Source organism: Anser cygnoides, chromosome 15 (assembly GCF_040182565.1).
Source record: "Anser cygnoides isolate HZ-2024a breed goose chromosome 15, Taihu_goose_T2T_genome, whole genome shotgun sequence".
Taxonomy (NCBI): Eukaryota; Metazoa; Chordata; class Aves; order Anseriformes; family Anatidae; genus Anser; species Anser cygnoides.
In genome coordinates, this window is record NC_089887.1 from 12,840,016 (window position 1) to 13,121,749 (window position 281,734).

The 281,734-nt window shown below is 56.0% G+C and overlaps 3 protein-coding genes across 36 annotated transcripts in view; 2 read left to right on the top strand and 1 right to left on the bottom strand.

The window, feature by feature from the left end:
* Window positions 1-416: 416 nt before the first annotated feature.
* On the bottom strand, window positions 417-213,653 carry LOC106033340 (ankyrin repeat and fibronectin type-III domain-containing protein 1-like). 27 transcript variants are annotated; one of them, XM_048061865.2, is made up of 24 exons: window positions 211,989-213,653; window positions 195,022-195,175; window positions 141,522-141,709; window positions 136,371-136,600; window positions 59,389-59,429; window positions 33,338-33,466; window positions 12,866-13,067; window positions 12,409-12,616; window positions 11,735-11,929; window positions 11,393-11,506; window positions 10,902-10,999; window positions 10,268-10,358; window positions 8,244-8,351; window positions 7,925-8,024; window positions 7,503-7,635; window positions 6,848-6,967; window positions 6,323-6,538; window positions 5,774-5,940; window positions 5,314-5,464; window positions 5,060-5,228; window positions 4,638-4,804; window positions 4,118-4,328; window positions 3,408-4,039; window positions 417-1,644 (listed from the first exon to the last, which is right to left on the bottom strand). In XM_048061865.2, exons 1-24 carry the CDS (start codon window positions 212,026-212,028, stop codon window positions 1,357-1,359), a joined length of 4,152 nt encoding a protein of 1,383 aa, XP_047917822.2. In that variant the 5' UTR covers window positions 212,029-213,653; the 3' UTR covers window positions 417-1,356. The 27 variants fall into 27 exon arrangements, with proteins under 27 accessions (XP_047917822.2, XP_047917861.2, XP_066833803.1 ...); XM_048061904.2 differs by having other exon boundaries at window positions 195,033-195,175; window positions 213,276-213,652; XM_066977702.1 differs by lacking the exon at window positions 211,989-213,653 and adding an exon at window positions 199,712-199,851 and having other exon boundaries at window positions 195,033-195,175.
* An 80-nt stretch (window positions 213,654-213,733) lies between these two features.
* On the top strand, window positions 213,734-230,963 carry TEDC2 (tubulin epsilon and delta complex 2). Of its 8 annotated transcripts, XM_066977710.1 has the most exons (13): window positions 213,734-213,868; window positions 213,956-214,051; window positions 214,174-214,265; window positions 214,690-215,371; window positions 217,255-217,308; window positions 219,204-219,288; window positions 219,657-219,771; window positions 220,008-220,109; window positions 220,541-220,752; window positions 223,003-223,153; window positions 229,088-229,283; window positions 229,505-229,720; window positions 229,819-230,963. In XM_066977710.1, exons 1-10 carry the CDS (start codon window positions 213,843-213,845, stop codon window positions 223,147-223,149), a joined length of 1,611 nt encoding a protein of 536 aa, XP_066833811.1. In that variant the 5' UTR covers window positions 213,734-213,842; the 3' UTR covers window positions 223,150-223,153; window positions 229,088-229,283; window positions 229,505-229,720; window positions 229,819-230,963. The 8 variants fall into 8 exon arrangements, with proteins under 8 accessions (XP_066833811.1, XP_066833813.1, XP_066833810.1 ...); XM_066977712.1 differs by having other exon boundaries at window positions 229,499-230,963; XM_066977709.1 differs by having other exon boundaries at window positions 229,505-230,963.
* A 40,383-nt stretch (window positions 230,964-271,346) lies between these two features.
* The window catches only part of CCNF (cyclin F), a 13,625-nt gene continuing 3,237 nt past the window's right edge, over window positions 271,347-281,734 (top strand). The window contains exons 1-15 of the mRNA XM_066977708.1: window positions 271,347-271,470; window positions 273,274-273,428; window positions 273,847-273,953; window positions 274,862-274,929; window positions 275,710-275,900; window positions 276,268-276,321; window positions 276,853-276,957; window positions 277,536-277,613; window positions 278,035-278,186; window positions 278,721-278,885; window positions 279,555-279,678; window positions 280,027-280,207; window positions 280,657-280,744; window positions 281,306-281,405; window positions 281,708-281,734. The exon at window positions 281,708-281,734 is cut by the window's right edge and continues 104 nt beyond it. Of these exons, the coding sequence (XP_066833809.1) occupies window positions 271,458-271,470; window positions 273,274-273,428; window positions 273,847-273,953; window positions 274,862-274,929; window positions 275,710-275,900; window positions 276,268-276,321; window positions 276,853-276,957; window positions 277,536-277,613; window positions 278,035-278,186; window positions 278,721-278,885; window positions 279,555-279,678; window positions 280,027-280,207; window positions 280,657-280,744; window positions 281,306-281,405; window positions 281,708-281,734 (1,608 nt within the window). The 5' untranslated portion in view covers window positions 271,347-271,457. The remainder of the gene's footprint in view (window positions 271,471-273,273; window positions 273,429-273,846; window positions 273,954-274,861; window positions 274,930-275,709; window positions 275,901-276,267; window positions 276,322-276,852; window positions 276,958-277,535; window positions 277,614-278,034; window positions 278,187-278,720; window positions 278,886-279,554; window positions 279,679-280,026; window positions 280,208-280,656; window positions 280,745-281,305; window positions 281,406-281,707) is intronic.

The window sequence follows — 281,734 nt, forward strand, 5'->3', positions numbered from 1 at the left end:
GGAACCTCACCTGCGAGGGGTGCTGGCCCCGGTCCTTGTTTGCTGCCTCTCCTCTGGAAGCGCTTGTGGCAGCTGCAAGGCATGTCCAGCCGCCTTCCATGCTCTTCTCCACGTGCTTGTCTCTTGGAGGAGGCTGCAGGACAGGAGCAGTGTGTGTAACTGCACATCTGCGGGTGCTCGGGCCCTGCAGCCGTCAGGTTTCCAACACCTGAAGGTGACAGATCACTGCCTTTAACTTGCCTGTTCCTCCTGCACACATGTGCGTGTGCCAACACAAACCTCTGCTGGGTCGAGAGCATCCCATTAACCGCTCCTGGGAAAGGCAGGCCCAGCCACTGAAGCTAGGGATAATTTGGGGGACGTGGGTTAAGGAGAGAGGCCCTGCTCATCAGGCCGCGAGAAGGAAGAGAGCAATACACAGTCAGCAGCAGTCATCTTTACTATGGACCACAGGAGATCAGAAAAATAACCTTGTGAACAAGAGACCTAGTTGCTAACAAAGTGTCATGCTGTAGGACATACAAGAGAGGCCACTCACAATCACCAGAACAAAACAGCAACCGAGGAGGAAAGGGAATCCCAAGGTGGTGCTGGGTGTGCTGCAGCAGATGCCCTATAGCAAACCTCTAGTGGTGGTGTCAGCACAGCTGCGTACACGTGCATGTGAGTGGGGGGCTGGTGGCGTTGCTTCCTTTTGCCTCTAAAACAAATAAAAGGGTCTTCACCTCCTATACAACTCCAGTGTCTCTAGCACATTTTTTTTTTTCAGAAAACAAAACAAAACAAAAACAAAACACGTTCTGTTCTGAGAACTATGTGCAAGAACTGTTTCTCCAGGTACAGTGAAACGAGGATGGATAGGGAACACCCTACTCAGTGCTGTCCTTGTGCATCATGCCCTCTCCTCATTCACACCGCGACTCTAGCCAGCAATCCTCTGTGGCTCTTCCTTCACTAAATCCCAGACAAGGATTTTCAGAAAAAGAAAGAAAAAAAAAAAGAGTATTGCTGCTCCTTCGTGTAATATTTTTCCTCTCTCTCCCCCCCCCCTTTCCCCTTAAAAATGTTTGCTTTCAAAAATTCCATTCCTGCAAGGATTCCTCCCAAGCTCTGAGGTCTCCGCGCTCCACCCTCATCTTCTACAGTCAGAAAAACCGAGTCTCGACGTCTCTTTGGTTAAAAAAAAAAAAAAACAACAAAAAAACAAAAATCCCCAACACAAACAAGTAACACACAGCCCGGTATGATCCCATTCCACCCCGCGGACGCCTGATGAGAGGGTGTCTGTGGAAGAAGGAAGCATCAGAGACGCGCTGTCTGCTGCAGGGCCGAGGCCCCGCGCCGCCGCCGCTCCTCTCATACGGTGGTGGCGGGCCCGAACTGCAGCACCAGGGGGGACGTCTCCTTGATGCGGACGTAGAAGCGCCCCTCGGGCCGGGCGGCGTGCAGGGACAGGGGCAGGAAGTCATCGGGCAGCCACCGCTCGCTCTCCTCGGAGGCGAACACCAGTCCGAAGTGCTCCAGCTGCTCCTCGCCGTAGCAGAAGGCGGCCGAGCCGCCCAGCACGCCGCGGGAGACGTCGTTCATCTCCAGCACCACCAGCTTCACCACCTCCCCGGCCGACGTCTGGCTGGTGATGTGCAGCTGCGGAGAGACAAAGGTGGGAGAGACGGACGGTGAGGGGGGGACGAGGAGGACGGGGCGGCACGAGGTGGCGGCAGCGGCCGCCCTCCGCAAGCTGTTCGGGGGCAGGAACGGCCCCGCCGAGGTGCCTGGGGACACGCGGCACGGCGGGGCCCTGCTCCCGCACCTCTCTCCCCCCGGCTGCACCCTCCGTCCTCGTCCTCACAGCTGAGCGTGGCTGTCCTGCCTGCCACCTACAGCTCACCCACACTGCACCGTGCTTGCAGCTTGCGAGGGCTGCACGGTCTCGGCCCTGCTCCTGCCAGCACAGAGGCGTCAAAGCCCCTCTTGCAAGAAGCACCCAGACCCCCAGCACCACAGCCGCCCTGGTGCTGAGCTCCTTGGGAAGCGGCGCTCAAGTTAATCCCCTCTGAGAGCACCTGGGGGTCTCTGCCCACCAGCTCTCCTTGTTCTCCCTCACCGCTTCGCTGGGGACTGCCCTCTGAATCCCGAGCCAGGACGAGAGCACGAGCACCGCCGGGCTCTGGCTGCTAGCGGCCGTCAGGAGCCCGATCCTTCACTTCAAAGGCCCTCGGCCGGGCCATCCGTCCTCGGCCGGGCAAGGCGACGGTTTCCTTTGGCACATCCGTGAGGGCCTGCGGAGCGCCGCGGGCAGTGCCCCGGCAGGGTGGTCCAAGCCCTCGGCCCACGTGAATCCTGCCAGCTCCGAACAATCATCATGGGGCTCAGCTGATTTACGCCAGCCGAGGAGCCTTTCCTTTGAACTTGGTTCTTCGAGGAGAACATCGTAAAACGCTTTCAAGCAGGCATGTCCCGAGCTTTGCAACTTCAAAAGCCACGTGGGCAGCCCGCCAGGAACCCAGGGCTGCACTTCAGTTGCATAGAAATCTATGGTAATTTCTCAAATGGAAAATAAATACTGCGAGTCAGATTTCCCTCTGCTTCTAACATCCCTGCTGGGTGAAGAGAAACTGGCTATCAAAACTGCCTGGCAATAAACCTCCAGCCCTACAGCCGGCTTCTTCCTGCACCCTTTTGCAGACCAGTCGCACCCAGGCTGCTCTGCGAGCCGCACTCGGCATGGTGGCACTGGGAATTTCACCAGGGAAGCTTCAAGAGGGGAAGGACTTTGTGGCTGGAAGTAAGGGAGGTGGCACAGCACAGAGGGGACCTGCCTGGGCTGCGTGCCCGTGGGCTCCAATGAGTGGAGGCAGCCCGGCGCTTCAGGAGCCAGCTCAGCTGCAAAGCCCTGCCACAGCCAGGGAGGAAACAGAGAGGACCCACAGGGCGACGCCGGGCTCTTCCTACCCCTTCCAAGGGCTGAGGCAAGCTGCCCTCTGCTCCCTTTCCCATGTGCATGTGGCTGGAGGGAGCGGCGCAGAGACCACGGAGCCGAGGCTGCTTGCCCTGGGTGGCACTAACACGCTGCCAGTAGGGCCGAGTGCCGAACCCCGGCTGCCCTGCCTTCTTTCCTCAAAATACCCTGCTGGCTAAGCCGGTGGCCCTGGCCCGGCCCCCTCAGCAGCAGAGGCGGGCATGTGGGCTGAGCTGCAGGGGACATGGGGTCCCCCGCAGTGTGGTGAGGGCAGAGGAACCCGGGGCAGCAGCGCCGGGGGTCTTCTGGGGACCTCACCCTCAGCATGGCAGAGGATGGAGACGGCAGAGCCAGGAGAGGGCCACGCAAGCCTGCAGTGCCTGCCTCCCCCATCCTGCTGGCCCGGGCACGGCAGAGCCGCACCGCTGCCTTTAGTAGGCTCCGGTACCTTGACACTGGTCTCTTTGGAGAGTCCGGTTTCGTACTGAGGGCAGACCCGCAAGGTGACAGAGCCCGGCTTCTTCCCACGGTCGGCCAAGCACCCGGGCTGCTCCAGTGGCTCCTGGAAGCTCGGAGTCCACTCGGCCGAGCGCGTCCGGCCGCGCTCGGGGCTGGGTGCAGAGCCAGTCCCCAGCCTGAGCTGGCTGCCGTGGCCCCCGGGGGTCCTGCTCTCCGTCGGGGAGCTGTCGACGGAGCCGGGGCAGGACTTCCTGGCCACCGGGCAGAGCGGCTTGGGGAAGTCCAGGCTGCTGGTTCGGACGCAGTACGCCTGCCTCTTCTCCGTGATGCGCAGCAGCTCGATCTGCCGGCTGGGCAGGACAAAGTCGCTGTCGTAGAGCTCGGGGGGCGGCCGGGGCTCCGGCGGGGGCAGCGGCACCGGCTGGAGCTCGTGGCTCTGCAGGACGTCCGGGGCGCTGTCCCGCAGGCTGCGGGTCGCCCTCCTGCCGCAGCACTCGGGCCCCGAGGAGGAGGACACCAGGTCGAGCTCCTTTGGGCTCTGCGCCCTGCTGGAGTCGTAGTCACTGTCGGTGGCCAGGAACACCTCAGAGGAGCCCTCCTCGTCCGACAGCCCGTGCAGGTCTGGAAGGGAAGCAAAGAGGGGATGTTCGTCGGCTTTGCATGAGCGGGAGCAGGACCTGTGCAAAGCCGGGCCCTTACCGGAGTTGAGCTTACGGCTGGTCTCTGGTGAGGGTGCTGGGGAGGGAAGGAAGTCGAGGTGGGACGAGGAGGATTGGGTCTTCTCCTTCATGGCACTACTTGAGGTGCTGAGGAACCCGCTGAGGGACACCCCACAGGAAGGCTGCTTGTACCGGGCGTGCTGCAGGGCATCCATAATCCAGCGCATCTCACGCCATATCTCCTCCATTTGCTGCCAAAAGAGGAAATAGAGGATCCCTTTCAGAAAGTAAACAACCACCACAAAAATATCCCACAGTGAAACCCGGCCTCTCCCCACACACCTTTCCCAAGAGGCAAAAGGACCCCCCCCCGCAGTGCTTTACAAACTTTTAACAGTGATTGCAGCGAGATGTTGCCAGACAAAGCCCTGACACTGCGGGGTCACAGTGGGGAGGCCCAGAGGACAGCCCCGCTGGGGACGCTCGCACAGCCCTGCCGGGGCGTTTCGGTCCCAGCCGCGTCCCGTGGGCACACCGCAGCCAGCGCCTGCGCTGCGCACCTGGATGTAGTCCTGCACCTGCTGGTGCCTCTGCTTCGCCGTGGAGAGCTCGGCGTCAGAGAAGGCCTCCCTGAGGCTCTGCTGCGAGAGGAGCGACTCCAGCTCCAGGAGGGCAGACACCTGGCAGTACTGCATGATGAACTCCCGGTCGTATGTGAAGAAGTGCACTGAGGGACGAAAGGGAGGCGGAGAATGAAAAATATCAGGTCCCTAGGGGTTCCTCCGTGCCCACCCAACCCGGGGTGGAGGCGATGCTCTCCTCTAGCCCACCTGGAGCACTAGGGAGCCCTTAGCACTCCCTCTCCCCCCTCTCCTAGAGGAGGCGACAGCACAGCCACCCCCGCAGCTCCCTCCAGCCCTTCTCAGGCGCAAGGAGACCAGCACGAGGAGGCTCTGGCAGGGCAGGTCACCCCTTTTCTCACCCAGCTCGAAGATCTGCAGCGGCAGCGTGAGGAAGCCAGACTGAGGGGTGTAGGGGTTGTTCTGGCCTGGTGCCGTGCAGACATCATCTGAGGGAGGCAGCAGCAGCAGGAAGGAGACCTGGCCCCCAAAGTCCAGCACCTCTTGGCTGTATAGACGGAAATCTTTGGCCTGCAAGAGTCCGTCCAAAAGACATGACAGGTAACAGCTGCAAATGTCATCTCCCTCGTCCCTGGACCTTGGCTCCCACCCACACCTCTTGCAATGGGATGTTGACCAGGGTCATCAGCTCCTTGATGGCCGCCTGGAGCTCCTGGAACAAGTGGTTTTGGGATGTCTCAGCCTGTGGCTCCGCAGAAACGGGCTCCTCCATGCTGGCCATCTTCTGCAGCCATTCCCACTCCTCCCTGGAGAACAGCAGACAGACACGTGCTGGGGGGAGCAGCTCGGGGCTGACCTAAACACGCAGTCCCGACGAGAGCTGTGTTTGCTTAGCTGTTCCACCCCATGTGGTGCAGCCACCACAGCGGATGTGGGAGCTGTGGTGGCAGCAGGGGGACCTCGGCTTTCTCCAGCCCTAGGCAGGGCTTGGCAGGGACAGGGCTGAGTGGCGGTGCTGCACCACTTCCTCGAGTCCACACGCAGGAGGCAGTGGCCACGAGTGCTCTTGGGCTGGACGAGGCAGAGAAAAAGACCAGATGTCCCCCGAGCCCCACCTGGAGATGTTGGGGTTGGAGCGGATCTTCACGTGGCACAAGATGTTGGGGAGCTGCTCCGGCACCAGCACCCGGATCTGGTCCACGGCGCTGCAGAGCTTCAGGTAGCCCAGGTAGAGGCCCGGGGAAAGGGCATGGCTGCTCCGCTGGTGGTAAGCCAGCTTGTCCTGAGGAGATACGCACCGCTGGAGTGAGCCAGCCCTCGCAGCGGGGTGCTCTGCGGCCCTTGTGCCGGGTGCTGGAGGCAGCAGCGTTCCTGCAGGCTGGGCTCTGCTGCTCCTGCCAGCTGCTGCCCGCAGCCAGGACCAGACCTTTGGCCGCTGCAGCTCTGCCTTGGCCCTCCCAGCCCGACGGGAGTGCTGGCAGTGCCGCCGAGCACCCGCTGCCAGGCGTCCAGCCCCGTGTGGCACCCCCCGCCACTGCACAGCCCCGGGCAGAGACGGACAGAGAGAGGAAAAACAGCAGTGGAAGAGCCGGACGGGCATGAGGGACAGCCCCAGTGTGCCGGCTGGAACCAGCCCCCGTGTCCCCAGCCCTCTCGCTCAGCACCTGCACGGAGATGAGCAGCGTGTCCAGGGCAGTGGGCTCCTCCGGGGAAGACACGGACTTGCGGCTTGTCTGCAGCTTGCAGATGGGAACCCAGCGGACACTCTCGAAGGTCTGGTTGGTCTTCACCTCCTTCAGGGTGACGATGAGGATGTTGCCCTGCTTGTCTTTGATGGGCTCAAAGAAGACCTGCCCCAGGTCCTGGATGCCCAGCAGCCCCTGCACACCGGGATGGGGGACAGGAGAAAGGTCAGGGGACACCACGCTGCCTGCTGGAAACTGGCCCTCCCGGCAGAGCACCCACTGACAGTCCCCAGACGCTCCCCGTGCTGCAGAACCTGGCAGCTGGGGACCCACCGGTGATGGCAAGGCGGGGGCTGCGGCTGGCCCAGCTGCAGCCTGGTGGCACAGAGCGGGCAGAGCTGGGGGTTTTCCCAGCTCCAGCGCATCTGTGTGCTGCCCCCAGAGGAGCACCCCCAAAAGTCACTCTGCGAGGCAGCGGGGGGACAGGGACCCCCCCCCCCTCACCTGCATTTGCGAGATGGCCAGCAGCATCTTGAAGCGCGTCTGCAGGATGCAGGAGCAGGACGACTGGGAGACGGTGACACACTGCCGCAGCCACAGGATCTCGTCCCACATGCACGACACCTGCAGCACAGCCAGGGGCTGTCACCGCCGGCCGAGCTCCCCCAGCTGCCTGCTCACACAGGGGGGCTCTGGGGACAGCCGGTCCCTTTCTGTCCGAGCTGGGTGAGGAAGGTGCACGTGCACACATCGCTTCCAGCAGCAGGGGGGCCGTTTCGTACATGCTCCCCTGCCCGAGATGTCTTCCTTTCTACTGAGAGGGACACTTTCCTGAGTTGGAGCAGAGAAGGTTTCAGCCAAGAGATGGCTTCTCCCTTAGTAAACCAGGACCATCCAGCAAGAGGGCTGGGGCCTGAGCTGCCTGCCTGCCCTTCCAGCAAGTCAGCTGAGACCCAGGCGGCAGTGCCCTGCATGTCCTGCTCCGCGGGCAGAGGCAGCACCCCCCACACGTAAGGGTTGCAGTGGAGGTACCCCACACACCGTGACACCCCTGGAGGACACAGCACTCACGGCGGTGGCTGCACCCCTCTAAGCAGTGTCAGGACACAGGCTGCGAGCATGGCTGCAGCGCTCAGCACAGGGCCCGGGGGGTGCCTACCTTGGTGAACCAAAGGAAATCCTGCATGAGCAGGCACGAGTAGGTGTCATCGATCTCCACCACTGGGATCTGGTCTTCGTGGGTCACCAGGATGTTGTCGTCCTTGTAGAAGATGGCTGTCAGGTAGAGGCCCCTGCGTGGAAGGGAAGACAGGCCGTGGGGTCACCCCTGGCCACCAGCTTCATTTCCCAAAGGGTCTGTCTCCGGAAGGCAGAGGAGATGCCCCATAGGGGTACGGGTACACAGCTTGGCCGGTCCAAACGGAAATGTTTGCTTTCTGAGCGATGGGACTGATCCCCACTGACAGCATGGGCTCATCCCAAGGAGGGACCCACCCTCAGCACCTGCAGCCCTGGCGGGGCAGCCCTACATCCCTGTGGGGCGGAAGGCTCTGCAACACCACCCCCCCACGAGGCTCTCACCGCTTCAGTGTCTTGAGGAACTTGCTGCCAGCGTGGAAGAGGTGCTTGAGGCTCTTGGAGACCGAGTGCTTCCTGCTCTGGGGCTGGTTCTTGCAGGGCTCTGGGAAGTGGAGAGCACAGGGTGCTGTGGCGTGACCCCAAGAGCAGAGCCAGCAGCCTGGGGGGAGGCGCTGTGGGCTCCTCTGGGGTCTCTGCATGAGCTGCCGCCCTGCTCATCCCATTCCTCCGTGCCACCCCAGCTCCTTGTGCCTCAGCAGGTGACCCCCCGAGCCCTGGGGACCAGCAGAGCCCCCGGGACCACAACGTGCTGCAGACTCACCGTGGCACACGCAGTGCTGGTGGACGGTCTTCACCTGGCCCAGCAGGTGGTCCAGAGCTTCAGCCTGGCCCCTGCGCCGCGGGGCCCGGCCGTCGTACTCCCTCCAGTCTGCAGGGACAGAGCCGGTGTCACCCCCCGACACCCCTCTCCGTGGGGCTGGCTGCTCCCCACCCCGCGGCACGGCACCTCCCGGCACCCACGGCGGAAGGTCCCAGGGCCTTTGGCACCTATGGGCCTTTGGAAGATGCTCTGTTTTGTGCCCTTCTTCCCAGCCCGCGGAGGATCCCTACAAGCCCCTGACACAGCAGCTCCCTGTCCCCACCACCATCGCCACGTGCTGGGACCAGCTCCAGAGCCACCAAGTTATTCCAGTCCTAGAAAGTGCAGCAGATCGGGGAAGCTACAACACGGCCCCGCCACCCTCCGGTAACCAGCAGGGCCGGGGTGCGTGGGGCACTTTTGGGGCCGCGTCCAGGAGCTGCCCCGGGAGCAGCGGTGCCCCAGCATGGGGCAGGGAGAACGGGGCCAGGAGCTCCCCGCGGCCACCGGCCACCCTGCAGTGGGGGTACGACGGAGGTCACGAACAAGGTCCCGCCTGCTGCTGCCGCTCTTCACCGGGCTGAAAAAATAAAATTCTTTCCAGCGTCTTCCCTGGAGCTGCAGCCTTGTCCAGGTGAATGCAAGAGCGGAGCTTACCCAGGCAAACATGCAGCCAGTTTCTCCTGCCAGCCTCACCCCCTACACGGCGGCGGCAGGAGCGGCACGGGGCCGCCAGTGCTTTTACATTAGCTTTACGTTAATTGCTTTGAACACCCCCTGTCCCGCCTGCTGCTCTTTTCCATGGAAAGTTCAGCTCTGTTAACTTTGGCTGGGGCTTGCCACTATTTTTAGGAGCTTTAAAAACACCCAGGGAGGTGCCTGGCTGTTCTGCTGGGCCAGGAAGGGATCTCTACCGAAGGGAGAAATATTAACGGAGACAGAAATAAGAAAAATTGGTCCTGTCTGATCCCCGTGAGCTGCACTTGGTATCCGCGCTGCACGGATCTCGTGCACACAGAACGGGACCTGTGTGGGACAGCAGAGGGGCTTTAAGGGTGCAAACGTGAACAAACACCCGCTGCCAGGGCAGAGCAAAGCCAGCCTTACGCAATGCACGGGTGGGCTCACTTGTGCACCAACATGCGTGCAAATGTGATTCGGTGTCTTTCCGTGCAGGTGCTATGGTGCCCGAGTACCGGCACCTAGAGCTGCACCCAGTGTGTATGCACCCGGCCCTGGTCGCGTCTCTTTTCTCCTGCTTTCAGCCACACAGCACCTCGGTGGGCTCAGCACCCCTGGGTGCACGCAGGGCCGCTCACGAGGTGCAGGATGGTGCCCGCCCCGCAGGACCCCTGCCCCAGCCACCGCCACTGCTCTGCCCTGCAGCCCCGACCTGGTTCGGGTCGGGTTTGAGCCCTGAGGGGTCAAGCTAGGGCATTCCCCCACACTGCTCCTCAGCACATGCAAACACAGATTTTGCATGAACTCCGTTGTTCTGGGGCAGGTTTCATTACCTGGTAAGGACAGGCCCCTCCAAAAAGCTGCCCCACGCTAAATTACAAACCTCTGCTAAAAAACACAGGGATGGTTTTCCTTCCTACAGATGGCTTCTTAGCTCAGAAAGCAAAACATCCTCTGTCCGAGCTACCTTAGGATCAGCTGGTCCAGGTGGCCTAAAACCTCTCCAGCCTTTACCAGGCAGCCAGACTAATCTCAGGCTGAAAGATAAACATCTGGCAGAGCTCCCAGTGGCCAGAGACAGCATCCCCCAAAGGGCAGTGCGGATGGCTCTGTCTACGAGCCCTGCACCTCTGCCACCGGGCACAGCCACCCCGTGGGGCCCGAGACCCATCTGCAAACTCTAAATACCGCATCCAGCTCTGAATCTGCCCCTGCCCCAGGGGCCATAATGCCCCATCCCAAAAGCCCCCAAGCCCACCCCACCCCAATCCCACAGCTGGGTGCCATCTCTCAGCTGTACTTACTGGAAGGGATGGCGAAGGGGGGCACTGAGGCCTGGGGGGGACCCCAGCCTTTCATGTTGTAGGCAGACACCTGGACGTAGTAAGCTGTGCCCTGCGAAGGGGGGAAGGCACACTCAGGATGCAGGTCCCTCTCCCGGCTCAGCGTGCAGGGCAAGGAGGTGGGGAGGAATCCCAGCACGCCACGAGGAGCACAAAATGGGACCCCATGGCCCGGGCTACGGGCTCTGACCCCCCCCTTACACCCCCTCCAGCAGCAGTGCATGGGTGATGGATGGGCTGGGGTGGTCTCCCTGCCCAGGGCTGCGCACTGCCATGCGTCTGGGCAGTGCCTCCTGGGCTGCAGCCCTGCTGCCTTGCCCAATTCCCCCACACCACACAGAAGGGTCCTCCCTGCTCCTCAGGCCTGCAAGTCCCTCCCTCCCTGCCCGAAAGTGGGCGCAGCACCCCCTTGCCTACACCCCCACCCATCCCAGCCCCTCCCGGTCCCCCCACCCAAGCCCCCTTCCTGCCGCTGTCCCCTTGCCCACCGCACTGCCATCCCACCCATCTGCCCCATGTGCAGGCTCTGGAGCGCAGCCTTGCCCTGGGAGCTTTCCCTGCTCCTCTGCCCCCGCAGCCCGGACCCCCAGCTCACCGACGCCAGCCCCCGGATGGTGAAGTGCAGGCTCTTCAGCTTGTCCACCACGGCCTCCCCCAGCAGCGGTGAGAAGGTGGGGGAGCAGCTCCACTCCACTGGAAGGAGAGAGGCCCCAATGTGCCACATCCCCGGGGTCGGACCGAGCCATGAGGCAAGAAGGGACAGGGAGAAGGAGCAGACCAAGCCGGGGGACCCAGCCAGGCTAAGCAAGCAATGGGCCAGGACTTAGTGGTGCCTGATGAGGGAAATTCTCCCAGAAGCATAAATATCTGGTTTAAGTGGGTGAAGGCACCCTCTGGCTGGTGGCCCTGCCATGCTGTAGTGTGACAGCACCGTGCCACAGCTCAACAAGGGCTTGGCACGCTTGCAGCCCCCAGCGTGCTGGCACGGTGTGCACAGGGGAAGCACCCCATTGCATCCTGCTTGCACACCCTGGGTGCTGGCCGTCACTGTGTGCTCAGCGACGGCACAGGGACCCCAGTCCTTACCCTTGTATTTGGTGACAACAGCCGAGTTGACACTCAGGGGCTCCCAGAAGGTCACCTGCACCGAGGAGCTGCTGGCCACGGAGAGGTGCACGTTGCTGGGGGGGTCCGGCACTCCTACGGACAGAGAGCACAGGGCACCGCTACAGCAAGGACGGTCACTACAAACCTTGCAGCATCTCTCCCGTGCCTCCCCTGCACCCAGGAACACGTCCCCAGGGCGCTTGCCCCCTCACCCGCCCATATCGCAGGCTGCAGGGTGCGGGGGCACCGGTGCAGCCCCGCGCTTCCTCCCCGGCCCACGCACAGCCCTGCTCCTGCCCCAGCCCTGCTTCGGGCACTCACGGGCGTGCTCAAAGCCTGCCTTCATGCGCTTGTACAGCCGGTATCGCCACTCCCAGGCCTTGAGCTGCTTCTCCTTCTCGGAGCAGTCGGCGTTGGGTGCCTCGTTCACCACCTGCGCCGTCAGCTCGTTGACGCGCTGCTCCGCTTCCCGCAGCAGCGTGGAGAGGTGCAGCGAGCGGCTCTCCAGGCTGACAACTGCTGGGCAGGCACAGCCAGGGGCAGGGGTGAGCAAGACGGAGGGATGAGAAGGTGATGAGGAGAAGGTGGTTAGAAGAAGGTGGTTAGGGGAACTGTCTTTGGAGCCAGGCTCTGCTGGCACCAAATCCCAGCCCTGAGTCCCCGCCCTTGCCGCAGTGCCTTGCTCGCAGGGACAGCGGAGCTCCCCAGTGTGTGGCCGGGCAAGCAGGGAGCAGGGTCCGAGCACCTCTTCCCACCCCAGCACCATAACTCCCCTAGTTTCCTGCTCTGAAATGTGGAGGCAGCACCATTCCCTGCTGCCCCATGGCACATGCAGTACACAACAGGGTCTGCTGCCCGAGCCGGAGATGTGGGTGCTGCACAGCCTGCTCCAGCCCACCACACATGTGGACTCCCAGGAGGCAGATGAAACCCCCAAGCTGACAAAAGCATCGCCACTGTCCTTGCTGTTTCTGCCTGCCCTCCAGCCAACTCACAGTGTGGGCTCTCCTTTGCTCCTGCCTGCAGCAGGGCCCTGGCGATGGGAGCGTTGTTGGTCATGATGGCGATGTCCAGGGGCAGCAGCCCCTCGCTGTTGGGGGTGTTGAGGTCCAGCTCCTCGGGGCTGTACTGCTTCAGCAGCTCCTGCACCCGGTCCAGGTCCTGCAGCTCCACGGCCTCGAAGAGCGCAGCATTGCTCTGGAACTGGACGGAGGGAGATGCGGCGGTGAGCTGGGCATGGAGTGCTTCTTCACCCCACCCAGCATCCCACCAACCCAAACTGGGCTCGTGGATGTCTCCAGAACCAGGGGCTCAGGAACATCAGCTCTTGCAGACACAGATGGATGACGTTGAGCAAACACCCTGACCCCAGGCGGCTTCACCTAACGCACACCCCTCCCGTCCCCCTCATCCCCGGCCTCGGCGTGGCTGAAGGGACCGGCGGGCACCGACCAGGTAAGACTTGCGGAGCTTCTCCTTCTCGCCCCGTCCCGCCAGGCTGCCCTCATCAAAGGACGTGTAGTTGACTCGGAACTTCCCCGAGAGGTTTCGGTAGAGCCTTTTGGCCGCGTTCGGTGAGGAAGGGCCCGGCGGCTTCCTGGCCTGCGCCAGCTGCAGGTCCCGCATCTGCTGCGTCATTTTGGGAGAGGACGACCTAGGGCAGGGGAGAGGAGGCAGTGAGTGACAGGCCGGACGGATGTGCCGGGAAGGCAGAGGCAGGCAGTCGGCAGCTTCGGGAAGAGGACATGAGCCAGGAGAGCCAGAGTCACCGACCCTGCAGTGCTGGGACGGCACCAATGCAGGGGGCTGCACGGTGGATGCTGATGCCAACAAGGAATCTGTTGTCATCAGCCAGGCCAGCACCTCCTGATCACAGTTGCTGGGCCTTGAGGGGTTCCAATGGGCTCCCCAAAACCCTGAGATTTTTTTCCCTCCAGACCCTTGAGCTGGGATGGCCACGGTTGGTGCCGCACTCCGATGCTCTGCATCTCCAGTGCTCATCAGCATCCCTCAGTGCTCGTCTGTACTCGATTTTCTCAGGGGCCTTTACTCCAGCAAAGGAAACCCTCTGAAAGCAAAGTGAGCATGGGGAATGGACAAAAGCCTGTTCCTAAAGGCACCAAGGAAAAAGCCAGGCCCCTACAGGAACCCTCGGCCATGCGAGTCCCAGCCTCCCATGCAACGGGGACCCAGGCTGTTGAGTCACTTCTCAGCCTCTGAACCTTGGCCTACACTAATAAAGCTAAATGACCTTTTCTCCACTGTCATTTTGACTTCCTTCTTTAAACAGACATGACAAACATGCACAAGTCCCCAGGAAACCTGGTGCCGTCTCCCTGCCTCGCCGTGGGGGAGCTGCCCCCCTCCCTGCAGCCAGGACCCCACATCCCCAGCAGCACTGGGCCCGGGTCCCTGACTCGGTGCGAGCACGGCGGTGTGGGGCTTTTGCCCATGAGCCATCGGTTGCAGGACCGAGGGTTTTCTCTGGCATCAGACATCTGATCCCCTTGTTGCTGTAGCCCATGGCACAGCTCCCCGTTAGGGGGCATCAGGTCTGAAGAACATTTAGAGCAACCATGCCTCACAGCATTTCTCGCAGTTCTGACCTCATAGCCCAGTGTATAAGGCCAGATATCCATGGGAAAAGTCTTCCCCAAGAAGATAAATAAGGAGGAATAAGTGAGGAATAAGCACGACAAAAGGCATGGCAGTTGTCTAGAAGGCAAGGCCAAAATGGTTCTGCGAAGTTGTGAGGGTGCTGATGATAGATATAAAGCCATCATCGGAAGGCAGGATATTGATAACAACTTCACTACGTGCTCTTCACCGCCCTGATTTCAAGCCAAGCACAGTGGGCTGCAGGAGTCCTGTAATGATTTTACCTTTCATTACCATGATGTTTAAAAGCAGTGATGGTGGGGAGGTTGGCTCCTGCCAAGGAGATGGGTTGGGTTGGCTCCCATCTCACCGGCTTCACCCCATGGATTTAGAAGCTCCGAGCATGGCCCAAGCTGCAGCGCCAGCCGCTGCCCTGGGTCTCTCCTGGCACAGGTGCTACCGGTGCTACATGGACCAGGCACAGACTGGGGACACCAACCACATGAGAGAGAGCAGCTGAGGGCTCCTCAAGCCCTGGGCTTGGCCACACACTGCGAACACGAGACCCCGCAGCTCTGCAGTCAGCGGTGGGTGGAAATGACGAGAGAAAAGCCACCCGTGTCTGTGCTGGCATGGTGCCCTGGCAGGAAGAGTCAAGCAGGTTTGGACCACGCCTGAAAAGCCAAGCGCAATCTGATGTTCTTAGGAAAGAGAAATAGCTGGCTCGAGAGGTTCTCGAGCAAACCCTTGTCTTTTCTCTGGTGTTTGAAAGCTTCCCACCGCACAAATCCCTCTCTGCACCGCCGGCTGCTCCTCCGAGGTGAGACAGCCCCGCTCGCAGGCTCGTCCCCTGGGTGCCCTGTCCTCCTGTTCCCTTCATCCAGGGAAGCAATGATGCTCTCCCATGCCAGGAAAGGAAGTCCCCAGAAGCACCTCTCCACATTAGCTGCATTAAACCCTTTTGTAACAGACCCCCGCTGCTGCAGCCATGTCTGCAGAACTAGATTTTAAAAAGAATGGCTCTTGGGAGCAAAAGCACCTTTTTCTGCCAATTAAACTACATGGCAAATGACCCAGCACAGGCAGGCTGCACAACTCGGAGGAAGTTATCACAGAGATGGTAGAAACAGAGGAGACACGGAGAAATTTCTCACTGTTTTCCCTCATCCGATTTGCTTCTAATGAGAAGTAAAGAGACGGAAATTATTCAGAGCTCCGGAGAGAACGTCCATCTATATTAAACCAGCTGCCCCAAAGATAAAAGGGTTCCCGGCCCTGTGGTCATGAGTCATCTGGGCTCAGCGAAATGGTCTTGATTTATCTAGAGCTAAACTTTGCGGTGGAGCAACTGATAGCTGAAAACAACACCCGCAGCCGCCGTGCCCTGAAGGTACGAGCAGCCAACACCAGCTCACCGGTCCTGGGGGCACACGCTGGGAGGAGGTCAAGGCCACGGCAATTAGCTCCTCTGCCTCTCTAGTGTCGGTGCAGCTTAGCTCAATTTCTCCCTGCCGCAATCAGTTCTTGTTGCTCATTACCGACCTACCCACTGCAGCACCGCAGCAGCGCCTCGCCGGCCCCAGCTTTTCAGCTTCCCGGCTGCAGGACGTGGTGTGGACAGCAGCCCTGCACTGCTCCAAATCCACGTGCAAACCCCACCGGCGCAGTGAGCCCAGAGCTGGTTCCCCAGCTCTCGCCTGTGTTATGCCTGGAGAAGGCTGGGGTGCTGCTACAAGATACCTCGGGGCTGCCCAGACCCCTCTCGTGGAGCTGTTGTGATGCTTTTTAAAGCGCGTGAGGATGGATGTGCACAAGACAACTTCATTTGATCCCTCTCTTCTTCTGTAATGAACACAGGCAAATTCACTGGGTGGTTTACAACGCTGTGGTTTCTGCATATTCTGGGGTTTTAATGTTTCCAGCGCTGCAGATCTTGGCCCAGTAAACAGTGTTAATAATTGTTGTAATTATATCATTTTAAGTGCATTTTGTTTAAGGGCGTAGGCTCCCCGAGGCTCCAGCAGAGAACCAGTCCATGTCGGACAGGGCTGCCCCGGCCCGCTGCAAGGAGCCCGCCCGCCCCGAGCCGGGGGGCACAGCCAGCGCCACGCACCCCGGGGGGCTGCGCCCGCCCCATCACCACGCTCCTGTCCGGGGGGGACAGGGTGCTGTCACCTCCGGGAGCTGCTCCCCAACACTGGCAGCTCGACACCGGCAGCTCAACACGGCAGAGAAGCTGCAGGGGCTTCGTGAACAAGACTTTTTTTTTTTTTTTTTTTTTTTCCCTTTTTGGAGCCCAAAAAACAGAGGCTGAGAGGTGTTAATTCTTCATAGGAATGAGCTGGCTTGGAGTGGGGAAGAGCTTAATGGCTTTGAGGTAAAAGAGGGTAGTTTTAGATTAGATATTAAGAACAAATTCTTTACAGTGAAGGTGGTGAGGCACTGGCCCAGGCTGCCCAGAGAAGCTGTGGGTGCCCCATCCCTGGAAGTGCCCAAGGCCAGGCTGGATGGGGCTTTGGGCAGCCTGGGCTGGTGGGAAGGGTCCCTGCCCATGGCAGGGGGTTGGAACCAGATGGGCTTTAAGGTCCCTTCCCACCCAAACCATTCTGTGATTCTATGAAGAGAGCAAGGACTGGGTCCTTGCCTGGCTTCTGGTGGCTTTGTGGCATGAACACCCTGGTGCGGAAGGCATCCTGGTGTCTCAGCACCAGCTGCCAGGGCTGCCTTCCTGACCCACAGCCCAGTTCAACTCGGGGTTATTCGCTGAAGGAACAGGCAAAGGCCAGGAGGAGCCTGGCATCCAGCTACCAGGGCAAGCCCAACTCAATCTGGGCAACCTCACAGGGCAAACCCAACCCAATCTGGGCAACCTCACCCCGAGCTGGGAGCTCGCATCAAGGGATCAGCCAGAAAGCTGCCCGTGGACACTGAAGCAGACTGCTTCGGAAGTCAGCACGGGGGAATTTTCTCTTTTGAGCACCCTTAGGCTGAGCACGCGACGAGCCCACGCTCAGCCTGGGGGCTTGGTGCATGCGCCCTGCGGGGGAGTGCACGACGTGGTCACTGCCACTCAGCCGCCCGGTGCTCGCCTGCAGAACCCGCTGCAGCCCGCAGCAAATGCACAAGTGCCTTTTGGCTCCTGTGGTCATGAAGCAGAAACGCAGCTTCCAGCACAGAGAGGAGCTGCCGATGCACTCGCATTTTCCACTCCGTTCGCCTGAGTATAAGCAATTTTTCAGGGCTGGGGAAATAGAGAATGGATCCAAAGCGGAGCACGAGTAGGGAAGCACTTCCAAATAGTGGGATTTCATAACCCACCAAAAGGCACGCTCAAACCTAGGACAAAATTCTGCGCTTGGCATCCTGGCACAGCAGCACAACTCATGGGAACAGCCTGCACATCAGCCACCCGCATGAGGAGGATTTCCCAAACAGGGACCAGAGAAACTCCTCTGAGCTCCAGCCTTAATGGCAAAGGTGCTCCCCTGGATGTGGCCAGGCAGTCTGCAAGCACTGCTGCTTATCCCGCTGCCCAAACATGTGGATGCACAGAAGGTGCTTGCTGTGCAGGACGCAGCCCAAAGGCATTTAAATATTGTGCAGACGGTGGGTGGTGACCAGGTCGTGCCAAGATGGAGCAAAACCACTGCACAGCGGAGCACCCACAGAGGCTGGGCAGGCTCTTGCAGCCTCTGCACCCCAGTACCTGTGGCTGGCCGCAGCCGTGCACCCGCTGGAGCTGGCACATGCCCCAGGCAGTGTTTCTGCACCACGGAAGCATCTGCGTGCCTGGAAAATGCACTTGCTTATTGAAACCTGGGTCCAAGGAAAGGCAACAAAACAGATCCAGGGCTTTGTTTGTTTCCTACAGATTTTCTCTTTTTTCCCACTTGGCAAACCCACTGGGTTTTGTTTTGAATGGAGCCGAAATGAGCATGCCTCTTTTGTTTAGCAATAACAACTAACTTATATAGATCCCACTCCTGCCAGTACATTTTTGTTTGAGCTCCGGAAGCCCAGTGCTATTAGCCCAGTGTCAGGAGAAGCAGTCGCTGCACCGCACGCAGGCTTGGGCACGGTGTCCCGAGCACCAGAGCCTTGCACCTCTGCAGAGGACTCACCGAGGGTGCAGGACAGCATCAGTCATGCCTCGCAGGGCAGACTATCCCCCAGACCAGCAGACTTTTGTGTCTCTTGGGGAACGCTTGCACAGGGAGCTGAGCAGCTGCAGCACCTGGTGAGGACACCCTCAGACTTCCTACAGCACACACACTGAGTTTGGGAGAGATGGAGGCTTTAAGAATCTGAGAAAGGTTTGGAGCCAACCAAGTAGATCACTTGCAGAGACCTCCCATAAAACACACCATTTCTGCCGTCCAAGCAGCACATTTGCAGGAGGAAGGGAGCAGAGACACTCAAGCAAATTCTGTTGCAACACAATAAAGCTGCTGCTTTTTTTTTTTTTTTAATTTATTTATTTTATTTAAACATTCAGATTGTTTTTTTTTTTTAATGAGCCCAGAAGGAGCGTGTGGCTCAACTCCCATTTAAGTAGGACGGAAATTAGCCTTTCAGTTCCCTGGTCATCCCCAAGAGCCTTCCATCACGGTCAGGACTGCTGCCACGTGAGCGCTGCAGGCTCCAGGTGCCATCGCTCTGGCTGTGCCCGTACCCACGTCGCCTCCTGCATTGCTCCTTCCCCACCTGCACACACACGGCACACGCAGCAGCCCCACCGCACTAGGACGCCCCTCGGTGCTCCGGGCTGTAGCTACACAGCCGGCGCCGCGCGCACAGCCCGCGAAGCATCAGCCCGGAGCTGCTGTACGGAGCACGGGTGGCACGGGATCCCCTCGCGCCCAGAAAAATCTGCGTTTCCGCTTCGGTGCAACTGCATTTCCATGGGGATTGAGCAATGTGGGTGCGTGCGCTGCGGACCAAGGGTGTTGCTGCCTGTAGGAGCTCAGGAGCTGCTGCCCGGGGCATGGTGTCCCCCCTGCCGCCCGCGCTGCCTGTCCCCCTGTGCAGACAGCCCCAGTCCTGTCCCCGCGGCGCAGCACGGGCAGGCAGGTCTGCCCGCCACGGTGCTCGGTCCCTCCTGCCTCCCAGCGAGCGCAAATACTCCTCACTGTGCTCCGGCAAAGCCGGCCTCTAATTGCTGCTTGACATTAAGCATCTGAGCAAGGAAGTCTTGGGTAAATGTTCTTGCTATGGGAACACGCAGTGCTGAGTCTCTTTAATTACATTGTTTTTGTTTGGCTTTTTTTATTAGTTGTGCTGTGGCTTCCCCTCCCTGACAGGCCGGAGGAGCGCACGCTAAATATGGCTGGGTTTAGAGTCCGCAGTGAAACCCGAAGCTCGGCACCAGCCTGGCTGGACGCAGGCAGGGTGACGGGGGGATGCATTCCAGCCGCCGCGCACGGCTCCGGCCCCGGCCAGCGCCGCGCTGCCCTCGGCGGGCTGGGGCAGCTCCGGGCTCCAATACTGCCCTGCAAAAACGTGTACCCCACCTCCCTGCTCTCCCTCGCCCGCTGGATCCTGCCGGGAACACATCGCAGCCACGGCCCGCAAGCCCCCGGCCGTTGCCAGCAGCCCCAGCCCCACTGTGCCCATCACGTCCCTGCAGCGGTGCGGAGCTGGTGCCGCACACCTGCTTGCCCCATGGGTTGCCCCAAGGGCAAGGGAGCCCTCTGCCCACCGGCCACGCTGCTTTTCATCTTCCTCTGCCCCCCTTGTTATTTTAAAGGCATTCCAGAGGATGCTGTCAGGCTTGGATGTGGTTTGGTTGGGTTGTTTGTTTTCGTACTGGAGGTTTTATGATCGCGTTGGGAACGAGCCCTAATTGAGCTGCAATTCGAATTGCAGTCCGTGGGTATTTGTTTCATTTTTGGAAGGGCTTAAACTGCAGCACAGCTTAGGCTGGAGAACGCATTTGGTTTTAACTGGAACCTGATGGGGACAGGGCTGAGCAGGATGGGCCTCCCCGAGCCATGACCGACGCACGCCGGGGAACCCCTGCGGCACCAACAGCCCCGCAGCCACCCGAAGCCCGGTCGGTGCCGGGCCAGGAGGCTCACAGCCGCCCTGCAAACCTCGGCGCCCTCGTGCCTGCCCAGCTCCCCTGGGCTCGGGGCACCTCGCTGGACCGGGAGCTGCCTCTAGACCTAAGCTGCTTGCAGAGACCGGGCAGCAGAAGCAGGCAGGACCTAAAGGTCAGCGCCCAAACTGCCCTTCATGGGATCTACGTCGGTGTCAACTTCTGCTGACCGTGCCCCACGCCGACTGCCAGAGCTAACGGCTCAGCCCCAGCACCCAAAATGTGCGTGACGCTGCTGGCACACACAAGAAACGGGACCTTTGCAGGTAGGGACAAGAGGACAGGCAGATCCCCAGAGCGCAGGGGGACCGGCCAAGCACCTGCCCTGCTCTGCAGCAGCACTTCCTCACCTCTCGCAGGGTGTCCAGATGCTGGAGCAGGACGGCAGCGCTCTGGAAGAAACCCCGACCCACTGGCACCATCCTGGCTAAATCCGACTTCCGCATGTCAGGAGCAGATGAAGAGTGGGGACTTACTGCCTGTTTCAGGAAGAAACCCTATCCCTGCACGGCCTGCCAGGAACAGGCACCGCTCTGTGCCACGGATGCATGTGTGCAAACTCTTCTCGGGGGTATCAAATGCAGAAGCTGAGTCATACGACGCCTGGTCTCAAAGAGCACTGAAGGCAAAAAGAGGGGGGAAAAAAAATCTCTCTGTGGTGTCACTGGGCCCCAGCTAAGCCCCAACGGGAGCAGCACAGGGGAAGTGCTGGGATGCTGAGATGGGGACGCTTGGCCACGCGGCCAGGACCCAGCCGCCCTGCTGGGAGGAACAAGAAGGGAGGTAAGGCCACGCTCAGCCTCGCCTGGTCCCATCCCCATGCTCAGGTCCCAGCACCAATTCTTGGATGGGAGCAGGGCTGGAGGAGCCGCTGGAGGAGCCCCAGCCCGCAGGGGGTCAGCACCTTCCCCTGGGCACCGTACCGGTGAGAGATGGGGCTGTGGGACTGGGGTGGTCCACTGTGGGTCACCAGCATGTCCCCGCGCCTCAGAGACACTCAGCAGCTGCTTTGTCCTCCTGCAGCGGCAGGCTGCGGTGTGCGCAGGAGGGATGCTCTGCCAGGGTGCCACCCGCACGCCTCCTCCTGGCCCCGCAGCTCCCCGCTCTGCTGGGAGCCTGCTCCCGGGCTGCCCGCTGCCCTGCCACGGGGCGCAGCCGCAGGGGCTGAGGCCGACGGACTCATTACAGCAGTGAGAGGGATCGATTTGAACCCAGACCTGTGGAGATGAAAAGCAAATCCTTTAACCTCCTGCGCCACCTTGTGCCACCAGGAAGAATACGCTGGTGAGGTCTGGCTCCCGTCGGAAACCACCTCTGCTCCCAGACCATGAAATTCTAGAAAATTGGCCTAAGGAGGACTTCTGGAGGTCATCTGAGCTCGCTGCCCCACACCTGTGGCTGCTCCCTGTTCCCAGCCGACACATCCACCCTTGAACCTCAAAGCCCCGAAGACGAGCGCCTGCCCCCCTGCAATCCCCCTGCTGGGATGTCCCTGCTGGTGGAAGCCCACCTCCAGCCCATCGTCCCACCCAAGCCATCCAGCTAGACGGGGACCAAGCTGCTTGAGCGCGCCAAAGCTGCACGATGAAAACCAGCACCACTGGCTGAAGACTTCCAGAGCTGCACCCAAAGGGGTTATAAAAGGCAGGCCACAGACATTGATCTCGGCGGGGAGGAGGAGACGACGGCCAAGACACAATGGAAGAACAGACAAACGCACACACCCGGCTCCAGAGCTGCTGCCCAGCTGGTAAATGTTACTGGAGTCAGAAAACCCCTTTCCCGCTGGAAGGCACCCAGCAGGACCCAGCCAGCAGCACTGGGCACGCTGGCCGCTGCCCACACCATGTCCCTGGCACCGTGACCGAGAGCGGCCACCCCCTTGGGGACGCCCCTGGCCTGCAGGCCAAGCGCTGCCGGTGGCGCACCCTCACGCACAGCTCCCTGCCCCTCACGCTCTGGGGTCTGCAACCCTTGCCAGAAATCACCCCGCGATGGCACGAGCGGTGCTCTCCGGGGCGGCCTCACCGCCGGGCAGGCGGCCTCCGTCGGAGCGGAGCTTCCCACCTCCTGCCCCACGCCGTCCTCCCTCCGGCTGCAGGGAGCTCCGAGATGCTTGAGCTGAGGACAGCAGTGCCTACGGGGGAAGTTTTGAAGCCCCCAGCATGGCAGGTAGCTCTGCTTTCCACCCCGACATAAAGGAACAAAGCCAAATGCCATAATAATTGCCAGGTCACACCTCGGGACACACTTATGTCCACGCGTTGCAGTGGATGTGACCAGGACTGCAAAGCGCACCCATGGGAGACACAAGGGTTACAAACACCCTTTCCCAAGGTCTTGCAGGGTGCAGGAACACACAGAGATGCTCTCCTTGCATCACGCATTGCCTCAGCTTCTCCTGGCTGCTGGAGTGTGGAGGAGGCTGTGCCGAGCAGCCCACGGGCCCAGCTCCCAGCACAGCACCCCGAGGTGCTCGGACGCCCTGCGCCATGCAGCTCCTCCTCCCGACGCTTAAACCCACAGGGGCCCTGCCAGCAGACTGGGCCTCAGCTTCCACCCGTGGAAACAGAGATAAAGACAAGGGCATCTTTTGTGGGATGCTTTGAGACTGTCTGACGAAGATCACCAACCCCTGCTGGGGTTCCTCACAGTCACCGCTCCTCGCCCAGACCCACAAGGGCAGGGGCTGCTGCTGGGGATGTGGGGATGCGAGCCCAGCCCCATGCCCACTGCCTGCGGGGTGCTCGATGCAGCTGGGGGCCTCAGTGGCTCGCCTCTTCCGAGCTCTTCCGAGCATGCACGGCCATGCTTTCCAGAGGCTAACAATTTGACCAAATCTGGGTTGATTTCCACCAGGAATGTACCAACCCTGCCAAATTTCAAGTCTCTTTTCCAAAGCATGGAGGCACCAGAAGTCCTTAAACAAAGAGACGGAAAAAAAAATAATATTGGCAAAGCTACCGTTTTTCCCCAACCTTCTGCTGAAACTTGAAAAAAAAAAAAAAAAAGAAAAAAAAGGAGAAAGTTCAGCCTGAGGCAGAGAGTGAGCATGGAAAAATTCAGCCCTAACAGTTAAGGTCTGGCAAAGGTATAAGCAAACAAACTTCCGCTGGAAAGTGTTGAACGGCCTCAACAACAAGCGTCTGCTGACTCTATCTACAGCAAACGTGTCGAGCAAGAGGTGCCCTCCTCGTCCCTTCCCCTGTGCAGCAGCGCACATGAGGATGTCTTGAGCACCACCGCCTGCCTGCCCAGCCTGGCCAACCCCCTGTGCTGGTGGTAACGTTACCGAGAACTGACAACACCGTCCTTCCCCTCCTGGGGATGTCACAAGGGGCCCGAATGGCTCCATGGGCTCCTGGATGGATGTGGCACACGAAAGCCACGGGGCAGGGATGGGAAGAAAGGGTTTTCCTTCCCTGCTCTGCTCTCGGGGCTGATCTCCGAGATCTCCCAAAGCACTCGGGAAATCCCTGCTTACAGTTACACCAAGTAGGAGTTTTGAGCCAGACCTGAATGACTCGGGCTCCTCCATCACCAGGAGGCTGCAAACATCTGGCGGAGTTGGTGGCCCCGTGCCCGGCAGGTGCCGCTGCCTCCGTTCTCCCTCTTGCCACCCCGCTCCAGGGACACTTTGCTCATCCCACCCTGCCTCTCCCAGCTGAGGGCTGCGGGATGTGCCCAGCACCCAACCTGAGGCCAGGAAGCAGCGTTTGCAGCGGCTCGGTCCCTGTGCAGCTCAGGGACAGCTCTGGCTGGCTGCTGGTGTTTCTCCTCCCGGTGAGGAGCAGCAACTCGGGCAGCAGACACCTCCTCCCTGGCACAGCAGGAGGACGAGGTGAGCACACCAGTGGAAGGCAGCCTTGGGTCCGGCATCCTGCTCCAGACCTGCATCGTCAGCGAGGAAATCAGCCAAAGACCAGCCCCAAAAGATGGGTTCACGTGAAGTTCACGAGGGGAGCTCTGCTCCGCAAACACGACTGCTTTTCTGCTTGCCGCGAGCCTTTCGGAGCGAGCAGGGCCAGGATGGGTGCCCTTGGCAGCACCAGCCTCCTCCCGCACAAAGAGGCGAGTGCTTCGCGGGGTCACCCACCTCCGTGCTCATGGAGCTCCAGGAAGACGCTCGCAGCCGAGGTTCCCTCGGACAGCCCCTTGGACAGCCAGCGAGACACTGGGCGCAGACAGGGAGAGCAGAAGCATTAGCTAAATGTCACGCCGGCTTATCTGCGGCCAGCAGCAGCCTCCTCACTGCCCGGGATTTGGCCGGCGGCTTCACGGGATTTCGCTGCACGGAGAAAGCCGATGCGTGCCCGAACCGCACGCAGCCGCCTGGCGCGGGCACGGGACGGGGACGGTGCTGGGTGCCCCTCAGACCCCTGGTGACCTGCTGTCCTACCACCGTGCCCCTGCCCAGGGCCACGCTGTGACACAGGCTGGAGGCAGAGCGGTCCCTCCAGCACCTCCCTGGGCTGTCGCTGCCCTCGAGGCTTTTCCCCTGCACCAGGTGGCACGGAGTGACACCCAGACGTGGCACTCCTCCATGGCTTGCGCCTTCTGACGCAGGCCAGGCCGGCAGAAAGGCTCGAGCCTCCACCATACCACAGTCCGGATAACTATACGGCAGGAGAGAGCAACCTCTGCCTCCAGAGCCTGATGCACAGCGGTATTTCAATCCAAAAGAGGCAACGTTTTAATATTATACCTGCCTGCATCTCCCCGACCCCAGGAGGAGTCACCTACCCTCCTCCGCTCCTGCCACTGCCTCTGACCAGAGTAACTGCCTCCTCCTCCCCAGGGGAGATGCTGATGGACAAGAACATCGCTCAGGGGAAAAAAACAGAAAGGAAAAAAAAAAAGACTTGCTTTTTTCAGCATCTGCTGCCCGGCCACAGCAGGTTTCTGCCATGCAAGACCCAGCACGGAAACCAAAGAGCGTCAATGCTCTTTGCAGAAGTGGTTACACAAGCTAAAGGCTCCGGGTTGTGATCCCAAACTTGTAAAGCCTCTGGGCAACCTCCATCTGGAGCTGCCAGCTCCGAGAGCTCCAGGCCAGCCCACAGCTTGTCCCTGGGCTGGGGGAATGGGATTGCCAGCAGAAGACCCCACGTACAGAGCACCCTGATACCACAGTCAGCTCCTTCATAGCAGATCTCCAGGTGCCTGAGAAAAGGGATCATTGGGACCATTGCCGCTCGGCTCCTTTTAAACAGCAAGAAGCCAAGGCACAAAGAGGGGCAGATCTCACTCTCCGTGGCTCAGCAGGCCAGGAGAATCCAGGTCTCCAAGCCCCAGGCCAGCAGTTCATCCCTGGCCCCCAGCCCAGGCCACTTAGCAAGTGCCAGCACATGATTTCACATTTGCGTTTCTCAGCGCTCAGAAGCAACGGACCGTAAATACAGAGCCCTCCCTGTGCGGAGGCAGCAGAGATTTCCCTCCCCGCTGCTAACTGGTGAGCCCTTACAGACCCTGCTGGGATTCTTCTTGGGTGGACACCAACCTCTGTCCAAGCATCTGGGGGGCACTCAGGTGAAGCCCTGTGCCGTGGGCAGAGCGAAGACCCCGTGCAGGTTCTCATGACCACAGCAGGAGACGCTGCCAAGTGCCCGTGTCCACTCTGGACAAAGCTAAGCATGAACCTTGCCTTCCCTAGCCCTGAAACTGGAAATTTTACCAGATCTGCACTATTTTGTGCTGCCCACATGGAAAAACCTCCTTCGCCTTGTCAAACAGCTCTTGGTGGCAGAAAACCTTCATCCCTGTCTGACCCTCCCCGTTGAAAGCATGAATAAAAGCAACAGAGGCAAAGTGGGATGGGGAGGGGAACGCCGCAGGGAGCAGCCGCGGGATGCCCTGGGGTAGGCGGAGGATATTTCTGCAGTAGGGAGAACGGAGATGCCGGCAGGGAAGAAAGGAAACTTGAACGCGAGGAGAGAAGGGGAATGTAACTGCTCCCCCCTGACCTCCAGCAGGCACGGGGCTCGGCAGCTGCGGAGGTCCCTTGGTCTCACAAAGCTCCTCGGAAAAGCAAGTCGGCAGAAGAAAGGTGGGTGAGAGGGATGGGTGTGAAGCAATGGGGACGAGGGAGCATGCAGACGGCAGAAAGACTCAAGCAGAGGCGGGGACAGAGCCCAGCGCACCAAAGGGCCTGGTCCTTGGTGTCCTGGTATTGCAGGCTGCCTCCTGCCTCCAGTTTGGCCTCCCCACTGAATGCTGCCCATCTCGCCGGCATCCTGGCCAGCAGGTCCGACACTGAGCTGGCACTGAGACAGGCTCTCCAGGAAGACAAACAAGAGGTTCCTGAAGCTCTGGCAGGCAGAAGGAAAATACCTAAGAGCAGAGAAAATCTGTGCAAACAGGGACTGCCACTGTTAAAAGGACAAGGGAGGGTTAGAAGTACTCAATCCCTTGAAACAGCTGGCAGAAAGGACTGGGGAAGCAAGGGCCTGCCTTGCAATGTGAGGATGCATGCGACTGGATGGTACAAATCCAGGCAACTGGCACCTGGGCATGGCTCCATCAGTGGAGACCCTGCAAGACGAAGAGCATCTTCCACACTCCTTGGCATCCATCCTGCTTTGCAGATCCAGGCCAGGGGAAATGGCAAATAAATGATGAGAATTAAACAAATCAGCTAGCCCAAGGCAAACGGGCTGTTTGACAGAAATCAAAATGCACTGAGGATAATGGATATGCCGCACTGAGAAATAATCTTATCACAGCTTGGAGGTGTCAGCTACCAGCAGAGGGAAGTGCCCAGAACAATGCAGAGGCACAATATTTCAAATTTGTCTTTCAAATAAATGACATTTCCTCCCTGTGCTCTCAGCGAGGCAGGGATCTGGCTGAGGGCTCTGGTCCCAGACAGGGAGAACCTGGACATCAGTCTTTGAAAATTTTTCTCTGTCACTTTCCCAGAGGGTTCAATTTTTCCCACTGAAGCCACGTGGGAGAAACAAATGCAAGCTCATTTCCCCTGACTGCAGACAACTGGGACAAGCTGCTTCCTTGGTGAGTCCTGGCATGAGCTGGGGCCTCGGCTAATGCCACCAGCACGGGGGGCAGCAGGGAAGGCAGCGGGTGACAACGCTGCTCGCAGGGAGGATCCAGCCCCTGCTCTTCTCCTGGTCTGGAGCTGCCCAGCCCCACTGCACCCGGCAGCCGAGCTCCTTTCCCTGCTGCCCCGGCTCCTCTGCCCCTGCCAACGCGCTGCGGGCTGGGGACCGGTGGCAGCAGGGGCACCGGTGCCACCGCAGGAGGCAGTGAGGCTCGAGCCTCTGTCTGTCTGTAGGTGACTCGCAGACAGCAAGGATAAAAAGGGATTTTATGTAAATACGTTATTCCTTTCAAATGTTTTCCTACAGGTAACCCCAGCGTTCAGGGAGCTATTCTGAAGGCTCGCTTGTCCCGTCAGCGAGTCCCTCAGACACCAGTGAGCCCCGGGAGGTGAACCCCTGCTCCCCCATGCCCAGAGGCACGCAGACCACAGCCATCCCCAGGGTGCCAGGACAAACCTGGGCTCTCAAACCACATCCCCCTGCGCCCCGCGCTCCCTGCCCAGCATCCCCCTCACCCACAGAGGTGTCCTGGGCACCGAGCGCAGCAGCTGAGCCCCTCCTGCCCCTCTGCCAGGAGTCCCCACAGACAGGGGACCTCGCTGGCCGGGTGCAGCTCCTCTCAACCACACTCAGCGCACATCTACTGGCGTCTCGGTGGCCTGACGCGGAGCTGCTGCAGCAGCAAGCGTGGTTGTGCACAGCCGAGGGGGACCGAAGCCCCCGGGCAGGGCCCTGCCATCCGCGGGCGGGCTGGCTGCGAGAGCTGCCGCGTGCTTGAGCAGACCACGAGCGTGGTGCCCGAGCCCGTTTCCACACGGCTAATTCAATAAGTCCCAGCTAGCATTACTTCATACGGCAGAGAGGCTCCACAGCTATTAGGGGAATTGGGAACGGGGGGGGGGGGCTGTGGGGTGTGAGGTGGGGGGGAGGAGCTGAAATGGAGAAGGGAGGGAGACAGGGAGGGTGGAGAGGGGGAAGCTAAGACAAGCAGCAGAACAAAACATCCCATAAATCATGAGGAGCTGCTGAAATACCAGAACAAATGACCCCATAGCTTGGCCATTGTTCCTGAGCGATGGCTTAAAGCGCTCCCAGTCAGACAAAGCGCCTCTCCTTTCATTTCAGCGCCGCGCCAGCCTGTCCGGGACCTGTGCTCAGCACAACCGAGCCGGGAGCCAGGACGGACAGACGGACAGGCCCAGTGGGATGGGGGGGTGAACCCCCTGGAGGGTTGCATGCCCGTGCCACCAGCGGGTTCCCACATCTCTCCGCTTGCCAAGAGCATCTCTTGGCTCCCAGGGCTCCCACGTGCCCACACACCGCCCAGGCTCCGAAGCGTTTTGCTGAACACATCAGGGGCTGCTGTTCTCTCTTGTTGCTCCTTGCTCAGGCTAGGACCCACTTGGTTGGGAAGAGAAGCGGATCCGCTTCTTCTCTCGGATGTGCAGTGTAAGTCAGGAGCAGGACCCCACGGGTCAGGCTGTGTTACCCAGAGCAGCATGGAGCCCTTCACGGTGCTGTTCCTCCCTGGTTCCCCAAAACTTGCTGACAATTCACTTGGTGCTTGGCAAAGAGACAACCAGCCGGCAAAGAGCTGCATCAGGAAAGTCCCGTGTGCCCACGGACTGTCAGGTTGGAAACAGCACGAGGCAGTCTCATCTCTCCAGTCCGCTGGCACGGGAGCAGCCAGACCCGCAGCAGCTCGGGGCTCTGCAGCCCGCGGGACGGTGGCACTGCGGTGTCAGGAGGTGAGCAGCCCGTGGGCACGGGGCACCCACGCTGCCTGCCCACGCCGGTGGGCAGCACCCACGGCAGGAGGCACCTCCGTGGCATGGCTGCGTTACAAAGGGGGCAATGCTGCAGTACGAAATTCCGAATAACTTCCATGAAAGCATTTCCATGAAACACCTTTTGCTTTAGAACGAAACCCGCAACGCGGAGCAGCGTAACAGCAGGACGAGACCAGCAGCGACATGCCAGGTCCCTGCTCAGACCCGCGCTGCCGCCAGGCTTCTGCGCCTCCCTCTCCTTGGCAGAGGGGAAGCGAGGGACTCGCTCAGCACCTTGCCAGGGGCTGAGCAGCAAAAACAAGGGGCTGGCTGCCTCCCGCACGTCTGACCACCAGACGACGGGCTCCTGCCAGCGCTGCTCCGGCAGCCTGCGGTGGGCAGCCAAGGAGCAGAACCGAGATAACGGACGGGGAAAGGAGGAATGCGCTGCATTTTTTCCTGAGCCGCCGGGGGAATAGCGTGCTCCGAGCACAGATCGCAGGGAGGCTGCCCAGCACGAAGCACATGGAACGGGGGGGCAGAGAGAAACAGCGAGGAGGAAACAGAGTGGGAAAAACAGGTGAGACAACAAGAGGCCAGTATGGGAAAATAAATAGGGCAGCAGGAAGGTAAGCAGAGGTGTGGATGGAAGAGGGAACACCAGAATGAGAGGTAGGAAAGGAAAAGAACACAAATGGACGCCAGGAGGACAAACTGCTGCTGAGTGCCAGAGCTGGAAGGGCACGGGGGGCCAGAGGATCCCAGGATCCACACGCACAGGAGTGGATGCGAACAGCTGGTTACAGCCTTCCTATGTGATCAAGGCTCACTTAATAGGAGAGAGAAACGTGGATCATTTCCTAGGTGGCACACACAGCAGAGGAGGCTCTCCCTTCACCTCCGTTTACCCTAAGGGGGAAAAACGGATTGCTCGCGTTTCTCAGAGGGCTCTGCAGAGACACTGAGAAGTCTCCGCAGGAGCTGCCAGGTTTCTGATTCTTAACTCCAACAGCAGAAGGTGTTGAGCTGCAAATAAAGAGTACTTTTGTCTCTCATGCCTTCGTGTTATTTAGGGTTTGGAGCTAGATCAGTATCACAGACAAACAGAGAGCAGAACAGCAACAAATCAGACCAAGAATCCTTCCCTTCCTCCATTGCCAGTTTTTGCCTCATTTGGAGCTCGCGCCGCTTCGGACATCCACGAGCCATGGTGTGTGCTGTCCAGCACAGGGGATGAGAAAGGAGTCAGCAAAAACCACGCCGATAAACACAGACACGAGCGGCCTCCAGGCCTGTCCCCTGAGTGCACAGGCTTCACGCCGCGCTGCTCCCGCTGATGCACCGGCGTGGGGCTGCTGCAGCGTGAGCGAGCAGCGCCCTGCAGGGCCACGGCACGCTCACCGGCCCTAACAGTGGGGACTTTGTGGCCCTGGCTTTAAAAAAAATACCCTAAAAAGTCTAATAATGAAGTATTTGCTTCAGTAAACAACATATGAATGAAATAAGTGTTTCCTCAATAAGTCTCTTTTTCCCTGCCTTCTCTCCCTCCCCCCCTAGCAATTTTTTTTAATAAGTGGAACTAACGAGACTGCTCTCGGTTGCTGCTGAGCTCAGGACAAGACTGTGCTCCTCTCGCCTGGTACAGCACTGGAACGTGTGCCGGGCTAATAAAGCGTGCGTTGTGCCTGGCGGAAACGTGACCCGTGAGCACGGCTCGCCTGGTGGACGGGGGAGATGCTCAGGTGGGTGCTGGGACCGTGAGACCTGCGCCTGGGAGCATCCACACACGTACGGGTGAGCAGAGTGGGCTGGCCAGCACATCAGCTACCGTGACAGCAAATAGCTGCACTTCCCAGCCCAGATTGCTGCCAGCACCCAGGGGCCCCGCCAGGCAGGGGCACGGAGGGACAGGGAGAAGGGAAAGGGGAGGCTCAGGGATCTGCCGTCCCCATCTCGACGGCGCTGCTCCAGGCAGGGGACACGGTGTCAGGCAGGCACGGTGACACTGCACAGCTCCTCCTCTTTGTCCTTGGCTTCATCCAGCCCACCTGAGCACCTACTGGGATTGCTGGAAAACTGACTCAGCTTGCCCTGCGTGGGGATGCCAGGTAAGGATGCTTTCTGCTGTGGCAGAGGAATGAGGAGTCGGACTGACAGTGTTTTGGCAGGAGTATCAGGTAGAAAACACTAATCCCTCCCCCAGACTGACAGCCAGCTTTTCAAAGCAATGGGTGCTGATGATTTAGTTCTTTTAAACTCTGTGTCTGCCTTGCAACGCAGTCAGAGTGGCAACAGGTGGTGGCAGGTCCGTGAGGCCTTCCTCGTCTTCAGGCCTTGGGCTTAGATGGGCATGATTCTCAAAAGCTGCTGATTTGGGAAATCATATTTCACTGCCTTTCCATCCCGCTCCTACCTGCATGGGGCGAGCAAGGTCTCCGTCACCCCCAGCACAGACATTCCCCCTCTGCACAGAGGCAGGTAAAATGGCACAGCCGGTAACCTTGGGTGAAGTTTAAATCCGTGTAGCTGTGATGCTTGCAGGTGTTTGCTCTGGAAGCCCAGTTAGGCACCAGCAGGTCTGCCATGGCACGGGCCACGCTCTCTGCTAACCGCAGGTGCCCCCTTTGCAGGACACGGCTGTGGAGGACGCTGACCCTGCATGGGAAAGCAAGTGTGCGTGTGGGACCGGGCACGCGCACCTCCTGCACGCGTGCCCCGTGCAAGCTCAGAGACCGGCAGCATGCCCGCCCTGCTGCTGGCTGCACTCTGCGTCCCGTGCAGGTGCCCCAGGCTGCTCCTTGGAAATTTGGCTATGTGAGTTTCAAAACAGAGTAAATTCCTGCACTGCTCCTGGGTCTCCTGCTTAGGCACGGCAACGGGGAAAGCCTTGGCAGCTGAGCCGAGCACACTGAGCTGGCCAGGGAGCGAGCGGTGGACGGGCTCCTCTCCCCACTGCCACCAGCCTGGCTCCTCATCACTGCAGTCCCGCCGGGGTCACCCCCTCCGCTCTGCCCCGCAACACGTCCAAAACCTCCTAAGGACCAGCAGCTGACAAGTCAAAGGCAATTCATCCTCACCAAGAGATCATTTGCAAGCTAGCTTACGAAGTCCCCCTAAACCAGCATCGTTCACCAGCGGTGCGCTGTCACTGCCCTACGAGGTGCTGTGCAGACTGACACGACACAGACAGGCTCCCCGAGGAAAACGCTGTAGAGCAAGCAGAAATATACCTCGACACGGCGGGGGTAAAGTGGGAGCCGGGGGGTTAAAAGAGGCACTAAAAGGGAGAAAAGCGACTTACTGACTGCTCTATGATGAATAAAGAGAAACGCTGTTGGTTTTTAATGAGCTCTTTGCTTGTTTTCCTGTTTGATAGATTATAAATTCACATATTTGTCTATCTGGAAGACTCAGAGTGACTGAAGAACAGCTTTTCTGATGACATCGTTTCAGCAAAGGAAAGTTGCGCAGCTGGAGAAGAAAGCAATCTGTCACCAAATAGCTTAAATTCTTTGTCTGGCCTCATTAATACCTATTTAGCTTTGATGCCTAACAAACCTCACAGATAGAGGAAGCCTTTGAGAAGGCCTCCACAGCCTCACACATAAGTGTTAGAACATACAATAAATGCCAGAAAGTTCTCCAAAAAAAGCAGGGAAAACGAAAACCAAACTCGACATTCTTGCAATTTCTAAGCATTTCTTTTTCTCTTTCTTCTTCTTTTTTTTTTCTTTCTTTTTTTTTTTAAAGCCTTACCCTCCTTTATCCATCTAAGGAAGCAGAGAGCAATGCAATTTCCAGTTCTTTTAAATATCCTTAGCAGGTCACCTCCAGCACTGGAAGGATTGTGGGCTGTGATCTGGTTCCAAGGCTGTTGCATCAGAGCTTAGAAACCCGGGATAAATCCCTCCCTGCTCGAGCCAGGGCTGCAGCCTGAGCCCCGAGCTGAGCGGGGGCCCCGCAGGGCGACAGGGAGCGGGGCGGATGGGGCCGGGAGCAGCGCTGCCCCGGGCTGGGCTGTGGGATGATGGTGGCCCCGAGAGGACCCAGCACCCACGGGCTGGGTGCTCACCACCAGGCTCTCCCCCAGGCTGCAGTGCCCAGGCACAGCGGGCTCACGGCCGCTTCCCTGCAAGCCCCAAGGGATGCTTTGCTGGGGGGGGGGCTCCTTTCGCCCCACAGCAGAGGAGCCCGTTCGGGGCTGCCTGCTGCTCCCAGCACCGGGGTGAGGGCGATTTATGGCTCGGTGCCCTGGGGGAGCTTTTGTAGCAGTTTGGGTGGGTGTTGTCCCCGTTCCGTGTTGCCCGGACGGGGGCAGAGTGTCAGTGGTGGAAACAGGGGACAGGAGGGGGACTGGAGAGGCGGGGGCTCCTTGCCCCCAGCCCTGTCCTGCAGCTCTTACCATTCAATGCTCAGAGACCTGGGCCGGAAGGCAGACAGCTCGGCCGAGGCATACTCAGCTTTCCTTCTCTTCTCCTGCTTCTGCTTAACTGACAAGCGGTGGGCAAACCTAGAGAGGCTGCTTTCCGACCTGGGGAAGGGGAGAGGAAAGGCGTTAATGTCACTGCAGCACCCTGGCTCCCAGAGGCAGGGTGATGGCACGGAGCCGCCCGATGCTGGGGGCTGCAAGGGGCACAGGGGGCTCTGGGAGAGCCAGCAGCACCGGGAAGGGGCAGCACAAGCCTGGGGGAAGCAGCGGGGCGTCAGCAGGCTTCACACTGGTTTGGCTGGCCAGGACCCACGCCTGCAGTGGGTAAAACCAGCCTTGCAGCGGGTGAGTTCCCTGCGGAGAGCTGAGCGGGGCCGGCAGGCGTTTGTCAGCACCGGGCCCTGCTCCCGGCGGCAGCCAGAACACCTCCCCGGGTTACCGCTTCTGCTCGACTGCCAGCCGGCGACTGCAGAAGCTGCGGAAACACGGGCTGCTTCTGCTTCTCGCAGCACGAGGGGCTGGGAGGATGGCGGAGCGTCGGGCGAGGGAAGCGAAGCGGGGAGGACGGACGGGCCGCAGCCAGCCCCGGCCCTGCCGCACGTGCCCGCAGCCCGGGGGGGCTCCGGCACTGTCCCTGCCAGCAGCACAGCCCCTGCCGAGCCCCCACTGCCCAGCACAGCCAGGGCGAGGAAAACGCTTCTCCCCGTCTGCGGCGGGGAGAGGACATCGCCCACCGCCGCCCGGCACCGCCGACCACCGCGCGCCGTCAGAGCCGGTGCTTCTGTTCCCTGGAGTCCCGACCGGCTTCAGCTGAACAAAATACCTCTTAAAACGCAATAAAATGACAAGAAGGTATTTCTCAGAAATGAGAGCTCCCCGCCTTTCCTTACAGTAATTAAATAAGCCATGAGCAGCTAACAGTTTTGTTTTTTTTTTTCCTGATACATTTTAAACACGGACATCTTCAATTCATTAACTCTGGTTATTGATTTATTTTTCAGCTTATGAACTGCTGTTGCTCAGGACGGGGTGGAGACAGCTTTCTGGAGAAGGCACTTGTCTCCGCCATCACGACCAGGAAGGAGCTGGTCAGACCTTCCAGGGTCATTCTTTACATTCTTGAGAAGAAACGCTACTTTGATGGAAAGGTTTGCCTTTAAAGAAACTCCACGAGAAACCCAAACCCCAGCTTTCCCCCTCGGAGCACTGGAGAAAAAGGCGTTGGACGAGGAGCAGCTCAGGCAACCCGGGGAAGCCCACGGAGCAGAGCCTGCCACACACACCCCATCCCTGCCGCCTCGCCTCTCCTTTCAGCCCGTGTCAAAGTGCAGCTGAGATGAGAAGTGCAGCTTCGCCCCTCTCGAGATGGTCTGTGGGCTTTGGGAACTGCCTGGGAAACACGTTCCTGCTGGCTGTGCTCACCCCATCCCCACCACTCCATGCCCAGCCATCCCAGCCCTCCCTCCCGATCTAGGCGCCCACAGCTCGTCCCCGTGCTGGGATAAAGGGTCTGGTGCGGCTCGGCAAATCCCAAACCGATGGATGTCAGCAGCCACCTGGAGCAAGCTCCTCATCCCACCTCCTCCCTCCAGCCTGGTGGTGTGGGTGAGGAGGGTGTGCGTGGGCATGGGGAGACCCGGAGAGGTGCTGAGAGAGCTCCAAGCAGCCGGACCCAAAAGCTACGGCAGAGCCTTTGTTTGCTTTCCCAATTAGAAAGCCCCGAGCACATTACAGTATCATCTGGCTATTTATACAGTGCTGCTTTACATAAACTGCGCTGCAGAAGAGGGAATGAATCATACCTGCTCTACCCGGGCTGCACGAACACCAGCACAGCCGCAGCCGGCCCCGCTCTGCCCGCTCCCCTGGCCCCGCTGCAGCCAGCCCCATCCTCAGGGCCACGTGCGGGTCTGCGCCGAGCTCCTCTTTGGGGACACTCCCAGGGATGCTCCCAGGTCCGTGCATCGTGCCTGGGGTCCGTGGCTGATGCCTGCAGCAGGGTGAGCCCCTAGCACCACGGGGTTGCTGCGGTCACTACGCTTTCATTTCCCAGGTGTTCCCCAAACGCTCCTGGATGCCTCTGTCCCTTGATCGGCATTAGAGCCCTTAGGGTAAGGACAGGGAAACTGAGGCACATAGCGGCTGTTTGAGCAAGGCAGGTTTGCCTGTGGCCGCCAGCATCCGTCCTCTTGCGCGCTTCACTGGCCAGCAGGATTTTCGCGCCTTCTCCCACGGCACCCGCATGCCCAGCGCCCTGCCCGTCACACCAGCACCCGATGGGGCTCCCAGGGGTCCCAGACGCCGCCCGGGAGCCGAGGGGATGAGCAGCAAAAACCATCAATTGAAACATCAACCGCAGCGATGGGGAGAACCGTCTCCTGACAACCAGAGAAGGTTGTTCAGCTACTGTGCTGTATCATAAATCACACCTCTCTGACTTGCCATCTGTCAGCCAGATTACACATGTTCAGAGTCCCATGTCAGCGTTTAAGTCAGAACACAGCATCTTTTTCCCAGAAATAATTACCGGCCCTGGAGACTCCTGCAGCAATACCCGTGGAGTACCACGACTCGTCCCTTCCCTCAAGGCAGCAGCTCGGCAGAGCAGAGCTGGCAGCGGCGGCGCTGGGGACACGGGGACGTTGCTGCCTGCAGGGCGGGGGAATGCAAAGACCGCGCGCAACTTCTACCCCATAAAACCACAGCTTTGTGCCCACGAGGGGCCGGCAAGGACCTGCACAGCAAACGGCCCCCTGGCACCAGCCCCGGCCACGGCCAGGCCCAGATGCTGGGGTTGAAGGCAGAGGGGCCCCGCAGCGCCTGGCTGGGCGCAGGGGCTCCCCAGGAGCTCCAGCACCACGAGCCTGGGGGGCTCGGCATGGTGCTCTGACCTTCCTGCCTGCAGAGCCCGACCCCACAAAGGGAGAGGCTCTGGCTCAGCACTTGTGCCATTGATGCCCTCCTTCCGCAAAGGCTTTTTTTGGGGTCTGACCCCTGCACAGCTGCCTGCCAAAGCCCCAGCTCGCTGCAGCAGTGCGAGCAGAGCAGGCAGAGCGGGCTGGCAGCCTCGCCGAGGTGTCACAAGACGCAGCGTCCCCACGCAGAAACCTGCGCGGCTGCCCTTTCAGATGAGGACAAGAGTCTGAAGTGCTGCCCTCTGCCCCCTCGCTGGCCGGGCAGGCAGATGAGCAGTGACATTTCACAAAGCTGAATTAGTACAGAAATACCCAGGGCTTGCTTCATCCTTCTGGCTTCACCAGCTGTGCCGAGGTGCGGATCTGACCAGGGGCTTGCAGTGCCTCAGCACTGCCTCCCCCCGTGCCACACCACAACGGGGAAGTGACGACAAGCGTGAAATAAATCAAAGAGCCAGGCAGCCCCGTGCCCTTCGGCTCCGGTGTCCCACCTGCCACACGCCTGCCCTGCAGCTGTCCCTGTCCCCGACAGCACCCAGCCATCGAGGTGAGGTGACGGCAGCGGCACCTGCACCCGCCGGGAGCAGCCGTCAGCAGTGGCCCCAGCAGCACTCCTGTGCCACCAGCACGGCCAGCCCGGCCCGAGCCCCCTGCCAGCACCCCGGCACGAGGGCTCGAGGCAGCCACGCACCAGCGAGGGAGACATCTTAGCCCAGACAAGAATAACTCCCACTTGTTGCACTCGCTAGCCTGCGACTCGGGAGCTAGCATGTGCTTATACGTCGCTGCAAATTAATCCAGCTCCTGCAAGGCAGCTGACATCCTCCTGAACGGGCACGGGCAAGCCAAAGTCCCAGGACGAGGCACGCGGTGGCTGTCGGCAGCCCGGGCACTTCGCAGCACGCAAACAAGCAGCGTTTTCAGCTGTTCCTCCCTTTGGGAACAGTGACTGCAAAACCAGCTTTTGAGCCGGGCTCGTGCCCGCAGGCACCCCCTGGCCCGACCGCAGCGGGTGTTGAGGCAGGGAAGGGGCATCCCTGGGGGGGGAGCAGGCACAGCTCCTGCGCTCCTCGCAGCTGGGCAGTTTGGCTCCTGGAAGTGTTTTATTTGCACAGGTGCAGCCAGAATAAAAGAGGGGAAAAACAACTAAAGCCGGAAGGTGCCTCCTGAGCAGGCAAAAGCTTTCGGGGAGAGAGCGGCTTCGGAGAGGGAACGTGCACAGACACACGGCCGCACACATGCAGCCACCCCCCAACACGAACGCCGCACGGCAGACCCCGCTCCCTGCCCGCCGCCACGCACCTGCCTGCGCACCCTGGGCACGGCTCTGGCCACGAGCATGTCCCCAGAGCAGCAGCTGGGGACGGGACCCCAGTGAGCGGGGCACTGCTGCGGTGTGCCATGCCGTGCCGTGCTGTGCCGTGCCAGGACGGATGCCCGGGAGCCGCGCGGCGATGCTCACTCACCTGCACAGCCTCTGCTCCCTTCCCTTCGGGCTCCGCAGGTCACCCACGGCCGGAGCAGCAGCTCAGCCAAGAGCAGCTCTTCGGCAGCGTCCCCGTCCCCTCGACGCACACAGCCGCACGCAGGCTCCCATCCCGGCCGGGAGCACAGCCCCGCCGCGCCGCCCTGCTCCCACCCGCGCTGCCCGAGCTCCTCAGCCACCACCTCTGCCTCCCTCACCCATCACCTCAGGTTTCTCGCTTGGTCTGTGCTTGGCTCTTTTTTTTTTTTCTTCTTTTCTTTTTTTTTTTTTTTCCTCCCAATCTTGTTTCTATAGAAACGAGATTAGCAGAGGGGGAAATAAAACAGCCCCATGTGACTCAGATTCCGACACTGAAGAATCTCCCGGTCGCGCTCGCCGGTGCTTTACATAACAAGGAGTCTGCGCGGGCTCCAGAGGGGACCTGGTGCAGCACAGGGGGACCGCCGGGCAGCTGGCAGCAATGCCACCGGCTCAGCCCCGGGGCCACCGAGACCCCGCCGCTGGCTTTGGGCTCCCTTCATCACACCCAACACAGCAACGTGCCACCAAGCCCGCTCATGTCCTCAGAGGACACTGAGCCTCCACCACGGCCCCGCTTTGTGGTCCATTTCTGTCAGGTGTAGAAGGGGAGAACACAGAGTGCCACTGAACGCTGCCCCAGCTCTCACCAAAACTTCTGGGGCACCCAAGTGAGGCTTGAGGCAGGGTGCCCCAAGAGCCCTGATGCTGACGCACTGTCCTGCCCCTGCCCTTGTGGCTCGGGACGTTGGTTTGGGTCAGTGAACTCCAGTCGTGGTGGCCTGGACAGTGAAAACACGGGGAACCTGCGGTCAGCTGCAGCCAGCCCCGTACTCCACTGGTCCCCATGCTCCTTCTGAAGCTCCTGACTTAGCCACGTCCAGGCTCATGGCGCACGAGCCACGGGCCGAGCTCTGCCATTGCAGTTTTGGGAGACAGGCACACAGGAGCTGCCCTGGAGGCCCAGGACGCTGCCCACAGGGACTTCCCCAGCCCCAGCGGCGCCGCACAAGCCTGCAAGCACTGGGTGGAGGCGCTGGGGACGCCGTGCCTCTCGGTGTGCTCCTTCACCTCGGGGACAGATCCCACTGCACAGGGCCGGCGGTTCCTGCCAAGGTGACGCGCTCAGGGCTTCTGCTGCGGAGCCCCAGCCCTGCCGGGCTTGCGCTCCCTCCCTTGCCGAGGGGCAGCAGCCAGCACCCCGTGGGCTTCGGCTCCTTGGCCAGGGGATGCAGCAGCCACGCCGCCAGGCCGGAGCACTGGCTCCGCACCCGTGCAGGGCGAGGAACTCAGCAGCAGCTTCTCCTAGTCCCCAGGTTCCCCTCGGTACTTCAGCGCCCCACTTCTCGCGCTGACTCAGCCGTGATTACCGCGTGAGAGCTGATGACACCAGAGCCCCGGGGCCTGCCCGCGGGCTAACGCAGCAGGAATCTCTCCCCCTGGAGAGCGGCGGTGCTGAGCGGCGCTTCGCCCCGACAGGCGCTCGTTTGCCAGCAGTGAGCTCAGGACAGATGAGACAGCGCGACGGAGCAGCTGCTGGCAGCCACGGCTTGAGCAAGTGACGGGTTCAGGCGTGCCCGCCCGGCCAAACTTTTCCATGCGTTGCAGCCACGGGCTTGTCAGAGCCACGGGCTGTCAGAGGCAGCCGTGCGGCTCTGAGCTGAGCAGGGGCTGCTGCGGGGGTTCCTAGGCCTGGAGGGGGAGACGGCGGGGATGCCACAGTGGGGAGAGAGGTGCAGAGGCAGCAGCTGGTAAAGGAAGAAGCTACAGGTCTCGACAAGAGGGAGCAAAGAGAGATCTGAGCCAGCCCAAGGATGCAGGGCTCGGGACAAGCGGCTGTGTTGGGGCCCCCGAAGCTCTCCTTCACCAGCTGCCTGGTGAAGGCCCGGGGCAGAGCACACCTGGACGGCTGCTGACATTCAGCACACGTTGGGAGCATCAACAGCGCTTAAACATCGTGAGTCCACGAGCACGGTGGATGGAGGCAGGCAGACTGAGGCCAGGCTGCTTCCCCAGGAAGGGCAAAGCCAGACAAGGCCCTGCACAAGATCCTCTGTCTGAGGTACGCTAACGGGGCCCCAAAAACTTCCGCCAGCAAAACAGCTTTGATACACATAGCTAATTATAGCTGGCATTATCAGGATGCATTACAATTAGCAAGTCAGTGGATATTTTCTATTTTTGATCCGTCACGCAAGGCGGGTAGGTAGCCCCGAGGATGAAAGGAGAAGGGAAGCAGGGGGAAGAAGGACGGAGATGCCTTACGTGTGTGTTTAAATAAGCAGCGCAGCTGTTTCTGAGCGCTGTGGAAAACCAGGTTGGAGATGGAGGGTATTTATAAAGCAGGCCAGGAAAGCAACTCGACACATCCTTCCAGCACAGCCCCTGTAAGCATCCCTGGCAGCCCCGCTGCCCACTCGCTGCCACCCCAGCGGCCGGGTCCCAGCTCCTTTTGGTGCAACCCGAGGTCCCCCTGACCCCATGGTGTGGCCTTGGGATGGTTTCTTGGGCTGGCTCTGCTGTGCCATTTAGAAGCTGGATTAAAGAGCAGCCAGGAAGAAATCCAACCTCCCATCCTACTCTCACAAAGCCTGTCCTTGGCCTCTGCAACATCCAGTACCAGGCCAGTTGCTTTGAGACTGCAGAGCAAATGAAAGAAATAATAATTCCTGGAACTGGATGACGTTTTAAAAAACTTTTTCTTGTTTTCTTTGAAAAACGGAGTTTTGTTAAACTTACAGCTTTTGCTACATAGAATTTGATGCAAATCCAAGCAGAAGGAACCGCCTGATGAGTCCTAAATTAAAATGTTCCTTTGTTTTGGCTTTCAAACATCGCATTTTAATACCAATCCACACTCAGAATGGAAGGTAAATTTGCATGTCATTCCCCTAAAAATTCCTTGCCAAAGCAATGATTTCATTCATTTGCATTTCTCTGACAATGGCAGCTCTCCCCTCTGACCAGCAGCTGTCCGCTCGCAGGGACAGTGATGCTGGGCACGCACGCCCGCAGCCTGGCGCACCCGGCTGCACCGTGCCCAGGGCACGCGCGCTCCTCGTGCGGAGCCACCCACGTGCCACCAGTCCCGCACCGTGCTCTGGGGTGACTTTATCAACGCTTCCCCTGCTCCTCTTCCTGCCCGTGGGGAAAGCTTGGACACACACGCTCATTCGTGGCACACACTCAGACTGTCATGGCTAGTACAGAGAGCCTCAAAATCCAACTTGTTTTTGTGTATGGGCTTTCTTCAGCCAGTCTTGGTGCTCAATATAAAAGAAAATGAGCAGAAACTGTTTTTCTCGGGGAAAATCCTTGCCATTTTGCTTATTTTAAAGGACTCTACCATGGCGTGCTCCTCCCCGAACAGCAGGACAGAGCTTGGGCTCTTCCAAACCGCCTGCGTAAGCCTGCTCGAACGTGCTTCGGTCACCGCAGAGGGACGGACAGAGGAACGTGCGGGCTTCCCTTCTTGCCAGAGGCCAGGAGTGTGCCACACACAGCTCGGGCAGCTAGTTTTCAAAGTTTTCCCTTTAGCAATTATGGCTTTTATCTTAATTAATAAGATACCAATGGCCTGGGAAAATCAAGAAAGAAGAGAAGAGAAAAACTCGACGACTCCCTTTCCTTGCACGCAATCTGCACAGGCACATGATGAGGTTCCTGGGGGAGCTCAGCCCTCCCGAGGCGTTTCCTCCCCACAAAACCTTGGTGGCATCCAAGGCATCTTGGGGTGCCCTCGAGATAAAACATTTCCCTAGCCAGCTGGAGCACATCTCCCTGCTCGGGGAGTGTAGAAGAGGAGAAGCCCTGGCAGGGCAGGAGCAGTGCTGCTGGCACTTTGGGCTGGCACCGAGGGTGGTGGTCTGCCACAGCCCAGCTCCTCTGGCTCCCGCGCTGCTCTGCCGAGCCCACGCACAGCTCCGGCATCCCCACCCTGCCCGGCAGACCTCAGCCTGCTCCCCTCTGTGGGGGACAGACTGCCCTGGGGGGACCTGCTATTGTTTAGTCTAAAGGCGGCACTCACGCTGGAGCCAACCCTTGTTTTACATGGCCCTGCATCCAATGCTCCGCGCAGGAATGGAAAAGCTTGTTATTCTGGGCTTCCCGTCCACCAGGGTTTTCCAAGTGCAGGAGAGGAGTGATGTGGTTAACGCGAGCTGGCCGCAGGGCCTCCACGGTTTTCCTTTTTGGATGGGCATCAACCTCTGGTGGACCACACTGCCTGACGCCATCGCCCACCGTCCGGTGGGTGGGCAGGTGCCAGGAGCTGCACAGGCACGTGGGCGCACTGGTGCACATAGGTGTGCTGGTGCACGTGGGCGTGCTGGTGCATGTAGGTGTACTGGGGCACGTGGGCACGCTGGTGCACATGGGCGCACTCGTGCACATAGGTGTGCTGGTGCGTGCGGGCACGCTCATGCAGGATGCCGTGGGGAGGGCCAAGCAGCATGGTGGAGTCGGGGGGCTGCTCTCTGCACCTCGTCTCCTGCAGCAGGTGAGCAGTCACCAGGGCCGCCAGTTGGGCCCACCTAATGGATCCCAATCCCAGGATGGGCAGTGGGAGGGTGCTGAGCTGCGGGCTCACGTGTGGGACTCCTGCACAGCCTGGTTCGTTGGCAGATCTGCACCAGGGCTGTGGAAGATGCGGTGAGCCCCGGACCCACCAGGTCACAGTTACAACCACATCTCAACCAAAATTTCCCTCTCCAATTTTTCCACCAGCTCTTGTGAGCATGTCACTATTCAAAGCCCAGCTCGCTGGCCTCTTTTGTGCTGGTGCATCAAAGCACGCTGTTCTCTGCTCACACTACTCCCTGCATCCCCAGGTCTTCCCAGTCCAGTGAGACCCCCTCACCACCCAGACCGAGGCACTCTCCCGGCGCTCTGCCCGGTACTGAGATCGTGGCCAGGAGTGCTTAATGGCCCCAAAACCACCAGGGATGGGGGAACAGGAAACGTGTCCCTGCAGGCAAACTGTAGCCCATCCAAGCTTCTTCCCAGTGCAAAGGTCCTCTCCAAAAAGCATGATGAGGATTTACAAAGGTCCCTCTCAGAGAATGGACCAAGAGGGGGAGAGGAGAAAAAAGCACAAGAGAAGAGCCCTTGGCATGCCGCCGGTGGCAGCCTCCAGCCCCCGTCTCCTCCCCACGGCAGGGAAGCGCCACAGAGGTTTGAGGGACTTGAAGGGCTTTGCAATGCAATAAAAACATTCCTGCCGGCAAAGCATGAAACCCCAAAAGTTTATGGGAAACCACTGTCTTCGGATGTCTGCATATCTTCAGGCATCCTGGGAGCTGTAGTTCAAAGAAACCAAGAAAAAAGAAAGCAGCCGATAATGATGGTTTCTGGACGGAGGCTGTGTGACTATTGGCTCCCACATGAAAGCCCGCATTTCTGGGATGCTGAGCACGTTTCTGCAGCCAAGCAAGAGGAGAGCTCGTTGGCGGCTGGGGCACAAGGGACCCAGGAGGGAGGGAGGGCAAGAGGCACCCGCAGCCAGAGGGCCGAGGAGGAGCAAGCGCCACGATTCGGAGCGAGCACGGTGGGAGCTAAAAGCCAGCTATCCAAGGGAGCAACGTGCCGCAGCACAGCCAGGCTGCTGCAGGGCTGGGAGACCTGCTGGGCTCCGTGGGAAATGTGCTCCCCGAGCGGGACGGGGCCCTCCTCCAGGCCAGGCTGCAGCACGACAGCTTCCTCTGAGCACTGCAAAATCCCGAGGGCACACTCTGGGCTACGGCACCCCATGGCCTCACCTGTGAGCTCATGTCTAGGTGCCTCGGTTTCTCCTCCAGCTCCCAGGTCTTGTTGTGTGATCGCCAGCACTGCATGACCCCGCTGTGTCTTCACGACAACGCAAGCCTGGGCGCGAGGCAGAAAACGGCCATCTCCAGAGCAGAGCCTCGGTGAGGGAGCAGGAGAGAATGAGGCTGCTGTCACAGCCTGTTTCCGAAGGGAAAAGCAGCCATATGGATTCAGAGCCTCCTTCAATAGCTCCGAGGAACGCGCGCGCGCGCTGCCAGGGTTTGATACAGGTTGGCTCAGCACTCCCCAGACACATAACGCACCTTCTGCAGCCTGAAACGCAGTCATTTAACTGAGCCTCTCTTTGAATTAACGCTGCTCTAAAGATCAGGTTGAAAACGCTGACGTCCATCCGTTACACCAGGAGTCATTCCCAAAGCTACCGTCTCTTTTTCAAAATGAGCCAAAGCAGCAAAGGGTTATTAACCACGGGGAAAACGAGGACAGGGAGGGAACGTGCTGTTCTTTGATAGGAACTGTGCTAATGAGCATTACAAAAATAAAGATCAGAAAACCTCAATGACAACTTCAACCCTAGAAACGCTGCGGTGAGACCTGAAGCAAAACAAGTGGGAGAACAGAAGGAAAAACCAGCTGTGGCCCAAGCACCGTACAGCAGAGGGGACCGCACGCGAAACCCCTGGGTCCCAGCAGCAGCTTGTCGGGAGTGAGCCGTCTGAGATCAGGCTCTTCGTGGAGGAACCCGCGGTGCCTCTGTGAATCCCAGCCATGGGCTCGGCCAGCCGCAGAGTGACGAGGACAGGGAGCACCCCTACGTGATGCTGAGCGGCGGCGCTGTGACCCACGGCCACCACCCGCAGCGAGGGCACCGCTGCAGACACCGCTGGGGGTCCGCGCGGCCGCGGTGCCTGCCCCTGGGGGCTGACCCCACAGCGCTCGGGCCCTGCCACTGCTCGAGGGCCTAACTCTTGGGGCCTTGCAAGCAGCTTTCAGGCTGGCTTGGATCATCAGTTTGGGTTCCCTCAGCTGCCGAAGGGACTCTGCTTTTACAGGACTGGGTCCAACAAAGCACCTAATCGTGTGCCTATCTCGCAGGGTAAGGGTGGCCCGGGGAGACCAATGCTTCATGAAAATGCACTTTTCTGGACTGGGGGCCATGGCGATGGAGCTGACACCACCAAACCCTAACCTGAACAGGACCTCCCAGTGCTGCCTCTCCCCTAGAAAAACAGCAAGCCCATACTGAATGTCAACCTATATTTTAGGTGTTTAAAAATAAGCAAACTCACCCTTCTCTACAAAATAACAAAAATCCTGGAAAAAACAGAGCACAAGCTGTGCCTTCACACATCCCCCACCGAGCGCAAACCCAGGACAAGCGAAAGGAGGCTAAGTCCAAAGAGAGGCAGGTTTTCTAACCAAAATGTTAGCACAGCCCTGACGGTCGTGGTGACAGGTACCGGCGCTGCGGGGAGCCCCCGGGCTCCCAGCGCTGCGCGGGCTCCGCGGGAGACAGGGGCTGGACCCCGGCGGGACGGATGCGCTAAATTAGGAATGAAAACATTCCCCCCTTGGCAGAAGGGTAGGCTCAAAGTGAGCCCTTGTCCAGCACAGCCAGCGGGTGAAGCAAGACGACGACGACAGCTCTGCCAGAGTCCAAAACATACTCGAGACTTGTTTTGAATTACTCTACGCACAGCTTTAAAACGCTTAAAAATTTCCATCTGACCTGGCTGCAGAGCTGGGGGGGGTGGGGGGGTAGAAGCTGCGTTTTGTGTCATATTCGGTGTTGTTTCCACGCAGCCGATGCACTGACACCGATGTGAGTTTTTTCACCAGGCAGTGAAAAGAGAGAGCTCTCGGGGAGGGCAGTGCTGAGAGGAGCAATGGGATTTCTGTGCTGTGGGTGCGGGCACCTGTGGCAGCGCCGGGTGGTTGGCAGCCCCCGAGGAGCAGGGTGGCTCCGGGCGCTCGCACTGTGCCAAGCCAGCGGCCTCGGGCAGTGCCGGGACGGTGACGAGCCCGACGGGCAAGGCAGCGCCAGCGGCCGGTGCCCAACGCTCCTGCCGGCGGCTCAGCACCACAAACAACCCTGTAGGAGGGAAAGGGAAAGGAAGAATCCCTTGAGGGATCTGCAAGGCACCAACGGAGCTAAAAATAAGCCCTGACAACAAGTCAGTGTAGAAACAGAAAACCAGGATCCCTAATAATAGAGGGCTGTCAGCTGGAGGAGGGAGACGCGTGGCACCCCGCGCACTGGCGCTGCCCGGCTGCGGTGCAGGGCCGCGGGACGTCAGGGCTGCGGGACACCAGGGCAGTGCTGGGGGGGGACAGCAGCGACCTCGGGCCTCACCTGCGGCACAGACAGACCCCGCTGCCCCGTCTGGAAGAAGCGGCAAACATGTCTCCGAGGTCCTGGTGGCTACCCGCACGCAGCACCCAGCTCTCGGGCAGGCAGGCGTGTCTGCGGGGTTCCTTGCTGCTTTTCATCTCTGTGTTTTCCAGTTACCTCTCAAGACAGGCCAGCCGGCTCCTAGGAACCAGGATGCTCATGCCAAACTCCTCGATCCTTCCTCCGCTCCCTTCCAAGCTCCAAAGTCAAAGCCAAATCTGTCCTTCCCAGTGCTGGTCACCATCTTTCCCACATCCCTCGGATGAGATCAGGCCGGTCTCGGGACTCATCCCTGCAGCTGTCCGTGTTCCCTTCAGCTATCCTCCCCTTTCCAGGCCCCTCCAAGGATGCGTGCCCTGATCCAGGCTTTCCATCCCCCTGAACATGTGCCATTGCAGACAGAAACATAGGAGCTCAGGCCACGGTGATCTCACAGCTATACGGCAACAGAAACATTCTTGGAAAGTGCATAAAAGGCTGCGGATGGCAACTCGCTCACAATGTGAAACTCAAATGGGAATTTCAGGGCTTCACAGGACCAGAAAACTCTGCCCTAGATGCGAACGTAGTAGATGAGGAGCGGGCAAGGGCCTGGGCTTCACCCACCAGGCGCACACAGAAATTCAAGCACCCACCCTGGTGCCTGCTGCCGCCCTGCACATCCCCGGGGCCCGCAGGAGGAGACCCCCCCGGGGTGGTGGGGGGACCCTGTTCTCCCCCAGCCTGCCGGGCTGCGGGGCCGGTGGGGGACATCCTCGGCCACGGTGGGCCCCTGCACGCCCAGCACAGCCGGGCTGTTGGCGAAGAAGCGCAGGGCTGGAGGGACGCGAGGCAAGGACAGGCCACCTGGGAGAGGGGCACCGGAGCCGGCGGGGAGGTAACTCGATGACTTTGGCCACCAAGTCCCCCCCGCACCGCCCCCGGCGTCAGGTTCGGGTGACTAATGCTCCAGGAAGGGGACGCTGGTCTCCTGCAACGCTACCCGCTGCTAATCCCGCGGGTTTATCTGTCACTTCCGCACGCCGGGAGCCAGCAGCACCCAGCCCGGCGGTGTGGAGCCGCCCAGCGCCCAGCCCTGCTGCTCCTGCTCCCTGCTGCTCCTGCTCCCTGCTCCTCCTGGCCCTTGCGGCCCGGCTGGGGACCCCGTGTCCCCCATCGCCCATATGCCTGGCGCTTCTCCTGCATCCCTGGAGCAGCCACGGGGACGTGCTCGCAGCCACGGGCACCGGCCCCGGGCAGCACCGGGAACCTGCAGCCGGTGCCGGCCGATGCTGTGCAAGTGCCGGGGCGTGTGGCTCGGCGCTAACCCAGCTCTCCTGCTCAGGAATGTCCAAATAAATACCAAAATGCATAAAAAGGACATAAATAAGGTTGCCTGAGATGGCTGTTTGTCTCCCGCCTGGCCGGGACCCCCTCTGCCCTGTTACTGTTTGGCTTGGCAGATGACAGCTGGGTAATTTGTTTCCATTGCAATGAAGTTCTAATTAACTGGAATAAACTTTTTGCACTAAGTGTGTTTGTTTAACAAACTGGCTCTTTCAGAGCCTCACCGAGACCTGATTGATGCATGTGAGGGGAGTGGAAACATGCTGGGTGCTCGGGCATTAAAGATGCAGTGTCTGAGCAGGCCGGGCTGAAAGGGCTCTCTCTGTGTTTGGGAAATCAAAAATGACACCCCCGATGTCTGGGCCGGGGTGCGGGTTTCAGCGTGGCCTTTGTGTATTTAGGGCTTCGCGTTCACTTGCAGAGCCCAACAGGTCTCGGAGCGGCGAGGCACGCGGGGACGCAGCAGTCCCTGGTGCCGACAGCCCCGATGGCTCCGGCCACCCCTGGCTGCCGGTTGCGGCCGCACCACCGCCAGCAAAACCCCCACTGTGCCGTGCCGCTGGGGGTGCTGAGGGTGAAACCCCCCCCGGTGGGACCCCACAGGATCCTCGCTTGTGAAGCTGGCAATTGACAGCAGTGAGAAAAGGCAGTCGGGAAGCAGGCGGAGGGGACCTGGACTCCCGGTGGTGCTGGGTGAGGAAAGGCAGACAGGGAGCAGGGACCTCCTCATCCCCGCAGAGACCCGGTGGGCTTGGGACTGGCAAATCTAAGCCCTGTCGCTGCAGGACAAGGCTCCAGCGCAGCCTGGCTCCTGCGGATGGCGGGATGCCGTGCACAGGCAGGGGGACTCACTGGAAACATCTGGGAGAGGGCAAAACATCTGGAACGGCAGCACAAGAGCTGCACCTTCAGAAAGACGGCGGCTTCTGAGAGCCGAAAACGGAGCAAGGACCCTCGGGATGAGCACTGGTAAGCCCACCCACTGGTGGCCTGGGACCCTGGGACAGAACTTGCCATTAGAAGAGGGACAAGAGAGGAACACGGCGGGGAAGCGACAACAACCCCGCTGCCGGGGCGGTGCTGGGCTGTGGGCGCAGAGCCCCGTCCGAGCCACTGCACCGCTGCGGTACGGCCTGTGCCTGGATGCGCCCCGAGCTGTGCTTCAGCTGTCTAATGAGACAGCGGCATGAATAATAAGCGCTTCTGGAAAACAAAGCATCCCTGACACGAGGGGAGAATGAGCACAGCTGAGCTGTCCCTCGCTGGATGCTTTTTCTTTCCTATCTCCCACCACAAAGAAAAACCTGTAACAGCCCCTGCTTGAGACCTGTCACCTCCAGAGGCTTTCTTGAGGCATTCAAGCTTTGTGAAGGCTTGACTTTTCTATTTTTAAATATAAAATCGTACATTGCGCCGGTTGGGGGGGGGGGGGCTAGGGTTCATTTTGCCGCCTCCTTTACCTCATTCTCCTCGATGCACTGCAGGCGTTTCCATTTGCCCAGGGCATGGAGCCATTTCCTCATGGCTTTGGTGGTGGGCGCAGATGCAACGGTGTGGGTTGAGACCAGCCAGGCAGGGACAACGGGCCCCGAGCACAGCCCCACTGAACACAAAGGGATCCCCAGCAGAGTCAACCTGTGCTGGCCACAGCTTGATTCAGTCAGGTCTTTAATTAGGTTCAAATAGAACTATCCAGTATTTCTTCAGCAATTACTATAGGCTCCCCCTACCTTCAGCTGCATCTTCTGGACGTGTCAGAAGCCACCAGTGGCAGGACAGGCGGCAGAGATTTGTCCAAGCCAGCCGTCCGGGCTCCCTCTGCAGTCAGGGGAGAGACTGGGCACTTCCCAAGTGGGATTCGTTTCCCCAGGAGCTGGATAGCGATGCTGGAGGTGGTGCCTTTTACATGGTGCCCCAAGCTAGAAGAGACATCCAAGCACCCGTGCCCTCTTGCCTTCCCACTCTGCATCCCGTGGGAGTCAGCGTGCTGGTCTGCCTCCTGGCTTCGTTAATGACAAAAACCTGTGGGAAAACTCCAAGCCTTAGATCTCACCTTTGCGCACGCTGCTGTTAGGAAGCAGCAAAGACAACATATTTTCCTCCTTTAATGTCCTTAGACACACTGTTCCCTGAGCAAATTAGTGCTATCTACATGTCTCCCCATAGTCTGCTCAGCGCAGCCCAAGTAAATCAGCATACTCAGCCTGATTATCCCTCATCTTCCCAGAGCAAACCACACCACCAGAAGCACCACGCTGCAGTTGACAGAAACCTGAAACCTGACTGCTTTCAAGGCCAACACTGTCATTTCCACCGCCGTGGGCAACTCTTGCCTTTGGTTCTCTTGGAGCTCCGGGGCTGCAGTGAGCGCCGCGCTCCGCACCCCGTCGCTACCGGAGCGAGGAAGGAGGTCACCGAGCTGGAGACAACGTGAAGGCTTGGAGAGCACGGATGGGCTTGGAAGGTGCTGTCCCAGGAGATTCTGCTTGCCAGGCTCAGGAGCACGAAAACGCTCTCCCGCAGAACAGCGTCTCTGGCAGGCGAGCCCAAGAACACCTCCTGTGCTGTCACACTCCAAGGAACCGCTCAGACACAAGCCAGGCTGGTTGTGCAATGGCTTAGGTGAGGACAAGCTTTTGAAGGGAGTGCTGGCTGATCTAATTTCTCGTCACTCTGTGGCCCAGCTGTCTATCTGGCACCGCAGGTGAAAGCATGGAGAGAAAATACCAGGAGAGTATATTTGAATAAAAAGCCAGAACAATCTGGTTGTTCCTTTTCTTCCTCCCTTCCCTGCCAGAAAAGCACCAGAAATCGTGCTCGTGCTTTGCTGACAGGCAAGGCAGCAAGTTGCCGTGCCACCAGCACATGCTCTTGACATGGTGTGGGGCAGTGAGGGTGAGTAAGGAGAACGAGGAACTGGAAATTTTCACTCATGGACAGAAATTTCACGCTCTTGACACCGCTGAAACCTGCTACAGTGAATTCACGCGGTCAGGAGACAGAAACCTTTGCACAGGAGGGGTGACCAGGGTAGAGAAGGACAGTGCATATATATGATATGTGCTGTTTTTTTCTCTAGAATTACAGATCTTTTACTAGTACGTGAAGAAATATAGATGCACCTTTTCACCAAGGATCGAGGAAAGACACAGCGCTGCATACCTGAGCCGACACAGGGCTGCACGAGTTCAGCCTTAAATGCATTTTCTCAGCGGACAGCAAGAAGTAGCGGGTTTGCAAGTCACATGCTAGGAGACTCACAGAGCCAGCAGCAAAACACCATGTGCATTTCTAAACACTCCAGAGGATAACTTCTCAATCTGAAAGGCACGGCAGTCAACAGAGGGTCAAGCAGTCACTGGCTGCCCAGAGACACAGCCGAGGCTGGCAGCTCTCCGTGTGGACCAACAAGAGGATGGTGGCAGCAGAGCTGTGCACGCTCAGCACTGCAAAACAGCTATTTTCACAAGGCAGGAGATGGGAGAAACCGACGGCAAAGAAAAGCTTTGAAAAAATAGAATGAAAAAAAAAAAGAATTCTCTAAGTGGGCTTTATTGAACGTCTGTAAAGCCCAATTTTGCAGTTAGGAAAATGAGCAAGTGACTTAAAAACCCTGTTTGCTAAATGAAGGCTCAGAGTGGAAATGGAATACACAACAAAGAGTGGTCAATCTAAATGGAAGATTACAACGTGTAGAAACCTGATAAGGAAAACTAAAGACAGCAGGGGAAAATGCATGGCTGGGACAGGCTCTGCACATCTGCTCTTTGGAGCCCAACAAGTTTTCTCAACTGCTCCATTTTTAGGCAGAGGCGGTAGCACTGCTGATAATGATACAGAAAAAGCAAACACAGCCAATAAATACTTATCCTGTATTTGGGGGAAAAATGGAGAATAAGGCACTTCGGAGGAGAGCAGAAGCTTTTCTAACCCATCGGTAACCTCAGCGACATCTCCGAAGGCCAGCACCACCAGCAGTCAGCGCAGACAGCCTGCGTGGGGATGCTCCAGCAGCCCAGGAGAGCTTTCTGGGCACTTGGCTGGCGCTGAGCAGGGCTCAGGCTGCCGCAGCCAGATGGCAAATGGCTCCGCCGCAGCAATACCAGCAGTAGGGGTGACCTAGTTAACTACTACATGGTCAGATGTGAGACCCAGAAGCCAGGGCTCATCTGGAATTAAATTAAGAAATAATTAAAGGATGCAAGTTATAATTAAAGTCAGTCAGCAGGTCTTTGTGGGAAAGAGATCTTGTCAAATGAACCTGATTTCATTCTTTAGTGAATACAGGCTGAGTTGAAAAAGGCGCTGTGTACATTATGTCTGCGCAGTCAGAGCTCTAAGTGCTTCATGACACTCAGATTTTAACAGATAGTACTATACAGTATCCATAAAGCACATTAAACAGATTAAGAGCCGGCTGACAGGTCTCAAACAGAAGTCGTCAACGGGGAATCGTTAGCGAGGTGTTTTCAGCGAGGCTCCACGGGGAGCGCGCTAGTCGATAATTTCACCAATGATCAAGAAGAAAATACAAAATCCTTGCTCAAAAAATTAGCAGGTGACAGAAAGATTGATGTAACAGTAAATATTGATGAGGAGAGAGTGAAATGAGGGTTGCTTGGTAATGTGGAGCCCATTCAAACCCCGTGTACGAGGGAGCTGCCCAGCGCCACCGCACACCTACGAGGACGAATTCCCGGCCGCATTTGTGAGCAGGGGCTGTGTCCCAGATGGGAGAGAGACTCCAGGAAGGCTCAAGGGTCACCACGGGTGAACAACTCAGCACAAGGCCCTAATGTGATGCTGTGATGAAAAGAGCTGATGCGGTTCTTGGGGGAGAGGAGAGTTATATATATATATAACGCTGCTGAGACTGATAGCGAAACGCTCGTGCAATTAAGGTGCCCGTGTTTAAAATGGGACACTGAAAACCAGACAGGCTGAAGGGATGAGTCACAAAATTGATCCAAAGGCTGGAAAAACGTCCTGCTTCGAAAGATTTGAGCTACATTCAGTTTATCGACAGAAATTCTGCCCCCCTCCCCCCCAAACCAGAGTGCATTTCAGAGGAGAAAACAGCAGGTGCCAACCACCCCTATCCAGCAGAGACACAGAGCCAACAAGCTGAAACGAGTTTCGGGTCAGGACCGGGTACCTCTCTGAGAAGCCTGGAGGGTTGGATGCCCCTCGGAGGCCAACCACAGCCTTCTCAGCTCACAGAGGAGCGTGTGGGCAGCATCTGCAGCCCAAACCCTGTGAATCTGACAGTCCCTTCCCCACCAAACCCATGCCAGTGAAGCCCAGTGGGGCCCTGGAGCTCTGAGCCAGGTGACCCCGGAGGGAGCAGCTCTGGAGGGTCCCCATGAGGACACGGGAAGGTGCCGAGCACCAGGCGGGTGCTGGCTCCTGGAGGACGAGGTTGGGAGCCCCAGGGCTGTGAGGAGTCCCCCGTGCAGGGCTCCTGCCAGCAGCAGGGCACGTAGGAAGGGCTCTCGCAGCACCCGGAGGAACAGCAGCGCACCGAGCGGTGCGGGGAAGACCGCGGCCACTTCTCCCTCCCAGCTGCGCAGGCTGCTGCGGGTGGGTGGGAGCCCTCCCATGCCAAGAGCATCTCCGCGTTGACTCACTGCCGCAAACACTTTGCTCTCCTGCTCGGAGAACACAGGCTTGGTTATTTTGTTAAAAAATGCCCGTCTTCCTACGCCTGATTCCCTTTCCATGATTAATGCCGAGCGTAGCGAATGCGGAAGGGCTGCAGCTGGTGCATAGGTGGCTCCTGCGCTGGTCTCGTGCCCTCCACCCAGAAAGAGACAGCACAGCCCCAGCTTCGATCTTTTCAGTGCCCCCACCACCGGATCAGGGACCCCCAGCACCCGGCCACCCTGTGGCCCTGGCCACGGCTCCTCGGCCCCTCAGCATCCCCCTTCCCGGCATCTCTCCAAGCTGGACGCGCTGTCCTTCTCCTCCTGGGTGCCCACTCCTAGGCTGACCCAGCAAGTCCTTTTGTTCACCCTCAGGGAATGTTTCCTCCACGTTTACCCCGGGGGAAAAGGGGGGCACAGTGTGAGGACCGGCTCCAAGCCCCCAGAAGCCAACTTGGCAGCACCAGGAGAGCGCTCAGCTCACGGGACTGCACAGGACGGGACAAAGGAAGCACAACGTAAAGACGCCAGTGCTGGAGACGGGGAGTCAGGGCCAAGCAGGTTTTTAATTGGACTGGAGGTGAAATTACAAAAAAAAAAAGAAAAAAAATTAAAAAATACAGCTTTGGTTTAAAGAAAGGGGCTGGGGGGATAGGAGAAAAAAGCCCTTCAAGTTTCTATGACAACCAGCACAGCAAGAGCCTGCATTGCAATCGCACTTAACACATTAAAAGCTGCACAGAAACAACTAAACCCTAAACTTAGTTCTGCTGGAGCTGGGCACCGTGGGCTCCTCCAGCCCCAGCCGCTCCTCCTTCCGTCCAGCGGGGCTGAAGCCGAGCAGCTCCTCGTCCCCGCTCCCTCGGGCTGGGATATTGGTTAGGCTCCATGTGGGCACGGGCAGAGAAGGGGGCCTCTGCCCTCGGGTCTGGGTGTGGAGCCCCCCACCACGGTCCTCCCACCCCATCAGCTGGAGGGGCCTGGGGCAAGCACTCCCGCACACCGAGCAACAAAAAAGAAAATGGCAAAGAATTGCATTTGTTCTTACTTTGCAAAAAATGTGTTCTTCGGTAGGACCTACCCAGCATGTAACCTGGTGCTCTTGGAGAGGTGCTCAGCACCTGTGCAGCACCGGCCCCCATGGGCAGGAGGCAGCAGGAAGTCTCCAGAAGACCCTCTGGGATCAGGGTGTTACTGCTCAGGACCGGGCCACCTTAGCTTACAAGGGCTGGGGAGACTTCCCAAGGTCCGGAAGGAAAGCAGCAGAGCTGGCCGGAGGCTGCAGCGCCGACTTCTCCTGCACTCCACAGACATTCAAGGCTGGGAGCTACCTCCCGCCACTCGCACCCAGCCTGCCAACCCTCCTCTCCTCATCGGCTCCAGTCCAGACCCACTCTCCATCCCCCTGACCAGCACGGTAATCTTCTTTACCTATTACGCTGCCCGCTAGGAGCTCGCTCCCCAGCTCCGCAGATGACTGGCCAGCCAGGGCTGGTTGGAAGCCGGGGCTCCCGGGGGGCTCCGCTGCCCCTCGGTGCCAACCCACGCCCCAGCCTCGGGCTGCCCATCCCTGGGGAGCCCAGCGCCTCTCTTCCAGCCCCACGCTGCGCCATCCTGCTGGCGACACTGCTTCAGCCTTTCCTATGGCCGGGAGGCCATTCTCTAACCCTATGAAGGCAGTTTTGGGCCAATTTCTTGCTGTGTTGAGTAGCCGATTGCCTCAGAACAAAGATGTGGGGGTGGGCACTGCTCCCCCTCTCCCCAGTGCTCCCCTTGCATCTGTACCACCTCTCACTCCCCTCTTTCCCTGTGCTTCCCTCTCCCAGTGCTTGGCACTTTGCAGGTGAGCCTGAGTTACTCAAAGCGTATCCCAGCCGAATGACTCTCAGCCACTGCAAAAGAAGTCAGACCTTGCATACATGTACATATTGTTGTCATTACTACTGTAATAATAATGCCTGAGTTAAGGAGGCAATCAAATGAACACCCCACTTAGGGACACATCTAGATGATTATGATGGCCTTTAATGCTTCCAAGATGTAAATACCGACTTCTAGATCCTTAAAGATGCCAAGGTTTTACAAGATAATGATTCAACGATGAAGCACTCACTTTCATGTAAGTGCTGGCACAGAAAAGCCTTGGTGTAAAAGATGAAATGTTCTACCTTAAGAGCAGGGCGATAATGAATTAGCTGCAGAGACGTCTTGGCAGAATGAATACTGCAAGGCAAAACAAACACAAGATGCTGCTTTACGTAAGGCGGTTTCAGAGGTTCGTTGTGTTTACACCTCTGAGGCTGAAGCATGGAAGGTGGGTGGTAGTCTTTCATCCGAAATGGAGACTGAGCCATAAGGTGCGCCTATAAAAGGGCTGTGGGATGCTGCTGGTGCGAGATGTGGGCTTTGAGACATCAGGGCTCTTCAACATGACCACATCCTCCCAAGGGACCGAACGAGCAGATCAATGGAGAGCCTTTTGTGTCACTGCAGCAGCGTCTGTCTTGACACCTCAAAGTGCCTGGCAATGAACTGCTCTGGAGTGAAGCCGCCCCTGACAGCTGAGCACCGCTCCCAGCCAAGGAGACAGCCTGGGCGGGCAGCTCCTGCAGCAAGTCGGCGACACTTTAATTAAAACCAGGTATTTCGGTCCGCATTTGCTAGGGGTTTTATGACTGTTATTACAGCGAAGATTTCTTTCTCAATTTGAAGAAACTGAGAAACTGTCAGTCCGTGCCTGACATTGAAGAGCCAATATATGCCACCAGGAATTAGCCTTCCTCAGCCCCTGCCAGGGCTGCTGAGCGAGGCCACCCCTTCCCGCAGCCATCAAGTCTTTAAGATTAAGCCTTCTTGATCCAAGCAGCATTCTTTCATGTAATGTGGAAGAGGGAACGTTGCCTCCCGGACACACAAAAAGCCGGGACTTGCAGCTCCTGACATGGGCCAGGAGCTGGAATGTCCCTAACCACCCTTGTGAAACCCTCAGAAGTCCAAATATCTCCCCAGAGTGGGCAGCAACATCACTGCAGCTCTGTCTGGGACCCCTGCCTTCCCAGTGCACTTTGCTGGGTGCTTGCCCCATCACTATGGGGACATCCCAGCAGGAAATCTGTGCCCAGGACAAGCAGTGGCAAAACCCATTGCTCAGAAGACTTCTGGGACCCATGTCCTTCCGTTTTCTTCTTCTCTACCCTAGACCTGCTGTGAAAGCCCAAAGGCACCAAGCAGCGAGCAGGGGTGCTCTGACCCAGCTCCCAGAGTGAGGGGGGTGCTCAGCAGTGAGCTGCTGTCTCTGAGCACAGAAAAGGAAAAGCAGAGGAAAAACTGCCAGGTTTGCTCCAGTACAGGTGGCCCTCCAGCCACCTGCTTCCAAACTTCTCTCAGACCACCAGCCTGGCCATGCGGACGTGTTGATAAAACCCCGCAGCTCAGCTCGGCTTTGGGAGCCAGCCGCAGGCTGCAGCCCATGCTCCCACCCTGCAGCCCGCAGGGCTCGGGGAGCACGGCTGCTGGGGCACTGCAGGAGTGCTGTGTATTTATGTTTCAATACAATTATTAAGTAGATTTCTGCATATATATATATAAAACGCTAGATGTGTGTATATATATATATATATGGCATACATATGCACAAATATTTAAGTGATAAGCATTCGCCCTTCTAGTGTAAAACCCCTGTAGTGTAAGGTTAATTATTCTTTAGTTTCAAGGCAAATAACTGACAATAAAAACACACGGGCACAAAAGGTATATGAATCAAAGAATCACAGAATGGCTCAGGTTGGAAGGGACTTTAAAGATCACCTAGTTCCAAACCCCTGCCAGGGGATGCCACCCACCAGATCAGGTTGCCCAAAGCCCCATCCAGCCTGGCCTTGAACGCCTCCAGGGTTGGGGCAGCCACAGCTGCTCTGGGCAACCTGTTCAGTGCCTGAATTCCCCCCGAGTGAAGAATTTCTTCCTTACATCTAATCTAAACCTACCCTCTTTTAGTCGCACGTAACTTTGCAAAACACGAGTGATATCCCAGCAAGTTAGGTAATTTACCATCCCTCAGCAGCTCGGCCAGACCTGCCTGCATCTGGGCTGCCTGCGAAGTGCCACCTGCTGCTGGGGGCCCGGCGCTGAGCCCTGCCATGCAGGAGGGCGGTGGTGTCAAAAACGGCTCTGCCTGGGGCAGCAGAGGTGTCAGCAGCAGCGCCAGCAGCAGCCGGAGGATCAGAGCGGAGCAAGCTGGGGGCAGCAGAACCAAGAGGCATCACGGACCTCTGCTGCAGAGCAGGCAGGTTCCCAAACAGCCACCGAGGAAGATAAATAGGATGGGAATTAAGCCAAGTCAGATTGTTGTGATGAGACAAGTCACGGCGGATACCACAAGCCACTGGGCCAAATGCACCATGGCTTGTGGCACAGGGAGCCAGAGAGTACCGACGAGCACCTGGATCTGTGGGAGCTTCTGTCTGCGCCTGCACCCACCGCCCTGACCTGGCACCGCTGCACATGCAGTGAGGTGGGAAGGCCTTGTTCTCCGTTGTGAGGTAGAGAAATGTCCCCCATTTCTCTGATGAGATGAACTACAAAAGCAGCACTATGCTTTTTGCTATCTACCACCACAACCCCCCCGCCGCAGGAAAACTGAAGAGTTTTCCTGCTCTTTATATGTTTTCTCCAAATCTCTGACAAAATCTCACAAAAGCTCCAGCTGGAAGAGGGACGCTAGAGATGCTTCAGTCTTTTCTAAGCATGCTTGTCAAAAACATGCACTCTGCATAAGCACACAACAGCACTGTGATAAGAAATCTCAGACGACTCTTAGTAGAGGTCACAAACACACATTTATAAACCCTCTGCCAAACGTGTGTTGATTTTGTCATTGCATCTACGATGACTCCATAGCCTCCTGGGATACCCCTCTGATCTCCCACAAAGCTCCGTGGGATTAAACAGCCTGGGAAATGGTTCTGGCTGTATTTTCAGAAGTCTTTTGCTGCCAGTGGTCTTGGGAAGCTGGTGGTCAGCGCTGCCTTGGGACAAGCGGACAGAGCAGCTCTGAAACGAGAGTTTTTAGTAGGGACCCAGGAGACTAGTGTTGAGCTTGCAAAAACTTCCAGTGCTTAAAGAGAGAGGAGCCAACAGATAACCAGGAACACAAAGGAACTGGCACTCCCCATGCCAGGCAGCAAGCCAGCAGCTCCTGGAAGGGTTTGGGGACACACACTGGCATCCCAGGACACTCCAGATGCATCTGCTCTAAGTGCAAATGGGATCAGGAGGGGAGGGAGGATGCAGCCACGGTGCTTGCTGTGGGCTCAGCAGTGCTGGGAGCAGCTCTGTAGGAACCGTTTGGGAAGCAACCAGGAAAAAAACAAGAGCAGAAGCACAGCGAATTTTGGAGGAGAGATTTCCTCAAACCAATTCCTTTTTAACTCTCCAAAACACACCCTCCACTGACAATCCTGCATGTCAGCGCACCATTCCACAACTTCAGAAACATCTATGGCATTTTTTTTCAGAATAAAACAGGCGATAACATAAGGATGCTTCACTTCTCCCAGACAGAGCAGGAGCAGTACAAGGTCCTACAAGCGAACGTGCTCAGCAGCACAATGCACAGCTGTTTTGTGGTCAGGGCCAGAATTGAAATTCTCACCGCAGGTTTTCATAGAGTTTGCCTCCATCCAACTCATCGTGCTACCAGACACATCCTTCCAGCAAAGAGACAACCTTCTTGCCTCGAAGGTGCCATGCTGCCGCAAGGCTCTGGAAGTGCTGGGTGCAACAACATAACCGGCCCGAGAGAGCGAGCTCTGTTTGCATTTCAATACGGGTCGCAGAGGTCGACAGCACCGTAAGTGCTCCGCTTGCTCTCGCTCGCTTATGGACTGTCGCAGCTAGCTCAGAGCCACGGCCAAGGGCACACACTAAGTCACCAACTGCTCGAGTTGGTGGGGTGATTTGCAGATCCTTTGTTTGTGTTCATGAATATGGTGGCCCCAGAGAGCCTCCTCCTTCTCTCTCACCCCTGCGGCTCACCGCGATTTGCACTTAAGCTGACGGAGGAAGACAGGCGTCAATGTCAAAGCACGGGCTGTGGAGATGCGCGAGACCAGCCCGTTGCGACACGGAACGAAACCCTTCAGCTCTCCACAGCAGCGCAGCTGTGCAAACCAGGAGCAGAGGGAGCCAGAGGTGGGAGAGGTCACCTCCGCATCCCCGCTGCCCGGCCGCCGGGTCCCGGCTCTGCTCCCCAGGCTCAGCCAAGCTGTCGTGACTCCTCCTGACCTGATTTAATGATCTGCGTATGCCCCGAAGCCAAAGTGATTGACAGCCCTTCCACTGTTATCCTCACTCGTGTAATTGCGGCAGCTATTCTTGTACGCTGAAACGTCTAATCTTAGTAAGCCACAGAGCTGCTTGATAATATGGACCAACCGGGAATTTCCACGCAATTACTCACCGCGGCTACTGGCACTTACTTTGGCTGGTAAAAGTCCTTCTTGTCTGCTGACCCCAGGCTCTGCAAGACACAAGACAAAACAGATATGTTTCTTTAACCCTTTGCCAAGCAAGTTTCACTGATGAAGATGTGTGGCAAGCAGGCAAAGCTGTGCCTATGGGTGCATGGGGGCTGGCTAGGCAGGCTCGGGGCACCTTCGTCTGCCTCTCCCAGCAGGCAGCTCAGGACCTGCAGCCACTGAGCACACCGCGGGCAGAGCCCGCCGGCGGCTGGGGCTGTGACAGGACAGAGTCAAAGCAGGGGTACAAGGATGCGTTAGGTTTGAACCCAGTGGATCCAGGCACGTCCAGGTCTGCCACCGCTTGCAGAAGTGTGGCACCTTGCATCAGGAGGGGCGGCTGGAAACAGGATGGGGTGCAGGGCCGGCGGAGAGCCCGAGCCCCACAGCCACTCCCTGGGGATAGGGCCATGAAATTCTTCTGCCAAGAAAAACCACACCAGACCCCAAGCACATGAAAGCCTATCCGGGACAGCCTGACGCACGCCGAGGCTCCCGTTTGCTAGCACCTGCGCAAATGTCACAAACTCCGCCACCACCACGATCTGCTGAAAGTCTGACACCGTCCCAGGCACCCACCGGGGGCTGCCGGCGTGCCGGGTCCCCGCGAGCTGAGCCGAGCACGGAAGGGCCACCGCCACCCGAGGGCTGCAGGAGGGCAGGCTGCGCCGGACACGGAGGATGCTCGCGGCAGGCCGGGTGGACGGACAGACCCACCAAACCTGGGTGTCAGCAAGGCCGTCTCCTCCTCCCCCTCCTCCTCTTCTCGGGGACAGTCCTCACCTCACACCCCGCCAGGATGGGGGGCAGCAGCCCGCAGCGCGGGGTGGCCCCACCACCGTCCCCGTTGTCCCTGTCCCCACAGACGTGTGCCGGCTCGCGGGCAGCGCTGGGGCTGGGCCGGCTGCCTGCTGGAGTTTTGCTCGGCGGTTGCCAGGCAATGGCGAAGGCGAACGCCGCTTCGGCGGGGAGCAGCGGGCCCGAATGCTAATCAGGGGCGCAGGAGCAGTCCCAGCCCCACGCTGCCCCTGCCAGCACCCCCCCGCCTCAGGCCTTGCTCCCACCCGGGGGCAGAGGAGCGGAGGAGGAAGGCCCCGGCTTTAAGCAGGCAGGGCTGAGCCGGGCCCAAAACGCCCCACGGCCCCCAGGGGCTGCCAGGCCAGCGGGCAGTGCCCCGGCTGTGTCTCCCCGGGGCTGGGGGGCACCCATCTTTGGGTGGGTGGCACCAGGAGCACGGGGCTGGGTGTACGCGGCCCTCATGCTCGTCCCGGGATGCGTACGTGCCTGAGTCCTGGCCTGGGGCAGAGCTGGAGCACAAGGGGCAGCCCTTTGGGGTGCCGAAGGCCGTGCGAAAGCTCGGGGGGAGCAACGGCAGCAAGGGGTGACAGCAAAGGCTCCATGTGATGGGAAACGAGCCCGGCAGTAACGGCACAGGGCAAAGGCAAGCCAACAGCATGTCCTGCTGCACCCTCGGAGCAAACGGCTTCCCAAGGAGGCTTTGTCTCTTGCTGAGGTCTCTTCCGCTTGTTGCGGTGCTCCTCCTCACGGAGCCTTCCTCCAGCCTCCCCACAGGCAAAGGCTCCTCACCAGCCGGTTTGTTTCACCACCCTCGTGGTCTTCCTTGGGAAATGTCCTTGCACTGCCTCTGCCCAGCACTTGCCTCGTTCTCACTCCACTTCACCATCAAAACAGGCACGTTCCCAGATGCAGTGCTGCAAGCAAGCCCCCACCTCAGGAACCTCCACTCTTTCTGGCACAGCACTCCCACGAGATATTTCATTACGTCTTTAAACTCGACATCTAAACCACAGAGGGACGGTTCCCAAACTACGGCTACAACGCAGTTCACGAGCCACAACAAATTCAGCTTCATAAGATACCTGTGCCAGCAGGGACCACGGAGAGCTGGCGATATTTAAGGAGAAGCTGCAAGCAGCTTCCTCAGCACCCTCCAAGCGACACATGGAGAATGTGCATCCTGCAGTCCGACCCCAGCCCAGCCACGGCTGAGCCCTGCGGGAGAGGCTCCCAGTGTCCCCCCAGGCCCTCAGCGGGTCTGGGCCAGCAGGGAGCTGGCGAGGAGCGAGCAAAGCCAGTGGCCACGGCCAGCAGCAAGAGCCCCCATGGGCACGGCCGCTCAGCCCCGTCTGCAAGCCCCTGGGCAGGATGAGCTGCACAGGCAGGCTCCGAGATGGGGTGGTGGGAGCTCGTCGAGCAGCTGGGTTTTAAAAGTCACAGAAAACTGAGAGGGTATTAGAGAACTGGAATAAAACGGTGAGGCACTAGCTTTGCAGAGAGGAAAAACAAAACAATAAAATGGGGAGCGATTGTAGCAGTGACTAGCCAAAACATCTGATTTTGAGCCTTATTAAGAAAATAGCTATCGAGGAGGGAAAGCAGAATTCCAGCAACATGTCCAAGGAATCAGGCCTGGAGCAAGGCCCAGAGCTGTGGATCAGCTCCTGGCTCTACCACCACCCCACTGGCTGACCTCAGGCTCTTTCTTCCCTCTCCGTGCCCAAGCCTCCCCAATTCCTTTGCCTCATCCCTCTCTTCCCGGAAGAGAGAGGGACCACGCGTAGCAACCAGGCAGAATTCCCACCGCATTTCAGGTCTTTCTGCTGAGCACACGCAAGGGGTGAGGACGTGCTTTGACCACCTCTACGAGAGATGCGATCGATGGGTGAGTGGCAGCTGGAGGTGGCCGCAGCATCGCCCTGGGGCAGTGACAGCCCCAGCCCCGCCGCACAGAGTACGGCAGTCTTGGCTGACAGCCGCAGGAGGGGACGATGGCAAAGAAGTGGTCGAGGGAAGGAGCACTTGGTCAAAAGACCACCGTAAGGAAACAGAGCAGAGTGAAGCAGAGGAAGGGAACACAAAGCCGGAATCTTAGGAAAAACGTCCTGGCACTCAGCTTCAGCAGAGTTTGAACCAGCTCCAGAGGGGAGGGGTAGAGCAGTATTTCTATGGGCTTTTAGAAAGCTGACCTGATAAGGCATGGAGACCTGTGCCAAGGGGACAGTTCCTGGCCTTACAGGGACCTAGGGAGAGCTCTTCTTTTCCTGTCTGTGTCTGGGGACTGGAAGAGGCAGAGAGCTCCCAAAAATGAGCAAAAGGTGGCTTGACTTTTTTCTTTGCCTTCTGGAAGGAAGGATAGCTCCTCCTGAACCGATACAGGCTATGGAGGCTTTTATCTGTGCAGTTATACAATGAAAAAACAAATGCCTGCCTTCGTGCTTGCATTATTACTGGTGGTCTACTGGCTGCCAGGAGAGTCATCTGCTGGTGGTTCAGGCACATCAGTGCATAGCTGGGGTCTCCAGAGGCTGCGGCATGACGGCTCCACGACCAAAATAAATCCGGGAGCCACAGAGGCTCTGGGAGGCTTGCTGATGCTGCAGGGAGACCCCAGCCTTCCCGGGGGGACAAGGGGAGTGGCAGCATCCCTGAGTTCAAAGAGCCCCCCGCATGCTCCGAGCCTCCCCACGCAGCGTGAGTCACCCTCCAGCGGGGCCGCGGCGCTGCCTCTCGTTTGCTCACTTCATTGATGACTCAGGGTTTAGGAAGCACGTTTTAAATCCCTTAATGAAATAATGGAGAGAGTCTTTTTTTTTTTTTTTTTCCAGCATGTATTTTTAAAACAAATACTTGAACGAGGCTTGCGCCCATCTCCGTCATTCCCTCCCGAGACACACGGAGGTGAATGGCTGGGGGGACCGAGCCTGGGGGCACCTGGGGGGCAGAAGCAGCCCCCGGCACCTCCTGGCGGGGCTGTGCAGGGAAGGAGGGAACCCATGACTGGCCTGGACAAGCCCTGCAGAGCGCAGCGGTGCCACGGGGCACTGCTCAACGGCGGGGCTGAGCCTCGGGGGCACCCACCCTTCTGAATGCGGATGGGCCCTGATGGTAACCTCCTGCCCCGGCAAATTGCCCCAGCAAAACAAGGGAGCAGCAGAACGGGACGCTGGCACCACATCCACAGCTCCTGGGCCAGGATGCAGCCTGCCAAGACGGGGGGATTGTCTGCCAACATGATTAAGAAAGTGTTGTCCCAAGCATGGCCAAGGTCATTACCATTACCCCCAGAATCCTCCCCACGTAAGAACAACTGACCCAGGCTGGGACTGCGCTTGTTTTGAACAAAAGACCTCTCTGCGTGATGCTCAGAGCCCTTCTGCTCTTGCCTCCAAAAGTGCAACATCACAAGAAGCGCCTTAGAATGGTAAGAGGGCAAAAGGAAGGTAACAGGATGAACTGAGAGATCAGAGTGGTTTTATTACCATAAAGGAACCACCATAAGGCCGTGTGCCCGGGTTCTTAAAAAAAACACCCCTTGCTTGCAGGCAGGTTGCTTTTAACCTGCCTGCAAAAGTGCAGCCCCCAGGCTAGTGGAGCAACACCAGCAGCACCCGGACCCTCACCGGGGCTGTAGCACCAACACGCAGAGAGCAGCAAGGCAGCGGAGCCCCGGCGCCTGCCTGCTCCCACTTCCCCAGAGGCCTTCCCATCGCTGCTCTTCCCGATGCTCCTCACCCAGAGGACAGAGCAACCCCACGGGAACAACACAGCACCCTGGCTGGCTTCAGCGCTGCCCAAAAATCTCCTTTTAAATACTACCTTTTGTACAAAATGTCAAAGGCATCCATGGACTTGGCTTTTTGTTTAAACCATGACCCACCACTTTCACGAATCCTTTGCAAACCTCGGAGAACTAGGGCCAAGCTGAGTGCCTGAAATTATTTTCTTAATGTCACATTTCAGGCACTAAGGAAACTACTTTGCAAGTTACTGCCAGCCTTGCTGGTCCCCAGCAAGAATTAGCTCAACACGCCGCAGACACAGAAGATGAGACCACTTTAAAGGACAGCACCGAGTTCGGAAATTCAGCCAAGCTGGGGAGGTAACAGACACGGCGGTGCAAACGAGGTTGCTCACGGAGGGGCTGAGGCAGAGGTTTTGCATTAGCTGTTTATTCACGCCAGCAGACATCAGTCCTCTTGTACTTTTTACTCTCCTAATATGTTGCCAAGCGTAATCTCAGCTCATCTTTTTCCGGGCAGTGTCCCTAGGAGAGCGAAGTTATTAGCGAGGCTGAAGAAGCCTCATGCAATTGTTTAGAAACGACACCAAAATAATCCCCAAAGACAGGCAGCTGCTTGCAGGTGGCAGCTTTCTGAGTCGTTCCAATAAACTCTAGCGCAGTAACTCCCAGAATAATCAATGCCCACACAAACAGGAGGCAAAAACCAAGGGTTGAGTTATTTTTCCCTGCTAGAAGAGCAGGGAAATAAACTTGTGGGCCGAAGTCCACGCTGCAAAGCTGCCCTCCACAAACCTCCTCGCCTGCTGCACCCGCACGGGCAGCGATGCTGCAGCTCCCACCCCGTGCCTGAGGTCCTGGGAGGGGACAGGCTGGCTGCTGTGGGATTTGGGCGCAGCGGGCAGCCGCTCGGCCCCGAGGCAGGGCAGGGTGCACTGGGGGCCGTGGCTGCGCTGCCTGTCCCCCCCCAGTGAGATCCTGGCGGTTCTGCTTTCAGACACAGCCATTAGTCAAGCTCGGCGTATCTGCAGCATGCTGCATTTATGACTAATCGGGAGTCAATGCCTGACTGTCGGCAGGGCAAGAAAATTCAGAGCACTGGGATGCGAGAGGATTGCTTGGAGGTTTTGTCCACCTGTCCTTGCTAACAGCACCCCTCTGCGCGAGGGCCGACCCCCCCAGTGCAGCCCATCACTCAGCATGACCCACCTGCGGCACAAAATCCGGTACCTTAGCCCCAAAATCTGGTGGCAGGGGAGGGCACAGGCCAGGCCACGTGTGGTGGGACAGAGAGAGCAGCGGGAAGGAGGAGGACGCGTGCCTCGTGGAGGCCCTGGTCTCTTGGAGGACCCGTTTAGGCAGAGGCAGCCCCCAAGCACTGGCGGGCACGGGGATGTGCGTGACAGCAGCCCCAGCTCAAGCCCCAGCCTTGCACCACCATGACCCTGCCTCCTGCTGGGACCGACCCAGCCGGGGGATGCTGATGTTCCCAAAACCTCACTGTTCAGCATCCAGCACGTCCCAGCTCTGCTCTCGAGCACAAGTCCGACCCAGCCACTACATTTACCTGCAGACTGCTGATTCACACACACGCGCCGGGTTGGACAGACACATACTCGAGTTGCCCCCGCTTTGACTGCGATGCAAGGTGAAAAATATGTCAAAAACTTGAGAAAATTGATTTTAGACCACTTTGGGGAAAAGGGGAAGGGAAACATGGCTATGCAAGTGAGGTGCCTTGAAGTACTCCAGGGCCTCCGGAGCAGGGCAGAGCAGCACAACCCGTGCCCGGAAGGCTGGAGGAGCTCCCCGCGTCCTCCCAGGCGCTGCAGGGGCACCGCACAGAGGAGCAGATGCAGGTTGGACTGAGGAGGAAGGGGCCCAAGTGTCAGCACCATGAGCCGTCCCGGCACAGCCCTGCAGCCTCACACACTCCTCCCTTGCCTTTGTTACACCAGGCAATTAAGTTCATGCAACTGGGCTCGGTGCGGCACAAAACCTTCCTCTCCTCAACCCAGGCAACGAGGACGGGCTCCTTCCTGAGCCTGCCTTCCTACAGGGAGAAAAACCAAGCCTGCTAACGAGCATCTGCCAACACAGCCACCCCACAACAAACACGTCCATTTCCACTCCTCGCTCCAGCCCCTGCACCGAGCTGGAGCCTGTCCTGTCCCCCCCGCTGTCTCCCCGCCTGCCCCGTACCCCCGGCCCCTTCCCAGACCCCCTGACCTCCCCGGCGGGGCTGCTCACCCGCAGCTCCTACCCCACGCTAACACCGACCGGAGCTTCAAAGCATTTCTTATTTCTTTACAGTGCTCAGCCACGAAAGGTTTCGCTGTACTCGTACGGTGCTGCTAGATGCCTGTGGAATTAACTGATGCGTACACCCACGTGCGTGGATGCACAGCCTCTTTATCGACAAGTTTCTCTTTTCGAAGGGATTCCGCGAGCTCTGCTGACACGGACCGGGAGGCATCCACTTGCTGCTGCTTCACAGGAGAGTTTCTCTGCATCACAAAACTTGTAAAGTCGCTGCCAAAACCACTGGAGCTCGTAAACTCCGCGAGCTCAACAGCACGCAGGGTGACACTCGCACAGGCACGGGCACCCTCTCTCCGTGTTTGCATTCATCGGGCCCTTAATTAGGTGGGGAAGGAGCTGCAGGAGGAGCAGCAGACAGGAGCTCTAACAAGCAGCTGATAGCTGTTACAAACAGCATGCTGCGCATGTGCTATTTTCTACCTTTTTTTTTTTTCTTTCTTTCTTTCTTTCTTGATTACAGCCTGCAAACTATTACTGCAACTTTAAGCACGTCGGGAAAGAGCTATGCTTGGGCTTAAGTGTTTGCAGAATCAGGGCCTAGATGTGCGGATGAATGTGTTACTATTTATACCAGAAAGCCCTCAGCACAGTGCATGGGGGTGCAGCGAGGCTGAGCCAGCATTGCCACCAGAACCTGGGTTTCTCTTTTGCTTCCTTTCAGGGGGGGTCAGCTGCCTGATCTTTAGTGTCGCATGAATGCACTGCCTGGTATTTTTATCTCCGGGCTTATGAGCTCGCGCGTGTTTATGCCGGTTTGTAGGTGAAGTTACATATTTCATCACTGAAAGGAAAAAAAAAAAAAAAAGGAAATACAAAAGGCTGGAAGCCGTGTAGTCAGCTCTCAGCTCCACGGCCCTGCAGTTAATTACACCCTGTTCTCCAGCATATACTTTAAACGCTGCGTCGCAATCCCTGTAGCCGTGCTGTGTGTCATTCATCCTGACAGCAGGTCTGCCCGCCAACCCAGCTAATTATAGTGCGGGAGGCAAATGACTGGGCTCCCGCCCCGCTGCCTGCTCCTCTCCATCAGCCGCACGCTCCCGGGACGCCGGCGACCCCGGGGCTGCAGCTGGGGCTGGCGATGGATGTTCCCCCGCCGCGTGCAGGGTGCCCGTGCGGGGCAGCAGGGGGGCACCGCGAGGATGATGCTCCCCAGGGAGAAGCCCACCAGGGCCCCGACTCCCCAGGAGCTCCTTTCCCGGGGCAGCAGCCTCGCCGCCCCACAACCAGCCCTGTCCCCGCAGGAGTAGGATGCCTCCCGGGCAGCCCACCTCTCCTCGTGCAGACCTCTGCATCTCCCTTGTTTTCCCCCTGGCCATGGCTGTTGGGTCAACTGCATCGAAGCGGGCTCTGGTTGTACCAACAGCATCACCACCCATGGGTGCTGCTGTCTTGGGGCTAGGAGGATGAGTGTTCAGCTTGGTAAGAGAGAAGTGGCTTTTAGGATCCCTTGGAGCGGTTCTGCAGGCTGAGCTGAAACCAAGCTCAGCCCCACGTGCCCAGTGGTGCCACCAAGGAAGGCACAAGGCCAGGAGCAGCTCCAGCTTCCAGCAGCCACCAGGAGAACCTTGAGATCCAAACGGCAAAGAAATACCCCATCTTCCACCAGCCCTCAGCGGGGACAAGCCCCCAAGCACCAGCAGAGCCCAGCACGAGGGTCCCCTGTCCGAGCACGCAGGCTTTGCCCCGGAGACCAGGATTGAGGCCACCCAGCGCGGTGCGCTCGGCCATGAAGTCACTGCTTTAGTAACACACCTGGAGAAGGGAGAGGATCCGGCCAAGCTGCACCCCTGGCGAGCTATTAATAACCCTGCACATGCAGGACCTGCAGCAACGTGAACCAGGCTGCCAGTTGGGGACCAAGCAAAACCCAGCCCTCGCATGGGACACCGTCCAACCAGAGCTTGAAACACCATCAGAGAACAGGTCTCTCATTATTTTGGCCCAGAAAGTGGCTCCCAGGGGTTATACAATGTCTGAGTCAAAATATGTAAATACAAACCCTCACTTCTGGGAACCTGGCTGCCGACAGCTGGCCCCGTGCCCATCCTTCGTGGCATGATGCAAACAAGACCGCAGCGCGCTCTTGAGTTGCTGAGACCCTGTGGAAAGGCCAGAGCTGCTTGCAAAATGACAGGCACGCCGGGAAACAACGGTGCTTCTTGCAGCTGGCCTCCTCCTCCTCAGTGGCCCGGAGCGAGCCACCAGGCCGTGCTGAGCATCCTTTTCTCACGGACCCTGACTTCATAGAGATAACTCCACCAGGCAAAAAAAAAATCTGCATCTCCAGTCTCAAACCAAAGTGATTCTTTCAAAGCCAGGGCTTGAGGCGTATCTGCCAAACCATTCTGGAGTTGTAAAGCTCTCCAGAATTAATACGTTACAGGCTTTTGGGAGCCGATGCCAATGCCCACGCTCCTTCAGCCCCTCCATGCACATCGCCCTTGCCCCTGCAGACTCTGGCTTCCTGGGCACGCCAAGCCCCGCTTCCAGCCTCCTCCTCCTCGCCTGCAGCCCTGCTGACGGTGCAGGTGGCCCCAGGGACGCAGTCACGGCACCAAGCCTGTTGGAGTTTAAGAAGCGTTTGGACTGTGCTCTGTCACATGGTCTAAAATTTTGGGTAGACCTGTGTGGTGCCGGGAGTTGGACTCGATGATCCTTACAGGTCCCTCCCAGCTCGGGATATTCTGTGATTCTGTGATTTATGGGTGCCTGGGGGAGCCAGGGCGAGCCCACATGGCACAGTGACCCCGGTCACCGGTGGCTCAGCTGTGTTGGTTTTAGGCTGAATTTGCCTCCTGCAGCACCATCACAGAAAGCTGGGAGACACGCACCACCAGAAGGCAATGCCGGCTGCCACCGAGGGCAGAGCTGGGCGGAAAGCCCGGGCTGCTCATCGGATGCATTTTTAGGCAAAGCAGACACTCCCAAAATCGTTCAAACAGAGAGAAATGCACGGCAACATTACTGATGCGCGTTACAGGTGAGACCCTAAGTCCGAAAAGTCCGGGAAACCCCCCAATGCTCCACACACAGCTCTAGGAACGCCCCTCGCCACCCTGAGGCTCTGGGAAGGACGTCCTGGGGCTCACCAGGACACCCCAGGGTCCCTCAGAGGGGGTCAGAGCTGCGGGATGGCCGGGCACGTGCCGCCCAGCGTCGCAGGGACTCCCGGCACTAAGTGCTTACACGGGCTCCAGCCGTCCAACCACCACCAACTATTTAGGCATCAAACTCCATAAAGGAAGCACAAGACACACTACAGAATAATTCGAGCGCATTATAAAAAGCCCAGAGGGGAAAATAGATTTTTGGAATGTGTTCTCAATCTCATTAATTGGGAAGACAGCCTTGGAGGGGAAAAGAAAAAAAAAGGATTATATTCCTCCCCAAACCATTATCCACTCTGAAGAGTGTATCATATGAAAACAGTTATATAAAAGAATAAATTATATTTGGAATGGCAAGAACCCCAGAATAAAGCTAGAAACTCTGATGTTCCCATATAAAGATAGGAGACAGTTATCTGTTCCAAATTTTCAAGTTTTCTGCTGTGCCAATTCAAATTCACTACATACCAGCATAGCCATATAAAGGGGACTCCACCCATGTAATCTTGGAACGAGCAATAATCCCCCAAACTATCAATTTAATGTATGGGGATACAAAATGAGACAAGAATGTACTAACAGGGAGAGCAATCCATTAACTACATGGCAAAAGGCACCAGAATGTGTGCGCAGGAATATCTATTTAAAGTGACATTTGCATTTAAAGACCGGATCTGAAATTAAGGCTTCTGCACGCAGACATCATCGATTCTGCAAATTAAAAGGCCATTTCTAGATCCAATGTGAATTTTATTTTGTTTTATTTTCTCCTATTTGTTCAGTGTCACGTTTCTTGGCCAGCGCTGGAAAAAAACAACTCTTGGTCGGGGTTTTTTAAATTAGCTGTGTTTCTGATCAGCTTTTCCAGGGCTCCCCTGCACCAGTGTGCAGCTGAGGGATGGGGACGGTTCAGAGCAGCTTTCCCAGGGCGCGAGGCTGGAGCCTGGGCTCTGCCGGCCGCGCTGTGAGCGTAGGGATCCTCGTGGCTCCGGGTGCCTGCATCAGCCCCGACCCCACCGTGCTGCCTACAGAGCTGGGGCATGCGGGCGCCAGGGCGGGCACGCAGGGCGCTGCCGTACGGGTACCAGCACTCGCGTGCACCAGCGGCCCTGCTCCTTACCCTGCGCACACTGTGCGTTACATCTGAAGTGGGCAAAATCTTCGATTTTCACAGATTTCTGCACGTGCGGCGTGGTCAGACCGAGCCTGGATCCTGCGCGCACGTCTCGCGTCCCGGTGCAGCCCGCGGCCAGAGCCCTGCAACACGCAGGCTCCCCGCGCCAGCTCAACGACACGCAGCGCTCGGCAGGGACCGTGCCCAGTCCTTTTCCTGGTGGGAAGAGATGGACGGGGGGAGCACAACAGAGGCAGGAGAGCACTCATCTGCTACCAGATCCAACCCCGGCTGCAAAAACAGCCCCAGCAAGGAGCCCCCTTTTCGCTGGTCCAAAGCAGAAGCCCGAGGAGGAAATTGCTTCTTTTCTCCACCTCTGCCAGTCTAATAAAAGACAACTGCTCCTCCAGAAACCACCCCGGCTTGTTCGCGAGGCCACAGCGAGGAGCAGCAGCCGCACAAACAGCCCTGCAGCGAGCGTGCTGGACGGCACCCAGTAGCCAGCAAGGAGACCAGTCCAAGCCATGGAGATGGAGGCGCAGATAAACCAGGTCAGCTAAGTGTTTCCATTCACGCCAGACAGTGACTAATAGACTACATGAATTTGTTACTCAACCGAAGTTAAACTTTTCAGGCCCAGAAGAGCCAAATAGTTGTTCCAAGTGAAAAAATCCTGCAGGATGCATTCCTTCACCATGTCCCATGAATACCCAGGGAATCATGATTTCAGGATGGAGCTGATAGTTCTTTCATATATCACAAAGAATAACAAACTAACCTCTCCTTTATTCTTTTTGCTCCTCAAATGCTATTTACTCGTGGCAAGAACACGCACGTCATGTTCACGCAGCGCTCTGGGAGGTGGAGGGCTGTGCAAGCTCCGCATGCTGTTACTGCAGCAGATCAAACAAACACAGAAAAGAGAAATTTGTTTTTCTGGCATTATGGCTGTCAGCACAGACAATAAAAGAGTATGGACGACACAGCATCCACCTTCCACCCCTTTCTGGATTCAGCGTCATGGCATGAATGAGCTTTACGCGGAGAAATGAGACTGAAAACCAAAAACGGATGAACCCATCAGCACTTGGAAGCTCCTCTGAATTTCTTTGAAATGTGACAGACAGAGCACGTACCCGCAGCGTCCACGCCACGCAGCAGGCACGGGGCAGCGCCCTGCACCCTGCCCGAGCCCAGCCTCCTGGGGTACGGGTCTGGCGCACCCACGCCACGGGGCAGCAGCCCCGCGCCTCGTGGCAGAGCCCAGACACCACGACACACGGGCAGCGGGCCAGCGATGTTACAGAAGCCGTCAAGGCCACAGCCGTTTTGTTCACTCTCCGCTTCAGAAGATGGCATTCTCCTGGAGCAGCAGCCAAGAGGCAGGCAGGTCTCACGGTGTAACGCCGCGTTACGCACCACCACATCCCAGGCCGGTGGCGGCTGTGCGCAGGGACCGCACGCAGGCAGAGCTTTCACCCTTTCCGCCTGGAAAAGCACCGTGCTGCACAACTCAGAACAAACCTATTGCCACCGAGATTGTTATCTAGAGTCAGCTGAGAAACAAGCTTCAGGAAGGCTTCAGGAAGCCAAGACAACAAAACATACACTCGCGACGTGATACAACCCAGGTAAAATCCTTGCACAGAAGGGATGACATAATATCCAGGTCTCCTTTATAAAAATGCAATGCTTTCTCTCAGCAGGACAAACGTGCAGCTCTGCAGAGCCTGCAGCTCTAGCATCCCTGCTTTGCAGGTCTTCAAAACCAGAAACACCCAGGTGCAACGCCACAGGGCGCAGAGCAGAGCTGGAAAGCAAACCCGCCCTGTAGCACGCCGCCCGCTCTCCGCCCTGCCTGGGCCCCTCCAAGCCCCCTGAGCCCCCGTCCTCCTCAGTCGGGACCCCGCAGACTGCTCTCAGCGCACCATCAGGGAGATTCAAGGAATCTCCTCGTGGCGACGGGGATGTGAGTGCCTCACGTCCCAGAGCTGTGTCACAAGGACCCTGCTGGCTGCCCCTCAAGTGACTGTGCGGAAGCAGTCCCCGCGCACCCGGGGATGCAGAGGAAGGCGAAACGCCGACTGCGCTGCAGTCTCTGGCAAAACTCCTGCCAGCCCAACCGCAGCAGAGCTGGCGCTGGCACGCAACGCGCCGGGCACGTGCAGAACAGACTCACGTTCACGCAGGGCCGTGCCTGGCAAGGGATGCATATCGGAAGCACTTTGCCGAAGCACAGCGGCCTCTCAGGCGGCAGGTGACACATGCTGCGTGCAGAAGGCGCACGCCTCGAGCTGCCGGGGTTTTTAGTGCCGGGCAGGATCCGCCCCTCCGCCTGCCGCCCACGGCCCTGCCCGGTGCACCTAAGCCCTGGCCCCCGCCCTGGCTTGCCTGGCAGCTCCCACCCGCATCCTCAGGCTCACCCCGTCCCACGAGCTCCTGTCCCCAAGAAGGCTGCTCTGGGGAGCCTCCAAAACCAGGGTAGCATCCTGGGCTGGACCGACAGCCTGCCCAGCGGACGCTGCCCAGGTCCCTCCTGCGCGCATCCTCAGCACAGAGCGCTCTGGGCACCACTGCCTGCTCCAGCAGCCCCCCCAGGCCCAACCCTCCCCTCCTTCGTCCTCTGCCTTTCTGAGCCCGTTCACCCTCCTGGCCTCCACCACAGCCAGAGCCACAACCCGAAAAAGTGACTGCCTTTGATTCGTGTTAGCCTTTTCCCTGCTAATCTCTTGGGGTACCCCCTAGCTCCAGCACCGCAAGGTATTAAATCGCTCACCATCTCCACAGCGCTCAGGGCTGCACAGGGGCTCCTGCTTCCTTCACCTACTCCACCTCGTCCTCGTCTTCCTCCCCTCCCTGCCGGCAGAGCAGCCGCCTGTCCCCAGATTCCCATCCGGCCGCCCACAGCCTCTCCCCAGATTACAGGCCTCTCCGGCTGCCCCAGGTGAGGTGGCAATCACAGACCTGGAGGCAATTTCCATGGAAATGTCTTGGCTCAGACGCGGGTTTATCTTCCCCTGCTTTCTGCTGCCTGGAAAGGAGCACCCCACAGCACCCATCCCACAACACCCATCCCACAGCACCCATCCCACAGCACCGGCAGCACGGCGCCGCGAGAGCGATCCCCAACGAGCGCTGTGCGCCAGGCAGAGACCCCCCCGGGCACCAGCACAGCGCCTGGCCCAGCGCCCCGCGGTGTCAGGGGTGCTGACAGCACTCCCTAATGGCTCTCCCTAAATGCTCGCCCACCTCCGAGCTCCCGGGGCCAAGCCTCATGAAAGCCCTGCAAGCCCCTGCGGAGAGCCAGCCGGGCGACTCGCTGTGGGCACTGACTGTACAGGGTACGGTGAGTTTACAGCTCCTCTCCCCAAACTGCGCCATATTCCGAAAGCGATAATTTCCCTTTTCGCTGGTTTCTTCCCTCTGTCCCACAGGAGCTGATGCACTTACCACCTCCTCCCTCGCTGGCCGTGCTGCTCCCACCTGTGCCCAGCAGTGCCAGCCCCGTGACATTAATGCTCACTGTGAACGTGCGGTAGCTGTCCTCCTCGCTGGGGACTGCAGCCCCCGAACCGAGGAAGGGTTCATGTCCTAAGCAGGGTCCAGTGTCCTCCTGCTCCCATAGTCAGTCTGCTAAGCACCGCCACAGCAGTGACCCCAGCCCCGTGCGCCCACCACAACGCCGTCAGGGGCAGCAGAGACGAAGCAGGCCTTCATCCCCTGCTGCTGCTCTGGCAGTTTCTTTCACAGGCACGATGCGCCCTGGGAGGATGCCGGGGCTTCTGGTCCAGCCCAAGCTTGTGGTAAGAGAAAAGCACCCGAATATCACTGACCCTCCTGGCAGGGGTCACCAAGCACCATGCACCGACGGCGAGAGTCACTGCGAGGTAAATCATGCATGCATCTCCGTGCAGAGTGACGGGGTGGAAGAACCGCCTGAACTGGGATAAAGGAACACGAGGGGTATTTATCGATGCATGGGGAAAGATCCAGGCAAGCACCTCCCTCCCCGGGAGCCAACCTGACCCCGTGCAGCCTTCGTCCCCACGGGCTCCAGCACAAGAGGGGCCTTTGTCTCTGCGGGGCATGGCAGTGGGGTCCTGCACAGCAAGGAGGCGAGTGGGAGCGTAGGCTCCTACACAGACCCCACCGGCAGCCAAAAGCCTAACAGGAATTTGTTTTAAAGCCTCCGATCTGCATCGGGGCTCCCCCACCGGGCATTGCATATTCACGTATTAAGAGACACTCACTGCCTGAAAACAACTTTTGCCCAAACAACAACATAAAAAAAGGATACGCCAGGGATTAAATGACCTGGCGAGCCACGGGCACAGCCAAGGGTGGAAAACAAGCAGTCTGGGTCTGACGACAGCATCGCGATGGCATGAAAGCATGGCACCTTGCTGCCCAGGCTGCGATGTGCGGGCAGCAGGAAGGTGAGCAGGGCCGACAGCGGGCCCCGGGGAAGCCTGCCTGCAATCAGACAGCATTGTGGCTGTTGCAAGGGAAGAAATTAAAGAAATTCATCATATTTTGTTCATGCTCAGTAAACACTCACTGGAGAGTCATGATTAAACCTTGCATATGCTCTTCCCCGAGCCCGAGCAGGAAGCGACAGGGCTGGTTATTGCGGCGGTCACAGGGGATGGGGAGCCCTAGGGCTGGCGAAGGGCCTGGGGGCCTCGCGGGGGACAGGGACGGAGCTGCTGGGCCTGCAGGAGCGAGGACAGGGACAGCCGAGAGCTCGGCTGCGGAGACGGGACGGGAAAAGGCACAGATCTGCAGTGAAAAAGACGCAGGAGGAGATGAGGTGCTTAAAGGGGAGCCGGGGAAGGAGAGCAGGCTCAGCCTGAGCTCCGCTGCTGGCACAGAGGCAGCAGAAGACACCGGCCCCTGCCCGATGGCCGAGCCCTGGCAGCCGGGAGCACGGCCCCGGTGGGGGCTGCGGGCCCCCCGCCCGCGCTGGGGCTCTGGGGCTGGGCGCCTGACCCCGTCTGAACTGGGAGCCCTCTCTTTGGAGAGCAGGGGAAAGCAGGAAACTCAAGAAAGAAGAAATAGGGGAAAGGGAAGAAAAGACTGCTGTGTTAAGAGATGCAGGAAGAAAAGAAAAAAAAAAAAAAAAAGTTGAAAAGAAATCCCTGGGGAATTGTGGAGGAGAAGAAAGAGCGTAGACAAGCCAGGCGAGCCAGCGAGAGAGACAGAGAACAGGAAGCGCCTAACTAGGATGGAGACAGAGATACTACAAACCCGCGTGACGTCAGGCCGGAGTGGCAGCGGTTTCCAAAACAACTCCAAACTCCAGCACACAGGGAGGGAGAGAGACACGCGGGAGCAGGGGAAACGAGATGGGGCTCTGCCCTCGGAGGGAGCTGGAACAGAAGCTCGACGAGTCTGCAGCGCGCAGCCTGCTCCCGTCTCCCCTCGGTTTGCATTGGCGGGACAGGCTCTGGGGAGCCGGCAGACACAGAGACAGAGGTTATTGTAGAGCTAGGCAGCATCGGGAAGGAAATTCCTGAGGGTGTTTTCCTAATTGACACACACAATGCAGTTACAGTCCCCCAAAGCCCCTGTTCGCAAAAAGGTAAATGCTGGATGCTCCCAGAAAGCTGAGCCAAGGAGCGAGCAACAACAGAGACAGGGACTCAGAGGAAATAATTCTGAAAGAAATGGGAACCACACACAGAGAATTGTCCTGATGGCAATGGCTTTCCTCTGCCCCAGCCTGTTCAGATTAGAGGGCTTGTAGCTGGGTTTTCGGGGGCTGAGGATGAACACGGAGGCTGCCAAGGCGGGGTGGACTCTGTCTGCTGGCAGAGGGCAGAGAACAAAGTGAGAGAAGAGGGGGCGAACCCCCACTGGGTTGGGCCATGGTGCCCCTCCGTGGGCAAGAAGCTGCCTGGTGCCCCGGGGCCCCCAGCCCACCCCAGCAGCCCAGCACGGGCAGGGCTGGGCAGCCCAGGCGCCCACCCGCTGGTGGAGGAGGGCAAGTCCGCAGACAGGACGACTCTGAGAAGGGAGGTTTCTTGGCTGGGTGGATGAGGCGGTGACCAGGCAGCTCTGCATCCATGCACAGGAACTGACTCGACCTCATTTTGCACAAAGACAGGCAGGCAAAGACCTCCGCATCCTGCCGGGATCTGCACGGGACGCCCACAGCGAGGACACCCCACCGGCACAGCTTCCAGCGCGTCCTTCTGGAAGAGATTCCTCTACCGCAGCAGTGCCAGGAAGATGGGAGAGACCCATCCTGGTGCCGTCGTGGGCACAAGAGCACGGCCTGCGGGCTGGGTGGCGGTGCCAGGGTGGGAAAGGGCTCCCGGCCCTGTGCCACGCACCAGGGGAGATGCCACCGGGACTGCTGCTACGCGGGGTCTGCCCAGCGGTGCCGTGGGTGCCAGCGGGGCGATGTCCCCTGGGCCAACACCAGTGCGCTGCAGAGCCCACGGCAGCTGGTGCCCGCTGGGATCAGCACGGCCCCACCAGGAGCCGCCGGCCTCCCCCCGGCCCCTGCCCGGCTCCTCGCTTCAGAGACCCCACGGCTGCTTCCCTGCCCGGGGGTGCGGGGAGCCTGACTCATGCGCTAGGAGAAATTAATAAGCGAGCACAGAAGAAGGGCTCATCCCATCCAGCAGCCAGCATGAATCACTGCTTTTACTGACTGCCTAACATATTGTTCCAGCACTGAGTCAGTACTGCTGTGCAGGTTAACAAGGGGAGAAATTAAAAGTTACGGTCTATGAAACGCAGTAGCACTGAGAAATTATAAAGCGGTGCTACTGTAAGAAAGCTAATAGGACTACCCACAGAGTCCCAGAAAAGACAGGCTCTGCTCCAGCTTTTCACCAGCTTTCCCCTGCACAGCTGTGCCCCCCCCCAGACAGCCCAGAAATCAAACCCTCGCTCCGCCATGAGCACAGGCCAGGTACTCTGCAGCGACAGCACGCTTTGTGTCTGCGAGCTGCCACCTCTGCACTTACTGTTTTAAACGTGCAACCCTGGCTGGGAGAAAAACTGCAACTGACTGAGCAGCTTTGGTCTCGGGGCAGGGGACCATCTCCTTCTTTAGGACCCAAACCGCTGCTCCCTACTGAGAAAAGCCACAACTACTCTTCCCAAGAGCGTCGGCCCCCATTTCCCACCCCAAAACAGCTCCTGCAACGCAGCAGTGTGTCACCGATGCAAATAACAACTACAAACGGAGCCTCGCAAAACAAATTGTAAACCTTAACATAAAACAAAAGGCTCCTGCGCTCAGACTGCTGCAGTGACCTCCTCTTTAATGTTGCTGCAGAACAGCTGTGATGGCGTGTCTCGAGTCCTTTTAAGACCCTCATTTACCGACAACCTACATGCTTTGCAATCTGGTAAGAACTCAGCTGATACAGAGCACAGGGCTATCGCTTGTGCTTGGAGAAACAAGGGAGAAGAACCTGACTTCATGGAGCAGAGAGAGAGATGAGAAACTCAGATTGGGAAACGGGGTCAGCTGCTGGGCTGCCCTGAAACATGAACATGAACATACCCTAGAAACAAACGCTGAGCCTCAAGTGACTCTTTCTGATCATATCATCCACAAACGAGTCTCAACCTTCTCTGACACCAGCTGATGAATTGGCTTTGAAGATACCGTGCAGCAGCAAGTTCTGCAGGTTAATTCTTCGTGTCTAAGAAAGCACTTCCCCGTGGCAGCGCTTCATTCGCTTCCTTGCCGTCCTGGGGAATGTATTTACCCTCAAGAGAAAGTCCAAGAAGCATGGAAAGGGCACTGACTCACGCTGCTGCCCACAAACACCAACCTCGCCATGCGACACGCTGTGCCGGGACCCTGGCATAGCTCTGCCAGCCCCCACCTGCCAGGACGGCCACCACTGCCACCAGCACCTCTCTCTCCTTTGTCACCTCTCCTTTGTCACCTCTCCTTTGTCCCCGTGTCGCAGCACGCCTGGGACCCAGGCAGTCCCGAGACGAACGCAGTGTGAAGCATGCGTCTCCATCCCACCCAGGGTCATCCGATCTTCAGCGTCCCCAGAAAAAAGCTAATCTCAACGAGCCATCAACTCAAAACAAAATAAAATACGCTCAACAAACCAGCAAGCACCAGATTACCCCTGTTTTCTCCTACAAGGATCTAATTCAGCTCTAATAGGATAGTTATTATTATATATTAAATGAATGGCAATTGATTATTAAGAGTGCATTCATTGAAACTGGGCAGATGTGTAACAAGATACCTACCTATTACATAGCTGTGAAACCACACTGAATATGCTTCTAATGACCCACCGGTATTTACTTAACATTCAATATCCATCGCTAGGAGAGGTCTCTCTAGATTTAATAAGCCTCTGTTATTTTATGTTTAATTAAATACCGTCCACTATTAAAAACATATTTAACTGAGGTCGAAACCAGTAAAAACTGTATCTTATAACACAGCTGCTAAACCTCAAATATCTTCCTAATGATTAATTGGGATTTAGCACATGATCGCTGTCCTACTGAGAGCGCACGGAAAACGGAAGCTCAAAGATGCGAGGACAAAAGCGCTTCGCTTCTGCAAACAATCCTGCTGGTTGAATAGTTTGGCTAATAACAATAGAGCAGGGCAGGGGGAGCCTCAGTCCTACGTAAGCCGAGTTTTGAAAATTCGCTGTACGGCACAGCCGCTTCCCCAGTGCCTGCTGGATGGTGCCAGCCCCATTGCACGGGACTGCAACGAGAGCGGTGGGCCAGAGGACTCCTGATGGGACACCTCCAGTTGGGATTGCCAACGGCGTCCCATCTGCTCAGGCTGCTCCTGTGGTTCGTCACCCACACCAGCTCCCCCAGTAGAAAACAATGGTGTCTGGAAGAAGCTGGAGATGGATTTGCCACGACAGTCCAAAACCTTGATGTTACAAGCCAAGAGACAATTTCAAGCCAAGTGAACAACCCCTACATCAACAAGATTCCAAAATCAAGCAGACCACAAGTACAAGTCTTGCAAGAGCAGCAGACTAAGGATGGATGCTCCTGGCCCTGCTGCACAGGCATCCTCTGTGCCCTCCACAACGGGCAAACTGGAAGTCACCCCGTCCTGCACACCCATAGCACCAGCATGTTGCTTCATCTTCATCATCGTGCACAGGGACAGCCGATGGGGAAGAAGGGCCTCTTGGCCAGGGGGAAAAAAGCTTGAACAGGGAACAGGGAGAAGTCCAAAGCATGTCAGCACTTGGGAAAAAGCCATTCCACCTCAGCGACCTCCTGCGAGAGGATTTGATTTTTATTGTTTTTGTTTTGAAAGCCCTTGAAAGCAAAATCTGATACTAGCAAAGCATTAAATATAGCAGCACATACCCACGCAGATTGCATAAGAAAACAATTTAAAAATAGAAACAGTGAGAACAAATATGAATGCAGAAAAAATATCAAGAGAGGAAATCCAGAGGGTCCTCTCCTTCCATTGTTCCCCTCCTAACCTCAGGCATGCTGGTGTAATTGGGGTTAGACAGTGGGCTGCACGCTTAGAGCCTGAGAAATGAGTCAAGAGTCTGGAACTCAAGACTGGGTTTGCACCAGGCAAACCCAGTGGCAATCGTTTTATGAGCTCATCTGCTTCACTTGGAGGAACCTCAGGGTGTCAGACCTTGGGTTTGCGGTGCTTGGACGAGATGCCCTGAGCAAGCGTCATGACAGAGCCACTCTCCCCAGCTGGGCAGCTGGATGGGGTTGAGATAACCAAAGCTCTACCCCGAAGTCATGTCCGAGGAGTGAATCATCATCCTGCCGTGAATGACATACCGAAGGAGTAAGAAAACATTCCGGGCGTCTGACAGGGCACCGTGCTATGCACTGTGGCAAGGGGCAGGACAACATATCCATATCCAATATCCATATTGTGTCGGCATCTTTGGAGGAAAAACTCCAGGTAATTCAATGTTTCGGAAACCAAAAGAGATCCTGGGAGTCCTAGCACCTTGACCAGAGGGGAGCACCACAAAGAAGACCTCTCTGTTGCCTCTCTGCCTCATGGGCAGGCCGGTCAGCAGCTGCCTCCACAGATGCTCCAAGGAGAGGATGTGAATGAGAATTAATCTCCTGGGAGGCTGCTGGCGGAATAACCACGTCACCAAAGAACCGCTCTCACCTCCCAAATCTGAGCGCCAGGAGGGAAGTCCAGCTGGTCTTTGCTTCCTTCTACAAGTACTGATGTATATGTACATACGAATTTACAAACTGCCTATTCACAACATCCCTCCCATGAACTGGCCGTGCCACAATGGTAAACAATCTATAGGAGATACCATCTGTGCTACTTCAAAGCCACGCAGCGCATTAAGTAAATAACAGGGGTGTCTGTCTGAGGAATATGGTGATTAAGGATGTCTCGATCTCCACATCAGCCTTGGAGACCTTGCTGCGATATCGACGACTGCCCCAAAATGCGATGGAAGGAAACCAAAACCTGATCTATCCTGCCTCATTCCAGAAAAGTCCCTGGATGTGAAGAATCAGGAGGTGCTCTCCAGAGTCCAGTAGAGGACAGAGACCCTGATCCATACACATTCAACTTTGCTGGACTGTGCTGGTCTTTTCTCTTTTCCCTCGTGTTCAGTCAGGAAGCTGTGCTCATCTCAAAGCAAGTTATTCTCTGTTTTGATTGACTCTTCATAAGGATACAAGAGCCCCACTGAAGGAAACAACCCCATACTGAATTTTGTTATCTTTGAATGACACCTTTGGGACACGGGAAGCCTTAGGAGCTGCTCCAGCACAAGCGCAAGGGTTTGCTTGCTTCATCTCACCTCTTTGTATCCCCACAACCCCACGATTCCCATGAAAGATGACTTTGGAGCCCCTTTTCCACAGTTGCATGGACATCTTCAGCTGAGGCTCCGGACCACGTCCCATGGAGTTCAAGTTGTTAGGAAAACGCTGCACAGCTGGAAATGTGAAAAGGGCCCAGGTGGGCACCACCGATATGCGGGATGAGGAAACAGAGAGGCGCTGAAGCAGCTCCCAAGGAGAATCCTTTGCAACTCTGCTCCCATGAGAGCAAAACAGCTCCTTGGCCCAAAGCCGAGGTGAGGCCAGCCAAGCCCTCAGGGTCAGGAAGACAACTAAAATGCACAGAGGGCTCGTGACAGAGCCAAATTCCACTTCCACACCTGCTGCAGTTTTCTTATGTCACTTGAGTCAAATTGCCAGGCACAGGTTTGACATCTTCCTCCTTTAGGTGTCTGCAGCACAGGCATCTGCTCCAGTCAATGGAGTGATAGGGACATCTCTGAAGACACAGTTCCTCTGCTGTTTTATACTCCCATGTTCATAAGAGCCCGTGACACTCTGGAGATGCCCACTTCTCTCCGTCATCTATGAAGGGAGTCCAGACATGCAGCCCAGACACCTCTGTCGGCACTGTCGTGTCTCTATTTGTGCAGACAAATCCCACCCCTCGTGTTTCCATGCCTCAGTTTCCTCTGCTATTAAAAAAAAAAAAAGAGACAGACCAAGAACCCCCTCCCAACCCAACCACAGCAACATAGCAAGGCTTAATTCATTACAGCCTGTAAACCGCTTTGAGATCCTCGACTGCTATATAAATCCAAAGCTGGTATTTGTTTAACCCTGCTGAGCAGACGGAGGCAGGCACCCAAAGCCACAGCACTGCTGGCTTCTTGTAGCCAGCCCCAGCCCCACAAGGGGTAGCAGATGGATCGGCTGCTGCGAAACAACAACTTCCTTCTTTCTTTTTGCTCAACTTAACCGGGGTTTAGGCTGGGATTTCGGTTACGTTTTGTGGCCAGCCTTTCTGGAGACAACCACCCGCCTGATGCTGGGGGAGAGCGAGATGCCTAAAACCACGGGCAGTTGTGTTTATTTTGATTCCAATCTTCCGATCACTCAAAATCCTGGGAAAATTAAGATAGGTTGTTGGGGTGAAGTTTTTGTCTTGGAAATCAGTTTGAGTCGGGGGGCGCTGGGCTGCCCAGCCAGCCGGCTGGGAGGCTGGGCTCTCTCCTGCCCTCCGCTCCCCGTCACCTCCGTGCAGCAGGAGCCTGCAAGGACGGCAGCGCCGTGCGTGGCCCCGGAGACATCCGGGGGCTCGCAGGCCAAGCAGAGCACACAGGCACACACTGAGCCTGCCCTCCGCCAAAACCTGACACCACTCTGGAATGTAGAAAATTGCAAACGATACTTTAATTCCACAGTCACTCAACAGTAGCTCCGGCCATGGGAAATACTGGGGAAGGCGCATGCTTGGGAGCGCTTGAACGGAGCACATCCAGCCCCAGCCTAATCCGCCGGGCTGGAAACCATGCTATCTTTATCAAAACTCCCAGCACAGTCAAGTCATCCCCACCTGCCTGCCCTTGAATCAGCACGAAAGGCTGCTAGGTATCAGCCCGAGCGGAGCCGCCAGGCAGCGCACGCCACCTCTCTGCCAGTGCCTGCATAAAGCGGCGCTGGCAGACGGGCAGCTCGCCCGCAGGGTCACCCCGCTGCACCGCACCGCGACGGCCCCACCGCCCTGCTCTCCGAGCGTCAGCCTTCACGTATTTCTGCCCAAGTCCCCCGTGTTTCCACTGAGCCACGGCACCTCCCGATCCCATCGCACCCGCAGGACAGCACCCTGCACCCCGCATCCTCCACTCCCCAGGAACTCGCGGCTTCTGTGCTTTTACCCCACTTTGCACCCCAAGCCCACCCTGTGGGGGGCACGCCTGGTGCTTATGGACATCTGGGGGGCTCTGCAGTGGGGAAGAGTCAGAACAGACCCAAAATTAAACACAACAGGACTTGGAAAACTCAGAAAAGCCTGTGTCCTGCCCATCGGGAGCTCAGGAACTGCCACAGACGGATTTATTACCAGGACAATTATCAAATACAGGAGGATCTGAACTGGAGGATCCCTGGGACAGTTTTGAATTAGTTTTAATACTATGTAGTGCTCAGTCAAAAGAGTTACGAGAGAAGAGGCTCAGCACATCGGGATGAAGGCTGCTCTCACATTTCAGGAACTTCCTGCTCTGGTTTCAGGTCTTCCTTCCTTCCTTTTGACCTGTCCCCTCTCAAGTCATGGTTTTGGAGACCAAGGAATTACATGATACACCTCGTCATCACTCAGGAGGTGTTTTCACACCCCTGCCGTTATTCTCCAAAAGACAGGGGTTGGGGCCCAGCGGCATCCGAGGGTCTGGGGGACGGGCACGCCCAGGGTGGGTGCCACATCCCTCAGCTCAGGAGACCTTCCTCAGACCCTGCCTGCACCCCCGCCTGCCCCCCTGCAACGGGGCCAAGCCACGCGTCCTCCTCCCCAACCCTGGTCGGCACCTGGGTGCTCGCGGGGGCTCTGGGGGTGCCCAGGCTGTGGCCAAGCCAGGAGGCCCCCAGCCCACACCTTCCACGTGGCTGGGCAAGGGCGGCAGCAGGTGCAGTCCTGTTCCCCTCCACCATATCCTATTCCAATGCTTCCACTACCAGTCCATGCCCACAGGGTGCCCCCGACGTCACCCCAAGGAGAGCCAAGTGCCGTGCTCGGGACAGCCCCTACGCACGGCACGGCACCGCTCTCCGCGTTGCAGCCTGCCTGCACGGACACGTGCCAGGCCTGCACGTCTCCCGTGGAGGACCGAGAGGAGGATTTGATGCTTCTCCTGCACTGGCTGGCTCAGCCTCTGCGGCCTCACACCCTTGCCTATCCCGGGAATACGCCCCAGGTGACCTGCGTTGGATTAGGTTATCATGATGGAAAAAATCTATAGTATGCAACATTAAGTCCTCTACTCTTCTGCCACCAAAACAGTCCCTAAGCTGAAACCTCTGCATCACAAACACACAGGACTCCTGACCTGCCCCTGGTTCAGTAGGAGAGCCAGGCTCTTCTGCCACTAGAGCAGGGGAGAGGCACCCGCAGACACGCGGAGACCCAGGAAAGGGAAACCAACGGCAGCAGTGACTGGCAAGGGCCATGTGCTGCACCCGCTGCCACCCACCACCCCCCGAGCTTTGGTTTCCTCGGGAGGCTTCGCCTGTAAGCAGATCTCTCCGCCAAAACCGAACCCGTGCCCCTCGGGGGACACAGCACAGGCAGGGAGAGAGCAGTGGTGCCGCAGAGCCACCTGTGCTGGCTCTGGTTCCCACGAGCCCTCTGCCCCGTGTGCCACCGCAGCGAGCAGCCCCAGCCCGCCCGGGGCACAAATCCCCCTTCCAGCAGAGCTCCTGCGGCCGGCTCCGCGCTCTGCTCGGTGCTCTTCGGTGGAGGGGAGAGGAGAGAGGAGAGGAGAGGAGAGGAGCGTCACGCCGTGCGATGCAAGAGGGTAACCCGAGCTGTGGTCTACCCTACATTCCTTGTGGCTCCAGCTCCCCAGCCAAAACAAAACCAACATTTTCCTTTTTTTTTTTTTTTTTCCCTTTCCTTGAGGCCAAATAGGAGGGGGGGGGGCACCCCCACAGCACTCAGCCCAAGTCCTGCTGGCTGGGAACCAGCTCAACTCTGCTGGCTCCCGACACCGTTCCCAGCTGCGTGCACCGCAGCCCCCGGAGCCCCCCCCCCCGCCGCAACACCCAGCCCCGGGGGGCGCGGGGCGATGCCACAGGGCCAGCACCCAGCCGGGCCAGGACGCCGACCGCGGAGGCAGGCTGCGGCTGCTGCGAGCCACGCAGCCCCACGGCGAGCGGAGCCGGAGAAACACTGATTCACCACGCGCCCTACCCAAGCTCCGCCGGGAGCTGGGGCCTCCGTGTGTGTGTACGGGGCCTTGGAAATTCCCAGAGAACAGCCAGCGAGAGGAGAGACACCACCCCTCCGTGGCACCATCAGTTATGTTCTCGTCACCCGGCGGACACGGTGGTAGCCGCACAGCTTTCCGAGGGACGAACTGGAATCCGTCCCCAGCACGATGTTTGCAAACACAGCAGGAGGAGGAGGAGGAGAGGAGGAAATCCTGCCCCGGGGCTGCAGAGCGGGCCCAGCTCCATGGCTGTCACCTGGCTGGGGTGCTGAGCTGCCACACAGCAGCCGTGCTCCCCTAGCACCCTCCAACATCTTCACAGCGCCCACAGAAATGCTCCCGCTGTCTGTACTGTCCCCCGGTGGGGCAGGTAGGCGTGGGGCAGGGTGCCAGGAGGGGGTCACCCGTCTTCTTCTTCCACCATGCCCCCAGACTCCCCAGGCCATGCCACCCCACTGGGCCAGCAGGAGACTGGCCGGGAGGGGCTCGGTCACCAAAACCCCACACCACGGGGACGTGCTCAGCCCCAGCCCCGAGCAGCGGCTGCGCTGGGCCGGTCTGGGCTGCTGCTGGATGCCCACCACGCCTGGTACGTCTACACCGCTCTGGGTGGCACCACCTCGGTTTTACACACTGAAAAGCCCCCGTGTGCTCACGTGCATGCATTCGGCATCTCACCTCGGGGCTGTGCAGCCTCATAGGATCGGTGGGGGCAAAACAGCCCCAAGACCTGCAGGCACAAGGTTTATCTTGCCAACAGAAAGACAACACTGAGTGTAGCTAATAAGGGGAAACGGTGGCTGTCCTGGTGAACAGGTAATGTTGGCAGGGACGGAGAGGCAGCACGTGTGACATGGGAAGCGGTCCGAGCTGAGCCCAGACACTTCCTGGGCTGGGTGTAGGAGAACCCCAGAACACCCACTGCAGCCGTCCTCAGCGCTGCTCCTCGGTCGCTAGGGCAGGGAAAAAATCAGACATTCGCCAAATTTCAGCAGCAAGTAATGCCGTACCGTTTAACAGGAATACACCGAGAAACTCCAAGTTAATTAAGTCATCTAACAGTAAAACTGGCCTTGCTCCCCCCCCACCCTGCAGAGGATGGCTCACAGCGCCTCGCACGGACCAGCCTGCCAGCAGCACGCGTGGAGGGACGAGGTGCACGTTGTCCTCCCTCCTTCAGCCAGGGCACCGGCGGCACTCTTTGGACAAGGGACCAGGTTTTGAACACCAGGGCGAGCCGCCGAGGGAGGACGTGCGGGGTTGGCACACGCGGGCTGGCTCTTGCTGGCTCCGCTCCCCAGCGCTGCAGCTCTGCCACCGTCTTCGGGCGCACGTTTGCCTCTCACCGTCCCCAGCCCCGGCCACGGATCGGGGCAGACGGGTCCGAAGGGTCCCTGAAGGGCCCACGGCAGCAAGCTGCAGACTAGCGAAAGAGTTAACACTTCCCCCAGCTCGTACGCTGTTATTCAATACATTATTGACGTTGAAAAGTCGTCACGTTACAATCCAGCAGTCCACGAGTATTAAGAGGAAAATAGAGGCACGCAGAGCGAGACACACACGGCGGAGCAGAGGGCCCCTCCGAGCTACAGTTACGGCACTGCACACAAACTGATTTCCCAGATTCGGTTTCCTCCCCCACCTCTCCCATTTGGTGCAGAACCCGCTCGCTCGTTATTCGCGTTTAATGCCGCTGAGAATCCCTAAATCCACCTCGCAGAAAGGATTACCACAGGGGGAGGGAGGGCTGCAGAGGGCTTTTTCTCAGGCTTCGACAGCTCCCCTGTTGAAACGATGACCTGGACGGCAGCGAGCGGGGCCGGAGACCCCTCTGTGCCCACAGGTGGGGTCCCTGTGCCCCAACCCCCTCCAAAACCCAGCCCGCGGTGCCCGGCTCGCAGCCGCCCCTCGCAGCCCTGCGCCGCTGCCGAGCGGAGCTGTCCTTGCCCCAAGTGCCACGGCTCTTGCCAGGCTGGCTGTGCAGCCGTCTGCATGACCCCATCGGCGTGTTCGAGCCGCTCGCTGCAAAACCCCGACAACGAAGTTTCTCACAGAAACGGATTTATCCCTCGTCTCTTCCTGCCCTGACACGCAAACGCACAGGCTCCAGGCCCTGGTGATTCCCCAGGAAGTTTGGACCGAAAATAAAATGAGATGAAATGAGATGAGATGAAAAAATAAAATAAAATAAAATAAAATAAAATAAAATAAAATAAAATAAAATAAAATAAAATAAAATAAAATAAAATAAAATAAAATAAAAGCCTCATCCAGAGGCAGGGTGGAAAAGCAGGCTTGTCCCTGCAGCCTGTGCCCCAGGATGGGGACCCACAGCATCGGAGCCCAGCTGCTGGAGCCCCGAGCCCCGAGTGGCCCTGCTGCAGGGCTGGGGCTGGCAGGGACGAGCGGGAAGGTGACAGCCCCGCGGGACACCAGGTGGGGACAGCAGCACCTGCCCGGCACGGGGTCTGCCGTGGGGAGGTGTGAGGGCCAGGGTCAGGCAGCTCGGGGAGGGCACTCGCCAGGCACGCTGGCTCCCTGCTCGTATTTTATTTCATCTCCTGATGGGTGAAATGTGTCCTTAATTTGTCCTAAAAGAAAAAGAGAGTGAGCCGCATTCTCACACCCATAAAGAAGACAACACGCAAAGCCCTCGAAAAGCAGGCGCCACACATACTACGCGCTGCCTTTTTCTAATTAAAGCCGCCTTTCCCAGTCCGCCGGGGCTGCTGCCGTGGTGGGGCTGCACATGAGCTCGCGGGGACGCTGCCCCCCGTGCCCCCAGCCCCTCCATGCGGGCTGTGCCGTGCCCGTGTCTGCAGGCAGGGCCGGGGCGAGCGCGGGCGAAGGAGCCCGGCCAAGCCCTTCCCCGACAATCAGTCCCCAGGGAGCTGTTCTGGCTCATCTCGCGCTGCAGAAAGAGGGGTTCATCTGGTTTTAATCTCGCCCCTCGCGGTAGCTGTCACCATGGGTTTGCTGTCAGAGTAAAAGATGCCTTTATGCAGCCCCTTGCCAAAGCGGCAGACATTCAAACTTCAGGCTGCAGCCAAACCCCAGTGTCCTGGGCTACCCCGGCCCCGGGCCGCACACCTTGGCCAGCCCGCGGTGCCGGGAGCCCGTATGGCGATGGGGGGCTCGCTGGCAAGATGGGAGAGCAGATGCCGAGTGGCATCCCACTGCAGGCAGCGGGGCTCCGGGCAGTGCCGGCACACGTCGGGGTCCGGCCGCCCCGGCTCGGGGGGCTGCCGCCCAGGCACAGGCAGCGCGAGCCCCACCGGTGCCGGTCGCCTGCCCGCGGTGCGCTGGAGCCACGGCTCCGTGCTGCAGCCGCCGTCCCTCTTCCCCTCCCCCAAAAAACACAGGGAACCACAAGAACCACAAAAATGCATCTCCTCCGCATTGCAGAGCCTCTCTCTCTGAAGGGCACGCCGAGCTGCCGGAGGACCCGTCGCTCCGCTGCCTGCCTGCTCTCACCGCCTGGACAGCAGCCAGCTTTTAAAAGCAGCTGTCACATAAAAGCAAACATTTTAAACCATTACATTTACAGCAGTTTATCTTTAATGCCGCCTAAGGTTTTGACGTTGCTCCGTTATGATCGAGTTAAATGGGTTCCCTCTGCAGCCCCCTCCCCTCCCGCGTGTTCGCGCCTGCCAGGAGCCTCCTCCTCCTCCTCCTCCTCCTCTTCCTCCTCCTCCCGATCTGACGCACCACCGTGATGTCACGCTGCATCGCATGGCGAAAGTGATGAGGTCACAGGCTCACGTAGCAGCAAGCCCACCCACTGCCCACACAAGGCACCTTTGTGGCGACCCCTCCGTGGGGCCGGGTCCCTCCCCAGGTTCCAGGCTCTCGCCCAGCCCCATTCCAGCCCCGACGCTCTCAGCCAGGCCGTGCCGTGCCCCACGCTACCCCCGTGGCTGCCCGCAGCCTGGGCTCCTCCATCCCTCGGTTAAACATCCCTTGGCTCCCTGCCTAGGGCACAGGCACTGTCCCACACCAGGGGATGCAACCCGTGAGAGCCCCCGGTACCAGGAGGCAGCGCCGGCTGGGTGCCCAGCAGCATCGCCAGCCCCTCACGGGGTGCAGCCTCCCTCCTGCCCCTCTGCCAGGCGTGCGGCTGGGCCAGCTCCCCAGACCCCTGCCCGGGGGGCACATCTGGACCCGCACCAAGAGGCTGCACTGGGGAGTCCCTGTCCTCGTGCCCCAGGCCAGGGGTTCCCCTCCGAGTGGGGCAGCAAAGCCAAGAAAGGCCGACAGTGCCCCAGGAATTCCTCCCAGCGAAGCCGGGGCCCTCGCAGGCTCAGCTGGGACACGGGATAAAGGAGGCCACTGAAAACTCCACGTGCCCGTGTGCTGCTGGTACGACCCAGGCTGCGCGCCGTGCCTCCCAGCAGGCTACAACGCTTCCGAGTGCCCCGGAGCAAGGCACCGCAGCAGAAAGAGTCCCAAGCACCCGCAGTGGGGCGGGAGGACGGGCACGCCAAAGCAGTTCCCCGTATCTTTCATCTGGCTCATTGCACACTCCATGCTCTCCAGATTAATAATGCACAATTAGTCAAAGAGCAGGGCAGCGCCGGGCAGCCCAACCAGCAGCCACTGGCAATACTGGGTGTTCTCCTTACAGCTCCCGCTCCAGTCCCTGCACCCCTCCCGAGACATGACTGTCTCACTTGTTGCTTTTAATGATTTTTAAGCATATTTTCTAGCCCTTTGAATGTAACTGAAAACACGGCGTGAGAAGAGAACGAGAGCCCCAAACCGTATATATTTTCTGATGTCTGATGCTTCCAGGTCAACGCCACCCTAGGTAAGGATCATCCTACGGCCAGGCCTAATTGTGACCGCTTGTGTCAGCACCCTCCACCTCTTCCTGCCCAACAAGGAGCCGATTTGAGCTGCCACAGCCCTGCACAAGTCACGCGTTTGATCCCAAGCTGCGTTTTCTCTCCATTTTCCTCCCTCCATAGGCTTGGAAGGGTGTTACGAGCCAGCCTGCGGGTGTCCCAGGCTGGCATCCTTCTTCCAGCAGGGGTTTGACCGGCATCTCCTTTCTAGCCAGCCCTCCTTCGTTCTCCTCCTTCCTCCACACGCGCACACGCACGTGTACATATAAAAAAGGAACTTCACTCGTGACATACTGATATTGCACAAGAAAAAATAGTGGCAGGAAATTAAAAAGGTTCATGTAACAACGTTAACACAGCTGTAATGCAGATCTAGTACATATAATAACGTGTCAGTCTGCCCCTTACCCGGAGGGGCAGGACAGCTTGCCAAGGCCTTTATCTAACCAGGACGGGTTAAGCACCTGCAGCGCATGGGGAAAGCGCCGTGCACATGCTTGCCACGCTTACAGATCTATTCTTTTAGTTTCCCTCGTGGGATTTTTCTGAAGCGCCTTTACCACCTTTTATTTCGACTTGAATCACCGCAGCTTGTGCTTTCTGAAGCACGGAAGATGAAAGAACAATAAAAGCAGTCAGACTGTGAGTCCTCTGCCCCACACAACATATACAGTTTCAGCAAATTTTTTCCAAGGCTCCTGTTATAAATGTCTCTTGTTCACGTCTAACAAACCAGCAGCACAGAGATCTCAAAAAAAAAATAAGAAAAAATAAAGAGAGAGCAAATCCTGCATTATTTTTCTTAGAAAAGGATTGTTCCTAAAGCATCCAAAGCACACTCAGACCAGCAACTCTTCCCCCTCGTACTGGAATCCAGTTCCCATCCCTCTGAGATGCTCTTGCCAGGAATGTGCAAGCTCTTCAAGCCCGTGGGGCTGGATGCGTGCAGCCTTTAGGCACGATAGCCAGCACCTCCGTGAGCACTTTACCAGTATCTGTCCACTAACCCGAGCACCTCCTTGAGAACAGAAGATTCCCATAAACCACGCGCTGCTCAAACCTTTCCACGCTTTTCTTCCCAAGCATTCCCCTGCGTGAGACCGCGCAGCCTCAGGGGACCAGGAGCACAGGAGATCGATGCCCCATCAACCTGCGCCCTGCAGCACGATTTTCATGCTCTTTCCTGCAGAAATTTGGGCTGATCCCTCCCTGCAAGGTCTCTCACCCTCATAACCCGTGTGAGAGCACTGGTAGGGGAAGATGTGATTCCACCCCCCCTTGCCTCTCCACCTCCCTCACCAGGGACCCTGGACCTGCATGAGGAATCAGAAACAAATTAACCCCCTGAAGCCCCAGGGCAGATTTCAGTGCAGCCAAGAGCTCCCATGCAGATGCTCCCACTTGAAACTGGGGTGGCCTCAGGAAGCAACTAAACATACTTCATCTTTTGGGGGTGCACCTGAGCTTTCCTGAGTGCTCCTGGGGGTGCAGGCTGGGTCCCTCACCCCCGGGTGAGCTCCAGGTGGGGCACATGGCCCCAGGTGAGCTCCTGGTGGCACATGGACAGCGACCAGCTCCCGATGGGAGCTCGTTTTTGCAAGTTACTGCCCTGCTGGTTCCTCTGCCTTGCCGGCAAAAGAGCTGGGAGCCGAGCAAGCCCGGCTCTGAAGAGCGTCCTGTGCCACGGGTGGCCCAGCACGCGTGCACAGCCGCGCCGGTGCCCGGCAGACCCTCCTGCGGCTGGGAGAGGGCGGTGGCTGAGATGACGTGACCCTCTGCTTCCTCACAGACACCGCAACAGGGCTGGTCCCGTCCTCGACCTCCTGGAGACTAAATTATAAACCGAGATCACAGCCAAGTCTCCTTCCTCAGCTATCCATCTTCCCTGAGGTCATCCCGCGAGCTGAGGAAACAAACACAAAAGGGAAGTGAGGAATCAGCCTGCTCCAGCCTGCTCCCTGCCTTTCTGCCTCGCGCTGGGCACGACGCGGTCCTGCACCGGGAGCGGAGCAGCGGCACCACCGGAGGCACTGACCCACACAAGTCCTTCGGGACAGCACGCAGCAGGGCACGAGAGCTCTCCTCCGAGCATCGCCACGCAGCCATGACTTCCCCAAGCTTCTGCTGGCATCGTAAACAAAAGTCCCACCAGAAACGAGGAAGGGGAACGAGAACCTGCAACGGGTTCAACTCCTCGGGAGCGGAGGAGGAAGGATGAAGGAAACACTTGGGAAAGCAGGAGCCAGACAGCCAAGGGATTTCACTCCACTTTGCCAGGGTCAGGAGCAATCGCCCTGAGCGCGTAATGGGGTTGTGAGCAGTGAAACCCGATCGGCTGTTAACCCTGGAATGCGTGGAAATGACAACTGCACATAACTCTGGGGAATCCGCAACGGTGCCCCCGGACCCGGAACGGCAGGAATAACCCGCGTGTTTCACGCATGAGCTCATCCCGGGGCTAATACCCTCGCATGAGCCCAGCCTGCAGGAATTCGCCGAGCATTCGACGGCCGGGGGAGCGCGGGGGGACACCCTTCTGCCCCTGGCCCCTTCCCCTCCCTCCACAACCCCACGTTTCCCACCGGCCGCGTGCTGCACGTTGGGGTCCCCACGGCCCAGCGAGCCGCCAGCTCACGCGGGGCAGGAGCGCCGGCAGCCTCCCTTTGCCACGCAGCTCCTCGCTTCCCCTTGCGTTTTCCTTCTCGCTTCTGTTTGCCTCGCAGAAAGGGGGTCGAAAAGCCCCGGGGTGCTGGTGTCCGCTCCCCCGGGAACGAGCCTGCTCCCTGACACAGCAGCTTCATCCTACCAGGCATCCAGTGATGCATGGGGCAACCTCCAGCATTATTTGCCTATTCCATTCCTCCCTCTCCTAACGAAACCAGCCCAGATCCCACTGACGCTGGTGGTGAAAACCCCACGGGGCAGGAGGCAGATGGAGCCCGTGCCTGGGGATCGGCCGTGCTTGCGGGGCGGGCTCCGTCAAATGCACGAAGCATTCATCACATCTCAAGCATTGGCACATCCCATTGACAGTGACTCTTTTAGGGGACAGAACAGAATAAAATGGGAAAGTTAAACGGGACCTGTCTGCCCCTTCCGTGCCTCAGTGTGCCTCCTCCTGCCAGCAGCTGTCCCGCATCTGCCTTCTGCTGTGAACTGAAGTGCAGCAAAGCCACCAAAACCGAAGGGAGGGCTTCACGGGGCCAAAATTCAAGCCGGGGAGCTCCACCAGCCACAGTCAGGTCAGGGGGACCTGGGTCAGATCCCAGCCGTGCCACAGCAACCCCCGGGCACTTGGCTGGGTCCTGGTGGGCTCCCTCCCTCCCGAGCACCGAGCTGATGGGGAAGGGGACCCTGTGTCCTTGCAGAGGGGCAGAGCGCTTATAACAAAGGTCAGATATCTGAGTTTTGGATGCAGTTCTGAGCTTTTTGAACTGTCTCCAGAGAACAGGCATCTCTTACCTTTGAACTGGATGATCCGATCTGTCCGCAGGCGCTCCACAACTGAATCCCTTCCCCACCAGCGGCCCTGCAGGGGAGCCTCTGATGTCCCTCTCCCTGGCAAAGCCAGTGCAGGAACAAAGCAAGCTCGCCAGAAAATAGCTGAGCTGTGACAAAGATACAGTCTGTCCCTGTTAGGCCAGGTCCCTAACATGTCCCACTCTGGCTGGACAAGCCCAGGAAGAAGGCTGGAGAGGCAATTTCACACATCAGCCCCGGGGAGCAGCACCCCGCTCCAATAGCCCGGGGATCCCCCGCTGAGCTGACAGCGGGAGGAAGGACCAGGCAACAACTGCAACACGACCGAGAAAGTGAAAAGTCAGGTCAAGAGAATGGAAAGCTGAGAGACAAATTAAGAGATTTACCAAAACCCCAAGGGGTGGAGAGAACCAGCAGAGGAGACAGCATGTCCTGGGGTAGCTGCTAGTTTTGGCCCCTTGCCGGCCCTCTGTCCCACCCCAGAGCTGGGTTTCTGTTTGATCCCCGTTGCAAGGAACACCAAGCAACGTGGTAAGCTGTCTGCTGACACAGGGGTTCCCAGACCTCTGCCCGAAAAACACTACCGGGACCACGTCACCACCAGTAAGCTGAGATTTTCCCCGAAGCCAGCCGAGATCCCTGAGCAAACTGCTGGCGTGCAAAGCAGGACAGGGCCAGCGCGGAGGGAGCTTCAGAGCCCAGGTAGCGGTAGCCTGAATGTCCCCCAGCTAATGGAGGGAGAGTGAGGGGACCCCCCCACTGGGGAGGGGGAGCAGCGTGACCCCAGGGGGAGCAGCATCCCGGAGGACCCGAGGTGAGGGCAGCATTGCTGCCTTCAACCCAAGGCGCTCCTGCAGGCTGAGCCGTGCCAGCTCCTCCCCAGCGTGCCGCCGCTGGTGTTCCTCCTGCGTGCCAGGAGACGCTGCGGGGCTGGCTTCACGTGGCTCTCCCCAGCCGGATGAGGTGAAAGAGGGACAGGCAGGAGGTGAGGAGGAGGAGGAGGGAGGCTAAGGGTGCGTGGGGTACACGCTGCTCTGGCACAATGCCTGAAGGGCTCGGTGCACGGCCACAGCCGCACAGGGAGGGCTGCACAGCCGTGTCCCAGCTCCCGCTCGATCCCGCCGGCTGCAGGCACCAGCTGAGCGAGATGCGAGCACAAGGGGCTTGAGCACTGTGGCTCCCACCTAGGGTCAGAGGAGATTTAGGTCGTGCAGGGCTTTAAAATGCCAGAGCAACACATGCCTCACCCGCATCAGCGCGTCTGTTTGGCCCGGCTAGCAGGCAGTGCAGCCAGGCAGAGAATTGGAGGACAGAGCTGGGGGGGCACGGCACGCGGGGATGCTGCCTCCAGCTCTGCGATGGCAGCACCAGCACGTGCCGTTTCCCCAGCAGGGAAGGAGGTCTGGAGCGGGTGCGCAGCTCTGCCCAGAGCACTGCGGCACAGGGACGGGATGGGACAGGTGGCACGTACCCTGCCCGATGGCACTTGGCCGCCGACGCAGGATGCTGACCCGCAAGGATCCACGTGTACAGGGCGAGCTCCTCGCAACAGTGCTGACGGGAAGCACACCAGCACTGCCGAGGTGTCCCCAGCACAGGCTGACACACAGGTGACAAGGCAGGGTGACACACAGGGTGGCACCCGAGACCTCCCAGAGGTGACAAAACGTGGCTGAAGTATTCAAAAGCTCCGTGAGGAATTATAAGACAAACGCACACAGAGCGCAGCGGGGAGGGTTTGGGCTGCGAGCACAGCAGGTTTTGCATTTTGTTTTATACAAACTCGGGGGCCGGTGCCACATTCTCTTCTCACGGAGTATCTGCTGTAAAGAAACAAAACCTCGTGGTGCACAGCAAAGCAGGAGAGATTGAAATGCGCAGCCAGTGCCTGGTCCTGCGCACAGGGAGGGGAGCTGGGCTCACGCCGGGAGCACCAAGCCGAGAGGCAGCGACTCCTACGCACGAGCACTTCTGTTTCCTCCTACCTTATTGAACGCATTTCTTCGGAGAGCTTCTTTGTACGCTGTTAAATGCCTTGTGGGAAAGTCCTACAAGGAACTTCACAGGTATCAAACTAATGGGCTGCTCGACAAATTATTTGGAAGCCTACAGAGTTTATTCTCTTGACAGTCTTTTCTGCGTTTCTTCTACACCCGCCTGAAATATTCTTCAGCAGGTGCAAATATCTTTACTGAATTCCAAACAAAGATCTATTCGTAATACAGTGGTCGGTTTTTTGTGGTTTTTTTTTGAACCAACTGGGGGAGGTTACTGCATGAGGGACTCAGCCTGTATAAATCCATGGAGGTCTTGGGAGCACAGCGCTTTGTCCCGGGTCAGACCAAGATACTATTTCCACCAAACGCAATGGGGTTTCTGGAGCAGCCATAGGCCCCAGGAAGACAGGCAGCTGCTGCCTGGGACGCAGCACTGCTGTCGATGCTACCCCAGTCCAGCAAACCTGCCTATGGGCCATGGCACCTTCCGAGGGGCAGAGCAGCCACGGCCTTGAGCTCTCCCCGTTGGGGCAGGGGAAGCCCTAACAGATGTCATCTAGCAAGGGAAACATTCGCGTGTTCCGTCTTATCACAGGGAGTGAGCGGAGCAGGTTTTGCACCTCGCTGGGAGAAGTGTCCCCTCTCTGTCACCGGTCCCCAGCCCTGCAAGAAGCTGGGCTGCGGGGGGCGGCCGCGGCGGGGGCTGCCTCGGGTTACGCAGCAGGGGGGAGTGGGGCGGCCCTCGGCCCCGCCGGAGTCTCCCATTTCTAAACACCTCGCTTTCGTCTGCCAGGGTTGCATCAGCTCCCGCGTTTGTATTTATAACTGGTTTTAAAACCTGATATTCCATTTCCAGTAGCTCCGCGGGGGTGAGCTGAATGTACAGGGCCCCCAGCCAAGCAGCTGCTGCCAGCGTGATCCCTCTTCCCTTTGCATCCTGCTCAGAAAAGCTCCCTACCGTCAACCTGGTGCCACGGCTTACTGGCATGGTCTCTTTAATTAGCTGACCGAGGCACGAGGCAGCCCTCATTAAAGAGATAGCTGATTAGGCCTCAGGTGAGGGGGAGTTGGCGGCGTTGGACACCGCGCAGCTAACCGAGCCGCGCGCACGCTCAGGCACACCACTGCTGCCCTCTCTCCACACCACCACCAGCCGGAGCCCTCCTACGGTCGGAAGACCCCCAAAAGCTGCTTTTCAGCTGACAGGCGGGTGGGGAGGGAGGGAGGAGGCCCCTCTGGGACGGCAGGCTCCTCGCAAGTGCCACCCCTCTGGGTCTTTCTCCACAGCCGCGCTGCAGAGGCCGCGCCAGGCCGAGAGGTCCCCGCACGCTGGGCTCGGGTCCTGCTGCGACCCCCCCGGGGAGAGGCCCCCGGTGCCCCACAGCCTCCCCGAGCCACGGCTCCCCGGCAGGGACCGCAGAGGGACCCGTCCCTGCCACCGCCCCAGCGCCACTGCAGGACCTCGGCTCCCTCCGGGAGGAAAAGTCCAGCTGCTTTAGGTTATAAATAAAAAATGACCCGATGAAAAGAGCGAATCTTCTGGGCACCAGGATCAATCACACACCTATTAAATGTACAAAGCGACCTCTCAAAATAACAGCAATTCATAAACCCTGACACCAGGAGCAGATTTGAAGCTTGGCTGGGACCCATGCCACTGTGCTTCAGCATAAAGCAACTATCCGAGCCTCGTTAAAACATCTTCATCTCCAAAATCCCTGTCTCCAGGGCTGACTCCGTGTCTGCCACCACGCTTTCCGGACGGGAGCGGACAGGGCAGCCAGGGAAGAGGCCGGCCGCGGCCTCGCTTTGAGCTACCTGTTTCTACCGATGCCAGTCCCCCTCCCTCTGACCCCAGAAATGAGACCTTGCTTTAACAGCATTTGTTTCTGCAGTTATTTTGCCTTCCCTGTCATTCATGGAGAACCATGCACCCAAATCCAGCAGAAAGAGCAGAGAAAGGAGAACTTGGAACAGGGACTTGGATAAATGCCCTCCCAGCCTCGGCCACACCGCTCGCATCTGCACAGGCTGAGCAGCTTCTCCATGCACAGGCTTGCTTATGTGGGAAAGGAAAATAGCATTTGCAAGCCTGAGAGGGGCAGTAAAAGGACAAATTGCCTATTATTTGTAAAGTGCTTTGGAACCTCAGCTGAAAACTAAGAGGGAAATGCAGAATAAGGCTGAAATTCTCCAGGCTCCTGCCAGGCAGCTCCAACCCTATTACACTTCATCCTGAGCACCAAGAGAGGTCAGCTTGTTGGACTCGCTTCTCCCGTGTGCTTTTCAGCAAAAAAAAAAAAAAAGGTGATTGGTGGCCAATATAAATAACCATCTTTTCTACCAGCAAGCAAGGTTCACCCTGCGATCGCTTCTCCCTCTGGTGAGCTCTGACGTGCAGGGGCCTCGGGCACATGCTGCAGGCACAGCGCTGGCTGGGACGCCCCGACCCCACCGGCTGCATCGTCCCACACGGTGCAAGGAAAACCATCGCTTGGGTTCATACAGACCCAGTGCTAATCACGGAGCTGACTCATTTCCCTGCCCAGCCAGAGCCGGTTTCAAAGGATTTATTTAGCAGGAGGGAGGTGTGCCTCCATTACCTGCCCTCAGTCATCCTGTCCTCCTTCGTTCTGGGGCTCCCGACAATTTGTGCTCAGGTTCCTGCGACATCGGAGACAGGGCTCTCATGCCTTTTTGGGGAACGTAGCTGTCACTGTCTGATACCTCTGGATGAGAATCTGGGCAGATGCTTGAGGAGATGAAAAAGAAATGCAAAGCCCAATCGGCCCTTCGTATGAGGTCATTCCAAAAACGTATGGGTGAGTTTCTGCTGGGAAGCTGTTTCGCAGAGAAAGCTTCCGCTGTCACCGCCGGATCGGCAAAAAGTGCAGGGGTGTCTCCCAGCAGCCAACACCGACTGCTCCGAGCTGAGCACCCACTCGACGGCAGCAGGGAGACCACACAGGGCTTCCTCTGGTCCACCCCTGTGTGATTCCCAAAGCAGCCCCCATGGGGGTAGGGGGGGGAAGCGGGTGTAAGGAGGTACAAACGTGGCCATCACCAGCCAGCAAGCCTCAGCCCACTCAGGGCGAAGCAGAGCAGCCTCAAGAGCCTCAAGAGCCGTGAGAATAAGCCTACATCCAGAGCACAGCATTAACAATTTCTGCTTGAACCTGGAATTATTTTTACCTTCTCTATTTGCTGACTCCGCTCCCCTCCTGCTGCAACCACTGAGCTAAGCCGTGCCCTCGGGAGCTAGAGGCAGATCCCACCCCCGTAGCTGCTGAACCCCTTCGGAGCGTTTCCCTCCCTTCCCCTGCTCCTGCCTGCGCCGTGGGGACGCGCCTTCTCGCGAGGAGGGCAAGGGCTTCGGCTGCCTCGGCTCCTGCTGCCTACTCAGTGCTCCTCAGATGAAAGGCACTGCAGTGCTACCGAGCATGACTGCATTTGAAATCCGAGGGATTTAAGGAATATTCATCTTTATCAGTTTTTAAGTTAACGTAAAGTCTTGTACTTTGCAAGCTGCCCTGAATAGTACCAGAGTCTAAGGCAGGGAGGTGCCCGCTTAGATCATTACCTGGGAGAGTGAGGTAGTTACACATTATACCGAGAACAAATTTTTTAATTATCTTGCAGCTACCTAGCAAAAATAATAACCGAGCAATTAGTTTCATTCTCATTCACCTCTTGTATCAGAGGCATCATCAAATGCAGGAAAGGCAGGTTGCTTACCCACGCGCAGTGAGCAGAGCACAGCAAAGCACACATTGCTTTCACATGCGAGACACTGATTGTCTGGATAAATTTGGTTCTCCATCTTCACAGCAAGACATTTTTGGGTACCATCTCACATTGTGGTTAGCACTGAGCAATCCAGCAGCTGAGAGCCGGATGGGAACACCAGACTGAATTAAACTCATCAATCACTCTAACCCCAACTCTTCAAGTGCCGCAGGAAGTGGCAGCAGGATGTGCATCGTCTCCACTCAGGCATTTGCATGCCCTGCGACGCCTCTGAACGCCAGAGGGCTGGTTTTGTCTCACCTAGGGGATGTTGCCCACGCAGCACGTGGATGCACCCCGGGAAAGGTGCGCTCCTGTTTCCCGGCTGGCCCCTGATGACCCAGATCCAAGAGAGTCTGGAGGACAAGAGACTTCTCCACGTTTTCATTGACCAGCAAAGGAAAGTGGAAACAGCAGCTGAATTTCTGTCACTGCTGCTTGTCATACACGAGAACAACAACAAAGCTTATGACACTTTTTTGCTTTGATTACAGGTTTCCCCTGTAATTAAGAACAAGAACTACTCCAACAAAAAATTGCCTTGCAAATCTTCTGTATGCCTAACGAGGGCACAGGCACAAAGAGCCGCTTCCATGGAGCAGGGAGGAGTGAGCCTGCAGCACAGCCTGCGCTTACAGCAGGGTACAGCACGGGGAGGGTGTCCGGCTGACACGCTGCAAATTGAAATGTGGGCCTTGCTAGGCTGAATGCCATAGAAAGGTACAGCAAGCACCACTCCTGGCTTGCCTGAGCTACCCTAATTCAGCTGTACAACTACACGTCCTTTCTCAGGGCATTTGAAGGTTAACCGAGTCACTTCTGCAGGCTGCCCATCCATTTCTGCCACGAACACAGGTAACTCTGGCCAGCATTCCACGTGCCCCAAGGGCCTTGGCAAAACAACTCCAAAATTGACACCGAAAGCCTTGGGGATGCAGGAAGGGAGCCAGGGGGCTCTGCACCCAGAGCAGACCTCGCCGGGCACCAGAAGGGGGCCGGCGCCTGTGGGCAGCGGGGCGCTGATAGGTTTTTCCTCCTGCCCTGAGCTCATCCTGCACATGGGTGAGCCCAGAAAAACAGATCCTGTTTTCAGAGATTGGCACTTGAAAGTGAAACAAGAGAACGAAAACCCACCGAGCTTTAGAGCGAGGCATCTTTTGTTGGTGAATGCCGTCTGGTGATGCCCAGCTAGCTCCTGGCTGCCAGGAAGGACAAAGCGAGCATTTGTGCTGTGCTGAGAAAAGATAATATGAGCCCCCTCCAACAAAGCATCGAAAGGCCACAGCGCCCAGCATGAAAATGTCAGGATAACCACGGGGCCAAGCAGTCGCTGAAGAGATGAACACGGATCTGAAACCCACAGGCAGGAGGGCAGAGGACAGCCGGTGACAGCAGAAACAGGGGCAGCCGAGGGGCCAAGGAGCCCTCGCAGCGCAGGGCCAGCCCAAGAGGTCATCCCCCAGCTCTGAAGGATGGCAGAAGGCTCGAGCCAGCACCTCTCCAACCCCTCAGCTTCCTAGGTCTTTGCTGAAAGCCCAAGAAATGAAAGGTCCTGCGCAGCTACAAGACAACCCAGCCACCAAACCTGCTTGCAGATGAGCTGTTGTTCTCGAACATCACCTTCAGAGTACAGGATCTCCTGGCTTAACCTAGGGCAATCACTGAATACTTTTTAAAGATATGAAACGTATTTTTTTTTCTCCTTTCCATACACAGGATTCCATTTCCTTGTTCTCTTGCAGCAGAAATTAAGAAGTGGCCTATAGTTTAGAGACCAGGAAGTTTCCCAAGAGCCAACGGACACAACATCATACCAGGAATGTGATGCAGCTACCACCAAACAGGAGGGAAAGCCTGATCCTTTGGCTTATTTTGCTAAAAGTCCCAAAGAATCCAATCGTAGGAAGAAAAACTCTCAGAGTTACATTCTTTAAACTCGGAACCGAAAAGAGATTCCTCTGGCTCTTTCTCAGTTACTGAGAAGCCTGCCAAAAAAAGATAAAAATTCATGATTCTGGTGTAAAAAGCAAGCGCGTGCACGGGTACGTGCACCACTACACGTACCTACCCGCTGCACACCCAGAGCCGCGCGCTGCTGAAGCGCAGCCCCTCACCGCGGTGCATGTGGGGGGCGGCAGCACAAAGGCATCTCTGGAGGTTTGGGGTTTATGTTGTCATGTCAGAGGCAGAAATTCATTTATTTCCTCCTACAGAGGCAGAATTACAGCGACTTATTTCTCCCCTGCTCCTTGAACAGCACTCGTACCATCTGAAAGACTTGCCGAGGATGCCCGTGAGAGCTCTTTTCCCAAGGGAACCGAATCTTCCCGCTTGTCATTACCACATCCATATTAATGAGAGGGGAAAGAAAAAAAAAAAAAGCCCTCGACTAATTTTATAGGCACATCAGAAATAAATTCCTCTCCCAAGGAGAGTATGGGAACGGAGCTCCACAAGGGTTATTTTTAAAACTAGTCAAGATACCAGGCTGCCTCCGGGTCTGTGCGCAGCGTTTGCTGCTTCGGGAAGCCCTGGCCGTGGAGGATGGACCGGCTCCCTCAGTCCCGGGCTCGGCCAGTCGGAGGGGACCCGTGTGCTTCAGTCCTTCGTCACGGCGTGCAGCAAACTTCCTCCCCACGCACCCCCAGATCTCTGCACCACGTTAACGCTGGCATGCAGCCCACGGGCAGGCAGGGATGGAGGCCCCTAGTGAGGGTGGTCAGGGATGTACAGACCTGCTAGCGCCCAGGAGCACTGTTGTCAGCTTGCGGCAAGCCACACGGACCCGTGCAGCGGCATCCACGTGGACCCACGTAGCATCATCCACGCCCCAGCCAACGAGGCAAGGGTGCAGGCTGGCTCCCCGGACATCTCAGGATACCCCAGGGCACTGCTTTCCCTGCCCGGTGCAGAGAGCATGTTACAACACCGCTGCCACCCCTGCACGGCCGCGTTCCCACAGCCAGGCTCTTCCAGCACGGCGCTCCCATGGGGACAATGTCACCGCTGCGAGGCAGACTCCTGCCACAGGGCACCAGCTGTCCCCAGCCGGTGACGCTGAGGTGGGAAGACCCACTCAAGTGGAGCGCTTACTGAAGAGAAGGAACTGCACAGACCCCAAGGTACACTCTATTTCCAAGCTATTAAGCTTCGCTGATAGCAAGCTATGAACTGCACTGACCTAATGATATTCGACTGCAAATGCTCAGGATCAGCCCCACAGCCCACGATGGGCACGGGTGTCTTGCTACAGACCATTTACAGTCTAAGGCAGGCAAGTTCAGGCTCAGGAGCAAAGAGATTAGGTTTACAGTGCTGAGCAGCAATTACAGGTCTTATCTGAAATCCCCTGATGCCAAAAGAAATCTTTACGTTGGCTCCCACAGGCTACCGTGAAAAAGGCTCTGCTCACCTTGGCGGCACAGAGGGACACTGCCCCCAGCCGGCAGGGCAAGTGCCAGCCCCCGTGCTTCCAGGCTGAGCTGGCTAGAGGAGGAGACACTCGAAAAAACCATCATTGACACCATCCAGCTTCTGAGTGAATCCAGCTCCCGGCTCCAGATGATGTGACGGAGGGGGATCTCGCTGGCCCCCAAGGGAAACAAGGACCGGCCGCTTTCAAAGGCAACCCCATGCACTGCTGGGGTGCTCGGGGGGCTGCAGCCACCTCCTCCTGCATGCAGGAGCCTCCGGCCACCGGGCCTCTGCCCTTGCAGGAGCAAGGTGCCCTCACGTTATGCGTTTAAGCAGCAATGTGATGATTTTGACTCAAAAGACTCCGGCAGCTCCCAGCACTGCTGCGTGCCCACCTGGGACAGGAGCTGCAGGGCCGCCTGGGTAAAAGCCCTGCTGGGAAGAGAAACCAACCTCGGACATTTCACAAGACGGTGATATTGGCCCGGTCCGAACGCTGGGCTGGGCTTAAAACAGTGACAACCGCTCCTGCTTTCTCCTCTGGTCAGCATCCTCCCAGAAAACAGACTTTGCGCTCTGCTCCCGGGACCCCCGCGGTCCTGGACCTCAGCCCAGCCAAGCACTGTCCCCACGCAGGCACTGCGAGGTCCCCAGCCGTGCTTGCAATGCTCCACGCAGGACAGCACCTCCCTCTGCAGGGAAGGTGCCCTCTGGAGAGCATTCCCAGCCCACGGGCCGTGCTCCGACCTCCAAGCCAAGCCCCGGAGCGCTGCGAGGTGCCTGCAACAACAGCGGGCTCACGGCCGAGCGCGCGGCCGAGGGCAGCCCGCGGCGGGGAAAAACGACCCCGTGGCTCACACGCTTTTATTTTCTCAGCAAACTTTGCAGTTGAAAGGTGGTCTCCGAGGCCGGCGTGTTTAAAATAACAGCCAGGAGGAGGCTGCGGAGGGAGCGGGCGGGCGAGGGGACGGCGCTCCCCGGCGTAAATGGGAGCTTGTGTTCGGCGCAGCGCGGCAGGGAGCACCGGCAGGGCTGAGCCGGGCATCGCTGTGCCTCCCCCGTGCCAAACCCTTCTGGGTGGGCTGCCGGCTTAACTGAGCCCCTGTGTTGGAGGGAAAGCTCAAGCTCACGCTGGGCGAGGGCACAGGGAGCTGCACGACCTGCCCAGACACCAGCACACACCCGAGGGGTGACCCCGGGGTCTGCAGCCCCGGCATCACCCCGCGCTCGGGGGGCACGCGCCTGGGGGGCAGGCCAGCCTCGAATAAATGCCTCGTTTTCTTGTGGTGGCTCGTGTACAGTAATGTCTAAATATATACTTTATGGAAAGTGTGGAGTGATTTATTTTTGTTATTGTTGGTCTAAAATTGTGCTGGCTGAAACAGCACCGCTGAGTTGCAGGGCCTCGCTGGTCGCACACAAAACATTGTCAGAGATATGTCATAAAGCAAATATTAGCAGGACCTGCGGTGGGGGGTTAGGCAGGGCCACCGCTGCCAAGCGCGGCCACCTCAAAGCAGGAGCCAGCGCGGAGGTGACCTCACCCTGCTGCACGGCAGGGCCCCGGCCTCTGTCCGTCAGGGAGGAGGAGGAGGAGGAGGAGGAAGAGGAGGAGAAGCTCAGCATCACCGCGCCCTGGGAAGACGCCGAGATGCAGCAGGCTGCTGGGCAAGGGCCGTGTCAGGCTCCTGGCCACCAGGCGTGAGCAGGAGAAAAATCCCTCTTTCAGAAAGGGTCGAAGCTGCCTGCTTCTCCCCGCAGCCCGTCTCTGGTAGCAAGATGCAATCCCCCTGAGGCATCCCATACGGGAGTTATTAGCCTTTCATCATCAAGTGTGCAGATGAATGTTATAAAATCACAAAGCCACCATGTACTCTAGACACCCAACCCACCCTAACTCAGCAGCGTGTTTCTCTGGGATGTCTTCCCAAAATTTATTTCGTGCAGGAGGGAGGGGGAGGACACCGACGCGCGCGGGGAACCTCCCTCCTCCCCCTTTCTCACGAGGATGGGTCCCGGCTGCCTCTTTGCGCGGCGGCCGACGTTGTGCCGCCCTCCCCACCGCCACCTCGGGGAGACCGCACGGCACGATCGCCCCGACGCCAGGGGCTGAGACGGTCCCCGACGGGCAAAACAGCAGCGACCCAGTAGCCACCTGTAGCCCTCTCTCCGGGTGCCCGCTCCCCTGGGAGAAATGCCCAGCACCTGGAGGGATCAAGGAGGAGGGCTGGAGCCTCCTGCCAGGAGGGAACGCCGAGGGCAGAGCTTGCACCCAGCAGGAAAGCTGCTCTGCCTGTGCCGAGAGCAGTGGGGCACAGCCCCGGCCACCAGGCAGGAGGAAGCCAGCCCTCCTCCATCCCCTGGGCAGCGGGCTCGGGCCGGGGGGAAGGATGGAAGTAGGAGTCGAGCTCAACCTCAGAGTATTGGTGTACTTTGCCCAAATGAAACACAAGAGCCACAGCCAACGCCGCATTTAGCTGGCCACGGGTTTTGCCCCAACCAACAAAACCTCACGTAGAACCACCGCCGTGCACTGTGCCGCAGACAGAGGTTACAGCTCCCGCACCCAGACGCTCGAGCAGGCAGCCCTGAGCCAGGCTCCCCAGGCAGGGAGCAGCCCACGGCCGCAGGCTCCCCGCTCCCGACGCTTGCAGTGCAGCACTGCCATGGGGAACCGCGGCTTCAAGCAAACCTTGCCGCTCTCTCCCCCTCCAACAGAAAAGCACTGCGCTGCCTGGGCTTCCTCACGACACCTGCAGGAGCCTGGTTCTCGTGGATTTCTGGCTACCTCTTGCCCCAGAAGCCCTTATGGCTCCTTGGAAAAAAAGCTTTTGAAAACTTTTGGTGGGCCCACGGTAGAGACGATAGCTCAAATAAGGCTTCTTGGGTTTGTCCCCACCTATAAGTGCCCTCAGAAACCTTCAATTTGATTTTGCAAGCAAAAAGCACCAGGCCAGCGACCCGACGAGCCACTTGCAGACGGGAGGCTCCACTTTCCTTCGGCAGAAGCCTCAGCTCCCGTCGCAGCCCCGCCGGCAGCACCGCCGAGCTTGGCAGAGCTGCAAAGCGACCCGACGCCGGCCGAGCCCGCAGGGGAAAGCAAGATGCAAAGTGCTTACTCAGGGATGCTAATTGTTCTCATTTCCCTTCTCCTCGGGACAGAGGGGTGCAGAGTTCAGCGCTTCCCCCTCTTGCGGCCTCATCTTACCCCCCAGCCATCCCTCCTCCCAAAAGCCCACAGCCTCCCATTAAACTTCACAGGACACCCCTGGTTTTCCCTCTCTCAGCATCTCCTTCAAACGCACGCACATTCACCCTACGCAAGAGACAGGAGAGAGGAACAAGCTTCATCTACAGAGGAGAAAATTAAGACAGCAAAATCTCTCCCTACAGATCATCTTTAAAGTTTTTTTTCTTTTTAAATTGTCCCTCTTTATTAGTCCCAGACAGAAATCTGAAACCCCCTTAAAAAAAAAAAAAAAAAAAAAAACAGAGATATATAATGATTTTCAAAGCTGTGTCACATAATTAATGTCACATTTATCTCTTCAGCTGTAGAGATAAAAAGAAACCATCTATCCATGTCCTCGTTATTTTTTATTCTCCTTTTAAAGCCAGTGTTTAAATCCTTGGGATAGGGGTGCTGTGAAGGAGGGGGAAACTCTGACTTTCCCTTTACCCCACACAACGACGGCAATAGAAAATTCCTTCCTCTCCCCCGTTCCCTTTCTCCATTGCTGCCTGACGGCGGGTGGCAGGGCCTCGATGCTCCTTGGGGACCCTCTCCCTCGCCCCCTGCTAGCTGCCCCCTTCCCTGCCCCACCGCCAGCCTGCAGGGCAGCCCAGCAGCTGGGGGCGACATTCCCCTCCAGCACCCGCTGGGACACATGAGTGAGCCCGACACTAATATTCATTTTTAAAAGTATATTGCAGCCGTGGGCATTCTCCACCATTAGCTCCATTTGGATTCCTCTCGTGTTGCGTTCTGCTTCGTGTAGGGGGATAGTGCCCACACTAAAACGCTCTTTAACACCCCGCTGCTCCCCGGGGCCGCTGGGAGCACCTCGCAGCGCCAGCGCCGAGTGAGACCACCGCCGCTCTTCCCAGCCCGGCTCCTCTCGCCCAGGGCCACCTCCTCCTGTATCAGACGAGAACCTGGTGTTCACGGCCTGCTAACGACGTCCCGAGATGCGAGAAGGTCCCTTTAAGATAGCTGCTGAACACACACCGTCTGGTTCTGATCAGCGTATGACAGCTCCAAAAACCGCAGCGAGAGCTCTCTGGGGCTTCCCACGTGCTCTGTATCCCATACGCTCACACTCAGCATTTCACCAAGAGCCCTGCACCGCCACGTGCCATCAGCCCCTGGTCCCACCAGGGACCTCTGGCTTTAGATATTCCCACAAATATGGGCCTTGGATAACAGCGAGCGGCAGGCACTCGGCGAACGCTGTGACGGAGGAAGGGCTGCCAGGTCTCGGGACGTGCAGGAGCCCCAGGACCTCTCCCGAGGACGGCGCCTGGCACCTCCCCAGCCGCCGCAGGAGCAGCCCTGCTGCTGCCGGGTCCCTCCGGCCACCCCGCAGCCTCCGGGCTGCAGCAGCGCAGGGTGAGTTCCTTCCCTGCAACCAGGCCACTCCCGTGCTCGCAGCGACGCGTGCTCAGCCGCCCTGTGGCAATGTAGACGACACGCCGTGCATGGGGTTAACACGTGGGTACACGTTCTGCTCACTGACCTTCTTCAAAAGGTACCCGGAATAGCCAGGAGAAGCTGAACGGCATTTGGAAAACTCCAGGAATGGAGAGCATCAGGTCCCCAGACCCAAGCACTCCGCTGGGGACCACGTAAACCGGCTTGGCTCCTCTGCATCGCTGGCGCTAGCAGGCAGGCTCAAGAAGCTGGTCCTTCCTGCCCCAAATGGCACTGGCACAGGGAAAAAACATCTCATCTCCTCTCCCTGCTGTTTGAAGAGCGGACAAGAGTGCTGCGTGTGCTCAGGCACACAAAAAAAGAGCAAGATAAGCCTCCCCACTTGCTCTCCCAGAGCTGCAAGGAAGCATTTTGTGGTCAGCAGAACCGGTCTCAGGTGCCAGCTGTTCAATGCCAGGCTCAGGACTGCTGCTCCCATCCCGGCTCACCAACCAGCAGCGTCAGAGCCCCTCTAATCTCAGGTCTTTGGTTTTATCTCATGCCTTTGGTATAACCAGCGCAGAGGGTTTAGCCAGCTGCCACACACCCACCCAGGCCCAGCGGGGTGGCAATGCCTGTGGTCACCAACCCCTAGCCCAAACCTGTGTCTGCTTTGAGAAGCAAAGTCAACCCAGCTGGCCATAAACCACAGGTCATTTGAATTTCGCCTGTGCTCACAGCATCTTTTTTTTTTCTTCAGGCAGAGAAGTGCACCCAAGGAAGAAAACCCGGCCTCAAACAACCCCCTCGTCCAGGAGGCACCAGTCATTAGTGGAGACGGAGCTGGGTGCCTGTCCCCAGCCAGCCCAAACACGGCTCGTGGCCAGCCTCAGCACGGGGGGGCACAGCCACCCCTTACAGGGGTCCTGGCGGGCGTTCAACGAGCGAGAGCACGGCTGGGACCGCCTGCCTCCATCCAGGCTCGCGGGGAAGCAAAGCACCCGGGCCGAGCTCTGCAGCTCCAGCGAAGAAACTGAGTGTGAGGTCTTCTGAAGAGGTGCTCCACAGCTCCTCGACCGCACGGGTCATCCTAACCTCCCTTCCCTTCCTCTTTCTTTTAAGAAATGAGAAAGAAAAAGAGGCATTTCTGCTGCTGAAGCTTCACACATGAAAGGTAAGGGAGTCAGAGTGACTCTTCACTTCTTCCCGCTGAGAACTCGCATCCCCAAATGAAACAATTGCTTAGGGAAAATATCTTCAAAATGACCCATAATCACCTAACTTCACAGCTAATGCTCTCCCCCGTAATGCCAGCTCTTCTCCTCTGCCCCCAGACAAACGCATTTAGCTGGGGAACAGCATCTGACGGAGCCGCTCCGGCACACAGAGCAGCAGATAAATCATGGTTACCGGCTGCAGTTCCAGTTTGCCCACGTAACCGCTTCCAAACGAGCGTGGAGATGGCAGGCAGAAAGCTGTCCTGCCGATGGAAAAGCCTCGCTGGGAGTCCCGAAGCGCTGGGGCGGGATGAGCGCATAGCGCAGCACTCGCTCCGAGCATCTGCACAGAGAGGCAAGAGTGCTCCCCAGCGTACAGACAGACAGACAGACACACGCGGGTCGCTAAAAGGGAGCAAATGCCACCACGAGCTCATCCACAGGCGAGGGGGTCAGGAGCAGCCTGCCCCTGTGTCGCAGCCGCCTCCCAGCAGCAAAAGCCCAGCGGGAGCAGCCCGGGAGCAGCCCGAGCTGGCAGCACTGCTTCCAGCACCTTCCCAAAGGAGCCTTTCCAGAGCCCCTGCTCGCTCCCTCCTCGCCCGCTGGGCACCACCAGGACGCCTCGACCCTCCAGGCCCGCAGCGGCCCCGCACCGGTGCCCAGGCTCTGCTTCAGGCCTGAGGCAGGGGCGTCGTTTCCATGCTGCAGTGGCACAAGCACCCGCACTGAACGGGCAGAGAAGCAGAACTGGCTCAGACTTCTCCAGAACCAGCATCTTCATTTTGCCTTTCTGAACTGACCCTGTACTGGTGTTTCTCAAAGTTCAGCTCCGCTCCCCAAAGCAGACCTGGATTTCCCGTGGTGTGCTCCAAGCCGGCTCTCCCCTGACCCACCAGCAATGGTGCTGCTGGGACCAGAGCGCTGTGCTCGTGCCCCCGTAGCTCTGGGACAAAACCAGAGATGCCCAGAAACGACTGCACCCAAACCGTGGCCCAGGCAGCCCCAGCATCAGCCCCCCCACACACACCCAGCCTTGGGAGCCTGCAAGCAGCCCAAATTCCCAACCCACAGACACTGCCGCATCCCTGCAAAGCTGGAAATGGGAGCAGCGAGCCCAGCAAAACAGCCCCTCAGGACAGCAGGAGACCTTTCCCCCTGCACCACGCTATCACACGCCTGCTCTGCCCAAGCCATGGACCACCCCAGCACGCTGGGGGCAAAGCTGGCATCACCCCGGCCCGGGGAAAGGCGCAGTGCCCGGCGCTGGGCCACCCCCAGCACCCCGTACCCAGCCCAGTCGGGCCTTTCAGCCCCTTAATTTGTTGAATGAGGTTATTTGTGCGAGAGGGTTTGCAGACATACTGAGAGCTCGTTTGCAGGGACGTCCTGTAGCAGCGATCCCTTTATCTGTTTATTTATAGAAAGATATTTCTGTAGGGTAACACACCCACTGAGACGCAGCTACCCCGCTCACACGTCGCCTTGTAACACAAGCAGCTATATACAAACTTTCTAAGGGAGGATGATTAATTAAAACCAATATATATTCACAGAGGGAACTCCCCACAGGCAGCGCAGCAGACTGGTGAGTCAAACGCAGGCTCGGAGCACCTGGAGACTCAGAGTCTGGTCTCGCCGTACGTGTGGTCTCAGGCAGGGCACTGAGCTCACTTCCCCCTGCGGGATGCCAGCGTGTACTTACCTTCGGGCAGCGCAGCCAAGTGCACGGTGCAGGGGACAGCCTCCAGACCTGTCTTTGGCACTGGTGTCCCTTGAAGAAATCTCTTTTCTCCCGCGCCAGCTTTTGCAGCCCTATTAGGACACCAGCGTGCAACGTATTTGCTGGGGGAAACCCCATAAAATGCGCCAGACCCCCGGCTGGCACCAGCCCTCCACCTCGCACTGTTGCGCTTGCACCTCTATGTTCATTTTCCTGCCCAGAGCAAGGAGGAGCAGATGGCAGGAGATGCAGATGGGAAGCAAAAGTGTTAAACCATGAGAAATGGTGGCATTTGGGAAAACAGATACAGGGAGAGAGCGCTGAGACACCGCCTCGCATGCGGACAGGGACACCGTGGTTCAGCCCATGGAAAATGACACCCCTTCCACCTTCATAAAAACAGATGCGTGTGTCTCATCACAAAAGGAGATTTGGGAAGGCTGTAAAGTAGGGCACCCTGTTCCTCATAGAAAAATAACTAAAATTTGGTGGAAACGAGGAGAAGAAAACAGGGAAGATGCAGGCAGAACACACCAAAATGGTACCATGTAGACTAGGGCTACAGTCACACGGGGTCTGATGGTCGCTCTGGATTTCACCTATCCAGTAACACCAGCAGTGACCAACCCGGCTTGGACAATACCAGACCCAGTCACCGTGGGCTCCTCAGCTACGACACACCAAACTGCACGTCTCAGAGGACGCCAGTAGCTGGGGACCGCTCCCAACAGGCACGAGGGCATCAAGGGCTGAGTCCTCAGTTCCCCGGACGGCTCGCGCGCTTCTCCCCACGCCATACGCTGGGAACGGCAAGATCTGCACTGCTGCCACGTCCTGCATCCTCAAAGCAGGAGCTGGCTTCTGAAAATCCCATCTGCTACCAGTCCTTCGGCTGCTTCCATCTGCGTGCTACCGCTGTCAGAAGCGGGATGCTAACAGCCCTCCCGCAAGCCCAGGAGGAGAGGCCTTGGACCAGGAGGCTTGACCCCAGTGGGTCAAGCAGGAGAGGGCTCTGTCCTCAGAGAGGTCCCAGCCTTCGCCATGCCCCTCGTTCCACGCCTTTGGGAAAGGTGCCCCAGTGTAACGCTGCAGGCGTGGGGCTTTTCTCTGCTCCTTTTAAAATAATTTTCCAGTAAAAAGAGAGCAGCATTCAGTAGCTGCTGCTATGAGCAGCCAGATTACAAACCCCAATTTGCCCTTAGTCCAAGCAATCTATTTCGGCTTGCAATGACTTGAGCTAATCGGCCCAGTCACTGCAGGGGAGAGCCCAGCATCGTCCCCTCAGCAGCATGGCGCCCTGAAACGGGCTGGCAGTGGGGAGGGATGTGCTAGAGGGTATGAAAGGAGGGAACAAGGAGAAGGAAGGGCTGTTTGTTGCATGTTCCCCAGGCTGGTTCAGGGGTTAAACCTTCCCCTTTCTATCAGTGCACGCAGGAGAAAGGCCATGGAAAAGCCAGCTGATGGCAATGTGCCCGAGGGGGCTCTGCTGACCCCACGCAGGTTGGTCCCAGCATGACTTCCATCCAATACATTTTTGCACAACTACAGCCTCACTGACAGCAAAAAGCAACCAGAATCCCTGCTTCTGAGCAGCCCCCCACCAGAAACCTCCTTCCAAAACCAAAAGAAAGAGCATGGCACCTCCTGCTGGCACCGGCCACGGCCCCGCTGCAGCTCTGGGACTGGCCCAGCCAGGCCAAGGGCAACCCAGCAGCAAGAGCCCCATGACCGGTGCTTGCACTGCTTCATCCGGGTAAGGACATTGCTGAGTTTGGAAGTTTGGGGCTGTCAGGTCCAGGTGCACACTGAGAGATATATTATGAATCTGGAGTTACTTCATTTTAAATAAAACTGCTAAGGAACGCAGATTACTACCTTATCACATTCTGCAGGCGAACATTAAGAAGTGCTTTGGCGAGAGTTCTGCACCCCGCATTACAAACGTTGATTTGAACAAATGCAGCAGAAGCGGAATTTGGGACTGCTCACAGCCTGCCACCAAGCACGCAGCGGCTTACTGGGCCTTGTGCTGATGCACAGGAGTCGCAAATCGGTTTGTACGTGGCCAAGAGCGACCCAGTTCTCACCAGTTTCAGCTAAACCCCACCCGCAGCAGGTAACTTCAGCACAGATAGGCGATGTGCCCGTTCAGGGCCTGACAAATGAAAACAGAGCAAATTAAACACGTCCCGATCATACAGCTGAAAGCACAGTTTTCCACACGCTGCTGCTGATGCTCAGGTTGGACAGCCTGCAGCAGCCACGTGGGACCTCAACATGAGCTCCAGCAAGTCCTCAGCCCAACGAGCCCGCTTCTCCCAGCAGCCCGCCAGCAGCAGATGCTGGTGCAGATGCCCAAACAGCAGTGAGGGCACGTGCCCTTCAAAGAGATCAAAGAGAGGACGCGGCGCAGGGGACGATGGCATAGACGAGTTGTCCTGCTGGATCTTCAGAACAAGCACCTTCCCAGAAATGGGAGAGAAATCCAAAATCCCCAGGACAGGACAACAAGCGATGTCTGCCTGGGTCAGCATCTCCTCTGCACAGTGGCCAAGCAGCAGCTGGTTCAAGTGCAGGGTCCGGGAAGCCACGAAGTAGCATTTATGGGATAACCTGCCCCCGGGGGATACTTTTTCCTGACCTCTGGTACTTAAAAGGTCAGCTCAAACGCCAGTGCACGACGTCCACAGCTCTCCCCAAAGCCTTTTTAGCTTTCCCTCAAACCATTTTTATTGCAGCTCACGCTCGTGCTGTCCGATCCCCTTCTGAAACCTGCTTCCCTCCTCACCTACAGCCCCTGGCGTGGCAAAGTGTTTTGTCTTGGGGTTGTGGTTTTTTGGTTTTCTGCGTGTGTGCACACGCGTGCTTTGATTTACTGCTTTTGAATCATTTTGTCTAAACACCAAAAACCTTCAGCATGGGCTCCGGGGCGCAGCCTGAAGGGTGAAGCCAAGTGGTGCTGGGAAGGACCAGAAGCGAGTGCAGAAGCGAGGGCAATGCCTCTGCCTCCAGGAGCCCTGTGACACGGGAAGGGATCGGGACGCCTGACTTGCTTTCACCATTCCATGCGCACCCGCCTGCAGTGGGGGCTTTTTTGTCCACTTTGCCTCTCCTGAAGCCTAGCAAGGTGCCTGCTCCCCTGCCCGCTCCTCGGTTTAGTCTGTCCTTAACCATGATCAAAAGCAACCGCTGACTTGACTTCAGGCTGCCAGCACCCCCACAGCACCTGGAGAAGCAGGGACAAAGGGAGAGAGCTGCTGCAGCTCCAAGCTGTGCCACAAGCACCCTACCGCAGCAGCTAACATTCCGAAAGCATTCTTCTTTTGGAGTAAAGTCTACCTTATAATATTCCTCTTTATATTGGATAAAATTGTAAGAGGTTAGCCTAAATACAAAGCGTGAAGTTCCAATGCTGGTTCAAGAGTGATGCCAACAGAAAGCCCAGGGCACTGGAGACAGAGGGCAGAGATGTCCATTGGGCAGTTTGTGAAGAACTGACTTCAGAGCTTCCAGGTGCACCTGCTAATGTTCTTTAACATCGCCTGGAATGGAGGAATTTTCCCTAATTTGTTCCAGTATGGGTTCTCCACCTTTTTTTTTTTCATCTACAAAAGGGGGTACAGTTAGAACGTCTCTTTTAAGCCCAGAAAAAGAGTGGAAACACACATGCTCGCTGTTGACCAGGCAGCCGATGGTGACTCACCTTCTCACATGCAAAAACACTCCCTGCAAAGCCACCAGCCGGGCTTTGCTCCGTGAGACCAGTCTGGTGGAGCTGGTGAGACATCCAGCCATGTTTTTCTTGGAGGGGAGGCAGTCGGATGTGTGGACGTTGCTGAATAAAAATCCTCGCTCCATGTTAACAACAAGCCAGTCATCCAACGTCGAAACAGTTCTCGTAAAATAAAAAGATAACTCTCCACACACCTCTTTGCTGGGCGGCTCTTTGAAGCCCACAGGGATCAGCTCTGGCCCAACCTCCCCTGCACATCAAAGGCCAGCACAGGGCTTGGACTCAGACAACAAAACCGCTCCAAGCACCAGAAGATATCATCAGCACTGCAAACTAACGGACGCCTCCGAAATCCCACTGGAAAAGGCGAGCACTTCTCCTGCCAAGCCCACCAAGAAGGAACGAAAAGGGAGCCCTGGTGTCTGTAATCCACACCAAGCAGTATAAACGCAGGGCTGGCTGTTACCAGAGACACATCTGCACAGCCAGGCTGACCTCAAAACCCTGCCACCAACTGCATGTGCAGGGAGGTGCCGGTGGGGGCTGCTGGTGGCAGATGAGCCGCGCAGGGGCTGCACGGGACACTTTCAGCACAGCCTCGCTGGCCCTGACCTTCCGCGCCGACCGCCCCAACCCACCACCAGCGGCTTTGCCCTTTTTCCAGGAGCCCCAGCACTGTGAGCCGCCCTCTTCCACCTCCTCCTCCTCCTCCTCACGGCAGGACCCGGAGCAGGAAACCCCGTCCGTGATGTCCCCCCAGGGCGCCAGCCCACGGACGCCCTGCTCCCACCACGGGACCTTGGCCGGGCTCTGGACCACATGATGGGGACACGCGCCAAGCAGCGATCCACCCCCAGCACTCCCATCCAAGCGCTGACGCCTTTAAGGAAAAAAATAACAAACCAAAAAACGCACAAATACAAACAAAAATAAAGCACGCGACGCTCCTCGCGCAGCACGCTGATTTGCTCCCAGCCCTACGCTGTGCAAGGCATCTTCCCCCTTGGCACCCGGGCTTCCCTCAGATATGCAAGCCTTTAACCAGGAATTCGCAGCAGGAAGAGAAAGGGGAGGGGTGGAAAAAAAAAAAAAAAACACTTTTCCTATTTTATCTCGTACCAAAGCCTTTTGCAGGTCTGCTTCCCTTTGGCTCGCCCGCCCCTCTAGGTCTACCAGCATACTTTCAGTAATGAAATGCACATTTGCTGGTCAGCTCTAATATATCCAGAGGGACTGTTTTTCGCGTGTGTTTGTTTTAAACTTAAGGGTGTTGTAAAGTTGTTCCAATGGCACAGAGATGGGAAGATAAGACATGGCAGGCAGCGACTGGTTAGTGGGTGGCTGTGGTATTAATATTTATCCCATAATTGAAGGAAGACGTGACAACATGAGAAAAGCAAACCACCACGATGTTTCTTTACGAGGCACACACTGAACCCTCTGCAGAGACCACCAGATACTCGGCATTTCGTACAACCCCTGTTTATTGCAAGGAGAAAAACCCTTTTATAGGCCAAAATCATAAAAAGAAGGAAAAACGGACCAGGAGGGAGAAGCAGTGTGTTACAGCATCTTTTCCTCTTGAAAACCTCTCAAACCAGCAAGCAGATGGTGGCACGGTGGCACACTTCTGTCACCTGCTGGCCCACCGGCCCAAAATCGCAGGGCAGCGGGGCACCGTGCCTGCAAAGCCGGAACCAAAGGGAAGGACACCGCGATGCAAAATCACGATCCCAGTGTGGAGTGTCAGGGTACGAAGCTCCAGCTTTCTCTCACTCGACGAGTCCAGAAGAAGAGGAAGCAGGTTTCATGACACACAAAGCGCATGCAGAGAGGAAACTTAGCCAAATGGTGTAGAGAGACCTGGAGAGCACCTGTCCGCACAAGAGGACTGGGAACACAATTGGGAATTGAAGCCCATCTCCATGCTCTGTGTTTGGGTAACCACGATAATGAGTGGGGACGGAGCAGAACCCCCCCGGCTGCCTCTCTCTTCCTGCTCACGTCTGCTTCTCACAGCCCGAAGGCAAGAGGTGGGACAGGAACACCAGTCCCCATAAACTCCTCCAGCTGCAGGCAAGAATCAATGCAATTAATTATACTTAACGCTTGATTGGGATATAAAGCACGGCTGGGGAAAGCAAGAACATACATGGCCAGGCTGCAGCCTCCTGGAAGCAGAGCCCTGAGGCCCCACAAGGGCCTTGCTGTGCTGGGGACAGCAAGGAAGGGGCTGGGACCACTGCATGGTACAGACCTCGATCATCACCTGTACAGCCCGGGCACCCCAAGTGGGGCTCAGGCTGCCCGAGGATGAAGAGAGGGGTGGAGGCACCGTGCTGCTTCCCTAGGAGCTGCTGGGACCCCCCGAAAGGAGCAGACCACAGAGTCCAACAGTGCCCTGCTCCCTACAGAAACCCCACACGGCTCCATCCTTCCCTCCTGAGCGTCTCGGTAAGAACTGCACACACTGCACAGATATTATACAAGAAAGGATCAGCTCACATGGAAGAGGCTATCTACAGGAAAAAGACAAGAATAACAACACACATGTGAGAGTTAACGAACTAGAGATGCCGTTTATAAACGTGAGGTTTTGGTATTTTCTATAGTCACCTAAAAGTTAACTGTTAAGCAGCTTCTAACCACAACCTGACTAAAAGCCCAGGGCATTTCCTTCAAGGTTTTTGAGAACACTGAGCAGACAAAGTTCACGCAAATCTTAGAATCTAGGTGATAATTCTCTAAAAATAATATGGGATTAGATATTTTTCCCATTTGCATGCATATTAGTCTATATACCTACATAGACTAATATAGTCTATATCTATACAGACTAATATATTACTTTATCTGTATTCGTTAGAATCTGCAGTTTTCCACCTTTCACTCAGGGATCTCTTACCAGTTGTGCAGAACAGGCCCAGGTCCCTCTGCAGAGAACCCTGGATTATCCCAGATGTGCTCTAAGGACACAGACGGAGACGGTTTCAGGGGCCCTCCCACCACCCCGCTCCCCTTTCCTCTGACAGCCTCTGCATCTTCCACCCCTTTCCTTCCTTCCGAGGACAGACAGGGCTTTATTTTTGGTATTACCCACCCCAGGGATTCAGCGGCTGGCAGGAAGGTGTGAGCACACCTGCACCCTCAGAAACCCTCAAGTCAGCAGCTTGAGCCCATAAATCCATTTTCTCCCAATTTTAAGCTCACAGACACCAGAAAACAACCCCAGCGGGTACTGCACAAGGTGCTCTGCAATGCATTTTTTCAGGTGATCTCCCTCAGCTTCCCATTTCTCCTTTTTGGACAAAAACTGAGAGAAGCGACCAAGCACTGCTCCCCTCCCTTGCACAGGGCACAGTTTCCACCAGGTTTATGGAGTTTGTCCGTGGACAGCCTCTGGGAAGAGGCACCAGCTGGCAAATAAATGGCATGAACTGAAATATTTCAAACCAGCAGCACAACAAACCCAACTGCTCCACCACCACACAGGACTTGTCCGTGGCAGACGATATCCTCATCCAATAAACCTTTTAAAGGTTCACTGAACACAGCGAGATGTGCCATAAATCTCCCTGAATAGTTTATTATGCCCATAAATCTCTGTAAAACTACTTTATCTCCTCTGGATTGGCAATCGAGCAAACTTTGCACTGACAAACAAGCTCCTGACAAGGCACAACTCTTCCGAAGCGGGTGAGGAGCAGCCTCCGTGTGGCCCTGGTCTTTCCCCAGAGCCCACCCCAAAGCCACGTGCCGCTGTCACAGCCCCGCCACCGGGGATCCTGCAAACCCATACGCAACGCCCCCCACACAGTGAAGCAGCACACATCCTACGTGTGGTTCCCCTCTGGAAGAGGGAAACTATCAAATAACATTTCTTCCACTTTATCTTCTAAATGTGCTATTTAAAGGGGGGAAGAAAATTAGCTCAGAGGATTACTCAGCCTGCCTTTGCCAAAATGCATGCCCTGCATCTAATTCAAAGAATATTTTGCTTCTGAGAGCTTAGCAGCTACTTTGTCAAGAGTTTTTATTGGGAAATGTTGACGTTTTATGGCTTCATTTAAATCAGGTGGATGAATGCACGGCCAGAATCTGCTTTGCTTTTCTATTATAAGACACAGAAATAAACCCACTTTCCAGGTTGTTCTTCCTCTTACATGACTGCTAGCTTTTCCATTCAGTCCAGTCCTTTTTTGCTTTATAATCACATCAAGCAAATGATTTTTTTTTTCCCCTATAGGAAGTGAACCTCTGGAAGTACCAACCCGCCTCCCAAGGGGCAGCCTCACTGGCACGATGGCTGCCAGCCGCCCTGAGCTGCGCCAGGCGGGAGCAAGCGGCCTCAAAAGCCGACAGCAAAGCCGAGGCCAGCAGCACGTTTCAGCTTCGTGTCCTGCCTCCCCCGGCCATGACTGAGACGCACTGGATCTGCTTCCAGCCAGCCCCGGGGCCCTGCGGGCACACCTGCACCACTCATCCAGCGCTTGCCGGTGCCCCAACGTGCCCCTCATGTCTCATTTACGGGGGAGCTGCCCTCGTCCACAGGCCTGGCCTCTGGGCTTGGCCATGCAGCTCCTGCAAGACGTGTCCAAGGGCCCCCTGCCGCCAGCAGGCAACACGAAGGCCACGCGTCCCCCGACACCCTTCCTGGCAGCAGCACAGCCTTGGTCCATGGTCTGTCCTGAGCTACTCCCCCGTCACCAACGCTCCCTACAAAGCCTTCTTGCCGTGCCAGGGAGGAGGGCTGAGCAGCCGTGCCCATCACTGCCCTCAGAAGGGACCAGGAGCCAGCACAGCACCCAAAAGAGAGGTCTGGAGCATCCCTGGGGACTTCGATGGGCACGCATCTCACAGCGGTCTCCTGGCCTCCAGGATGGCCAGGAGCAAAAGTTGAGGTCTCTTCAGGACACTTTATGATGAGCTGTGGGCTCATTTACCACAAGAATCGTACATGAGGGCGACGGTAGCATGGATGCAGGGTACAGCTCCTAGGAAGATGAGCTGGAAGGGCCTCGTGGTCATGGAAGCCAGGCCTCAGCAGCCATGGGGAGACCAGGACACCGGTCACCCACGCTCCCACGTGCAGCACAGGCCAACATTTCTTACAACTGATAAACCCAGGGCATGCGGCAGAACGTCTAAGACACTGCTGTAGTGTGCTGCACGGGGACACCAAGCCACGTCCCAGGCCCTGCCACCGCAGGACACGTCAGCCTCCAGCCTTGGCGGTGCCCACCAGCGGCCCAGGCCGCCACATCCCCAGCCGGGCTCCCTAGCTCCGGGCGGCAGGGAGGCACCCGACCAGCCCTGCCGATTTCCATGGCAACGCACGGATGCCATCAGCAGAGGATTAAGCTCCGGCGGGAGGAGAAGCAGGACCAGGGGGAAGGAGATGAACAAGCGCAGCGACAGGGACGCTGCGGAGGAACGGAGGCCCACAGCATTGATTTTCACGCCCATCTTCCCTTTTCAATTCTTCCCTAGCATGAAAGTCCCAATTCAAATGGCAGACTTTGACACCATTAAAAACTATCAGAGCATTTAACACACTGCCCCTTCCTCCCGCGTCATCACACCCACGTCTGCCACAGAAATAAAGAGGACTGCAAGATCCAGCCATCTCCCCGCAGTCCCGGCATGAAAGTGCAGCAAATCTGCGTCACACAGAGACCCTTTGAAAGGGGATAAATGCTAAGTGCAGGGAAAAATGATTACTTTATTTATAAAGACCATGTCTCTTGTCATTCTAATTCACTCCAAATCCTCGAGGCGCTGGACAGCTGCAGGTTCAATCATGAATATACAAATCAGCAACAAATAAACAACAAAAAGAGTCCCCAGTTGCAATGCGGGGAGACCAGCGTTCAGTTTGGTTTGGCTGCTGCTCTCCCCTGTGCACTGAAAGGACGTGGGAATAAGGTGGCTCTCCATCTGAGCCTCTCCCCTGCTTGGGGATGGGGGAGAAACCAGGGAGGGCAGAGACAAGGGCAGGTGGACGTGAGAGGCTGGGAACTGAGAGCAGCGAAGTAGCTCAGACAACTCGAGTAGGCAGTCAGGAGGGAAACACGAGCTTTAACCTGGGCAAAGCCAGCACGCCAGGTGCCGGGGAATTGTTCGGCTCTAAGACTTAGTTCACACACAGAAACACCCCAAATATCGAGCACGAACCCCAGCACTGCAGGGTCCTGCACAGGCTGCTGCCTACGAGGCACAGAGCCCCTTCCCACACATCCAACATCTGCTTTCTGCTGTATCGCTGGTGTTTCCTGCCATTGTGAACACACACATTGAGATGTTGTGAAGTTGGCACCAACATGGGGCAGGCAGGAGTCGATGCAGAACAGTGCAAAGCACTCCACACCACCTCAAAGAGAGAGTTAGGAGAGGAAACATCCTACCAGAGCTAGCTAGGGGGTTGGTTTGCAGAAGGGATTATTTCATTTCTCCTATGAAAAGAGGCAGGAACCTAGCACGAGGCAGGGCTGAGCATCAGCCCCCTCACAGACCAGCTCCTGCTTCTGGGAGCTGCAGCCCTGCACCTCACCTTCCAGGCTTGTTTGCCTGAATGAAGCAGATGACACAACACGATTTGCTTTCCGGAGACCTGAGACCCTGTATGGCATCATGGCAGACCCAACGATGGCCAGTGACCAAGCCCCAGTTTTGAGTTTCTTCTTACAAAGGCTGCCACGTTCCCAGAGGCATCCGTTCACCATCCCCAGACACCTCCAGGAGGTGACAGACCCACAGGGTGAGTTAGCTCAATGTTTCACTCTGTTTGGAAAAGATGCCTGGGTTGTGGACTGCTGAAAACAAACCTTGCCCCGTGCAGTTTTCCCCACCAAGAGGACTGAGCTCTCCCCTGACAAAGCAGATCTGGAGGGGAAGAGAAGGGGACAAGCATGGGGAACCCGCAGAGGCTGCAAGGTACAGTGTGTGAGATGGTTTCACGTGTTCTCACCAAGATGTTTCCCAGTGCAAATCTCTGCCCTCGCCAGGCTGGGGCTTTCTGCTTTAGCACGGTTTAGGAACTTCTCACTTCCTCCTGCGGAGACCTCTGCGGAGGAGGGAAACCTTCCCACTGCTGGCAGCGTTCCAGCAACATCAGGAGCATTTTCTTCCCCCTGGCTTTGCTGCAAATTGCAGCTGATCAATTCTCTGCTCATCAGGGAGGGACAGGGTCAGCACCCAGAAAGGCAGCCCGGCCCGTTCCCCCACTAATTGCCGACGCCAGACCTCAAACCCAAGACAGGGAGCTAAACCAAATCAATTCCACCAGCCCACACTTAAAGGCTGGCAGCGTGGAGTTTTGCTCAGCACCGCAATGTTCCCGTCTCCAGACAGGCTCGCATGAGGAAGAAGAGAAACACCAACGGTGTGGGGGTTCAGCTGAGCCCGCAAGCTTTCCACAGCGGCCTCCTGCCTTTCCTCAGACTCTCTGACAAAACATGCCCTGAGGAGGAGGGACGGCGGAGGATACCTGAGATTTTCAGGCCCAGACAGAGCAAGGCACTTGTTGCTGCCCCTCTCCCCGGCCCGGCTCTAGGGAGCAGCATCCCATCCCGGAGCCGTGCCCACAACCAACACCCCGCTCCCTCACTTCTCTCCCCGTCCTGAGACCATCAGACCAGGCTCCCTCCAAACATTAGGCCAGACTGATCCCGTAACACCCAAATGACACCAAATGCATACCAGCGTACATAAAAAAAAAAAGACCAATTCCTGATTCTGGAAAGAACCAGACAAGCGTAAGCTCCCTCCTCCATTACCACAGGTGCTGGCTCTGAAGCCTCCAGGATTTCCACCACCACATCAGCCCCGTCCCTTTAGCAGAAGCACTTTACTGACGTGCCCGAAACCCCTCTCATCCACAGCGGTCCCCCCGTGAGCCCAGCACCTGCGGCAGACAGCCAGCAGGGCAGGCGATAGCAGCTGCGGGGATCCAACAGCGGGAGGACTCTGTATGACAAATCCAGTGTCAAAATAAACAGCGCCGAAGGGACTCCACCAGCTGATCTCTTCATTGTGCTTAAACTTGTGGTTTGTGATCTAAACAAAGTGTTTGCACTGCCGGTGGTCTGGTACGGCCAAGGGTTGGGAGCCAAGCCCAGCTGGCTCCGGCACCCCGGAGGGTGGTGACGGCACCGGAGGGGACCGGTGTCACCAGGACACCTGCCGTCCCCACACCACCAACGGGTTCAACGGCGTGCCTGGTAGCTCCGAGCCCAGCGACCAGAAAAACAAAAACCCTGACGGCTGCGTGGACAAACCCACCTCCAAGCCTTCAACCACCACGTCGCCCAGCTGCAGCAGGGCAGGGGGCAGCCCCCGGAGCCCAGCGCTCAGACGGGGCTCCTGGGCCAGCTGCACACACCTCTGGGAACCATGACCTTGGCCGTAAGAACACGGCCACATCCCCGCCCCAGGCACGGAGCGGATTTTACTCCCCACTATGGGCACGGCCCTGGATGTGGCGTTGCCCAAGATGGCAAATGCGCCATCCCGGATGACAAAGAGTGATGCCTGAGTTACTCTGGGAACAGCGATGGTGACAAACCCGCTTCCCTGCCTGCACAGCTCATCCCCTCTCCCTGCAGCCAGAGAAAAAGGGTCCTCCCCCCTCCTTGAAATTGCCTTTCTTAAAAAAAGATTCCTTAAACAAATGGCAGCAAATCCCAATGCAGAGCAGTACAATGGACACTTCAGTCCTGCCCAGGGGGAGGGGGCGATGGGACCTTCAATGCCTAAATAAATTCAATTTGCTCGTTAAGAGGGGGCTGGGGAGGTTAGGCGCAGGGTAGCAGTCGTTATTCACTTCCCCCAATTAACATTCCAGTGGCACTGCTCTGCTTTCTAGGAACAATAACTTTTTTGGAAAGGGGAGCGTTGATCATGGGAGCCTTGGATGGTCCTGTAAAAAGGAGACACGTCCATGCCTTAACAGGGTACGGGTTTATGTATTCTGGGAACCACTAAACAAAACCAAGAATAAATAAAGATCAAGCCTACGCAGAAAGAACCTGCAAAATAAAACCCCTCATGTCTCTAGTCCAAGATTATTTGCCTTTGCTGCTGATCTAAATACTTTCTGCACAGGCCTTGGCAACAGCAAAAGAGGCGGCTTGTCGCTGGTTTGTTTATAAAAGTCTCTAAATGCAGGGTAATTAAAAATATTTAGACCAGGCTTTGAGATGCACCATCGCTGGGGCCCCATGCAGCGGCTGAGGACCTCAGCCGCCTGCGTGTTAAAACACAGCCAGGTCCCAGCCTCCAGCCCGGGGATGCAGGTGCCGGGCAGCACAGCCACACAGTCCCACGGCGCCGCCTCATCCCTGCTGCACGGGGCCAGTCTCCTGCAGGATGCGCAGGGACACATCCCTCCCTCCCGGCCCTCTGCCACAGCATCCTCCTGCCCAAAGAAACTCCTGAGACCTGCCCGCCACGCCACAACGGTGACTTACTCATTTACTTCCCTCCCAGGATGACAATTCACACCTTTTCCTAGCTCAGTCTTTAATTTCTTTCCCCAATACAATGTTTGCAGCGCACTTGGAGCACCTGCTCGCTCTTGCAGCTTTTCCAGTGCTCTTCCAAGAGAGGCTGCTGCATTTTATTCATCCTCAGAAACGGAAGCATATTTCTGTTACAATGCACAGAAAGCAAGGAGCATGAACCAAACCTAAGTGCAGCAGCTCTGGTGGCAAACAGCAGAGCTCTGCGCACGCCAAGCGCTGCCCACCCGGTCCGGCACGAGAGGGCTCCCGGGGCAAAGCCCGAGGCCAGACAAAGCCGTGCGCATCGCCGTCTCGAGTGCCACGGACCTGAAAGGAACGGGCTCGCCCTTGTAAAACTGAAAGCGACCACGGGAAACGAACAGGTCCATCGATACCCCACAGGCATATGTGCTTGGGCGTATCTATTTCACTACTTCACGATTTTAAAAAGATTCCCATGAAAATCTAGCCCAAACAGACAGATGGCCAGAGCTCAGCATTCCCAGCCACCACACGGCAGCACCAAAAGGGGACCCTGGCACATGCACACGGCTGGCCACGCACCTCGGCGGAGGCAGGCCAGGCTCCGCTGCCGGTTAAACTCCGTTCTGTCACCTGGGGATGCCTACGGCCACGCGCACCGTGGGAAAGAAGAACTTTACAACCCACTGTACGGTGTAAGGAGCTAACAACAGTTCTACCCTGCAAGCGTATCGGTCCCATGAGAACGTGCCCAAACGGCAGCGCACGTTACAACGAAGCGCACCTCTGCCGGACCGCCAGCTGCAGCCACCATCACGGTTACGTCCCATCAAAGCGGCACGAGGGGGACGCGCAACAGCCCAGGTCCAAAGATGCTCCAATTATTTAGGTCCCTCATCAGCAAGACTTCTGTTGCACACTCGCAGTTTCACGCTTAGCTTCTCAGATGACAAACAGCTCGCTGACTTACCAGCAGTGAATAATTGTGGCTCTCTGCTCTGGAGGAAAAGGTGCTAATGCTGTATGTCAGGAAGAAGATGTAAGGCCAGCAGAAAGGACTGCATCTACCTGGCAAGGTGGCTGCTTGCAGGCTCACGGCAGAAAGGCTGGGAGCGCCGTATCAGACAGTCAGTGCTGTCACTCTGAGGCACCTGGCAGCAGCAAACCAGAACAAACGTGCCCCACAGACACAGGTCAAGGGGAAAGGCTGGATTTGGTTGAACCCCTGCTAGAAGTCTCCAGTGCAGCTCTTGCTTCCTGGCCTCAATCCTCCCCGTGTGTGAAAATGGGGTCAACAACAGAAAGTCTCCCGGCTGAGTTGTGCGGTTTTGTGCGTTCCTCCTGGAGGATCCCAAGGCTTCATCCTGGTGCCAAGGAGCTGGTGCCTTTTTACCCCAAGCAAAGGTCTCCGGTCAAAAGGAATCATTTTGTCAGCATCACAGAATCATTAAGGTGGGAAAAGTCTTCCAAGATCATCTGGTCCAACCATCCCCCTACCACCGATTTCACCCACTAACAAACACGAGGACTCTGTTCTCCCTGCTCTTTTTGCAGCCAGTGCCCTGTGTCCTACCGCCTGAGCAGCCCCTGCGTGACCTATTGCTCCAGAGCTGATGCCACAGATGCTCGCTGGAAGTACCTTAAATGGCCACAAGGAACAGTAATGATGCTTTGAACAAAAAAAACTAAATGAAACAGCTGAGCTATGGGCTAGATTTGCTGTTGCCTTTCAAGCATGAAAAAATAATCCACCCATAAAATAGAGGTCAACTATCGAGAGGGAAAGATCCATGAAGCAACACGAACCAAGCCCAGACTCAGCACATGCTCTCCTCCAGCCCGTGCCGTGCACCACAGACCATGTGCGTGCCTCCTCCACGTGCAGGGCAGTTACTGCTACAGCTGAATGCAGGAGGAGTTGAACAAGGCCCCAGGTCCAACACAGCATCAGTACCAACGGTATCCCTACAGGCAGCTCCATACCTCGTCTCCTCCAGCAGTTTCATCCCTCTCTCCCCCAGGAGGAGACAACGGGAGCCCCGTCAAGAGTGTCAAGACCACACCAACCCCCAGGGAAACTGGGCACACACGGGGTCATTCCAGGACAGCAGCTTTCACTGCCTTCTACGCAGTGCCTGGTTTCAGAGCTCTGACACATCTCACAGTGTGCGGCACTTCCACCGTCAGGAAGCGTGAAGGTCCAGAGTATTGTCGCGGTGGTACCTGGGCAGCTCAGGAAAGCTATTTGCTCTGTCTTGGAAGGCCATCTCTGTAACTGCCACAGCAAGCAGAGCGAAGATCTCCCCACCCCACCCCAGCCCTCCTAGAGGTCAGGGAGGCTGGAGGTCTCAGCTGTGGACAGTTGCCCCATGGCCACCACTGCCCTGCCACTGTTCTTGGTCCTCCGGTGTGATCAGGCTTTGACTGGAGATCCGACAGCAGCAGCAGGAAGGATAAACAGCTTCCTACAAACAGCAAAGGCCTCTAAATGCTCGGTGCTGTGTCAGTGCAGAGAGAAATTTCCATTTCTTTCCAGGAGATTAAGGCCTAACTATGCAAGTGGGGCAGCCTCCAAAGGCACCTTGCTCTTTGTTGAAACCTGTGCTATTTCTGCCTCTGCAAATGTTCCCTAGTAGAGATAGGCTCTTCCTTCTGAAGCTTGCAAGCTAGTCATTAAAAAAAATAAAACGCCGGAGCCAAGAAGTGAGATGAACAAAATGCTAATAGGAACCCCCAGGTCAAACCGCCTCCCCTGTCACCGAGCCCTCCTCTCGCCAGCACATTCCTGTCACTAATGAGGCCCCACCACTTCCTCCTCCCTCCTCAAGTTGCTCCTGGTGATGCAAATCCATCGTCTTTGTTTCTATTCTTAGAGGAAAAACAGAACCAAAGTAAATAGCAAAACAGCTCTTAGGTTTCAGGCTCCTTTCTTTTTCCACCCTTCCCAACAGCGGCAGGCTGCTGTTGCCGTCAGAGCGCGGTGACACCCGGCCGACCCCCGGCATCGCCTCGTTCCCACCCGAAATGCTCCGCTTCATCGTCGGCCTTCCACAGCCCCTTCGAGATCGCTGCCAGGTCCCTCCCCGGACCCCGCTTCACTGTGCTTCCAGGGAGGTTTCGGACATCACCACTGGCCTCTCAGCCAGCAGTAGCGCCCATGGAGAGCCCACCGTGTGCCCCAGCGAGGGCAGAGAGCTCTCCCCTCCCCAGCAGGCTGGCGACGTGTCCCCACGAGACCCCCTGCCCTCCTCCAGCACCTCTGTCCAAGGAGCTGACCCAGCTCCAGCCTGCACCAAGACACCTCGCGTTGCCCAGAGTATTCCCGCGTGCCAGGATGCCTGTGCACGGAGCGGAAAGGAGACATGCATGGCAATGGAAATTAGGAACTCCACCTCCTCCACAGGTGCCAGCAACACGAGGAGCCGCCGAAGCAGGGTGCCTGCTGTGCTGCCCCTCATGCTGCAGGGGAACTGCTCGCCCAGCCCAGCGGCTGGGGCTGGAGGTCAGCACTGCCCCTGCCCAGCTCCCATGGGAGCTGCAAGCGCAGGGGGCACTGACAGTCAAGGCAGGGCTTTTGCAAGAAAAAAAAAAAACTCTATTGAGAGAGATTCTGGTCTGCGCCATCCCCAAAGCCGCTGAGGTTCAGCAAAGCAAAGCTCGTAAAAAGCCCTAAATTAGGTGCTGGCCCCCGAGCACCCGCTGCACCAAGGACAGGCTGGCTGCGGGCAGCAGTGGCTGAATGCGCCCAGGCGGGACCGGTGCCGTGCTCCCACCCTCACAGCTCTTGCTGGAAAGCAGCTGGCAGCAAAGAGCCGAGCTCTGCTCCAGGTGCTGCCGCGGGGATGAGCAGACACGAAGCGGCAGAGCCCAGCACCACTCCTCAATGACAAACAGTCAGACGTGACCGCTGCCCTCCCCAGCCACCCTTGGTGCGCCTGGACACGAGAACGTGAGGATGCGAAGGTGGCAAGCAAGACCTCTCCAGTGAGGAAAAGGATGGGTAAAACAAATCCCAGTTTCCAGAGGTGGGGGAGGAAGGGTCCTAGCAGCCAGAGGAGCTGCTGCTCAGTGGCAGGCACCAGCGTGCTGAAGCACAGTGCTGCAGAGACCTCTTGCAGCACAGCACCGCTACTGCACCCGTGCCCCGGCACCCCAGCATCTCTTGGTGCTGCCTGGTTTCTAACAGAAAAGCGAGCTTGGCAGCACACTGCTACCTTGCCCTGAGCATCCCCAGGAAGGCTGCGCCATCCCCAGCTCACGGCACCCAGCACGCAGCAGGTGCCTCCTGCACACAGCCACTACTCCAAGTTGCTCCCAGTCACAGAGTCACAGACTGGCCGAGGTGGGAAGGGACCTCTGAAGATCACCCAGTCCAACCCCCTGCCGAGCAGGATCCCCTAGAGCACCTTACACAGGACAGCATCCAAGCGGGTTTTGAATATTTCTAGAGAAAGAGACTCCACAACCTCTCTGGGCAACCTGTCCCAGTGCTCTTTCACCCTCCCAGTAAAGATGTGTGCTCATATTCAGATGGAACCTCCTGTGCTTCAGTTCGTGCCCATTGCCTCTCGTCCTTTCGCTGGGCACAACTGAAAAGAGACTGGTTCCATCCTCCTGACACCCTCCCCTCAGATATTTATACACACTGATGAGGTCTCCCCTCAGCCTTCTCTTTTCCAGGCTAAACAGGCCCAGTTCTTTCAGCCTGTCCTCATACGACAGCTGCTCCAGTCCCCTGATCATCTTCGCAGCCCGAATTTGTAAATTGCCCGTAGGAATTTTCTTCTGGTGGTTGGAAGCGATTTGAGACCCCCGACTGGGCAGTGAGGCTTTCAGGGGCACGAGAGCACAATCTCTGAGGGTGCCACAAACCAGGAGAGCAGCAGGTCCCCACGCTCAGAAATGGGAGGCGTGATGCAGCTGCACCTGCCTGCCAGATGCTTGAGTCCCCACCAAACCACAGAGATGTCCGAAAGGGTCCTGTCCGGGCACAGGCATCTCACTGCATGAATCTGCTCACAGGGAAGGTACTTTTCAAAGAGCTGCCCCTTTTCATCGAGGATCTGGGACACATCTCAGACCCCAAAGCCTGCAGGCTGCGAGCTCCGAACCGCATGAAGCCAGACTGCAGCAACCAGGTTTGCTGTCTTGTATCTGGGGAAACAACAGCGAGAGAGCTTGAAAGGAAGAAGAAAGGAGCACATCTTCGTGGGCACAATGAAAACGTGAAGACGGGCCACAGGAGGACCAAGAAGCCTGACGATCAGCAGGAGATGTGATCTACTCCACCTGATCTGAGCAGTGACCGGGCTGGGATCCAGAGGCCCATAATCACAAAGCCATTCTAACTGGCAAACCACGGAGTCCAAGAAATGGGAAGAAAAATAAATTAGGGTAACAAAAAATACCCAGCTCTGCACTTCGGAACCAACAGGACAGCCCAGGCTGCCGGGACTGCTGCGGCTGGACACGGAGGTCAGGACAAAGCTGGGGGGGGGATGCGTGACCCCTGTCACCGTCACACGGTCATCGGCAGGGGACAGCCAGCCAAAGGCAGGCGCAGAAGCTGCGACATGGAGAGGGCCTCCCCAGCCTGACCAGCGCCTACCTGCCCCTGCTCCAGCCCTGCCAGCACCAGTCTCCGTGTGCTCAGCAAGGATGAGCGGTTGCTTTTTAAAGAAAGGGGATATTTTGAAGGCTCTGCTCTGCCTGTCAGACTCACTCCTCTCCAGCGCTTTTCCTGGGGAATGGGAAAATCAAGTGGCATCCCTGCAGGCACCAACATCAGAGCAACAGCCGCTCGGGCCACTGCAATGACAGCGGTGGCCGACCCGACCCGTCCCCAGCTCCCTCTGCAGCAGGCACCCAGCCCAGGCTGCAGCACCCGCCGAGGAACGCTCCGACTCACCAAACAACACCTCGCCTTTTTAAAGAGCCTTTTTTTTCACACCAACTTTAAATACCAAAAGAGGCAGTGTACATTTTTAGCAAGTCTAGCTTTGAGAAGCGGAGTAAAATTGGAAGCTGGCAAAGGACTCGGCTTCCTCCCCCCCAGCCCTGCTGCTCCCCCGTTTGGGTCTGCGCCTTGTGCTGCCGGAAGGTCAGCACGTGCCCACCCGCAGCCCCCTCCAGCACCCCCCTGCCCTCTGCCAGCTCAGCCTGGGCTGCTCCGTCTCAATGCAGAGCCAGCAGAGGGAGCAAACACTATGGGTTTGCAGGGAAATTGAGGTTTGATTTTTCTTTTTAATCGTGGGTGCTGTATTTTTAATCTCGAGGTTATTTCCTAGCATTTTGCTGGAAATACGCGGACAGACCCAAGTTAGGACCAAATCCAATCTGCATTTGCTCTTCTAAAAGCCCTGAGGAGAGGTACAAAGCTCACGCTAACATCCCACCTGCAGAATGGCAATATTCAAACCAAAACCTGTCCCAGCAATAAACACCTTCCATTGCCGAGCACAGGGACCTACCGCTCTCCTCTTTTATGGCACCATCAAAGACCACACTCTCACACCCCCGAAAGACTCACTGCCCATTTGGGAGTTCTCAAATCACTTCCAGCTACCAGAAGAAACTCCCTACAGGCAATTTACAAACACCAGGTGTTTCTGTCCTACATTAAGCGTTAAGCAAATATCAATGAATAGGTTTAAGAGACAAACTGCTGGGCACTCCCCCTTTCAGAAACCTGGGAAATCTCCCTACCACCCCAACTCACCCCTTCCTTTGAGGAGGGAGCACGCACTCCTGTTGTGCCTACAGGTCCCCAAGGCCAGGAGGGGTTTGCTGGTGAAGTCGCTGTTTGCCACCAGGCTGTAAATGCTTGACACAGCTGGGCACCATCCACGTGCCCACCCCATGGGTGCACTGAGCTTTCTCATGGCGGCGGGTCTGGGAGCCAGGGTTTGCAGAGCAGAGGGCTGAGGAATCATCCTCATGCCACGTCTGCACACCACAGGTGCTCGTGCAGTGGTCACGCTGCCCCCTCGCTTCTTCCACTGGGTTTTGGCACCCAAGAAGGACGGAGCTGGTGTCTGCAAGCTTTCAGGAGCCTGCAGCGTGCCGTGTGTCAGCATTGACCAAATACTGCAGACAATGGGGGCAAACGATTACAGCACCTTCACCTGCCCCTCTGCAAAGCCGTCACTCCTCCAGTGCACGGGGCGCTGCGTGGTTACTCGCTGCTTTCCTGCAGGGTCTTCTCCACTACTGCCAGCGTTGTTGGCACGGCTTGGAACATCTCCAGGCTCACATGCTGGCTTTGGCCAAAAAAAAATCAGCCACAAACCCATGGTCCCTGCATGGGAGCGGGGAAAACCAGGTGCAGGGCAGGGCTGGAGCAGGAACTACGCCAGCTCCTGGAGCAAACACCGCAGCCCTGCACTGCCCTGGCGGGCTAGCAGTGCGTCTGGCCATCCTGCCTTGCGTGATACTTGGATTTAATTTTCTTTTTCCTATTCCCACAGAAAATTCACCACTAAGTGCAAAAATGAAAGGCAGATTATGAAGTTAAGCACAAAGCAGTAGCTGAACACAGTTTAGGAATCGGCAGCATTAGGCTGATGTTCACATGCCAGATAGACGTGGCTCCAGAAACACAATGACTTCTAATGCCCCACATTTTGGGTATTTAAAACAAGAAAAATACGTCTTTATAAACTTTATTGAAATCAGCCCCCAGATCCCACTGCAAGCAGATAACCAGCACAGAGTGGGGGCTGGCAACAATAAGCAAAACTCCCCCTCCCGAACACCAGAGTCGCATTTACACAAGCAGATCAAAAGCCCTTCAGCGCAGCAGAGCTCGTCTGTGCCACCGCTGTAGTGCCTGGGAGAGGATGCAAATGGTAACACTGCTTTGTGTGTCTCTGCTTCAGGGATGTTCAGCATACAGTAAAACATCCCAACGTGCCCAGATCCAGCCTTTCATGTACCGGATAACGCAAAGGAAGGCGGATTGGGGTGAAGGCAGTTAGGCTGCGTCCGCCCACCCCTTCTCCGCCCAGCCATCCTCCTGGAGCACCACGCGATGCCTCCGAGATACCCAGCCCTCGCCTGCATTGGGATGAAGCTTCCCAATATGCACGGAGAGCCCTGGGGAGGGCCAGTGGGGTGGGAAGGGATGAACAGAACAAGCCTCCGCTCAAGAGGAAAGTGAGCTAAAAGCATTCCTGCACAACGGGGAACAATCCTGAAGCGGTCCACGGAGCAGCTGGGAAGGGCTGGGCCTTAGCATGACAGCGGAAGCTGGGAGGAAAGGAAATTATTTGCCTATCGTTCCTGTCACAGCCAAGCTCTCCAAGGCATTTGCATTCATATGCATCAGAGTAACCAGAATTTGATACCAAATGCCCAAGGCGCAGAATAAATTCTTGGACTGTGCTGAGGGATCTGTCAAAGAAACGAGCAGGGTGCACCTCGTGGTGCCCAGCTCCTGTTTACCAGCAGGAGCCTTGGTTCGCTCCCGTGCTCGCTTGCAAAGCCGAGTGATTCACGCACGGGCTCCCCCTCAGTGCCTGCTACCAGGGATTGTTCTGCTGCCGGTTGTACTCAGTGAATAAGCTGCTATCCGGCACAAGTGTCACATTATTTATTAGGTTTGTGGGGTGTTTTTTTCCTGAATACTCATCAATGAACAATAGTCAGCAAGTGAGCAATCTGCCAGGGTACGGTTCCGCACCACGAGATGATGCAGCGTGCATCTCTCATCTACCTTCGCATTTAGCTCCTTGAGACAGACACTACCATTGTGCTTTGCAAAGCTGAGGACAGCGTGTGCGTAGATGCAGCACAACGCCTGCTGCTTTACTCAGCCTCTTCACTAACACAGTTGACCTGCTTGTTGTACGGCTCCAGCCTTCCCCCCCCACCACCTTTTTTTTTTTTGTTGTTACGCTGAAGTACAGGGCACAAACATCAGTTGGCTGTTTGCTAACATTTTGTGGAATCAGCTACGGGAGAGCAAGCGGCTCTGTAGCAGTGTCAGAACAGAACCAAATAAAATAAAGCAACCAGGAGAGTTTCAGCAATGTCAGCGGAATTAGAGCAGGGCCAGGTCTGACTCTGCTTTCTCCACAGGCATCGTACCAGAGCCTCCGGTTCCAGTCGCACCCAACAGACCCAGCAAGCCCCCGAATGCTCTGAAACCAAGACTCCTCGCTGCTCTGACGTGAGGAGGCTCCTGTGCAGAGCCCTGCACTCCACCCAACATCACCGCAGTGTCCAGCAGCAAAGGAAGGAGGTTCTGAACTGATCGTAATTCCAAGGGAATGGGAAAATCTGGATGTGTCCATGTCAGACAGACGGTACCTGCCTCCTCCAGCAGCTCAGGCACTGCTCGTAACCTCGGTGAGCCCCACATTTGACCAGGTTTCTGCCACGAAGAAGCTCCTTTCCTCACTGCCTCTCATTACCAGCCCCGACCATTTGTTTAGTCTCCTCCACATTACCTCCAGGGGGTTGGAACCAGGTGATCTTTAAGGTCCCTTCCAACCCAGGCCGTTCTGTGATTACCAGGTTTGTAAGGCAAGCATTATCTCTGCTCAACTCATCAGTAGAGCTCCCAAGACAAACAGGGCTCTAAGCCTTTCCTGGAGGGCACTGAGACACCTAGTAACAGAATGACTGCCTGGAAAAAATACTGTACAAAAGTAATAATTAAAAAAGAAAAAAAAATGTCAGTGCATAAGAAGAGGTAAACAACACAACCTACTTGAAAAGCCTTGCCTACTTGAGACATGCAGGAATCAAAGCAAGCAGGAGCGCTGAGCTGTGGCAGCGGCAGCGAGGACAGAGCCCCCCGCTGCCCCCGCACAGCCCGGTGCGAAGAGCAGCAGCCTTGGAGGAGCAGGGGTGTTAGCAGAGACAGCAGCTGCAAACCTGGCTCACAAGGCATCGGCCGATGTGCCAGCACCCTGCGTGCTGCCAGCTCTTCCTCTTCAGGGAGCAAGGGGGTCTGCGCCGTCAGCTTAACGGGGTTCATTACAATGTCTAAATGTCAGCAGGCAACACCAGAGCGATTGGCCTAGGCACAGTACGTCGAGATCCAGGGGGAAAGAAAGAACACAAATTCACTCAAAGGCCTGCTTTAATCTGCAGTGACTGCCCTAGCAGTCGTCACTTACAGGGACTCAGTCCTGGCTGACCTCCTTTAATGCTCCGTGAGGCTGATGCTGAGTTTGATGGGTTTAATTCCGCCTCGAACAACCAGGGCTCCTGCGCACTCAGGGAGGGCTTCACCGCGGCAGCAATGCAGCATCGGCCTCGGGCACCCTCCTCCTCCCAGACAGACAGGGCAAGGGTGACCACGGAAGGTCCCATCCCTGCTCCTCGAGGCTGCAGGACACCCCTTGGCCATCGCCCGCAAACAGCGTGCACAAGGTCCCGGCACAGCCCCAGCTCGAGGCGGGGAGAGGCCAGGCCGGCAGCCCCCCCGAGCCGGGGGGGACGCTGCTGAAATTCCTTCACCTCTCCTTCCCAGCCCCAGAACAGGGGGGGGCACAGCAGCCGTGACAGACGGCTGTCAGAAGCCACCAAACGCTTCCCGTTCGCGAAGGCAGGGACTTTGCCAACGTCACTAGCCTTAGAGGAGTGAAATGGAAAGGCTCATTAGAAAGAAAACTCATTCTGACAATCACAAAAATTGGAATCCATTTAAAATTCAAATTATGCAAATCCAAGTAATCTGTACGTGCAGACCCATCACATGCCAGCAGCGGGACTGCAGACATGCCCCCGGCGACACGGCTCGGGGAGATCCGTCCCGCACCAGGCTGCCCGCAGACAGCATGCGGCTCATCGCCGGGACGGCTCCTAGGGGTGGGCCCCGGGCACGACTTTAGGGGCTCCCCCCGTCACCAGCAGAGAAGGGAAAAGATCCCACACCCCCGCAGGCACAGGGATGCAAGCCCCGAGACAGCTCAGGCTGTCAGCACGGGAAGGGCAAAGCTGGGAATTTCAGGCTACGAGCTGGGTAAGTGCTACAGCCCTGAAAAATGAACCAAGCTTTAAACAGGGACTGTCAGGGAAGGTCCCAGGTGAGCCGCTGCAGAAAAGACAGATCACATTGTCTCCTGTAAATGCCCTGTTGTGCGCGAGGAGGGCAGCGCACACCTGGCCCAAATTCCTCCCCAGGGCAGAGCGGGCGTCATGCTGGGGGCGAGGGCTGAGCACGAGCCCCGGCGAAACCACACCGACACCAGCAAGGAAAGGCACGAGCAGAGCTTGGGAGGCCACAGAGCCCCGTGCTAGCCCACCTCTTCTTTAAAATACCTTCCCCAGTTGGCAGGACCTTTACTTTGACCGTGAAACACTGGCTCTCCAGCTGCATGGGGGGTGCCCAGCCCTTTCAAAAAGCCCTGCTCGCGCCCTGTACAGGTAGGATGAGTCTGCTTTTCTCAGCAGGTCTGATAAGGTCACAGCCCATGGCTGAGCCTATGGCAACAACGTCTTTCAGCTATTAAAACAAACCAGAAATGACACACCAAGAAAAAAAAAATCTACAAAACCTCTGCTCTGCTCTTTGACGGACAACATTAATCAGCTCCATGGGTGCACCACGGAGAGCTAAAGGTCCCCAAAACCGACTGGCAAAAACTCTCATGAAGTCAGAGGCCAAAGAGCCATCCGCAGAGGACACTCAGAGCTGCCAGAGCACAGGCAGGTGGGCTGCAGATCCAGGCTCAAAGCCCGAGAAAGCAGGTATCCGCTCCTTACCCCGCAGCAGGACTGCCTCATCCGAAACACCTCTGACTTCTTTGGGCAGCTCCTCGGATGCCCCGTCCCGCTGCTGCTTGTTTCCTCCCTGCGATGCTGCCACTGCTTCCCACACCCGCACAGACGGGTCCCTGGGGCCGCTCACAGCACCGGGGTCCCAGCCAGCTCCCCCAAACTCCCTGCCACGGGCAGGCAGCAGCACCACGACCAAGATCCCTGCCCAGGGAGGAGGGGATTTCCTCTAGGCTGTAGGAAAGTCAGCAGCTTCGGGAGCGGGGCTTCCAAAAGATGCGTCGTGTAGGTCCAAGCCCTACGGCAGGGTGAGCACCGCCAGCCTTGGCTGATGGCTCCCAACAGCACTTTGGGTTGCACGGGTGCCCGGTCCCCACTCTGCTCCCGTTGTATGAGTGCCCTCATCCATTTCCAACCAACACCGAGCGCTTTTCAGGGTGGGGACACTCGAGCCCTCATTACAACCCCAAGGACAGTAACGAGGCAGGAGGAAGGCCACATGAATCCCTGTATCGAGTATCTCTGGGAAAGAGGAGACGCAAAGCCCATTAAACATTGATCAGGGAGTGTGAGGCACCTGATCTGGCCCCTGGATGCTCCGAGGGGCTGGAGGAGGCTGGGCTGCCCCAGGGTGTCGGGGCTGCCTCGCTGCCCTCCCTGCAAGCGCAGCCTCCTCCCACACCCCTCTGCTGGCATGAGGCAAACCCCTGGAAAGACCAAATTGCCGGCGGCCAAGGCTAAGAGTGCAAACTCCTTTATGCTTTCAACTTTGTTTTGTATTTTGAACAGCAGTGTCCCGAGGTGTAATGAGATTTCCACACCGCACATCGCCCGGCCGAGCAGCAGCCACCTGAGCCAGCGCGAGCCCCGCTGTTACAGCGAGCCTGCAGCACGGCGGGGACGGGAGCCACAAAGCCTGCCCAGCAGGGCCAGCAGGCCTCCTGGCACAGCGTGGGCAAACTGGAGCCGACGCAGCTATCTGCTCCACCAAGCTGGAGAGACCTCTTTGCTGTTTCGGTAATGCTTTACATAAAACCAGCTCCGTGACACGTCGGTGTTTCTGTGAACCCACTCAGCACGGGTGAGGGACGCGGCGCGCCGAGTACTCACGAATTGCCGCCGCAGCTTGGTCCTGACGCGCTCGGCCTTCGTCTCCGCCGGGTGGACGGCGTAGCCCAGGGACCCCAGGTGGTTGTCGACCGACAGGCTCTTCCGCATGTAGAAGGAGCGGGTGCGGAAGTGGCTGAACGGGGCGTCCTCCACCGCCGTGCGGAGCCGCGGCTGCAGCTGGGCATCCCCGGGGGGGTCCATGCAGTCGTCCTCCAGCCGCCAGGCCTCCCCTGGGGACAGAGGGACACGCCGCCCCATCAGAGCTGTGGCCATCCCTGGGTTGTGTCCCCCTGCAGCCCAGAGAAGGGCTGCGGGCAGAGATGTCCGCCCCAGGCCGCCTCCACCCATGCCGCACCCATGCTCTGCCAGCGCACCATGGGGCTACGAGGGACGGGTGCTGCCACACACGGGGTTCAGAAGAACACTTCAAAACTTCCTATTATTTAATTCTAATAGGGTCATACATTTGAAAGGATCACTTGTAAACACAAAAACCCCACTCATTCTCCATCACCCCAATTTCAACAAGACATCCCACATTAAGAGAGAATGTCCTAGTTTTATTTTCTAAAAGGAATGAAATTCCTGCAGTAGAACTGCACAGTCGAATCCTACATACCTGCATCAAAGCCCTCTCCTGCAGGTATTCACATGCTTTCCAATTGGTAACTATAATAAATTTCACTTCGCGAATAGGGAAACTGAGGCATCAGAAGCGTCGTAAATTGGAAAAGGACTTCCAGTTACCTCCTTCTGCAGAAAGCACTCTCCATGTCATGGCCAAGAGCAGATCAGCAGCGGAACTGAGACCAAACACGAGATCTCTGGTCCCCCAAGACCTGCGCAGCCCAGCACCAGCAAACCCGTGCCAGAGACAAAACCCCCGGGCACGGAGCTCTGCCGTGGGGAACGGGCGAGGACAGCCCGCAGCACGCAGGGCTGGTGCTCTGCGACAGGACTGACTGCGCTTTATTGCAACAAAAGGGAAAACAGCAAAGCACGAGGGTAAGCATCTCCACATCACTGCTCCGCTATTTTCCGAGCAGCTCGGATATTGCGTGCTTCTTGTTGCCAGTCCCGTCCTCACACCTGGCAAACAGCGAGCTTTCCCTGCTCCTCAGCTCCCAGCCCAAATCGCTTCTTGATAGGCATAATAAATTAGCAAAAACACCCCTCTTGCTCAATTATAAAAACGGATCAATTATTAGCCATGGTGGTACTGAAGGGCACTTCACGGGGTTACCTTCACAACCCTCCCCTCCCACAGCCTGTTCCTGAGGCAAAACTGTTTTTATTTGCTTTCTGAAAAACCCAACATCTCCAGGCACAAATGATCGTGACCCTGCTAATCCAGGGCTGAGGAGCAAAGGAGCAAAACCCTTCCAGAGCCGAAAGCAGGTGAAGGCCCTAAGGTGAAAACCAGCCAGAAATCAGCCAGTGAAGGCTGGTTTGCCTCTCGCAAGGCTGCGGGATTTACGTCGCATGGAGCGAGAGGCAGGCTGGACTGCTGGCCTCTGCCTTCACAGCCACCCCTGCTCCCCAAGCTCCTGCAGCTCTTCCAGGTGTGAAGGCATCTCCTGGGTGCGAGCCCTGCCCAGGGGCAGGGACACGCTGAGCAGAAACCAGCACAATCAAGAGGACAAGGGAGAAGAAGCGATTAGAGCTGCCAAAAAAAGAGGCAACCCTGAGCACATCACTACCTAGGAGCGTTTTGGTTTTTTTTTTTCCTCTTTACCCCTGCTTTCACTTTAATAAGCTGCTGCTGCTCCTCTCCAAATGTCAACTCATCCAACACAGGAACTGCTGTTTGAAAGCTGTGATTATTCAACGCACAAACACGTCAATCGGCGCCCAGATCCCGGCTGCCACCGCACGGCAGCACCGCCCGGGGACGAGGCAGGAGGGCCGGGGCAGACACGCCGCTGACAGCAGCGAAACCACGCACAAAGGAGCCGGCCCCGCCGCCCCAGCTCATCTCCCGGCCCCACAGCGAGCTGGGCACAGCCACCACTTGCTGCCCCGGAGCAAGGACGGCCAAGGCTGCATGCTGAGCTCTGCACGGGCAGAGCTGCTCACCCAAACCCAGCCCGATCCGCCTCATCTCCTGATCCACTTCTCCCCTGCTCGGGTGTAAGGGGTGCAGTGCCTCCTCCCTGGGCACAGGGAAGTGTCACAGTGGAGGTCGGGACCTTATCTATCCCAAAACGGTTTTGTACATGTTGAAGGAGCTTGTTCCTGATTGCTACCAAGCAAGTAAGTCAGTGATGAAGCCCAGAGCCCAGAGCCTGGAGAGGTCAGAGGGAAAGACCATGAGCAGAAGTCCCTGGAGGGGAAAGAGCAAGCCCGCAGGCTGGAGGCCAACTACCCTCGTGATCTTCCACCCTCCCACCACCCAGCGCTACGCCTGGCAAAATGGGTACCTCCAAAAGACTAAAAGCATCTTCCTGGGCTTGGCAGCTGTGACTGCTGCAAACCCTTTCTTCTTTCTGGAATTGAAGCATTCATTAGGGAGACAGAAGGACACGAAAGATGGAGGGGCAGCGAGAACACAGACCCTCCAGCCATGCCACGCGCTCAGCGCGGCCAGACCGAGCACTCAGCCCCGCGAGCGGCACAAGGCTTTCTTCAGCACTCGCGGCCTGGAGGAAGAAGGGCCTTGTGCTCCTCCGCCACGTGCTGCTGGCGCGTTGCCCAGGTCCCAGGCTACAGCGTCAGAGCCCTCCCTTCACCAAGCAGCACAGCAGCAGGGAGAGGAGCAGGGAGCCAGCACCGCCATCCTGCTGCAAGCGCACCACGGCAAGCAAAGGTGTTTCAGGAGGTGGCCACGTGCCCGTGCCGGACTTCAACAGAGATGCAAGGCTGGCACTCCTCCAGCCTTTGTGGGCTACCCAGAACACTCAGGTGAGTATTACAGAAGTTGACTGCAGGGTTCTGCTCTGAGCTCAGGGTCCTGCTGCAGAAGGAAGAGAAGAGAGGGCAACAGCAAAAAATTCTCAATCCCATCCCTACGACTTCCCATGGGCACGGAATGAGGAGCGGCAAGCGAAAGGCAGCGCGTTGCCCTGTGCTGCCAGCACACGAGGCTCACAGCGCGATGCCAACGCAATGCTACCAAATGGCCAACGGTTTGGGGCAAGGCAGGTGCTGGGGGAACTCTCCCTTCCTCGCCAGCAGACAGAGGGCTCCGTAAACCTCTGGTCCATGCAGGGCTTTGCTCTTGTCCTCCTGTCCAGATGTCATGTTCCACTACTGGCACAGTCCCTGCAGCCAGGGAGATGCTGCACCCCTGCAAGTCAGGCCAGGGCTCTGGCATTTACCTAAGTCACCGTTTGTTGATCCAAGACTAAATTTGTCTGAGCCCTGCCTATTACAGGTAAATACTGCTAACTGTGATCCAGGCTGTGAGAGACTGATACAATAACTAGGCAATGCTGAGAAAAGCATCTTTTCTTCATGACAGCATGCTGATGGGCTTAATGAGTAGCTAATTAGCAGCTCCTGAGTGTCAAGGAGCCAGAAAAAAAGCCTAGGAGGTTCTGGATAGAAAACAACAACTCATTCATTCATCTACAGCTCTGGCTATGGAGCGAGCTTCCAAACTATTTCCATACTCCTCTTCCTACCATCCTAGACACCTTCCAGCCACAAATAAAGCAACATCCTAACCAGGTGTACGTGCAACCAGCTCCCTCCCCTACACTGCTGCGCAGGGCAGGCTGCGCCCAGTCTGCTCTAGGGTGGCTGTTTGACACGTACAAGCCAAAGGAGATGTTGGCAGCAGAAGGTGGCAGGGTTTGCAGGCTGGCTCATGCTGGGATGTCACCCCCCGAGCCTCACGCCAACCTCCCCCCCCCAGCACAGCTCTCTGGAAGCATCAGCACACCAGCCAGAGACCTGCTGCAGGTGCTGCGCCCTTCGCAGTGGGTGCTCTTGCACACGCGAGTCTTGGTAGGCACGTCTTTTTGCCCTCTGCCAGGACGCAGATCTCCACTATGCATTCAGGTCTGTCCTTGCAAACCATGCCTTGGTGGCCCAGGAGATTTGGAGGACTCACGGAGTAGCATGAGCCCTCTGATTCCAAGCACAGAGTTACCTGCCGTTACCCACCCACTCCCAAGTGTCCCCATCCCTCCTGCCCCCAGGAGGCAGCTACATGAGCTTTCCACAGGTCCTCCCTCCCACGCCCAGACCTGCTCTTTTGGGAGAATTAGTAGCACCAGGAAATGAAACGCAGTCTGCAGAGCTTTAAAATTAATCCATGGCTTGGACAGCTGCTCTGCTTGGTAGAGCTTGCAGCAATCTGACAGCGAGGGGGTTAGATTTAAAATTTTTTTTAAAGAAATAAAAAAATCAAATAGCGCTGGTAGACGGGAGCTGTTTTATAAGGGTTTTATTTTGCACTGGATTGTCAGCCCTGGCTCGCCAGCCTTATCTCTGTTTCAGTGCTAATCGCTTTCCCCATCGTTCTTATGGCCCCAGCGTGATTCTGCTGGCACCAGAAGCGTGAAACACTTTGCCCATCAACAGTTTTGCCAATAAACTTGCTCAGAGCAGCTGGTCCAACCATATTAGTATTTCATCAGGATCAGCACAAGAGCAGAACACGGTAAAAAAAAATCCTCTGTTGACATGAAGGCCAACGCACGCCCCCAGGCTGGGGAGCATCTGCCACAGCAAACCCCCACCCCGGGCCAGGACCACGGCACAGCCACGCAGTGCCACCCTGCCTCTGCTCCCCACGGGGACCAGCAACGAGCGCCCTGAAGCCACTCGATGCTGCAGAAGAAAGGCACCTTGGTCCGCTGGGGAGGCCAGAGGAACCCGGAGCAGCAGCTCGCGTGTGGCCAGGAGACCCAGGTCTGACACTCTGAGCATCACCTCCAAGCCAGGGGCTCTCACAGCCCGATGCAGCTTTTTTCGTCAGTGTAATAAAAGGTGGGAAGGTTTAAATAACAGGCTCAAAGAAAGGCTCAGAAGTGGATAAAAAAAAATATCTCATCAAGAACATTTGGTTTTGAGGCAGGACAAACCCCCCCACAGACAGGGACTGGATTTACCTTGCTGTTCGCACCCCTGGAGAACAAGGACACGTTGGATAAAATTTTGCTGGCCCCCAGGCAGAACGGGCAGAAAGCTCCCCCCGGCACTCACCGGCAGATGGGACCGTGCAGCCCTTCTGGCCGTCAGAGGCCGAGCGCTTCTTGTAGGACTTCTGCTCCGGCATCTCTTCCCTATATGCTGTGGAGTCAAGGAGCCTGCTCAGGACCGGGGACTGCGGGATGCTGGGCAGCGTTCGGGACTTCCCCAGGAGCGGTCTCTGCAGCTTCCTGTCCAGAGACCTGCGGGGGAGAAAACAGAGGGTACGTGCATTGGAGCAAGTGGTACGGCTGCCTTCAAGCCAGGACCTTCCCTGCAGGACACGTCCGTAACGCACAGTACTGCCACTGGACTGACAGCACGCGGTTCTTCCCAGTTTGCAGAGCTGCTCCTATTTCAGCAAAGCCTTCTCCCTTCGCCGGTGCATTCCAGTTAGGATTTGCATCTTGAGCTGCGAGCCGCAATCAGCACTTTGACCATTTAGCACCTCCCGCCTAGCCCACCTCCAAACTCACAGACAGTCAGAAGCAAGTAAATAAACAAACCACAGGGCTCAAGACTGAAACAACACAAAAAGCTTTTAAAGGAATAAAAAACCTCCACAGGGCACTGAGTATCACCTAAGCCAGCTGATGCTCTTTGTGGTAGAGAAGCGCTGGGGGCCCCAGACACGCACGAGGAAGGTGCGGAGGAGCGAGGTGGAGCACGCTGCAGGGACTGCCCCACGGAGGTGACACGGGCTTCGTGCCACGCGGGTACAAACACAAGCTCAAGGTCTCTGTGGGTACAGCTCCACCAAGGCCGGCAACGGGGAGCCCCAGGTGCATGCTCAGTGTGACCACAAGCCAACGTTTTCCTCCAAAAAGCCAGAGTACACCAGTTTTGGGGGGCGGAGGGAGCCAGGGAGCAGCTCCCCGTTTGCTGAGCTCCATCCCGCAGCATCCCCCAAGGGACAGTCCCCAGCTGCTGTCCCTGGGGACAGCGCTGGCCCACCCAGGGGTGGCAGGGTCTCACCCATGGCCACCCAGCCCTGTCCCCTCCGTGTCACACCGCACGCACCCCGCTGGGCTCCCCGCACACCCCAAGGGGCTCGGCGAAAGGCTCCTCCGCGCAAAAGGCTCTTCCCAAATCTCGTGCTGAATGAGAAGGAACTTTGAATTTCCACCTGAAATTCAGTTCTCAGCTTGGTGGTACTCATTTGTTCTTGCGCCAATATTAACCTTTGGCTTAAATAATTATTTTCCCTCTCCGGAGCTTGCTCCCACGATTAATTTCCATCATACAGCAGTCATATCCCCTTTTTTCCTGCATTTTTCCAAGCTGATAAAGGAGGCTTTCAGCCTCTTCTTACAAAATGAACTTTCCTTCCCTGCAGTTGCTCCCACAGCCCTCCTCTGTGCTCCCTGAGCACCACAAGGACTGGGGCCGAGGTGCCAGTGCAGACCGTGGGGACAGCACCCCACCTTCCCGCAGCACCGAATTTATCCCATTTCCTCCGAGCGACTCCCCAAGGTCACGCAGGGAGAGCCGATCGTGCAAATGCTCCCGACCCTCTGCGGCTGCCTGTCACCACTCCATTTATTACGATGATCGTTTTTCACTCCCTTACAAACGTGGCAGCGGTGCCTGCCTGGTGTCGGCATCGGATGCGATTCACGGGCAAGCAGCGACAGCCTCAACCCTTCCATGACCCTGTGACAGAGCCGGGCGAGGCACCGAGCCGCAGCCGCCTACCGCGGGACGCAGGGCAGGAAGGCAGGGGCAGCGCTGCCCGCAGGGGCCTCGCACCCAGGCATCTGCCCGGGGGGCACATCAGGAGGTTTACAAAGGGGTGGCGTTGGTTGGATTCACCCTGGATCCACAGGCGATGCCGCCCGGCCCCACAGAGCGGTCACTGAGCGCTGAGGGGATGGGGACGGCACCGTGCCAGCCCTCTGCCCTAACCCTTCCCTGTGCTTCACCTGCATCCACGTGAAAGCAAGCTACGCCAGGAGGGGCGAGAACAGAACCAGCACCCCGAGCTGTTCCTGTTTCAGTGAGACCTACGTAGCTCTCACGGTAACACATCGCGCTGGCACAAGACAAAAGGGATGCGACTTAGCACACTGCTGCGCTGCAGAAACGAGCCCTGGGCTCTGTCCGAGTTCAAAACATTTTTTTTTCTGGCATGTAAATCTCGGTGCTTTTATAAATGCACCTGCGTATAGCTCCATCGACTGCAGAGCGGCATTAGCATTTTAAATGCTAACACGACTTTGTGCCTACATTGCCGCTCGCCCAGACTGCACGAGGGTAAAAAGGGAAGAATCCATGCCCCTGGAGGAGATATTTTTAAGCTGTGCAGCTGAAGACAATGATTTATATCAGAAAGAGCAAAGGCTCCATCGGCAGCCAGAAACCTGTTTCTCTCTGAAATCTGACTTGAATTCCCAAGCACAGCCCAGCTCCGCGGACCTGCCACCCCGTGCACAACGGCCTCGGCAGCAGCTGCCAGCCAGGACCCGATGCCTGCCACCGGGAAGTCACGTTGCACCGACGGATGCTTCCCGGGCAGGCTCCAGAGCTTTGTGTTATCAAGGATGCCACATCCCATTAGTAAAGATCCCTGATGGGAATGTAAAGCTCAATTAGAAAAGCCATAATCAATGCTGTTACAGCCTATAAATAGCAGCCGTTTGGTGTTTTGGTGGGAAGGAGAGCACATACTCGAGTCCTGACAAGGGTGGCAAAATCCTTCTGGCTGCACGTGAAAGCTGAGGCAGGAGCCCGGTGATGGCCCCGTCGCTCCCAGCCCACGGCCAGACGGGGAAATGTGAGAACAGGCGCCAGGGCCAGGTCCCTGTCACCCCCCGGGACAGCCGCAGGGCACAGGGTGGTGGCAGAAGCACAAACTGCCCCAGCTCCGCCCTCCCCACCTGAGCCACAGCCCACGACACCCAGGGCCACAGGTGCTGCTTTCCCCAGGCTTCTCCTGAAAGCAAACCAGCTAGCAAAAGCAGCCGCCGTGACGAGAAAAGAGAGGCAGAGCACATCTCAAATCAGGGCTGCAGCCAGTGCCTCCCTCCCAGCGATGTCCTTACTGGTGCTATCCTTACTGGGTGGCTTCTCCGGTGGCTGGCACTGCAGGGAAGGAGAGTGAAAGGGCTGAGCAGAGATAAAGGGGAGGGCGGCGCAGAAAGAAGGCTAACGCAAGTCACCCAGGGAAAGCCAGAACCCTGCAAGCAACACCTGCTTCCCCCCCCCAGCCTCTCCTCCCCGTTTGTTTTGGTGTGGAAAAAGCCACTTCCCAGCCTGACCCGGTTTATTTTCATTTTAAAAGAGAGAAGAGAGAGCCTCTGCCTCACCCAGGGAAAGGATGGAGAAATCCCCATGCCAGCCGCAGTAGAAAGCCAGCAACATAACAGAGAAAACAAACAGGAGGGAAAATAACCCCAAGCCATTGCTCACACAATCCCAAATCCAAGTGAACGTCACCGACTCGCAGGTCACCTCCAGCCCAGCTCCTGGAAACGTTCGAGGACGGCGATGCTCCAAAGCCTCCCCTGGCCGCAGCTCTGAACCCCAGCAGCTCACGGGCGAAACCCAAGAGCCGTGCTGTGCTAATTCTCCTCCTCCCAGGGTGCAGAGTCAGACAGCTGCCGAAAACTGGGAACAGGAGGACGAGAGCAGGGCACAGAGCCGGGCTGGAGGTGCAGGCAGTGCCCAGCAGCGCCTGCAGCCGCAGGGGAGCAGGCAGCAGGGAGCCCCGCACCTCGCCCGCCTGCTCCTGTGCTGCACCACGGGCACAGCCCCGACGTGCACGGATGTGTCAAAGCTCCGAGGGGACACAGCGCTTGTACGGGATAGGTCCTATCCCAAAAGCCAAACAAGAATTCAAAAAAAAAAAAAAAAAAAGAAAAGCAGTGGAGAAGCCAAAGGTTTTCCCCCTTTCTGCAGGACCGCCCAGAATTTCACAGCTGCTTCTCAGCGACTCCCCTGCATGCTCTCAGTCAATCCATTCCCTAAATCTGTCGTGAAATAGAAGCTTACAAAGCTGAAGGTTTGGGGGAGAACGGTGAGATGAAGCCCAGGGGTGAGCCCAGACAAGGGACGGGGGGACCAGGAGGGCCCAGCTATGGCACGGGGCCCCCAGCTCACACCCGTGCAGCGGCGCCTGCTCCTGCTGCACCAGCGCTGCTCAGGCAGCTCCTGCACCGAGGTGTCACTTAGCAACCCGGCCTCAAAAACCGGCACAGGTTCCAGCTGGATCCAGGAAAGCCAGAGATGCTACAGGCTGGGAGGAGCAGTCCCCCACCGCGATCCTCTGCTGGGAGAAACCCTTCCCTGGACCAGCTTGCAGGGACCCAGCTGGGGCCTGGGTGAGGGTACCCGGGCAGCCTCGGAAACCAAAGCCGCAGGAACCAGGAGCAGCGCAGCCTTCACGGGGCACCGGCGTGCCTGGAGAATCACACCCGAGTATGCTCTGAAAACCTCAGCCGCTCTTAGCAGACCCGTGAGTCACTGCTGCTTTTCCAGTGACCCTGCGAATTGCGAAGCCGGCTCGGATCGCTGAGAAATCCACCCTTCACCCTCGGGAACAGCCACCCCGAGCCGATCTTCCGCTCTTGCCCCACGCTCAGGCCAAGCTACCCAGCCGGCAGCTGCAGCCCCGCACCTCACCGGGTCCCCCGGCACATCACGCAGAGCCACCGAGGGAGGCGCCCGGCGGAGCAGAGACCCCACGGCACCGTACGGGACACAGCCGACCCCTGCCACCTGCCCCACGCCACTCCCCACCGCCCCCCGAGGCACCGCTGCCACGTGCCCCCTGCTCCCGAGAGCATCCCTGGAGCACGAGGAGCTCGGGAGGGCCGGGGGAGGCAGGGGGCACGGCAGGGACCACGCACCGTGCCCGGTGACGTCCTTCGGCTGTTTGGGCCCGGCCCAGAGGCAGCAGCAAGCCCTTCTGCTGCCTGAGCCGGGCACAGTTGGAGGAGCTGAGCCGTGCGGCATCGCTCTCTTCCCAATTCCAGCCAAGCCTCCGCAAAACTGTCTTCATGCTGCTAAAAGGTAACAAGGGCTGTGGAGCGGAGGATGATAGCTGAAAACAGAGCAGCTTTTATCTGGCTGCGAAGCAGTTTCAAAGCAAAACAAAAAACCAAAACAGTATTCAGCTTACAAGTTCAGGAAGGGAAAAAAAAGAAGAAAAAAAAAAAACATGCGAAGCTATAAAAATACCTTTCCCAAGCTCAGCTGTGAGCTGGTAAATATCATGATTTCTACCAGCTGGTTTGCAAAAGCTTCCTCTCCCGCTATCTCTCCGGAGTGCAGAGCATCGCTCCGGCAGGGGCCATCGCCCAGGCACGGCACAGAGCAGCGCGGCGCTGGGGCCGCAGCCACCGCCACCCCTGCCAAACGGCGTCTCCGTTCCGATGGGTGCCGAGGACCTCGAGGGTCCTGGGAGGTGCAGGAGCAGAGCTCGCACACCCTACGTGCCCCAAAATGCCAGGAGGAGCTCAGGGAAATGCTTTGGGAGAGCTGGAGGAAGAGCATTCAGTGTCTCTTGCCTCCTCCAAGCCCAGCCACGCACCAGAGATGGCCCACCAAAAATCACCAATTACCAAATTTCCCAGAAAAAGGCCCAAAGTGCTTCCCACCGCAGCAGCCTCCCACCGAGCCCTGATGGTTCGGAGCCCACATAACCCACCCGGTCCCACCAGAAGGGATGCCCAGGAGGGTCCCGATGCGCTGGGTGATCAAACCCCCCCGGCACAGCACCCTGCAACCACGAGAGCGCTCAGCCATGCGACAGCCAGCGTCACCTGTGGGGACTGCCGACAGCACCGCATCCCTCCAGCCACGTACTCAGTGCGGCAGACCCGCTTCCACTGTGTGGGCACTCACCCCCAGCACCACTGACACCATCCCCGTTGGGTTTTGCAGAGCTGGTGAACAGGAAAAGACACCAGCAAGGGCCCAGACGGCATCTCTCCCTTTTTCTGGGAAAATATATACGTTTCAGATGAGCAGTTCTGAACCCAAGCACCGTGGCTGTGCTTTACAAGGCTTCCATTTCAACATTTGCTTATGTGCCGAGTCTAAATGGGGAAATGAGATACTCTGAGGGCCCTTCGTTCACTCCCAACGTGCTGGTGTCTCTCCTTAAAAGCACCGCGTACCCCAGCTCTGCTCCCCGGCCACGCGCCCTGACGAGATCCCAGCGCAGATACGTGCTGTCCCTGCCACACTCCAGCAGCCACTACCGTCCTCGGAAAAAACAGAAGTCCGAAAACAGAAAGTCCCCAGGGCCAGGGAAAGCAGCAGAAACATTTAGGGGGTGTGAAAATTCCCCGAGCTCGCAGAGCTTTCTTTGGTAAGTGGGGAAGGAGGGCAGACGAAGGTGAATGCGCTCTCGTGCCAGCAGGACAGCAAAGCAGGCGAGCGTCCTCCCTGCGCGGCCGGAGAGCATCACCTGCACCCTCGCCCACGTCCCCGTGCCCAGCACCAGGCTCTGCTGCCCCCAGGCACCCGCGAGGCAGAGCGGATGCTGAAGGCATCTCGAATGCTCAGCAGGGGAATGTGAAGGGCTCACGGAGAAGAGCAGTACAGACGATTATACACAGTCCTTTGTTTTAAACAACAAACCTTTCAGGCTCACGCCGTTATTAACAGTTTATATTTAAAGGCTGAGGAAAGCAGTGACGAGAAGAGGTTATGTGACCTGCCAAAACCAGGGGCAGAGGAAAAACCTCCCTGTTCCCACACACACGTGATGCTGAGCCATAGCCCTGGCTCCCGCTCTTCTATCATGGCAATTATTCAACTCCTGCTTGCCCTTGGAAAATTTCAGAGACAAAGGCTAATGAAGCGTAGGTAACACGGAAGATGAGCATCCTGGCTGGCTACCTTGCAGATAAATATGCAGCAGCCTCCTGTACACGTGCCAGCACCTCCTGGGGAGGACGCGGAGGCGGCTCAGCACGGCCTCAGCACGGCCACCACCTCCAGCACCCGCTGGCCTCTTCTCATTGACCACAGGCGGGCGCAAAGCCCCGCAGCAGGAGAAGAGCAGGGATGTGCCCTCACTGCTACCCGGCCCCCCCAGGCGCTCGCCGGCTGCCTGGCCAAGCTCCCGACCCCATCCTCAAGCCTCAAGGCATGGGGCCGGCTTCCCCTGGTGCTCCAAAATCCAAGTCACACAGCAAAGGAGACAAAGGAAGCTGAGATCATCTGGTACAGGAGACTGCTGCTGCTCACAGACATGGGCGAAATGCTTCAGGCATGAACTCTGAATGCTCCGACGCAGAAAGCTTGGCTTGTTTTAAAATCCATCATTTCTGCAGCACGACCAAGCCTTCCAGCATTTGAGGTTAACAATGGCAAAGCTGGCCTATCTCTACTAGCCCCTGGCAAAAAAAAATAATTATTTGATATTTTGGTCAAAAAGCTTATTTCTAAGCACAGGTTTGCACAGCATGTTGTTGTTTTAAACCTTCCTGGGCACCACAGGGCAGCTGCCTCCCTCCAGAGCCTTTGGCCGTCCTGGGTTTTGTTCTGAAGCACCAGAACATCAGCAGCATCAGAAGCGATACTACCACGGTTGGGAGAGCACAAGCCCAGCCAACAGGGCAGATTTATGACATGTTGCAGGAACACCCCTAAGAAATGTTTTGCGTTTATTTATTTTTTATTTTTTTTTAATGAAGGAATAACAGATGCACAAAGGAGAGGATGCAAAGCCTTTGGCGAGGGCAGGGCTCCTGGTGGCAGCACTCGCCTCCGCCACCATGGGGCTGGGTGGGTTTGTCCGTCCGTCTGCCACCAGACAGACACAAAGAAAGCACGAGGAGCAAACAGCCCTGAAACAACAGGCAGGAAACCCACCCCTGTCATCGCACTAGGGTGCTTTGGTCAGCCGCCAGGCGCAGCACGCCCAGCCTCAGCGAGCGGAGTGCCGTGCCCGCTGCCACCAGCACGCAGCGCACGGAGCCGCCCCGCGGGCCCAGCCCTGGCAGCACCAGCAGCAAAGCCCCTGCTCCTGAGCACAGCCCTGCCTGCCAGCTCGGCTGCCAGGATGGGGCCATTCCAGCCCAGCAACCGCAGATAAAGGCAGAGACAGGTCCTGAGAGAGGAAACATGTCTGCTGCCCCGTGGGAACAAAAACGCTCCCAAAAAATCATCATTTTGGATAAGCTCCTGCTCTCTCCACCTCTCTCCGAAAAGGTTGCTCTGCCATTAAAAGCCAGCACAGCTGCTTGCTTCAGAGCCTTACAAGGCACATGCACAGGAAAGTGAACCCACACGGCTACAAAACCCACTGCTTCGGTGCCTCTTCCAGCCCTACAGCCCAGCCCTGAGGCTGCTTCTCCTTCTCTCCCCTGTACAACCACTTGTACGTAACCAAATAGCACACCCCAAAGGGTTAATAGCACCTGTAACAAGAACTGCATTTCTGTGTCGGTCACAGAATGCATATTCCCCGCCTGTTTATTCCTCACCATCATCTGATGGGCGCTGGGTGGTTGGTGCAGGAGCAGGCTGGAGCCACGCGCGTGGTTTTGTGCCCACCAGGGCTCACCGGAGGACGAAACCCCGAGCAGCCCAGCCCAGCCAGCACCAGAGCCAGAGACGGAGCAGCTCAGCTTGGAAAGGTCCTCAAAGATCATCCAGTTCCAACCCCCTGCCACAGGCAGGGAGCTTCCTCAGCAGAGACATGGAAACAGCTTCTGGTCCCACAAGCGTGACTGCTGGAGGGCCAGCAGGGTGGTAGGAATAAATAACATTTATTTTAATACATTTCTGTTGCTCTGCGAGCCACCCCCTGTAACCACGGGGGTGCCAGCTGGGGGTGCAGCTCAGAGGAATCCCACACCGCACACCAGGACAGAGTCCTTGCAAAATCTAAATTTTAGCTATTTTTTCCGTAACAGAGAAGCGCACTGAAGCTTCCCAGTTTTTCATAAACATGGTTTTGCAGGCAAAAATAAACGTTAAAACAGGTGGGAGTTTGGCCTGGGTAATAAAGGCGGTCACCCAAGCTCTCAGAACACACCAACACCAGCTCCGTTCAGGCCCAAAGTACTCTGCCCTTCCTATTTCAAACGCTCCAAAATCTCCTTTTTTTCCTTTTCCCCTTTGAAATGTTTCTTCCAGAGTCCAGACATGGGGTTGTCACCCCCCCCTTGCCCCTCCGAGGGCTCAGCAGCCCCGCACAGCTCTGCCCCTGCTGCGGGCCCTCAGGACCCGCTCCCGGTGAGGGGCCTGCAGATGGCCGCCCCCCCACGCACCCGAACTGAGGCTGTTTCTCCTTTTCTCCCCTGCACAACCACTTGTACGTAACCAAACAGCACACCCCAAAGGGCTGAGGCAGCCGGGGGGCTGCGAGCAGGGGGAGCTGGACCCTGCTGAACTCCGCCACGCCACGCTCCCAGGGGAAGAGGGGGAGAAAATACGATGGGAAAGGGCTCGGGGGTTGAGATAAGGACGGGGAGATCGCTCACCAATTAGCGTCAAGGGCAAAACAGAGTCAACGGAGAGAGATTAATGTAATTTATTGCCTAGCACTAACAGGCTAGAGCAGTGAGAAACTAAAGGCAAACTGAAAACACCTTCCCCCCCGGCCACTCCCTTCTTCTTCCTCCCCCCAAGCGGTGCAGGGCAATGGGGGCTGTGGTCAGCCCCTGATGCTTCATCATGGTCACTCTGCCCTGTACCACGGGGTCCATCCATCCCCCAGGAGCAAACTGCTCCAGCACGGGTCCCCCACGGGCGGCAGCTCCCCCCAGACCCCCTGCTCCTGCGTGGGCTCCTCTCCACGGGCTGCAGCTCCGGCCCGGGGCCTGCTCCTGCGGGGGCTCTCCATGGGCCGCAGCCTCCTCCAGGCCACCTCCACCTGCTCCACCGGGGGCTCCTCCACGGGCTGCAGCGTGGAGATCTGCTCCGTGTGGGACCCATGGGCTGCAGGGGGACTTCTGCCCCTCCTTCACTCACCTTGGTGTCTCTGGGATTGCTTCTTTCTGTATTTTCCCGCTCCTCTCTCCCAGCTGCTCTTGCACAGCACTGTTTTTTCTTTGTTAACCCTTCCTCAAACCTGTTCTCCCAGAGGCACAGCCGGTGCTGCTCATAGCTCAGCTCTGGCCAGCAGCGGGTCCCTTCTGGGACTTCTCTAACACGGGCAGCTTCTCTCGTATAGAGCCAAGTTAGCGTCTTCTCTAGCCTGAGGCAATTTCTAGGCTCCCGCTACCAAAATCTTGCCACAGAAACCCAAACACAGCCAGCCGAGGGAGGTAAACCAGGGACATAACCCTGCCCCCTGCCTGCAGGCAGGAACCTTCCCCTCGCCAGCCGCCACTTTTATTAGAAGCTGTTCACATTCGCATCCGCCGCGGGAAACCGCTTCCTTCCCCGCGCCGCGCGCAGCCCCCGGTGTGTGCTGCCGGTGCCTCTGTTTCCTACCTGCACACCCACCCAGCTGTGACTCAGTGCCAAAACAGTGGGGGAATGAGGCATCAAACAGTCTTTCTAGCAACCATGACTCACAGGCCGAGGCTTGCTGCCGGAGTTTTCTGCAGTCATGCTACATATGTAATTCTCCTTAATACCGATATGACTTCCTCTTCCTCCCGCTGGGCCACCCAGCTATCATTCCAAAATAAAGGATGACTATCCGTTTTCTGCCTAATCCAGGCAAAGATTAGCTTCAGCGTGTGCAGAAGATCGTCGGCTCTCAACCTCATCTCCTGTCCTAGCACTGGGCTTTAAAAGGAGCTCAGGAGCTAGGCGTGGAGGAGGAAAGCCAGGCGCACACCCCGTCACTGGGGTTTAGATGGGACACGGCCCCCAGACCCAAAAAGAGGATGCTAAGAGCACAGAGGTGCCTTTCCAGCCTGTCTGAACCAGCAAGCCTGAATTGCCCAGCCAGCTCAGGCACCCACGTGCATGCGGTTTGGTGGGAGCCATCACGACAGGACACGAAGGGGGGCGGCCACAGCCCCCCCGGGGCAGGAGCTGCAGCCGGGTAAGCAGGCAGCAGGGAGCCAGGGCACACCAGAGGGGCCCCACGTGAGGGCAGGCTCACTGGGAAGGGAGATTTCTCCTCCACACTGCTCCCCAAGCTCCTTCCTGCTATGGCACAGCCACAGCAATACAAACAACAGGGAAAAAGGCTCTGAGAGTAAAGCTAAAAAAAAAAACCTCTAGGTTCAACATGCAGAGCCCAGGCAGCTCAGCCATACAACAGAAGCTAAATGTCATTTCCTCCCGTGGCACTGCCACTCTGCTCACAAAACAAAACCCTTTACGTCTGATGCCTTGCCACCTTCCCAAGACCTAAGGGGTGCAGTGTTCGCATTGCCCGGGGAAGAGGAGAGGCAGAGTAGTGGGGAGGGAGCCTCAAACCACCGCCACCATACAGCACGGTAGAAGGGGCAGCAGCTGCAAAACCCGGGGGCTAGAAGGGGCTAGAAGGCTCCGCTCACCCCAACAGCGCTGCGGGGCCAGGGGATGTGTGGGAAAGGCCCAGGAACAACAGGCGGCCGGGAGGGAGCAGCGGCTGTCCTGCTTTCAGACCCCTCGAGCGCTGCAAGCGGTGCTTGAGGATGGCCATGGGCTGCACAGCCCCACATGCACCCCACAAACTGCCACCAAGGTCCCCAGCAGTGCCCCGCTGCCTGGGCGAGGCAACGGGGCCAACACCTTCAGCTTGGCCTCCTACAGCGCTGCTGCCTGCTCTTACACGGACACACGGCGACAGGGGCTAAGTCGTAAAGATGCTGAGTGTCTGCTGCTGGTAACTTTAACAGGATTAACTTCTGCCAAGCAGGCTGTGGCTCTGAGTCACCGACACGGGATTTAGGACTATTTCCAGCTTGGCCTGGTTCAGCACCAGCACAAAGCAGTTCCATGCATCAGCAGTGGACACGTGCATTAATTTTTTATTTTTTTTTTATTCTTTTATGTAGGTTACAATGATCTGTTGCAGCAAAAATGCAAATACATGCACCCACACACATTTTTCTGCTGGCCTCTCAGCAGGCGAGGTGGGTGTCAGAGCTGGGAGAGAAACGAGGTCTCGCACACAACTGCCACAAACACTTTTTTTGAATAATGTCAGGTGGAAACTTCTTGCTCAGCCTAAAACACAGCTTAGAAACTTCCAAGTTCCTGACTTGCTTTCTCTTTTAAAATGCAGCTCTCTTTCCATATAGAGTGATTATTTGGAAGCAGAAACATTTTTTCAGAATGTGTCAACAGCCATCAAACTACCAGCTGTCGTACGAGACCTTCCGTGCCCCACAGCCATGCCCTTTGGGGAAGTTTTACCCAAAGTTTAAAGCCTCCAGCCCCCAGAGCCATACCCCACGTGCCGTGGCTCTGCACCACAGTGCCAGGGCAGTACCCAGCGATGGGGGCTCTGCCAGCAGGGCACTGCCGCAAGCCAGAGGTAGAAGACCTGCTTCCATTTTTATCCATCCACCTTACGCCCTGAGCAGCTGACACGGGATTTTGTTCCTTCTGTGCAGTTTTCCAGCCCAAAACTTGCCAGTTCCTCCTCTTCCCCATCACGACCACATGCCTGAACACAGACATGCTGCCAGAGCTGAAGAGATATTTTTAAATACCCGAAAACAACCGAGCACAATCCTGCCAGGAAAACATTGCCCAGCCCACCCCCCCGCCTGGTAGCGCCGCATTCAGGTCCAGACCAACTTCAGAGGTGTCCTCGAGAGGCCACCCAAACCCCAGAAGCTCCACCAAACGGCGCTGGATCCTCGCCCTCCCAGGAGGGCTGCAGGCGCCCAGGACCTCGGGCCAGGAGTCTGCCAGGCGGCCCCGCTGCTGAACAGCCTTGGCTGCAAGCGGCAGCCTGGAGAGGTGCCCGCCTGCTTCCGAAGCCTCCATCTCGTCCTGGAGCCCACGCCATGCACGCGCAGCGAGGCCATCCTCTCAGCTCGGTTACGAGGCGACAGCCTTCCTCCATTTCCTGGTCCCCTTTCAAAAGCCGCAGGGACTTGAAATCAGTTGTCCAGCCCTTTCAGTTTAAAGATAACTGCATGAAGATGAGCTATTCCATATAGCCTGTCTTCTCCTTTCATTACTCCACCATGCCAGACACGCAGAGCAGCAGGCACGAGCGCACAGTGGCGGCGCTGGGAGATGAAGCAAAGAACCAAACCCCGCGGCCCAGCGAGCAGCCCCAGCCCCGTCCCCTCCTGTCTCTCTGCCCAGGCCCATGGGGACCTGCACCCAGTGCTGCAGCCTCAGGGGGCAGGGAAATCCACCCTGAGACAATCCAGGCCCTCGTCCTGCAGAAACCAGCGCAGCTCCAAAGCTGGTCAAGTCGAGCATTTGGCTCATTTATCTAAACTCCTACTAGATTGCAAAGTGATTGTGAATAAATCACAATAAATCGGATCTGGCTGATGCGTTTATGCTCATCACAAGCACCAGGAGAAGTTGCCTGCTGAGGACACTGATCCCCAGCTGGTCACACCGCCTGGTTCTCCACTCCTACAGATCTTATCATCCATTAGGTTCAGCAAAGAGGGCACCGGAGCCACAGAACCGCAGCAGACCATCCATCCTCCTGCCGAGCACCGCTGGCAAGTCTGGGGCTGCAAAAGCTTCCCACTGGTGTAACAGAATGTGCAAATTGTGACACAGTTCTGTGCCTCGGGGCACGGCAGAGCAGGAGGGCACAAGGAGGCTGAACAGCACCTGCAAGCATTTTGGCCACACGTTTGGCCAGTATCACCTGAGCATGGGGAAAGACAACACCGCTGCTGTGTCAGCGTTCTGTTCTGCACACAAGTTCAAGCCCTGCTGACTAAAAACACAGATTCCCAAATCCAGCAGACTTATTCAACCCACCGCGTACGCCCTGCTTTATCTGTAGGCGTCGTTTAAAAATGCAGGCATATTACTTAATACCACAACTACACACCTGCTAATATCTTTTAGGTCCTATGAGAATGAGTGGGACCACTACATTTAGAATTTAATAACTCCAGTTAGGGCATCCTCTGTGCCGAGGACCTGCCAGAGGTTGTTTGCTGTGGTCCCAGTGGGCACCACAGCTTTGGCAAGAGTGGCTGGAGCCTGGTGGCCCTGAATCACACAGAGCCAGGGCAGAGCTCTGGGGGGGTCTAGTAGACCTTGAGCTTCAGAGCCTGGAATGCAGGGTCTTCTTGTTTAGGATCTCCTTTGCACGAAGAAAAGAAGTAGCTTTGGTGAAAAGTGACACCGATTTCAAGAGCATTCCATGCTTCAATCAACACTTATTTTTACTTCCATCACCAACCACATGCAATCAAGGAACAGACGCAGAATCGGCGGGAGCACGCAAACACTGCGTCGCCGGAGGAGCTGGGAGCATCGGGAACGTCACCGTGCCACCCAGGGGTGCTGCCACACACTGCATGAAGGAGCAGGGAGAGCACAGCTCCCTGCAGCTGGAGCTCAGCCGTGCTGGGGCCACTGGGGCACGTGGGGAAACTTCTGCTGGTGGGAACGCCGTCCTCCACCCTACGGAGCAGAGCTCTGCCACGCAGCACCCTGACGGCCGCGAGCACCGTGGGTGCAGCCACACCTGTGCGGTGGGGAAGTGCTAGTGCTAGCACATCCACAGCCAGCAACACCCCAGAAAATTTGGTATGCAAGCGATGCGCCAGCAGTGCCACTTTGTGGTTAACGGCCTAGAGCTGGCAGCGCACCGTGACATCTCCCTTTACACGGGAAGCCACCCAGCTCCCCACAAACACCAGGTCCAGGACGATAGCACCCCGTGCACAGCTGATGACAGGATACAGGGCCCCAGGGGTGTCACCTCACGTCCCTCCGGCTGGGAGAGGCAGGGACGTGGCACACGCTCACTCCCCACAAGGCACTCAGCCGCACACCAGCAATTCCTGGGGACGCACGCACTTGGCAGCGCCTGCAGACCCGACCTTCCCCACACGTGCTCTGCACTGGCGCAGGTAAATCTGGGGTTTGCACCTTCCAGCTCCGGCACCGTGCCGCCCTCCCCCAGCACAGTGCTGAGGAAGAGGAGGACAAAGCGCCCAGCTCAGCCGCGAACATCTCTGTGCTTCAGGAGAAAATGTGCCACGCTCCAAGCGAGCCAACAGGCGACTGTCCCTGTAAGCGTGAAGCGGGGAGAAAGCACCGGCACGGCACGCCTCGCCGTCTCTGCGGCGTCCAGGAGAGCAGCAGGAGGGGCCCGAGCACCAGATCACCAACTCCTTAATAGCCTTTACAGAGCACAAGATTCTCAGAAACCAGGGAAGAAGGTGAGTGGATACCTCGGAGCTGTTTTTCCCCATGTCAGCCCCACCTGGTGCAGGTTCGGTTCTGCCTGAGCCGGCACACGGGGACAGCAGATGCAGCGGCCATCGGCACCACCGATGCAGCCGGAGAAGCCCCCCACATCACCCCCAGCCCCGAGCAAACCTGGAGGGGCATGGGCAGGGCAGCCAGCACACACGCTTCCAACTCCAGCTGCGAGGCAACTTGTTGCTGTCTGTGCAGCCGCGGGTTTTGCATGCGACAGGGCGAGAGGCAGAGGAAGGAAAGGGCGATCACGGCACGTAACCTTGCCACCATAACGAGGGAACGGGCACAGCGGCACAACGCAAAGCCAGAGACAGAAGCAAGCAGGGATACGTGCAGGCAGTCACACAGCAGACACCCGAGACACACCGCCGACACCTCAGACGTGCCCTGGGCAGGGACACGGACACCAGGGCGCAGCGCCTGCCACTGCCATCCCCAGGCAATGAGCCCTGCAGGGTCTGGCACCACAGGCAGGACCGAGACACCGCTTGCAAAGCTCCTGGCTCGTCCCCAGCCCCAGGTGATGGGAGATGGCAAGAGAACGCAAAGTACCAAGGACTGTACCTCCCACCCCCAGCCCCAGGTGCATGCAGCCGCACCAGGACAGGTGGGCCACTGCCACCCCGTACCTGCACTCGGTGACACTACAGCAGCAGCTCCCGCTGCGCCGGCCCCGCCGCTCGGAGCGCAGCTCCGTCCTCGACTTCCTCAGGCTGAAGTACTCCGTCAGCTTCCCGAACGAAGCCATGGCCCCCGCCACCTCCGAGCGTGCGCCCGCCTGCAGCCGTGGGCACCGGTCCCGCCACGCGCTCACGCATGCTACGCTCTCGCTACCCCGCGCGCTCCATCAGTCGCAGGAGCAGCAAAGGAGAGCTGCGGGTCCGGGAGAGAGCACGAGGCAGGAGGAGTCCGGCCAGGAGCCACTTGTTGGACCATCCACGGTGTGCTTCACGGCGAGCCCTTGAGTTTCGAGGTGAGGATGCCCTGCCTGCCGGAGCCGTTCACGGGCACCAGGCTGCACAACAGCAGCTCGGGTCGGCACGCTTATTTACTGTAATGTTGCAGCTGCTGCAGAGCTGAGTTAAGAAGGAGGGGAAAAAGAAAAAATAATAATGCCCTCTGGAAAGGATCCCTTGGTAGTGGTGGCACACGTCTGCGAGCCCCCGTGGCAAGCAGATGCTCAGCATGCGCGCGCAAGATGAGGGAGCCAGTCCTCAGCTGGGTGAGGGGACGGATGCTGTCCGGATCAGCAGCAGGCGATGAGAGACCCTGAGAAACCAGCTGTTAAGATGAATTTCCAGGGAGTCTGTTCTTATGGCACACAGAGACCAGCACAGGAGGCGGAGAGCATCCCTGCTTGCTCTTCTTGCTGCTATTCAGAGTTTAACAGCTCTCCTCCCTCCCTGTTTTCCAATGCAAAAGGCATCCCTCTGCCTCCTGTAGCACCTACCTAACATGATTTTCCAGCTTGTCACCGAACACCTAAGCACGAGGAGAGGGACAGACATTTAAAACGAGCAGGTCTGATCCATCTAGAGGTCACCTATGGGCTCTGCTCCAGCACAAAGCATTTCTACAGCAGGCAGCAGATAGAGGGATGCTGCAGACCCGGAGGGAAATCCTGCTCCCAAACCTCCCCTCATCAGGAGTGCTCATCTCTGCATCCTCAGTGCCTGTTGCCGCCTGGGTGGAGGAAAAGGAAAAAGGGCTTCAAAAGCTCGCTCCAGCCTCACCAACCAAACCAGATCAGGTCAGCGAAGTGTGCCCAGAGGAAGGGGTATCTGCTGGTAACCCCCAGCCACGCCAGAGACCCTCGAGGAAACAGCAAAGAAAGCCAGTACTAACTCAGCGGCAGATCAGCAAGCTACCTTCACATCCTCCTGATCCCAGCCTTGCGGAGGCCATGTTCAAAAAAAATAAACAAAAAAATCATTCATTGCTATTTCCCCGCTCGGAGCCATCCGCTGCGACCAGCCTGCTCGCAACGAGGGACGACCAGCCGCTGCCGACAGCCTGCTGCGCGGCTTTCCGAACCCCGCGTCCTTCCTCCCTTCTCGTCTTCCTCTCCCTCCCCGGCTCCTTCGCTTCCCGCTCTGAATTAAAAGCGGGAGCAGCGGGGTACGCCCCGCCGAGCCCCACCGCCCGCCGTCACCTGCGGCCGCCCCCGCTCGCGGGTCTCCCCGCGCCTGTCAGCGGCAGCCTGCAGTTCTTTGGGGGGGGGGGGGGGATTTAATTTGTTTGAACCGTCCCCGTGCCTGCCTCCCCGCTCCGGGAGCTGACATTTAGCCCGGCCAAGCAGAGCGAGCCGCCGGCAGCCCCGCAAAGCTGGGCGCGAAGCGGTGGGCACAGCAGCGCCCGTGGCTGTGCCCGGTCCCCTCCCTCCCTCCATCCATCCCCCCCCGAGCACCCCTCGGCGCCCACCTTCTCAGCGCGAGGGACTCCACCGCTGCCAGGGGAGGTTGGGGGGGGTCGGAGGGGGCGCAGGGTGCTCCCCAACAATCAATTCGTTGGCGGAGAGCGGGGCGAGGCAGAGCATCGGCTCGCTCAGCGCACGGCTCGCCCGTAACGCCGTCGCCCCTGCTCTCTTATCGGCTCCCCGTTACCATCCGCAGCGAAACGGGAGACGTCAAAGGAGGTCAGCGGGGCGGGGGGGGGCTGGCGGGAGGCAGCGGAAAAGCAGCTGGGGGGGACCGGGAAAACGGGGGGCAGGAGGGGACAACTCCACTCCCGCGCTCAAGGCACGCGGTACCGGCGGCGGCTGGGTTTCGGGGCGCACGAGTGCCCTTGGAAGAGGGCGGCGGGTACCTGGCAGGGACGGGTCACATCGGTCACATCGGTCACATCGGTCACATCGTCTGAGCCGTGCTGAGGCCACCGGAGAGGGCGGTGGGACCGGGAGAAGCGGGGCAGGGGGGGGGGGGGGGCGAACAAAGCTGAGCAAGGTTCATTTAAATGCCTCTTCCCTTCCTCCACAGCACCCGATGGGAGGGCAGAGGAGCAGCGAGACCCTCCTCCACGGGCTGCTCCAGGCACTGCTGTGCAAATGGCACTGCGTTTGCTTTGCATTTGCTTTGCAAAGGGCAAAAACAGTATTGTTTCGGGGACAAAAGGGCAATTTGGAGGACTGTAGAAGAAGCCCAGACTCCAAGGAGCAAGGCAGCCAGCCCCGGCCCCCGGCTGGCCAGGGGACCCCCTGGTGCCCGCGCACAGCCCCCAGCCCTGTGGGCCCCCTCCCAGGCTTCACCTCAGGAGCCTGGCAGCGCTGGCACTAGAGGAGCAAACAAGAGGAACCCGTGTCTTTCTAAAACCCCGTGTTCGGGGCAAGGTGCCAAGGTCTGAAAGTTTAGAGCAGGGCAACTCCACAGACACCTCCGAAACTGATAGCGGGGTGACCGCAGCACAGGCCCCGCCGGCACATCCCACTGCCCACCCCACACCCAGCACGGGGGCAGCAGCTCCCGCATCTCTCCTCCGTCCTTTGAGTCTCAGAGGTCCCTCGGGCCGAGGGAAGGCAGCTCCCTAGCCTCCAAGGCAGAGGAACAGCCCTCAGAGCCTGCTCAGGGAACAACATGGCCAGCCCTTTGGGACAGGGCTGTTGCACCCGCCTGTCTCCCAGAGGAGTTGTGCTCCTTTTATTAAGCAGAGACAACCTGCTGAGCTACTGCTGAAACATCTCTCATTTCACATTAGCAATCTGCCGCGCTGGGGTTTGCTGCCTTGTACTCAGTGATGCGAAAGTCAGCTTCCCACTTCCATTTAACAGGGGAATGAAAAACTTTAAATGAAATCGTAGTTAAGTTTGCAGGGGACATAAGTCGATGGGTTTGTTTTTGTTTTGTTTTTAAAGAGCTGCAGAGGAGACACTGGGTAAAGCAGAAATCAAAACCCATACAGCACTGGGACTTTGGGCTGTGGTTATGCCAGCCTCTGCCACATGCACCCTAACACCTGTGCACAGCGGTCCCCGAAACAGTTTTACAAGCATCTCACACCTTTGTCTGCAGGCATTCTGGAGGGGAAAAAAAAACCACAAGCCACGTGTCCAGGTCCATCTCCCACACTCCTGGGCACGTGCTCATCAGGGCAACAGAGACCAGGATTTCCCAGTTCAAAGCCCTCAGTTCAAACAAGGCGAAGGCATGGGAACCGGCACAAGTCCCAGCTTGCAGACAACCGCAACAGAGCGTTTTTCAGGCAGAAATCCTAACAGCTACCTCACAGGAGCCTGAAACACCACCACACTCGGCGTGCCCAGCTGTAGGGGTGTGGAAAGCATCTCTGCTGGGCCCCCTTTCCGCCAGCCGGCAGGGAGGTGGCTTCTGCGCCATCCCGGCGAGCATCCTCGCAGCCCCATCACCGCGCTCCCAGGCCCCGGGCGAACAAACTGTCCCTGGCTGCTTCGCTGTTTCCCTGGGCAACTTTTACTCCGAGAGCTCTTCTCGGCAGTGGCTAGACACAAGCAGGGAAGGAGGGAAAGGGCGTTATTCAAACAGAGCTGACAGCTTCATCTGCGCCTGCAGCGCCGGAGGACTCCAGCCCCATCTCTCCAGGGCTTTGGTTTCACTCCGCCACGCCGAGACCACTCGGCACAAGGTCCAGACAGCCGCTCTCCGAGCCCCTCCGCCGAGCTGCATCCTGAAGAGCCACGCAGCAGCCAGAAGACAGCTGATGCACACCCCATCGCTCCTTCTCCGTCTGCACCCCTTTTAGCAGCTCGTCCCTCCCCTGAGGACAGCGTTAACATGGACCAGGCGACGCTCACAAGTGCACCAGGCTGGATCGGAGGATTTCTCAAGAAGCCTTCTGCCAGTGCCGGCTGGGGAAGGACCAGGACACTTGGCCTGGCTTCTCTGAGTTACCTGGGAAATCCGCTGAAAGCGCCACGGGGGCTTCAAGGAGTTTTGCACAAGAGTTTTCTGACGTGCTGAACACTGGCCACTGAGGTCAGGCTTCCCATCAAACCTCAGAGGAGTGAATTGAGCTGTTAATGGAGAATTTTGATAATCAATTTTTTTTTTTGGAGGGTAAGGTAAGTCCTGAATCTTGTAAGTAAACACTTGGGGTTTAGGAAATAAAACTGTTCCGCCCTCCTTTTGAGAGCACCCAGTGACTGAGCCGCCGTTTTTCACATCCAATTAATCCTGTGTACCAGAGTGCCATCAGATGCTGCAGAACAGTTGAGAATACGCATGGAACACATTAATTCACGAGATGAACGAAGCCAGATACCACCATGTGCACAGAGAAGCATGTTAAATGCAAACATGAAGCAATCTAAGAAGTAAACGCTCAAAAGACTGCTAGCAAGTACTAAATGTCCCCCTGTTAAATGCACACACACACTCTCATCCCTACTAAAACGCTACATTGCAAAGTTCTACAAGAGCTTACCAAGGCCCCAAGTCATTTAGGTCTTTAGGAGTTCAAAATATTTCTGCAAGCGCCCTACGTATAGCTGGACCAGCAGACGGATTCAGCACGACGCAGGGCATCACGCAGAAACCATGCAAAGTTAAAACACACAGCACGGCAGCCCTGGGACTGCCACGCGCTTCCTGGCAGGGCCGTAAAGCCCTGTGGAAGTTCTACACTTCGATACAGTCGTAATAAAAAGCTAAGTATGTGAGAGGCGCTATAATTTCAGACTAACTAGGCACTTTTCTTTAATTGTCAGTTATATTGCATTACATACAAATTTCAGTGCTGATACCTAGCATAAACCAGCCACGTCAATTTACTAATTTGCCTGGCGTATTGCTGCGTTAGGACTCATTTAGTACAATTACTCCGACTCCAGCAGCAAATCCAGATGTGCTGCCCGAGTTACAGCTAAAATACCCTCCTTCTCGGGAACAGCGTTGAATTCCATAGGGGGAGACTTCAAAGACTTTTTCTGGTAAATTTGGGCCACTTTCGTGTGCACGAAGCACGGTGGAGAGGACGTGAGCCCCATTAAGGAGTTCAGGTGCACTGCAGCGCCCTATAGCTAAAAGCCCCCCTGGGGGTTGGCAGCACCCTGCCTGCCTCGGTACCCAGCTCCTCGCCCCGCAGGGCGATGCACACGGTGGTGCAAGCGAGTATTTGATGCTGAACCTGGCTCAAAATTCAGCTTTACAGAGATGCACCTGGGAGGCAGAGGCACAGCCACCAGCAAAGGGCAGTGGGGTTTGGCCCCACACCTCGGTAGGAATTACCGAGTTATTTCATCCCGCCTCGAAAGCCTCTCCCCGCGCGCAGCACTGTGCAGTTAAATTGAAGCGCACGCAGGGACGATTACCTCCCGAAGCATGGACATCCCTTGTGCCTGCTCCTTGAAGATGGCACAAAAACCTGGCTCAGGCTTGCAGGGGAAAGATAAGGACAGAAAAAAGCAGACTGTGGCACAGCCAGCTGAAGGAGCAGCAGGGGTTTTGCACGCTTGCTAAGAGAAAAAGAGAGAAAATTTGTCAGTCTCTCCCAAACAAGATGGTTTGCTGAGTTCAGAAGGACTACAGAAAGCATAAAACATCAGCAGTGATGTGATGGGAGGAGACACAGCAAAAGGAGAGGCAAAGGCAGAATAATCTGAGGGTGCTGGAGCTGGCAGAGGTATCTCACAGCAACACATGGGAACCACAGCTCTGCCCCCACCGCCGGCAGGGACCCACCCAAAACTGGCTCTGTTCCTTCACACAAAACCCCCAGGCTCTCTCTGACCGGGGCATAAAGGGGATGTCCCATCCCCATGTCCTCAGCCAGCCCGGGAACAGACACAGCTCAGCACGTCCCAAAACCGCTGTTCCTTTTCCCTGAAAAAAGCCCTAGCAAAACCCTAAGCAAAAATTGGAAAACCTGTTAACGTGATCAAGGATTTCAGAAAATAGCAAGGAGAATATTTCTTGTAATTACGGCACGGCAAACATCATCTATCTTTAGACTAACAATCGATATCAGGAGAGAAGTCTCCAGGCTCGCAGAGTCACAGGGCTGCGATCAATGGGGCAGGCTGCGCGCACGGACGGCCGCCTGCGCCCACCTGCGTGCTGCTGAGGATGGGCCCCACGCGCGGCCTCCCATCCCAGCCCCGCCAGAGGCACCTCGGCCGCCTCCCTGGGGCATGGCCAAGCTCCTCGGGACGAGGCTGAGCCTGAAGTCCAAAGCCCGGGGCTGGGCAGAAGGAATTGCCCGGCGAGGGAGGGCACCGCCACGCGGAGCAGAGCCAGCAGGATGAGCTCCCCCTGCCCGGCTCCCTGCGGACACCTTCAAGTGCTTCTGTCCCGCCCGACTTGAAGGGAATCGCGGCTAAATGCAGCAACCCCTCTGGGAAATCACTTGTCAGGGAGCTCGTGCTTTCCTCCGCCAGCACCTGTACGAAGCCCTTCCAGCAGCGCTGGAGGCACGGCAGCACGGCACCGAGCACCTCTCCCTCCCAGCGCTTCCCGACCCTAAGCACACCCCCGTGAGCCAGCAGCGGGGCCCGCCAGCGCTCACCGTCCCACCGGAGCTCACAGCCACCCCTGCCCACGCAAGGACCGCAGCCCCGGGGCCATCCAGGGCCAGGCAGGCAGCGGGGGAACAGGCACCCCCACCCCGCGGGGAAGGATGTTTTTATTTTCAGCCTTTTTCTTCTCTCCTTTCACCCAGTAATTGTCCCATTTCTGCGTCAAAACAGTCTATTAAAATCTCAGCTTCTTTCCCAAAACAATGGATTATCGTAATCCTCTTACTACACAGAGCCGGCCATGCCTGTTGCAGTCGACGACTGCAAACTTTCAAGCCCGGAGTCAAATTTTAACTTTTCATGTCAAAACTTGGAGCAGCGCAATCATCAGATAGATGTTGGATTTACTCAGCATACAGCTTTTCGTTTAAATTAAGCTGAACGATTTCCCCGCAGGTCATAGCAATTTAATTAAAATAAAGTAAAAACAAACCTCTAAAACTTCCAAAATGCTAGTTGTAAAATTAAAACCTCCAGGACTGCCAAGCAGAGCACAGAACCTAAATAACATCCAGGGGAAAAGAAACGCTCCAGCCCACATCAATAAAAAAGCTGACAAGCTGGATCACACCCCGCGCTTCCCAGCGGAAGAAATATTTAAAGCCACCACCAGGCAGACCGACGACAAGGACACAGATGCTCAACGCTGCCGAGATAACTTACGGGCAGGGCTTCGCTTTCGTGTCGAGGACTTCGCACCTCGGGCAGGAGCTGTTCCCATGAGCTGCAGCTCACGTAAGGCAACAGCTCTTAGGAACACCCTGGCGAGGCCGCGCTTCACCGCAGGGGTAGCACCAACGGGGAGGGCGGCAGGGGCTCCAGAACCACAGCCCCCGAACCCAACCCCTTCGCATCAATGCGACAGGCAAAAAAAAACCCACGGCGAGTGCTGTGCACAGCAGCTGGGCAATTCTGCTCACCAGGCTGACGTGGAGGGCTTGGGCTGTGCGGAGCTGGGGCTGGGAAACAGCCAGCAGGCGGAAGACAAGACGCACCCCTCGCTCAGAAGCTCTAACAACTTCAAAACTGGGCCTTCCTCACCAGCCGCCGCTGGAGAGGAGCTGGTGGAGCACGAGGCGCAGCTCCTCGTGCCAAAAACCCAAATACCAGCACCGCTTCCCCCACGGCGGGCTCCTCACCACACCTCCCACGTGTGCTCCCGCGTCCAGGAGCGTCCCCACGCACGCAGGCTGTCGTAAGCACACGCTGCCCACCCCTCCCACAGCCCAGCGAGCGGGGACAGCGGCGTTACCTGCGGGGCAGGAGCGCCGCACCGCCCCGGTCAGCGTCCGGCGGGTCCCCGCACTGCGGCACGGCCTCCCCAGCACCCCCAGCCCCCAGCCGGCGCGCCTGGGGCAGGGCCCCGCGCTCTCTCGCCACCCGACGCTTGCGAAGGCGGTACGTGGGAGCTGCGGGGAGCATCATGGCCGAGCACGACGGCAGAAGCTGAGCTCCCCGCTTCCTTCTCGGCTCCAAGCTCCCTGACCTCGCCGAGTGAAGGAACTGGGGCAGGGACCAGGCCCCGGCCTCAGGGGATCGCCCTGGACGTCACTGCCCCGGGGCGGGCAGAGCTCGCGGTGCAGCTCGGTTGTGCAACGCCCGGTTACGATCGGATACACGCGATCCTGCGGGCCTCGGGCACAGCCAAGGTGCTGCTCTCCCTCCCCTGAGGGACCCGGGTCCCTGCGGGCTCCTTATCTGCTGCGTGACCCCCCCAGAACCCAGCAGCTCCTCCTACCAAGGGCTGCCCTTGCTTTGGGTGCTTGAGAGAGGTTCCCCAGCCAGGACACCTCATTGCTCCGCAGTCACTTCCACCGCCAGGCCCTCACCAAGCCCACTGCAACCTCCACAGACAATGCAAGCAGCAACTGGCTCTGCACGCCCCAGACCCACTCCCACACAGGCCAGCAGGCACGCAGGGAAAAACCCATCACACCCAAAAACCCTGGGAGAAGTTCTGCGAAGTCAGGAGCGTCAAAAACACGAGCACTCATTCTCTTTGGAGTCTTCCAAAAGCACCCGGAGTCTGAGCTGGTCAACACGTGAAATGCAAGGACTGGACCCGTGCAGACAGACCCAAACCAAGCACTGCTGGGTTTCCCCATCAGCAGGGCATCTCAGGCTCATCTCCATGCTCCCAGCAGCTCCGCCACAGGCAGCAGCCCCCAGACACCCAGCACTGGGAGTCCCAGCCCTGGAGTCACTTGCGTGACTGCCCAACCTGCGCAATGTTTCCACCCCAGCCGTACCCTTCCAACCTGGCAGGCCAATATTGGCCAAGACACACAGAGCAGTGAGCTGCGATCCGAGCAGCCAGACCTGTGAAAGCCTCATGGATGAATGCCTTTGTAACAGCACAAGAAACCCCATGGGGCTCAGGAATAAGATTAACCGATAATAGGGCAGCTCCAGCAATTTAAGCAGCTTTCACGTTACAGTCACTTCGTCAGCCCCGAGCACTGGAGCATCGGCGTCAGCACCGAGCACCAGCAGCAGGTCTGATGTGCCGCGCTGGGTGCTGCTGCCTGCTGGTTGTGGTCACGGCCCAGACCTCTGGGAATGCCCCCAGGAGCGGCCAGTCCCAAGTACAGCCCCGGAGCAGGGCAAGGGATGGGCTCTGCTGGCCTCACACATCCCAGGAGCCTGGCCACGCGAGCACAGAGGTGTGGTGAACTAAGACATTTAAAAGGGGGCAGATAACATGAAAATAAGAAGCGGTAAATAAAGAATCAAAGCATCATCTTCATCAGACAGGCCTCACGCAGAACTGCTGCTGCAGGAGCTAAGCTCTGCAAGCCTGGTGAGCAGACCTTCCTCCAGCTGAAGGCGTCCCAGCCACCCTCAAGCCCCTCTCAGGTCAGCTGCATCCCATGGCAGAACTCTGCCCGATTTGCAGATGTCACAGCCTGATACGTGCAGATGAACAGAAGGTGAGACCGTGTTGTATTAAGGTACACCCCAGGCACTAGCTTCGAGCCTTTGATTCACTCTTTCACAGGTCACCGTCTCCATAAAAGTATATCAAAGGCAACTGTCAATACAGCAAACAGCTGCACTGGTGGCTCAGCGTGAAAAATGAACACGGTTTCCTCCCAAATTGCTCCCTGCCTCACAGAGGGCTGCACAGATGGAAAGCCGGGAGAGGAAGGAAGAAAAAAGTCCGGCCAAGCGAGGGCACGCAGAAAGCAACGCGAACGTCAGGGCTGCAGCAGCAGGACGGGGCGGTGGGAGCTGAACCAGCGCCGTCCTCTCCCTCCCGTCCCCAGCACGGCCACAACGTGCCCAGCAGCGCCCGTCCCGCCTGGAGAACCCCCCGCAGGAGCAGGGCGGGCAGCATCAGGCTCAGCAGCACACCGGCAGATTTTTAAGAGGCTTTTTATAGAAAAATCCATCCAAAATGACAGCTGGCAACCCCGAAGCTCCTCAGGAGATGTGGCAAGCGGGGATTTCTGAGGAAGGGAAGAAAAGAAATCGAAGGCAGCGGTGACCTCCCTGAGCAGGGCTGTTCGCAGCGGTCCTGCACCACCGCATCTCAATCCCTACGCAGTTTATTTCACGCTGCTTAGACCCCGGCTGATGTGACCCAGGGTGACCTACCTGCCTTCCCTGGAGCACAGAGGATGGGACTTTACAGAGGAGGCGGAGAAGAAAGCACGGGAGCAATGCCACCTTTGCCACCTTGGCTCTCCACCGAGGACTCGCTGCACCAGCACCGGCCACGCCATAGGGTAAAGCCCCTGGGGCAGCATTAGGGCCATACAGGAGATCAGCAGCAAATGCAGGGCATCTGAGTGGGGTCCCTTAGCAGCTTGCTGGATTAAAGATTTAATGCAACGCGTCCCTCTGGAAGAAATTACACAGGCTATTAAGAAAGATGCGCCTCTCGTCTGATGAAATCTAGCCATCATTGCAGCAATACGCGCAAACTAAATAGGCTCTGTAGAGCAAAGGGAAAGCTGCAGTTGCTCTCGTGAGCCTTTTCCCGAGACGGGAACCAATGGGTACAGCAGCAGCTCCATTAGCAGTAAAGTGAATGTGCAGACAGCCGTGCCTGTGGAGAGCGAGACGGCCCCTGCTTCTAAGGCAAGGAGGGAAACAACGTTCGCCAGAAGCCACGCGCTGGTCCCCACCGGCATCCAGGGGCTCGCAGGGCCACCAGCGGCCAGACCTCTGACACCTCCCAGGGCCTTGGTTTCCAGAAAGGAGCAAGGGGAACGCCAGGTCCCCAGGGTGGCAGTGCCTTGGCACCTTGGGAAGCCAAAGCGTGAGCTGGCACAAGTGGGAATTAATCGCAACTCGCTCACCCAGGGCCGGCGGGACCGAAGGAGCACAGGCTGAGACCCCAACAGGAGCACCATATGCTAAAGCATCTTCTTATCTTTTGCAGATAGCCGCAGTTTAACAGCCTTCTTCAGGGTGCCTCTTTCTGATGAGCTGTGTTGCACTGCAGACTGCAGCAGCACGCTGGCTACATTAAATTCAGCTCCGACATCTCCTGAGAGCATTCACCGCAACTGAACCCAGCCAGTAAAACATCAGACTTGACCGAAAGAAACCGATGCAGGGGAAGAGCTCACATGGCAGAGCTCACGTTTGCATCTGCAGAGCCCTTCTGTGTAGCAAAACCACCCGTGCAAGATGCACCTAGAGCTATTTTCTCAGAGAACTCAAGCTGAGATCCCCACACCCCAGGTGCTTTGCAACCTGGAAAGGCACCGAAGAGCCTTGGTGCGGCCCTAGGACCATCCCTGGTGCCCAGGCAGGCAATAAATAGTCCATGGACTGCCTCAGGGCTGGGCTCAGCTCATGCACAGCCCGGCAGCATGGCACATGCATTTGAAAATACATAAATTTGTGCATTATACCAGCCAAGAAGCATCCAGGACAGTCCTGTGTGCTCTCCTACAGCAGGTGGTGCACCAGCAGGGCCCTGCTCCATGGACAGTCCTTTGCTCGTCTCACTGGACCCCCATCACAGGGTGAGACCAAGCCCATCGCGCTCTCAACACTTCCTTGCCCGCACGTCTCGTGCCCTTGTAGCAGGCTCCGTAGGACCCAGCCAACGGGGACTGACAGAAGGGAATAAAGGCTAACATTCACAGTTGCTTTGACCAAAGCATGGATGCCCCCAAATTTCTGACCTCCAACAGCAAGAAAAGCGGAGAGCTGGAAAATAGAGAAGCCAGAAGCCACGTCAGTTTGTGGTCCGCGCAGGAGACACGGCAGCCTGTGGGCACGCACTTGAGCTGGACTTTGGGGAGGGGGTGACAGCAGTTGCTCACCCACAACCCCGATCGGTGGGGGCAGAGCCCCCCTTAGTGCTGGTTTTGGGGATGAGCTGCAGCAGCCAGGTCACCGCAGCCCCGGGAGCCGGCGCCAGCAGCCGCGTGCTGCTGCTCTGCCCACGGCATTTATTAGCTAAACATGTCAGCTAGAGCACTGGCACTTTTTTGGCAGCTCCCTTCCGTCTAGGAGCAAGCCTACAGACAGATCCCGCGGCTCAGCTGGTGAGCAGCTATTTGCAGGTTATTAATGAAATCATTTACTGCTTATTGCGATGATTCTGCCAAAACACAAGGAAAAAAAAAAAAAAAAGGAAAACCAACTGTTACTTCCAGAACTGCCAGTTCACTGCAGGTCAGGTATTTGCGATGCCTTCTAAAAATGGGGCGTGCAGGACCCCGTCCCTGGCTCGGGCTCCTCCTGGCACGGCTGTGCCAAGGGCACGGAGGTGCCGGTGACGACAAACCCCTCGTGCAGACAGCCGCACGGCAGCAGAACGGCCCAGCGCAGCGCAGGCGATCACCCCAGGAGCTCTGCCCGCAGAGCCACGAGTCACACAGCCCCGGGCCCGCAGCACCAGCAAGGGGCCCCAGCGTCCCAGTGAGCAAACGGGGATGCAGCTCGAGTCCCAGAGCACGAAGATCGCTGTCTTACACAGCGGCGAGGCTGCTGCTGACAGCCTCTTTGTAGGCTTTCCTCCCAAAACAGCACAGGGAAGCAGAGGAGCAGATAAAGCAAAGAAAACCTGCCCTCGCCTTGCTGTTAAACAGGGGATCTGCTTTCAGCAGCACATCAAGGGCCTGCGGAGATCAAGGAAATACATTCCTTTATGTGCTCCCTAGGGCACGCAGCTATTTGCAACCTGAAAAACACTTGCTGCTGCCATACGTATGAGGAATCATCACCGAGCCGAGCACAGCAGCACGGCTTTAAGTGAACAGGGGCTCCCGAAAGAGCAGCGTGCTGTGCGCTCCCTCCGACGGGTCCCCGTGGCCCAGGCGGGGCTGCAGGAGGGACACAGGCACAGCCGCAGGTCCAGCAGCACCTCACCCGGGGGTGGCCTCCGGCCAGGCACCCCCTGCCAGCGGGATCGGGAGCTTTGTACGCACCCAGAAGCAGCCATCACCCTCCCCTCCCCATATTCACAGACTAATTAATCCTCCAGAAATTAGTGGAGTCCTTAACTAAGCCAGCTCAGCAAACACAGTGAGGAATATGCGGGTCAGAACAACAGGGAGGGGTGAGGAAAAAAAAAATTTAAAAAAAATACAACCGTCTTCTGCAGGACTTTTTCCTCGTATTCCCAAAGCTGTAACCCACGGACAGAGAACGCAGAAAAAGCCCCAGGAGCATCACATTTCACAGCACCAGCAAGCAAGACCAGCAGCCCTGCAGGAAACCCATCGGTTGTTTGCTGAAGATGTGTCCTCCGTGAGACAGCGAGCTTGATTTTGGGGTACCCCAAAAGACCCGGGCCTGTGAAGGCCGTTGCTAGCCGGGGCAGGAGGAGGGTGCCGGGGCAGGAGGAGAGTGCTGGGGCAGGAGGAGAGTGCCGGGGCAGGAGGAGGGTGCTGGGGCACGAGGGGCACCAGTGCACCCCGCTGCCACCGAGCCTGCGGTGTGAGCAGCGGCACCACGGTGCGGCACTGCCATCTCGTGTCCCCCACCTGGGCAGGCGCCCACCCCGCACCGTGGGGGCCCTGGGAGCCCTGGGGTGGAGGGCCGCTGGGGAAACCTGCTCTCCCCCTCTTCGCGCGTGCTAAACCAGCCCTGATCCCCAGCGCCACAGGTCCAGCCCTGCTCACAGTCCATCTTCTAACTTCTTCCACGTGTCAAGACAAACGCGGGCAAACAGCCCAGAAAGGGGCAGGGGGTTGGAGAGGAGCAGGGCAGAAGGCCAGGCCCTCTACCTGGCAGGCAGCGCCCCCCGAGGGGCTCCATCCCCGCTCTGCCCCGCGGCAGGAGCGGCGCAGCCCTCGCAGGGGGGTGCCCAGCACCCCTCGGGCACCCACCGGGCTGGGAGGCGCACGCTGCCCGATCCCCCCGCGCGAGGCGGGGGCGGCCGCGAACAATCCCGGCATTGAGGAGCCGCCTGTCCGGGCCCATCTGCAGCTCCGTGGGCCAGCAGAGGACAAAGCCAACGTTAGCCGCTGGTGAGCCTTGCCAAGGCGGGGGAGACAAACCGGCCTTTGTGCGCGCGAAGGCAAAGTTAGCTTTGGGGAACAGAGCAGATAGCTCGGCCACTGGGGCCTGGGCTTGGGCTGCTTCCCAGGCGGAGGTTACCTACCCGACCGCAGCAGTCGCCAGCGCTCCTTCCTCCCATCTGCCCGCACGTGGGACGAGCTGGGGGTCCCACCACGGTTCTCAACTCGGTTGTGCACGCAAGGCCCTTCAGCACGAAGCGCAAGCCCCCCAGCGCAGCCTTGCGCCACTGGGGAGGTCAGGGTAAGGCGTGGTGGGGCACATCCCTCCCGAGATCCATTTACCACCCCTGTTCTCCTTCCAGCCTGGGCTGGCACACCTCGGGGGTAAGCCGAGCAGAGCTCTGCGCTCGTGCTCTCAGACCCATCCCATCCCTTCCCTTCCCAGCACTTGAACTTAAGTCCGTGCCAGGAATGATTTCCATATGAAAAGAAGAAAAACACAAACGCAACCCCCCAAGGACAACAGGCTTTCTCCCATTTCCTCCCTTCCCATTTTTGCTTATTGCTGGAGCCTCCAGGATGGGGAGAGCCCACTTGCCCGCGGGGAGCCAGCAGCCACGTGTCCTCACTGCATGACGCTGGGTTTGCCTCCAACCTACACGTTGCTCTCGGGTGATCCCAGCATGGATCTGAACCACGGGAAACCTTTAACGGCACCCAGCGAGGGCACCGAGGGCAGCCCAGCACTGTGCACGCTTCCCCTGAGCAGGGGAATCCTGCCCTCAACTCAATGCGAAAAACCTGACCAGAAATAACGGGAATCAGAACATTTTTTCATCAATCAGCACTCCCAACGGAAAGCTGAAATAATCGACTGAAATGCTGCAGTGAAATCACCAGGTTTGGCTGCATATAGGCTGCTCTCATCAGTGGTGCAAACCCTGTCGTTCCCATCTCAGGCCCAGCCAGGTCTCGTTGCGTTACTCCAACAAAACACAGGCCGCCTTCCCAGCACCGCGCCCAAGCACTGCGCCCGACTGCAGCACCGGCATTTATCCCTGGAGGCGGTGAGACGTGGGGAAGGAAGGCTGCGAGCCCGCGGCCGGGGCCCTCGCTGCCCGCCCAAGCAGTGGGGCCCCCTGGCCGTGATCCCCCCAGGCCTAACCTAGACCCTGCCTCTGTCCCGGAGAGGCCGCGATGCGGACCGGCGCGGCGCCCTGCCTCTGCCGACGGGCAGAGCTTTGCTGCACGACAGCACCCACGCTCCCGCTGAGGACACAAACCTCCCTTAGGCCACCTGGTACCTCCGATACTAATCCGAAACAAAACCGGGGTGTGCTGTCCTCTTCCTGGACGATCACCAGTCCCTGGATTGATAATGGATTACATTAGCTAATTGATTACATTCGTTTCTTATTCAACAGAAAGAGTGGATGCGTGAGCAACAAGTACGTGCTTTTACTTCCATATGGCCTCCTCCCCTCCATTTGGCGCTAGCAGCCAAAATATATTAGGGCTTCCTACTGACCTCAATAAATATGCATGGCTTGGCAAGAACACCCAATGCATTTACTTACTGCCAGGCTGACACTCATCTATTATTACAGGGACATATCCTCATTAGCCTGAAACCTGGTATGGTAAGAGAGATGAGATGCCCCATTAAAAAGCCGAGGCAGAAGCAGCAACCACCTCCCACAGGAGGAAAAAAAAAAAACAGCAGGACAGGGAAATGCAGAAAGCTACAACAAGAGGAAGCTTTAGCATAAAGTCTTCCTCCATTAGGGATAATAGAGGAAAAAACTCCTAAAAATAGACTTCTCACTGCTTTTTCCGACACATCACAACACCGCTCCATTTTCATATCTTTCTGCTCAAAGTGCCTTTGCTTTTAGCCTCCCAGCCTTAATGCACATATCACTAAGCTGCCTGTTGCAGATTTGCCCTATGATAGACTGATAAAGGCAGCTGCCAGTCTTCAGCATCACTGAAATTCAGACAAATATCTGTCTAGCTTCGGTCTCCACTGCGGAACTGCTTTCTGCTTCAGCATTTATAGTACTGGGGAAATCTGTTCAGGAAAAGAAATGAACACAATGAAGAACGCTATTCACAAGTCCTTATTTTGCTTCACTAAAGCTGGACGCTGATGAAAAAGAAATATTTGAGCTGCATCCTCCGTCACCCCTGCTAATCAAGGGATCTGCCCTCGCCAAGCCAGGACCACGCCGCTGGATTCGTGTTGACGCACCCGGCCAGGGGAACCACTTTCCTTTGCTCCTGTTCTGGCTGGGGGTGCTAAAACAGTGGAAAGCATCTGGCCAAAAATTCTTCAGAAAAAGTCTTGCAAAATCTAGACCGATTGTCGGGTGGAAGCCTGGAAACCCCGGTTTCAGCTAGAAACATTTTCCCGCTTGCGAATTGGGGACTGCAACCTCAGCCAAGCAGTCAGTGCTCTAATCACTGCATCGGACATGGAGAAAGATGCCAGGGAAACATAATTTATGAGGCAGCTAAGGGGCTTGCCCTTCAGCACTGGGAAAATCTTCCAGCTCATTACCCAACGTAAGAATCACTTGGACAAATTAGGTACTAGAAAGGCAAGCCCGCAGAGCAGCTCTCTGATTTACCTTAAAATGACCTACAAAAGGAAGAAAACATCATGCACACCCTTCCTGGCCACCCTGACAAGGCAGCAGCACTACTGTTCACACCCAGACTGCACGACAGAGCTAGGCATTTACTTACAAAGCTGCTCTCTGCCCCTCTACGTCTTGGCTGACATCTCTCAGCCAACAGAGATGGGGGCAGAGCTCTGCGCTGGGGCAGGTTTGGTCCCATAGTATCACAGCAGCTGCTCCTGGAGGGGGATTCATTTCATAGCCTAGGACATTGGGACCAATGGCCGGAGACTGTAACCCACCCGGCAGCCTGTGCAGGACCCCCTACGGAAACAGCCCCACCTGCCTTTTATCAACGGGGTTTGACTCATACACCTTTCGATAATTCGTCAGCTTGTTATGTTTATAGCTAAACCTTGTGCCTTACTCGCAAAATGAGGGTCACCGGCCCAGCAAATGCTGATTTTTACCTTAATGATTTTGACTTCTTTGCAAGAAATGGTCACAGCCAAAACCAGCACAGAAATCAACTGCTTCAGGAGCTCCCTTCAGGGAAAAGTAAGGGAAATTATGTTTTGCCAAGAAGAAACGAAGACTTATTTGAGAACTCCCAGGGGTTTGGGTTGTTTCCTCTTGCTTTTAACTCACAGTCCCTGAAAGAGTTGTGTGCCCATTTGCCACCAAATCAGCACCTTCACGAGGAGGAAGCTGGAGCCGCACGGTCACTGCTCGGGCATTCCCGGCAGCTGTCGAGCAGGAGGAGGAAGGAACGGCCGAGCAGAGCTGGCAGCTCCGGGCTGCTGCCGGCTACGAAGCCTCCCGCTGCTTGGAGGGGGAGCAGCGATGCGTTAGTGCGCAGGGAGGGACACAGGCAGCTACTCACGGACACAGCGTCCCCCTCCGTACCCACGGCAGAGAGGCACGGCGGGGGTCAGATGGCGACACAGCACCGCTCTCCCTCCGCGCTGCTGCCCAGCAGGAACTTGGTTTGCCACAAAGCCCATGCCAAATACTTGCTTTATTAAGGCTGGCAAGCGCTCAAGAACAAGCTACTCCCTTCCCTGCCAACTTGAGAGGATGGGAGGGGAGGAAATTCATTACAAGCACGATGCGGTCGCTCCCCGTGCAGGGAACGAAGGAGCGAGCCACGCAGCCGGGATGGGAGCCGTGCCGTGCCGCTGGTGGCGACCCAGACAGCGCCGCTGCCTCCCCGACCCAGCAGCAGCTCTTCCAGATCGCTCCCAGCTCGCGGCCGTGCCCGCCTCCTGCCTGCATGCCCACCTCCTGCCCGCAGAGGCAGGCAGCCAGATGCAGACCCAAGGAGCCCGAGGGCAGGGGGACCCTGGAGGAGCACGGGCTGTGCCACGCCACGGCAGTCCCGGCTCTGTGAAAGAGCCTTCGTCGTTCTCTGCACGAACTTTGATTGTCTGTACAGCTTCCAGCCGCGGCAATAGCCCGTCCCCAGCAGCACACGGCCCCTGCAAGGGCTTGCTGGCCACCACCACAGCACCTGCCACCACACACCTGCCCACAGCGTGCTTCATACGAGGCTCCTTGGCCTCAGAAACACAAGATACGACAGGCAAGGAGAAAGCCCCGGAGGAAAGCAGACAGCAAGCCGCCCACCACCCAGGCAGGCACCGGGCCGAGCACAGCGCTGCCAGGCCCCCGTGCCCAGCGGGGAGCCAGCAAGCACAAACCCAGCTCCCGCCGCAGCCCCGCTCGCCGGCACGGCCGCGAGGAACACACCTTTATGCTCGGCTTGGTCTTACGGCTTCTTTTTGGCAAAAGGAGAACGGGGGCATTTCGGTGGCAGGCAGGGATGTCTGGTAGGAGCAGGCACAACCAAGCCGCAGGAACACGTCTCCCCAGGACAGCCCGTGCCTCGCCGCAGCACCCGAGGGGCGAAGGAGCAAAAGGAACGGCGCGACGGCCTCGAGCCGTGCTGGGGACCCGCTGGGCACCACGACCAACCGCGTTGTGTGCAGGAAGGACGGCCCCGGGAGCCCCTGCAGCCCCGTCCTCACCACCACCAGTGCTACACCGACGATGATTTCGTTCCCCAGTCCAAGACAACCGAAAGGAAAATCGGGAAGCTCTTCCCCGCCCCGGGGCAAACGGCTGCTAACAAAGCAGCCAGGCACAGCTGCGCTCCCCCAGCGCAGGGAGCCCGGCTCCGTGCAAGCCTCCAGTGTGTCTGTCAGCAGGCAAATCTTCTGCCTAGAGGCGAGGGAGCTGAAGGGGGAAGAAAAAAGCATCAAGAAACTCTTTGTCTGCGAGCATCCCGGCCGGGCGCACGTGCAGCGTGCGCTTCCTGACAAGGGTGGAGGGGGGGGGCCTGAATTTCAGAGCCACCGTTTCCGCCTGCAGCCCGATCCACTCGCTTATTGTCTTCTAAAAATAAAAAGTAAACACTGAGGAGCTCTTTGGCTCTATGTCTACTCTGTCAGAGTGTTTTCTGGTAGGAACGAGTCGTGGGACCTCTTCCCAAACCTCCGGCAGCCTCCCCCCGGACCACCGCAATCCCAAAGAAGTAACGGTGCCCCGGGGAGCAGCAGGTGGGGGCGATGGGCCCTGGCCTCCCGCCTTATATATTTTTTTATATATAAAGATACATATATGCACACACATCACATTTTTAAAGTTTAAAGTCCTTCCCAAGGCAGAGTTTGCTGCCTGATGGTGCCAGCCGGAGCCCCGACGTCCCCGCGCAGCCGACACCACGGACTGAACGCGAGCACAAACTTCCTCCCCAGGCAGCAACCGAAGCACCTCGCTGTTCGGGCAGCTGTTTGTTCAGGCTCTTCCTTCACCATTCAGCTGCTGCACAGAACTGCAGGGTAACGAGACGCAAGCACAATTATCTTTTCCTTTTTTTTTTTTTTTTCTTTTTTGACCTGCACATGGATTAAATCCAGCATCAATTAATAGCCCAGAGCTTTAGCTGTCCTCCCAGACTTCATAAAGTTGCTTACTTAAGCAAAACCCTGCAGGGAAGAGCCTTCCTACCCAAAGCAAAGCTCTTCCCCCGCACTCTCATTAGCGCTCTACGTCTGCCAACTCCAAGAACCAGCCTGTGAAAAGCAAACTGCAGAGCAGACATTTATTCTCCCTATTTGACTGCTCTAGCCACTTGCACCGTGAGCTGCGCCAACAGCCCGTTAAGGAGACCTCGCCCCTGGGGAAGGGGTTGGTAGGGGGATCCCAAAGGCAGCTCGCAGGGACAGGAGGGGACGCCAGCAGAGCCGTGGCAGCTGAGCTCTGATCCCCCTGTGCCAAGCCCTGCTGCACGCCTGTGTGCTGTGTTCCCCCTGTGTGGGGACAAACACCAGGCGTCCCAGACTCCCTCCATCATATTTGAAAAGCCCTGGCAGTCAGGAGAAGTTCCCGGTGACTGGAAGAAGAGGAACATCGCTCCCGTTTTTAAAAAGTGTTGAAAGGAGGACCCAGGGAACTACAGACCGGTGAGCCTCACCTCTGTGCCTGGCAAGATCACGGAAAAGATCCTCCTGGAAGCAATGTTCAGGCACACGCAGGACAAGAAGGTGATCTGGGACAGATAAGGGGGTTGGCAGAGGCCAGCCCTCTCCCAGCAGCTCCAGAAAAGGGCCCACCACCACCAGCATCCTCCCCAGGGGCCAGTCACCCTGGAGCGTACCAACCACAATAGCCACGCCTGGACAACAACCCTACACGGACCTGTGCAACAAACAGCCTGTGAACACGCACAGCAAAGCCTGACAATAAAAACGCCATCAGCTCCTCAACCGTTCCCTTCCTGGCTACCAAGCTACGCAGAGCGTGTTTGCTTGTTGTGTCTTCTCCTCCAGGAGGAAGGCCAGCGACCCAGGACAGGGAGCAGACAGCCTCCAGAGCACGCAGGGCCCTGCAGGACGCTCACTGCGACGGGCACCGCTCTGCTGCGGCTCCCGTGGGGCGGCACAGCCGTGGGACAGGGCTCCCCTCTCCAAACTCAGCACAGCCCCCCCACAAACACAGCAGGGCCCTGCAGCTCTGAAGTACCAGGTAGCGAGTCCTGGAGTACAAAACAAGATCACCATTAAGCAACATGGTGTGCGTGCGTGTCAGGTGGCGACCTGGGGATGGGCTCAGCACTGCCTACCCCAGCACCTGGCTCTATCACGGGATCGCTGATTTCCATCACCCACCCCAGCACTCCCTTTATCTACACCATCCAGGCTCTCAGAGGCCAGATACTGCCCCGGTGACCTGTCACCATTTCATACAGCACAAAACCCCACAATCAAACCCATGAAACCACCATGCACATATGAAAAACAAGAGAGAAATAAGCTTTGCTACTCATTAATTCACGTGTGAGCCAGAAACCCAAGCCATGCCTATAGAACTTGCCAGCAAAAAGACTCCGCAGGCTGTTCAACCACGTAGCATCCAGCATCGTCCCACACAGCAGGAAGAGCTCCGCAGCCCCCCAGGGCCGAGTAGGGGGCGAGACCCAGGCAACCACCAAGCCCCAAGGGGCCGGAGGCACCAGGGCTGCCCCTCGGCTCCCCCACGGCGTGAGCACACCTCACCTCCGCGCAGCACACGCTCGGCACCGAAATCCCAGAGGCTGGGAAGCAGCACTGGGCGCTGAGCCAGGGCAGAGCCCAGCAGCAGCCGGCACGGGGGCACGGACGCGGGGACGTGGCCGTGTCTGCGCTGCTGGGAGTGCCGCCAGCCGGGATGGGATGCGCTGGCAGAGCTGACGCCAACCAGGAGCTTTAAAGCAAAGCATAACGTTCAGTAAAGAAAATCCGCGGTTTTTCAATGCCCCGGCTAAAAGACTTACCAGCTAAAACACTGAGAAGGTGAGAAGCAGCGTGACACACCAGGCTCGCTCTGCGCCAGCAGCCCGGTCCCCAGGCAGCAGGAAGCAGCGTGTGCCCGCGCTCCCACCCGGCAGCAGGGTGTGAGCAGGCAGTGCCAGAGCCGCGCTGGCCTCCAGCCACGGCAGCAAAGGGGGAGCCGGGGCCAGGGCTGGAGGCCGGGAGAGGGAGAAGCCAGCTGCCTATCTTCCCCAGGAAGCACCCCAGCAGCGGTGTGAAAGAACAGCACCGTCCTTACATCAGGACCCGTTTATTACGGCTGTAAACTTTTACGATGCCCTTATCTCGCAGTCGTACCAGGATAAGCTGCAGCTCATCACTAAGTTGTGCAGCTACAATTTCGCAGGTGTGTGGATTAATTTACCCACGGCACATCAGCCACTTCTCGGTCCGTCCTGCAGCCCAGAGCAGCCGAGGCAGAGACACCTCACTCCTTCAGCTCTCCAGCCAGAGCCACGGAAAGGCTTTGGCTTTCCTCCAGCCCTCCTCTTAATTTATTTCAGCATGCTTCCTGATGTTGGCATCAGAGGCAAAAATCAACAGCATAAACTTGCCAAAGCCATCAGCACGGTGGCTCCCGGCAGAGGCAGGCCGGGCGGGCGCGGGCAGCCCCCCGGGGCAGGTCGCATCCTGCAGCCCCGCATTCCCCCGGGCAGATCCGACCGGGCACCACGCCGGGATGCGGGCGCTGGGAGTGGGACGGGGAGCGCAGCGGAGGCTGTGCCCGGCTCGCGCAGCCAGGACACACGGCCAGGGCAGGCAGCAGAGTACCCGGGGAAAAGGGGAGGAAAGGAGGGCAAAACCCAGCCCTCGCCTCTCCTGCCCATAGCCCTGCTCCGCTGAGGGCACACCAAGCTCCGTGCAGGCAGCACAACCAGCCGCACGGACCCAGTGTAACCCCAGGAGGGGCATTCACCAGGACAGCCATCCCAGTTAATTATTACCTGGCCAGACATTTACATTTCCATACGGGATCAGCCTCGTCCAGTTCCAGGGACGGACACCCAAGCGGTACACACACTGCTGGGCCTGCAGACCCTGCTCGCCCCCACTCCTTGCCCGTGAGCACGGACACGCCACCAGCTCCATCCTGCAAGGCTCAGCAGCTCCCACCACGGGGTGCTGGGGCCGGATGGCTTCGCTGGGTTTGGGCCCGGTACTTGCAGCCATTGTGCCAACAAAAGCTGACCTCAGCCGCTGCAGGACCCCTCCTGAAGCACTCTCACTTGCTCCTCTTCTCTTTCAAGCCCATGCCAACGTGCCGCAGAGACAAGGCACCAGCAGGAGAGCGCAGGGCTGGTTTTCACCCTGGTTCTGCCAAGCCTAACACACGTCCCTGCTGGCAGGGTAGGTCCCAGCTGGCAGATCAGAGATCCTGCAAACCCAAAGGCTCTTCCCAAGGGATCCGCACGGCACAGCTCCACGCGTGTCACAGAACAAGCCCCACATCTGAAGTTCCCACAGGATTTTGTGCCTTCACTGGAGAATACTTGGAAAACCAACAATCAAAAGAGACACAGAAAATTATTTTGTATCATTAAAGGGAGAAAAATGAGAGAAAGCAGCTAAGATAAGATCAAGTGCCTGTCCTCAGAGCTTCAACCAGCCTCAAAATTAAGTCCCTAGGTAAGAATAGCTAATCATTTTACCTCACTAAAAAGCTTTTCCCTTACGTGTGACAAGAGCATTCATGTTCAGGGCTGGCTATATTCCAGGGAAATGCTCTTTAGTGCACTTAATATGGTACCAAGCAAGAAAGCAAAGAGGCAAGCCCATTGCAAACCTTTCCTCCACGACATCGTATTTCCACATGGATGCTCAGTTTGGGACGGGTCGTCTCTCCCAGGTGGACAGCCGGTTCACTCGTGCGTGCCCCTCGGAGCGCTGCAGCCCCCAGGACAGCACCCGCACCCCTGGGGCTCACTCCGATGAGCCAGGGCTCCCCGCGGCAGCAGCCTGCTGGCACCCGAGCAGAGAAGCCCCCGTTGAAGGCGAAGCGTCCCCACTTGGTAAGGAGGCTTTCAAGCAAGCTGTATCAAACGCAGCTCGACCCCCCCCTGCCCTGAGGGCACGTACGCCCAGTGACCTTCCTGAGTCACCGCCGCTGACTCACCGCGGCTCCGGCAGCGTTGGCTCGGCCGTAGGCAAGGAGATGTCATGGTGACACCGGCTGACCATGACCGCCCCAACACGGGAGCTTTGCAGGACTTCCAGCACAGCAGAGGCTTTGTTTGGAAGAGCCATCGCCTCCCTGCCCTATCCCACCTCCCCACACGACGTACACACTGCCAAGGCCGTCCTCAGCCCCCGACCGCTCCTGGCACGAGGCAGCCCCCAGCAGAAGCAGGCGAAGCCCTGTCACCATCCAACACACCAAGGAACCAAGCGACGAGCAGCAAAAGGCCACACCACCACCCAGAGCAGCAAACCCAGGGCAGAAACAGCACCCGGCCCGTCCTCAGCCCCCTCTGAGCCCCCTGCTGCAGGTACAGCCACACACCCAGCCCCACTCCCACAGCACAAACCCCACTCCTTGTGCCGAGCCCCCCGGCAGAAACCCAGCCTTCTGCGATCGCTGCCTCGTCCCGGGGAGAGAAGGGAAGAGGCATTCACCGCTCCTCCAGCTCTGCTGTCCCACCCACACGCACACCCCTTGCCAACACAAAGATCTCTTCCCAGGAATCGCGAAAGGACTGCGAAAGGACCGCTACGGGCACTTGCTCGGGGAGCAGCTGACAGAGGGTCAAAGTTCCAGCAGTAGAGCAAAGAGGATGACAGGAGAATAAGGGAAGGAACTGGAGGGGAGCTGTATAAATAGCAGCATTGTCCTTACTTAGTTTCACAGGGCATCAGATGTCAACTGCAATCTTTCATTGCAGAGTGGAAGCCTCTAATTGATTCCCATCTGACAGTTTCTTATCCAGCGATTATCATCCGTCCAAACAAGGCGAGTAAATATGCTTTGCTCTACCGTTAAAGCTGGCAATGAATCATTGACTTGCAACAAAAACAGCGTCAACAGCAGCATTTCTCCGGGGCCAGAAGATCTCCTGCTGCTCCCCGACCTCCCTGCTCTGCCGCGCTTGGACGCTCAGCCGGCCCCGGTCCCAGCAGGCGTGGGGACCCCCAGCAGCCCCTGCCCAGCTGCAGTCCAGCACCACCCTGAGCCTAAGATCAGGGACGGAATCGAGAACTGGGAAACTGCCTCCCCTCTGCGAAAGCAGAGGTTATCCCCTGCGCACTGCCCCGTCCCGTCGCCGCTCCGCACGCCTCCCCTTCGCACGCTATTAAGGGCGGCCGCCACCAGTGCAGCTGCTCGGGAGTCGGTGCCAGTCCCTGCCTGCCAAAACCTCCAGCAGCCTTTCTGGGTCTGGGACAAAGCAGAAATTCATGAAACCATTTGAGGCCGTTGGGAAAGGGCTCTCTCACCTCGAGATGGTTTTGTGGTCTGACGTTTAGAGGAGGAGCGGTGAAACCCGCTGCCTGCTAGCTCAGGCTCGCAGCCCACGTGGGAAGTTCCTTGGAGCCCACTTTATTGCCAGCTCCTTTTTCACATAGAAGTAAACAAAAATATTTCTGGGCTATTGAAGTTTCTCCCATCCCAGGAAAGTTTCTCCCCTCCCAGCCACTTGGCTCCAGCATACTACATCAAGCAGAGTTACTTTTCTCATTGCTGTTTACAAACCTGCTGCCCTTCTACACAACGCGCTGCAAACAGCGATAAAACCCCAACCTGTTCAAAAGCTAGCAGTCCCGAGGTGACCGCAAAGCCAACCCCTCGCCTTCTGTCCCTAAGGCCCCCAGAAGAGCCTTCTTCCAGCCGCTGAGTGCCACCAGTAGGGAACCAAGCACACGGAACCGGGCGCTGCACCGCCAGCAGCTGCAGGCCCCTCTCCAGGCGCATCCCGCTGGCACCACGCCGACCCACGCACCCAGAGCCCACGGCAGAGCCAGCCCGGGAGGCTCTTGGTTCTGATGCTTTGCAGCATCCTCCAGCACAAAGCTCCTGGTGCAGCCTTCTGCTGCTCTGACCAACAGCACAAGCGGAGCTCGAAGAGCCATCGCCCACCCCGACGCAGGATCAGCGCAGCCGACGAAACCAAACGCTTCTGCCCCAGCCTGCGGGAGCATCGCCGCGCGGCGGCTTCAGAGGGCTTTGCCTAAACGCTCTGTGATCCCAGTGTAAGCTATGGCTTTGCTTCTTGACATTTGCAAAACCCCAAAGCACTCAGCTTGAGAGAAATCCAAAGCAAAAAGAAAAGGAGGAGATGGATGTTTTTCAAAGATGATTGTAGAGAGCTCCTGAGACACTGCAGTTTTACAAAGGTCCCTCATTCGGAGCACATATTGCTTCTCAAACACATGGCTTAAACCCAGGCTAGAACAAAACAACAATCTCGTACCATTTTCATCACAACGCTCAGCACCTCCAGTGAGCAGGGGGAGGGAGAACCGCACACGGGTGGGTATATAAACATATACAGACATCTGCTATAAGGACCAAAGGTCCTAGCTTACCATATGCCTGCAGAGGGACATCTCTGAAAACCAGGGAAGCACAAATATAAACTTCTACCTGAAAATGAACCCTATAGTAGAAAATTTCATAACTACCATAGCGTTGACATTTGAAGTTTTCCCAAACAGGCTGAAATCACAGGTTCACTGCACAACCCCGGAGTGCGGGAGCCCCAGGACACCCACCAGGTACAACTAACCAGAGGACAAACAGGCCCTTGGAGATGCGCACAGCCAATCTGTTTGCTTCCCAAACCCGCTTACAGGCCCTGACATTGCCCTGCCCAGGGCACCCCCGGATCAGCAGCAAGACCCAAAACCTCAGCAAAGCTTTACGAGTCAATGCCACAGCCCCCACGCCGAAGGTGGCCGCCAGGCCACCCTGCAGGGGTGACGCCAGTCCCCAGCTCCGGAGGCCTGCAGTACTTTGTTTCGCTGATGGAGCGGGACAGGGACGACACGCAAAGGCTCAGGAGCCCCACCCATCCCCTCTCACTTCGGGTTACGTGACACGCTAACGGACAGAACAAAACCTGCGGGTCCATAAGCACACAACCGCTTTGCCCCCCCCACAGGGCTGACCACAGACTCCCGGCGCAGCACGTCTACGCACACCCGTTGGGCACGCTCCCACTACACTCACTGAACCCAGTTCGGCCTACAGCAAGACGCTCTGTGACTTTGCTGCCGCTGGACTGGGCCCCAAGTAATCCCCGTGGTTACACCAAGTCAAGTTACTCGCACCTAGCCCCTTTGCCAGGATCAGGCTTGCTGCAATTGTCACTTTGGGGGGAGAATTTCTAGCTGAGCCTGAATATCAATGCCCCAGTAAAAGGGAGAGTTGACGGTCCTTTGAAACTGCACTGTTCTTTGCACCAGGTGTGAAGGACACATTTTGTGTTTGCGATGAGGGCAAGGTAAGATTTATGATCTCCTTAAACTGCACGCTTCCCTGCTTTTAAGTGTCCGGCTTTTACAAGCGTTGCGGCAGGAGATGGCACCGCACGGCCCTCGCCAACCTCTTCAGCTGTTGGAAGTTTCCCACCCTGAACCATCTGCTCGGTGCACGCACACAGAAGAACTTCCCAGTTCCACAGGAGCAGGATGGAAGGACTGAACTCACGGCAGCAGAGACGGAGGTCAGCGAACAGCGGCCAAAACCTGATGCCCGGCTGTGGTGCAGCGTGTCCAGCCCCCAGGCGCTCCAACATCCAGCACTGCACACACTCCCACCACGCGTCCTGCCCCAAGGGGCACTGCCCAGGAGGACAGAAGTCCCTCCACCGGCTCCAAAACCACCTGGCCCAGCTCTAGCGGATCTGTGAGACTCCACGTGTGGCTGCGGTATCGGTCCCCTGGGCAAGGGGCTCAGCACCCGCCACACGCAGCCAGCCCCCAGCACCAGACACCAGCACGATGCGGGGCCCAGGAGGCAAAGCCCTACAATTCCCTGGCTAGGAGAGGCTCGCCTCCTCCCTCTGCCAAGCACTTCAAGGTCTGTACCTGAAAAGCAGAGCAAAAAAGGACCGCACGTGACACGAAAAGGAAGTCTGAAGTTTCTCAGAGCCCTTCCCTCAGGGAACTACAAATATTTGCAGTGTTTTATCCAATATTCTTCCATATTTGCCCAACGCCTAAAGACAGATGAATAGGTCACGTACTCCTCAGATATAACGATTTCATAAGGTTTTAGCCTTTTCTCTGCACCAGTGACTGCTGTCCCCGCAGCCTGGCACAGAGGACTGAGCCGGGGCTGGCCCCTGCTCCTGCCTACCCGAGCGAGCGCTGGCACCGTCAGGGGACGAGGCTTGCAGCAGGCACCCCCGGGGCCACATCCAGAGCCTCCTGCAGCACCACACCGGGGGGCATTCGAGCTCCATTACCCCATGAAGTTCACCAAGTGGGGGGTCCTGCACCTAGGGAGGAATAACCCCAAGCACCAGTACAGGCTGGGGGTGTCCTGCTGGAGTGCAGCTCTGCAGAGAGGGACCTGGCAGTCCTGGGGGGCAGCAGGCTGACCGGGAGGCAGCAATGTGCCCTTGTGGCCAACAAGGCCAACGGGATCCTGGGGGGCATTCGGAGGAGTGTTGCCAGCAGGTCAAGGGAGGTGATCCTCCCCCTCTGCTCAGCCCTGGCAAAGACAGGCTGAGAGACCTGGGCCTGTTTAGCCTGGAAACAAGAAGACTGAGGGGAGACCTCATCAGTGTGTATAAATATCTGAGGGGAAGGTGTCCAGGGGATGGAGCCAGTCCCTTTTCAGTTGTGCCCAGTGAAAGAGGCAATGGGCAGAAACTGAAGCACAGGAGGTTCCAGCTCAATATGAGGGGGCACTTCTGTACTGGGAGGGTGACAGAGCACTGGGACAGGTTGCCCAGAGAGGTTGTGCAGTCTCTTTCTCTAGAAATATTCAAAACCCGCCTGGATGCTGTCCTGTGTAAGGTGCTCTAGGGGATCCTGCTCGGCAGGGGTTTGGACTGGGTGATCTTCAGAGGTCCCTTCCCACTCGGCCAGTCTGGGATTCCTTGTGCTGAACAGTGACACAAGCGGTCACGACTCTCCTGATAAGTTGGTATGGCAGCACCCAGAGCTGGGTCTTCATCTCCACGCAGGCAGGCAATCCACCACCAACAACAAAACCTACTCTTTTAAAACACGCTCGTTTTCTGCTCTGTTTCTTCGAGAAACGCTCCTGACTGATCCCGGCAGCTCAGTTGCGGAGCTCTGGCCGCATCCCTACAGCTTGTTTTCAATCATGCGCTAAAAGGGCAAGTAATGCAGAAACAAATCTGCACGAAAGGTCAGGGAGCTTCCCCGCCCCGCGGAGCGGAAGGAAAGCCTTGTTGGCCCCCGCGGAGGGCTCAGCACAGCAGGACCCTTCTCCAGCCCCAGCCGCCTCGCTGTCCCCACGTCCCAGACAGACAGGCACCCACCTCGCTCCAGGACAGCCGGACAAGGAACGGAGCACCACCACCCAGCAGGGCAGCACACACACACACACACCCCAGGAGCATTGCCATTACAGCTGCGCACGGCATTTCCCACCACCTCTGCTCTCCTGGACACGCACAAGCCCCCCATCACTGCTCAAGAGCATCACAGCCAGCACCATGAGGGGCGAGATGTCAAATGCACCTCAGGTGCACTGCCACGGCAGCCCCTTCGGCAGCTACAGCAAGCAAAACAGCACCGGGCTCATCTTTGGAGCTGGGAGTGTGAGGGCAGACCGGACGTTTCGGGAGGAATGATTTCCTCCCTGGGCCGGGGATGCTGCAGTCAGCGCCCCAGGAGCAGCGACCAGCACAGACGCACAACGGGGCCCGAGCTGGGAAGGGAAAAGCCTGACCCGGCTCCATCGGCTGGATGGCGCCCGGGACCGAGCCCTGGCCAGTTCCTGCAACACGAGATAAGGAGCTGGGAACAGCACGACCACAGCTTCCCACCCAACGCAGGCCGAGCAGGGGGGTGCCAGCAGCAGCACCACCGGCGCAGAGCCAGGCAGGTAGGCTTGGATCTGCACCCAGAGATGAGCGAGGGTCTCCGTGGCTCAGGAGCACACAGGGGAAGGAGGCTGGGAACAGCCGTCCTCAGAAGATTTGGCTTCACACACAGCCAGCTCCTGAGGTCAATGCTCTTGCACGGGCTGGGAAACTTCAGAGAGGATGTCTGCTATTTTACTTGCAAAATGATGACTCAAGCGGCTGGTCCAACACCGCCCCCTGCAGAAGGGCAAATTGGTGGGCTACACCCCAAATCCCCATCCTAGCACAAACCCTGGCTCCCCCAACTTCACCCCCAAGCAGCACGGGCTTGCTGCGAGCACAAACACCGGGGCCCCGCCAGGGTCCTACTGGATTTTCCCCGAGGAGCTGCAGCGCTCCCTGCCAGGGCGAGCCAAACTGGAGCACGAGCCGCTGGCTCTCGCCTGGGCACCGCGACAGGGAAAGCTGCACAGAGAAGGACGGCTGCCCCGAGAAGACAAAGCTACTTCTGAAACAAAATTAAAGGCAAAGCCAAATTACTACCGCCAAAAACAAGCAGACACAGAATGGGTTTTCCCCCCCCAAACTCACACCAGGGTGATGTAATACACTCCTTTCCCCCAAGACCCCGGAAGGCAGAGGCAGAGGGGACCCCACGCCAAAAGCCCGCACGATGGAGACCAGACAAGCTTCAGCACGGATGCAGTTCAGGCTGTATTTAGGGTGCTTTTATCATATTATGCGTTTTTGTCCAATTCGTTTCACTACAAAAAGAGCTGGAAAGGTACACTTTAAGCTGCAGAAGTAGAAGTTAAAAAAGAAAAGATCAAAGGGCTGTCATTGAAAATTAATTAGCTCAAACCTGAACTATTAACATACATTAAAAATTCAAACCACACACAGCTACATTCATTTCCAAGTAATTTTCAAGAACCTCCAGTGCTGCAAGAGAAGTTAATCTCACATTCCATTAATTTGCAGCTCGCACGGAGGTTAACCTCTACTTAATTAGAACTAATTTTAATTTTGCGGGAATAGGGCAAGCACACTTTGTAAGAAATCCTCTTGACGTTACACCTTCCCGAGGGGGAGCAGCAGCTCCCGGTGCTGTGCCTCCCCTCCCCGTACACACACAGCGCCCCCGCGGCCCCGCGCAGGATGCGGCCGTGAGCAGAGCCAGCCGCACGACTGGGGGCACTTCACAGGGGAGCGTGGCCACGGGAGAAACAGCGGTGACAGAAACAGGAAAGTGTCCGATTAACTTCTGCAGCATCCCTGCTAAGGGCGAGAGGCACACCGACACCCAACAAGAGCTGGAGCCCAGCGGAAGGGCTCCCGAGGGCCCGTGGACCAGACGCACGCCGTGCCCCAGCTCACCTGCAAAGCCACGCGGGCAGAAGTCGCTGCACTTGCACGTACGCGGCGTAACAGCGAGAGGAGACGCCAGGGAAAGGACCAAGCTCGGGGGAAACCTCGCCGCCCGTCACCTCCTGCCCCAGGAGGCTTCACACCGAGCCTGCGCCTGCTGGCACTCCCGTGGCTCCGAGGGCAGCCAGGCCCAGCCGCAGCGCGTTGCCCGGCTCTCCGTCCTCGTCCTCCCCACCGGGAGCTCGCTGGGCAAGCACGCAGGGCTGCCTGCTGCCTGTTAAATCCCTGTCGCGTGAGCCTCACAACCGAGCCCTCTCCTGCCGAACCGGCCCCGCCAGGAGCGCAGGACCCCAGCCGCAGCCTGGGAAGGCTCCCGGCGCCTCCGGACGCCGCCAGCTCTGCCCCCAGGCGAGCCCGAGCCCTCCCCACGTCCTGCAGCTCTGCCTCTCCCCCAGCCTGGCCCTGTTTCCAGCACACTTCCACGCACACTTTTGTTTTAACCCATGCACAGAAACACGCCGTGGGGAGGCCTCCAGCCTGATTAACCCAAATTGATGCAAACCATAATTCAAAGCGAATTAAAGGCATCCACCCTGGAATCTTTTTTAATTTGCCTAAACCAGTTTACAAACCCAAATCCCCATCGCGACTGGGACTCCCTCCACAAGCACGCCTTGCTGTGGGGTTGGGCTGGGCTCCACATCCTTCGCCCTGGACCAATGCCACGTCCTGCAGCCCTCGGTCCCCCCAGCCAGCTAGACAAACACCCCCAAGTGCTGTGGGGACAGCCACAACTGCCTCCCCCGGGGACTAACGTCAGCCCCACTGTGCCTACCCAAAATCGTGCCCAAGCTGCTGGACACAGGGCACGGCTCAAGCTCGGCTCGCACCCAGGGAAGGGGAAGGAGCAGCTCCGGGGGACACAGAGACCCCTCTGCAGTGACTGCAGTGTTAAACACTAAAGGGCCCACATGCAAAAGTGCTCAGCAGGCTGCCAGCCCGGGGACGGCGACAGGGGCCCGTGCACACAAGACAGAGGTGTGCATTTGCCTGCTCACTGCCTTGACCCTGACCTTCTCACCCCGTCCCCACCAGCACTGCTAGCAACACCTCCCGCCACCAGCGAGCCAAGCAAACCAGTGACTTCATCGCCGCTTCCTTCACCTAACTCGTCTCGGGAGACCCCGCTGCTGCTTTCCAGCAGGCGCAGCATCCTCCGAGCACAGCTGCACGGCCCCCGCTTCCTTCCTCCCCACAGGCCTCCAGCTCCTGTCCACCGCTGCTTTGACCTCAGCCTCTCCTTCGCTGCCAGCTCCGCGGCCGTGCCTGCACGCCCGGGGACAAGCAAAAGCACAGAAAGCAGCCTGCAGCCTCCCGGGCCTGCACTGCACTTGGGGATGACGTCGGTTTGGAGGAAAACGCTGCTCTGAGAGAGAAATCAGCAGCACGCCAGGAAGAGCGGCTAACCCAAGGCGACGTCAGATATTCAGACCTTTTGCTTCACTTCAGCGACAGGAGTGGGCAAGAGCAGCAGCACCCTTTCAAACCCACTGGGGTAAAATACGTATACGGTCACTCTGAAGTGACGCTACATAGCATTAGAAGAAAGGTTAGCGTTTCCTTAATGTAACAAGCTTTACTTTCCTCCTGCCTTCCAAAAATTCTCCTTTCTCAGCACCTAAAGCCTGCCCGTTCTCAAGGAGGCTGCGCACACACCTCCTTCAGGTGCAGGAACGGCTGCTTGGTGCAGCTGTGTTTGTATGCACAGATGAAGAGGCTCCAGAGGCTCAACCTGAAACCCGGGGCCCCAGGACAAGCAGCCCCTTCGACAAACCCCTCCCAGGGTAAGGGCCCTGCGTGTGCCGGTGGGCAGAGGCACAGCTCGCCGTGCCGGAGGACAGCCAGCAGGTTAGTGGCACATCCCGGAGGCTTCCGATGACCCTGGCCCGGGCTCAGCAAAGATAATTAAAGCAAACACACTCAGAATAGAATTAGCCCTTAGCTTTCGGGCTCATCTGGTAGCTGTTACCAGGACTGCTTCCCCAGCCCAGAGCTAATCCACCAATGAAAGCATCACCACTGACCGAGGGGCTTTAGCTCCGTGCGTGAATTTCAAAACACATCTGCCCCCTCGCACAGTCCAACGCTGCGGGCCAAAATCATTCTTCAGACGGAGCTTTCATCCTCGAAACCCTCCGCAGGTTTTAGCCAGGCTGCCCTTCGAGCGAGCAGAGTCTAATCTCGGGACGACACACTCCCTCCTCTGCCGCTCGCCTAGCGATGCCGCTGCTTTCAGAGCCGTGCGCGGGGGCGCGGGGGGCGGCTGCAGGCACGCACCGAGAGCCAGGGCCGGGAGCACCCGGGGCTGCGAGCACCGCTCGGCAGGGAGAGCAGGGCCCTCGGCGTGCGCTTCGGCTGCTTTCAGAGTTTAAACTGACCCCATCCAAGATGCTGACCCCATCCAAGATGGCCTGCAGACCACAGCATCACGTGTTTGGTGCCTTTTTTTTTTCTTTCTTCATTTTTTAGGTTTTCTAAGCTGTAACAGCTCTATTTTCTCCTTAATTGGTGCAACTGTTTTTAACCCTGCTCCTGGAGCCACGTTGCCATGGTTACCCGCACAAGCCTCAGCAAGCGAGGGGTATTTTTAGAATTGCCAAAATGCACATCTCCAGCGGGGCTCTGCTGTACAGAGCCCTCCTTGTTCCACGACACAGGAATAGAAGACGTGCAATAGAATTAAAATGCGGGAAATTCAAACCCAATCGCAGGAAAAGGCGATGGAGCAGCCAGAGCACAGCGGCCCGGGGTGCTGGGAGGGGACGGGGATTCTCCCCAGCGCCCCCAGCCAGCTCCCAGGCACGGCCGGGGACCCACCGGGACCGTGGGATGCAGGGGTACGGCTCAGGTGGCCGCAACGGCCGGACACGGGCTCACGGGACAGCGAGGAGGAGGAGGAGGAGAAGTCAGGAGTCCGTGGGCTCCGCTCAGCCCAGCCAACAAGGCCAGAGCTTAGGGCTCAGGGCTAGGGGCAGGTCAACCCAGGCGTCGTTGCGGTGGGTGCTGCAGGCCTGCTGGTCGGGAAGGAGTAGGTGAGACCTAGCCCAGGAGCAGAGCACCAGAAACGCTACCTTAACACCAGCACGTGGCTTCTCGTCTGTTCGGCTTCCCGGGCTGATTCACGACAGAGGACCAGAGTGAAAGTACGGGATGGCAGCTCACGGGAGGCCTGGCCCTCGCCCACAGGAGAAGGCAGGGAAGTCAGCACGAGCTGTCCTCCAGGCACAGGACAGCTGGAGGCACCCACACAAGGGTGAGAGCTTTTACTTGGCAAATTTAACGTCACTAAGCCACGCATGCTACGGTGACGTCTTGGTTCCCATGTCGGGCCAAAGAGGTCTCTGCAAGCAACCGCTGCCCTGCAAGCTTCTGCCCTGCCTGAGATCCACCCCCAGCATCCTCCCCCGTCTCTTACCCACGGCAGCAACTGCAGGTTCCACAACGAATCCCAGATACATCATCCCACCCCCAAGCAAAGGGAGTTGGAGTTGTCTCCAAAACCTTGCCCCACACCAGCCGCCACGTGCTCAGTCTGCTCAGCAGCCCCGGTCTGTCCGTCAGCAGCTTTCACAACACAGAGAGCAGCAGAGGAGCAGGTCCGTGCGGCAGCCAAACCTCTGAAGCTGGATTTGCATCCAAGAGAGACAGCGCCAGCCACACGACCTGGTATTTGCGCATTTCTTCCCATTAGCTCTTACCGAGGGAAGAGGACACCAGTACACCGCCTCCACCCGTGGCAGGGGAGCCCTGATGGGGCGCTAGATGCGGCGAGCCTCGCGTGCGTTCGGGGCAGGTGATGCTTCGCCGCTTGGGGCCGTTCAGACAGGCAGACCCTGAGGTACAGAGACAGCAACCCGAGAGGTGCTTCAGTCCCACGAGACGCCAGGAGGCACCCCTCCAGGACAGCGACACTACCCAGCATCAGTTTGTCCAGTTTCAGGGAGAAATACATCTGAACTGAGCCAGAAGAAAATACCTCAAAGAAAATTAGAAAGAACAGCAAGAATTAGCAATGTTCTAGCTAAAATCAGCAGTGGGTTAAGGGTAGACAGAACTAGTGGCTCCAGCAGGAACTTGTCCTTTTGCAGAAAGTCTCTCACTGAGAAAGAGGGCAACTTCTGATCAGAAGCTTCTCTCGTTTTTCTCTCTGGCTCAGTTTACAGGTACAAGTCTACCAAAAGAGACCGAGGGCAGGGAAGGACCTAATCCCAGAAGAGCTGCTGCCAACCATCACAGCTCTTCTCTTGCAGTGCAGCAGCTGGACACGCGGGGGGCACATGCATGACCCTCTGCTGCACGGCACGCTACGTAGCTGTCTCCATCGCCCGTAAGGTGAAGCAGGGCCAGGTGACGGTCCTTTCTCCTGAGTCAAGTCACCACCACTACGCAGGGACAGCAGCTCTCAGCACCCCATCCTCACGAGCTGCATTCAGCCCTCTCCGTCCACCCAAGCCACCACAGGCTGATGTTTCAAAGAACACACCCCTCGCATTGGAAAAAGGAAAAGATACTGGAGGTGCAAACACCCGGGAGGACGTTTTCTGATTTAGAGAGCAGATGTATTTGATAGCACCTGGGGTCTCAGCAATGTACATAGGTTAAAGGAAGGAAAAGTTCAGAGAGACACCTCACACGCTGTTTGCAGTCCTGCTTGGTATAAAAGAAGACATTCGCAGCAGAGTCCAAAGACGTCCCTGCTGCACACGCTTTTCTGAACACCCCAAGGATGGCTGTTTACAGAGGAGCAAGGCTGCAGGCCGCAGTCATTCCTGGCTGCGGCCGGGATCTGACAGCATCGCTCCGGGTGCATCATGCATCTGGAAGGATGCCTTCCCAAATAATCTGCACAATCCATTTCAGAGCCAGAGAAGTCTGCCAGCAGCTATACTCATGCTGCCCCATCTCTTTCATAAAGACACAAGTAATTATTGAGCACTCTAGCTACTAAAACTGATTAGAGCAAAACAAACTAATTTGGTTACAAGGCAATGATCTGACCTCGTTAACGACGTGAGTAACTCACTGACAATATTTTGCTCTTACACAGCAATGCCTTTCATTAGCTCTCAAGCTGCTCTATAAAGGAGCCTGGTATGTTCCTACAAACCCATTTTGCGTCGGAGGAAACCCACGCCAGCTTCCACGTATCCAGAACGCTGTTTCCTGGGAATCAGTCGGCCTCTACTGCCATAACACCAGACGGAAAACAGCACCCGGCCTGCCAGAACCAACAGCCCGCGGTGCTGCCGTGCCGAGCAGCCTCCCCGTGCCTCTCCACAGCGGGCGCTGGCCGAGCGGCTGTGCCCAGACCTGCACAGCCAGCTTCCTCCTGCCTCATCACAAAGCCAGCCTCATCTGCTCTTTCGGAAGGAGGAGAACATCTTTGGACATCCACACTGGCAGTAAAGCCCCACAGCGGTTAGGGGCTTTGCCATTTAGTGCCCTGTGACAGTGCACACTGTGCTTGTTAACCCCATGAAGCACCCTGCGGAGCCAGCTCTCACATACCTCTCCTCTGCTCGGAGACATCAGTCACAAAACGAAGCTGCCAGCTGCCCTTGAATCAGCCCCCTCCTGCACGAGGGAACTGCACGCTGGCAAAACTTTGCAGCCAGCATCTCATTTAGCCCACCTGATGTCATCAAATCATCTGCTCTTGGGATGGGGATGCGTGCCACCCCCACGGCACAGTCACAGAACAGGCTTCAAGGCCAAGCTGAGGTCTTCCTTGTGCTTGTGACAGTCGGGACAAAAAGACCTCAGGATATTGCTGCCACAACCCCCTCGCCTTCCATCCTCACCCCAAAAACTTCCACTACTTGCTGACCATTAGTGACCAGGGTGTTACAGCTGTGCTCCTGGGAAAAATGGTTTTTCTCCATCTCACAGACAAGGGAAAGCCTGCAGTAAGAGGCGACTCGTCCGTCTGGGGTCCACAGCGCGCAGCCATGGCTGGAGCTCAGTCACCCCGGGCAGAGCTCCAGGCACCTGCAGGCACGTGGCTTTGCAGGGCAACATCCAGCAGGGCAGACTGAGCACCTGCATCCGCTGGCAAGTCACAGGGGTTTCGGTGTGCTTTGCAATCCCCAACCAAGATAGATACGTGATTTAATAAGCAGTATGCATTACACTCAGCTTATGACCCCCAAAAAAAAGCATTTAAGTGAGACTTTAACCAATTTCCCCCCTGTACCCTGTTAGAAAGGAATGCTTTTGCAGCAAAAAGGAGAGAAAAGAAGAGAGTCTAAGAAGCTTGAGCACAGCCAGAGGACAACTGCACTCTCCCCATTTCAATCACACACCAACATACAGCAAAGAGAGCAGAGCTCACAAGGGGAAGCAGCAGAACAAATACCTCAGAGGGACTTCTGGAGTCTCTCATCCATATTTGCACACTGAACCACCTACAAAGTACTGCACGTGGGACAGACAGCTGCCCTGCCTGGCTCTTACCGCCCGCAGGCCCGCAAACGTGGGCAGCTCTCCCGGTGTCACCGCGGCCGCACCACGAGGCTGAGCCGTCCTTTGCCACAGCCGAGGCTGCTGCGTGGCACGAGCACCAGGCACCCAGAGGTGATGATGTCCCCGGATGAGTTCTGGAAATAAAAACAGAGAGAGTGTAAGGGTTTGTACCACGTCCATCTACGTCCCACATCCACCCCACACCAGGTAACCAGCATGGCAGCAACTCGCAGGCACACCCAGGGCATTAATCTGGGCACTCCATAGCCCGCTCAGCTGCAAAGGGAACGAGTCCCCAGAAGGAAAATGAGGTTGCTGCCTTTCATTTGGGAAAGGACTTATGAACACAAGCCACAAAACACTCAGAACAGGGACAGCACAGACTCTTATGCCCCCAGAAAGCTAAAGAAATGGTAAGGGAAGAGATGACAGCTCAGCGACAGCCAGAGCGATGCACACAGAGCACACCAGCCAGCACCATTCGGCACAGCCGGAGCAGAGCCCCAGTGGCCAAGCACCATGGCTAGCAGGAAGGGTGTCAGAGGAGCCCCAGGAGGATCCAGGAAACGTTTCAAGCTATGCCCAAACTTCACCCAGACTCAGGATCAAGCAGCCCTCAGCCTTCATCGTTTTAGCATTTCATTTTTCCCTGAAGCTGCTGTTCAGTCACCACTGAAACCCTTCTCTGAGACCAGAAGCCGCTGTGCTTTGGTGGCTCTCCATGGGCTCCCCAGCCACCAGAACACCCCAGCGGTGCTGTGTTCTCCCGATTCCCCTTTCCAGCTCCGCAGTCTCGCAGACAGACGTTCTGAAACGAAGGAACGCAGCCCGGGACCCAAGCCCTGTTTCGCACTATCCGAGCTCTGCCAGGCATCCGACAGAAGATCACGTCGGTCATTCTTTCCCAGAGCTAGAACTCGCTGTTTCTCAGCATGAGAAATTTCATTTCCTACACGTAGCGAAAGCACGAAAAGCTTTCAAAGGTCAAAAAAATGAAGCCATCAATTTATCGCAAGAAGTAACTTCCTATTCGAGCTCTTGAAAGCCTGGGCTCTCCAGCACAAATGCTCCACCTAGAGCACGCTGTGCCAGCGCCGCTCGCCCAGGGCCGCCAGCACCCGGAAAGCAGGGCTTGAGCAGCAGCGGAGGACACGGAGCGCTGCCAGCCGCCCCTCCGGGGAGGCGGCGGAGGGGCAAGCAGCCAGCAGCCCCACCCGGCGAGGTCCCTCTCCCACCCCACCCAGCAGCCGAAGCGGAGCAGAGACCGCATCAGCTGGGCCCACCCGAGCTACAGCACCCAGCCCTGCCTGACGCCCTGCCCGGAGCGTTTCAGCGCTGCCGAAATGGCACTGCTGTCCCAGCAAAGCTCCGTCCCCAGCCTCCAGCTACACAGCCTTGCTGCGTACCTTTTGGCACTCCCGACAAACAACCAGTGCCCTGGCTCTCCGGGGATCACCGCTCAGCCCCAGTGCTCTCGTTCTCACCCAGTGTGACACGACCGTGCAGGTTGGAGGTGAGCACATCAAACAGCAGGAGGCTCCAGCAGCACCTGGCAGGAAGGCAGGAACTAGATCGTTAAGGTCCCTTCCAACCCAAACCATTCCCTGATTCTATGATTTGCTGAGCAAACAGGCGGGGGGACGTGGGAAAGTGGCACCCCAAGGCGACAGGGGTATCCTGGGCTGCCGCTTGTCCCTTCCTGCTCCAGGGACTGCAGCCTCCATCAAAAGGGCTGCGGTGTTTTATATTGCCTCAGCACCACGCACCTGCCCACGCCGATGTCCTTTAACGTCTCACCTTGAACCAGGGAGAAGCTGGACACGAGTCAAAATAGAAAGGCGAGCGCAGCCAGGAGAAGACACAGACTGTACGGAGGAGAAACCCCCCAGGCTTAAAACAGCCCCGGCCACCACAGCGTGTTGAGCTCAGCCTGGGGCAGGCGGAGCAGCCGACACAGATTTCTCCTTTCGGAAGAAAACACGAGCCCCCGGGAGCAGCAGCCGCCACCTTGCGCTGCGGCAGACGGGGAGCAGCCGGGCACCGCCAGCAGCACGCCGGAGGGCATCCATCCCCGCGTCCCCCGCTGCCGGGGAGGGGACAGCTCTCGGACCTCAAGCAGCAGCCCCTGTAGTCGCACTTGTGAGCACCAGCTTCAGACGGGTGTCCAGAGCCGTGGCGCAGCGCTCCGTGTCCCAGCTCGGTCCCGCGCCGCTCCCCACCATTCCCAGCGCTAACGATGCTGCCAAGCAGAGGGCCGTAAATGAGAATGACGGTGGCTGAGCGCTGTGTAAATGGCAACGGCGTGCCCTCTTCGAAAATTAAATCCTTTCAGCTAACAAGAAGAGTGTTTGCTCTCGAGCTGGAGGGAAAGGGCTGGTAATTAAAAGCCCCATAGTCATAATGGCTGCCATACAGGGTAACATCTCGCCCTTTTCTGGCTATTAATTTAATTATCCTGATTTAATTATCCTGCAGGAACACGATACACGGCCACACGAGTTTCCCCCCAGATAAAGACCAGAAGTACAACTTCTCAAGCAGCACTCGAGAAACGCCTCGCCCCGCGCGCTGCCCGGGGCAGGAGATGCCTCCTCCTGCCAGAAGCTGTTCTCCAGGAACAGACGCTGAGATCGCGGCGCTTTCCTCACCGAGCCTGGGGCTTTTCTGGGGCATGGACCAGCCTCGCCAAAAACATTTGCCGCCCTACGCTGCCAGCTACCTCTCTGTGTGCTGGAGAAGACCTCCCGAGATGGGCGCAGCTCCACGGCGCAAACATGAGCCCAGCTCTGGGAAGCACTCAGATGATTTTTGTTAGCATTACAGCAGATCTGGATTTTTACTTAGTGGAAGGGGAGAGGGAAGGATGTAAGCTAAGTCATACGACTATTATGGGAAATATGTTCTCATAATTTTAAATGAGACGAGCAACTCTACTAAAAAATAAAGTCAACCAAGACTACCTTTGGTGCGGTGGGGTGAAAGCTGCAGCAAAAGGTCAACTTTCCGCCCTGTCCCTGGCACTCTGAACAGGAAGTTCCCACCTAACAGCACTGCCCCTTTGGGGGCAGAAGAGAAGGTACCGAGCAAGTCCCAGACTCCTCAAAACGCAGAAAGACTTCAGGAACCACACAGGAGTGAGTCCTCAGTACTGCAGTAGAATTAACTCAAGCAACTAAAGCAAAACAGCCGCACCCGGGAGGATGATACCACCAGGGGAAGCCCAGGTTTAAGATGTACAAAGCATCTCCCCTTGGGTTTAATTATTTCTAGAGTTAGTGTTTGATAGGCAGAATATTTACAATACAGAAGGCAGGCAAACAGCTCCCTCCCTCCCTATTTTACCGCTGTAATTATCTGCTGAGAGCAAGAAAAAGTAGCCGGGGGGGAAAGAGAGAGAGGATAAGCGAGCTGCTCCTGAGCATCCCCCTCAGCATCTCCTCCTGCCCTTGGGAGGGGAAGGCACGGGGAAGCAAACGGGGCTCCCGACAGCCCCTCCTTCACATGGCCTTCAGCGGGGTGAATGCTCACCGCCGGCCCCAGCCAGGCTGCTCACCCCATCCCATCCCATCCCATCCCATCCCGTCCCGTCCCGTCCCGTCCCGTCCCATCCCATCCCATCCCGTCCCATCCCACGTTCACGCATCCTGGGGACTCCTGGCCTAAAGGAACCAGCAGCCAGAAACCCACTCCTCGGTCTTCCTTCCCTTCTTTCTTTAAAGGGCACAGAGCTTCTTGCTTATATTCCAGAAGCTTTTTACAGGGTGCATCTGGACGCACCGTAGTCTCACTTGGCTGGCCGAGCTTCAATGCCACCAACATGGGAACTTGCCCTATACCCCCATTCCCAGCTGAACCCAAGGAAATCCATCTTTCAACAAGGGAAAAAAAAAAGAGGAACGCAACCTCCAGGGGGACAGGGCAGAGCCAGGGCTCCCTCCCGGGTCTGTCACCGGGCTTCGCATTTTCTACGGAAATCTCCTGGAAACAGGCAGAAGAAAAAAGCCCCAGTGCTGGAATCAACCTGCCGGCCGAGGAAACCCCAGAGCACACAACTGCACCGAAAGGACCGCAGGACCTGCTGAATGCACCATTCAGTAGAACAAATCTCCTCCGAAGCCAGCTTAGCCGGAGAGACAATGAAATCTTTCTGGAAAGCGGAGCCCCGCTCGGAACCAGCGGCGGAACGGGGCGGCCGCGGCTGAGCCCTTCCACGCGGGAGGACTGCCACCGAGCAGCAAAACAGCATTGCAAGAGCATGAAGTAATCCCACCCCTGCAGTCCCTGTTTTGCTATCCAATTAGCTACTCCAAGTGTAAAAGGGGAGGAAAAAAAAAAGGAAAAAAAAAAAAAAAAGGAAAAAAAAGCAGAAAGCGTGCTGCAAAGCCAGGAGATGTTTTGCAACGCGCGGACTCCTGGAGCACGGCCCCTGTGCTCCCAAAGCCACGGGCGCGGTGGAGGAAAGGGGGGGGGGGGAAAGGGGGCAGCAGAAGTGGGGGGACTGGGGGCAACAGAAAGGGGGGGGGGGCAGCAGAAAAGGGGGGGGGGGGAGGGAAGCAGAAGGAGGGGGGCAGCCGAAAAGGAGGGGGGGGGGGGCAGAAGGGGGGGGGGGCAGCAGAAAGTGGGGGGCAGCAGAAAGGGGGGGGTGCAGCAGCCGAAAAGGGGGCGCTCACTCGCTCCGCCGTCCCTCGGGCCCCTCCCGCGCCGCCGCCTCCCCGCACCCCGGGGCCCGGCTGCGGCCGCGGCTCGGGGGGCGCGGGGGAGGAAGCGGGCGGCGGGGGCGGCGCGGGGCGGGGGCGGCCCCGGGAGCCTCCCCCGTTCCCTTCCCTTCCCTTCCCTTCCCCTCCGGGCCCGGCCCGGCCCGCCCCGCCGCCTCCGGCCCCCCGGTGCCCGGCGGAAAGCGGCCGCGTCCCGGCCCGGTTGAGCGGCGCCGGGCGCAGGCGAAGCAGCGGCTGCAGCCCCGGGACCGGCCGCCGGGAGCCTCCCGTTGTCGGCCCCCGGCTGAGGCCGGGGCGCTCGGGAGCCGCGGGGTGGCGGCAGCAGGAGGGCCACCGGAGCTGCGGGGAGCGGCCCCGGGGCGGGCGGGTGCTCCCCGCGCCCTCTGCACCGAGTCGGGGAGCCGCAGGTGCGAGGCGTCACGGCCCCGAGGCAGCCCGCCGGCCCCGCGGCTCGGGCGGGACGGGGAAGCCTGCCCCCCCGAGAGACACCCGCGGATCCGATAAGGCGCGGGGCGAGGGCTGTCACTCTTCCCCGTGCCTCTCCCCTGCCCGGTGCCCGCCGGCCGCTTCTCGCCGCTGAGGCAGCCGGAGCCGGTAAAAACGCCCCAGCTGCAGCCCGCAGCCCCCCGGCCTCCTGCCCCCTCCGCCGGCTGCCGGCGACCCCCCGGGACCCGCTGCACCTGCAGCCCACCGCAGGGCCCCTGCAGCGGGCACGGCCCCGCGCCTCGCCGGGCAAAGCGACCCTGCGAGGGCCAGAAGCCGCTGCGGACACCCGCGTCTGCAGGCGGTGCTTGGGGCGCGTCCGCCTGCCACGCCGCACGGCCACGGCATTTCATCCGAGTGAAGAAGCTCAGAGCGCTGAAACACCCAGCGTTCGTACGAGCCAGCCTGAGAGGGTCCCGCTGCTGCCTGTCATTGGCGATGCCCCTCACGGCGGGCTGCGCCTGGTGATGGGGAGGTTGAGACCTCTGTGCTTTCCCGGCTGGGCTGCCCAGAAGCAGCCAGGTGGAGATGCTCACCTGCAACCCAAGGAGCATCCTGAAAGCCCCACGTTAGCGCTAACCTTCAGGCCGGGCCGTGTCGTGCCATCTCCAAAACGGCATCACCCTCACGCTTCACATCTGGCAAACCGAGCGCCAACCAAACCAGATAATTCAGCAGGGGAAAATACACTCTAGGGCTAAGAAGGAGAGATTCTACAGCGAAAACGGTTTCTGGGAGACACAAATACATTTTTCTTTGCATGATTAAACAGAAAAAAAACCCAACAGGCCCACATCTGGCAGAGGAGCTGTGGTATGGGCTGAGCTCCCAGCCAAAACACTTGAGGCATCCTCTGAATAAGGAAGGAAAAATGTTTTCCCCTCTCAACTGAGGGCACCCTTGATGCAGAGCATCCGAGCCAGCGGAGGGCTGGTGCTGAGCCGTGGCTGTGCTTGGGGCCGCGCCAGAGTTCATAGTCCTGGCGTGTAAAGGCAGGAGGGGGTCTGAGGTGCTGTGCGCTGGCTGCATCTCACAGCGCCTCCAGGGCACGCTGCTGCCTACACGAACAGGAGCAAAGTCCAGGCACCGACCCTCCCGGCGCTGACTCCGGCAGCGGTACCCGCTCCTCACACCCACAGACGTGCCCGCGTTGTCCCAGTGGGGCTTTCCACAGAGAGCAGCAAGCTCTGGGATCAGTCCCCACACGTTTATCCACGATCCAGCTCCACACAGCTGCCAGAGCTGAGGAAGGCTGTGTTGCACCAGGGACACAGAATCCCAGAATGGCTGGGGTTGGAAGGGACCTTAAAGATCACCTAACTCCAACCCCCTGCCCTGGGCAGCGATGCCACCCACTGGATCAGGTTGGCCACGGCCCCATCCAGCCTGGCCTCAAACACCTCCAGGGATGGGGCATCCACAGCTGCTCTTGGCAAGCTGTGCCAGTGCCTCACTACGCTTACAGTGGAGAACTTCCTCCCAACATTTAGTCTAAATCTATCCTCTTTTAGTTTAAGACCATTCTTCCTCGTCCTATCATTATCTATCCGAGTAAAGAGTCCTTCTCCATCCTTTTTATAAGAGCCCTTTAAGTATTGAAAGGCTGCAGTGAGGTCTTCCTGGAGCCTTCTCAACCCTTTTTTAAAAACGGGAGCGATGTTCCTCTTTTTCCACCCACAGGGAACTTCTGACTGCCAGGACTTTTCAAATATGATGGAGAGGGGCTTGGGGACTACACCAGCCGGTTCCCTCAGGACCCTGGGATGCATCGCCAGGCCCCACAGACTTGTAGTTCAGTTGCATCGGGAGGTCCTGAGCCTGCTCTCCACTTGCAGCGGGAGGCACTCCGCTCCCCCGGGCCCCATCTAGAGGTTCAGGGGCTCGAGAGATGTGGCAAGTCTGACCACCAGTGAAGACCAAGGCAAAGAACTAGTTAGGTACCGCTGCCCTCTCCTCCTCTGTTGTTACCTGTTCTCCATTTGCCAGAGGCACTACACCTTCCCGGTCTTTCTTTTGTGGCCAACGTACCCGCAGAACCCCTTCTTGTTATTCTCTTCATCCCTTGCCAAGTTTAGTTCTGTCCGTGCCTTGGCTTTCCTGCTCCCATCCCTGCACACCCAGACAGCATTTCTCTACCCTTCCCGGGGCACGCGGCCCTGCTTCCACCCTCTGTGCATTTCCTTCTTTTGCCTAAGTTTACCAGCAGATCCTTATTCAACCACGCTGGTTTCCTACCTTCCCTGCTTGATTTATTACATATGGAATAGAGAGCTTTTGCGCTCCGAGGAAAATATCCTGAAAGAGTTGCCAGCTCTGATCAGGTCCTCTGTCCCTAAAGAGCGCGTCCCGTGGGATCTCCTCCGCTAATTCTCTGAACAGCTGGAAGCTGACTCTTACGAAGCTCAGGGGTCTGACTTTGCTCTTAGCCAGGCCAGATCACAAACTCAGCCAGTGCGTGGTCACTGCAACCCAGGCTTCCTTCAGTCTTAACCTCTTTTAGGAGCTCTTCTGCAGCGGTGAGCACCAGGTCCGGTGACTTCTCCTCGGGTTGTTTGTCTAATGCATCACGTAAGGATAAAGGGGCCAGCGCGGCCGGGGCGCGGGCAGGCTGCTGGGCTGCACGTGGCGCTTTGGGGCCAGACGTGTCCCATGTCACTGCTGCCACTGCGGGGGGGAGGCCTCGAGGGGAATGGCAACAGGGCACTGCCTGGTGCCCTGGGAGCAGGAGGTCCCGGAGTGCCAGGAGACAGAGAGCTCTCTGGACAGGTAGAAGGAGCAGTGAATGCCAGTGCTTTTTGGCTAAGTTGATTTCTGGCAGTGACGACTCTGTTGCTGATGGCTTCTGCAACAAGAACCACCCCAGGCACCACTGTTCATCACCCAGGGTGTCCTGAGCACCCCTCTCCCCATCTCGTTCCTCCTATTTTAGATAGCTTCTCCACACGACTGGACAAAACGACTCTTAACCTCTGCTCAGGCAGCTCCAACCCAGCTGTGAACCAGTGGGCTGCCAGAAAAATGAGCTGCAATGAATGCTGAAAGTCTCTCGCTTTCCAGTCCTCTACAAAGAGCTCAGACAGAACAATTACAACGGAAGGGCAGCCTCATCGCGGACAGCAGAGCCTTCCAGAGCACATTGCTTTTTCAGGGTCAAGACACCAGCTATGCTTTACATCGTCAGACAACACGTGAACAAGGGCAACAAAGCTAACTCAGACACTGACATTTTGCACCCGTGAAGCCAAATCCTTCCCCGTGGGCTCCCCCTACTGAGCCCACGGACAGGGAGCAGCTCCCCTTGCATGGCTGCAGGCTCCGAGGGGCCAGCTCACCTCCAGAGCAGGTCCTCCAAGCTCCTGGTGCCACCCCTGGGAGCACCTTGCCCAGGCCAGCCCTGCTGCAGCCGGTGCACAGCCTCCCCAGCGGGCTGCACCCCGCGGCGAGGGCGGCACCGGTGCGTGCACAGGAGCAGGGCACGCAGAGAGCACCGTCACCCCGCTGGGAGGAGGACAAGTCTCCTCTACCAGGACCCCCGAGGGCAGGTGCTGGTGAGCGGAGGGACAACAGAGGTGGGGCTCTCCAGTGACAGGGGTTAAGAGACCCGCTCCAGCCGTGTCGGAGAAGTTGGCGCTGGAGCTGTTTGTGCTGGGGATTAATGTAGGCTTGGATAAGCACAGGATTTCGGTCTCTGCAGCTATTAAGACAGAGCCTTTCAGCATACCTCTCTTTATTCCCAAGATACTCATCAGATAGGTTTCGCCCTGTCTGAACAGAATTTGGTCCCATCCTGACCTAGACAGTGTCTGTGGTGCTGAGCCCCCTACAGTCACTCACCCCTCATCCAGGGAAAAAAACCAGCAGACACGAGCCTAAAAGAGGCAATCTCAGCTTCTCAGTGTCCTCTTCAGGCTCCCTTCCCAGTGGGTTTGCAGGGCCGTGGAGCAGCAGCAGGCTTAGCAAGGCCCCCCCGGGGCCCGCACAGCCCCGAGCTGGGTCTCAGCACCTCCGCCCAGCCCCGAGGCACGAGTGGAAGCCCCTGCAAGGCACAGCCAGCAAGGTCAGCCAGGGGCTTCCTGGAGTTACTGAAGTCCCTGAATCTTAAGAGACCTTGATTTTATAGGAGAGCCTGATCTTCCTTCTACCAGTTTGAAGTTGGGAAGGGGGTTTCGCGCTGAAGGGCGGCCTGACCAGTGGCATTTTGCTTGGCACGGAAGGAAAGCCTGTTATATGGCAACACGACTGTGTACCACTTCTCTAAGGACCTTGGTGCGTGCACACGCCTGTTTATCATACTTCACACAGGTAACATTAATACCCGCCGGGGGCTGCAGATGAGACGTTGCCAGAAACTCAGTCCGTTCGATATACCCCTTCCCTTCTGGGCAGTATCTTCTGCTGATCAGACTGCACCTTCATTACAAGGCTTCATTCATCTGAACTGTCAGTACGTGGTTCGACACCTAGCTGCAAAAACCTTGTCTTACCCCTCCTCTCGCTGCCAAGGCTTCCAGCGCAGTCTGTAATGAAGGTGACCCCTAATGAGCTGACACAAGACGCAGTGATGGATGGCACTTGCCTCACGAAGGGCTGATCAAAGAGCTGCGCTTTCTGGTTGGGTAGCGTAATTAACGGTAATTTCTAAAAAAAATCAGTTTCAGGTTGATGAAAAATGCCAGGTCTGACAGCTCATGAGCGTTAAGCCACCCTGTGATCTGTAGCACAGATACAGCAATAACCCAGCACGGCGCCCTCCTTCCCAGGCTGAAGTACCTTCTTCATTTCCAGCGCCAGTCCCTGCCAGCAGCCCGGGACCCCCCGCCCGGCCAAGCCCGACACGTGGGCTCACAGGGCGATGGGACCGGCCCCCAGGGAGCTGCTCGGCCGCAGTGGGCCCTGCTTTTGGGGCTGTCACGCTCAGCCCCAGCCTTGGCCCCGCTCCCAGAGCTGTTCGTCAGTGCCTGGAGGAGTTGGAGGGGACTCACATCAAGGCAGAGAGTCTTCTCCAAGAAAGGGGGCAGCTCCGACAATGGTTTGTGAGATTTCTGCCTTAGATGCTGGTTCCAAAAGTGGAGAGTCAGAGAAAGCTGTCAGAAGCTGCAGGAGGTGCTGGGAAAAGCGTGAGAGATGCTGTTTTCACAGCTGAGCAAGCTGGAGTTATCCTAGGACGAGCGAGGAAGTAACACTGGCCTGTGAACGTCTCAGCGGGGAACAGGTTCACTGCTGATGCTTGGTGGTGAGGCTTCAAAAGGCACTTGCTAATCTAATTTCTCATCACCTTCAGCAGTCACCAGAAAGGTTTCCTGCTGGTATGGCAGGCTGCAAAGTTAGTACATCAATGGGCCCACGGAGCAGCACCCAGAGCCTGGGCAAGGGAGCAGGGACAGGCGGACGCCTTTCAGCACAACCAGCTGCTCAGCCTGGCCATCCTGCAGTCCTCATCTCAAACGTGGAGCAAATCTGTTCACCACCACCCAGGATCACAAAGCCAGGATTGCCTGGGACCCCAGGGAGCTCTTCTCCAGGTGTGCTGAATCCCCTGAAAGCCCTGATCAGAACAGCGTGCAGGCAGTTCTTTGGTCTTGATACTTTGAATTTCTTGCCGGTCCACAGACTCACAGGTTATGTTCAAGCTACTTGGCCCCCTGGGTTCATCTGTGACCCCCCAAATACCCAGATATTTAATCCCCAGCTCCCAGGCTCCCACTTTGCTTTGAGCCCTCCTGCTTACCTCTTCAGACGTGCGAGGACTGGATGGAGCAAACAGCCCCCAGCACGGGCTGTGCTAAGAGCTCCTGAACGCACTGCTGGCACCTGCCCTGCCTGGCAGGGAGAGAGCAGCCTCTGGGGGAAAATAACAAGCACCTGACTGCAATATCCCTGCTTCTGTCCTTTGTGAAAAGGGCCATGGCTTTGGGCTGGCTCCCTCCTTCAGCTCCTGATATGACACTGACCCCACCTGACACACCGAAAATACAAAGGGGGCTCCCGGCCTCTTACACCTCTCATTCAGTCCTTCCACAGTGCCCCAGCCCAGCGGGACAGCGTGGGCTTTTCCCAGGTGATAGAATTAGCCCCTCACCCGGGCCTTTAGGATTTGAAGGGAGGCTGTCTCCACTCAAGGCCCCCCTGCGGTGAGGCTCTCTGCCAGCTCAACATAGAGATAAAAACCTAACACTGAATACAGAGGTGGTCAAGTGCTGGCTGATCCACTGGGGGATGAAGGGGCTTGGAAACCCTCTCAGCCACCCCATTAGCAGCTCCGCACTGACGCCTGCGCTCCCCATCACCACCGGAGCAGCCACACGGCTGTACCAGACCCTTCCTCGCTCAGGCCAAGGCTGGGCTCTGCCCTAGTGAAGATAAACACCAAATTCACAGGGACTTCACTTCGTGTTTTCACACGCAGGCGTGAAGCAGATCTGGTGATGCTCATCGGAATGATGCATCTGATTTAATATGCTGAAAACAACGGTTCAAAGCTGCTTACAGAGCGTTGGGCATGATCAAACTGCCTGGGGAAATCAGGCAGTGAAAGAGGGTGCCTATAGCTGGCCCATCTTAAAATAGCTTCCTTGGAAAAGCTGGAGCCGCTGATTGTGAGACTGCACCTCTGATGGCTCTTAATCAGTGCTTGCTTCAAAGTACGAAGGAGAACCGAAGCAACTTTTTCATCTTCAGTCTGATATGACCTCCCATTAAGAACTAATAACTGCTTCTACTGATGATTAGAGTCTTAGCGTTTCAGCACACCCGGTGGGGATACTAAAGGAGCGTGAAACCGCTCGAGAGATGGAGGATGACTGCTGCAGGCAGATGGCATGGGATGGAAATATCGACCCTTCCAGGATGATCCAGGCACACAGCACTGATATATATATTTTCTCAGAGATGAGGCCTTAAGAAAAGAATTTACATTCCCTTGCCATTCAAAAACAGCAGATGGGAACTTTTATGAATAAATCCAAGAGCTGGAGCTGTCTGATAGTGCCGACCTTGCTGACAAGGATGAGAAAGAAGGTTGTTCTAGTGCAGATATCAGCAGGGACTGCAGAGATGCCCTCCTAGCAGATGGGTGAGTGAGAAACTGAGTGTGAGATATGATCAGAGAGCAGAAGTCTTTCCAAGGATGATGTGCATGTGTCTGCATGTCTGGAGCAGTTCAGAATCGATTGATTGGAAAGGTGCTTACTCGGTTTCAGCTGAATGCGCTCAGAGAGATGAAAAACGGACAGTTGTATTTGGAAGCCTTTATAGCCGAAAGCGCCTCGAAAAACTCCGTCTTATGTGCTAAATCAAGTTCAGGAGTAATGAAAAGGAGATCTCTAGCATATGGAGACTTGCAGTAATTTTTGAATTCCAGATGGGGAAGATGAGACTGAATAAAGTAAATCAATGAGCTCAGCTCTAAGTGTGATTGCTGCCCACTGGGAACGGGACAGAGCTCATCAAACGCTCTTACCTATGCAACAGATGATGTGATGGCCTGGAGCTGAAAGGTCTTGTCTGAGTCCGCTGCCAAAGATGAATATGATATTAATTTGATCTGATTAATCAGATTTGAATCTGACAGTAATGTTTGCAGAAATTTAAACACCTTCCTCCACCTGAAACAGTTCTTTCTGTCATTAGCTTTCAGATACAGCCTGTCCTAATCGGTTTTGCACAGACTTTTTGAGACAGCATCAAATGCTCTATTAAAATCCAAATATATTACTGCAGCCTCTTCTAGCATCAGTCACTACACCACAGAAGAGGCAGGGAGGGCACTCAGAACTGGCATTTGCCTTCGCCTCTAACTCCATATTATTAGCTAAAGAAGGAGAATAATAAAAGAGCGATTAGAAAACGCATTTCATGGCTTATTGTCCTGGCTTTGCTGCCAGAAAAGCACAGAGAACTCTGCCTCTGAGGACCTCTGTTGATGTGGATATACAAGTGTCTGGAGGTTTTTCTTTCCCACTGTTTCTTCCATTCCCAGCGGAGGGAGGCGTTGGATGTGTGGGGCGGCTGGGCTGAGCCCAGCTGTGCTCTCCCGATCCCGCTGCACGGGCACTTCCAGGCAAGTGCAGCAAAACAACCCTCACGTCCTGACCAGAAACATCTTGAGGTGGGAAAAGACAGACCCCGTCCAAGTTAAAGGTTCAATGTTCCTTTCTTTAATTGGAAGGAAGATATTTGGGAATAAACGTAGTCGTGTTTGTCTCAGAAGCCTCACCTCTCCCAGGTACATATGCCCCATGCTTGGGCTTCTAATAAGCAGAGAGCCAGCAAGGTTTTAGCCTTTATCTGTGAGTATTACAGCAGCAGATGAGAAAATAAATTTGCTTTATACTTTACCAGCAACTCAGAGAAATAGGAAAAGATTCCCTTTGGCTTTTGCTCCCCTCCATCCTCCACGGGGCTCAGACTCAAACCCGGCATCCGTCAGAGCCCGAGCTCGCTTGCGTCAGAGGCTGGGGGTCATCGGAGTCAGCACAGCTGAGGCACCTGCTGCCCCCAGCCCTCGTGTTCCTGCTGAAGCTTCCCGAGCACAGGAACACCACCGCAGGCCAGAGGCTGCTCAGCGTGGCAGGGACGGGGAGCTCGGGGTCACAGGCCTTATGGATCATGCCAAGACCAACGCGGTTTCCGCCGGCAGCGAGCAGCAGAAGCACGGGACACAGCCAGACAGCAGGCAGGGTTATTTCCCCAGCAAATTCTCCCCTGCAAACTGTGGATCAGGGATTCCTGCCCCAGAGCTCAGCTCTTTGCATTTACCTTCTATCATTTTTGGTTTTGTTTTGTTTTCTGTTTTTTTTTTTCTTCTCGTGAGTTTCTCCAATGGCTTCTTTTTTTTTTCCTTCCTCGGGGTGCAAACACCCCAAGCACCAAGCGGTCACGCAAACCTCATGGCAAAGCTGTCTAGTGGGATTAAGGCTTTCTAGCAGAGAAATAAGCCCTGGGTGAAGAAACAGATCACTTCAAGGGACTCTGCTCTGCTGGGGCCTTTCCACATCACAGCTGCAGTGAGCTTCTTGTTTGAAAGCAGCAGTGCTGGTGCTGGAGGGGCTCTCCTGCCACCCTGAGCGAAGCAGCCCCCAGGCAGCGAGGTGTGGGTAAGCATGCAGGCGTGAAGGCTCCCTGACACGTCACTGCACGTGTTTCAGGGGCAGGTCCAATGCTATCCATGTGTGAGTCTGCGGCAGGAGAAGTCCTGGTCCACGGGTGGGTGCTCCCAGTCCCACAGAAAGCCCACCTCCCCCACTTCATGAAGACCCGTGCTGCGAGAAGGCTGGGAAAAAGGAAGGAGCCCTCAGGTTTCCACGTGGCTGTGCTTTCCCAGCCTGTAAATCAGCCAGCGAGAAGCCTCAAGGGTAAAACAGCCCCATAAATTCCTCAGCAACACAGGGACCCTCTGCACAGGACTGCACCAGACCTATTCACAGTCTGACAACTCTGAGCGACACACCGTGAGCATTCGGTGTGAACCGAGACCTCAGCTTGGGTTCAGGATTGTGAAGATGTGCTAACGTGATCATCCTTCACACGTTCGCTCCCCAGCAGGGGATTAATCCCCTGCTTCCCCTGTGGCATACCCACTGCCCGCCTGGTTTTACGGGAACAGCTTGTATTAAGTGCATCTTTTTCTACCAGGACAGGGAAGGAAAGACCCTGTTGAAGACCCGCCGGCAGAAAACACAGCCGCCGGAGGCAGAAGGCTCCTGCACACGGTGTTCGCAGCGTGACGAATCGCTGCAGATGTTTTCCAAACACCCTGGCCGAGTCTCCTTGACCCCGAGACTCACCCCACAGCACAGATCTCCTTGCTGAAACACCCTGCTCCCCCCGCGCCACAGCGCCTCGCTTCCTTCCATCCTCGTGGCCAAGCAGGCTCTGCGGAGAGCCAGACCGGAGCCGCACACCCTGGGCAGAGATGCCCCTCGCCGCGGGCCAGAGCTTCATCCCCTGCTGTCGACGGGCAGCCTCACAGTGCTGCAGACCCCCCCTCCTGCCCGTGGCCTGCTCTGTGCTCCAGCACTGCAGCCGGAGGCGCCTGGAGGAAGGTTCATCTCCCCAGCTCCCGGGAGAGCTCTCCCCATCGGGCCACGGCAGCTGCTTGGTGGCTGCGGCGTGAGCAGGCACTGCTGGAGCCCGCAGTAATGCACAGCAGAGAAACCCAGCTGCCAGCGCCCTGCGTGCCCCCCACGGGGCTGTTGCCCGCCCCAAACTCCAGGCCGACAGTGGAAATTGCTGTTCGGACACCCCACGCCTCAGGAGACCACATTTGGAAAGATATTCCCTTTTCTTTCTGGATCTTCCCACCGTTCCCAGCATTCGTCTCCCGGACAACTTCACAAAGCTGTTGTTTGTCCCGATTTTACAAACGCGTGCAACCTGTGCCCTGCAGCTCGGGAACGTGCCTGCGGGCTGACACAGCACCCGCTGGGTACCCCAGGGAGATCCACGTGCCCCCTGCACGCAGGCGTCCCTCACTCCCAGCTGCGGACAGCCTCTTCCCAGGGCATTTTGCATCCCTTTCCCACATCTTGCTGATAGCCCTGTGAATTCTGCAGGGATTTCAGTTGCAGCAAAATACAGGGCTTGGGAATCTATTTATAACCCATGTTTCCCACAGATTAATTTCCTGGAGTCTTTGCTCCAAAAAGACGACAACAAGGGCTGAAGAAGGATCTTTGGATATTTATGCATTTTTACAGCAGCACAGCAACATCCACAGGCTTGCGCTGGAATTACTGTGAGGCTTTCCCCTCCCTCCCTCGGCTCAAACAAGAATATTTTGGGACCCAGAGAAGAGTGTGTGTCAGTTCCCCAGTCTTTAAGGTGTCTCTCCAGAACCTGAGGAGTTTGTATAGGACATTACCCTGGGGCATACAGGGAGGACTTTCCTGTGTCAGCTCAGCAGATGCTCTCATCTCTAAGGGCAGCACGCAGGAGGAGTACGGCTTGGATAATATAATAAAGTTTGTGTAGGTTTATTAGTGATGAACTGCTAGATGCAATAGTCTAACAGGATCATTTAAGGCTTTCCAGCACAGAAATAAGCACTGGGTGAAGAAGCAGTTTACTTTAGGGAATCTGCCCTGCTTCAGTCTCTTGCTTTTTTTTCCTTGGTGTTCATGCAAGTGTGATGCCTGCTTGAATTTTACCCTAGGGACTCCTGCCATGATAGCCTCTGGGCTGAGTTTTCAAAGGCCTTTAGGCACCCAGCAGGAGATCCAAGTGTATGGACAGCTATATTTATTAGCTTCCAGGCATTTGACAGTCAGGCCATCAGTAAAGAAGGAATATGGACTGCAGAATATTACCGGGCACCTGTCAATGTGAGCAACAAATGCTGACACCGTAACTTCCCCCACATTTCACCTATGCAAAACACTTTACCATTGCAGGGACTGAAAATAACTGGAGCAGCCGCCATTTCTACATTGCACAGGTATTTTAACCTACTTGTCTTTTGTAAATAGATCTTTAAGTAGTAATTAGCATCAACTTAAATGTTATTTAGCATGTGCTGTATCACAGAACCCAGCATTTTCCCAGCAAGCACTAACATGAAATAAAATGATAGTTTAGACTCTGTTAGTTTGAAACACAGTCACTCAGTCCTGACCCAAATGTCTCCTGTGCCGGCACACCAGGTCAGTACTGGGTCAGGGCTCACTGCTTTGTGAACAGAATATTGCTTTTTGCTCTTTACCCCTTCTACCAGGAGCTGCAGTCAGTGAAAAAAAAAATCAGACACAATTACCTTGGATTTTGCCAGATGAGCCACAGGAAAGGCTCCACATCCGCGAGAGAAGGCCCGACTCAGTTTGCCCAGCAGCTGCCCTGTTGCAAGGCTCAACAGAAGGCAGCAGGAGCTGGTGGGAGAGGTGCAGACAGAGCAGGAGAGGCGCTGCTCACACAGGACGGGAGCACTCTTACGGCAGAAAGGCTGCTCTGTCATGGGCAGGTCTTGAGCCTCAAGTATTAGCAGAGTGCTTTGATCCCTGTCAGAAAGTTTCTGCTCTCCACCTGCTAATTATCACCTCACCCCAACTCTTGCAGCACAGTTTCGCTCCACAGCTTAACAAACGCTGTGCTCACCGCTGTTAGAAGGGGCAGCTCCGGCCTCACCCTCCTGACACGCCGCCCCTCTGATTTCCTGGTGGCAGCAGTGCTCGCGCAGCCTTGCTCCGACTCCAGGCCAGGAACAGGCTCTAGCACTGGTGGCATGAAATGGCCACCTGTCCTTCTTCCCAGTGGGAGCGCCCTTTCCATCCTTCTTCCCAGCATTGCAGCCTTCTTAGCCTCGGTAGGCATCCCGCTGCCTGCACAAAGCCAGAGGTTCTGGAGGGGTCGCGCGCCTGGTTCATCTCAAATGCCGAGTGAAACTTGGTGGGGGGGGCCTTCCTTTTTCAGCATTTCCAAACCACGGAGACGTGGTGCAGAAGCTGGTGACATCAGATCAAGCCTCCTGTGACTTTCCTACAGTACAGCAGACTGATCTTCTCTTCAGCTGTTTTTAATCGCTTAAATGTCAACAGCACGCAGGTGCCTAACAAGATCTTCGCCTCCCTTCTCCTGCAGCACCTGGCTGCAGCAGAGGCCGGCCCTGCGCTGAGCAGGAGCAGAACCGCACCTCGGCACCACAGCTGCGACCGGCTTTTAAACCTCCTTGGGAGAAAACCGTGGCAACAATTCTGCCTAAAGATGGGAGTCAGAAGACATGTTGCGTGCTTGGAGTTGAGATGAAACCATCTATTTGGCCAAAAACATCTTAGGGACTCGTTGTTTGCACCGAAATGCAAATTCTAGCACGCCTGGCGATTCCAAGCCCTTTGTGCCCAAAGAGGTGATCCATCCAGAAGGCCTGCAGGGGCCCTGCCGGTGCCGGGCGGCTCGCAGCGCTGCAGCCGCTGACCTGCCCGGTTCCTGCGTGCCCTGCCCGACGTTTCGGGTAGCGCTGCGGGGCCCGCTGGCCCGTGGAGGAGCAGGCCGGGCGCTGCCTGGCCTCGGAAAGCAGAATCGTTGGGTGTTGTGAACTCGGGCCTACCTGTGAGACACAGGCTGCTGAGAGGACGGCATAATGCTCCGCTTCTGCTGCCAAGTTAGCAGAAATCCGTTCTCTGCGCGCCCCAGATGCACAAACGGCTTCTGGAAGCAGGCTGTGACGATGCTGGCGGCAGCCCAGAACGCACTGCGAGATCGGCTCCACGCTTTTACTGATATAAAAATAACGCTTCGCGAGGGGCTTACAGCCCTGGCTCCACAAGCGCTGCGGGCGCACCGAGAGCCCCCCGGCTTTCTCTCCACGAAAGCCTGCGGTTAGGGGGCGACAGGGGAACCCCCAACATCCCACCCTGGGGACACAGCCCTCCGAGGCGAGGACACCTCAGACGCCCTGCGCGGGCACCGCGGCCTCCCACACCCCCAGCTCGCGCGGGCCGGGCGGACCGGGGCGGCCGGGGGCGGGCGGCGCAGCGGGGCCGGCCCCGGAGGCCTTGGGCGGTGCTCCGCAGGCTGGGGCCGCCCTTCCCCTTCAGCGCCCGCCTCGCACAGGCCCTGGCCGGGCAGGAGGCAGCGGGAGCGCCCGGCGGAGCGGTGCGGAGCGGAGCGGGCCATGCTGCCTGCGGGCTGCGGGCGGCGGTGAGCGGGGTGCCGGGTGCGGGGTGCCGGCGGCTGCGGGGCTGGGCGGCGGCGGCTCGGGCTGACGGCCCCGGCCGGGCCTTGCAGGCTGGCGGCGGCGCTGGCGGCGGCGCTGGGCGGCGGCGCGGAGCGGCGGCGGGAGCTGGAGCAGCGGGCGGCGCGGAGCCGGGCCCTCCTGCGGCGGTGAGTGCGGCCCCGAGCCGGGCCTTGCGCCTCCAGCCCCCCGCAGCCCCCGGGCCGAGCTCCCCCCGGGAGCGGGGGGGCGGCGGGACCCGGGGGGAGGGAGGCGGGCCGGGGGTGTGCAGCACTGCCGGTCTGTGCTCTGTGTGCCCCCCGCGCAGGGACAGCCAGGACGACGAAGAGCCGAAGCCAGAGGCCAGCTCCGGGGATGGACATGGTGAGCGCTTCCCTCTCGACCTGGTGTCACGCAGGGCCTTGGGGCCGGGGCTGAGCCAGCTCAGGTGTTAGAAGCTGCGCTGCGCTGACTGCAAGCCTTCCTCTGCTTCTCCCTTCCACCAACGCCGTGGCACATGGGGCCGCGGTGCGGTAACCGAGGCCCGACCGAGATGACGCTTGTCAGCCAAGGGGAGGCTGCCCCCGGGGGATCTCCTTCTGTGACTCCCATCTGTGCTGGGTCTTCGGGGGTTTGGGCGTATCTGCCTGCTGCGCTGTGCACTCGCTGTGGGAGTGTGGCCACGGTACCTGTCGCGCCGTTCAGTGGGTTCCATTTCCTTCCGCAGCAGCTGGAAGAGTGAGGTAATGTAGAGAGAAATGGGGAGGATTCGGTTTTGGATCTTCTGATACGTCTTCTCCTCTCACAGAGAGCAGGCCTTCACCAAAGGAGCTGGAAGAGCTGGAGCTGCTGAACAGGGCCTTAGAGAAGGCTCTGAAAGTCCGGAAAAGCATCTCAAAAACTTCGTTAGAGGCCCAAGTAGCTCCAGCAGAGAAACCTGCAGATGAAGGACCTGCTTTTGAAAATGCTCAAGAACAGCAAGTGCCTGTGTCTGTCAGAGATGTTCCTGTGACCAGGGAGGTGAGGGCTGGAAGCAAAAAGCCTGCCTCTTTGAAGAAGCCCTCTCCATACCAGCTAAGAGCACCATACAGGACTGACCCAGACGTGAAAAAACCACAAAGGAGAGCCCCTGCCAGATGTGTTTCTCAGGGTCCCAGGACAGCTGGGAAGAGCTCTTCAAAAGGGGTGGCTTCCAAACAAGGAAGGAGTCATAGGCCAGCCAACAGTGCCAGTGACCAAGGGGTCTGTGCTGCGACTGAACTCCAAAGGGCACCTGGTTCATCCAAATCTGCCCTCAAGGAGCAGCAAAGCTTCTCCATAAGGGATTCATCTGGGGAAAGGAACTTGGTAGCTGCTGGCAGGCAGCTAACTGATGCAGGGAAGAAAAGCTGTGGTTCCCGTGGAGAGTCCGGCAGAAAGGAGAACCCAACAGCTGAAGGCATCTCTGGAGGGAGCACCTCACCTCAGACAGTCACCGTCCAGCAACAGGGGTGAGTGCTGGGAGGTGGGAACCTTTGTTCTGCTCTGCTGGACATTTAGCCTGGCACATATGCCAAGTCTGCTTTATTCTCCACTGCTCTGTAGGACCTGCTTTGGTCTCACAGCTCCTCAGATCCTTCTCAGTAGGAAGGACCCTTTACAATTTAGAAGCCTTTGTAGTTACTGAGTACACATTGCCGTGCTAAGGGCTTACTCTTGGATGGCTGGAACTCCAAAGTCCTTTAATTAAGATTTCTGATATTTGATAACCCTCCGGAAGTCCAAGACAGCAGTTTTACTGATCCCCCTCCTGACTTTGCCAAGAATAGAGAACTCTACCATTTTGTGGTCACTCTGCCCAAGACAGCTCCAGACCACCACATCTCCCACCAGTCCTTCTCTGTTTGTGAACAGAAGGTCCAGCGGGGCACCTACCCTGGTAGGCTCTCTAACCATCTGCATCAGGAAGCTATCTTCCATGCTCTCCAGAAACCTCCTAGACTGCTTTCTCTGAGCTGTATGTGCTTCCAGGATATGACTAGGAAGTTGAAGTCCCCCACGAGAACAAGTGCTGACGATTTTGCAACTTCTGCCAGCTGCTTGTAGAACTCCTCATCCGTCTCCTCATCCTGGTTTGGCGGTCTATAACAGACCCCTACCAGGATGCTTGCCTTGTTGGCCTTCCCACTGATCCTAACCCATAGGGACTCAACCGTATCATTCCAGCCTCAAGTTCCTCAACATCTAAACACCCTCTAATATAGAGAGCCACACCACCACCCCTTCTATGCTGCCTGTCCCTTCTGAAGAGCCTATAGCCAGACATTGCAGCACTCCAGTCATGAGAGTGGTCCCACCAGGTTTCCGTGATGGCAGCCAAGTCGTAGCCTGCCTGCTGCGCGATGGCTTCCAGCTCCTCCTGTTTGTTGCCCGTGCTGCGTGCATTAGTGTAGATGCACTTCAGCTGGGCCATTGCCTTCTCCCCCAGCCTTGACATTGTTCCCCCGACACACCTCTAACAAGCCTTATTTCATCCCCGTCCCCCTTCCTGCCTAGTTTAAAGCCCTCTCAATGAGCCCTGCCAGCTCCTGGGCTAGGATCTGTTTTCCCCTTGGAGACAGGTGGGACCCAGCTGCAGCTATCAGGCCGTGTGCCGAGTAAAGCACCCCGTAGTCAAAAAACCCAAAATTTTGTGTTGGCACCAGCCCCTGAGCCATGTGTTTATCAGGTGGGCTTTCCGTGTCCTCTCTGTACCCCTCCCTGCCACTGTAGGGATGGAGGAAAACACCACCTGAACTCCCACTCCATCTACTAATCGCCCCAGTCCCGTAAAGTCCCGTGTTCGTAGTTTGCACATGACTCTAGCCATACCTGCCAACATGCATGTTTCTGCAATCACAAGTTAGGTTTTATTCTACTACGGGGTTAAGAGGAATATACCCAGAGGAAGCTGAAATGTTCCTTTTGCGTTGCTTTGTGTGATGTGGCGCTAAGCAAAGCTGCCTTGTCGTGCTCAGGTATGGCAGTATAGTTAGGAAGGTTTGCATGTGCACACATTTTTAATGGTTAGCTTCCTTGAAGGTGTTGCTTCTGTGTCTTCGCTCCGCTCTGTCAGGGCTTGGTCCTGGCTCTTCACCTTGGATGAAGCGCTGGTTGCTGGTGGTAGGGGGTAGGAGCTCTCCCAGGTCAGCTCCTTTGATGTTTGTGGAGGCGACCAATCCTCTTGCCTTGAGGACAGGCTGAAGGCAGTGGTGGATTCCATCTCCAGGGCTTTTGACATCTTCCGCCACAGCTAAATTCATTTCAAATTTAGACAAAATGTAACTTTCTCTACGTGAAGACCAGGCTCTGCTGACCTCCAGTAGTCAAAGTTAACGATTTTCCTGTTTTGTAGATGCCAGCTGAAGCTACCTCATCCCTACAGGAAAGCCTATTCCAGGAACTGCAGGTAAGCCCAGCCTGGTCATCCAGGCCACGACTCTCCTCTGCTGAAGGGCTGCGAAGGAGGGCTCAGGCTGGGGGGAGCCCTGGCTGGTTTCTGGGGCAGGCTGGGCATCGGCCCTGCGGTGTTGGAGCAGGAGGATCAGTCCCACCCAGCTGTCTGCAAGGCTGCTCTCAACTGTGTGTGTTTTCATGCTGATCTAGCCAGTAGTTTTACATTTGTTTTCAGAGTGCTAATCCTTGTTAATCCCCAAACTGGAAACGTACAGAGATGCTTTAATCACAGGTTTAAGTGCTGCAGAAGTCTTCGCTCAGCCTGTATACTAGAGGTTGAAGGCAGGAAACCGTGTGGCATGGGTGCCTGTATACCCCGTGCAACAAAAGTTTCCCAATCCATTGCTGACCCAAGCATATCTTTCGCCTGTTCTCCAGTCCCCAGGAAGGATTCTCTCACCGCTTCATTTGGGAAATCTTGTGATAATTTAGCGTATTTCTAATTACGTGATTTGTCCAGATATTAAGCTTAACTCTGAATCTAGTTACAGCTCTTTGTGTTACCCTCAAGAATTGCTCCTCCTGTGGGGAACTGTCATTTATCAGACAGCAATTTGTCAGATGCCCTTCAGCAAGTTGTAAAGACTTGGTTCACTTAATTTTCCCTTGTAAATTAAGCCTTTCAGCATGCTAATCACTCCAGTACAATTTTACACTCTTCACAATTACTTTCAACTTAGTGACAAATTGAAAATAACCTTTGTGCTGTAGATCACTTAGAGAGAGAATGCATCTTGCCTGGCACATGTGGTAACTTCTTTTCTGTTCCATTAACCTTACTATTTCTTTGCATAATGTGTTTCTGAAAACTGCATTTTCTATTATGATTTAAAAGATCCATCCAGATGGAGAGAAGACACATGCACGCCTGGGTTAGACAGTCACGTACTACGTAGCTATTTTTAAGCTTCCTCCTGATGGCTCTTGCTGTGTGTTGTGGCAGGTTTGGGGGAAATGGCTGAGATGCACCAGCTCTTTAAAGCAGTCATTTGAATAAAGGATGTTTTGGGGTCTGGGCATCAGTGGGAATGTTGAAGTCTGTAGGTTAAATGCACCTCCTTGGTAGCACTGTTATTAGCATAACATTTTCTTCTAAAACCTGGTCTCTGATACAAGGTCCTGTCCAGATTACTTTGATACTGTGCTTAAACTTCTGGTTTTTGTGTCCGTGATACTGGTGCACGGCTGTCATGCTTCATGCCAAAAATGACACTTTGTACTTAAAAAGATGTAAAGTTAAATTTAAAGATTTAAATTTAAAGATTTAAAAGTTAAATTAAAGAAGAGTCTCGAGGAAGTTCAGCTGATGAAGGAATCGTGGTGGTAAAAGCTAGGGTGTTTGTCCTGTCTGCTCTACCATAGTAACCTTTTTGTACACATTTGCTAAAAGAGCAAATGTACAGAAATGCAAGAGACTTGTCCCCCACCCCTGACCCCCCCCAAGAAAAAAATGGAAGCTTATTATGTTTCCTATGGGATAAAACCACATGTAGGGAAATGCAGCAGAATTACTGATGTGCTGCAGGTTCACGTTCTGTTTTATGGAAGTGTGTTGTCTCTTCTGCTGGCTGTAAACCCTTCCCCTCAAACCAAGCTGAGAGAAAGGACAGGGGTGTTTTGCAGTGTTTGAAGCTTTCTGTAGGGTGTTATTGTCGGTCTAATACCAGTCTGGAAAACTGAGGGGGGAAAAGCTAGTGAACAGCCACTTTTTCTGGTGAAAGAAAGTGGCGAGGAAGATGCTTGTGTTTGAAGTGCCGATGTCGTATCGGTGTGTCGCAGCTCAGTGTGAGCGCTGTCTTGCACAACACAGCATAACTCTTCCATGTCCTGTCCCTTTTGAATTTTCAGGGCATGGGAGAAAAGCCGTCTCTGCCAAACAAGTGCAGATGCAGCAGCTGCAAGGAAGCGTTTTACAGAGAGGATCCAGACTACTGTATCCTTCCTCAGCTCGCCACCCCCTTCCAAGAGCGTGTGGTGCAGTGCAGCAAGCAGCGGGTTCAGTCAGTTCGGGAGGTACTTCCATGCGGAGAGTTACACTTCCAGTAACAGGAGGTTAAGTCCAGTCCGTAGGAAGTATTTTTTCTTTTTCATAGTGCAGCTTTGGAATAGTTATAAAACTTGGTATCCAGATAAACACAGCCACGAGGTAGAGGCCACAGACAGCTGTGCTGTCCCCACCTGCTGTCTGCAAATGACATTCATGGGCTGCTTACCCTCTGCCACCGCCCCTGATCCCAGCTGCCTGGGGCTCAATGTAGCGCACAGAGCTTGTGCTGTGTCATGTTCCTTAAGCTGCTGCTGTTTGAGTTTTGTTCACCGACGCCAGCACTCAGTCCTGCGGAGATAGAGGAGGAATTAAAGGTCCTCCAGGATGTCCCATCCCTTCTGAGCCAGTATGTGGAAGCTGAGCCTGCAGGTAAGAAAAAAGGGAAATGGGGGAGGAGGGCAGAGGGTGGAGTAAGGATGATTTTGGTGGGTTCCAATTCCATGCATCTTTTGCTCTTGGTGTGTGCCAGACATGAGGGACAGGGACAGGAGCCTTCTCTGTCCAAAGTAAGGGCTGGTTTAACCCAAGGTCACTCCAGGAGGTGATATGTAGAAGAAAGTTGCAGTATGCTCATGCCTGCTGGTTTTCCTCTGCTTCTCTTCTAGACCATCCCACTCTGCAAAGAGAGTATGAAAGCCTGGTAACCTTGGAGGGTTTGCAAACCACAGTCTCCCAATGCTTGCATAAGCTGCAGCTTCTGCAAGCAGGTGAGCCAGTCCTTGTGTTTGTGGTCAGGTATGAATGTGGCCAGCTATGCTTGAACAGTGGTTTGCCCTCTGTGTTCAGAACATTATGGACCAACATCATTTTTCTCCTGGTTGTCATTTGTGGTAAAGTAGTACATAAAAGCGTCTCTGGTGGCGAGTGAAGCCATGGTACCTGTTTGCCACCCATCTGTGTTTGGGAGAGGCTCGAAAATTTTATCTGGTGCAATTCAAAAGAGTTGGTGACGGAACCATCAAGAGACTGGGGACACTGCATGCTGTAACTTAAGATTGTGCCATGTATGAGGAGCTTACCCTGACGAGTCTAATGTCATTAGTCATTAATTTCTAGGAAGAGTAAGTAGGTGACAAGTTCTGTGAGTACGGGTTTAACTTGCATATTCCTGTCTCCTGCCAATTCTTCACCCTGACAGCTGTGGAGTCCCAGATGAGGCTGCACCCAGACTGCGCTGGGGATGTAGGAAACTGCTGTCCCACCTGTGTTCCTGCCAGGGGTCGGGCATGTGGCAGTGCAGGCACGCTGGCTGTGCCTCTCCTCTGGTACTCCAGTTTCCAGGAGCTGAGGGACCTGTTTGCCTTGAAGCTGCAAGTGTCAGTGCTGCACCAGGAAATTGCCTTACAAAAGGTGAGTCTTTAAGAGTGTTAATGCTACCGTGGTAGGGCAAGAAAAGGACAATTGTGGTGCAAAAGTTGGGATACTGGATCACGATGGAGGAGCAGTCGTACAGCAGGCCCTCCCAGTGGTGTTTCTGTGTTTATGCTTCATGTCTGTGGTCTGTGTCATCTGTGTCCCATTAGTGCCTCACTTTGCAGATAGCCAGACTTGCTCTTTTAAGACCGCAGCAGAGCGCTTTAAGTGTCAGACCCTTTTTTTAGCCACTCTTTTGGAGTAAGGCAGTGGAGGATGTTCATAGTGCTTGGAGATTGCTTTTGGCAGCCCTTTATAGTCCCCTTAGGGCCCCCACTCTGTCATTCTCTTCTGTGTGACCTCTTCAACCGGTGAACTTCTCTGCTGTCTGTTGTTTTCCTTTTAATTTCAAACCACTGTGCTGCTACTCTTGACTCTACCTTCCTGAGACTTCCTGTAAGAACATGAAAGGAGGTCAGCTTCTCCACCAGAGAGCTTGCTGCACAGGGATCATTTGTTCTTCTCAACCTCCAACAGCAAAGGGCAGAGATCTGTGAAATCACATCTGCCCTCTTCCTTTGACATACCCTTTGATCTATCTCAATGACAGAGGCTTTGGAAAAGCAGGGTTTTTTTTATAACCTGTGGAAGAGCTATTTGTAAGTGGCCATACTTCCCTTTCTGGCTGAAGATGGACTGTTGCTTGTTTTCAGCGGGGCTTTTAGTGCTATATCCTTGAATTACGGGTGGTGAGATCTTTGCTATTTGTGTGCCCCAAATGTGGTAGTTACTGAAGTCTGATGCTTCATTGACTGGCCCTATTTCCTCTGCACATGTATTTAAATAGTATAGATTAAATAGATTTAGCTTTGTGTTGGGTGAGCGCTGAGTATCCGAAGCAGCTCTGTGTAGAATATGCAAGATAAGTAAAATTATTGGGACAGGTGAAGTGAATGGACATGGTACAAGATAAATACACTGGGAAATGAGCTTCATATTTCTGGGCCAGCCCTGTCCATTGCCTTTCTGTAGAGGAACAGCAAGAATCATAAAAAGTCCTGTTAACTCTTAGCTTGTCTTCGGTGAAGGTCTGTTTCCCTCTATTCTTCTGCATTAAGAGCAGATCAGGGGGATGGAAAAGAGAAGGGTCTTTCTCATAGGAAGTGGGGAAATGTAGCACTTCTTCTTGTGCCAATTTTCTCCTTATGTCTACAAATCTTAACTCTTTCGAGAGTTTAGCAGCTGTGCTCTGTCCCTGTTTCCTGCAGGGGTTTATAGAGGACTGGAGAGGGGACTCCCTGCAGATGTCCTGTACTCTGTTCTGTTTGGGTCTTCCGTTGTTTCCACCACTGAACCACGCTTTGAGGGACGTGATTCTCACATGCAATTTATTGTCCACTCTTCTCCTGGGAAGGCAGTGTGCATAGCAGGCTGTGTGGAGTTTTAATGAGCAGACTGCTTGGAGTTCATTAGCAGATACCAGCTGAAAAAATTCCAGGCAAAATGCCTTCCTGAGTATTAATTCAGGACTGGGGCACTAAGGGGTAACTTTGTCCTTTGACAGGAAGTACACTTCTGCTCAAGTTGTCAGTCCCGGTCATCGTCCCAGAGCTTTGTGCTGCTAATTATACTGTGAAAGGCCAGTGGTCATTTGGGAGTGTGGACTGAGATCGTGAGCTAGGCTTAATAAGCCAGAGGTCAGATCAGGGAAAGTCAGACAGCTCTAGCATCCCCAGCAGCATCCCTGTTCTGCATGGGCTGGAGCTGGCCTTTTGCCCACCTGTCTTGTATTAATGTGACCCAAGTGGGAGGAGGCAAGAGCAATCAGTTATAAATGAGGAGTTGAACTTAGCAGTGGGCGAGTAAGCTCTTTGCTGTGTGGTTGCAGAGCTCCCAAATCAATTGTGTACATGCTTGCTTTGAGTTTCTTGCAGAGAACTGATCTCATCCCAGCGCTGGGCCTTCTCTGCAGCACGGTGCTGACAGAGGCCGCAGAAGAAAAGCACTGCCACTTATCTCGCTGGCTGAGGAGCGCTGGGTGGCTGCTGGTGTGCTTTATGAGCAGGGGATGAACAACTCTGTCGCTGTTAAATATGACAAAAGAAAGCATTTATCTGCCAGTTAATGTGGTATTACTCATACTGCTCTGGGTAGCTTTTGCTTGTTATGCAGCCACTTCAGTTCCAGGAATCCCCGAAGTGCACCCTGGCCCCGCTCTGGTGACGTGTCTTCTTTGTTCCTGCCCAGCTCACGATGACAGAACTCCTGCCTGTCCTGGAGTCCAAGGCATACCCAGAGGCCTCTGCAGCTCAGCTGTATCGGGCGATTTACACCCAGCTCTGTGAAGGCGGCGAGCGATTCCCTGTGCTGGTGAGAGATGAGCTGGCAGACTGATCTGGTGAGAACCAACTACCAGCCATTTGCATAACCAGAGAGTTTTAAGCAATAAATCTTTACCAATAACTTTTTTTTTCTTACTCTGCTTGTTTGTCCAACTAAAGGAAACTAAATTCCTGGCTTTTGGCTTTTTCTTTGTATATGAGTTTTACAACTGCTAATTCTGAGGCTCTCTGAAGCTTCAGAAACCTTCAGTGTTTCCATGGGTACTGCTGTTGGCTTTTCTTCAAAGTCTTCCAAGGTCTGTCTGTCCAGCCAGCTCTGGATTCTTGACCTCTTCAGCCGTGAGACTGCCCTTGTATTCAGACTGTAGCTATCCGTAAGACGTAATTTACACTGATCGCAGTATCCTGGGGACACAGCTTTCCAGTGTCAGAAAATCCAGAGAACCTGAGCTTCTGCTTCCCTATTACCGTGTTCACAAATCGGTATATAATCAGCATTATAGTTGTGACTGACTAATATTCACTGACTAGCAATGTTTCTGATGTCTTCATCCGCAGAAGCCGAGGTTGCATGCAGTAGTGCCTCTTCAGGAACTAGTCTGGTTCCCAGACAGCCAACTGCTCCGAGCTGGGCTGGCACCTGCACCGCTCTGCAGCCGGAGCAGTCCTTTGCTGTTAGCCTGCCAGCCACGTTGCTGCTCAGAGCAGGGGCCTCTTCAGGCAGTTTCACAGCTCGCCAGGCTCTTTTGTAATGACTTGCACTAGCCTACAACTGAAATACTTTTGCTGGATCATCTTAGGTGTTGATCATGCCTGAGGCAGCAGTCTGAGAAGGTTTGGGCTGTCTGCACTCAGGGGAGATGTCAGGGAAATCCAGCTGCAGCAGTGGAGAGCTGACAAAGCAGCCCGGTAGATGGCACTCAGCCCCTTGCATTGCTGCTGAACCTGTGCCGGTGGCTGCTGAAGTCGTTTTCCAGAGTGACTAGTGCAATATCCTGCCCAGCTATGGGAAATACAGGTACTTGAGCAATTCTGACCTTATCACCACGGGAAAACCCCAGCTTTGGTTCTTCATGCACCTTAGGTCTTCGTTTGTGGGCCTTACATCCCCTGGCATTGCTGTGTGGCAATTTAAGCAATGCTTTAGAGTCGTATGGAATACTTCTGCATTTTTAAGTCCATTTAGAGAAGGGCCACTGCAGCGTTTTAATTCTTGTTAGTTTGACTTGCGCTGTATCATGTCGCTGGACTGAGCTGTTTGTGTGGAGTGATTTAGCTCTTAGCAATGCTGACATTGGTCATTATTTTTTCATGGCAGGAGATAAGGTTGTCTCTCTTTTCCAAATATTTGGCCCCTTCTGACGTGCTCCCAATTCACTGAAAATTATCCAGATATATGAAAATCAGCATCTCTTACTTTCTCTTTTATTTATTTTTTATCGGATTGCATTTGTTTGTTCATATATAGGATTTCATTTCCCATGGAGTCGGCAGTTGGGGCAGCTCTGGCATGTGCAACAGAAGCACGCAGCAGCTACCCAGGGATGTTTGCTTTTGAGCCTGGATGTATTTTATCTGAAGGGTTGGCTTTTTTTTCTGCATGCATATGTGGAATCGGATGCATGAACAGACGGATGTAATATGGAGCTGCTGTAAGGGACAACTGTATATGACCTCTTGACTTTGTTAAAAAGGTTGGGAAAATGGGGAAAATGCTGGTTTAGCATGACTGTGTAGGTGGTAAAGGGATGGAAGGCTTATCCCATATTTTTCTTCCCCCAGACCCAAGCCAGCTTTCTCTGTGTGACTAGGCATTTGCCCCTTCAAGATACCTGAAGGTGGCTGTGTGTGTGACGGCATGGGAATTCATCAGAAATCTGGGGTGAAGGAAGAAGCTGGAGGCACTTCACCATCAGATCAGTGAGACCTGCCACCAGGCATACCAGCACGCGTGAGGAGCTGCTCAGAGCAGTTTGATGTAAATTGGCAGCCACAGCAGGGACTGCACAGGTGTGAAAGGAGTGTGAAAGAGAGACCAAGCCCACAGGAACGTGATCTCATGGGCAGGGGTTGCTTCAAGCTCAAAGGAAAGCTGAAAATGTAGGAGCAGTTGCAGAAGAGTCACCAAGATGTTGACTGGCAGGTAGCTGGGTTGTTCTGTGCCTCTGGGTGCAGTGTGGTTTTGTTATGCTTCCTACACTATTTGAAAGGCGTTTTATAATTTTGCCAATTTTCATAAATATGTAAGACTTTAAATCATCTGAATGACTCACTTTTTCAAATGAATCTTGTGCGATAGCAGATAGGAAGATTCAATAGCAGCTTAACTCTGAGTTTGGGGGGGGGGTTGTTTTTGTTAGAAAATGTGCCATTGTTACAGGAGAAAGTTATGTTGGTACTTCAAAATGAGATGAAGATAAAAGATTATATTTGTGATCTCAGGAAATAGTATTATCATAAATGCAAGAAATATACAGTGTTTTGTGAAAGTAATAGGTGATACCAGTGTTGTGCAGACTTGAGCCAAGCCAAAGCACGGAGAGGGTCAGGAAGTATGAGCAGATCTTATTCCTGCCTTGTCCCTTACAGTAGAGTCTTATAAAGTTTTTAGCTTTCACTGCTGAAGGACGTGAAGCCGAATTGTGGGTAGAGGTGGTTTTGTTGTTGTTGTTTGGTTTGTTTTCTCATTTCTTTACAGATATTAAAACCCTGCCAACTGCTCTAGTTTCTTTTCTACCAGCTTCCTCCCTTCCTTCCCCTCCGCCACTTTTATGCTTACTGTTTTTGTTTTTTAAATATGATTGGCAAGTGGGAAGAAGAAGTGCTTCTGTCAGTGCACACTGCAATCAGTAGACCCTCTTACAGAGTTTCATGTGCACTAGTTAGGTTAGGTTTGGGTGTTTAGCGTTGAAACCTTCAAGGGTTTTATGCAGCAGATATTCTCAGATATGCCATCAAGTGCTTGCGACAGCTCCTTTTTTGAGAAATACAGAACATAGAGAGTAAGCAGCATGGATTTAGGCATTTTCCATCTAATGCAGAAATAACATGAGTCTTCCTCGTTAGGAGACAAGGTGAACCTCAGAAACTGACATGGAGGAATATCGTTCCTCTTCCATCCTTTTTGAGGGGATCTAACAGTGGGTGACTGCGTAAAGCATGGGCTTCAGGGTCCCACGCCCGCAGCAAAAGCAGGACAGGTTTCCCAGCTGCCCAGGCATCGTGGTTTGGAGAGGCAAAACCAGACCGACTGTGTGAGAGAGGTGCATTTCATCAAGAAACAGTTTAAGTGGGTAAGTGTTGAACTGGGGGGAGAACTCCCAGCTCACTCTGTAGGTAACAAATTTGCTGCCAGCATTATTCTTGAAATGAGCTTTCTGTATGAGCTCCAGAGAGCAGGCTGCTTAATTAAAGCACTGTATGTAGTCAAGTCTGAAGCACGTAAACCTGAATCAGCCATTTGTTAGGCCGTGTGCACTCAGTTGTGCTGGTCAAGGATTATTAGAAAGGGTAGCAGTACTCTAAAATGCTGAGTCCTTGCTTTCAGGACAGCAAACTTGTAGCAGAAGCATTGAGACACACACACATGCTTTTTTTTTTTTTTTCAACTCAAGGCAATCTCTCCCAGAGTTACAGAAGTTGAATTTGACTAACGTGGTGCCTAAATGGAAATGTTGTGCTACCAACAACCAAAATTTAGAGGATTTATAGTGGAGAAAACAGTGTGCTTATCAGGCTGTCTTTAGTGTAAGAGCTTGATTTCCACCTGAAGCTTTACTGAGAACCTTTATGCCCACTTCTGATAAATTTGAAAATAACGTTACTGTATTACATGTGAATGCAAACCGTGCAGAGGATGCTGAACGCTGGTAATGCAGGAAGCGTGGCGCTCCTCCGGTCTGTCCCAGGGTATCTAATTCTTGGTATACCGCAAGCAATGAGTTGGAAATGCTTTAACAGCCTTCTGAGAGCAGGGAGAAAAGGCCAGCATAGATTTTGGGCAGGAAGCCAGTTCACAGCTGTGTGTTTCCAGTCCCGAGTCCTCTCACCAGGTGGGGTCACTGAGAGGCTGTAGCAGATGATGGATCTGACACCACAGGCTCTTCACTTATCTGTAAAATGGAGATTGATATTATTTCATTTACTCATTAGCTTGGTCCTGCCACATCTGTCATCTCTGGAGCAAGACATCTTTTAAGCATATACACTGGGCCTGGCACAGTCTTGTTTCACTGGAAACTTCCTAGTCTTCCTTTACCGTTATTTAAAAAAAATCTTGCAAAACAAAAACCCTAAGCATGACTCAGTCTGACACGAAAACAATTCATTAAATCAGTATTAAAATTTCTATTATCCACCATGCAGATCGAGTACTATTTTTGTAACATCAAAGCTACCATCCAGAAGAAAAGATCTATCATCATGCTTTTTTAATTTGTGAAAAAAGAAGGTCTTTAGTATTGTAATCGAGAAAAATCTATTGCTTGTTAATTAATCCGAGCCCAGTTAGAGAGAAGAGGGCAAGCAGCACTGTTCTGTGTGTGCCGGAATATAAAGAGCTGGTAATGGGGGGGTTGGAATTAAAAGCAAGTTTTGAACTGTAATTTCAGAAGGCGAGAAATTACAGCAGTGGGCTATTTAGGCACGCAAACGGAGATGTTTGACTTATTTTTAGACAGAACAAGAAAGATAATCAGTGGATCTGGAGTTAGGATAGGAAAAAGCAAATAGAAGGCAAGCTCTGAGTCAGCAGAGAAGACCGGCCTTGGAAGAAGCCTGTCTGCAATCTTTGCTTCTGGTTTCAGAGAACAGAAGCTCCTAGCTGTGCTTGGGCTTGCTGGTTGTACGTCTTCAGGCTTCTCCCCCTCCAGTCCTTGTGTGTTGCAGTGAGAAACAATATATTGGTCTCATTTTGTCTCCAGTTTAAAAGAAGAAAACAAGGGAGACTGAATGCACGTGTTCAAGTCAGAGTGAGGTTGCTTTGTGCACTGTAAGTGAGTTTTCACTGTGAATTACGTCGTAGTACTCCTCTGCAGCACCTCATGATCCTTTTTCCTCTATTAAATCTGTTGCACATCAGTTTATGCAGCTGGCACACCCTCGTAACTGCGGAATTCAGAAAATTGCAATAGCTGAGGATCTTGCGCTGTGTGTGTGTGTATGTATATGTTTGCTTTGGGTTTTAAATTTCCAAATATACAATACTTCTCTATGATATGAAGCCTCTTATAACAGCAAATCTTGCTTTTGAAATTGTTCGGCGTTGCCTTCACGCAAGGTGATGGGAACCTGCAGTTCTCACTGCCTTCAGGAGAAATCGAGTATTTGGTACAAACAAGACACATGAACACTCACAGGGCAAGAGCACCAGAATGATAATTATTTTTTAACAGGAGTTTTTTTAATAAAACCATAAACAGTCTGTGGTACTAATTATGATTGTGTGTTGGCTGCATAATGGTACAATGGGACAGAATTCAAATTGCTGGGTGCGGGTATGAATCAGGCGTAGTATTTTTCATATTTTAACAAGTTTGGACTCCATATAAGTCACAACACAACTGCATACTTGTGAGCCTGGAAGGCTTGCTTTTAGCATAATTAGGAAATCTGGTACACTTAGCAAGATCTCTGCAATTATTATCAATCTTAACTACCTGGTTTTGTCTAAGAATAAATGGTGCTCTTTGTCAGGGCTCATCACTACGCTGTTCTAGAGTCTTCTCTTTGGGGGTGAGGAAGCTCTACAGTTATCACGCCGTCCTTGCAAAAATAGGATTGAGTGAACAAACTCGTACTGATTTGCATCATATAGGACTTTGCTTTTCTTCCTCACAGCAGTGCATGAGTGCTGCAGCCTCCATTTGTGGATGATGAGTTAAGAATTTTGCTTAGGAATGGAAGTAACAACGTTTAGGTGTTTTTTTTAAATCGCTAATTGTAGCAAAATAGCTGTTCACGATGCATTAAGAATATTTCTTACCTTCTAGCCTTAAAACCAGCGTGCCTTCCCTATGAGTTGGGCAAGGTTCTGCCGTGGGCTCGCCCAGTGCTTTGTTTAGCTCTGGGGCCAGGAAAGCAGCCGAAGCTGAAAGCCGGTAGCACGAAGGTGTCAGCGGCCTCTCTTCTTCGGAGGCTGAAAACTTCTAAAAAGTTGCTGTGGATCAGCTCTGCCCCTAGCTGCTGGTTAGTGGGACTTGCCCATTTCTGTTTCGTACCTGGTTCTGCTGCGGTCTGATGCCGGGTGCTGGGCTGGTGGGTGCCAGGGGTGCAGCGGGAGGCACGAGGGGAGGTCTCTGAGGTTGCAAAGCTCCGGGAAGCAGGCGCTCAGAAGGCACGCAGCTGGAGACAGGCGGATGATAGAGTAATTCTTTTCCATCTGCTCCTGTCTGTATTTGAAGCCTCAGGAAAGCGTCCTTCTCGTAAGGCGTGAATCTCGAATTTCAAAAGGTAGCACTATTTCTGAAGTGAAGCAGCCTCCGCAGGCACTGGCCTCCCCTCCTGCGATGGGAGATGCTCCGGTGGGGCTCACCGGCGGCGTGAGGACGTGGACCCAGAACAGGAGGAAGATGTCACCTAGCAGCTTGTCACTGTTGCAGGAGTCTTCGTCGGAGGGGATGAAGGTGACACTTTGCTGCTATTTTCAGACCCACACTTCCTGGCGGCTGTTGGTGCTTTATTATCCCGGTTTATTTATTTATTTTCTTTTGCTGACTCATAGACCTGGAGAACACTTCTGAGGTCACCAGAATGCTTTCCTCGGGAGGCAAATCCAAGATTGTTTGTCCTGATGTGTTTTGCTGCCTGTTTTCCGTGGCATACAGTAACTTAAAATGGAACGTGAGAGGCCACCTGCGCTTCCCTAATGAAGCTTTCCTGCTGCGACGAGTTTCTTCCCCACTTCTTATTTTAAAATTAACGGAGACGCTCGAAGCTTAACACTGTCTTCGCCATCGCTGTTTCCCCAGCTGGGCACAGCCCCAGTGTGACTGCAAGCGCCGAGCGAGGGCTGCATCCCCTGGCACCACCACTGCTCCCACTCAACCCATACGAGTTGGGTTTTTTCCCATTTCCTCCCCTGTGTGCTCCCTCCCTCCAAGTTTGCAGCCTTTTAGCACTTAAGAACTGTCCTTGCATACTTAGGTAACCTTTGTCAGCTGAAGACAGGCAGCAATATTAAAACTGCTGGAGTTGCAGCTCAGAGAAAGCCCCAGTCCGGGTCTCAGCTGCGATTTGGGCCACCTGTGGCAAGGGGCAGTTGCAGCAAAGCCGTTAATGTGGCGTTCACCTGCTGTCACTTCATTGCAACTGTTTGCTGCAGTCCAAGTTTGTTTATCGGGGGGGATACGTGTGCAATAAATAGTTATTTACTATTTCTTGTCATAGTCTTAATTTAGGATATGGCTCATGCATTAACGGTACCATACCAGCTAAATACATGGCAGGATTACTAATTTCCTTACAGAGCCATAGAAAAAAAAAAAAGAAAGAAAAGAAAAAAAAAATTTCCAAGTCTGCCTCAGTTCTTATAAAGTTCTGTGGCTGTTTTTGCAGTTCCTCTTGTGGTCTGGCGGTGTCTGGTTTTCAAACACCTGAACGTCGCTGGTTCAGAGCACACTCCTCGGGCTGTGGTTTGAAGCATTTCTGAAAGTCAGACCCCGTGACGCTGAGCTTCATGTCCCAAAAGTGAGAAACGGGGTGGGCACGTGTGAGCGTTTCTTGTGGCTAGTGCAAGTGTGTATGTGGATGGTGCGACAGAGCTTATCGTTAATTATCTCTGCCCTAAGGTGGTGGTCGGTTCTTGTTTTCAGGCCTGTTACCTCCTAGTTTTTTAGAAAAAGAAATAAAGCATAATTCTTACATCTGTGAACCCTTTCTTTTATGCTGTCACTTTAACTCCAGCAGGTAGCTGCGAGGCCACCCCGAATGCAGTAGGACTGGTACCGAGCCACTGCCGTGTGCCGAGGTACCGGGTTGTATTTGGCGAAGCTGTGAGTGGAGCAAGGGGGCTCACACAGCAGTGCTCTGGGTGTAGGTGTCTCTGCATCCTGGCCCTGTGTTCTTGGAGTATTTCCTTGTGGGCTCCAAACTATTTTGAATCTCTGCCATCTACTTTGAAAAGTAGATGCTGATATCCGTGCTTGCCCATGCAGTTACGGGCATCCGGCACAAAGCTCCTTCCTGGCCCTGGGCATGGGGTGGCAGGGGACAGACACCCCCCTCCCCTGGCCTCCCTGGGGTGCTCGGCATCCTCTCGGGTTCAGGGTTTTCTTACTTCAAAAGTGCAGTAATCCCTTGGTTTTAGAGGGAGTCTGGGTTCCTCATCCAGACTTCAACAAGTCTGTTTCCCTCCTAGAAATCTGCATTTCTTGCTCAGAAAAAGCAGCTTTTCTTTGCCCGCTGAAGCCCCGAGTCCCCTCCGCTCTCTTGCCGTACCTCTGAAGCAGAAGTTTCTATTTCCAGGTGGTGTGTGGGTTTTTATTTGTTGCTGTTTTTCCTCAGCTCTTTGTGCAGTGCTGGTGGCTGGGCTCTGGAGCCCTTCCCCAGCCGGAGGGCACCGCAGCCCAGCTCGGCCCGGCTCTCGGCAGCATCCCTGCGGCCGCATCCAGCACCCGCCGTGGGGCTGTGCTGGGCGTCCTCCTCCTCGGCTCCTGCAGCGTGAGTCATCCAGGCCCAGCTGCGCTTTTCTCTCCTGTAGGAAGAGGGAGGTGGCACAGGCGAGTCCCTATTTCTGCCATGAAAATTACACCCTTAGGCTCGCCGCAGAAGGAGCGTGGAGGAGACGAGCTGAGGGTGCAGGCGGAGGAGTCCGTCTGCCACGGAGCGGGGTGCTGGGGGGAGGCTCAGTGCAAAAAGAAAAAAAGGCAAAAGAACAGGCTCACACCAACTTGAAGCTGTTTCCTCTTTCCCTGAGAGCATGTGTGGGTTTTGCGGAAACCTACTGTGCAATCAGAGAAAGATTTGCCCAATTTTGGCCTCGGGATGGAGAAGGGCGAGTCCATGGGGCTGCTTTCTGCGAGGGAAAGAAGTTTCCTGGAGGTGATCCTGAGCCCTGTGCAGATCTGGCCACGTCCTGCCAAGGCATTTTGCTTTTCTGTTCAAACCAGAGGGCAAAACCAGGACACCTTTGCGATGCATGCCCCTTGCACCTCTGCTTTTTCACTGTTCAAAGAGCGAATTTCTTTTAAACTGTCTTTGGAGTATTAGGAGGTCCTTGTGGGACACGAAGGCAGCGCTCTCTGGGTGCACCGGAGGCTTTGCTCCTCTGGTTGGAAGTGCTGAACCTGCTGGGAATGAGGAAAGTCCTCGTTCCCTTGGGGTGCTGTCCTCAGGGCATCAGCTCCCCGTCTTCCTTCCGAGGGAAATAGCCCGAGCTTTGGGGTGGGAGCAGGGGCTGCTGCGGTGTTTGGGGCTCCCGGCACCCCTGGCTGGCACTCCCAGGCTGCTTGTGCAGCAAAGCTCCAATAGCACAGCAGAGAAGGGTCCCTCAAGATGAGTTGTCAAAAGAAAAGCATCCCTGGGGCAGGTCAGCAGGTTGCCTTGGCTGGGGGAGATGTGCCAGGCCGGGGGGGCTGTGCTGGGGCCCAGGGCTCGCTGGCACCCACGCGCTGCCCTTCCCAGGCACGGGCTCGTGCTGCTGGCTGTGGGCATCAAGCATCCGAAGCAGGTGAGTTCGGGCTCCCCGAGCACCCTGGGGTTGTGCTTTCCCTCCGGTTGCCCCCACCAGCGCATTCTGGTGGGTGCAGATGTGCTCGGCTCACGACACACGTGGGCGCAGCTGCGATGACACGAGTCCCTATTAATAGCAGCACAACCCCTCTGAAAACGCTCAGTCCCCTTTGTGAGCCTCCTGCTTTCCCAAATTGCTTTGTGTACAAAGAAACACAATTCTTGCAGTTCCCTTCCCTTTGAACGGCTCCGGTTGAGGCTGCGGGTTCCCTTTGTGGGTGTCAGCAGCGCTGGCTGTTGGAGCAGGTCTGCTCGGGGCACGGTGCCTTTTCGCAGCGAGCAGCAAGTGGGTGGTGTGCCTTGAAAGAGCCGTCGCTGCCACGCAGAGCAGGGAAGGTCGCCGTGCCCGGTGCTGCATGCGGCCTCGTAAGTCCTGACGAAGGAGAGCTGGGCAGGCTGCGAGCGAAGCTCCCTGAGAGCACCAGGCAGGCGTGGATTTGGGACCGAGCAGCAGCAGCCGTTGCACTGCAGCGAGGGGAGCCGTGCAGCCTGGCAGCAAGGAGGCGTCCAGATGGGCATGGCGTGCTGCTGCGTCCTCGGGGACAAAGTCCTCCGCACAGCTCCAGAGCGCACGGTGGGCGCGGGGAGCGAGGTCCCTGCACCCGTGTCCCATACCCAGAGTAACACCCAAACCTCTCCTGTCCCAGGTCAGACGCTACGCCCTGTGTCAGCTCCTCTGCTTCTTCGCCTTCTCACCTCTCTGTAGACCCCACTATCTGCACAGCTCAGATTTTGCCCGTTCCCAGCGAAATGTGGGTTTTCTTCCTTGGTTCTGGCTTCCTCTGGGCCTCCTGACGGTGCAGAGAGGCAGCTGGGCCCCACAAGCTCGGGGGAAGCTCTGACCTGGGAATGGCTCCAGGTTTCTTACGTTTGCTGCGATGCCTAATTCCTTTCCCTTCTCCTTCAGGAAAACCAATTAAAAAAAAAAAATAACAGCGCGGGAGCAAAGAGTGCAGATGGGACCTGTTCCCCCCAGCTCCGGCCTCTGTGCCCCTCTGGTCTCTCCCCGGGCTGTTTGCATCCTCACCCCATCCTCCTGCTTCTCCCCACGAGCCTGGGATGGAGCCGGCCAGGACAGAGGCAGCTTTCTTGCCATGCTACAGCTGCTGCTGCAAGTGCGTGATTGTGCGCTGGAGCAGGCTGCAGGGCCAACGCTGTGCGTGTTCAGTATCGCTGTTCCAAAATCATTCGTCTTTATTCGGGATTTGGGCACTCAAAGGAGAGAAAGCAGGGAGCGCTGTAGGGGAGAGGCCCAGGACAGGAGTGCTGCAGGTCTTCGAAGCCTCTCTCCGTGTCGTGCATGCTGTTCCCACATGTGCAGTCCTTCCTGCGGCTCTGCCCGTCCGGAGTCTCAGCCTCCTCCAGTGCCACCGGTGTCCCCTTGGGCTCGCGGCGAGGGTCCCCTGAGCCCCGTGCCAGGGGACGAAGCTGGCAGAAGGAGAGCAGGGGGTGAAAGGGGAGAAAGGGCACCTCGGCAGGAGGCCATAGCGATGCTCTGAGGGCGAGGAGGGGTTGGCGCAGCTGCCGGGAGGGCTCTTTGCAGCAGCAAACCACGCAGACGTCGCCCCGGGAGGCCGCCGCTCGCCCGGCCGGGGCGCGGGGCGTTGCGGGGGCCGGGGCGGTGCGGGGCCAGCGCTGCCCGCCCGGGCCCCAGGCTGGTGGCAGCAGGCACGAAGCGGGAGAGAGCGACCCGGGGGCGATCCCAGCCGGGCTGCAGGCAGCTGCCCGCCCGGTGCCCGAAACGGTTAACAGGCGGCGAGCCCGGCCGGTCCTCCCACCGCCGTGAGCTCAGCGCCGCCGCCGCCAATCCCCGCTCCCTCCCGCAGCAAAAGCGCCGGGAGCCCGAGCCGGGAGCCAGAGCAGCGGCCGCACGGCAGCGTCCCGAGCCCCGGGCGTTGCTGGCCATGTAGGACCCGGCCTCGTCCCTCCCGCGTGGGCACGGCAGCGGGACCGCGACCCGCGTCCCGCCCGCGCCCTGCGCCGGTCGCTCCCGGCCGCTCTCGCCAACATGATGGGTTGCAAGTCCAACTCGCTCACCTGCCTGCAGGGAGGAAAAGCGGGGCTGCCGCTCGCCACGGCCACCGACTCCACCGCCACGCTCAACAAACTGGCCCTGGCCACGGGCGGGACTGAGAAATCCTGGTACCGCTGCATCTTCCCCTTCGGCATCGTCTCCGTGGTCGTCGGCGTAGCAGCGACGTGCATCACCTTCACCATCAATGGCCCACAAATGGACATCGCGAAGGTGGTCTCTGTGGCCACCTTGATCTTCGGGGTGGGCCTGCTGGTGGCCGCCTACGTGTGCTGGCGGGCCAAGCGGGAGAGGCAGCGGAAGAGGCAGCGCCAGGAGCCCGTCCCCTTAGAGCAGGGAGCCCTATGACACAGGCTGGGGTCAGAGGCTCAGCTCCACCTGGAGACCCTGCTTACAGACCCCCCCTCCGTCCCGCGCCCTGCGGCACAGGGGGCACAGCACTGGCTTTGAGGCACCCGAGGAGGTCCGGACCCTGCCCGAGGACAGCCTGCCGCCATCCTCCACCCACCGAGCCACGGCACGGCCGGCACGCAGCCATCCCCGCTTCTGCCACGGGCTGCAGGCAGCTCTGTCCCCCAGTGCCCACGCTGTGGCTCGCCCAGCCCCTTCCCACAGCCGGCGTGGAGAGACCCCGAGAGCGGCTCAAGAAGCGCGTCGTCCACGCGCGGCTCTGCAGAACGCCGCCCCGGGGCTCGCCCGGCTGCTCCGGACCTCGCCTGCCCCACGGCTGCAGAGCCGACGGAGCTGCTCCGAGCCTGGGGATGTGGCAGCTCGCGACAGCCTGGGAACCTCTGCTCGGTGTCGGGAGAAGCGAGCGGCACTTCTGTCCCCTTTCTGTCGGTGGTGGTGCGAGGACCCTCGCCTCTCGGGACAAACGGAGTTTTGGGAGACGCTCGCCGGGTGCGCGGAGCACATGGGGAGGCGTGGGGCGGCTGGGGGGGGCTCGGGGCGGTGCAGGGGAGCGTCCTCGGCAGCGGGGAGAGGCTGGCGGGAGGCAGCAAGCATCGGGGTGTGAGCTGGCGGCACGAGAGTGGGGAACGTGGGTGACACCCGTGGGTGCTGTGGGTCAGGCAGGCTGGGGGCAAGGGAGGGGGACTCAGCTGCGGGCAGGCGGGCGGGTGTCTGCTCGGCACGGCACAGGGGGTGGAGGAGGACACCCACCGGGCTCTCACTGCCCACCCGGCGTGACCCTGCTGCTGTCCGGGGGGGGCAGGACCCCTCTGGGGGCCTCCGTCTGCTCGGGATGCCTGGGGAGAGGGGCTTGTGCTGTGAGCCCGCAGTGGCAGCCCGCGGCTTGGGGAGTCTGAAAGTAATTGTGGTGCTGGTTCCCAGCACCGTGGTTGGATAAGGAGCTGCAGTTGCATTAAAAAGGAGCAATTCCATCTTAACTGCTTCTTTGTAAACTGTGCAATGAGGCTTCTCCTTCCGTTCTTCGCATGTAGCTTGGAGCTCTTTAAGAACAAGCACGAGAGGCAGCGGGGGGGGTCCAGCTCCTGGGGGCCTCAGGGCAGTGCCTCTGCTCCCCGCCACTGAGCCCCCAGGCAGCCCCACACCCGGAGGGGCCTCCCAAACCCAGCCCTCCTCGCGGCTCCTGCCCGACAGACGGACGTGCCAAGAGCTACAGAGAGCAGCCGCGCGCCGTCCGCCCGGCAGCTGGAGGCTCTCCGGGCGCAGCAGGAGGGAGGGAACGGGGCCAGAAGCTGCGACCAGGGGCAAGCGGGCGGGGAGCAGCACTCCTCGTGCTGAGCGTGCGGGGAGCTGGGGGCCTGTGACCCCACTGGCTCTCGGTCCGTCCCTGGAATTAAACCTGGAGAAAGGCCGTCCGTGTCCTGCATGGCACAGTGTGTGTGCTCCAGAGACCCGTGGGGGGGATGTCGGGACTTGGTGTCCCGGTGCTGCCGCCGGGCTCAGGTGCCCGCACAGTTTGGGCCGTTCAGGGACAGCTCGGCCGTGGCTCCTCTTCCCCAAGCAATGAGGAGCCAGGGCGATGTTACAGAGGCCAGCCCCGCTCTGCAGTGGGTAATGAGTTTAGCAGGTATCTCAGCCTCAGCAGGCTTTTTTTGCAAGCCTGATAGTTGCTTCAGGGTGTTGTGTATCCAAAGTTCATGGTTTCAATGTAGCTTGAGGAAGCAAAGCAATGGTTTCACCCAGGCTCCCTCAAGCTGCCAGCGCCCCGTGCCCCAGCGCTCACTGCCACGGGAGCCGTGCGATGCCGTGCGTGGGGATGTCACTGCGTAGTCTTTTTATTTTCTCCTTATTGCTACAAGTATTCCAGCAACCACGTTTGCTGCTGCCTGCTCGCACCCTCTGCTTGCCCCTGCTTGCCACCGCCACGTGCAGCCGCCGCGCTGCCCTGCACCCTGCTGCAGGACTTCCCAGTGCCCGGCTCCGGCCGAGCAGCGGGCTGCGTCCGCAACATTGTCCGGTGGCACCCCACAAACACCCTCCTGCTGCTCGCCCTGAAAAGCCGGGGTGGCAGCCGAAATAGCCCAGCACCATGGCGTGAGCTGGGGGGCGGCCCCACGGGCACGGGCAGGCAGCAGACGGCGCTGGGAGCGGGGGCACAGCGGGAGCCCTGCGCGCACAGACGGGCGCTTCCAGCCTGAAATCGCTGGCACCGGGCCCTGTTACATCACACTCGCTTTGATCTCGAAATAGAGCTCCCCGGTGCCCGATTGCCTCTGTCTTTCTGAGCAGAAAGAGCTTGTTTGGGGTGGCTCTAAGTGGGGCAGCGCTCACCTGGCGAGGTGGAGCAGTTCCTGGAGAGAGCGCAGGTGAGCCTGAGCCACTCTCGGGCAGGGAAGCGTTGTGCAGGCTGCTCTTTTCTTCCGTTGCTGTTAAAAGCTTTACTGGATTTGAGTTCCGTACTAAGACGCACACACAAAAATCCCTCCTACCGTCTTCAATAGTTTTATTTACATGGACGGACTCTGGCAAGTTCCCCCATGAGACACCACTGCAACGCACTCGTTGAAGGGTGCGATCTAAGGAAAATTCACCTCCTTAAAGAGCACAGAGTTATTTTTTTGGCTGCAGGAATACGTGGCCGGAAAGTTATGCCCTGTTCAGTAAAGACACCGGGAGCAGGAAGATGAAAGACCCGTATGGTCAGAGCTCACACGCACGGCACCCAGCTGCCCGGCTGCCATCACCTGGTTCCCTGCTGGCACCCCCGTGTCACCCGTCCTGGGGCAGCATGAAGGATGGCACTGGTGGCTCTCTGTGCAGGCAGACAGCAGCCCCATCACGCCCTTGTCCTCAGGTCCCTGCTGGTGCCATTGCAGACACCTGGGAGCTTCCTGCCCGTGGCTCTTCCCTTCCCTTTGCAAGCCAGGGAGGCTCTGGAGAGCATCTCACTGTGCATCCCACATCGCATCCTTCCCATTCATCCCACCCAAGCATCCCAGCCATGCACCCCACCCGGGCATCCCATTGCACATCCCAAGGCCACTTTGCGGGGTGCCTGGGAGCCGTCCTCCACTCTGTGCCTCGGCCCTGGTTGGTCACAGAGGGCAAAAGTCTGGGTCTCCCATCAGAGCGCAGTTTGGGGCGAAGGTTTCTCAGGTGGTCGCCTCGTGGTCCCAAACAGCAGGTCACTCTGTGGCCAGGAGCGGGGCAGTGCCTCGGGCAGGCAGCCCTGCGGCTCTCCTGTTGCCATCTGGGGCTACAAGATGCTGTTTGCATTTTCTAGGTCGAAAGAATTAAAAATGAATAAACCTGTAAAGCTCGCTGTAACAGCAGTCTTTGTCTGCTTCGCTTCCCACCCTCGCCAAGCCCCTCGGGCTGCTCTTTGTGGCTTCCAGTGTAATGGAAATATTCCCCTGTTCTAACGACCCCAAACTTGCCTCAAGTTATAGCCTCCCCAAGACTTTCTCCATACCAACAATTTATCCACATTACTGTGTTCAGCTCTTGTGACAGAGATGTGTCCCGTTTCTGCCAGCTTCAGCCAAACCCGCTGTCAACACTAAATAGGCTTAAAAGGAAAAAGAATGGTTTTGTAGCGTCTGAGCAAAGGGTTAAAGTCTTTGTTACCAGATTGGGAACAGCTACAAAGGGGAAGCTTAAAAATAAAAACACGCATCCTCAAAACGCAGCTGACGTTAGTTTCTTACAGCCGACGTGAGCGGCCGCCCCAGCTGGAGCCGCGGCCACCCTGGCTGAGCCCAGCACGCAGGGGACACCGGTGGCCACGTCCCGCAGCTGGACGCGGAGCTTCACAGCACATCCTCGGGGCTCCTTTTTTCTCCCGATGTGCCTCTCTGGGCCTGGCTTTCCAGGCACGGGGCGGCTGGGAGAGCTGCTGGTCGGAGCCTGGTCCAAGTCGTAGGCACGACGCGAGTGTCCTGCGCCCGGCGCTGCTCCCTGCACGTTAAAAACAAGCCCACGTGCCTGGGGAGGTGAGGAATTGCCAAGAGAGGCTACCTGGCTCCAGTTCCGAGCTGCCAACAAAATAATGAGTAACTCCTAGACAGCTGGGCCGAATTCATGGGTAACAAACTAATTTATTTACTCCCCTTGCAGTCGTTTTTTTTTTGCAGAGATGCGAATGAAATTTTTAACAGCTTTCTTCCCTGCCTGTGTGTGGACAGTTTTGATCTCCCAGGGCAAGGAGCAGCGTCCTCCCAGGGGAGACGTGCAAGGAGCTGGGGCTGGGGGGGCTGAATGCCAGGCGCTGAATCACCATTTGGAGGAGAGCTTTGGAAATAGGAAAATTACCAACAGACCACTTATCCCAGCACCCCCTCCACCAGGGCATCGCTCGAACATTGGTTTAAGAAGCCCCAAATGGGCAATTGCAGAATACCTTGCTCTTACAGGAAGGTGTTTTTTTCCACGTAAGCGCCGTCTCTGCTGCACAGGAATATTGTAAAGTCTCAGTGCCGGGACTCAAACACAAGTGCAGAGTAAATCTGGGCAGGCCCCGCTGCAGATGGAGCCGGGCACCCGCAGCCCCCAGGGAGGTCCCATGGGGGAAGCTGCTGTTGCAGGCAGGCTGGAGCCACGGCTCCGCACAGCAGGATCCCTTGCAGTGCTCTGGGCATCACCCATCACCAGTAGATGGGCCAGGGCCACCACACATCCCTGGTCCAGGCTGGAAATGCCTCGAGTCAAAGCCACCCCCGGGCTCCCGTCCGGTCCGTCCCGTTCCCGCTGCAGGGCCACCCTGCCCCGGAGCCGCGTTTCCCTGCTGCTCCCGAGGTTTGGAGGAGCCCAGCTGTTGAGTCAGCTCGAAGGTACCTCCCGCCTCAGCCCCGAGGTTATTAACCTTGTTTGTCACCATGGCACCAGAGCACATCTTAAATGAATGCATAATCCTCCTTGCAAAAACAGTATCATTACATCATGAGGCATTTCCACGTTCTGCCAGCTGCGGAGAGCAAACCTCCGGTGACATCGGATGTCAACAACAGGTCCCCCAAACTGGGGTTAAAAACAATGTGTGTTTTACCACAACACAGAAAAAAAATCCATTATAAGTGTAATTGCTGGCAGCAAAGTTATTGGAGCGGTGCCCAGAGACTCACCGGGGTCAGGAACCCTTGCTGGCAAGCGAGCGGCGCAGCATCCCTGCCTGAAGATGCTCGCACAGCGAAGGAAACAAGGCGTTAGTTACACCCTCCCCCTGGCAGAGAGGAACCGAGGCACAGAGACAGGGATCTGGTCACGTTGTACGTGTGGCATCTGACAAAGCTGGGGCTCGTGCTCGGCTCTTCCACGTGCTGAGCACCTGGCGAGGCTCCAGGCAGCGGGACGTGCAGAGCCAGCGAGACGCAGCCAGGCACCAGCCCTTCCGCAGAGTGTCCTGCTTGTCACAAAATCCCCGTTTTCACCCCAAGAACGCACTGCACTCTCTACAAGCCCCACGTGCTTCATTGCCTTTCATAAACTCCCCCATGACCTTCCTGCCTGCATCTGGGTGTTCCTTTCTCCGCCTGGAAGAAGGCACGGGCACTGCAGACATCTGGGATGCAGCTAAAACATCGGTGGGGGCCCGGCCGCCACTCGTCAGGCACTGTTCTGCTTCCTTCTCGCCCAAAGAGAAAAGATGGGGGTGCCAGAAGGCCACACCGAGACCTTCAGAAGTGTGCTCAGATGCGGGGGGAGGAAGGAAGATGCTCCAACAAGGGGCGGCCGGGAGGCAGCAGGAGAGGAAACCCGTGTGTGCCCGCTGCCCTCTGCTCCCTGCTCCCAGCACCGACCGACAGCTCCCGGAGCACCGGGCTTCACCTGGCAAGGATGCAAAGCACGCTTCTCCTGCGTCCCTGCATGCACAGCTTGTGGAGGTGAAAGAGAATTTTGATCTGCAAAAGGATTTTGTTTTCACTCATTGATCTTACAAAAGTCAGGTACAAAACAGTGTCAGGCAATGAAATGTATTAAAAAGGCTATAAAGTCCATGACATTATCAGGGTAAAATGCCAGAGACCATTACATCATTACAGCTTGCTGCTCAACTGAAATCGGTTTCTGTTAGGAGTGTGGGCAGCCGCTGAGCCTCGCCAGCACGGTGCTTTCACACGTCCTGGTGGCTGCTCCCGTGCTCCAAGCTGCAGTTATGGTGTAAAACCTCACTTTTGTGCTTTAAGGGTCTAGTGTGAAAAACTGGACCTATCTGCACTGTCATGTCGCAATATAAAGTACGCTCTGAAGTATGTCAAAAATCCAGGCCAACCAGCAGATATTTAACAGTAGCCGAATTGGAAATGGTTAAGATGGGGGGGATATGCAGGCAACCAGGGGTTGCAGGAAACTTCGTAGCACCTCTTAGCAACAAGCAGACTTCCCAGGGATGCGCTTGCTGCTGTGGGCATCCCTCTGCAGAAGGCACAGAAGGTGAGAGCGGTCCTGCACGGCTGTGGCTGGTCTGGGAGCTGGTCTGGAAGTGGCGGGTGGTTTTCAGGCTCTGGAGAGGAGATAAGAAGCGGGAGCCAGGAAAAGTAATGGCAGCAGAAAAAAAGAGAGGCTAGCGGAGAGGTTTTGTTTGAACTGAAGTGGCATTTGCTAACGCTGCCGGGGCTGTAGAGCTCTCACCGACATTTCTTGCAGAGCAAATTTACTCTAGCTGAACAAGATCAAGGCAGTGACACTTCTTTAAAAGTACACCTCAGATTACACTTAACTTTTTGTTTGTCTCCATTGTGCAGAGCTGCACTTAGAAACTCAAAAATAAAGCCTGAATGAGTTTGTCCTCTTCTGTTGAGATGGCAGGAGGTTTGCAAGCACCTCTCTCGCTGGGCGATGCCACGGTCCCGGCCCGCTGAGCAAGGGCACCCCACGAGCACTGCTCCCCGCATCCAGCACCCCGCAGAGCACAGCGGAGCCGCTGCAGCTTTTTGCACTGTGTCTCACTGAGGCTTGCACAATGTTCTCCGGACTTCATCGTTTCCTCATTCTGCTCACAACAAAACGCTGTTTTACTCGGAGTCCTCTGTCCTGGACTGCTTTCTTGAAGAGCTGCCCGGTGGAAACCCTGTGGGGCCAGCACAGCAGTTAGCTTTTGCTCAGGGCACTCGCTGAATGAGTTGTTTGCTCTGGTTTTTCATTACGCAGAGCTGTTACGAGTATGTAGTACAAGGTCAAGCTCCTTTGAAGCATTTTGTTATTTTTCTTCACATGGCACCCGACAGTCACTTTTGAGGGAGAAAAGCATTAAGCCATGCCAGAGCTCAGCAAAATGCATTTCAGTGAATGCACCACGGCTCCAGCTCGTGCCCCGTGGGTAGTTTTTGACTGCCTGATTTCACTCTTGTTTAGCTTTTGTTTGCTATATCTACTTTTGCTGAACTTCACAAAGTGCCCGATAAAGGCTGAATTTGCAAAACTTGAAGGCTGTAGGCAGTGGCACATGACAGTGCCCCAGCTTGGTAAAGCACTTCCGTGGGATTTATTTTAAGCCTGTGTTCAGGACCATATGCTGAAGCGTTTTGCCAGAGCTAAGAATGGATCTGAAGCTGTTGGGGTTTTTGTACATCCTTAAGTGATTCCCTGAATCCAGCCCGAGCTGGGTGAGTTCACAGCCTCCTCCACCCGGGAGCAGGGCTCCGACCCTGCTAGGACAGAGGAACGAGCCGGCAGCGCTCAGCTGGCTGTTCAGGATGTAAAAAAGGTGCAATCTTCCCAAATTTTCAGTTTGGGGGTGAAGTAGGCAAACAAACACAAATATTTGGAAATTCCTGGGAAGTGCCACTGTACTCCATGCGCCCCAGGGAGCCGGGCTGTGCTGGGGGCTGCATCACCCCGCTCCCGGGTCGCCACGCGTCACGGCATGTGGTGGTCTCCCTGGGATGGAGCCACCGGGGAGGAAAAGAGGCCCCCGTGCTGCAGACCGAAGAGGAGCCGACTGGCATTTCTAAATCACCATTACTGCATTTTTCTATCATTTGGGCTTTGATAGCTGGGCTTTCGTGGCTCCCCAAGGTGGGAGTGGACGAGGGACAGCCACGCGCAGAGCCATGCGCCCCATCTCCTGCAGGCACAATGCACCGAGTCAGACCCACCGGGGAGCTAGTGCCGAAACCAAGGGCTCCATTGTTCTCTGCTCGTGTGGATCAGCTTTCAAATCACTCAACTGAGAGGTAATAAAAATAACAATATGCTGGAAAGCAGCTTGACCCTGTACTACGGCCTTCACAAAACTCACTCTGGCTGTTGTGAACGTAGGCACTTCTGGAGTTGGAACTTCAGCGTCGAAATTGGTTTCTGGAGTTTGGTGTTCGAAATCCTCCAAGCTGTGGGAGCCCTTAATGCAGCAGCTGAGAGCAGTGGCACACTATCAGTTAAAATGGATATCCAGCCTCGTACAATAGAAAGACAATTCCAGCATGAACAGGAGGCCTGGTGATGGATGGCATTTTTTAGGAAGGATCTGTCTGAATCCACCCAGGCCTGCCTTTCTTGTGGGCTAAGATTTAATAAAGCCATTAAAAATACACGCTTCATTTTTGGACCAGAACCTATTATTGGGGCTGAAGGGGAGCCACGCGAGCCACGGAGAGGTGATGGCACAGGGTCAGCGTGCAGCAGCCTCGGGGCTGCCCTCAGTGGGGCTGGTGGGCACCGGCCCTGACCTCTTCTGTGCTGGCTCCTGAAGTGCTCCAACTGCACCAGCCCAGGGCCAAGGGCCTCTCACCTCTCATAATGGACCTGGGAGCTCTTAGGCATTTGTGCTCAAGAAGAAAGAAGAAAGTTTTAAAGCCTGCTGCCCTCTGCTCCTTGCCTGTGCTGACTGGGAAGTCTGCAGTGCCCAAAGGTGAAGGCAAACACCGTGTTGGTGCTGCTGGGGCTCGGCTACGTGGTCAGCATCCAGCATGGGCTGGCAGCCGCGGGCAGGAGCAAACCCCAGCACACCCTCTTTTTGTGAAGCTTCCTCCTGACCACACACAAGGAGACCTTGACCTATGCCTCGGGCATAAGGACTTGTGTCCCTGCTGCACTCCTTCAGCACGCTGCTTCCGCGCACAGGTCAGCCTGTGCACGGCTTTGTGGCTTTTTGGCTTCTGCAAAACCTCACCCTCCCTCCGCAGTAATGCAAGGCAGGGACTTGAGGGAGAGTAGCTGGATTTCATGAGACACCAGTTTTAGGTTTGATGTCTTCCAGTCCCAGTGATCTCCCTGCTGCTCGTTCATTAGGCGACAGCAGAGCACAGCAATCTTCTTTGCGACATTTCTGTTGTCTGCAGCTTTCTGTTGTCTCCCTTTCCTGAGGACCTTTGCGGAAGCAGGAGCATGCCTTCAGGGGCAGCGCACACAGAAGCTGAATGCCTTTTGCTAAAGGCTTTTAGGACTGAACAGTGAAAACCTTTTAGTGCTGGCACATCGCGCAGAATTAAATCCAATCAATCTAGTCCAGACATCACAGTGCCCCTATAGTGAAAGGAAGTTTTCATATTTGCTGCAAGAAGCATAGGAAAAAGCTGATGATCTCACGCACAGGAAGAATACAAAGGGCTTCCTAAATCGAAGACTGCACCCACATACAGTTGGCAAGTGGCGTTTGCCATCCAGAGTGATTGGCACTCATGGCAGGGGGCAGCAGCAACAAATCTGGGAAGGGAGTGACTGACTGGGGAAGTACATGCCAAGAGTATAAACAAACAGGAAATCTGTATGTTTTATCCAGAGGAGACCCTCGTAGCTGAAGGCCACACTGGAATGATTGCTTTTCTTCCAGATTTGGTGTAGAATAGCAACAGCTCCATTTTCCTGTAAGCCTTAGCCTACTAGCACTGCAAAGTGTCCGTGCACGCAAAATCCATCCCTGCACACAGGGCTGTCGTACTGCCGGAGCTGCCTAGGCATCCTCACTTTTTCCAGTTGGAAATCTGCTTCAGGCTGAGTAGGGTGGGTCAGGGCACTTGTCTGTGTTTTCTGGACATCTGGAGTATGTTGGGAGAGTGGCTCCAGCGGGGCTGGAGTATATCTGGAAAATTCAGACGTGCATGGGCACGGCAACTCCACAACAGGACCAAAATAAATGTTGCCGTCTGAACCGAGGGCGGACCTTGCAAAGAGTCCGTGACTACGAGCTCACGAGGAGAGGCACTTTACCAAACCGTCACACCAGAGTTACAGAAAGGTGACTGCAAGCATCCAGGTTAACTTGCCTTAGGAAGCCAGTACAGCTGAGGAGAGGGCTGGCTGCTGATCGTACACGTGCTCCAGCAGAGCCAACAGAGATTAACATCACTCGCCTCGGCAGGGCACAGAGCCGGAGCAGGGTTAACCAATTTCACATGGCATTTGCAATGCCTTGCTTGGCTGAGGGACATGCTGACATGGTTACACACAGCTGTCTGCTCAGAGCCCATGGGTGCATTAACCCTGACATTAGCGGACAGGACTCTGCTGGAGTTAAGAAGCAACTGGACTCTCCAATCACCCTTTGAGCAAAAAGCGTGGGCTAAATTAATTACAATTGACTTTTTATTCCCCTTGCTCTGGAGAATATCTCCAAACACACCCACAGACCTGCTGACCAGGGCCATACCCTTGCTGTTTCCTCCTCCCTCTGGCCGTAGGCTGCACCACCACAGGTGGCTGATGTGGCTGGGATGGGACCGGGGAGCTGCTGTGCGGCTGCCCCGTGTGCTGTGCACGCTTTGCTGCTGCCCTGGGAGCTCCCAGGCACTAGGCCAGCAGCATTTATTTTTTCAGTGCAATGATCTACTTCATCCCCTCTGGGAATATTAGCAGGAAGGGGCTGTGCAGTGCCAGAGATCCCATTCTCCCTTGGTACTTCCCAGGGGATTTTCTTAGAAGCTCTCTGTTGGGTCAGGGACCCCAGAGGAGTTTCTCTGGGATTTTAATGCTCCACCTCCCCCCAGAACAACCGGCTTTCAGCTGCAGGCAAGAGCAGCCTGGCAGCACTTGTGGCACACAGCAGGGATCGGCGGTGTGTTTCGCATCCCTTGGGTGTCCCTGAGACCACCGCTCCGCTCCAGGATGGTCCACACGGCTCGGGGGGGAGCTCTGGGGCCTCGCTCCCACCACGCAGCCAGGCACCGGGCCACGATCAGCAGGTCTGGGCTTCATCTCGTTTTGTGGCCACTCAGCCCCGCTTCCTGCTAGCCCTCAGCCTTTTAGCCTCCAGGCCCTTGGCCAGCAGACAGCAGGCGGCCCCCAGACGGCTTTTAATTGGGAATGTGCTCGCGTTGTCGTGCCGGCTGCTGCCATACCGGGAAATTTTGTCCTTAACCTTGCGGTGGGGGTGGGAAGCAGGGTGAAAAAAAAAAAATCTCCTGACAAACAAGCGGGGATTTTATTACAGCTTGTGTCACACCAGAGGAGTGAGAGCTGAGTCACTGCCAGGTACAGACAGTGACTGTGAGTCACCGCAGAGCCCGGCTCATCAATAACCCCGGCGCTCCTCGCCCGGCGCGCCCCACGGCGCCCAGCTGCGGCCCCGTTACGGGTGCCCAGTGCCGGTGCTGCGGCGCCGCTGCCCGGCTTCTCCCCTTCACCGAGGGGACACCGGGCAGGTCTCACCCTGCCAGAGGTGGGAACAGGAAGGCAGCAGACAGCCATGCATCCCCAGCGTGACACGGGGAGAAATTTGGGGTAGGGAGCTGTGAAAGCGCTAAATCAGCGCAGAAATGCCAGCTGGTGTCTGTCATCCTCTTAACCCCAAAGGCCAAAGCTCTCGCTCACGTGAGGATCCACCTCTCTGCTGCGCTTCCTCACCCGGCTGCAATCAGCACCTCCTCGCCAGCAGAGGCTGGGGCTCCCCGGCCGGCACAGCTGTTCCTGTGCCCGAAAAGCGAAGCAGACCAAGGAGCTGCTTCCGTGAATGCCGGCTTGGGAGAAAAATGCACCCATTTGGTGATCGTGGGCCATTTCCTGACGGCAAGTGCTCGCAGCCTAATTGGCAGCCAGCAGTGCCTGCGCTGGCCGTGCTGCAGGGAGCCTGGCGGCGAGGGGAGAGCCGCCGGCCACCCGCAGAGGGTGCTGAGCGTCACGGGGACCTCGTCCCCCAGCACCCGCCGAGCGCCCGGGCTGGCGGCAGACGGGTGCTCTCTTTCTGCAGGGTGTCACGCTGAAAGCTTCGACTTTGCAAGAAGCCCCTTTTAAAGATAAAACAGACAAAATGAAACAATAAACCTCTCAAAAAAAAAAATTAAAGGAAAGGAAGGGTAATTTAACACAGAGTTAATAAAGGCAATGAATAATCTGCCAAGTACCCAGGGGACAGACATGGCATGAAACTATCACTTAACGTCTTTGCTCGCTTTTCTTTCCTAACTCAGCTGCTGCTGGCATCAGGCCCCCATTTGCTGCCCTTGTCCTTCAGCACCTTTTATACCAAAGGTGCCCAAGCACTTCCCATTCTTTCGTGTGCATCAATCACCTCACTTGGTCCCAAAATACCTCTGATAACATAGGCGGAGTATGGCAGCACGCGATAATTAACATTACACAAGAGCCTTAGGTCCAGAAGCAAAGGATAAACTTGGTGCTGGATTGAAAATAAGCTGGGCTGTGTGGGACGAACCAGCCAAGCTGGAATTCAGCCACAAGCTCCCGAGCCCTGTGCGTGCCAGTGGTCTGGGGCTGTGCTTTTGCTTTCAGGTCGGGAAGCCGCCAGCCTGCCCTCAGCAGCCACCGCTTCACAGCGCGATGGGCTCGGCCTCGTCTCCAACAGAAGCCCCTTCCTAACATCTTCATATTTCCAGGAAACATTGGAAGGGGGCCCAGCCTGCCAGACGGCTTTTTAGAAATCGGGAAACCAATCATGGTTTGAGAAAATTGCATTAGTGCCTCTGTGCAGCCGCGGCCCGTGCATCCGCGTGAGTCACTCCTAGCAACCCCCGGCCCGCTCGCACCAGTGCAAGCACCGGGCTCTGCCTCGAGCCCAGGCTGACGGATTAGTGCCGCAGCACCGAGGCCGCACGCCTGGTGCGATAAAGCAAGGATGTCAAACGTTGCAGCGAGCACGGCGCACGCCAAGCCGCCCCCACGCAGAGGTCCTGCGGAAGCCCTGCGATGTGGGTAAGGCAGCTTCTGGGCTTGTAAGGTGATTTATCGTTGCTTGACATGTGAGACGCTGTGCGAACAGGGAGTGCGTCGTGATATGTGGCCCTGGAGAGCTGCTCCTGGTGACCATCGGTGGCACTGTGGTGACAGGATCTCAGCTCCCATCCTGGCCCACGCTGGGGTGGGCACGGGGAGCCCAGGAGGACAAATGCCAGGAGCAGTTTGCTGATAGCAATGGGCTGTCCCTGCCCAGGAGGACGTGTCTGGGGGCACAGGCAGCCCCATGAACCCCGGCGATGTCAGCACAGGCAGCATCTGCCATCGCCTGCCAGCAGCGCCTTGCAGCAGCGCAGACACACTGCTCAACTTGTCACACAGCACAGAGACAGCACTCGAGGTGCCAGCACTCACACCGAGCCTGGCAAGGCGTCCGCATGTGCGTGCGGTGCTGCAGGACGCACGGACACACCTGGGAATCGCCCAGCTGCAGCAGGGAAGTGCCTGCGGCAAAATCCCCCTTTTGTCAGCGTCCAGCCTGGCCCACGCAAGGGGTTTGGCGGACACACTGCTGGCAGCTCTGTGTTCAGCAGCCTCAGCAAGACCAGCGATGCTTTCTGCTCCCAAAAGAGCTTTCCCTGCTGTCAGAGCTCTGCAGCCGAGGACGGTCCCGGCTGGGGCTGCCTCTCCCGCGGGGAGGGAAGGAGGCGCTGGCTGTGAAAGCTTTAAGCTCATTAGCCGCCGCTGGAACGAGTAATTAGCTTGATTTGTGCAGGAAGCACACAGGGAGCAGCTTTCTTCTTCAGGAAGCACCGACAGCGAAGGCAGGACTCCCATCTCCCCTCTTGAGCAGGACTAAGGACAAAAGCTGGCCGAGCGACCGCTGTGCTGGGGAGGTCGCCAGCGGCTCTGGAGCCCCCTGCCGCGTGGGGTGGGGTGGTGGGGCAGCCCGGGGCTGTCTCCTGGTGGTCTCTGGGCCCATGCAGGGGATGCAGGACATTGACAGTGGGATAGCCCTGCCCAGGCTGGCCCCCATGGAGACGTAACCAGCTCTTGCTGGTAGCTCCATCAGAACAGAAAAAATCCACTTGCACCGGTGTGCCGCGAGGGCTCACGGCAGGTGTGGGGGCCAGAGCATCACTGTCCAGGAGGGTCCCCCCAAAAGGGCCCCCCCCCAGACCCCTTTGGCCCCAGGTTCACCTGTGCCCAGCTACCCCTGCCCTGCCCTGCTCTGGCAGCCCGGGTACAGGGCGCTCAGCACCGGCTTTCAACAGGCTCTAAATAGTCCCTGAGCCTTCTGATGTGGGACCAGACCCCAAACCCTGTCGGCTTTCTCCGAGCCTCGACACCCCGTTTCTCTCCCCAGAGAAGAATGTATAATCCGTTCAGTTAAACCTCATTATTAGTGGTGAAACCAGAGCCTGGAAATCTGGCACCAGTCCGCAGCTCTCCTCCTGACCCCACACATTTGTGGGGTGAGAGCGGAGGCAGAGGAGCGTTTCCTGCCCATGCCTCCAGCAAAGCTTCTCCCCTGCCCACGTGAAGCTCCTGCCAAAACCGTGGCTGGCACAGCAGAGGCACTGTGCTGTCGTGTGAGAGCCACGTGTCCCCTCCTGTGGCCCCGTCCTCGTCCCCACCGGCTGCTCCTGGCACAGGCTGTGTCCCTCCCCGCGCCGAGGAGGAGACAAGGCAGGGCTGCCTGGTGGCCGTGCGGGGCTTTTCTGGAAAGCTGTTAGCTGGAGGCTGCCGGGGGAACATGGCGAGGTAATTGGGGAAGATGGGACTAATCTCATTTTTTTTGTTGTTGTGAAAAGGGCGTGAAGAAGAGAAAAGGAGATGTACTGGTAAATTACCATCAGGGCTGCTATAGTAACACGGCTTTAAAGAGTGCCTAGCCAGCCTCCTTGGGGCTATAGAAAGCTCTTCAGATTGTGCTGTAGTTTTCCACTTTCTCCTGACGCAGGCTGGCCAGGGCTGGCTGCCACGGCCGTCCCTCTGTGCCGTGCCCCCGCACGGGTCCCAAGGGTGCTGCACGAGCCAGTCCCTGGGGACCACAGCTGGAGCATCCTAAACCCACGGGACGCCCTGGCAGGGCAGCGCAGGGCTGGAGGGCTGGGGCTGGCAGGGGGACACCAAGAAGGGACACAAAGGGAAAGGTTCGCTGCTGAGTTGTTGCCCAGCCTTGGGTGGGACAGCTTCTCTCTCCTCTTTTTAAAGGAAAGCCCCAAACTTCGGAGCAGTGGTGGGATGCCCCGGTGTGAAGTGCTATTAACTGCTGCAAACTGAGGCAACAGAAAGCATGGGAAATAGCTGATTTCCTCCCGTCTGCCATCAAGCGGTTTGATCTTCCGCACCGATCATTTATCTTTCTAAGCGGTTCTCATTTCTGTCGAGCGGGATGCTTTCCTCAGCATGCTCAAGAGCAAGCCTTGTTTTCAGTACAGTCAAGGTCAGGGTTACAATGTAATGCTTAAGTGTGTTTGCAGGATAAATAGGATTTAACAGAATTTCAGGCTCCAGGTACTACTCATGAATGACGTAGAAGTCCTGGAAGAGAGACAAGTCCTCTCCTAGCACTCCTGTATTTCAGTATTTTTCAACTCTAGCTTAGCGTGTGGAGGCGTTGATATTTTATGTCTTCGTGGCTTTGAAGTTCCCTGGGATGGAGAGATGCTAATGTTAAATTTCCATAGGAGGGAGAATGTGTTAAAAAAACAAGCCTTACAAAGGAACCCAGGGTAATTTAGTAAAAACAAAAGGCTGGTGTGGATTTTGCCATGAAAAATTTGAAATCGGTAGGTGTGCTGGCCTGCAGCTTGGAGCATTTAAGAGTTTTGAGTTACACACCGTAAAGCCACAGAAATAATCACTCTTACCCTTTATTTTATTTTAATTTTTTTTTAAAACTAACTTTTTTTTTTTTAACCTAACTGTTTAATTTAATAGGTGCTATTTTAAGCACCTACGGTGTTGCAAGGCAATTTTCTTTGAGATGAGATGGATGTTGTCCCCATGCTGAAGACCTTAGGGTCTTCTCGATGTGCTGCAATACAGGAAAACAGGGATGAGTGAGGTATGATACAGGGAACAGAGCACAGCTCACAACCCTTGGGGGCACAGAGACACTCAGGAGGAGGAAAGCACCAATTTGCTATAGACGAGCCACGCACACGCCTGCACACGTGTGTGCGCACTGTAAGAAGGAGGCACAGCCACTGCCCGCCCCAGGATGCTGGCTCAGATGCCATGAGCCCCTGGAAGAGCAGAACGAGAGGATGGAGATGGCTCTTCAGTCCGGCACCGCTCGGGGCCTCAGCAGCTCGTGGCACTAAGGCACCGCCTTCCCACCTCCCGGAGCAGCCGTCAGTCTGTCCTGCAAGCAGACTGCAGCCTGGGGAAGATGCAACTTGCCCGCGGTCGCTCCACACACCAGGAGACGTGGGGATCAGGAGATGCATCCCGCATGTCTAGCTCCATCACTCCAATTCCGGTGAAGCCAGGCAGCCCAAGGCATCTCGGAGCCAGGTCCGACCCTCGGTGGTTCGATGCTGGAGCAGCATCAAAAAAACTTAGCTGAAAGGATCTGAGAAAAGTAGCTGCAGATCTGCGTGGTGGATGTCAGCGTGCTTCCTCCGTGCCTGTGGCAGCTGCGAGCACACACAAGGACGTTGCACAGCCGGCAGCAGGACCGCTGCTGGGAGTGGGCGTTGAGGCACACGGGGTCAATGTCAAATCCTCGCCAGCTGAGAGGCTCTTGTATGCATCAGCCGAGAAGCAAAAGATTCATGAAACCATGAACTTTTTAAAAGATCAAGAGAAATAGAGAGGTGTTGTTTAGAAGTGGCTGCAGCGGGACTGAATGCCACCCGCAGCAGGTGCCTGCTGCCAGCTCTGCTCCCAGCACGGCCCAGACATCTTTGGGGACTCACACTCAGCCCTGGCAGGAGCAAGAAAGGATCTGTCGTGGTTTGAAGCCTGGGAAAGCAAGGAGCCATAAAACCAGGGGCAGATCCTCTCCCGGGGCCCCGCTGTTAGGTGCTGTAATGCTGGGAACACTGCACATTTTAGAAAGCATTTTAAAACAGCAAGCCTTTCCCCCACTGTTGTGTTACCTTATTCAGCTTTCATAATGCAATCTGATTTTTTTTCCGTTCTAAAATTTTGCATCTAAAATGTTGAGTTCTGTTCCTGCTTGCTCCTTCTCTTTCATTTTTCCCTTTCCTGATTTTTTTCTGCTTGTTTGCTAACAGAGCAGCTGCCACCTGCCGAGTGCTCGGTTACTTTTTAATTCAGTTTGATTTCCTCGGAGGCTGCTGGGGATGGATAGCCATCGAGCTGCCACGCCGCTCCAGCCGTGCTTTGCCCTGACCAAGTACAGTTATTTCCGGGGTGAAACAATGCAGCCCATGGAAGGAGCACTGGATCCAGCTAATCTCCCCTCCTGGCGGTGTCTGATCAGTGTTTGCAGCCTCGTTCCATCCATCAGATGCGGTGTCATCACCAGGTGCTGGAGCACAGGCATGCTTTCAGGGAGCAGAGAGCGCGTACCTCCTGTGACGCTGGAGGGGAAGAGGCCAGGACGGGGCCGTCTGTCCCGACGGGTGTGAAACCTGACCACGGGGTCCCGTGGGGAGTGAACGTAAAAGTCTGGTGGAGCACAGGTTTCTTGGGGTCAGTCACACAGGATCCCCTCGTCCCCATCTGCGGGATGCTCCCAAGAAGGACACCACCAGGTGACTGCCGAAAACTTGCTCCGGCACAGAAGCGCAAGTCCAGAGCCGCCACTGTACTTGGTAATGCCTTGGCAAGGACCTTGAGACCTTCCTGATTGACGGGACCTATGTCGGAGCCCAGGAGGCTCCCTGGCAGCCGTATGCCACCTTACACATTTCAGATAGCCGATGGAAAAGGAACATCCCCTGGCTCCCGTGCTGAGTTTGTTTACCCTCTCCTCCAGTTACAGGAGTCAGATGGAGCACATCCATCTTCAGCAGGGAGACCGGTGCCCATGGAGCGGGCAAAGCTGTAACCAGAAACTTGCCGATGGACACAGTGGCATCGCAGCCCCCAGTCCAGCCCCTGCTCTGCTGCTCTGCAATTTTCTGCTCTTCTGCAAGCGGAGGAAGGCTCCCGTCTTCTGCTGGTAACTGCAGCCATAAATCTCAGCTGCGACCAGACCTGAACTCTCAGTAGGCCCATGTTCTCTCATGCAGGGTAGTACTGTCGCTCGGGGAGGCAGCCGGTGCCCTCTGACTTTTGTGCTGTCGCTGCAGAAACCGCTCTCTGCAGCTGAGCTGGGCTCCTCCAGGAGCAGCTCTCCCCGGCTTCAGCGCACGAGTGCTGGGGTTGCACCAAAGGAGTGCACTCCTAGGCCTAGGAAAAGAAAAAACTCTCTTTTTCCTTCGTATTTTAATGAAAGGATGCAGTGCCCAGAAGGTTCCTCCATTTCTATTACGAAATGTGTCGTTTTACTGTGAATGTGGTTACTATTCACTGGTTTGCAGCCTTGCAGTCTGCAGGGTAAATTGTTATTAACATCCTCTCAAACAAAAGGACTCAGCCTTGGGGTTTCATACATATTTATACTAAATGCTAGGCTTGCAAGGACGTTCCCCTTGACATTTCACTTGGTTTCTCTCTGAGAACAGGAATCTTCCCACCCTCTTGCCTAAACATTGTGCAATACTCAAGCAAAAACCAGATGGAAAACAGCCTTTGGCTGAGAGAGAGAGATCTGAGGCCCTGACATGGAAGTCTTGCTCTCTTGGAAACCAGGCTGCAGTTTCCTAACAGCTTGCGCACGACACAATTTCTCCAGGAGCACAAGGAACTCAACGTAAAAAACTTTCCCGTTGGTGGCAAAAAGATGACTGTAAGGCTTTGCCTTCAGGGCTGGACATCTGGAAGTGGTTCCCAGTTCTGCCCCAGACCCCGTGTGTGATTCCGGGTGAATCCTTTGCTTACCATCCTGAGCTCCCCTGCTGAAACCGGGCTGTAGGGCAGGGACTGCGGTGCCTTGTGTCAGAAGATGATGATTTAACACAGCCTTTGGGTGCTCTGATCAGGTATCGTGATGATTCATAGTAAATGGAAGCCATCCCTGCTTGGTAGCTGGCACGGTGTCTGTGCTGGCCACGGAAACACTTCGACTTCTGCCCCTCCTAACCTGTGCTCTCCTACGAGATGAGGAGTGACACAGGGCAAACTTTAGAGGCACAACCCTCACTTGCAATTTGTGAAGCTTTTGAATTGCTTGGGAAAGGCTAAAAAAAGCTCTCTCAGAGCTTCCCATTGCTCCTTTATCGTTTCCCTATTGTGCACCTCAGGTGAAATAGGAAGGCCTGGTCATCTCTGAGGGTTTTTTTCCTGACCTTGTCTCCCTGGGTAACCCAGATGGGAGCCCTTAGATGAACGTTTGTCCTCCAAGTCCCAGGTCTTTGTAGCAAGTTCTTTAACCCCCACAAGCCACTCCAGAGAACCTCGGTGTCAGTAGACAAATCTCAGAAAAAGATCCAGGGGTCCTGCCCGTGTGCTTCATCTCCGACAGCTTGTGGCGACTCAGCCCCTCGTTCTGGAGGCTGTCTGCCTCTGTCACACCTTAAGCTTACATCTAAATTAAAACACTTAATCTCCAGCTGTTTGGGTTACAGAGACTAAAAGCCTCAAGTCTGGAACAGAGCGTAAATAGATAGATCAGCATCTGTCTCGGGGCTGCACATCAGACACGCACATAGAGGCTGGCTAAGTGGAACCAGTGTCGGTGCTGGAAAAAGTGACTGACCGCGCACCCATCGGTTCAGCTAAGCCTCTGCTGATCAAAGCCTGGAAGAAAGGAGAGAAGTGGGGGCATCATGAATGCTTCTCTGTTACCTTCTCAAATGATGTTTGAACCTTGCTGAGGCAAAAGCTATGCCCGCCACAGGAGCTGCAGGAGTACGTTTGTCTGCGTGTCAACACCTTCAGCATCACTTCTCTTTTCTTGTTTTTTACTCTTGCTTGAGAAAAAGCTATAAAGTTAATATTTAATGCAGCTTCAAGAATGTTTATTGTTCCACTGCTTTAATGTTTTTCTGCCTTTCAGCCCTGAAAAGCTGGGCTGGAGGGTGCTGCCACCAGCTGCCTGCCAGGGACGAGAGCATGAGACCAGGTGCAGGGGCACAAGCTTCAGCCTCATGCCAGGCGCTCTACAACAAGACCTGCTTCGTGCTGTGGCGGTGACAAACCCGGGTTTCCAGGTTCTCCCAGGAGTGCCTGAGGTCCTGCCTGTGCCCAGGTCCCTGGTGTCCTGTTCTTGGTGCCGGATCTCAGGGATTCCACTGCAACAGCCCAGCCAAATGCCTCCACTGAGAGACCAAACTTGCTCGAACCAGGGCTGCCTCTGCCAGATCACAACCTGAAGAAGAGCACAAATTTTGGCCTAAGAGTGGAGGAGGGACCCACTGCAGGGACCAAGGCAGTGCAGCAAGCCCCCTAGCACTGTGCTCTGCTTGAGCCTGGCCCGGGACGGCTGAGCCTGCGCTGTGGGCGCGGGGCTGCCAGCGGGGCCCCTTTCTGCTGACGAAACCTTGGCCGGAGGGGGCTCAGCCTGCTGCAGCCGTGCGGAGTTCCCCTGGTACATTCCCAAGAGGAGGCTGTTAATCCCACTGACCTGGCTTGATTTCAATCAACGTCGGAACACTCTGCCTACGCAGGTTGTTCCGATAGGGTTACTTGGCTGCAGCAGGCTTCCCATCCTTTTTTCGTATTTTATATGTATTTTGTAAATGCAGTGTGTCGCAGATGCCTTCTGCCTTGGCAATCACTCACGCTCTGTCCCCAGCTGTTTGCAGCATCCGTCCCTCAGCAATGCCCCCCATTTACAATAACATATTTTGTCTCTCTAGTACATTTTCTTTTCTCATGAACAAGTTCCCCTCAACCTTACGCTCTCTTTCTTGAGCTGCAGGTGACAGCAGCCCTCATGGGTAAAGCCATCTATGATAGCAAACAACAGTCCAGGGGCCAGGAGCACATTTGCCTTCCCAGTGCCTTGCACCAGCCGTCGGTTTGGCCACGCAGTGAGGGGCTCACAGCCCTCACTTTCTCCCTGTCTGGGAGAGAAGTGATGCACTGGCTGTACAGCTTTCTCACATTGCACAGTACAAATATTTTTAGACATGAACCCAATACAGATTTCATTATATGACCACTAATCATTTAGTCATGTGCTGTATCTCTGCCCCTAAGATACTTCTCTGGAGTTAAGGTGCACACAAAAAGCTTGTCTCTATTTTTCTGGAGATAACATCTTTCCAAAGTCCTCGCTTTTTCCGGCCCCACAATGCAGCTTGCTAGCTTCTTAGCCCAGTGCTTTGGAGCACATCACGGGTTTTGAATATCCTGCTCTTTCCATACCCTTGGAGCACTTGATTAAGACACAGTGGCTTCCGACTTTACATCAGCAAAGTGTTGCTGGGTGACTCTTAATGAGCACAAATTGTCAATCATTAACCACGTGGTGGTTCGTGCATGGGTGGTCACCCGAAGAATACTGGTACTCTGTGCCTCAGCTCTGCCTTCTCCTGCATGACCAAACAATGGGTCTTTCTAAACATGTATGAGATATATGCAAACATGATCGTGCCATGGTGCCCATTCTTACCCATGCCAGGGAGCTGGCAGGGCACCAAGTGAGACTCCATCCTCCTCGCCCAGACCCACCCTTCTCTCTCCGATGTGGTTGTCCCCACAAGTTTGCCACTCTCCCCCACAGTGGGCCTGGTTCCGGTGCCCTGCCCTCACACGCAGTGGGGTGTCCTGGGGAACACCACCTACGAGGAGGACTTGAGGTGAGGAGGTCAGAACTGGATGTCAGGAAAGAGAAGCTCCCTCTGCTCGAGTCATTCCTGGGATCCATCGATGAGCTGCTGAGCTCCCCACCTTCCATGTGCCACCCACAGCGGGGTCGGCCACCTCAGGCCAGTCTCTCTGGCTAGTCTCGTATGTTACATCCTCAATTTCAGATCACTCTTCAGTAAAGTTATTTACCAAGCACCTGGAAAAAAAAAAAAGGCAGGTAAAACTGTTCCCGTCCCCCCAGTGCCATCCATGGCTTTGCCACTCTCTTTCCACACAGGTTGTGCACTCTTCCAAGATGCTACATGGCACTGTCCCTGCCTCTGCCCCTAATTCAATGGCATCGGGTGATCATTCCTCTCAGACGTGAGCTCTGGAAATATAATCGTTTGCTCTGGCAATTGAAACAGGTATCCTCTGGGACTGCTATGATCTGATTAAAGAAAGCACTGAAGTGAAAGACAGCAGCAACACTAATGAGCTTGTCTGAGAACAGATGAGGCAAAGAGGTCTGCCTGCTGGCTTTCGAAAATTAAGCTGTGCTGTGGTTGTGAAGATGCAGATTACAGGGAGCACAGGAAAGAGCAAAACATGACATCCCTCATCATGGAAATACACACACAGACGCACCTCTTGTTCTTCTGCTGGGAAGTGTGGCAGGGACCTGAGGAGCTGCAGCTCATGCAAAGCATGTTCCTAAGGAGGGGATGAAAGCTGTTCTCTGCAAATGCAGGGGCAGGCAGCATTCTCAACAGTGAATGAAAATTACCAATCAAAAGAATTGTAATTAAAGCAATTACCGTGTTCTCTGCATATACACACCCTGCATGTTTCATAAAGTCTAATAGAGTGTAGTGTTGGGCCATGATGGATAGGAAATTGCTGGTTAATCACTAGGGAATGGATAACTTCCTCAGCCAATCTTCAACTAATGCCTTTAACACGCTCTTTTGAACACAATTTGTACCGGCGGTGTTTATGGAGAGACTGTTCAGTGAAGTAAAGCTGGTTAATAATGTTACTGCCCCCTGTGCGTATCAATACAACCCTTTGAAGTGCTACACAAGGTCCAGCTCCATTCGAGCAACCGTGGTACTCGGTACAAGGTACTTGTACTTGGTACAAGGCTTGGGTACCTTGCTTGGGTGCTGCGGGCTTGCTCCGCTCACAGCGCGGGCGTGAAGGACTGGCCCATGGCTCCCCAGCAAGGCCCGGAGCACTGAAGGAGGCCACATCCACTTCATCTGAGTCATCCACTGGCAAGCTCGACTCCCCAGGAATTTATTTTGCTTCCTCCACCTAGTGCCAACCTAAGACCTCTTTGAAAAGTCATACTTCACTTATTATTACAGCTTAGGAGGCCTTCTGCCACAGGCTCTTGGTGGTCCTGTAAGTGAAGCAATAACTCTAGAGTATTTGAAGCCTTTCTGTCTCAACCTTAACTTTTTACCCTTCACTGACTCTTTTTTTTTTCCATTTTTGTTTGCTTTTTGGGAACGAATTCCTGCTGATATCCCCAAAAACTCTCCAGGAAAGCTTTATCCCTTAGGGACCTTTGGCACAACGCAAGAACGCAGCAGCCGAACCCTGATGTAAGGTGTCGGGCTGGCAGCTGACTGCGGGGCAGGATGCGATGCACCCAGGGGGCTGGTTTCTGCACTCTCAGCAGAGAGGCTGTGCATTGCCCTGACCATCACATGAGCTTCGGGAGTGCTTTCTGCAGTCCCTCCTTGCTGGTCAGTGGCCAGGGCAGCTGCCTTGACCCCAGCAGCTCCCCAGCACTGAACCATTCCTAGTGACAGGTGTGGTGGTTTTACCCAGCTGGGTAGCTGAGCTCCACCACAACCACTCTCTCACTCCCTCTCCTCAAAGGGAGAAAATACAATGAAAAGGGCTCATGGGTTGAGATAAGGACTGGGATATTACTCAACAATTATCATCATGGGCAAAACAGACTCAGCACAGGGATGTTAATGTAATTTATTGCCTATTACTAACAGGCTAGAGCAGCGAGAAACTAAAAGCAAACTAAAACCACCTTCCAGCCATCCACCCTCTTCTACCTCCTCCCTGCAAGTGGCACAGGGGAATGGGCAATGGTGGCTGTGGTCAGTCCCTGGTGCTACATCTCCGCCGCTCCCTCGCAGTCCCTCTTTGCCCCTGCTCCACGCGGGGTCCCTCCCACGGCATGCCGTCCTTCTGAACTGATCCTGCGTGGGCTTCCCACAGGCAGCAGCTCTTCAAGAACTGCTCCCACACGGCTCCGTCCCACGGGGTCCATTCCCCAGGAGCAAACTGCTCCAGCACGGGTCCCCCACGGGCGGCAGCTCCCCCCAGACCCCTGCTCCTGCGTGGGCTCCTCTCCACGGGCTGCAGCTCCGGCCCGGGGCCTGCTCCTGCGGGGGCTCTCCGTGGGCCGCAGCCTCCTCCAGGCCACATCCACCTGCTCCACCGGGGGCTCCTCCACGGGCTGCAGCGTGGAGATCTGCTCCGTGTGGGACCCGTGGGCTGCAGGGGGACAGCCTGCTCCACCAGGGGCCTCTCCACAGGCCGCAGGGGAACTTGTGCTGCGTGCCTGGGGCACCTCCTGCCCTCCTGCACTGACCTTGATGACTGCAGGGCTGGTTCTCACTCCCTGCTCTCCCAGCTGCTGTTGCACAGCATTTTTTTCCCCCTTTCTTAAATCAGCTCTCACAGCGGCAAAACCAACATTGCTTATTGGCTTGGCTCTGGGCAGTGGTGGGTCCCTTTGGAGCCAGAAGAAACTGGCTCTTATCAGACATGGGGCAGCTTCTGGACCCTTCTCACTGAGGCCACCCCTGTAGCCCCTGCTACCAAAACCTTGCCATGTAAACCCAATACAGCAAGCAAGCGACTTCTCAGCACCTTTCTCCAAGAGCATTTGGATTCCTGGAACTTGGCTCTTATCTCAGTTTGGGAAGTCCAGGCCATGCTGACCAACATCCATCTTAGACAAAGGGCAGGAAATGGCTCTGTCAACTGCAAGGAGCATACAACAGCAAGAAAAAGCACACCTCCACCAACGGGGCCTGTCAAACACTCATCGTGAGGTGCCTCTCCGGGAGGAGAAGGACCCATGCTTCGTTCAGTGTTGCCTCTTTGGATGAAACTTGGTTACTTTTTCTATGGGTGTCTCATAAAGGATCTAAAATAACTGTCTTCAGAATACAGTTTTCTTTCCATTCTGGGAATATTTCCAGCTTGTTGAGTTACAGCATCACCACAAAGAAAACAAGATTTTATGAGTGTAATTACTGAAGACAGCTATCAGAAGATGGTAACACTTTAACCACGGAGCTTCTGGGAGCTTTGGGGCAGTGCCCTGGAAGGCACATTCAGAGACTTTTGGCCTGACTCTTCACCCTCTGGGTGCCATCAGGACCCAGGTTCAGCCCATGGAAGTGCTCAGGACCGCAGCAGGCTGCCGCCCCGGCGCTGGAAGCAGCACAGGGCTCCCTGCCTTGACCGGCTCCCCTGGGCACGGGCTGGGGGGTGCTGTGGGACAGACACAGAACGGGGTGATGAACTGGTAGGACTCAGCACAGCAGCATCAGGACAACAGAACTTTTACAGCAAACACTTAAACACTTGTTTCTATTCACAGCAAGTACTATTAATAAGTTTGAATTCGTTTGGCTCTCCATTCTCATCCCCTAAGTGTTTCTGTCTCCTGTTGCTTTTGCTGTTCTTCAGGCTGCCCCTCCTCCGTCGTGTCTCCTCTTGGCCAGTCACTCGCTATCTTCCAAAGCCCTCCAGCAACCTTTTTGTTTCCGCAGCTGGGCTTATTGCTCTTCTCTTCCTTCCTGTTGCGTACGCACTCCCCTTCCTGCCCCAGTGATGTCCTGGCTTCAAGTTTGCCAGTGTTGGGTTGCAGATTCCTTGGACGGGGCCCAGACCTGGCAGCATGCGTGGTGTATTCCTGGCCAGCTGTCAGTAACGTTACGCGCCTGAGCCCGAAGCAGCTCTTTGAATGCGTTCCCATGCTCGCCTCTTTGGCTCTGCTTGTCCAAGCTTCTTCTGTTACACCCTCAGCCCACTTGCAGAAACCACTTCTGTCCTTGCAGTTCTTAAAGCCAGAAATGTAATTGCAAGCATATCAGTGACTTCCTTTTCTCAAGCCAGAACTCCCTAGCAAATCTTTTATTTCACAGGATGCTAAAAAAAAATCTTGATTTACAGCAAAGAATGAAAAATGTGATTCCCAAACCTATTGTATATGACTACTTGGATTTCCTGCATAGGTCAATTTTTTTTCTGATTTTGACCAGAGCTTTAATGCATTGCCACACTTGTCAGTGCAGAGATATGTGAGCATGCACTTTAGGCAGGAAACAGTCTGCAGTGTTTGTGCAGTGCCAGAAGCAGCAGGGTCTCACCTGCAGCTAATACTATTTAGTGATAATGTAATGCCAACAACAGTAATTAAACATGAGTGTAATTTAGCATGAAGACTCTTTTAATTTAACTTTGTCTAACACCAGAGGAAAGCTATTTCAGCGGCTGAATTATCAGCCTCTGGCTGGTATAATGCAGGTTGCATTTCCAGCCTCAGGGATTCACCTGTGCCTGAATTCAACCCCTGTCGTGCATCCAGAGCCTAGCGACTGGGGTGCCTCTCCTGGAGAGCTCCGCAGAGCGATTCCACCCCCACGGCATCTTGGTTGTGTGCCAGAGACGCCTGCCCTTCGCTGCAGGTTCCCCTGGGACTGGTGGCTGCCAGCACCTGGGCTGGGTGCTTTAATTAATGTATACAAGTCACTAATGCAACCGGCACGGGGACTATTCATGTTCTCAGACGCAGGCTGGCAGCTGTGTTGGGCAGGAACTTCCACATGCTCTCTGCTTCTGGTCACATTTTGCACTGTTGTGTCGATTCAGGCAGGAGAAATCCAGAGCTCCCTTTACAAACATGTGGCCACCAACCAGATAGGACGTAAGCAATGGCATTACAGCATGTAGGTCAGCTGTTGAAACACCAAAACGCCTGAGAGGCATAGGAATACATGACTACTGCTGCACTTCTTGGCACTGTGGCAAGCCAGAGGAGGATGGTAGCAGAGGGACAAATTACCACCCTGCACTCATCTCCTCATCTGATGGGGTTCTTTACCAAGGGCTGCCGAAATGTTTAATGGCCTGTCCAGGGAGGGATAATTGCTGGTGTTTTGGATGTACCGTGTAGGATGCCCCCACGCTGATCCACTGCAGCAGTGCAGTAAGGAGTATCAACTAAATAAGGAACAAATTCTTTTTTTTCTGAACTAGATTTTAGAGATGTCTGCACCTGTGCTGAGCTGGCTGAGCCTGTGGCTGGTGCCTGTCACCGCAGGAGGCCGACGTTTTGCTCATACTGACTCAGAGAGGCAATTTCTGGGAAGCAGACTGAAACAAAGGTACCTGGGATTGCAGGCGAAATGGAGCCACTTTTTATGTCGCAATTAACTAAAAGCAAAGAAAGTGCCTATGTCCTACAGTGACTTCTCCATGCCTCATCGATTCCAAGAGGAGCTGCGATTTCTCCACTTGTCTAAAGGTGTGCCTGTAAATTATTATAAATATATATATATTATTTGCCCCAAAATGAAAAAAAAAAAAGCCAATTAACAATTTAAAAGAATTTTGTCATAAGTTGCCCAATTTGAATCTGTTCTGCAATCCCAAACTTTCCATTGCACAACAAGTCATGTGGGAGATTTTTGCCAGCCTAATTCTCACCCTTACCCTTCTAATTACTAAGATGGTAGCGTTGCAGCTTGATTCTGTTTTCTGTTCTGGTCAAACTGTTTAAGAATGTGCTAATGGTTCATTCCCCTTGCAATTAGAATTGCTTGCAGCAGTCAGATACTTTCCTACATCCTGCAAAGCTTGCTGCAAAGGGGCGCAATGTAAGCACACTGGGGGGAAGCAAGTTATATATCCATACAGAAAATCAATGGCAGTTAATTGGCAAATTCCTTCTGGGATCTAGACCTGTATTTAATGCACGCCATTACCTATTTGCAGGAAAAGAAAGACATGAGGGAAAGGCGTTTCTTTCTTTCTGTTGAGTTCTCAAAGGATATTCTCAAGCATTTCATTTTCCACTTGGTTTTTGTATTAAAAAAATCCGAGTCTCTAAGGATCTACCTTTAAATATTGCCTCTGAAGTGTAACAGGAGACACCACGAAATCCTGGCATCGCAAAACTCAGGGAAATGAGTTTCCATTGTGGATGTGCACAAATCTGCTTTTTGTTGAAGCGGAGCCTGAAAGGTGACTGACGTTTTTATGGCTTGTGCTTGCAGTGCTCTGAGGCTTGTATTTCACAAGCGGTGCAGAGGCACCACTGCTAGCTCCTTGGAAGCTGCACTGTTTACAAGGCTCCAACTGGCTGGGTGTGTTTAACCCAAGTCAAGTCACAGAAGATTGTGTTCCAGCCTTCTAATCACCATCCAAACAATATTGTGACGTAGGCTACCACCGAGAAAACATTGCCTGTTTGGGAAGGAAGGGTCAGCACTTCTCAGTAAAGCAGGGCTTGGTCCGAGGTCAAGGCAGGATGTCAAGTCAGCAGGCCTGGGTCTGAACCAGAGGAGGACACAATCAGGCACGGCCATAGCTGCGACGAGCTCACGCAGGGCAGCAGCCCGAGCGTACAGCAGCTCTGAAGACCCCCAGAAGGCTTCTCACTGCACCCCAGGTTCTGCATCTGTGCTGTACTGGAGCTGACCTTGGCCACAGGCCACTGAGCCCCAGGGATGGGACAAGGCTGTGCAAGGTCTGCGAGAGCCGTGTGTTGGCAAGTGACCCGTGGGTCCTGCGGTGCCGTGGGTCCAGGCCGGCTCAGCAGCCACTGCCAGGCTCCTGCAGGGCCCAGGCAGCACCATGGGTCTGAGCCAAGTAATAAGACAAATATAAATCCTGTGGACTGAGCAGGCCTGTGCTGGCATGCAGGCAAGAAGAGGAAGCGTCCACCATAGGGTTAGCCATGGGCAACGTTATATGGTGAGGATTTCATTCGTTGCAGGAAGGAGAATTAATTTTGCTGGTGTTACAGAGAGCAAGCCCCAGTCCCACACAACTTCTCCTTCACAGCCCTTGTCTCGGGCTGACTGGAGGGATGCTCCGGCGGACGTCACGGCACTGAGTCACACTACAGAGGGTTCGGAGTTATAATGGTGAAAGAGCTCGCTCCTTTCCTCTGTTCTTAAACAGCAGCTTAATTTCCGGAGGAGGTCATAGATTACAAGAGAGGAAACACTGACACAGAAAGCTGCCAAGTACTTACACTATCCTCCAGCTTGTCTTCCTCACACTCTGCATGAGTGTTTGTCAAAGGCTCACTCCCCCATTACATGCCTTGCTTGTGCTGATGCTGCCTCAATAACCATACATTCACCATGTCTTTACGTCTGTCTGGCAGGGTGAGGGACAGCAGTGCTCGGGCACAGGCTCGGGCTCCTTCCCGGCCACCCGCAGACCTCCCAGGTCTCGTGATGCCCAGCCCCTTTCCAGGCAGGGCACTCTGAGCACAGGGGCTCTGGGCTGACCCGCCTGTGTCTCCCCCTCTTGCACCTCCTTTCGCGCCTCAAGCCCTTGCGTTGCCCCTGGCTTTGCAAAGTCTGGGAAACGTCTGTTTTATGGCTTTCTTCTCTATAGCTCCTGCCCTCCAGAATCGCTGGCGTTTATCTCCCTGCATCATCAACTCTCCACCCCTTTCAAATTCAATTGAAAGCACATTTTCTCCCTTGCCTGTGGTTCTTAAATTATACACTCAGCTCACTTCAAAATATCAATTCAGAAACTTGGCGAGGTGATTATTAATAACAGCTCTGTTCTTCTTTGGAGGAGAAATAATACTAGAAATATGTGAAATGTGTACACAGTTGTCATTCTCATTCTCCTCTTTTGCCAAACACTATGTTCTTTACAGGAAATAAAAACAACCCTACACCCAGTATTAAGTGGCTGAGACCGTGTAATCAGCAAGGCACCACGCAGAATGAGGGCTGTATTCCTTTACATGTCCTGAAGCTCGGGGTGTTCACCACCCTCTGCGATGAATTAGTGCTTGGCAGTACGTAGCTCAGCAGCACGTATAGGGCTAGACCTCAACAAGCTGCATACGCAGCAGTCTGGAGCCCAGCTGGGCATGTGTGGTCTCTTCACTCACTTGTGTACATGATAGATATAAATATGCTTAATTAGTCATGGCAAATTGTGCTTCAGCTGTATGGTTTTTATCCCCAGAGTTCCCACGGAAGGTGGGCCAGGGCTCCCCAGGGACCCAGTGCTGGCAGCGCTGAGCTGCGGTCTGGCCTGCAAGCTGGGCTGGAAACTGCTTAGGTATATTTTTTATTTCCTTTCCTCTTTTTTCTTTGTTTAAGTGTGCTTATTAACATGCAGCAGAGTACTGAAGGCTGTTCCATGGCCCGTAATACCACAGCATGTGCAGAGAAGAAGCTCTGGGGTCTGACCCAAAATAAACCCATATGTGTGTTTGTGTAAAACAACCTATAAGAGTGTCCAGGCACTTTTAAATCCCAGGTAAGCTCAGGGAGAGGAGAGGCCCCAGCCTCCCCACTGGTGTTCAGAGACTCGCAGGATGATGTGCCAGCACAGACCAAAGCTCTGGCCCGGCACTTCAGCCCCCAGGCGCCGCGTGTTACAAGCATCTGTGCCAAGTACCTCAAAACTATGCATATATTTTTTTTTAATAAAAAATCGCAAATTGAATATCTCGTATCAGCAAGAGCGTCCGGAGGAGAAAGCCTGGTCACAGCAAGAGCCTTTGGCTCTGCGACTACAGGCAGAGCTCGTCTGGCAGATGGAGCCCCGCTCCCTGCCCGTGTCGTGCAAGCACTCCTGCTGCTACCACTGATCCGCACCGGGCGCTCCCCTCCCGCACAAATACGCTTTTTAAAGAAGTGGTACCCGTCTATTATTCATAACACTCCTCTTTCAGCTCCCTAGCATGGCATTGGGGCCACACCACCTGTCCTCTGCGGGTTTGGGGCAGATGGCGGAGGGCACCAGCAGCCACACAGGACGGTCGCCGGCACACCAAATGTTGGGAACCACAATCCCCTGCTCAGGAAAATTAAGCCCATTGCAGGCCCCTCTTGCCATGTCATTTGTTGTTAAAAGCCATGTTCGCTGCTCCTCTGGACAGGCCTCAATTTTGATTATCACCGAGTTAACCTGCTTCATGCAAACGGCCATGTTCGTGTTCATCTGTTAGCACAGAGTAGCATTTTCTCATGGAAGGCTATGAGGTTGTTCACAGCAGTACTAAGCCCGAAGATAACAAAGCCCGAAGATAACAAAGACGTGAAACAAAGACGTTCCGCTGCTAAAATATTAGTGCACTCCTCGGGTTAGAACTGCACTGAGATGTCCTCAGATTTGGAAAGACAAGCCAACAGCTGAAGGTCTTATGTCCCATAGTATGGGTTTGATGCCACCTCGTGGTAGTTTTATGTCCTAATTTGAAAGGGGAGGTTTTCACTCTTTGGGGATGTTTCTCAAGTGCGTTCCTTATGAAAGAGAAACACAGTTTGGAGAAAGGATGAAGACATTACAGGCATCCTGCTCTGTCCTTGCCCTTTATTGCAGACTTGCTGCACCGTCACCCAACTGAACTGTTAACAAATGTTAGTACAAACTAAAAATATTCTCCAAACCAGGACTTCAAATTAAACTCACTACTATCATGCTGAAATTACCTACAGTACAAGGATGTGGGCATCAGAGGATATACTGGGATACCCTGACTTAAAACTTTAGCCACAGTTGTCTCATCTAAGGACCTCAGATGAACACTTCCACCCAATTTGCAGCTAGATTTGGAAAAGCTCCCCTGGGGAGCAACTTCCATCTCCAGCCCAGCAGTTGTTATATGGTGTTACAGGTGTAATAAAGAGCTGAGTTACATCACCCTCTTAAAAGCAGGACAAGAGAAGTTGCAAAGGCTGCTACCGCTATTTCAGCTGAGGATTGGCTCTTTCAAGAGAAAATTGGTTCCTCTATCCTCTCAGTAATTTAGTCTTACTACAGCAGAGGATGATATTTGCCAGGAGAATTCATAAAGCATTTCAGCCTTTCATCCAGTAAATGGCCTGTGGTTGCTTCTGTTTGTCCTTTGAACTGTGGAAAAGATACTGTTTTGCAACTGACCGAATGCATTCTTCAGATGTTGTAACATAAAACTGTCATGTTTATCTAGTGAGTGATCATGGTCTATGTAAAAATTGTAGCAAAATGACTCCCGGGTGCCCACTTCTTTCCCAGCCTCAGGCAGCCTCAGATTTGAAATGGTACCACATCAGCCCCTGCAGAAATGCTAGATCCTGAAGGCAGTAGAGCTGTGATGCTGCTGCAGCAGAGCTAATTACTCTGAGGTTTCCAGTTTGTTAATTAGCTTCCATGTACACTGTAATACCACAGGCATTTCATTTTTGACTCCAGAACTATCTTGGACAGTGCTTGTCTTGGGCGAAGAACTCCTGCAAACCATGGCACTCCACTGTGCAATGTACACAAGTGCTGTTTTAGTGTAATCTTAACGAAATTACTTTGGCAATGGCATGCAACACAACCTTCAGTATTCAGTTGCTTGCCTGCAACAAGCTGAACACATTCTGGATGTCTAAATTAAGTGGCTTGTTAATTTGTTCTTTAGACGGGATGCTGCACTCATAGTTGTTATCATTTTGTAATAAGACCTATTTGACTGAAACTCTTCATCTTTGCTCTCTCCTTAAAATCTTCATATATGAATCTAATCACAGTCCACGTAAACATTATGGTGAAAAAATATACTAGCTCTAAAAAGACTTCCACGATTGACCATCTGAAGAGGCTTAAAAGGCTGAAATTCCCGAGAAAGGGGACACTGATGAGCAGCAGCACTATATCCTCTTAATCCACAAATGGGTTTTAAAAAAGGCAAGTTGATATACGCCTTATTAACAGGTGTTTTCAGCAAGCTCACAGACAATACTTTAAACATCATGGGAACTTAAAGACTAATACAGCAAAAACAAATCTAACAAGAGATTCTATGCGTGAAGGAAACCGAGTGGACAGACGTTTCTGACGAGCCTGTTTGTTCTGCCCAGAAAAGCGACGGGGCCGCCAGCCATGCCTGGCCCCACGCCGCCACCGTGGCGGCAGGACTCCTTGACTCCCTCCTGCTCGATCTGCCACAGGCAAACTCCCCAGCGCCTGCAGGAGAAAGGGCTCTTGATGGGCTGTAGGCACCTATGAGAGTCTCTTTCCCTGCAAGAAAATTGTTTCCTAGCCTGACAGACCTTGCCTTGGAAAAAAAGCTGTTTTGCCAGAGGAATGTATTTGCTGGCCGTGCACATAATGCTCAGATGCCACGGTCTCTGACCCTTGAATCGCTTCATGAGAGGAATCAACACCTTGGCTGAAGCTTGAGCAAGCCTAGCAGCATCTGTTGCCCCCAGAAGAATCACCTCACATCTTTGTTGAGCTTTGTTTGAATCACAGCAATCGAGGCAAACAAAAGGCTTTCACTGTATTTAGCTTCACTTCCACAGCCAACAGATGTGAAGGGAAGAAAGACATTCTCCTGTTCAGTGGAGACGGACAAACAAGGGAAATCCAGCTCGGGCAACAGTGATTAAAACACACATGAATCAGCCTTCTTCTCTTTGGGGAAAGACTCATATCTGTGTCATGCCTTTCTGAGAAGTGCAGAAGTGTGAAAGAGGTGCACCCAGCCTTGTCCCCCTCCCATCCCAACCTGGTCCCTCTCCAATCCCAACCTGCCGGCTCCAGGCAGGGCTTGCAGACACCACAGGGTTTCAAAGTTCTTGCCAGATGGCTATGTTCAAGCAACATGAATCCCACTGCACACTGGTCTGCCTCTGATCTTGTATGTCAGGGATAAAGCCATCTGGATGTTCTGCCATCGGATTCCAGAGAGGACAAACCAGGACAAAGTTCACCACTGCTGAAAATCTCCACCGTAATTATCACTTTCACAGAAAAGACAGTATATTGCTTTGACTAATATATCTTATTAGAAGTCCTTTGTCTTTGTAAACCTGCTATAAACCCTGCTGAAGATAGCCACAGAGACTCTCTCACATTAATTTCACTTGACTTTGTGTCGGGCCCATACAAGGTCGGCATAGTCATTCCAGTAAATGAGTAATGCGTTTCCAGTAATAAGTACTGGAAGAATGGTATCTTCTGGCTTTTGGCAAGCAGCATCCCTTTAGCTGCAGCTGCTTTGGGGCCAGCTCACCAGTTTGGGCGTCAGCCTTACACAGAGCACTGCTGCCATGCCCTGCCCCACACCTTTCTTGCATCCACAGTCACAGACTTCGGGTTCCTGCCACCGCATTGCCAGCTCCCACCTCTCTGTGCCCGCCTGGGTTTCTGTTATAAGCTGTCCCCTTCCCCATGGCCTGCCTTCCTCTGCTGCTCCAGTTTCTGGAAAGAAGGAGATCTACCTGAGGGAACTCTGCACCATGACTCACAGAGCATCTCCCGGTGGTATTTTAGCTTTCTACGCGGAGCTGATTATTCATGTTTTGTTTGCTGGTTCAACTTATTTTTAGTTGACAGAAACAGCTGTGAGGGGGAGAAGAAATAAGGAACAAAAGCCGACAGCATGATCAACTCTTTAACTCAAAACTCTTCCCAATTAAAAGAAGCTAAACATTCCATGTGTTCTTGATACCACTTTCCCGTGCCAGCAGCTGCTGCCCCAGGAACGTTACGCAGCTTTGTGGATGGAAGCGGAGGGGGAGCTGCACGGGAGGAAGCCTTCCACAGCAGCTCGTGTATTCAGAGGCTCACACAGCGCAGGCACTGCCGTTGTGCCCCGTGGTCGCTGCACAGCTCTGGGGTGGGCACGAGGGGCTCTGTCCCAGCACAGCAAGCGCCGTGGTGCCACCTAAAATAAGCCACCGAGCTGTCTGAGCTGAGCTCCTCCAGCCACAAAGCTGGAGCACTGGTGATACCTCAGAGCTACCCCAACCCCTCCCACGGGCGTACGCACACAGAAGCATCGAGAATTTTGTGTTCTACAGATGAAAAACGCTCGTAAAATCTAGGGTTGTCCTTAAATAAAACCCACAGACGCACTACCAAGAAGAAACCTCAGCTGTGCTGGGATCATGTTTATTCAAGGTATGCAATGTCGGGAAAGTTTCCAACCACGACGAATCATGACACAGCCACGTTATGTCCGACAGGACGATCGCTGCTCTTCCTGCTGCCGTTTTCCAGGTGACTCACAAAAAGCTCCAGGTGAGCTGAAGCACTAACTGCTTTTCCCAACGTCCCTTTGTTTGCCTGCGGGCCTTTCCAAGACACCCTTTATCTCTCTCTGCTCTTTGCATTCTTAGGACGCGGGCTTTCCCCTGAACCCTTGACTCGGGTTTGCACTGACTCCCAATCGTCCTCCCGGATCCCCTCAGCCCTCACACAAGGCCAGGACGGGGCAGGACCGGGGCCCCGTGTCGTGGGGGCACGGGGTGACGGAGCCACCGGGCACGGCCTCTCCTGCCCGCAGCTCTGTCACATCTTAGCCCCCGGCCCACCAGGGGAGCTGAACTAGGTGGCGATAGGGACTGAGACCCGGCGGCAGGCTGCGAGCCCCGCCGCCGCGCGGGCCCCGGGTGGCACCGCCGGGGGAGCGGGGCCCGGCCCTGAGGGGAGCGGGAGCGCGGCCGGCGCCTGTTGCCATGGCAACGCCCGCCCCGGACACGGGGGGAGCGGGGGGGGGTGGGGTCCTTGCTCTCCGCACGCATGCGCCGCAGCCGCCGTGCCCGCGAGGTGCTCGAACCGCCAACTGCCCCGATTCGAATTCGCATCCTCGACGCCCAATCGCGGCCCGCGGGGCGGGCCCGGCCCCGCCCCCCAGCAGCCCGCCGGCCAATCAGGCGGCCCGCTGTGTTTAAAAAAAAAAGTGCGCGCGGCCGGCAGGCGTCGCTCCGCGCAGCCGGGCCTACGGCGGAAAGGGGCGGGGCTCCCTCCACCCCCCGGGGCGGGGCCGGCGAGGAGGGGGCGGGGCTTGGGGCGGGGCCGGCCGCGCGCTCCTTCCCTGACCCTCGCTGAGCGCCGAGGGGGCGTGGCCGAGCCCCGGGGACGGAGCGGGCAGCGGGGAGCCCCGCCCCTCGGCGGCCAGGCCCCGCCCCTCCGTTCCAAGCCCCGCCCCCCCGCGGCCAGGCCCCGCCCCCCGCGGCGCCGTTCGCTCAGAGCCGCTCCGGGCGCCGCCGCCGCCGCCGCCGCTCGGTCCCCGGGGAGGAGCCGCGATGAAGGCGGGCGGTGAGTGCGGGCCGCGCCGCTCCGGCACTCCCCCCACCCCACACACACACACACACCCGCGGCCCCTCAGCTCCCGGGGGTCGCCTCCGGGGCGAGCGGCGGGGCCGCGGAATTCAAACGGCGGCGGGGCCGGGGATGGGGCCGGGGATGGGGGCGCGGGGGGACCGGTGGGGAGGCTCCCGGAGGCGGCCGGGCCCCGGGCGGCGCTCCCCCTGCTGCGGCTGCCGCCAGGGCTCGGGCTTGGCTCCCCCCCCCCCCCCCCCCCGGGGCCTGCGCGGGGAGCGGGGGCTGCGCTGCGGCCCTGCGGAGCCGGGTGCGGGGGTCCCGGGGGTCCCGGGGGTCCCGGGGTCCCTTCCCGTGGGGCGGCTCCGCTCTCGCCGCGGTGCGCGGAGGGCCTGGGCCCCGGGGCTGTCGGGCTGCGGGGTTACGGCCAGGGCGCGTTACGGAACCGGCGCCGAGGAGCAGATCGGAGGGAAGGAAAAACGGAGGGGAGAACGCCTCGCAAACGCGCCCCGTCCTCCCGCTTACTGCTGAGAGAAGCTGGGAGCTGCACCGTGGGCTCAGCTGGCGCCTTCGGCCCTGTTACCGAGTGGGACTGCCTGGCTCTCGCCTGGCGTACCTCGCCGGTCGGACCCGACGGTTTGGTGTGTGCGTTACGGTGCTGCTTTGACTCCAGGGTTCTCGTTTACGTCAAAATATCTTCAAATTACAAACGATCCAGGGAAAATAGGGCCAACAGTGCTAGCTCAGACGTGCAGCACAGTGTTGGATTCTCTAGCGGAGGCTGTCTTCTATTAAGTTTCTTTAGGAAAAAAGTAAATGGATTTCCCAGGTGTAACCTCTTTTTGTGTAAGGCTTGAACCAGGTTTGAGAAGTACAACCAAGAAGTCCTCTGTGGCCAAAGCACAGACCTTTAAGTGGTCCTTTAATTCGCTTTCACTTCAGAATTTATTTTTGGAGCCCTCCTGTCTGCGAAGGAAACGTTCAGCCACCTTCTGCCTCAGAAATGGCCTCTGTCGCCTGTGCCTCTGCCTGTCCCGAGTACGGGCAGGAGCCAGGCTCTTCGTGGCAGCCCGAGCACTGCACTCTCACTAGCGGGTGGAGAAAGGTTTGGGTTTCCTGTCCTCAGAGAGCAATGCGCTGCGCTCCTCTTGGGTTTGCCTCTCTCGGCTAATGCAGTGAGGGTGAACTCCTAACCGGCAACAGAAGCAGCCAGCGCCTTGGTCTGTGAACTCTACAAAGCGGTGAAGACTTCAAAGAAAGGCTCCCTGGTTCTTAGGGCTCTTCCGTGAGTGCCCGTGGCAGCAACTGGCTGCCCAGAAAGATGGGCTTTTGGCTGCAGCGGGTTTAGTGGGTCTTAACTTCCTAATCGACCCGGTCACATTTCAAGGTCCGTTATCAACTGAGAAGGAAAAGCTGGGAGGTGGGGGAGGTAGATGGAGTTGTAGTGGTGACAGTTTAACCAAACGGTCAAATGATGGAGTTAGGGCACAGGAGGCTTCTCCTTGATGAGGAGAATTTGAGCTGAGTGGCACGAGCCATCCCTTCTGAGCATCTTAGCCTAACTGACTAAATTGAACTAAAAAAAAAATTGAACCAGTCACTTGCTTCTTCGTAGCTAGGTCTTACAGCATTCTGTGACACGTGCTCAATCTCTACAGTTAATACGTTTGAAGGAGTATTATATGCTGCAGTAAATAGGTACTTGATCAAATGTGTTTATATATGCGTGTACTCTGTAAGTGCCTTTCTTCTTGTACTGTTCCATCGCTAACTGAGCTGTTCTGTGGTTTTGTTTTCCAGTGATTCACTGTAGGTGCTCCAGGTGTTTTTCTTTCCCTTCAAAGCGAAGGATAAGAAAACGGCCCCGAGTCCTGACGTTGCTAAGCCTGCCTGAGGACGTTCTGTTTCATGTTCTGAAAGGCCTTCCTGCTGAGGACATCCTCTCGGTCAGAGCTGTGAGTCTGCAAGTGCTTCTCTGTCACATGCAGTGGCTTATTTCTGCCATTAGGAGCCAGGACTGCATACAGGAAAGTCTGTGTCCGAGTAAACCTGAAGAAAGGCAAAAAGTACATGCAGTAGCTGGATATTTGCTATCCTAATAATTTTATTTCTTGGTACTCAAGCTTAAAAAGATTAGCAGTGGTATTTGTTTGATTTGTGCAAATCTTCTGTGGAAATTGTCTTGCCAGCACACTGGGACTGAACAAGTTGATTTGGTTTAGCATCTTTTGCCTTAGTGATGGTTAAACAGGAAGAGAGTTATGATGAACTTGTGATTAATTAGTTACCTATATAAAATTAGATCACAAAGAACTATTTCTCCTTTGGTCGCTTTAATAATTATTATTTTATGCTTTCCCCCCAACCTTGCAGGTGCACTCACATCTTAAATACCTTGTGGATAATCATGCTAGTGTTTGGGCATGTGCAAGCTTTGAAGATGTATGGCCTTCTCCAGAAAACCTGAAAGTGTTTGAAAGGTAAGCTCTAAGAATCAATATTCCTCTGAAGTTGTAGAGGAGGGTGTTTCAAGCTAGATATGCAATTCTAATCAATCTTCACTGTAAGTGAGAAATCTGACAATCCTTTTTTTATAGAAGTCTTTCCATAGGGTGATGAAGAATTATTGACTTCACGTGTAAGCTGCAAATAATTGCATACACTGAAGTTACTTCTCTCAAAGGGCATTAGCATTCCATGTTAGAACATAACACATTAACTGAAACGTTACTGGTCCTTCCATATGAACATGCAAGTGAGATCATAGGATCAAGAGCATAACTGTATTTCTGGGTCCTAGTTGTTTTGGTCACTTCTTGTGCAAGCCACTGTATTGAAAAGCAGATAAACTTCGGTATTAAAACAAGTGCAGTTTGAATGGGTAATTATGAAATTAAAAAAGGAAGCACCGTAAAAAGGAAGGAGAATGTCTCTTTACTCATCTGATTTGAAGGCAATCAATCAGTTTAAATGTCATGCTAACGGTTCTGCTTCTGGTTATTGCCTCTGCTCTGATGCATGTATCATCTTCTTTCTGAAGAAGATTTATCTGAAAATTGGTCTGGAAGGGAGGAGCACAAGGGCTTGAGGCATGTCCTCAATGGTGCAAGTACCAAAGCGTATTATTGCATTCTTGTATCGGGGATGTTGCATGGGACTGGGAAACTGTTCCTGTGAATTGTCAAATTATCCTGGACATATGAAAGGGTTGCAGCAAGAAAAGCCACAGCATAATTTGCCTTTAACTTACGTAGTGAAAGCACGTATGCTTGTGGTTGGTGAACAACAAATTCACAGCTTGGCCTCCACTGAAGCAACTTATCTGATGATGTGGGCCTGAAAACACCTACTGGCTTCAACCTGAGGTATCTTCTGTGTTCCCATTCAGGGCTGCTGAAAGGGGTAACTTTGAAGCTGCTGTGAAGCTGGGAATAGCATACCTGTACAATGAAGGCTGTAAGTGTGGGAGCTTGTACTTGGGGCCTTGGGGAAGACGGCATGATGGAAAGAAATACAGACGAGCTGATGGCTTGTAGCTACAGATCAGACTAATTGCCTCATCATTTTCACTGGCTACTTGCAAAGCTATTTCTCCAGTGTCTTGAGCACTGATGCTTTTGTACCCAGGTTCTAGAGCAGTGATGTTCAGAGCCAGTTTGCTGTCTTAAGTGTGTGGTTCGGACTCCTGTGTTACCGTGCCTCTTCAGTTTTATCTTTCAGTACAACTTAAGAACTGGGCACTAAACTGCTAGGTGTTAAGTGATGGTATGGTGCACAGGTCTTTTAAAACGACAAAATGAGTCTGTGCAAAGCTTATGAATTCATGTTTAGAAGTCATCTTTTGTAAACTCCTGATCAAACTTGGCTACTTAACTAGTCTGTTGGTTGTAACAAAAGGGACTGATGGCTGGCAGGAGGAACCTCCTTGCTGGGGGTGCTAGCAAGGCAGGTAACTTGCATACTAATTCGTTTGTGCAGTGACAGGAATTAATGTTGCTTTGAGTACTGGTATTTGCAGAATGCCTCCTGGGCTTAGGATTTTATGTTCCTACAGACTAATTATAATAAGATTTGTCTTCTCTTGCCATCTCCCTGATCTTTAAAGTTTTAAAGAGAAAATACTATCCAATCTTTTCCTGGTGGTATCCTATTTTCTCTCTTGGTCTGACTAGATGCCAAAAACATGTTGTGAATAAACTCTAAACTATTTCCATTTTTTTGTTGTTGTTTGTTTAGTGTCCATCTCTGAGGGTCGTGCAGAAGTGAATGGATTAAAGGCGTCTCATTTCTTCAGTCTGGCAGAGCGTTTGAATGTGTGCGCAGCCCCGTTTATCTGGCTTTTTATTCGTCCTCCCTGGTCCTTGAGTGGAAGCTGTTGTAAAGCTGTGGTCTATGAGAGTCTTAAAGCAGAGTGTCAGCTGGAGAAAGTAAGACTGCTTTCTGCCCTTAACTTTGCTTTCTGCCCTTGACTTTAAGACAGGCTGGTAGCTGCACCTACTTCTTCTGCAAAAATTGTTTTCATTTCCCCAAGGAGCTCCTATGCTCTTGCTGTTTAAGTGACTGCGGATCAATCATCTTAATGAATCTGCTGCCAAACTACGCAGTATATCATGAGTACCAGAGGCCTGTGCTGTCTCTTCTGAGAGATTCAGTGCTTTCTCAAAGATGACAAAATATTGAGAAAAGCAGGGGGAAGAATGAAAGGCAAACAACTTGACTCTGGAATTAATAACAAAAGTTGCTATTGTTCCTTGTTTATCTTTAGCAATACTTTATCTTGATGCTTTTTTTCAGGCTCAGAAAGGATCTATTCTCTACTGCTTGGCTAAGGTCTTGAGTCTCTTTGAGGTGAGCGCTGTTTCTGATTTGATACGTTTGGGGATTCTGAAAATGACTTTTATTGACGTTAATGCTGTGTTTGCCTTGAGTGAAGAAAAGTCATCCAAATGTTCTTATCTTCCTCAAGTGGAGTAGCAATTTCTGCTCTCATGGGTTTAACCTAATAATTGTTTAAAGGAACATTATCAACTTAGTTTATCCAATTTTAGAAACAATTAAATTAATTTTAGCATGATCATGGGCTTGCTGTGTGGTCAGGTCTTAAAGGACGCCTTCCATTCGTAATGAGTATCAACCACACAAAAATGGCCGTCAGTAGCAAGCAAGGTAAAAAGATTTTGTCTGGCTGGGGAAAACCACTGCTTCCTGAGACGGAATCTTTAAATGCTGAGTGGATGTTGGAGCAGCCCTCATAATCTGGAGTGGACTCACAAGTTGTTGATTCTGCTCTATAGTTCTCAGTACAGAGCCATTCTGTAGCTTCTGAAGTATTGAGATCCGTCTGGACAGTGTAAATACAGTCATGCCTTTTGTTCTTAGGATGAAGAAAAAAGAAAAGAGTCCCTTGAAATGTTTGAAGAATCTTCAAAGCAGGGTTGTTTAAACAGCTCCTACCTCCTTTGGGAAAGTAACAGAAAGGTTGCTGTAAGTAATTTTGTTTCTCAAAACACTTTCACTGTAATGTCTGAACCTTTGTCCCGTGCAAGGAGCATATGAAGGAAGACATCGCGGTTTCTCAAATCTTACCTTCTTCATAACCAAGAAGAATAGTAAGAACATTCACAAATGAGCTCTGGTGTCTGTCTTGGTGTTTAAAGTAAATGAGTCTACAAGTAGTTGTAAAAGGTGTTAGCAGTTCTTTCATAGTGAGCCTACTAAAGGCATAGGGACTGCTGGCCAGTGATCAGGTTGCTCACTTGGGAACAGGAGTGGGGAGATTGCCTGCACTGTCATTTACAAAAAAAAAAAAAAAAATCTGCCAAAGCTAGTATGTTGGAATCTCCTGTAACCTGTCTCATTTCCTGCAAGACCCTGGGCAAGAGATGAAGAAAGTTTTTCTTGAAAACAGTGTTGTTGTCACGGTGAGAAACAGACAGGTTGCCGAAATAATAGAGGTACCTGCCTGCAGGTACTGTTTTTTCTTTGGATATTAGTAATGCAGTTCTTCTGTTTGTTATGTAAAGGTAATGGTTTTTGAAATGTGTTTACATTCTTCTATACAGATGTCAGATCCTGGCAGATACCTCCAAAGTCTCAGGAAGCTACGGGACTATGCAGCAAAGGGCTGCTGGGAAGCACAGGTAAGATAGATTTTTATTTTTTTTTCAACCCCCACCCTGGAAAGCTATCTTTATTTGGTCTTATCTATGCTGTCACCACTATAGGCTTAGACTTCTCCCTTCAGAAGCAGGGTCAAAATTGCTGAATAATATCTGTATGTGTGTGTATATATACTCTGCAAATCACCCTCCTTTGGAAAATACTGCACTTTTCTTTGGTACAATCCAAGGATTAAGCTTGTGATAGACATAAAAGCCTGCCCCTGAGTTACGTGTGCAGTGTTCGGTATTTTAGCCAGACTAAGAACTACCAATTATCTAGCAGTTCCCTCAAGTAGTTTCTCATGTTCCCTCTTTTCAACAGGAAAATTACAGGACCATTCTAAGCTGCTTTATTTTGCATTTGGTAAAAACCCTTTCTTTTGTGTTTTCTCTACTACAGATAGCTTTAGCCAAAGCTTGTGGGAATGGAAACCAGCTAGGATTAGAGCCAAAATCTTCCAGTGAAATGGTGTCTCAGATCTTTCAAGCCTCCCTTCCTATCAGCAAGCAAAGTATCTTCACTGTGCAGAAAAGAATAAATGAAACAATGAGGTAAAAACTCAGATCCAGGAATCAGGCCACACAGCAAAAATCTATTTCCCTTTACATGTGTAGAGGGGAAAGATCTCCAGAATGAGGTCTGTTGGAAGACGAAATCTTCAGCTTCACTCCTCTGCAGTGCATTACGTGCAATCAGGCGCAAGCTAGCGCTTCAGCAGTGTGAACGCTCAGCACTCCGGTGCCTGGACACACTCCCTGGCCTTCTGTTTAGGGGATGGAGGAAGCATCTTGGGGCAGGCTGGGGGTAGGTGGGAACGCTTTGTGCATGGTGTGGAGTTGTGTAACCACAGCCGTGCCCTCTCATGCGAGTGGAGCAGTAGTTGTCTCACAATTCAGGCTGGATATCAGGAAAAGGTTCTTCACCAAGAGGGTGGTCAGGCACTGGAACAGGCTTCCCAGGGCAGCGGTCTTGTCTTTGAACTTTTAAGTGGAGAAGGAATTCAGATGACCAGGGAAAGGGAGGGAGTTTTTCACTGATTTGAATGGCTTCTAACTGGGCAGGATGCGTCTGTCTTTGCCATCTAGGTATATCCTGATTGATTGGCTGGTGGAAGTGGCTACCATGAAAGACTTCTCTTGCCTATGCCTTCACATGACAGTGGGATGTGTGGATCGCTATCTGAAGCTGAGACCTGTACCTCGATCTCGACTCCAACTTCTGGGAATAGCCTGCATGGTCATTTGCACACGGTAGGGTTTCTGAATCACGCTGAGGGGTGGTTACTGTGATCATTCAAATTCGTTTGTGCAGCTCAAGCTTTTTTCCCCGTGCTAATAATAGTACTGGAAAGAATCCTTGGCTTCCCTCTACAATGACTGCTGCTTGAACTGAGTTCGAATACAAACAGTCCCAGTCCCTGCAAATGAGGCACAGAATATTCCTTGAACATGTTTTTTAATATGAAAACAACTCCATAGTGGTGGTTAAGTCTAAATGCGTTCCATCAACAACTGAAATCTTTCACACTCTCATTAGCATGAGTAACCCTGTAAGGAACAACTGCAGCAGTGTTGTTACCTAGTTTAGTCTGTTTTGCTCAGATGAACAGAAGGGTGCGGTGGATAATTATTCTTCTTTGTTAATTACCTCAATATCTTGCATCTTAAGCTAAGAAAGGTTTCATAAATGAAGAATTAGCAATGTCCTAGTAGGTGGTTCCAGCTAAAAAGTGAAATAAATGAAGAATTGCTGGTTTTTCTTTCCCAATCAGTACTTGACTTTATAAGGTACTTATTAAAGTTTAACTCCTTGGCCATCTTGGATGCATTTATTGGCCACAGAAAGAAAAAAAAATAGTGCATAGGTGCACAAGTTCACTCTCTTCTGGGGTTAACTGTTAGTATTCTTTGATATTGCAGTTTCATCAGCAAAGAGATCTTGACAATACGGGAAGCTGTGTGGCTAACGGACAACACATACAAATATGAAGATCTGGTTAGGATGATGGGCGAGATCATTTCTGCCCTGGAGGGAAAGATAAGGGTGAGTTTGGAAAGTGGAGGGAATATTTTGCCTGTGGGGCTCTTGTAATTAGTGCTTCTTATCTAAGACATTATTTTTTATGCAGCTGTTCTTTATCAGCTGTGGAGGCCATGCGTGTTTAAGAGCATGCAGATGCAAAGCTCTCTCTTTCTGTAGAGATTAATACTTATGTCTCTTGAGACAAGTTGAGGACGTTTACTTTTCTGCTGGAGAATATTTCAATGTTAGTGTAGTATTAAAAAAAAATAGGAAAGAAAACACTAATGAAGACGATGTCTTTTGGAAACAACTGTTCTAAATACTTGGTGCTTGTCTTGTATTGCCAACCTCTGTTATCCTTTGTATTAGATACCTACTATTGTGGACTACAAAGAAGTACTGTCAAACATAGTCTCACTGGAGAGAAGAACTCTGCACCTTTACAGCTTCATTTGCGAACTGTCACTCTTAAACACAAGCCTTTTTGTGTATTCCCCAGCTCGCCTGGCTGCTGCGGCACTGCTGCTGGCTAAGATACTACACGGTCAAGGTAAGGAAAGCCCATTTGGAGGAGTACGTAGTATGTCAGTCTGCCTTTCCCGTTTAGGGTGCCTTTTTTTTGTTTACTTTGCCTTTAGGCAAGATGTCCCAGTCACTGTGGGGGGCAGGGTGGAGAGGAGAACAGGTGTAAAACTTGAGAATGAAGAGTTGAGTTCAGTCTGACTTCTTAATAGCTGTGATGAACAAGAGTATTAGCATCAGCCAATGCAAGCCCGGTGTTTAAACAAGTCTGAAGATTTCTGCCATTGTCTACGCTGTAGGATTATATTTAGGGATATCTTAAGTTTTTCAAGTAAAGCTATCCTTGAAGCTAATTCTTAACTTAAACTGTGTAGAGGCAAAAGCTCGTGGCAATCGTTATCACTTAAAAATGATCTTTATCCCATAAAGAAATCTGATTATAGAACATGAAATGGTAATATCTGTTCTCTTCTCTAGCACATCCCTGGACCAGCCAGTTGTCTGAGTGCACTGGTTTCTCTCTTGAAGACCTGTTGCCCTGTGTGCTAAGCCTCCACCAAAAATGGTAAAACTTCTGGAACTCTTTTGGGAGGAAACATGAGTGTGTGTGTACTCCAGCTCTTGCAGCCATGCTGCATCCATAGCCAGCCCTTCCAAATGAAGGAGGTGGCTTTGGGAAACTGCCTTGTTCCCTCTACCATGAGGCACTGAAGTCTAGGGGCCAGTTCACTGACAGTTATTCTGTTTGTCCTGGTAGTGGCCCTGGGTTACCGAAGACCTGGTGCTCCTCAAGGTTAGCAGGTTTCAGCTTGCCACACTGTTTTCAGACAGTTGTGACTGACTTACTGGTGAATTTCAGGAGGAGTTCCGGTAGTCAATGTAACTAATTTTTGAAAGATTGTAAGACAAATACCTTGTATATCTCAAGAAACAGATAAAGAATTAGGTGCTCATACACTTAGAAACCAAGTGGCCCGGCTAGCTACTCACCAGTTCTCTGGTGAAATGCCAACTTCCTTAGCACAGAGCTGAGGTGGACAGAGGGAAAGCACATAAACTGCTAGGTTTTGCTAGCACTGTTTCATGTAATCCATTCTAAGACTGGGACTTCAATCTGTCTTTCCAGTTTCCATGATGAGGTCCCAAAGGATTATAGGCAGGTGTCCTTAACTGCAGTGAAACAACGATTTGAAGATGAGCGTTATGAAGAAATAGGCAAAGAAAAGGTGGGTTAGCTCTTTGTTTCATTTGCTGAAGCTGGACACCCAGAGCAAAGCTACCAAATGGCAGGACGTACAAAACTTCAAATAAGGGGAAGTGGGTTTTAACTTCAGATTTTTGGAGGCGAGAACAACTAGGTAAAGTTGTGGTTTTTAAACTTCCCCTGCTGGGATTATAACTGTTGGGGTTCAGTACGTGTAGGAAGAACTCACCAGGATAGCTTTCTCCTAGAAAATAAGGATAAAATAGCTGCCTCCTGGCAGAGGGAATCGCTTGATCTAATTCTTACTGACCCTTTATTTTTTAGATGATGAGTTACAGCCAGCTCTGCTCA

Coding starts and splice junctions, on each gene's coding strand:
- LOC106033340 (XM_048061854.2), bottom strand. CDS start 168,164: ATGATGGCTAGATTTCATCAGACGAGAGGCGCATCTTTCTTAATAGCC. Junction 12,617..12,865: donor AGCTCCGCAAGTCTTACCTG/GTCGGTGCCCGC, acceptor CCCTCCGTCCAG/TTCCAGAGCAATGCTGCGCT. Junction 5,465..5,773: donor TCCAACCCCAACATCTCCAG/GTGGGGCTCGGG, acceptor GCTGTTCTCCAG/GGAGGAGTGGGAATGGCTGC.
- TEDC2 (XM_066977712.1), top strand. CDS start 213,843: ATGCTGCCTGCGGGCTGCGGGCGGCG. Junction 214,052..214,173: donor AGCCGGGCCCTCCTGCGGCG/GTGAGTGCGGCC, acceptor GGGGGTGTGCAG/CACTGCCGGTCTGTGCTCTG. Junction 217,309..219,203: donor GCCTATTCCAGGAACTGCAG/GTAAGCCCAGCC, acceptor TTGAATTTTCAG/GGCATGGGAGAAAAGCCGTC.